The sequence below is a fragment of the Ostrinia nubilalis genome, chromosome 4 (assembly GCF_963855985.1).
Source record: "Ostrinia nubilalis chromosome 4, ilOstNubi1.1, whole genome shotgun sequence".
Lineage (NCBI taxonomy): Eukaryota > Metazoa > Arthropoda > Insecta > Lepidoptera > Crambidae > Ostrinia > Ostrinia nubilalis.
Window position 1 is genome coordinate 3415117 of NC_087091.1, and position 242983 is coordinate 3658099.

At 38.5% G+C, this 242983-nt stretch overlaps 15 protein-coding genes and 1 long non-coding RNA gene across 19 annotated transcripts; 8 read left to right on the forward strand and 8 right to left on the reverse strand.

Moving 5' to 3' along the window:
- Nucleotides 1-2934: 2934 nt before the first annotated feature.
- LOC135088496 (proton-coupled folate transporter-like) lies at nucleotides 2935-19034 on the forward strand. The gene is made up of 7 exons (XM_063983322.1): nucleotides 2935-4041; nucleotides 5410-5569; nucleotides 7999-8100; nucleotides 12341-12478; nucleotides 12837-12920; nucleotides 13266-13422; nucleotides 18847-19034. Exons 1-7 carry the CDS (start codon nucleotides 3247-3249, stop codon nucleotides 18917-18919), a joined length of 1509 nt encoding a protein of 502 aa, XP_063839392.1. The 5' UTR covers nucleotides 2935-3246; the 3' UTR covers nucleotides 18920-19034.
- Nucleotides 19035-19132: 98 nt separating this feature from the next.
- Nucleotides 19133-31731, forward strand: LOC135088485 (proton-coupled folate transporter-like). Its single transcript, XM_063983310.1, has 7 exons — nucleotides 19133-20246; nucleotides 20324-20483; nucleotides 27617-27718; nucleotides 28522-28659; nucleotides 29059-29142; nucleotides 31051-31207; nucleotides 31601-31731. Exons 1-7 carry the CDS (start codon nucleotides 19440-19442, stop codon nucleotides 31698-31700), a joined length of 1548 nt encoding a protein of 515 aa, XP_063839380.1. The 5' UTR covers nucleotides 19133-19439; the 3' UTR covers nucleotides 31701-31731.
- Nucleotides 31732-42824: 11093 nt separating this feature from the next.
- LOC135071427 (proton-coupled folate transporter-like) lies at nucleotides 42825-52201 on the reverse strand. The gene is made up of 7 exons (XM_063965215.1): nucleotides 51180-52201; nucleotides 50657-50813; nucleotides 46932-47033; nucleotides 46401-46538; nucleotides 45869-45952; nucleotides 43974-44130; nucleotides 42825-43027 (listed from the first exon to the last, which is right to left on the reverse strand). Exons 1-7 carry the CDS (start codon nucleotides 52041-52043, stop codon nucleotides 42952-42954), a joined length of 1578 nt encoding a protein of 525 aa, XP_063821285.1. The 5' UTR covers nucleotides 52044-52201; the 3' UTR covers nucleotides 42825-42951.
- A 6936-nt stretch (nucleotides 52202-59137) lies between these two features.
- LOC135071325 (leucine-rich repeat-containing protein 74B-like) lies at nucleotides 59138-69623 on the reverse strand. The gene is made up of 10 exons (XM_063965118.1): nucleotides 69326-69623; nucleotides 68845-68966; nucleotides 67670-67845; nucleotides 67069-67212; nucleotides 66602-66723; nucleotides 62336-62480; nucleotides 60696-60888; nucleotides 60147-60310; nucleotides 59643-59812; nucleotides 59138-59265 (listed from the first exon to the last, which is right to left on the reverse strand). The coding sequence occupies exons 1-10, from the start codon at nucleotides 69621-69623 to the stop codon at nucleotides 59153-59155; spliced, it is 1647 nt and encodes a 548-aa protein (XP_063821188.1). The 3' UTR covers nucleotides 59138-59152.
- A 9071-nt stretch (nucleotides 69624-78694) lies between these two features.
- On the forward strand, nucleotides 78695-91719 carry LOC135088495 (uncharacterized). The gene is made up of 5 exons (XM_063983321.1): nucleotides 78695-78865; nucleotides 82434-82529; nucleotides 83781-84140; nucleotides 84414-84535; nucleotides 89655-91719. The coding sequence occupies exons 2-5, from the start codon at nucleotides 82458-82460 to the stop codon at nucleotides 89878-89880; spliced, it is 780 nt and encodes a 259-aa protein (XP_063839391.1). The 5' UTR covers nucleotides 78695-78865; nucleotides 82434-82457; the 3' UTR covers nucleotides 89881-91719.
- Nucleotides 78863-81199, forward strand: LOC135088490 (tRNA (guanine(37)-N1)-methyltransferase). The gene has a single exon (XM_063983314.1). The coding sequence runs from the start codon at nucleotides 78920-78922 to the stop codon at nucleotides 80276-80278; it is 1359 nt and encodes a 452-aa protein (XP_063839384.1). The 5' UTR covers nucleotides 78863-78919; the 3' UTR covers nucleotides 80279-81199.
- A 27-nt stretch (nucleotides 91720-91746) lies between the features above and the next one.
- LOC135088498 (GPN-loop GTPase 1) lies at nucleotides 91747-98174 on the reverse strand. The gene is made up of 8 exons (XM_063983323.1): nucleotides 97970-98174; nucleotides 97540-97665; nucleotides 97119-97286; nucleotides 96794-96990; nucleotides 96293-96487; nucleotides 95567-95619; nucleotides 95391-95479; nucleotides 91747-91860 (listed from the first exon to the last, which is right to left on the reverse strand). Exons 1-8 carry the CDS (start codon nucleotides 98040-98042, stop codon nucleotides 91775-91777), a joined length of 987 nt encoding a protein of 328 aa, XP_063839393.1. The 5' UTR covers nucleotides 98043-98174; the 3' UTR covers nucleotides 91747-91774.
- Nucleotides 98175-98672: 498 nt separating this feature from the next.
- Nucleotides 98673-129728, reverse strand: LOC135071326 (uncharacterized). The gene is made up of 15 exons (XM_063965119.1): nucleotides 129674-129728; nucleotides 129249-129561; nucleotides 128716-128893; nucleotides 128278-128392; nucleotides 127765-127988; nucleotides 116030-116185; nucleotides 102274-102390; nucleotides 101710-101972; nucleotides 101428-101625; nucleotides 101146-101343; nucleotides 100958-101061; nucleotides 100582-100764; nucleotides 99715-99854; nucleotides 99195-99279; nucleotides 98673-98888 (listed from the first exon to the last, which is right to left on the reverse strand). Exons 1-15 carry the CDS (start codon nucleotides 129726-129728, stop codon nucleotides 98746-98748), a joined length of 2472 nt encoding a protein of 823 aa, XP_063821189.1. The 3' UTR covers nucleotides 98673-98745.
- Nucleotides 129729-130551: 823 nt separating this feature from the next.
- LOC135071327 (integrator complex subunit 5-like) lies at nucleotides 130552-135907 on the reverse strand. The gene is made up of 8 exons (XM_063965120.1): nucleotides 135606-135907; nucleotides 135191-135338; nucleotides 134957-135067; nucleotides 133187-133359; nucleotides 132409-132529; nucleotides 131943-132119; nucleotides 131341-131499; nucleotides 130552-130817 (listed from the first exon to the last, which is right to left on the reverse strand). The coding sequence occupies exons 1-8, from the start codon at nucleotides 135819-135821 to the stop codon at nucleotides 130552-130554; spliced, it is 1371 nt and encodes a 456-aa protein (XP_063821190.1). The 5' UTR covers nucleotides 135822-135907.
- Nucleotides 135908-139442: 3535 nt separating this feature from the next.
- Nucleotides 139443-149484, forward strand: LOC135071429 (ras-responsive element-binding protein 1-like). 3 transcript variants are annotated; one of them, XM_063965217.1, is made up of 9 exons: nucleotides 139443-139605; nucleotides 139960-140281; nucleotides 140584-140869; nucleotides 144775-145130; nucleotides 145675-145850; nucleotides 146268-146396; nucleotides 147332-147443; nucleotides 148389-148529; nucleotides 149308-149484. In XM_063965217.1, exons 2-9 carry the CDS (start codon nucleotides 139990-139992, stop codon nucleotides 149445-149447), a joined length of 1632 nt encoding a protein of 543 aa, XP_063821287.1. In that variant the 5' UTR covers nucleotides 139443-139605; nucleotides 139960-139989; the 3' UTR covers nucleotides 149448-149484. The 3 variants fall into 3 exon arrangements, with proteins under 3 accessions (XP_063821287.1, XP_063821286.1, XP_063821288.1); XM_063965216.1 differs by lacking the exon at nucleotides 139443-139605 and having other exon boundaries at nucleotides 139784-140281; nucleotides 149308-149483; XM_063965218.1 differs by lacking the exon at nucleotides 139443-139605 and having other exon boundaries at nucleotides 139786-140281; nucleotides 148443-148529; nucleotides 149308-149483.
- A 3807-nt stretch (nucleotides 149485-153291) lies between these two features.
- LOC135088493 (proliferating cell nuclear antigen) lies at nucleotides 153292-155584 on the reverse strand. 2 transcript variants are annotated; one of them, XM_063983318.1, is made up of 7 exons: nucleotides 155489-155584; nucleotides 155108-155224; nucleotides 154906-155012; nucleotides 154659-154816; nucleotides 154439-154555; nucleotides 154020-154195; nucleotides 153292-153576 (listed from the first exon to the last, which is right to left on the reverse strand). In XM_063983318.1, the coding sequence occupies exons 2-7, from the start codon at nucleotides 155219-155221 to the stop codon at nucleotides 153466-153468; spliced, it is 783 nt and encodes a 260-aa protein (XP_063839388.1). In that variant the 5' UTR covers nucleotides 155222-155224; nucleotides 155489-155584; the 3' UTR covers nucleotides 153292-153465. The 2 variants fall into 2 exon arrangements, with proteins under 2 accessions (XP_063839388.1, XP_063839389.1); XM_063983319.1 differs by having other exon boundaries at nucleotides 155462-155577.
- Nucleotides 155585-155885: 301 nt separating this feature from the next.
- On the reverse strand, nucleotides 155886-157333 carry LOC135088494 (NAD(P)H-hydrate epimerase). Its single transcript, XM_063983320.1, has 4 exons — nucleotides 157193-157333; nucleotides 156876-157084; nucleotides 156464-156787; nucleotides 155886-156332 (listed from the first exon to the last, which is right to left on the reverse strand). The coding sequence occupies exons 1-4, from the start codon at nucleotides 157226-157228 to the stop codon at nucleotides 156098-156100; spliced, it is 804 nt and encodes a 267-aa protein (XP_063839390.1). The 5' UTR covers nucleotides 157229-157333; the 3' UTR covers nucleotides 155886-156097.
- Nucleotides 157334-157436: 103 nt separating this feature from the next.
- LOC135088491 (transmembrane protein 115) lies at nucleotides 157437-161149 on the forward strand. Its single transcript, XM_063983316.1, has 4 exons — nucleotides 157437-157980; nucleotides 158086-158281; nucleotides 159053-159229; nucleotides 159543-161149. The coding sequence occupies exons 1-4, from the start codon at nucleotides 157470-157472 to the stop codon at nucleotides 159769-159771; spliced, it is 1113 nt and encodes a 370-aa protein (XP_063839386.1). The 5' UTR covers nucleotides 157437-157469; the 3' UTR covers nucleotides 159772-161149.
- A 95-nt stretch (nucleotides 161150-161244) lies between these two features.
- On the reverse strand, nucleotides 161245-173059 carry LOC135088492 (E3 ubiquitin-protein ligase Hakai). Its single transcript, XM_063983317.1, has 9 exons — nucleotides 172640-173059; nucleotides 172175-172362; nucleotides 171993-172067; nucleotides 171803-171904; nucleotides 171475-171585; nucleotides 168932-169063; nucleotides 168047-168194; nucleotides 165757-165890; nucleotides 161245-162967 (listed from the first exon to the last, which is right to left on the reverse strand). The coding sequence occupies exons 1-8, from the start codon at nucleotides 172848-172850 to the stop codon at nucleotides 165757-165759; spliced, it is 1101 nt and encodes a 366-aa protein (XP_063839387.1). The 5' UTR covers nucleotides 172851-173059; the 3' UTR covers nucleotides 161245-162967.
- An 847-nt stretch (nucleotides 173060-173906) lies between these two features.
- LOC135088499 (uncharacterized) lies at nucleotides 173907-213020 on the forward strand. Its single transcript, XR_010261048.1, has 3 exons — nucleotides 173907-174016; nucleotides 188197-188357; nucleotides 212956-213020. It is a non-coding gene; the product is annotated as an uncharacterized LOC135088499 (long non-coding RNA).
- Nucleotides 213021-214880: 1860 nt separating this feature from the next.
- On the forward strand, nucleotides 214881-241901 carry LOC135071329 (MAP kinase-interacting serine/threonine-protein kinase 1). The gene is made up of 9 exons (XM_063965121.1): nucleotides 214881-215242; nucleotides 223252-223549; nucleotides 223624-223907; nucleotides 224042-224215; nucleotides 226914-227155; nucleotides 230781-231050; nucleotides 234483-234704; nucleotides 235835-236028; nucleotides 238615-241901. The coding sequence occupies exons 1-9, from the start codon at nucleotides 215206-215208 to the stop codon at nucleotides 238916-238918; spliced, it is 2025 nt and encodes a 674-aa protein (XP_063821191.1). The 5' UTR covers nucleotides 214881-215205; the 3' UTR covers nucleotides 238919-241901.
- Nucleotides 241902-242983: the final 1082 nt, after the last annotated feature.

A 242983-nucleotide genomic window follows, 5' to 3' on the forward strand; every position in this document is an offset into this window, starting at 1 on the left:
AATGTTGAAAAGATCGTGAATACTCGCATGCAATAAAACCGACATGGTTGATTATAATAACATTATTATTCTATCTAAACTAATATATGAGGATGGATATTTTGTTTGTATCTAGATCATTTGTTAATCCTTCGCGCTAAGACTACAGGACGGATTCAAATTAATTTTACAATTTAATTTTTCTTTTATAAGAGGTATAAATCTTATATGATAATGTGCCTAGTTGTTTACTTCTGGCAAAACAAAACTAGCAGCAATCGCCATTGCAAAGTGACGTTTATTGATCTTAACAAACTCTATAGACAACTATTAGTTGTTGGTGAGCATTGTATTGCTGACAAAAGAAAAAAATCCGCTATAAATAGCATTGCTTTTGGGAAAAGTTTTCCACTGAGGTAGGTACTTTATGAAAACTTTTGTAGCCCATTTGTGTCAATGCTTTTTGTAAATCAGACTTTTCACTTTACATTTTATCCATCGTATATTGTCGTATAGCAATCATCACAAAACGCTCTACAGTAGCGCAGCAGGATAGTAATTGTATGATTGCCTTTAAATCTGAGTTTAAATCATCGTTGAACGTACTCCGTTCATTTGTTAGCCGGCCAGTAGTCCAGTCAATGAATGCTTTAACGACGGTGTAGAGAGAAATCCGTGGAACATAATTTCTGACCTCGGGACTTTATTTAGACTAGTTAGGAGGTGAACATAGCAAAAGTCCCCGCCCTTAGCCCTTGAGCCGCCGGGGAGAGGGGGGTTTAAAGGTACTACTTTTCGGTTTTTCTCTTAATCCTCGGAAACTATGCGTCCTAGTGACATGACTACTATGAACCAAAAAAAGCTTATTCAATTTGCTACAGGTGAGACAGTCAAGTTTTTCTATATCTTTTATAGTTTTCACGGCATCTGCTCTAGAAGGTCTGTAATTTTGGAAATTTTATTTTTGTCTTACATGTTCCCATCAATAGAAAATCGACTAAATCAACATTAAGCAAATATTTTAGACATGCGGGAGCACGTTAAGCCTAGTTCCAGGGAGGGGACTGCACCGTGCGTATATTTAGACGACCCAATTGGAGCCACTTTTGACTCCTCATCACTGAAAAACTACTGTGCATTAACACTTCAAATTTGGCTCATGTGTTGAGACTTGCAAGATAAACATCAGCTTCAAATTTCATAAATATACCTCAAACGGTTATTTAGGTATTGACGTTCAAAAATCGATATTTAGAACACTAAAATCTATCTAAAAATGTAAAATGTTAAAATTTACTGGTTTTTTATTTGTTCCTTTGTATTTACACATCTACCTATCTGTATGCCAAATTTGAACCTTCAAGGTCATCTGGAAGTTGTTAGAATTTGGTCTATAGGTCAGATATGTAGATTTTTGGGCGTCAATACCTAAAGAACCGTTTGAGGTATATTTATGAAATTTGAAGCTGATGTTTATCTTGCAAGTCTCAACACATGAGCCAAATTTGAAGTGTTAATGCACAGTAGTTTTTGAGTGATGTGGAGTCAAAAGTGGCTCCAATTGATTCGTCTAAATATACGCACAGTGCAGTCCTCTCCCTGGAACTAGGCTTAACATGCTTCCGCATGTCTAAAATATTTGCTCAATGTTGATTTAGTCGATTTTCTCCTGATGGGAACATGTAAGACAAAAATAAAATTTCCAATATTACAGACCTTCTAGAACAGATGCCGCAAAAACTATACAAGATATAGAAAAACTTGACTATCTCACCTGTAGCAAATTGAATAAGCTTTTTTTGGTTCATAGTAGTCATGTCACTAGGACGCATAGTTTCCGAGGATTAAGCGAAAAATCGAAAAGTGGTACCTTTAAACCCCCCTCACCCCGCCGGCTCAAGGGCTAAGGGCGGGGACTTTTGCTATGTTCACCTCCTAACTAGTCTAAATAAAGTCCCGAAGTCAAAAATTGTGTTCCACGGATTTCCATCTATAATGCTTTATTGACTGGACTACAGATAAAGTTGATAAATGCGAATATGAATGTGCAATTTAATGCAAAAAATACTGCAACTGCGAATGTTGAAAATGTATCAATTTGTTTACAGAGATATTTTGACTATAGGTATTAATATTAAAATTATTAAGAATTATGTAGGGACTCAGTATCGAACGTCAAAAGTTCCTTCCCGTACTTGTTATACAAGTAAAGATGCTTCTTAAACTATATAGAGTTATTATTATGTTTAAATAATATGTAGGCAAACGTCCTAGCCGTCAGCCAATCACTATGTTCAATAAACTAAAGGCAATTCATGTTTCAAGTGACACATTTCTATAGCACTCATTCTAGACCCAAGCTACTAGCTTTCGCCTTAATTTGCGTCATCCCAAACGCTTAATTCTATGTCAAGCATTCGACAGGAGCAGTTAAGCAATAGTTTTGGAGCTCCCGGAGGAAACCATTCATATTGACAAATGTTTCCTCCCACCCCGCGTCACCTACCTTCGCACAATCGCCCGCCTCTCCAACAAGGCACCTCTCTTTCACCCCACACAACAATGAGCCAGACAGAATACATCTCAAACTTATGTCGGCGGAAAGTTGTCGAATTTGGGACCTAAATATCCTTGGTTACGCGCCGACAATAGCAATTACCGGTGAATTATTTTTTCCTGCCGTTACGGATGTTCACAAAGCTGTATTTTATATACATATATCCTCACAACACAATCCTATTTTTTCAGGAAATTCCACGAGCAAATTCATCCTATTCTGCAAAGTAAAAAATCACCGACCCACGCTATAGCGTACCTTGACCGTGTGCTAATAACGTCTGACTTCGTACCCACTGTTTCATGTAATGACAGACATTGGTCTAATGGGATAAACGGCTACTTATCGCAAGGTTGTGACGCTGCGCGCGACCCGCCCGGATCCACTCCGAGCACGGCACCGCGCGAGCACACACTACGCCCGCCCAATTGCCTATAATGATACCACTCGACCGTATATCCGTCCGATCCACTCCTAAGACAATAGAACCCAGTCAGCCCCCGACTTGCGACATCGCAGGACTGCCCAGCCGCATCGTGGGAACCGCGAAGTGATCCCGAGTGCTGTGATGAAGTGCCCGCGACGAGCCTCAATAACGAAACTATTATGACGGTTAAAGAGGCCTCAATGGACCTTTTGAGAACGTCTCCCACAGACTCAAACTTAAACAACGATGATTGATTGACATCGGTGCTCACAATTCGGACATAATGAACGGAATCAGCGCGGCCACGGATAAACCGGCGACGGCGGTGGAAGCCCCCGTAAAAAATGAACCGAAAGACAAGAAATCCGGCGTCCGGGAGAAGCTTATGCAGATCAAGTCAAACATTACGGTGGAGCCGATCATCGCGTGTTACATCATGTCGAATGTGTTCTCGGGACTTGCTGTGCAAAATTTGAATTTGGAGAAAGCGTGTCGGGTCAATTTAGGGTACAGTGATGAGGTTTGCTCGGCTTTGAACAAGCGGCAGACCGAAAACTATACGTTGGAGGAGGCGGAAGTGCAGAAGTTGACGGCATCAGTACAAGCGTGGAAAAACATTGTTCAGACTGCGTTCCCGTGTATACTGGTTCTATTTGTGGGCTCGTGGAGTGACAAAACCGGAAAAAGGAAAGCGTGCATACTCCTACCTATAGTCGGGGAAGTGTTGTGCTGCACTAGCTTCATCTTAAACACATATTTCTTCTACGAATTGCCTCTGGAGGTCACGGCCCTTTCAGACTTGTTTCCGTCATTAACTGGAGGATGGATAACTGTGTGCGTTGGTGTATTCAGCTACATAGGTGACGTAACGACGAAAGAAATGAGGACATTCAGAGTAGGAGTTGCCAACTTGTGCATGTCCCTGGGCATCCCGATTGGGATGTCTCTGAGCGGGATACTTCTGCAGCAGATCGGATATTATGGGATATTTTTAATATCGAACTGCCTGTACGTCGCCAGTCTGATTTATGGGTACATACGTCTGAAAGATCCAGTGATATCGGAAGAGCGGCAAAGAGTAAGTTGTTAATTCTTTGTGATTGCTTTAGATAGCCCTATCAGTGCCCAAACTTTGTGTGTAAGGTTGCCGTTGCGTGTAATAGAGATTAAGCGGTTTGCCCGCGAAAGGTCGCGAAGTTTGCGTGTAGCAATTTGCGATCAAAGTCTAGGGTTAATAGAGTATTGGTAGGTGTTGAGATAAGGCTCGTGGTGCCATGCATCATCCGCTGCGTACTCTCGACAGCCGGTTAGTCCTATATCTAAGTGATAAATTGCTCAGGCCCACAACGCAAATTCGAACGGAGGGGGACATCGTAACGCAATCAACGATTTTACGCGAGGCTCCGATAGGTGTCACCTCGGATTTATATGCGCCCGATTTACCCGGATATCCTGATATCCCCTGTCGCTGTCGCTATTCTTTATTTAAGCAAATTATTCCAGATTTTACTCTTGACGTTTCGGATTTTGTTGGTGAAACTCACACGTACGAATGACTGTAATAAAATGCCAAATGAGTGTTGCTTTTCTGTACGTGGAAATCCCGAGTAAAATAACTATTTTACCGTTTTAGGATTATTTTTGCGGAGCTTGCCATAAATGTTTATGTAGTAGGAAGTCGTAAATTATTACGAACGCCGCTTTATTCATGTGTTTTATGAACTCTATTAATCTAATTGTACTTGATATTTTTTGTATTTAATTCGTTGGTTCTTGATTACTTTCACCCGAATGGTGCAGATTTGATCTATGATAGAGTGAAGATAATTATTTACCTACTCGTGGCACAGATTAATTTATAGCTACAACAGATATATTTATAATTTGTAGATTTGCTCTGAAAAATGGAGGTGTAAATAACACGTAAATAAATAACGGGACAGACAGTTTTCTTAGAAACTTCTATTGTACCAGATACTAGGTCAGATAAAATCCTTATAAGAGTGGAATTAAACTTATTCTGATCACTTCGCTATTTATATTGGCATTGGCAATAATTTTATAGTCACATTAGTGAAAAACAATTGAGAAACTAGTGAACTTTTGTTTTTAATTGCGTTAATTTCCAGTTCATAGGTTAACTTTTGGTGTGCGCAAAGTTGATCGGTATTTATTAAATACTACGTCAAGGTATTAAAAAAACATAGTCTTTTAGGAAAAGTAGATAAAGTATCAGGAATTTTAATACTGTTTGTGGTTTATCAGCATGCCTTTTATTCCTTGCCCTCTTTTCGAAATGCTGTGAGATCCTGTCATGCTTTTTGCCAGAAGGAGAGTTATGTTTTTTCTATGACTGTAGCTAAATAACTCAATCGCTATTACTAGTAACTTACTCTACTTGCATCAGCTACCTGTCAATTTTATTAAACTTCAAACATACTTTCAGGACCAGCCGGTCGGCTGCCGAGGGTGGGTGTGTTCGTTCTTCGACGCGCGACACGTGCGTGAGACCCTCACAGTGGCCTTCAGGAGTGGTCCACGACGACGACGGCTCCGAGTGTCACTGCTCATCGTCGTGGTCTGTGTTATATTCGGGCCTTTACATGGTAAGTCTAACTGTTGTCCTGCTACAACCTTTATAAGTGCCCACATAAACTCTGACGGTAGGCTTCAGGAGTAGACCGAGGCGGCGCCAGCTCCGAGTGTCATTGCTCATCGTCGTGGTCTGTGTTATATTTGGGTCTTTACACGGTAAGTATTGTTCAGTATAAGCAAAGCTACAAGCTTTATAAGTGGCCACATAAACACTGAAGGTGGCCTTCAGGAGTGGGCCACGACGACGACGGCTCCGAGTGTCACTGCTCATCGTCGTGGTCTGTGTTATATTCGGGCCTTTACATGGTAAGTAAAGTCCTAACACGATAAAATTTGCATCTTTAGCTACAAGCTTCATAGGCAGCCACATAAGCTCTGACGGTGAGCTGACATAAGCAAAGATAGAACTATAGCTACAAGCTTTATAAGTGGCCACATAAACTCTGGCGGTGGACTTCAGGATTGGCTCAAGACGACATTGACTCCGAGTGTTCATCGTTGTGGTCTGTGTTATTTACATGGTAAGTATTGTCGTAAGTCGTAACACAAGCAAATCTGCTGCTCGAGCTATAGGAGCTTTAAAAGAGACCACATAAACTCTGATAGTGGCCTTCAGAAGTGGCCCAATACGGCGTCGTCTCCGAGTATCTCTGCTCATCGTCGTGACCTGTGTTATACACTCAACATCAAATAAATCGCACCTTCCGCGACGCATAATTTAATTATTTTCTTCTGACACAATCATTGTACCCCAACAATATTGGTGTTATTTGAAAGCCCATTAAATAAACTTAAAGAAAAACACATTAAATTTTTTTATAAACAATTAACAGGTACCATAAATGTGACTTGAAAATAGGCCTCACTTGGAACTCACCTCTGGGACCAAGTAGACCATTTTTTGTGGTTATAAAACCAAATAATGATCTTACGTGTCCTTTTTAACAGATTCATAGCAATTAATCCCAATTTAACAGTTTTATAGCCATAAAAGTTGTCTCAAGCGTAACTACCTCTTTTTGAAGAAGTGACTCTGGATCCTTCTAAAGACACATTTTTGGTGTAAAAACCTATCCTTTAATTAAATGAAGTTTAGAACTAGGCATTGAAATGGTACCATGGTTGGTGGGAAGTGGGGATGCATACGTTGGATGGAGGTGCGATTTATTTGATGCCGAGTGTATTTGGGTCTTTACATGGTAAGTCATTTCCTAACACCAGCAAGTGCAGCTCGAGCTGTATGAGATTTATAAGAGACCACATAAACTCTGACGGTAGCTTTCATGAGAGATGAGCTTTTATAAAAGCTACAGTATTTATTACAGTATTTACTACAGTATTTATATTTACCTACCACAGGGGACCCTTATGTTAGCCTTTAGGAATGGGCCGAGCTGGCTAATAAACTTGACATGGTACGAACAGCGATGTGCTACACTTTAAGCTTTAAAGATTAGTCTTAATTTTAGGATATTTTATCTGTCTGTATTAAATATTGGTAGATAAGTAATTTTTACTAGTACTTTTCCAGGAAGATGATTTTAACACCCTGTTATTGCTGACCAGTTTGAATATTTTCAAACAACAACACAGTCAGTCCACGTCACGACAATACGTACGTCCTCTTTGAACCAGCTCAGTTCCGTTGCAGTCGCGGGGTCATTCGACACGTGACGTCTGCTGCTATTGTGATTGTGTACCACTTCATTGCGTGTAGTGATGGATGGATCAAATGTGCACGCACTGACCATTTGCGCGCACGTTGCATCGCTATTTGCCAATCTTCCACGCCTAACACAAAGTTATGACTTGAAGTCTATCTCGCTAAAGATTCCCATAACTCTTTTATGGCAAACTGTAATGATGAATATCTATTTTTGGCTTATTCCACTATTTCCCATTGACAATCCCCGTCAACGGGGATCAGTTAACTTTTTGTTCACTATTCCCCGTTAACGCCAATTGGAGCTTATAATGTTAAAAATAAAATCCTAATATAACGGGGAATAGTGGAATAAGCCCTATTTTTATCGCTAAAAGAAGACCATTGGAAAAATTTAAATGCGATTTATAATTGAATGACCCAAAAGATGTCCTTCCAAAAGGTGGTAAAAACTCGAGAACAGTGACGTTGACAACGAATTTAACTCTTTGGTTGTTGATCTCCCGCTTTGTTCTTTTGGTTCGTAGATGGAACGACGGAGTTCCATCTTTTATCTTTGCCAACACATATCTGTAGGCTAGAACTAATTTACTAAGGCCCGATTCGACCAAACTTTTTCCGAGAATAACTCCTGGTATAACTGGCACATTGACAGTTTCAATATGGGAAATATTTCAAAATGTCGAATAACTGACGATTTATTCTGAGATTAATATTTACTCTTGTTTGGTCGAATCGACTCTAATTCTATTTATTTATCCCGTTGTTAATTTGCAGGTGAAATGAACGTGCTATACCTGTTCATGAGATACAGGTTCAACTGGGATGAAGTTCAATTCAGCATGTTTTGCACTTACAGTATCATCACTAATTTAGTTGGTAAGTTTATCTACACTAATATTATAAAGAGGAAAACTTTGTTTGTTTGTTTGTTTGTTTGTTTAGTTGTAATGGATAGGCTCAAAAACTACTGGACCGATTTTAAAAATTCTTTCACCATTCGAAAGCTACATTACTCACGAGTAACATAGGCTAAATTTTATTTTGGAAAAAAATAGGGTCCTGTAAAATATTTGGGATTTTCATAAGACGTTGAAAAGCGCCATCTATCGTCATTGCTTAAAATTTTCTTGCGCCTGACAAAAATTTTTGAGGTTCGTAAATATTCATGAAGGCAAAGCTGTTAAACGCCATCTATCGACATCATTAGTAAATTAGTAACTAAATATTACATGTACTATGAATAGCGCTGTTCGTAAATAATATTGAAAGGACATCATCCACGTTTCATATACAGTGTGAGTCACGTTAAAGTGTACATATGAAAATAGATGAAACTAGACCTATTTTTATCGACAAAAAAGAGGTCAAATTTTTTTTGAGATTTTTTTTAAATTTTTTATATCATTTTTTTTCTTCCAATTACTTATTGTAAAGAAAACAAAATAACTTTTAAACTAAGCGGTATATCCTGATAAAATAAAAACAGTAATAATGCTAAATAACAGGCAATACTAAAAAAATACATAAAATACACAAAAAAGGCCAACTAATAATAAAAAATGATAATTTTTGAAAAAAATCTGCTTTTAAATTTGTGTTTTTTTGGTTATTTGATAAATTTCTCCAAAAAATGCCCCTATAACCGGCGATTTTTATTACTTTGTATTATTCTCTATCGTATTACCTTCGTAAAACCAAAAATCGCATGTCTCTATCCCTATCACAACATTTGCAATGATCGTTTGAACTAAGCCTCTCCGGGCGCGCCATTCAAAGCTTCGTTAACAACGAAACTGAAAATGGCTCTAGATTTGTAATTTTGATAAATACAAGTTAGATTTCAAATAAAAACAAAAGATTTTGAAGTAAAATAAGGATTTTAGTTAAAATTAAAATTGTCCCTACCTGTAGCGGAGAATAATGTTGTGGCAGGCCTTTGTTCAAACGATCATTGCAAACGTTGTGATAGGGATAGAGACATGCGATTTTTGGTTTTACGAAGGTAATACGATAGAGAATAATACAAAGTAATAAAAACCGCCGGTTATAGGGGCATTTTTTGGAGAAATTTATCAAATAACCAAAAAAACACGAATTTAAAAGCAGATTTTTTTCAAAAATTATAATTTTTTATTAATTGTTGGCCTTTTTTGTGCATTTTATGTATTTTTTTAGTATTGCCTGTTATTTAGCATTATTACTGTTTTTATTTTATCAGGATATACTGTTTAGTTTAAAAGTTATTACGTTTTCTTTACAATAAGTAATTGGAAGAAAAAAAATTCTATAAAAAATTTTAAAAAAATCTCAAAAACTTTTTGACCACTTTTTTGTCGATAAAAATAGGTCTAGTTTCATCTATTTTCATATGTACACTTTAACGTGACTCACACTGTATTTTTAGTCCAAAATCAAAAGTGCCGGCCAACAAAAAAAAGTGCTGTATTCTGACAGAATACGGCTGCCTTAGCATTTGTTACTATGGCACCAAAGCCGTAGCTCCACTGTGCGTCGAGTATTTGAGATCTAAAAGTCATCGACTATTCATACATTTTTTGTTCAAAATCAAAAGTGTCGGCCAATAAAAAAAAAAGTACTGTATTCTGACAGAATACGTCCGCCTTAGCATTTGTTACTATGGCACCAAAGCTGTAGCACCACTGTGCGTCGAGTATTTGAGATCTAAAATTCATCGACGATTCATACATTTTTTGTTCAAAATCAAAAATGTCGGCCAATAAAATAAAAAGTGCTGTATTCTGACAGAATACGTCCGCCTTAGCATTTGTTACTATGACACCAAAGCTGTAGCACCACTATGCGTCGTAGTATTTGAGATCAAAGTCAGTCGTTTCATATATTTTTAGAACTCAAATACCACGATGCACAGTGGTGCTACAGCTTTGGTGCCGTAGTAATAAATGCTAAGGCGGACGTATTCTATCAGAATACAGCACTTTTATTTTTTGGCCGGCACTTTTGATTTTGGACCAAAATGGATGATGTCCTTTAATAAATAAAGGTATTTTATGTAATTGAACCATTCACTGTATGTCCCTATTTGAATCATTCACTGTGTTTAAACGAGCAAGTCAAAGTGTTAATTAGTGACTTTTTACAAACTTCCTTGCAAATTCTTACTATGTGCCGCCATCTACCGAGATGAATATTAGGGTACGGTTCAGCGGCGGACAAATGGGATGGGCGCGTGGGCGATTGTAGTTAAATAGGATAAGAATTATTCGTTTTTATTTTCTGTATGTAATTTGTTAGTTTTTTGGTAGGGTCTTTATTTTAATTACTTAGGTTGGTAGGTACTTACTTATTTGATTTTAATGATAATTACTATAGGTACGTATAATTTTAGTAGAAAGAAAGGTAATTGAATGACTAAGTGACTCACTCACTCATCACGAAGTCTCAGAAACTACAAGTATCACTGGCTGATCAAAGCCAGGTGATCAAAGTGGAATACACCTCCTTTTAGAACGTAGGTAGTCACTAAGACGAAATTTTGCAAAATTCAACCCTTATGGGAGTTAAAAAGGGGGTTGAATACAGACTGTATTGCAGTCCTCGGTTTTTAAAGTAAGAGACTTGAAAGTTAAAATGTACGGTCATGATCTCTAGATATTGTGGAGGTGTACATAATATACTGTTCGGTACACTGTAGTACTGTGTACACATCGGTTTGCTGACGATATTGTGGTCATGGCAGAATCGTTGGAAGATCTTGGAACAATGCTCGAAGACCTTAATCGATTTTCCCAACAGGTAGGCCTGAGGGCGAACATGGACAAAACGAAGCTTATGTCGAATGTCCATGTTGCGCCCTACCCAGTTTCAGTTGGGAGCTCAATTCTCGAGATTGTCGACAAGTAGGTATGTTTACCTCGGACAAACGATCCAGCTATGTAGGTCCAATTTCGAGAAGGAGGTCAATCGTCGAATCCAACTCGGCTGGGCAGCGTTCGGGAAACTACGCAACATCTTTTCGTCTAAAATACCTCAATGCCTGAAGACTAGAGTGTATAACCAATGTGTGTTACCAGTAAAAACTTATGGCTCGGAAACGTGGCCTCTCACTATAGGCCGTATACAGAAGCTCAGTTGCACAGCGTGCTATGGAGAGGGCTATACTTGGTGTTTCTTTGAAGATCGAATCAGAAATGAGGAGATCCGTAAACGAACCAAAGTCGCTGACATAGCCCAACGGATTAGCAAGCTGAAGTGCAATGGGCAGGGCACATAGTACGCAGAACTGATGGCCGATGGGACAGAATGGTTCTGGAATGGAGGCCGCGTACCGGAAAACGTAGCGTGGGACTTCCACCTACAAGGTGGACCGACGACATCGTAAAGGTAGCAGGGAAGCGCTGGACGCAGGCCGCTTCCAATCGATCAACATGGAAAGCATTGGGGGAGGCCTATGTTCAGCAGTGTACGTCCTATGGCTGAAATGGTGGTGGTGGTGGTGGTACATATACTGAAAATGTATCATTAGAAATCAACCACGGGGGCTAAGGAGATAAAAGGAGGGTTGGAAGTTTATATTATGAAAGTCCTATGTGTTTAAAGTAAGAGATTTGAAATTTAAAATGTATGCGCTATAGATGCTAAGAGCGGATTTTACGAAACTCCACCCCTAATGGAGTAAAACGAGGTCCACGCGTACGAAGTCGCGGGCGGCCGCTAGTACACAAATACAGGTGAATTTTTACTCGTAGATTTATCTCTATGAAGGATTTCATTTTGTTTGCATTATTAAATTGTGTCATCATAATTGTTTTATAATTTAGCCCTACGTTAATAAAACTGTGTAAATATACAAGTCTTAGCGGGTGTTATTTCTAAGACAAGTTTTAGCTTCAATAATGGAATAGTAGTCTGTATTTTACCAATGCTAATGTCAGATCTCAAAGTTCAAAGGTCAACTTACAAGGTGGACCTACGACCTTGTAAAGGTAGTAGGAAGGCGCTGGATGCAGGGCCGCTACCAACCGGTCAATCTGAAAATCATCGGGGGAGGGCTAAATGTTCAGCAGTGTGACGTCCATTATATTGATGATGATTTTGATTATTTAAAAATGTACGTTTTGTATTTATTTCTGCCCAGGTACATTGTTCTCAATAAGCATATTCAGCGACTTCATGAAGCTGGACGACACGGTGGTGGGCATCATCTCGTGTACCAGCAAGATCCTGGCGTCTTTCATATTCGCCTTCGCCACCACCACTTTAGAAATTTATATCGGTAAGAGTAGAAGAAGTATAATAAATCAGTAAAAATTTTAAACAAACAGATTAGGTACACTAAAGTGTAGATGAAACACACTTACTTATCAACCCGGAAACGGATCGTAACCGTATCAACTCGAAGCGGTCAATATGCTTTGTATGAAACTCCGTACTGAATCGTAAACGCTTCGCCTCGCGGTTGACAGCTCGCGAAAGGCGATGACAGCGCGCGAAGGCAATACGGTGTTGACCCTCTCCGGGTTGATAAGTCTGCTATGACCTTAAATTGTGATATTAATTACAAAAGTGTTTAAAAAAGTTAGGTAAGTACTTTCTGATTGTTGGTATTGAAATAATATTTGTTCGTTCAACAGCCCCATTGGTGGAGATTTTCAATGGAACGTCTTTCATTGCAATGCGCTCCATTGCCTCGAAATTGGTCACTAGTGAAGAGTTGGGTTAGTTTATTTTAAATATTACATAACATAATAATATACATAACACATCAAATTCAGAGAGAGTGAAGCTTAGAAGTTGAATAACAGCTGTTAGAGAATACTTAAAATCTTTTTTCCTTCTTCTTGTCGTGTCGACAACAAACCAACACAGCGTCGGCCCAAAAGTCCGCCACAAGAATGGCGTTGTCAGTAGCCTTCATTAAATCTTCCTGCGTGCAGTTGTTTGGGCACGCAGGGCACGACATCATGTGCTTTATCTTTTTTTAAACAAAAATATCTTAAATCCTCTACTTTCTTCCTCCAAACACACACAAAGACCCAGGAGTAACCAACCTTGTTTTTCAGGTAAAGTGAACTCCTTATTCGGTCTGGCCGAAGCCATGATGCCCCTGGTCTACGGGCCCCTATACTCCAGGGTCTACATGGCCACCCTGAGCGTCCTGCCTGGCGCGGTGTTCTTGTTAGGAGCCGCCATGACTGTCCCTGCCGTGGCCATATTTGGGTAAGTTTCGTTTATTTATTTAAATAAAACTAAATCATATTATGAAGAAATATAAAATAAATAAATAAATAATAAATCACAAAACTGTTTCTTAATTCTCTTAGAAAAGATGAAAAAACTTACATTTAAAGGACATCATTTAAACTCAATCAAATATAATCATTCAACTAATCTCGAAGCAGTTCATCGACCCAACAATAGATGGCAATGTCTCTACATTGCATCGCGGTGTCAAAATATGAAAAATAAATTAAAATAGTTTTGACAATTAGGTAAATACGAGTAACCTATACAATACATGTATTTCGTTTAACAATGAGACACTTGTTTTGCTGGTCGATTTAGGCACAAACGAACAACAGTATAATCTGCCTCAAAATGATGTTTTCGCAAACGGACGGAAAGACTGCAGACTATTTTAACCTGGTTACGCGACCACGGCATAAACGCCTAACTCAATTTGAGGAACATTGCAAGACGGAAAGTGGTCATTAACTTTTTTACAGTTAACACAATAATGGCCGCCCGTGGACTTAAGAAAACATTCCTGGAACTCGCGCAGAGGCATAAATATGCAGTTTAAAAGTATTCTCCTACCTTGGTTAATTATGCAACGTTTAATTGAAGTACTAAAAGTTGAATAAGTTTATTCGGAATCACGAATAACTACAATCAATGCACTTTTCGAAATCAGTAGTTTTGTTTACGTTGTAGTTTCGTAATCCGTTGTAGTTTCAATATTAAATTAGCATTACCTAGACTTCTTTGCTTTTCTTGTAAAAGAGTTTAAAGACATTAATTATTAACTTTATTTCATCGCTGGACTTTTTTGCAACAAAAGACAGCTTGTTTTTTTTCGTTCTTATTCTATGAGAAAATTGATCAAAACTTATTTTAAAAACCTCATCCGTGAAAACGAGATAAGCAGACAGACAAAGTTACTTTCGGCTTCACAGTATAGGTATTGCTTTTTGTATGGAGTTTGACAGATTTTTGACGTTTCTTAAAGTAAGATGGTGCGACCAACTAAGGCCTTCGTAACCCCAACGAATAGTAATGTCCCATTTAACAATAAAAATAAGCTCCTATAGTAAAATATTAGATATCGGGCTGGAAGACGTAGCGTGGGCAGGCCTCCTACTAGGTGGACCGACGATCTGGTAAAGGTCGCGGGAAGAGCCTGGATGCGGGCAGCGCAGGACCGTTCATTGTGGAAAACCTTGGGGGAGGCCTTTGTCCAGCAGTGGACGTCATTTGGCTGAAAAGAAGAAGAAGAAGAAGTAAAATATTATCCATAATAAATACACATTTAAACCAAACACCCTGTGGCAGACATATCACTACCGCAGTAATTACTATTTAATTATCTCACGTATATTATATTTGTCTTTAACTTACTTATGTTATGAGAGCAACCGCGTACAATATCAGTAACAATATCCCATGTCAATACAATTTTATTATATCAGCTAACGTTCTTCATAATATTTACAGAGGTTAAGACAAAACACCGCTGGTAAATAATGATACTATGTACTTATTACTAGTAATTGTTTATTTAAAATCAGCGTTAATTGGAAGCAGTTAAAAGTTTAATAAGCCCGGTATTTACTTATTACTATTGCACTAAAAAAAGTGGACCGTCGACCTCATAAAGGTAGCAGGAAGGCGCTGGATGCAGGTCGCTACCAATCGGTCATTATGGAAACCATTGGGGGAGGCCAATGTTCGGCAATGGACGTCCTATGGCTGAAATGTTGATGATTATGATGATGATTGTACTCTCTCTACCTTTATTGTACTCTGTCCAATACAAATACAAACCCCTGGGATATAAACCCTTAGAAAACCATTCACAACTAAATCATAGCACTTCAAGAAACGATTTTTTTTTTTGGTTAGCAATCTACGTAAGGTACAGTAAGTGAGACTTGAAGCTAAACATTGAAACCTTATTGGAGTTATAACTGTTTTGCAACTAAGTATAATGGATAGCCTGATGATTATAAATTGATATCAATCAAGCAAACACGTGGATCACTATCTAGACTACAATCTAGTTCTATAGGTAAATCATCTACTTATCTATATTGATATTATTAATGCGAAACTATATTTCCATTTTGATGAATTTCCACAAGTCATGAAGGGTCATATCATTAAAAAGCATATTGTTTTAAACTTTCATGGTCACTATCATAATTATTATTACTGAACGTTACTTGCTGTTACTGAGTTACTCCGTGACCATGGCGCTTGCAACAGTGCCCAAATATCGGAAACTCAAAATTAAGGTACATGGTAGCAATCCCGTCAGTAATAATAATTATTAAAAAGCACATTTCAATATTAAACATCATATCTAGGCATAAAATTACGCCTTATTATATATTTGCATAAGTAAATTAAATTTGATTTTATTTAAAGTCTATTGTAGTATTGCGTAGTCTTGACTGTACAATAGGTACAGTCGCGGAATGAAAAGGTTCGTCACCTTAGTGTCGGTTTTCGCTTGCACTAATAGGTACTGTGAGAGTCAAACCTGCCAACATAACAGTGCAAGAAACAGTGCTGCTAACATTTAAATAAATATGACGTTTGTTAACGAATAAGGTTTTGCTTGTTTATTTTTCTATCCCATCAGTGCAATGCAATGATGACATTGACCAATTGACAATAGTTTTTTTTATTTAAAAGAAATAATAATGGCAGTTTGAACCAACAAGAAGGTTTTAGTTTATCAATCATAATAATCTTCTTGACAAGAATCGTCAAACAACTTTGATCTGAATAATTTTGAACTTTACTGACGAACAGTTAAAGATTATTTTCTCTAACTCGAGATTATTCTGTAACATAGTTTCAAAAGGTAATATGTGCTCGCGATTCGTTGAAGGAATCAATTTGAAAACTGACGAACCTTTTCATTCCGTGACTGTACATTCCTTTCGAATAACTGTAAAAGCTTACTCACTTTTATGATAGTGTAAATGAACAACACCCGTATTCACAAACGCAACGCAACGCTATGCGAAGTCGAAAGCACAGCGTTGAATAGAGCTCTATTGATTGGTTCGTGTGTGTCCACGCGTACTGTTAAACCTCATAGTAATGTTTGTGAATACGGATGTAAGTGTCATCGTACTTACCTAAGTGCTTAATATACCATCGACATTCCTAATGTTACTCATGACAATGTTATCAAAATTTTACCCAATGACTAGTTAATAAAACGTTATAGTGCGTAGTTATTTTTGGATTAAAAGGATAGTCATGAACATACCTAGACAAAACCACAATTTCTCAAATTCTTAAACATATGTTTAAATCTAATTATGTACTTATGACTAGGTCTTAGGTAAAACAAAGTCACGTTTGTCTGTTCGCGTTCAGCTCAAAAACTACTGAACGAATTTTCATGATTTTCACCAAAAAATAGAGCAATTCGTGAGGAAGCTTTAGGTAGTAACAAGTAACAAAATTCAGGATAGTTTATATCCCGGTTATAAAAGGAGGGACGCACGCGAATAGTATATGACAGACCAGTGTTGAATCACGTGGTTCAAGCCGCAGGATAAAGCTAGTATCATTATATGTGGAGTTTCAAGTTTTTTATTCTTCTATTGTTTTAGGATTTTTCGTTTTAAGTACAGTCGCCAATAGATAAACCTTAAAAATGACCAATTGCTTTTTTTGCGTTATTTTGTTAGCATAAAGTTCGAATTCAATTGAGCATATTATGTGAGCAGTTGACTACAGCGAACTGAATTATTTTAATTTAAAGTTGACGTAACATGTTTTTGTAGGACTACCAAAATATCAATTCAATTTTCAATATTATTATGATTGAATGGGCATGTTTTTAAAACACACAAGTAAAAACTAACATTGGTGCTCGCATAATTTTGATTCTTTGAAATGTCAAAATATTTATAGCTAGCTGATGAACGTGACTTTCGCCCTTATTCACAAACGATGATTGCTTAAGAAGCGGCAAATCGAACGCAAAGCGTTGAATAGGGCTCTGTGATTGGTTCGTGTGTCACCCTGTGCGTCCACCCGCAATGTGAGACCTGATAGTTAATATTAGTGAATACGGGCGTTTGTCTGTTAAAAAAAATATTTTTGCCGCTGATTTTTACGGTCGTGGGTTCAATTCTCACCTGAAGCAATTATAGATTCTTAGATGTGAAAAAAAATGTTGTCTCTAAAAATTAATACTTTCAATTCTTTAATCTATATAATAAAAACAAAACAAGCTCAAAATAGAACATTCAATAATTCATATTACGATTCAAAGAGTACCTATTGTTACAGAAATTGTCATTGCTTTGTTTGAAGTCAAGTAAGTAGTTATCTCTTTCTACACACAGATTACAAGAGCCCTATATGCTCAATGATTAGGAGAGGCTAAGCTATCTCCATTAGTAAAAACTGTTTTATTAGTATACTTAATAATATAATAGGTATTCCTAGTATTTATTTATTTATTTGTCTGTTTAAATAGTCATACACATCCCATGTTAATGTTACATTTACTTATATCCCTGTAAGTGTAATTTATGTTGTTGTTCCTGAAATAAAAGGAAAATGCTTTCGTATTTAAATCTCAGTATTTTATAATAAAACACTCGTTACCAATTCTCCTGCTTCTTTAATATTCTCGTAGGTACATCAATAACATTTTAATTAATAAAACAAAGCTTCCCAATAGACCTTCTTAAAAGAAAAACGTTGATTAAGATTTAATTTAACTACAAAACAAACCCCTCGAGAGGAAAATCTGGCAATAATTAAACAACAATAGATGAAAGTACATCAAATGCTTAAATAAAATACGAAAATTTCACGGATTTTTACTGCAAGAAAGAACCTAAGCTACTTCGATTAATAAATTTATAAGGAATCAGATGTATCACCGACGATTTTATTGTTTCCTGCTTCTATTTTCTTTTGGATCTACAGAATCCGCCATTACAATACAACTAAGAATACACCATAGTAATTAGTTTACTCTATGTATATATCAAGTATCAACTCAAGATTAGTGTACCACGAGATACATCTTGTTACAAACAAAGTAATTAGCAAATAGGACCCATTTACAATGTATATAGATCCGCCAGCTTAGAAGAAGTGTCTCGTAAATCGCAAATAATTATCGACACTGTAATATGACCTAACAAATAATTGAAATAAGGTGCACATTAGGTCGAATATGTACATAATAGTCGCAGTATGATCTGTAAATGATGTCCTTTATTATGTAACCGGCAGTGGACCGTGTCGTACGCACGCCAACTCGCGTTATTACTGCTCTCGCATTAGTGGATCCTTAACGGGGCCGTCCGGTCGCATCTCTGTGGCGGCCGATCCACCCACAATTCCTTTTCCCAGATCATTTGTGTTTATTCAACATTCCAGATGGATGTACTTCGAACAAAGAGAGGACAACAAGCAAGTGGAAGAAATGGAAAACGTGAATAAAGAAGTCTAAATCGCTACCAATTGACTGTTGTACGAGCATTTATTTATCAGTGAATGTGTCAGTGAACAATGCATAATAAGTGTTTTTGGGCATGTGTGGAAATTGTAATAAAAGTTATTGAGTAGTCGTTTGTTTTTATACTTAAGATTATAGCCATAATATTGTGACATCAGATATGATCGGATATCGGTAGAGTTGTTTGAATTGTGCGGTGAGTTTATTTTCGATTTCTGCAAGTGTTTGTGGACGCATTAAAGACTGATATGGCAACACGAGAGTGTTTGCTTACATAAAGCCACAATAGCGCGCTAGCTGCGGCCCGTCGGTGCAGCACTCATTCAATATCAGATCGTCTATTTATCTTGCTGTGTGGATGTGCTAGAGCTATATCAACAATGTGACGGTATATTTACAAGGAATTTACTCGGACTGCTAATAGAATAAGGCGTAATTCTCCATCTAATATTTTTCCACGTTGAACAAACAAAATTAGTTGCTATCCGCTTCAGCAAACACGAGACAGTCCGCCATGGATAAGTCAGGAAAATCGGAAACAGTCGTGTCTCAAGACACGACTGAGGAACTCCCTTTGAAGTCGGAAGCCAAAGAAGTTAAGAACATGTCATTTATGGAGAAGCTGAGGTTTGTGAAATCGAACGTGACGGTGGAGCCGGTGCTGGCATTGTTCGTGATGCCAAGCGTGCTGGCGATGCTGGCGACGCAAAACTTGAACTTGGACAAAGCGTGTCGTGTCAATCTAGGTTTCGGGGATGCAGTTTGCAACGACTTGCGGCTCCGAAAACGAGCGAACCATACTTTTGAGGAGGACGAAGTGCAAAAACTGATTGCGTCCGTCCAAGCTTGGAAAAGCGTCGTTCACACTGCCGTACCTACATTGCTGATGTTCTTCATTGGAGCATGGAGCGACAAAACTGGCCGGCGGAAGATTTGTATGCTAATGCCTATCTTCGGGGAGTTCATGACGTGCATGCTCAACATGCTAAACACGTACTTCTTCTATGAAGTCCCGGTGGAGTTAACAGTCTTTATGGAGGTGATATTCCCTTCTCTCACGGGCGGCTGGTACACTATGTTCCTGGGTACTTTCAGCTACCTAGGGGATATAACGTCAAAAGAAACTAGAACATTCCGAATGGGTATCTTGAATTTGTGCATGACAGTTGGATTCCCTATTGGGATGGGTCTGAGTGGGGTGTTGCTCAAAGTATTGGGTTACTACGGAGTGTTTTCTATATCTGCATTCTTCCAATTTTTGAACTTCTGCTATGTGTTTTTCATGATTGAGGATCACACTTGGCTCGAGAATAAAGAAAAGGTGCGTAGCATTAACTCTTACGATATTATGTGAATATGTGAAAATATTATTGTTGTGCTAACTGTATCTATTTTTAGGTGAAGCGGACGGGTTTTACCGGTTTCTTTATTGAGTTCTTCGACTTCCAAAGTCTAAAGCAAACTTTCGAGATCGCGTTTAAGAGAGGCCCAAACAACAGGCGGCTGCGGATATGCCTCATACTGACTGTCGTGTGCCTCACTTTTGGACCCATGTGGGGTATGTATTATTTGATGATTATCTATCTATATCTATAAAAGTGAAAGGTCACTGACTGACTCACTCATCACGAAATCTCAGAAACTAGAACAGCTACAAACTTGAAATTTGGCAGGATTTTTATAGGGTTTAGACATCCGCTAAGAACAGATTTTACCAAACTCCATCTCTACCAAACTCCATCTCTAATGGTGTAAAACGGGGTCCACGTGTACAAAGTCGCGGGCGGCCGCTAGTTTTATATTATTATTTATTTATTTATTTATTTATTTGGGAAATCAACGGCGATACATTATGGTAATATTATACATTAGTATTGAATAAAACTTACAGCTAATTACAGATTTCCACAGAATATCATTTTGAGTTGGAAATGTCGAATCGTTTAGATAACCACATAACCACATAACTATAAATTAAAAATAATAAAATAAATTATGCTGACACTAAAACATTAAATGAAACACAAAACATATACACATTATGCTCCTTGTGTGTTCGTGTGTGTGTGTGTGTGTGTGTGTGTGTGTGTGTGTGTGTGTGTGTTTGGCCCACCCACTGATCAGGCATCTTTTAGCACTTTAATGGCTTGTAACCTAAATTTTACCTTGCTATATGTAAATAGGTCAATCTCGCTGAAGTACTGGTTATACACTCGCGGCAAACGTGATAGCGGTGCATTGCTCGCGTATCTCGTCTTGCAGTGCGGTACATTGAAAAGAGGACGTGGTTGGCGGCGCGATCGGGGGGCCGGAACGCAGTACGATACTCCTTCCACAAGCTCAGGGCAGTCCACCCCACCGCGTACTATGTCGTACAACAGGCAAGCATCAGTCAATTTGCGTCTATCCTCAAGGGTCAGTAAACCATACTGTTTACAGTTGTCACTATTATATAATAATAACTGTTAATAGGGTAATACAACATGCGTTATCGGTTGTGAAAGCAAATAGAAGACACTTGAAATGTATTTAAACAGTTAAATGTAGAGAAGAAGTTCAGCAACAATTATGATACCAAAAGGTAATAGGCCCATTACCAATACGAATTCCATATTATCTCTCATGCAGCTGTCACTTGTTGACATCGTTTACAAAGATAGATAAATATTTTCTTGAGTCAATAATTATTCCCAAATTACAAACGCTATCATCAACGCTCTAGCATATGACGTATTCCACTAGTAATTAAATAAAGTCACGAACCTCTGGACACACATCAACAGTTTGCGTTTAATATTCAAGATTCGATCTTTGATCAAGGTACAGTCGCCCGCAAATTAAACAGAACAAAATCGCACCTGTGAGAACTACACAAGGTGCTTGGATTAGTGTGCGGTTGTCCGTACCATAAAAGAGTCGTCTAAAAATATGCAAACTCATGATTTTTATCACATAATACCTGCTGCTAATATTATTAGATTCTGTGACGTCAATAGGACATTTGTAATGCACATTGTTATTGTGACATTAGGATTGTTAATTGATAGTTAGTACATCTCTGTATGTGCATGTCAGATTATAATTATAGTTAATCAGTATTTTTATTAAGAGGTTTACACACCACATTAATTGTGTTGAATTCATAATGGCACCTATCGCATCTAAGGCGTCAGTATACCCTGTGCTGTTGTCTGTACACGGGCGTTTTCAACTCACATCTTTCAAAACTCACTCTTGACACGAAAAATACCTACAGTTAATTGACGAAATTGTATAGCACGGTCAGCGTCAAATAGTTCGTGACACCCAAAGTTGCCTTTGCAACGTCTTTGCTACAATTGGAATAAGGTTGTATTGTCAAAATTGGTCACTTTGGGTGTCACGAAATACTTGACGCTGTCTGTACTAAATAAGAGCGCTTTCACATTTAGGCGACTTTAGCAGCGTGACAAACGCGCGACTGACACGCTACCGATAATTTCATCATACTACATACTCGTATATGACAGCGGTTGCCTGCCTTCACATTATAAAAAAATGCCGCTGTCGCGCTGCTGTCGCGCTTCTGTCGCCCTAATGTGAAAACGGTCTAACTTTTTGCTTTCCATTGTCCAGTGTTTGTGGCGCACTTATGACATAATATCACCATCGGGTATTTCTACAAGTGGAATAATATTGACTGGCATCGAAGTGTCAATAAATTGTGCAAACAAGAGAACAGTTGATAAATACTATGTCTGCTGGTCCAATTATTAGGTTTTGAATCGAATTGACCAAGCAAATACGCGATTTTTTCAAATTTCCAGAACTAAAAACCAAGTCATTTTTAGTCTCCACTAAAGGAGGTCCATAAATATATAAATACCATGTAAAAGGGAGGATTTCTCTAAGATTGAAATGTCCACGTCATAGCTTATAGCTACACTCAGATATTCCACTAGGTATTTGTAAACACTGCTCACCTATAAATAAAACTGAAAGATGCTAATACAACTCACATTTTAAAACTTTTTATTATAACATTAGCTTTAGCTACGTCGGTAAAACCCACTTTAAAACAATACTAGGAATTGCCGTTTCTAAAATGTTAAACAAACATTAAAAATAACCAAAAAAAGTTAAAGAAAAACAAGCTGCTTTTTGTTAATGCGGTCGCGGTTGTGAATCTTAAAAAACTTTCTACAAAAACGAATAGAAGGTTAAAGTTCCTATAAGCTCAAATGTCATTAATTTAATGACTACTAATGTAAACTTTTGCCCGTGAAATAATACTTATTGTTATAACTTATAGCTCATTTTTTATTCTGATGTATAAACAATATTACTGCAAAGTTTCATCAAAATTCGTTCAGTACTTTTTACGAGAAAGGGTAACAAACATTCATCAATCCGCACAAACTTTCTTATTCAAGATAATAGTAGGAAGGATAAATAAACAACCTCAGTCATTGATAACAAACAATCAAATAAACACCGTTTGTACTATCTTTTGTCATTTGTTTTGTTTAATTCATAGATAATTTAAGGATAATGATTAACAATATTGTATCAAGACCGTTCTAGTCCTATATTACCTGTAGATATGGCGATAAACATTAAACTCATAAAGTCTAACGCCACTTAATTCAAGTACAAAATAATTAAACGATATATTGACAAAGATTTCAATATATTTTTTCTTAAACCACAACAACAAACTACTCGTACGTAATGACCATATTGGCCTACATACATTAGTTGTATAATACAACTATGTATTTAGGCCATCTTGGGCACATAAGCAAGTCCCTGATAAAGCTTATAAAAAACGACGACTATGTAACTAAACAATGTTGCGTATTTGTTAGTTATATCACAGAATAATAATAAGTACTGGTATATTCGATTTTTATTTGACTTTTAATTAATAACTATTCGGTGTGTGTACTTTGAAACATGACGTCGAAAGTGGGTATTTCCATACAGTATTAGAGAAACAGCGTTTTAAGAAGTTAACAGAATGTCAATAATTTAAAATAGTCAATATCACATCTACGAGTACATCAACATTCGATTAAATAGCTTCACGTAATATAAGTTAAGTAGATATGTTACAAGCAAACGAGACGTGAAAAATGCAGTTTTCACATAAGCAAAACATTGTTTTCAAGGCCGGCAATAATATTTTCACATGCCAGACACGATGTTTATAAATTAAGACCGGAATGCAGCGTGCATAGTGATTACAATCTCACACGTGGGAACCAATTAGGGTTTCTGATTTCTCGACCTATTTTTTTTTCTCGAGTTTCGAGAATTCTCGAGGCCAAAGTCTCGAGTTTTCTCGGGTCTCGAGTCTTTTAATGAAAACTGCTGAAATCGGTTGAAATTTTATAAAAACACAGGTTTTTTTAATCTCATATACCTACTTTTATGCACAAAATAAAATCTTCTTTCATAATTAATATTTACCAATAATCATAACAAAAGTCATAAAGTCGCCTGTACTTTAAGGATAAATAACAATAAAAATCTGGAGCTACAATTGAATCACTTGTTTTTTAAAGAACACAAGTCCAAGTAGCAAAATTACGATAAATAGTTTTTTTTATGAACAAAAAAAAACTTTTTAATATTTTTTTAAATTTCTTACATATAACGAATTGAATAAACTTTACGAGGAGGCACGAGTACCTAACCTAACGTCTGTTAGGTAAGGTAACTGTCTAATTAACAATTGTTTCAGTCTTTAAATCAGTCACATTAAACATACATGTAATAAATATAGCATACTCGTTAGTGAACATTATTACTTAGTTTCAATTAAGATCATTACTTGCTCAATCAAATCAGTTAAAAAAAGAAAGAATAGGGCAGTCTAAAAGCAACGTTGACCTATTAAATAATTAAAAACTTACTTTTGTCTAAGAAAATAGGCTTTCAAGAATATTAAAGCTTCAAAATTGAAACTCGAGAATTCTCGAGCTCCGGTAATTTTTTTCTCGTCTCGAATGAAGCCAAATTTCTCAAGTTTTCTCGAGTTCGAGAAAGCTCGAGCAGAAACCCTAGAACCAATACAAACGAAATGACGTCGGTTACTAGTTACTGAATAAAGACCTCCAAGGATTTCCACACTATGACCGATTCTGCTCAGTCCGCATCCAGGTTTTTCCCGCGATCTTCAGTTCACTAGATCTTTGGTCCACCAAGTGGGAGGCCTGTCTGTCTAAGTACACTACCCTACGTTTTTCGGTCCGTGGTCGCCACTCGAGAAGTTTTCTGCTCTAACGGTTATCAGCTCTACGAGCTCTGTAATAAATAGGTATCGTGTCACATAGTAAAGTTTTTTCTTACTTATGTGGCTGTGCATAGCACTAAAGTTTTATACCACACAATAATAATAACGTTTTACTTTACAAAATGAATTAATCCTGCTAGGTTCTAGATAAGGATGCCGAGGTAAAGGACTAAAACCCAAAATCCAGATTGTTAATGAAACTTTTGTCAGAGCAAATACCACGTAGGCGAAGCCGTGGGCAGAAGGTAGTAAGTCAAGTTTTCACAAATCTCTACATCAGGCATCGATATCCCATCCACACTTTACAAAATGGCCGACCCCCGACTGGGACAGAGGGTGACACTATAGACACTATATCAAAATTGCGTCACGAACAATGAATTAACACATTGTCTTTTCTTAAAAGATTTATTTGGGTGCTGCGTCGTAATAATGACAAACTGCAGCGATGTTAGACAATAACCGAAGGGGAACTGGAATCGATGTGACTAAATAATGACAAATGTTGTGTTTTAAACCTTTACTTATTAGTTGTAACACATAGCTATTTTAGTGTGGCGTGTCGAAAAAATAACACAAATTCTAAAAGGAGTATACTGCGAATGTCTTATGTGTATTACTGTTGGTGTCCCTTTATCAATAATTAAATAAAGGAGTCACAGTAACAAAATAGTTTAAAACTTTGGTAGGCTTGGCTAGTGTTAATTGTTTACTAGCTTTGGTCAATTGATTCCGTATAAAATAGCCTAACTTATTAGAAATGCATAGCTTATGTGCCATTCTTCTGCTCTGTGTAAGCTATCCAGTACTTAGTGTAACTTTTTCATGAAGATCTAACAGACACCCAAAGTCAGAGACACTTCCGTTTATAATATTCATTTATTCGTAAGTCTAAGTGAATCCACTCAATCCCCCACCTAATTTGTATTGGCTAAATTGGCTTTTTGAATATCAATGAATGAAAATGGACACCTCAACGTTTTGCATATAGTCCAATGAAGAACAGGAATACGATGTCATTGCGATTTATTGGTTCGTTTGCATCAAATTGCTAGCACAAGGATATGTCTGAGGCTGAAGGATTGGACACAACGAAAGGCCCAAGAAAACTCTAGTAAGTGTGATTTGAGGCTAGTAGAAGAAAGAAGAAAAATGTTAAGTGGCATCAAAAATATTGTGATTTTCGTCCGTGTTTAAGTTTCTCGTAGACCAGAAAACTGCTGAGCGTATTTTCATTTTCCAACATTGTTCTATAGAACATCTTGATCTGACTCTACTGAATGAATTCCACTATAAACAAGAGCTCTTTTAAAAGCCTATTTGTAAAAAAAAATTAATTCAATGAGTTTAACTGAAAAAGTATTTTTACGGGTACGATATTTCCGACACATTAAAAAACATACTTATCCTTTTGTTGACGTCGATTAAAAACAAACACTACAAATTATTAGACGTATGTATCGATTAAAATGAATAAAAAATCATCTTTGTATACCAACATGAAGCAATAAAGAATTTGTATTTGACTTTACAAAATGGTTATTGCAAATCCGTATATCGATCAACGACCTGTAAACCAGGCAAACTTTTACGTTTTGTTGATTCATCCTAATATTTGTTCGAACTGTTACAACAGAAATGGTTGGCAGTTGTAACTTTTCAGCTATTGCTCGTCCATTCATACATTGGTTTTGATATTCGTCGAATCTGCAAATAAACTCTAGGCTTCGTTTGAGCTTTTTATAAAAGCTATTTGGTGAATTCTCTATTTCAAATAGCAAGCAAAATGGCAGATAAAAGACGTTTTGTAGCGATCTGCATAGGTAGAAAAGCACAATAATTATAAAGCAATATATTTTCAGTCAAAACTTGTTTTATTTCAGTGAAGCAACAATTATTTATATTGTACTATATTTCGATTTAATAAACTTGCAACATTTTCGAACTACGAATTTGATTTGAAATTAACAGGTAGCTAAAACATTCGGATAGTTAACTTTGCACCTAGAGCCTTGGAACCTACTACTAGTGCAAGTGAGGTGAACGCCATATCGTTCCGGAGTCAGCGATTTGACACCTCTTAAAATGGCGGCTGTCGACCGTTTGGTGTAGTGGTTCGAAACGGACTACTATTCCGGAGGTAGCGGGTTCGATTCTCGCACAGTACAAACATTTGTGTGCATGAACATATTTGTTTGTATTTGGGTGTTTTCTATGTATAATAAGTATGTATTTACAAAAAAAAAGTATTTAAGTATGTTTATATCCGTTTTCTAGTACCCATAGTACAAGCTTTGCTTAGTTTGGGACTAGAAGCGTAGTGTAAATGTCCAAGGATATTTATTATTATTAAAATCGATTTCAATTGCCTGGTGGTATCTGATCTGATAAACTATAATGATGCTTTTTTTCAGGTGAGCTAAGTGTAATGTACCTGTTTGCTCGGTATCAATTCAACTGGGATGAAGTCAAGTACAGCATTTACTCCACGTTCAGTCTTATAACACATTCCGTAGGTATGATAAAGTTATGACAACTTTTTTAAATAAATGTTTTTTAAAAGGCTTGGCCTGGCTAAAAGAATTAGAGTTTACCTAAAGATCTGTATTCCTCCAAATAATGAAACGTACGGTATGAAATTCTATTCGCCTACCTGTACCTCTAGCATGAACAACTTTCGTCTTCGAATCGTTTGCGTACTCGATAAAATTCGATACTTAATCTTCGAATTAAATGATAACGGGACAATTTTGATACTCAAAATAAGTTTCGTGCAACCACATCTCATACTAAGTTCACTTTACGACACGTTCACAAGGGCGCTGTTGTAGTTTTCTTACTAAATCTTTTGATGGCGATTCGAGTACGCAAACGATTTGAACTCGAAAGTTTTTCGTGCTAGCCGTACTGTACTGATTGGTACGTATTTGCAAAATCGAATTTCAGGCTTTCTACAAGATCTGAAATAGTCCTTCAGAAGGGACTCCATTAACTCCATTGACTTACCTTAGAACAAGAAATATGAGTGTGGAGTGGAAACCTAGAAAAAAATGTTACTTATGTTTAAACATAGCATATATTTTGAAAGAAAGAAAGAAAACATGTTTATTAGTTTTCCTGAAAAAATAGAATTAAATGTACATACAGAAGATACTTAAAAGGTGGACCACTCAGCATGTGTCGTAACATCTTAGGAACGCCATTACGCTGGTCTTTTAAGTTAATTTTAACCATTAAATACCTTTCAGAATTAAATCTGCACACAATTTATTACCTGACCAGCTTACCTTCTCTTCAAAATGTATTTTCATATTTTCAGGTACACTGTTCTCAATAAGTGTGTTCAGCAGAAAACTGAAAGCAGACGACGCGGTTTTGGGCATGATATCGACGACCAGCAAAATCTTTGGAGCTATAGTACTAGCTTTCGCCAGAAATGACTACGAAGTTTATATGTGTAAGTATTATATTTCTCTAATAAAAACAGTATATTTTTCTAGTTCAGATATCAAAGGTCTGTGTTCTGAAGTGACACTTAATAATCAAGAAGATCTCTAGGATTCAATAAGGTCAGGAATTTCAATCTCTAGGATTCAGAAGTCAAGGGTCCAAAAGTAATTAAATTATGAATTCGCAATTAATTAAAACCTACTCTCAATTATTAGTTTTGATTTTTCGTGACTAGAAATAAAGTATATATTTATTATCATTGAGTGTCATTTCAGAATGTGGACATGAGACGAGATGAAAAATTAATCTCTGAAATCTAGACATACTCGTACTATAATTATGTACAATTTGTTTTATTTTTTCTTTTTATATTTTTCCTATCTATTTATTTTATTTCTATTTTCAGCTCCCCTAGTAGAAATACTCAACGGGACGACAGCCATAGCCCTGAGGTCGATCGCTTCCAAACTGGTGTCTTACCAAGAACTAGGTAAGTCCTAAGGCCCCTCGCCGATTTTTGTAGCGATGCAGTAGCGTTTCTGTCGCGCATTCGCATCTATACAGTCGCAATGCGGTCGCTAGATGTGTGCCCTCGCCCATATAAACGCGCTTCCGTCGCGATGCAAACGCAATACTTTCGCGACGCAATGCGATTCAGTAACCCTCCCTCCGTTCTCTCCCCGATGTCATCCGATACGGTCGCGCGTTTGCATCGATACAGTCGCGCTGCTGTAGCGCGTTAGTAGCGCGTTGGCATCGCTTCTGTAGTGCGTTGCAAACGCGACTAACGCGCGTTAGTAGCGAAGCTGTCGCTCGTTTATGAAACGCGCGACAGCGTCACTACAAAAAGTCACCGTGGGTGATGACCCTAAGTGCGCTCACAACAATAGTTCACTAACTAATAAATAGCTCTCTAACTATCGCGATATTAGATTCGATAGGACCGATAGCTTTAAATTGAACAGCAATGTCACCTTGTCTGAGCTGAAGTACCTACTGTCTGGCTCCGGTAAAGTCGACTACAATAGAACCTTGCAAAGCAAATTAAATTGACACCGGAATTCTCGGAATATAATTAGGTTTCCAATAGGTCTATCAATTGATTTATAGTACACAGATATATTAAAGTGAAATGCCTACTAATCGTGTTACTTCAAATAAGGTTTATGACTACGTTAAGTAATCAATTTAAGTAAAATTTTAATTCTTTGCAATGAGTTTTGTAATAAACTCCTAGCCACAAAATTAGATTTACCACGACGGACGACCGACACGACGATCTTTAGAATTCTATGATGTTTTTTTTCTTTCAACCTTATTTTTATCAATTTAATATAATGATAGTGCCTAGACTAGAAAGATATTTATTTTAGTATAATTATGTAAAGTTTATAACACAAGGCATGTAACAGGACCGCATTCTACCTACCGCTTGAGGCCTAAAGTCACTTAATTAGTGACATAATATGGTTGGCAAGCAAACTTTGAAGTCCTCGTTACTACGGATTCTTAGATAGTTAAGTTCCCCGGGTCTACCTAACCTTTACAGGTCAAGTTTAATAAGCGGTCAACTTGTGGAATTTGGGCACAGGATTTTTGGGACTAACGTCTGAAAGTTTCTAGGTAGGCTAGTAAACAGGCTGTCTCATTTCTCATCTCTCTAAACCCTGTTTTACAAGTAACAGTTAACCGTTCATAAAAGTTAGTCTATGATTTAGATTTTTGTGTACGTTAGTGTGGCCTTTGTCCAGAAGTGGACTTCGTTAGGCTGAAACGAACGTACGAACAAAATTATCTAGACATCCGGTTTGTCTATTGTTACTACTCGTACATCTAACAATTTAGTAATAACATGTTTTCAATGATTTCATAACACTAATTTCATTGGGTATCAATGACAACGTCTCTCATTTGTATGCTGATCGGTAGACCGTGAAAAAAGCGTATGCTTTGCGTTATGTCTATCGTAAAATGGCCAGCTGAAAAAAGTGGGAGGACGTACTTTGTGGTGTTCCTTGAGACATATTTACGTCCAGACCCTTTAGACAAGTGGCAAAACGTGACAGTTGTAATATCGAAAGGTTTTAGCTCAGCGTTTTTTGTATGGAGTTACATCGCTCCGTGAACGAATTCGATTTTCGATTCGATCCAAAAATGCCACTTATCTAGACCTACAGCAGTGAACTGCCATGGGCTTCATCATTCTTCTTCTTATTTGTTACGCTCTTGGCAGAGCGGTCGTGGTCACGGTGAGGCGTTAATCACATCGGTTGTAGAGGCGGATACTGACAGCTCTCCGCACGATCTCCCGCCATCTCTCTCTATTGGCAGACTGTCTGGTGCAGTCACATACGCCGTCTCCCACTGCTGATTTAACTTCATCAATATTATGTTGCAGGGAAGGTGTTTTCACTGTTTGGGGTGGCAGAGACCACGATGCCTCTGATATTCGCCCCGCTGTACTCGAAGGTGTACCTAGTGACACTTCAGGTGATGCCTGGAGCTGTATTCCTGATGAGCGTACTAGCAACGATACCTGCTCTTGGGATATTTGGGTAAGACAACACTTGTTTCACTTACGAGTAGTTACATAAAATATGTACGTGACTATTCCCACCTCTTGTTCCCACCGCTGCAACACCTGGGTAGCCAGGGTCTACAGCTTGACCGCCATAAAAACCGAACCAACAAAGGTCATAGGTACACGAATAATGACAGAACATGTGAGTCAAAGAAATGTCTGATACAAATAAGTATTTATTATTAATACTACAACCACGAGCAGTTTAACCGATCGATTTTGAGTATTCTGTTGAATTTTATAGAGTTCAAATTTTAATTCAACGTGTTTCTCGAAAGTACATTTGCCTGGAAATTTCTCCTAATACTGTAAACTAGGTATGCCGCAGTATTTAACTAATATCCTTCTTATTGCCTCTTTGTTCTAGATGGTTCTACCACGAGCACAAAAAGGACAGGAAAGAGAAGAGACTGGACATACCCACCACCCCGCCCGTGCCTGCCGATCCACCCATAGTAGCTGCCTAAACATAATAAAAATTAAAACTAATAAGTTTTAGGCGACAAACGCGCGACAAACGCGCGACAGACGCGCTGCGGATAATTTCATTCTAAAAACCTGCCTGCCTGCCTTCACATTATAAAAACGCCGCTGCCGCGCTGCTGTCGCGCTTCTCACGCCCTAGTGTGATACCAGCCTTACAGTTCTGTGGTCTATAAAATGTGATATGAAGGGGGTTGTATTGGAAAAAATGAATGAAATGTAAATGTTACAAATATTTGTTAGTTAATAACCAGCCACTTGCAGAAAATTTAAGTAAGCTTAAACCAGTTGAAGTATGTGTTGATCAAAAGGTTAAGTTTAACTTTTTTTAAAACATTCCTGCAAGCCGTACCTAATCGTCAACTGTGGTCGAAAAATACGAAACGAAGAACAATCATTCAAGAAAAGAAAAGCTCAATTAGGTTTTAAAAAAAACTCTATTATGTTTAAAATAAATGCATCGTATTATCAGACACAAAATAAATGTAAATGTATGTATAAAGTATAAGAATGTAAAGTATTAGATTTAGTAATAAGTAATAGATTTTTATGTATCTCAAGTTTTTTATATGAAGATTTTTTATGAATTACCTAAAACAGTCTAAAGGGTTTTTTATTAATTCCTACACACATTATTACATTACTCTATTTTATTCTTTCTAGCCAGTTTTCGTTTAGGCTTCGCCAGTCAGCCTACCTATCACAAAAAGTATCACAAAAATTCAACTCTTCGATGTAACCTATGCTTTTCCTTAGATACATTATACTAGCAGCCCCTAATTTTCACTTATTTGTCCCTAAGCCGCCATATTCTTCTGAAAATGACGTCTATTGCTGGACAAAGGCCTCCCCCAAGGATAAAGGATCATAATTCACACTAACGCAACTCTTCAATAGCTGTGTAGCCGGCCTCACCGTAGCGACATTATACAAGCAAGCTGGCCTGCGTTGTCACAGCGGTACAAAGGCTCATAACTGCATTACTCGCAGAAAGCGGCTTACTGCGACACAACTGATGGAAGCCGTAATTTGACGCTTGTGAGTAGGGATGTTATGGATCTGTAGTTTCGGTTATGGATACGGTTATGGATATAGGAATATTATTATACCGGTTTCGGTTACGGTTACGGATATTTTTTTATTTCGGATATCCGAAAGTTTCGGATACGGTTACGGATATCTGTGCTTTAGAATGCAATTTGCAATTGCTGTCCAACACGGTTCATTCATGGCCGCACACTTTACATCGAATAAAAAGTAATAAAAAAAATAATAAAGGGTCTTGACAGACGGACGGACAGACGGACAACAAAGTGATCCTAGAAGGGTTCCGTTTTTTCCTTTTGAGGTACGGAACCCTAAAAAATTGATACTAGATGGCATTATAAAGGTAAATCAGGCTGTTATGCCTTTACATTATAATGCTATACAAAAAAACTATTTTTAAACTGCCTACATGCGACTATCCGAAACTTTTGAATCGGTTACGGTTTCGGATATTTTTTTATATCGGATATCCGGAAGTTTCGGTTACGGTTATGGATATCCATAACATCCCTGCTTGTGAGCATAAATGCAGACCTTAGCAAAACTTACTCGTCTGAATGAATCTTTAATCAACCATGAGTAGATTGTTTGTGCAACATCGTAAGTGATAAATAAGGAAAAAGATAATAATTATTATGTGGAGTTTTAATTGAAAAACAAACAAATAAGGTGATGCTCATTTGTTAATGCTGATATGCTCTATTGTTTTGCAAAAAATATGCCAGTCATTTTTATTATTTGTTGTACGGTTGTGCTTTCAATAGCACCCATTTAACTATTGGGTAAATAAATTATACATTAGGCTGAGTTGCACCGTCTTACTTTGACTGTAACAAACGTCAAGAATCTGTCAAACTCCATATCACCGGTTATGGTTATAGTTACGATCAAAGTTTGGTGCAAATCAGCCTTAGCCTAAATAATTTAATTGGTTAAAATTTTTAAAAATTAAATTAAACCAATCGATTCTTACGTTTATGAACAACTCAATGTAGAATTTGAATGCATGTTATATAAGATTTTAAACTTTCGCGTTCCATTTCAATATCTAAATATATATATCTCAAAGGTGACTGACTGACTGACTGACGGATTGACTGACAGATTGACTGACTGACATAGTGATCTATCAACGCACAGCCCAAACCACTGGACGGATCGTATCCTTTCTTAGCGGATGACGTAGGCATCCGCTAAGAAAGGATTTTACGAAGCTCCACTCCTAAGGGGGTAAAACGTGATCCACGCGTACGAAGTCACGGGCGCCCGCTAGTTAATACATGTAATTACTATTTTAGTTGAATGCATGTTAGTTTTTGCACTAAGTATGCAGCCTAACTATCCACCTAAAGTGCGTACAAACGAGATATTTTTAACACCATGAAAAGCTCCAATGAAAATGTGAGACACGACAGCCAGGTTTGTCGGCTAAATTAATAACAGTGCCTGCTATTGTTGCGTCGCTGCAAGCTCGTGACTTCGTGAGGCGTGCATAGGGTTGCCAGGTCCAAAATCACAAAAGCCGGACTTTGTGCTTCATTTGGCCGGACATTTTACCCTAAAAGCCGGACATGGGGGGGGGTGCAATTATTGTCAGCTCATGAGTGATTACTATCATCATCGGTTGCTAACCATGTTCTGTGACTCGACTTTCGCCTGGCGCGGCAACCAAATAAAAAGCCTAACAAAAGCCGGACAGGCCGGACAAGGCAATTTTTGGCCAGACAAGTCCCTAAAAAGCCAAACGATAATTGAGCACACAAGCCTAAATAATAATATTTGACACATCATTTACGCGCGCGGCGCGAGCCCTTAGTTAGTTCTATGACCTGTAAGCAAGTAGACGTCTATTGCGTTGGCGTACCGTCGATGAATTGCGTAAGAGTATAATTACCATATCTTTGGTTTTCAATTTTTCTATTTACCATGTCCTTATTTTTAAACTAGATTTTTGAAGGTAGATCCACGTTGTTGATTCAAATAGAATCAGTACTTTGGCCTCCATACGTTATAGTAAGACAGTATTTGCATACCCTGCAGATTTTGGAAATTTTGAAGAAAAACTATCGTTTTCTAATTTCCATGTACTAATTACCATATATTTATAATCACCGTTGTATGAAGTTATTACCTACAAATTGCACTCACGATTGAATAAGTATTATTATAAAATACCTAGACTTTCGCATAACAACTTTACGGACTTTTGTTCCAATCTGACATTAAAATTTTGAAAAGCTTTCGTTAGAGTTACCTCGAAATAGATTCGATTTCATGACGAATGTTCAGCTTCAGTTGCTGCATGGTTGTTGGATTTTAGAGTATATTTTAACCTCTAAGGTAACCCCACAAAAAGAAGTTAGCTGGAGTGAAATCGGGGCTTCCTGATAGCCAGGAGATGTCACCCCTGCGTGAAACATGTCTCGTACCAGATATTTATTTTTTACTATTAATATCATTCATATTAACATGTTAAATCATTAATTAATTCTAATATAATACCATTAAAATCTATCCTTGCCCTGAGAAGATGAGATTGTCCAACAGTAACACTTACCTGGCGTGATCATATTAAGAACAAAAGGGAACAAATTAACAGACAATGGGCCTTTTCAAGACGAGAGTGTATAGGCACTTTGTACCATCCTAGACTGCATCCTACCTGCTTTGTTATGCATGCATAGAAAAAAAACTTGGTGATATGCAATGGACACTGGGCAGAAGAAGCTTGGAGAACAAACTAAATACAAATGCATCCTAAGACCCATGTAGACATATGGCATCGACCGGTTTACAAAGTCCACTGAAGTGATACCAAACGTCAAAGAGGATGTAGAAAATTCCTGTAAAGCTTGCAAACAAAGACTAGACCGTCATGAAATCTATATTTGCTGCATCCCTTCTAAATTCTGAGAATTCTGCATTCAGGCTCAGGAGAAAGCGAATAGCATCAATCTGAAAACTTATTGTAAAAGAATCGAGGTGACAAATCATGAGATATGCAGAGCTGGAACTGTCATTACATATTACAAATTCAATATAATCTGATAATGGGTGATGGCTGATCACGATAGATTAAAAAGAGGAAAGAACACTAATATCATTAATAAATTTTTCGATATATGCATATCCGAAAAGTCAAATTTGTGAAACCTCCTGATCCATTATCTGTATCCATCGTTTGTATCACATTTAAAGCAAATAAATGATGATTCAGATTCTAATTCAGCTAAATACTCTCATTTTAAATGTGACACATAGCCCCTTATTGCTAAAACTAAGTGTTATAGCCTCGATTCTTGCAGTATACTAAAAAAATAAAAATAATAGAAATAAAATAATAGAAATCAGTGTTTTTCTTTTTACAAAGGGTTATTAAGAGTACCTACAGCCTTTTATATGACGCTATATATTTGTGTACTAATTTATCAATGCAAGATGTTGTTTTTTTGCCATTTTACATAATCTTTTCTAATTACCGTTAGATTAAGTATTAGCCTTATCTAATTACCGTGACCATAAAATTTTTGGGTCTCATTTACGCAAAAACCGCTTTGAATAATTTGACGCCTTTACGATTGTTAAATTCGTACTTTTCATGTGTTTTATATTTAAATGCGTTTTAGTCAATTAAGCCAAATTTCAAAAATAATATGGTAATTAGGCTGAGAACACCTAATCGTGAGAATGACCGTAAAGATAAAATCTCGTCCAACTTTTGTCCTAACTCATGTGCAGGCCCTCTAAGGCCTGTGCAGCATGAAGGCTCTAATTCAATGTAGGACGCACACTCCTGCGTCGCCGTAAATCTCGCTTGCTGCGAGCGCGTGAAGCGTACCTGCGATATTCCGCCGCAGTTCAGCTAACTTGTTCACTTGTGTACACAACAGACGTACAGAGGTATTAATTAAGGTTTTAAACAGCCTAAAGATGTTTTACTAACAATTTGCTATACCTACTAATAGATATGTATGTGTTCTAAACAAATAAATCATCATCATTTCAGCCATAGGACGTCCACTGCTGAACATAGTCCTCCCCCAATGATTTCCACAATGGCCGGCTATGGCGACCTGCGCGCCTTCCTGCTACCTTTATGAGGTCGTCAGTCTACATTGTGAGTGGACGTCCTACGCTGAACTTTCCGGTACGTGGCCTCCACTCCAGAACCTTGCTGCCCCATCGGCCGTCAGTTCTGCGTACTATTAGCATTTTTTTGTGGTGCGGTCTCTATGCCTGCAGATAAACTATGCTTGTGCTAAGAATGGATTAACCACAACATAATAGTCAAAGGGTCAACAAGCATAGATCGAATATGTAGCGTCATCTTGAAGGCTCGAATTGGCTGTCCAATCCCTCGCCCTTCAAGCCTTACATGATGGCGGTTTAAATTTTATTCAATAAATTATTCATTTTTAGATATACTTAATACTTATCCAAATCCACATAACTCTGGCCACGATAATACTCGAATACCAGATTCATACGGCATCGCAATACAAGAGATTATATAGAATTTAATACAATGCAAAATGGGCAGTGGAATCAGAGCATAAATCAGTTTTAAGTGGCGAGTGTCGCCGAGCGCGCTACAATACCTACGATGTTACATGCATTCCCAAATGGGGACCAGGAGATGTGCTAGTATTTCCCACGAAGCATTTAAGCTCTAAATCGTGTACCTGCGTATCCAATCCGGATTCCAAAACACATTTATTTTAATTAATTCTGTAAAGTCATCAACGAACAGCTTTATAAGCCGAAATCACTCGTATTTCTAATTCTACAGGAATCATACACGAATTACATTTTTGTCTTATATTTTATAGTAAAACGCGCTTTAAAACTTACTTATTTTACACTAGGGACCCGCCCCGGCTGTGCACGGGTGCTAAGTATACATATAAACCATCTTCTTGAATCACTCTGTCTATTTAAAAAAACAGTATCAAAATCCGTTGCGGAGTTTTAAAGATCGAAGCATACATAAGGACAGACAGTGGAAAGCGACTTTGTTTTATAATAGATAAGTATGTAGTGATACATAAAGCATCATTAGGTATTAATGAAATGTATGAACACGAACTATGCTCTAAAATAAACAAAGTTGTTGATGGAATGTCAGTAAAATTCTTATGCTCATACGAGCTTTAGAATTCACTTACTCTAATGGAATGCCTAAGTGTTGTTTATAATTAAGCCTATATACCTACTATTACGTGATGTGAAAACTAAAAGCATAAGATAGTTTCGTGAATTGATTAAAATTCCAATAGTTTTATGAATTACGACGTTCTCTAAAATACGAAACTATTTATTACAAGTTCCAACGAAGAATTTCATTAGATTTATCACAGACTTTTGAAGTGAATTGCGAATGTTTTAGTACAGTGGACAGCAAAATTTTATACATTTTATTGCAAAATATCGTTTATTTTAACTACTTAACATGCTACTTCAAAGAGAATTTGAATAATAAATAATACTTTTTTGAGAATTTTCAAAATAACTTCTGCCCGTAACTACGCGTGAATATCGCTCTATTTTGTGGAGTTAAGTAGGTAATTCGTTTATAAACAACCAACACCTATGTCAAGTAGCATTAAAAAGCTCTACAAAAAGTACTCAACACACTCGAAAAATGAAAGGTCGGTATATCTAAAGATTGCTGATTTTAGTGCATTTTGGCCGTGAAAATATTATGATGATTTTTTATTTAAGGATAGTACCGAGCACAATATCAGTTTAGGTTAAAAGATTTTGTACCTATATGATGATGAGAGATGACGAAAAGCTTAATAATTTATTCAGGCTTAAAGTCAAATAAACTTTTCACAATGTGACCTCAGCAAATGAGCGTAAACTCGATGAGTACTCGTATTTCGTAGATCTCGCCCAAAGACACCAAAAACTCCAGAGACAAACGACTCACGAGTGTAAGTGAAAAGCGATGTTTTGCCGGGGCCGATTTGCTTAAATCTAAATAATGGGTGGCGTAACGTACAATTATAAATTCGGTCGGTTGTTTTGCTCGGCACGAATTATACCGACAACTTTGGGTTTCGAACTCTCGCTCTGCATACGAGCGGTTATAGCGAGGAACGATATTGAAGCGATAATTCAACGGTAATTGAGATTTTATGCACAGTATTCAGAATTTCATACTGTTCATTTAATTGCCAAATAACAACTTAACCAGATTACAACTGTTAAGCCTTTATATACTTCACAGTCGTGTATCTCGGTAAGTGAGAGCATCAACCAACTAGTATAATAAAAAGATATTTTATTCACAATCGTCGTGATGTATTCAAACTAGAAAAAATCTTTGCCAAGTCGTCTGGCTAGCGCGGGGAGTGTTATGTAGGTAAATCTTACTCTCCATTTGCCTCTCGTAAACTAGAGGGTCATGCTCTTGCAAAGGATACTATTTTTTTTACTTTGCAACAGAGGGAAGTCGATCGAACCCGCAACGAAATTAATCAGAAGAACATAGAAAGTCTTAACTTTGAACTCCTCCTATGTTCTTCTGATTAATTTCGTTGCGGGTCCAATGACAGTTTAACTTTCCCCGGGACAAACTTGACCTTTACTGGTTGGGGTTTTATTAGCGGTCAAGCTGTAGATCAGCGGTTCCCGAATGGTGGTCCGCAGAACCCTGGGGTTCCGTGGAAAGGCCGCAAGGGTTCCGTAAAAAATATTATCCCACGTTTCGTGACCGAAGTTGTTGTTCGCTCGCACCGACTTGTTTACGCACAAGGGAGGGCGTGCGGGCGGAGTAGTACGGGGGTTCCGCTAGGAAAAGTATAATCAATTAGGGTTCCTTGGCAAAAAAAATTGGGAAACCCTGCTGTAGATCATGGCTACACAGGAGTTCCAGCGGTGGGAAGGAGAGGTGGGAATAGTCCCGTTACTGTCCTAAAAAAGCTTTAAAATACCAACTCTTTTACATACATCTTTCACACGGCACTTATGTATTTTAGTCGCCTTAAACAAAACTAAGTAATTCCTAATATCGTCACTCAAAATAATTCCAAAGCCGTTCCAAATTAGTACCAGCACGCATTATAACGCGGCGAAGTCTCTCGATCTGAGTAACTGCCTTCAGCCATCTCACCAAACTCCGAAGTGAGGGTTTAAGCGGATCCGCCAGAACTGCTGCTGGTTTTTGCATGAAAACTCATATATTAAAGTTGCATTTTACTTTCAGCTTTACGCCTTTGCTTGTAGAATTTTGTGGATATGTACAGTTTTATTGTAAGTAGGACTATTAATATAATATACATATGTATGTTATAAGTAATTACAAAAGGACGTCAATTTCAGTCGCAGATTCTGTCCTATGATTGGTCTAAATATTGAAATTCCACCAACCGAAAGCTTCAATCTCTATGCTTGAAATTGAATAGATGTGGTATAGTTAACTTTTTTTTTCACTCATAGATAATTCTACTGTGATTTCCGCTGATTACTCATCATTTTGGTTCATTTTTTTCTTTTTCTTTCTATCTTTATGTACCTATTTCGTACCAGGCAGATCAATCTTAAACACAGAACAAGAACGTTCAACTAAAATATTTTACAAATTAAACTGTCTTAACTATACCTACGTTAAACACAATAAAACCCATGGCGCGAGAGACAATAAAGCATGTGTTAACCGCGTCACTGTTACCGCGTTTCTTTACTCACTATAAATTCTTGTTTTAATTTTCTAGTCCGAGGCTTTTATGGGCCTTCGAAGATAAATATAAACGTGTGGCTTTCAGTCTGTTAAACGGGACTAAAACTTTCCTAGTCCGATCCGCATTCCACTTTTTATACTAAAAACATCTCTCTGGGTAGTCTGGAAGAGATGGCTTATTGGCAATAAGTTCTCCAAAATTGTGCCTTTCCAACTTTTGCATTTCTGTAAATGACAGTTTTGAGCAGAGTGCAATAAAAGTTCATCTGCGAGTACCTATCTCTTTAATTTTCCCGTTACCGGCTGTAAACAGTAATTGACACTGTAATTCAAAATTATTCCATGCTAGCTTTTACCCGCGGCTTCACCAGCGTGAAATTCAGTTTGTCACAGATCGTCATAAATTATAGCCTTTATGTTATTCTGGGTTATAAAAAATAATACTGTAAAGTTTCATCAAATCCGTTCAGTAGTTTTTGCGAAGGACAAACATCCATACAGACAACCAAACTTTCGCATTTATAATATTAGTAGGATTAGTAGGACAAATATCTTTTAACACGTGACGTGTCACAACCCTATCTGCTTCAAACTAGGTCTAACCAGTTATCACCAAATGTCACCAGTTACACAAAAGGAAGGTCTCGGTAATAGTTATTAATAAACTGCATTATTTAAGTGACGTTACATAAACTCAGCGTCTGTATTTGAACTGAGATTAAAGCTGATTCCATACAATAAAATAATAACTTACTTGAAGAGCAAAGTCAATAACGTGGCATATTCTATTTGCCCAGTACTAAACGATGAAGATAAACACAACTGTACAAGGTCAAAAATTTCCCTTTACTATTATTAGGCAGAGAAAACAATTTCAAAGGGCATGGCTTTATGAAATATTTTATATTGAAGACTGTATCAATACAATACTGTATCAATCAAGACTGTATCAATAATGTCAATATATTACAAATTATTCATAAAACTACGTCCACACCCTCGCCCGTATTCACAAACTATGCTTGCTTAAGTGAAGCAGCAAATCGAACGCACAGCCTTGAATAGAGCTCTGTGATTGGTTCGTCACCCTGTGCGTCCACACACACTGTGAGACCTCATAGTAATGTTTGTGAATACGGGCGTAAGCCTTGTGATCCGCAAGGCTACTAATACATTACAATGATGTCTGTATTTTCAGATCTCTACATCCCTTCTTATGTAGCGAGTTTCTACTGTGTAGATAGAGACAAATAGACTCGAAAATATAGAGAATCCTTGTCTCTGTGAGTCTACCGTCAGTCGTGAAACGTAATAATAGGTTGAAATTTTTAGACAGTCAAAGGCAGCTAAAATGTTCCCCAAATGTGTATTTTTATTGGGACTTTTGTTTAAATTTTTGAATTTCAAAGTATCTTAGTCAAAATTGAATAAAAGATATTTCATTCGCTTCAATAGATATAAAATGACATATTTTTCAATCTTATATGATGGGTACGGGGACATGGAAACGTCCCTTTGTGAGTCAACTCCCACTTGACCGATTTTTCCATATCGAGATCCGTAATCATTCGGTCGTTCCGCCTGTCCGTCACAAACGCCCTGCAATATCGGTGACAGCTTGCACACAGAATGGTTTTATAACAAAAAATATAAATGTACTAGCTTTCAGCCCGCGGCTTCGCCCGCGTGAAATTTTGTCTGTCACAGAAAAACTTTATCGCGCGCGTTCCTGTCTCAAAAACCGGGATAAAAACTATCCTATGTCCTTTCCCGGGACTCAAACTATCTCTGTGCCAAATCTCATCAAAATCGGTTCGGTGGTTAGGCGTGAAAGAGAGACAGACAGACAGAGTTACGCATTTATAATATTAGTATAGATACTAGACTATAGACTCTATACCTCATACTATACAGTGTACTTTAACTTCTACCCATGTCGTTCTAAGAACACACATGTGAACAGATTGCTTTTGATAATAATATGCTTTGAAAAAATAGCGATGTGTCAAAACCACATTGATATCTAATTAGGAACAAAATTGAATTTTAACTAGAATAAACAGAATTTAAAATCCTATGTTCCTATGTTCAGCACAAAAGCTGAAGCAAAATACAAAACAAAGGACAGGTAGCAAAAACTTAAACATTGCGCTCAGACCATGCTTGTGGCATGAAAACCGGTGAATTTTTCAGGAAAATTCATTGTATTTCCACATACAAATTTCGTATTCTGCTAGGCATTTATCATTTAATTCAGATACGTTTAATAACCTGGCTGCCGTACGTTATATTACCAGTTAAACAAAGTTTATACATACAAAACACTAGACCCACTTATAATTTTTGGAAAACTGTTTGTGAAAATTAAAAGCAAACACATTTTGCCAATTTTTATTTGAGTGCAAAATAGTACTTTTAGTAAATAAAAAAATATCAACTTGTAATACAAACCACCGCTTACAGGTACAAAAAACAAGTCTTAACATAATAATCTCTTTGAAATCTCACTCTTTCACAATATCTGTAGGCTTCTCAGACTCGTTTCGCCTGATATCCTTTTTGTTTTCGAAGTACATCCATCTGAAATAATAAAATAAAACTTTAGTAATCCTATTCCATTTAGTATAAAAATGTCTGCGCCATTCTGATATGGACTACAGTCAGCCCAATGGTAAGGTGTATAACTTTACGGATTACGAAAATATTGCGACTTACTCCTATGTTTTGAGACAAAATCTTTAGTCAGACGACGATTTTACATAACAGATGTTTTTCATCATCATTTCAGAACGTGCACTGCTGAAGGCCTCCCCCAATGATTCCCACATCGCCCGGTTTGTAGCAGCCTGCATCCAACGCCTTCGCTACCTTTATGAGGTCCTAGGTCCGGTGTTTATTTTAGAAATGATAATGTTTTAACAGTTATTTGATTTGTTCAAGATACCCAGTAAATCAGATTGAACAAAATAATTGAGTTAACCTGGAAAAAGCAGATGTCTAATAATAGTTTTATTGGACAGTGCTCAAGAGTCTGGACTTTTCCAGTAAAAGTTCCACCGTCCATCGAGAGAGGTTTAAGGGCGCTTCAGTTATTTCTTTCGAGGCGGCACTTTGTTTTGGAGAATGTGTTTGTTTTCAAAACGGGACTTGTGAACTTTTATCGCAGTTAGATAACAATTACTTTATTGTTTGTCACCAGCTTTAGGACTACTTTTGAAAACATTTTTTTTGTTGATTTTGAGTGCAGCTTTTTTGGAATAACAGTTCAAGAGTAGGTCCTTACCACCACATTGGTACGATAAGCAAGAAAATTTGATCGTTTAACTGGCATTAAAGACACTTTCTGGAAAATTTTAAGACTGACAATTTTCTTGTGAGTTGAACATTTCATTTAAAGTCTAAGATAAATAAATCCGCTGTAAAATATTTCCATAAGTTCTGCGTTATTTCTATAGCTCAACTTTTGTGCCTACGATTAAAATTCGGTGGCCAAGAAGCCTCACTTAAAAGATTTTTTTTAACTCACCCAAAAATCATAATAGCTGGCAATGTCAGGAGAGCTCCAAGCAAGAAGACAGCTCCAGGCAGGATGTCCAGGGTACACCTGTACACCTTGGAGTATAGAGGCCCGTAAACCAGCGGCATCATCGCTTCAGCCAGCCCGAACAGAGAGTTTACCTTGCCTGACAGAAATATCTAAATTTATTGAAGTAATAAAAGTTAGATGCAAGTTGAACAATAGTTTAAAGATAAAAAAAAGTGTACAAGCGTGTAGTAAGGGGATAAGAAAAAAGTATCTGGTACTAACGAGAGCACTTAAAACAAAACACTGTGGAATCTTAAAGGGTCTATAGACTAGAGCAGTTCTATGTAATGTAACGTTCCCACGAATAGTATAATACAGGTAAAATGAACGACGATTGGTTCGTGAGAGGATGATACTGACACTAGAACATTTCATAGAGCGGCTCATTGTTCTGTAACAAGTAAATGCTTGTCTATACTCACCTTCAGATAGAGGCGGCACTTTACAACAAAAATGTATATTATGCTAATGTGCTTATCGACTATACTAAACTGAAGCTCAGGCAATCAAGCAGTCTCTGACAATCAAGTGTTAAAAGAAGATGATGTAATATTTCGTTTCGTTTTATAAGTTTCATAAATCGCTTTATTGAAAATACTGCAATTGACTCTCTTGTGCAACAAATACTTGAGTCATGTAAGAATGTACTTAAAAGTAGAGATGAAACGGATAGTTGTTTGGCCGGATACCGGATACCGGATATCCGGCTAGCTGCTAGGCCGGATAGCCGGATATCCGGCGGCCGGATAGTTGGCCCATTGTCTCGTTGCATGTCGTGACGAGTTTAGCGCCGCACAAGTGCTTCGAAGGCGATCAGTGGGTATTAGTAGACTAGACTAGTCACACTTTTCGAAAATCGAATCCGTCCGAATAGAATGTCAGATTTTGCCACTTGTCTAGGGGGCAGATCAACGGGCGATTTCGGTTGCTATCGTGCGAGATTGAATAGCGAAAATTAAATTAGTTTACTTGTTGCGTAATCTGACTGAACTGCATGCATCATGTCATCAAACCATCAGTGAAAAAAAGATCGCCTTTTTTATTTGGCAATATTTCGACACTAACAGATATTTACTATTTATGTATTCGTCATTAGAGTGAATAGCCCAGAAAGAGAAATTAGTTTTTTGAAAGACCTTAATATGGCTTTTGTAACTTTTTGGACTTTAAACAAAAACCGTCATTATTATAAGCCATTTTATTGATATTTACCTCAAAGATTAATGTATTTCATTTTATTAATAGAAAATTGTCGTAGTTTTTTAATATCCGGTATCCGGCCGGATAGTGAGTTACTATCCGGTATCCGGCCGGATAGTAAATTTAGGCCGGATATCCGGCCTACCGGATAGTTACCGGATATCCGTTTCATCTCTACTTAAAAGGACTCCACAACTCTTCAAAATCTGACATGCAAAATAAATATTTGTGGATGTGAGAATGTGCTCGCAAAATTTTACGATTCAACGGACACGCATGTATCAATTAATAATGAATTTGCTTCGTGTACAATTACTGTTATATTATTTTACATCCAATTCTGATTTGTTCAGGTAATAATCTAGATAGATAGTTATTGAATCGTCTAATATTGGGATTGAAGGTCGTTGAACTGACAGTGTTCTTAACCTAAGCAAATGTACTATCTATCGCAATCACGAGGAACGTTAATTTTATGTAGCTACCACTCCTGGAGACCTAGGCAAAGTCACAAACGTGACAGTTATAAATCCGATTTTTCGTTGAATTGTAATTTCTTCGCTTCGTAAAGTGATTTCGAAATTAAAACTGTCAATTTGTCATTTTGTCTAGGCCACTTAACTTCATTCACTCACCGAATTCTTCGCCGCTCACCAGTTTGGTCGCAATCGAGCGCATTGCGATAAACGACGTCCCGTTCAGGATCTCAAGTAGCGGAGCTAAAAGGGTAATTAATACATTATAACTTTGGCAAAAATATTAGCTTTTATTTTAAACTTCAAAGTACGAGTGAATTCTAGACAAGATGGCATAAATTATTGTGTTTCGGCAGAGAGGTAAGTTAGCTAGCTCTATGGTTGACGATTCCGCGTGTAGCTAGCTCACTAGCTCAATCTAATCATCAATTTTTAAAGTTATCTGTGTACTTTACTAGTAAATTGTGTTCGTACATAACGCAAGGTGGATTTAAATATGTAATTCTTCGTTACGATGTCATATATTACGGACTCTATACACAATCCCGCTGATAGCCTAGCAGCTTGGTGTCGGTTGCTTTATCAACATACAACAAAATAATCATGTTGACGGCTTGTATTTTCTTTAACTTTTGACAACTTGTCAAAAGTCGAAGACTCATATCGGCGGGCGTATATTAAACTGACTTACCCAAGTAAATCTCGAGGTCGTTCCTCGCAAAAGCATATGCGAAGGCTGCGACCACTTTGCTGGTGCACGATATGATGCCCAGCAACGTGTCATCCAGCTTCATGTACTTGCTGAATAAGCTCATCGAAAATGCAGTACCTGAACAATAAGAAAGTATAAATAGGCACGTCAGCGTCAAATATTTCTGACACCCAAAGTTGCCGAAAAGTTGACAACACACCTTATTTCAATTGTAACAAAGACGTGTTGCGAAATTATTGGTTATTTTGGACCAAACTATTTGACACTGACTGCAGGTACCACTGCTGGACTATGTAGTCACTCTCTCCTAACACAAGCGTATGTTTACCTTACTTGGAGAGAATAAGAATTTCATCATCATCATCATTTCAGCCACAGGACGGCCATTTCTGGACATAAACCTCCTCTAATGACTTCCAGATTAGCCGGTCAGAAGTGGTAAGCATCCAGCTTGACGGCCAATAAGACCCACCAAATTGGTGTGCCAGTGAAAAAATTCTACAAACTCACCTACTAAGTTGGTGACGATGCTGTACGTAGACCACATGCTGTACTGCACTTCGTCCCAGTTGAAGCGCATTCTTGTGAACAGGTACATTATCATGAACTCCCCTGCAAGTGATGGTACAATTAATACGATAGTACGAGTATATGGATTCTTGTAAAGACATGACGAAGACGACTTGTACAGACGACGGCACGTCAAAATGAACTCTGTGTATAGTCTGGTCTGTGAGCACCAGCTAGAGGTCATTGAACAAAATTCTACGTGCTCACAAACCGGGCTTTAGTTAGTGTTAATATGAGATTTTCAACAAAAATAGGCAGTCTGTCTGATATCGACAGCATCATAAAAATCTACTACTAGTTACATCGTAAATTATAAAAAAATCTATGAAGTATTATTGAATAGGTATAACTAGTTAAAACAAATAGGAGTGGAAAATGTTTGAGTCTAATTTATGATCAAAATTTTAAATTCGCCCACCTATACAGGTTTTTAGGTAAATGGGTATATGAGCCGACACTAGCCCATGTTAACATATGCATATAGTAAATGGTATGGTGAAGTCAGAAATTTGATATCATCATTTTAATTTTAAAATTTAAAATCAAATACGAATTAGTAATAAGCTTAACCTAATACGCAGTGATTTGACAAAAAAATAAACAAATATTTTTGATCTCTACGAGTAGAAAGTGTTAAAAATAAAAGTAATACTATTTCAACAAGATAAGATAATTATAAAGCTATGTACACAGATGGTTTAGCTTCCTACTTCCCAGAATTATTTATAAGACGTGTTATAAATAAGTTATTTTTACTTTATCTTAGTAGGTAAATTATATGACGTAGTGTTTTGTTGATCAGTTAAGAGTTATGACTATTTGTTATTGCTGAAACATAATCCTGAGTTTTAAAACTGTGTATTGTTCCACGATTTAGTCAATAGTTTTAACTAAAATGTTCATCATCTAGTTTCCATAAAATTAATGAATTTCAAGCAATAGACATTTTGATTATGCCAGCTAAGCATAGAATTTAATAAACACACTGTTGGATAACTAAGGGGTAGACTAAGCTTAATGTTTCCAACGTTTATCCCTCCAAAGAAATGTAAGTTAAAATAAAAACCGGCCAAGTGCGAGTCGGACTCGCGCACCGAGGGTTCCGTACAAACCTGCAAGGTTTACAAAAATCAAAATCAAAAAAAAATCAAAAATGTTTTATTCGTTAACAAACCAACTTTTACAAAAATTGTGGTGACATACCTAGTAAGTAAAAGTATACCTGTATCAGGTAGTTCCTTCATTACGACAATCGAGTCATAACTATGTTTTTTTTTTTCACGGGTTCAAGGCAATTAGATCTAAGTATTTGATATGAATTTCAACTTGATAGCTCTACGCGTTCATGAGGAAAAAAGTAATAAGTTTATATTTATTAAAAAAATATATATTTTGTAATGTAACTAAAAATTTAAGGTTTTCGGAATTTTTCCTTTATGTGTGCTATAAAACGTTGCTTCATGCCAAATTTCAAGATTCTAGGTCGACTGGAAGTACCCTTTAGGATTTGATTCCCTTGCGAGTACTTGCGAGTTTCAAAATATGCAGCTTAAATTGCTGTTTCTTTTGATTGCGTTGACATAGAAGTTTGATTTTGTTACAGCTTAAAGGTATTATAGACCTGAGTATTTGGTATGAATTTCAATTTAATACCTCTACGCGTTTATGAGGAAATGGGTAGTAAGTTTAAAATTATTAAAAAAATATATATTATGTGATGTAACTAAAAATTTATGGTTTTCGTAATTTTTCCTTTATCTATGCTATAAGAAGTTGCTTCGTACCAAATTTCAAGATTCTGAGTTCACGGGAAGCACCCTGTAGGTTTTGATTCCCTTGCAAGTGTCGAAAATTTGCGGCATAAACGGCTGTATCTTTTGATTGCGTTGGCTTAGAAGTTTGATTTTTTCACAGCTTCAAGGGACAGTAGACCTGAGTAATTGATATAAATTTCAGCTTCATACCTCCACGCGTTCCTGAGAAAAAGGGTCTTGACAGACGGACGGACAGACGGACAACAAAGTGATCCTATAAGGGTTCCGTTTTTTCCTTTTGAGGTACGGAACCCTAAAAACAACTTTTCATCCTAATTAATACTCAAGCTCAACTTAAATTAACGTTCGTTTTAAATTTTTATGAAAAACGTCGTTCGTTTGTTACCCTCCATTCTTTTAGTATCAATTCGTAAAACATACATCTTATCTCTATGTCCCAGAATAAGAAAGAATAGCTTTATTTTTTCTTGGAAAAATTCCATTTATTATTGTCCCAACCTTATCCAGGCGTACAGTCAGCTCCGAAAATGGCTGCTCAACTCCGAAACTTTTTTCGCCGAGATAAACGCGAAAATGTAAATATATTTTTAAGGCTAAGTGTACCTACTCGGGATATTCTCAAAGGCACTCGGGGACTTAACGAAATTTCTTTTCATAATAGAAAATTATTAATTATTTAAATTGGGCTCGGGAACATTTTGTCAATGCCACTCTTTATAAGTCAAGATATTTCGGGCAATTGTGTTTGTTTTGTACACTGAAGAAATAGAGCACCTGTTTTTCAGGCACTTAATGATATCATTTGAGCGAGCTCTGGAAAATAAAACGGGAAAGTAATAATGAAGGCATTTTTTGTGTAGATTATGGCCTCGTGGAGATCGCTTTTGATGACAAAAAATAACTTACGCGTGGGTCTAATCATCCACAGTCCACTAGTTAATAAGATATTGTGTGACGTGAGTACAGTCAGCACATCACACTATACAATGCTATTGCAAAATAGCACTTATTACAAATAAATACCTACCTATATATAATAGTCATAATAGGTATTCATTTGTCATAGTCATAGTAATAAGCCTCCTAGGTGGACCAACGATCTGGTAAAGGTCGCGGGAAGAGCCTGGATGCGGGCAGCGCAGGACCGTGCATTGTGGAAAACCTTGGAGGAGGCCTTTGTCCAGCAGTGGACGTCATTTGGCTGAAATGAACAAACGAACGAACAAATAAATAACACTAGTATTTAGTTTGATGTCACACATTTTACAGGTACTTGTTGTTATCAAAAAGTATACTTCACAGGCATTTCATTGTTTAGTTCAGGTTTATATGAACCTTCATTCCCGTTCATATAAACCCTTAGGTCATTGACAAAGAACTGGTCTGATTGCGTCGCATACACATGAATGTCCACTTGCATGAAAACATCACGATTCACGCTGTGCTCACGTGCGTATCACGTATTTATTTACTTATTGTGCACATTAGAACAGTACAAAAGGCGAACTTAATACTATATGGTATTTTCTTTCAGTCAACATTTTGAGCTGAGCAGAAATTAGAGTAGACGGTGCAATAGTGCAGAATAAACATGATCTAAACCGTGTAAAAAGATCTCTTACACACTAACAAATGCAATTTGTGATTCAGTATGGAATATAAACAAAAGTACAGTCAGCGTTAAATAAGTAGTTCGTGACACTCAAAGTAGCCAATAAGTTAGCAACACGTCTTTGTTACAATTGGAATAAGGCTGCGTTTTCACTTTTTGGCCACTTTGGGAGTCACGAACTATTTGACGCTGACTGTACAAAACATTTATATATAATAAAAATGACGTAAAATGCAAAAAATATAAATATTTATATCTTAAATTATGGTTTTACTAACCGTGCATAGGTCCAAAGACCACACAGACCACGATGAGAAGCAGCGACACCCTGAGCCGTCGGTTGCCGGCGCCTTTCTTGAAAGCCACCTTGAAGGTGTCCAGCACCAGGCCCACGTCAAAGAACTCTCGGAAAAAGTTCACGAATCCGTTGCCTTTCTGGAATAATGATAAAGTCTTCTAGACATTCGGATGTAACGGAATCGAAAGGTTCAAAGTTAAGATGATTTCACGCATGGTTTGGGGTTTTTAACAACTCTTAACGAAAACTAACATTAATCAAATTAATCATCATCACCAAAACAGCTGAATTTTTTTCTCAGAAATATGTCAAGTTGGTACAAAAGCACTCACAAATTTATAAATATTTCTATATTATTAGTAATTATTTTACCTCAAATAAAATACACTTGGAATTTTCTGGTTTCTAAGAAAATAGACGACGTTCATCATTCCTTTAAGATATTATTTTACGACACATTTCCTTGAAGAAGACTCAAAGAATAACTCACTAAAAACACTTACACTTTTCTCCCTTAGTTTCCGCTTCGGATCCTCCAAGTAAATGTATCCATACCACAAGCTACCAATGTACATGACGCTTGACATAGTGAATACTCCATAGTATCCAATCCACCTCAACAAGACCCCACTCAAGGCACTCCCGATTGGATATCCCAAGGACATCCACAAATTCACCATCCCCACCCTGTATGTTCGCTCCTCGACAGTCGTTATATCACCAATATAACTGAATACACCGATAAAATTCGTAAACCATCCCCCTGTGATCGCCGGAAAAATGGACTCCGTTAGAGCAGCAAACTCCGCGGGCAGTTCACGGAAGAAATAGGTGTTGATCATGAGACCTATGCATGACAATAGCTCCCCGACTATCGGTATTAAAATACAAGCTTTCCGGCAACCAGTCCTATCACTCCACGCACCAACGAACAGTATCAGAAGAACAGGAACAGCAGTCTGCACCACATTCTTCCACGCTTGAATAGTAGCAGTGAGTGTCTGAACTTCTTTCTCGTAATAGGTATAGTTCTCCGTCTCTCTTTGTTTTAATGCTTCGCATATTTCTGCACTAAAATTAAGGTTCACCAAACAAGCTTTTTCTAGATTCAAATTTTGCACAGCTAGTGACGCTAGAACACTAGGCATTACATAGCACGCCATTATTGGCTCCACTGTGGTATTCTTTTTTATGATTTTTAACCGTTCGATCCATGATATTTTCTTTTCAGTTTCATCTTTTGGTTTATCTTTTGTTGTGTCACTGGGTTTTAAAGGAGAATGTTCGTCGGCTTCATCTTTGTGACCATTTTCAGCATCTTTTTCTTCTTGCACAGACTGAAGCTTATTTTCCTTTGTAGAACCCATTGTTGTAATTTACTAAACCGCCTTCATGCCGCGGATTGTCACGTTTGCTGTTTTAGAAATAATTGAGCATCAAGAAACTGATTTATCTTAATTACATTTATTTGTTTTTCGATTGTCTGATAAATATTATGTGGTAGGAGTGGGGGCTCAATCTGTTTCAATATTTGGAGAGATATGTGGTGCTCCTGATAACTGGAAAGTACGTTCATGTAACAAGCGGAGATGAAAGCAGAGCGAGAAGTTTAATGAATCGCATTTGTGTTCATGAATGCGCTGTGATTATGATAAATTAAAGATGGTAAGAATCTACTTATTTTGTTTATAAATCTATAAAATGTAAATTAAGAACAATTTATCACGCGCTGTCGTACATTCAGATGGTTCTATTCTATGATGTAGATTTCTGTCTACTAAAGGTTCGCCTATGTAAAAACTATAACTAAACTTAAATGCTTTTAAACCTCATTGTTCCTACCATGTAATCCGCCTCGCTGTAAGTTCCTTCCATGCACGCGCTCTGTGTCGTCAGCAAACGTAAATGCATGATTGCTGCAATCTAAATATGACTATATGAATCTAAATACTCAAAGATGACTGACTGACTGACATAGTGATCTATCAACGCACAGCCCAAAACCACGGGACGGATCGGGCTGAAATTTGGCATGCAGGTAGATGTTATGACGTAGGCATCCGCTAAACAAGGATTTTACAAAACTCCACCCCTAAGGGGGTAAAACGGGATCCACGCGTACGAAGTCGCGGGCGGCCGCTAGTCTAGTATTACTATATGTTTTTTCTTAGATCATTTTTTTTTTTTTTCAATAAAATAACAAGCAGAGGCATATGCCTCCGCTTGCGTACTTATATTTTATTTTAACGCAAAATCACTTAAGTTAACTGTGTTTAAGTAATGGCTTCTATTCACTAAGATTGCGCAATTCTCGGAAATAATTAATCGTCAAAGATGTCTATTTATTATGCTAAATATAAAACACGTGCAAGTTTATCAAAGGCTTCATCAAGCTCAAAACAAATATTATTAATATTACAATACCTACTGGAGAAAAATCTGGAAATACCTTTATTAAATTCCATAGTTAAATTCAGAACATAATTTCAGAGAAAAAAGTTCTGCTTGTCTTATTCGCCGCTCGATATTGGAAACTGTTAATTAAAATATTTTTCCCCAAAATAATTAGGTTTAAATTTTTTTGGTTTTTGAATCAAAGAGGCTTTTCATGAGCCTGTAGAGAAGTGAATGTAGTTTTTCTAATTACAAATATAAGGGGGGCACCCAGCGCTGCGCATAGAGCTTCCCTAATGAGCTAAGTGTTGCCGCTAGCTCTCGAGACGCTAGCTCAGGGCAGTTACATGAGATACACATATTTATAGCTATTCGTTTTCGGCTGACGCTAACGGCAATACGTAACTATTTTTATCGAGGTATTTGGTGTATTATCTGGGTTTACCTTCTTCTACGTGCTACTTTTGCTACATGATAAATATAGCCTTTGTCCCTTTAATCCGTCTCCTTCCTTACCTGAATAAATTAAAATTATCGAAACCAATTTGAGTTTAGGGGTCCAAAACTCCAAATATAACAAACAAATAAGAAAACAGACACAGAAAAAATACTACTCGTATTTCACTTTCACGCATAATTACCACGCATAATTGTATTTTCAGTACCATCATGACCCACAGAACCATTTTAACGTTTCTATTCTACAATCCTTAGAGAAAACCGAAAGTTCCTTAGAATAAGTCGCTGTACACTCGAGGGCTGTCTCGGCTCGTGAATACCTCATTACGGGCCCAAGGTTGTAATGATTTTCTGTTTTACAGGCATATGTAGTTAATTTGACCTTTCCGGAGATCAAAGCAGGATACACCGGCTCGCTACAAAGCGGAGCCAATTAATGTGTCAAAGCTAGGCGAAGGCCCCCATCATTGACGTTTGAAATCAAGTCAACAGCGTGTAGGTTGTTTGCCCAGGCAATACACTCGCTATAGCTTTTAGGCAGCACTATTGTTTGGACGATACGAATTGTACAACTAATTTCAAAGTGAGTATCATTGAAAGAGATATCGTAATTTGGGTAACTATGAAATGATTAGGTATTTTCGGAGCAGTTTTGTAGTAATTTATAAAGTATTTTTAATATTTTATGCTGATTCTTCAATCTTTAAACTTTTTGTGATGCTACTAAGTATTTTTTCCTACGTGATTAATGTGATTTACTTAACACTTACAAACTACGACTTGAATCTTTTCAAGTTTATATCTTTACTAGCTTTCCGCCCGCGGCTTCGCGCGCGTGGACTACATTATTTACATATTTTACGGAACCCTATTTTTTTACAAAATTAAATTTAGCCTATGTTACTCGTGGATAGTGTAGCTTTCGAATGGTGCAAGAATTTTTAAAAACGGTCCAGTAGTTTTTGAGCCTATTCATTACAACCAATGAAACAAACAAACAAAGTAATTAGGAGATACATACTTTATGACTTGATCGTCTTACAGTGAGCTGGGAAGACACATAATATTATGTAGTGCCTCCGCAACCCGATTGGCCAGCGCGGAGAGTGTAGTAGCAGCCCAAATCCTCCATTTGCGTCAGGTAAATTGGAGAGGGCCGTGTTCCTGCTGTGGAGACTAAATGACCTGATGATGATGATAGTGTTGTATTCCATAATATGAATAAATAATAGATTCCGTCTTTGACAGCAGCTACAGATAGTACAGACAAAGACCACGCAATGAGGTCGACTATGAAAATGCAAAAAGCTACTCCTTTCACGTTCTAAATGCTTAGTTTCCAGCTCCATCACTGTCGTTTAATATCGTTTAATGAATGGCGAACATTACCTTTTGTGTCGTTCGGCTTTGTGTGGCCTAATGAGGTCTTGAGTTTAAAAGCGGTTTGATAATAATTAACGCGTTGTCGCCTAGGATCTTTGGGCGGGAGCGGGCGCGGACCTCGCGGTGTTAATTAATGTGTAAAAAAATTAAAAACATTTATGAGAGAAAGAAATATTTTTTTTATTTACTGCCTTTTTCCTGTGATACGGATCTGCGGGGCTACTCCGAATAACGTTATCCGATGTTTCGAATGTTGCCATTCTTCTCACACTAACGAGATGCCAGCATGAGCGATGGTGACAGCAGACCTGAAACTACGTAAACAGCGTCTCGGAGTAGCCGCCCTGGTCCGCGTGAGTGTAAAATCACGCTGCTGGTTGCACGCAGGACAAAGATTTCGTACCTATTGTGTGCCCGCAGCCAAACCGCGTTCCGCATGCGTGTAGCCCACCTAATAGGAAAAACATGCATGAAATAATGAAATCCGCAAACAGGAAAAAGGCACTAAGTATTTTTTTATACACAACGAGGTAGCTCTGGGCTTCTCACCTGATGGAAAGTGATGATCAGACCGAAGATGGAAGGGAGCTTCACCCAGAATCCTCAACCACAGAGGAACTGACTATCTGATTATATGATGACTATCTATTACCTCCAACTGCCGGAACACAACACTTTATGGCAACTGTCAGGCTGCTAGAATTAGGGAAGATAGTGGTAGCTAGCCAGGCAAACTTAAAACAAGCCCTACCACCAACCAAACCCAGCATATATTTTTTCAATATTTTACGAGAAAAGAGAATGTAAGATTCTAAATCGCCATCGCGTTTCCCTTAAACGACTTTAACTTCAAAATACCCAACCTTGCGCTTTATCCTAAATTAATTTTATTTCGCGTAGTATCATTATAGTATTCAATCAATGATGGGTTCAAGTCCCATCGGGGTCAGTTTAGATTAAAAAAAAAATAGGAATACATTTCTTAATACTTCAAACCTATGTTTCGAACTCATATACATTTTTTTTTGTATTGCCTAAATTCATTAGGATGGTTCATCTTAATATTTGGCATAGCATTTACGTTAAAATTAATTTCCATTAATTAAAGTTACAATTTCTTTATTTTTATTTGGTTTCTATTTTATTGTTTATTGAAAATATTAGCGCCTAAGAATAAGCAAAAAATAATAGTATTTAGTGTACTATCCTTGTTACAATGATCGTGCTATTTGTTTGTAGTTTACTGTTCACAAATAAAAGTTATAAGCCCGTAAGTAAAACAGCACATCAAACTAAATATTTTGTTGCAAAATCGATCTTATTACAATTACTTAAGAAGCCAGAATTGCACAATATAAACATCTTATCAAGATTTTTATTTAGAACACAATTATGATCCATTATATCAAAGTAATAAATTATTTGGGTATGAGCGCGCTGATGTCGTGCCGCCGCCGCGCCGACAAGTCAGAAAACGGCCTGTTTCTTCTTCTTCTAAAAAATATTTCAATTAAAAATAGGATTCAATTGATGAAATAATGAATGTTAATGATAGATGAGATGATATAAAACCCTACCCCTTGAGTTTCAGCATTTCAGTTACATCCTAAGACCTGACATTTTAGAAACACCACTAGTCATTGAGACCAAATGTTCCAAGAACAAATAAATTAACACCTTGAGTCCTAAAACTTCATGTCCTTGTGATTAGATTCATGATGATTTTGGTATATTTTTGCTCTAAGAAAGTTCTTTTGGGACTTCGGAATACATAGAGTGGGACAATGAAAGATAATATTGTGTTCCATTTTACACAGAAAGTGAATGGATTATAGTCTTTTTCACGTAAGATGATCCGTATGACACTTCAAGGTTATCCATATTACGCATACTACATATGCAGAATATTTTTGAAAAAATATTTGTATTTTATTAGCAATATAATAAAAATAAATTAACTACTTGTCTTGAAATATATAGTAAAATCTGAGTCTATTGATTATATTTTAGTTAAATACGATGTAAATATATTTTTTATTTAATGTACGCAATGTGTGAAACGGAATAGATTTAGTGCTGGGGTATTTCTTGTATGATAAAATCGATTATTTCCGCGGTTCATTAATCGATTACAGTTAATACTTAGTTATTAAAAACATCACAAAAATCAACTATATTTTTCGATTATTGACTTTAATAAACGCATTGAAAATAAATTAATAGTTTTTAATTTAAAGAAACAGAACCAGTACTTTTTTTTTAGGTATCGTTTTTTTGAACACGAACCATGAAATTTGAATATTATCAATAAAAAATTGTTACAATAATATTTGTAATTAAAAAAACATGTTTTTTGTTAAATAACACCTGTTCAAAATATTTCTCTAAAAGTAGGTTTTACTAACTCTTCGAAAAAAATCGATTGATAAATCGCTATGGTTTAGTTATGTGACATCTCTAAATCTTTCAAACTCGAAACGTCATACGGATCATCTTAGGTGAAAAAGACTATAGATTAAATAATTTAAAATTACAGGTGAAAAAAACATTTTGTTCCATTTCTGGAACATTCGGTCATAATCAAAAAAGGTCGTGTTTCAAAAATGTCAGGACGCAGTAACATTGTTGCAATTTGTTCCAAAAAAAGAACGCCAGGTCTCACGAGGGTAAAAATGTACGATGTGCACTTTACTGAAACCAGACGCGGACTTCTTGAGGGAACTTGAAAACTGATGTTGCACTGTTTCGTTACATTTGCCTACACTCACGCACGTTCACGAACACTTAATGGTTAATAATCCACCATTATTACACATTAATACTCGGCCAAACACGAATTTTAGAAGATAAAACAAAACTGCTAACACGACGCTTCACTTCCCCGCCAAGAAGTCCCTGTAATATTTTTATGGCGCAATAATAATGTATTTGATGCAGTATTATTGGATACACAATAAAAATATTAACTTTGTTAATTGAAATAAAATCAGAAGCCTTAAGAATAGTGTGTGCTATCTTCTAAATTAACACCTAGGCATTGCGATATGCGGGGTTATTCCACAACGAAATTGCTTGTGTAGAGTCCGCCATTACGAGACTGGTGAAATGTCCCCATTCGGCCGTACTATTCTAGTTTAAACTCTACTATTATATCCGTATATTATACGTTTTTGAGACATGCTTATTGAAGCGAAAAATATTCACCTTATTATAAAATTAATTCAGCAATCGCACAATCGAGATTAAAAAGTTGAATGCATACTACTACTACCACTACTCAAAACTAGAGTTAATCTGATTATGATTAGCCAATATTATGGTGCATCAGAGCATACGATAACCCCTGTATAGATAAACCACATCATTTCAATTCATTCCAATTTCCCACGTGCTTCCCGAGACGTTACGACGAGTTTTTATACTGAGTTTGTTGCGGCGCTTCTTCTCAGCACTTGCCAAATGTTGGTCTCGAAGTGCTGGTAGGGTAAAAAGATTATGAGACATGTAGAGGCTCTTTAAGAGCAAAATATTTGACGATTTGTAAGTATGTACTATTATTAGCCTATACAAATAAAGAAATTTTACTTTGAATTTGACTTTATAAAAGTTTGGGTGCCTCTGCTCTAGTCTACCCAGTTTGGGCCGTCTCTTCCGCCATTTTCTTTTTCTAAAATTCCGCAATTCTCGAGTCTGGCGGATTGTCCCCAGCGCTCGCGCCGGGGACACTCCGTCGCGGGGCAGCTCTAAGTTATTTACTGCTGTTTAATCCCCAGCTCCTCTGCCGGGAAAATATTTGCCGAGAGCGTCTAAATTACTTATTTTTCCACCTTTTAAAATCTTTTTCTCGCCTGTTTTATTACATTGTAAGGGTTTTATTACGCGATAAACTCATTGAATCGCGCGGGACTTTCGTAAAGGGTTTCCAATGTTTCGTGAAGAGACGCAAATGAAAATATTATTAAACCAATGACTAGACCAGACTTTACAATATTCTAGAATGTAATGTCATTCATTTATGAAGATATTCAACATAATTACTATTCTATTAGATTTTTTTATAGGAGTATTGGCAGTTTTGTTACCTGCTGTAATTAGATGTTTATTGAAAAGCCTTAAATTAAGATCACCATAAACAAACAGAAGTAACTACATTGAAAACCAGTTCGTGTTTAAATTAAATTTATTTACATCTACTCTAACGAATCCTTATATTTACATGTCATAAGCTTATTTATCACACCTACTTCTTCTTCTTCCCTTTTCCCTTCTTCTTCTTCTCAGGCTCCGGCGGTGGCGGCGGCGTGGGCGGCAACTGCTTCTCAGGCCACAGCCTTCGGACGAACTCTACCACCTCTGGAAAATATTGCAAGAATGGTAATTAGTCCACATTCAACAAAGGTGTAGTTCTTAAATGCTGGTTTCAGTTTAATAATTATCATTACTCTTAAGTCTTTGACTGCCGATTTGACAATAGAAATTTGTTCAAGAGTCCACTGTTGGACAAAGACTTCCCCCAATTAGCTCAATCGTTGATCAGCTAGGTATTCGATAACCGATACGAAACTCCTTGGTCTGTTATCATCGCTCATCTTGTTATTGGACTTCTCACTATTTGTTTTATTTCAGGTAAAATAGTACTCGGCAAGTCAAGATTTTTTTTACGTAAGATCAGTAGTTCAATGAAACCAGTCTTTTGTTTATTTGAAATGGTCATATTGACATTTCCTTACTGCTTAGCGTGACAGTCTTCCCTCCCTTCTCAAGCTTGGGTCCCGGGAAGGCGTTCGAGAACTCCTCAATCAGTCCCTCGTCCAGCGGAGCCCCCGATACCTTCAGGGCCTTCATCAGCTCACGAGGCTGCAGTAGTTCCTTTTCTTTGTACATTTTCAGGAAATATAATCTGGTTAAAAGATAAAATACCTAAAAGCTAATCATAACAACAAGCTATAGAAATGGGGTAACATACAAACAAATAATTTGAATTTGAATATTAATTGGTGCTTGGTACCTAATCCAATTAATATTTGAAAGATAAGTATGACGCTCTGAAAGCCAAATAAACTGCGCTCAAAGTCAGTATCTGAAAACCTGTATCAAAATCCATTACGCCAGAAGAAATTGTCAGATATTCATTCATTCAATTTTTCAAGCTCCTTCTGGTCCAGTATTTGCCCACTTTTTTAAACGATGATGCATGCAATAAGCAAATACATTAATAAGCAATATACACTAACGCTATATCCAAATCACACTTCTCGGTGGCGTCAGTCAAGTAGAACAGCCTCCTCATCACGATCTCCCTCATATCCGGGATCATCAGCGCGTAGTCCCGGATCACCTTACCATGGGTGATCTTCGTCTTCGATCGGTATTTGAGGGATAGAACTTCTCTTAGCAGCTGAAAAGTTATCATGATTTAAAGCCTCTTTCAAACAGGAGTTATTTAGGATCACATTTTATACGAAAATAGGGTACATGAAAACTAAAGTCCAATGATCACAGACACAATAAATTAAAAGAACACTTCTTCAAGTATGTGTATCTCTCAATTGTTTTTAAATTCAAGGCAATGACGTCACAGTGACAATCTGAAAATTTCTTCTTCTTCTTTTTTGATGATGTTGGCAATAATCCACCATTATTACACATTAATAGTCACCCAAACACGAATTTGAGGAAATAAAACAAAACCGCTAACATGACGCTTCAGATTCCCGCCAAGAAGTCCATCTGAAAATTTATTACGTCACAAAAGAATGACAAGAAACTACATTCATTCTTACAGCTGCAAACTCCTTATTAACGACAATATCGTCCATGAGCAAGTTCTGCAATTTGACAGCTCTCTCTGTCATCTTCTGAAGAATGAGCAGCGCGTCCGCTGGGTTGATGGGGTTATGTGACAGGTCCAAGGTGTGCAGTTTCTCTGCCATGTGGAGTCTGGCACAGATTGCTTTTGCTGCTGCTGTTGATAACCTGCAATAAAAACATGCATTAGATAAATCAATCCCATCAGATCCGGTGATAAGATTTTGTATCTAACTGACAGAGTGTCAAGTTTTTTAGAATTTGCTTGTTCTTTGAGCTGGTGATTACCAGCCGAACAAGGTATACATCTACATGAAGTGTGAAAAAAACGTATTGCATTTGCCATGAGTTCATCTTCTTTCTAGTTGGTATATGTGTTAGGTAGGTACTTATACATTAATGAATGTATTTTACATATTTTGGTACAAAATTCCGTTCGGGTATTCGTACATACAAAACTTTATATCTTTAAACTACTGTTACAAAGATCCTCAAACTTATAAAAATCGATGTTAAAAGAATAGAGCGCTTTCAATCACTTTCGTCTAAAACTCTTAAAATGATTGAAACCTAATAGCTGAGGATTAACTAGGTTACGTTCGTGGTCTGAGTACATCAACTTTACTACCCAGCATTAAGTGAGCAAATGGAATTTGATCAAACTTATCATAGTATCAAAATTCAGAGCGCTACGTGAAGGATTTACTACCACATTGCTGAGTCGAGAAGCCATTTGCGTGTTTTAGTTGAGGGATGAGCAAATAAATATGCATCAGGCTACTCTCCAATTGATATATCTTTTATACATAAAAGGAATTCAGCCTTTTGATACAAGGTCGGATGTTTTTGTTAGCGCGTATCTACCCAAGAGCCTCTTTTTTATTATTTGTTAAATGGTCAGCCAATTTTATTTCTAGAGAATCAAAATTCATATAACTTTGCCAATTTAATCTGTGATCGCTTGTCACGAAGATGGCTGTATGTATAGTATACTCGCACCTTGACAATACTGTTGTGCATCAATAAAGAAACAACAAGGGGTAATTTTAGTTTCAATTGAATGACACATTGTAAACGAAGGAAGTCGGCGCCGGTGGAATCGTTATACTGGTTTCCGAAACTTAAACTAATTTCAGGCAATTTCAACTATGGAAATAAGGGTAATTTGAAAATATCACATGACGTCGCCTACTGCGTGTGTTAATGTATCAAGTTCCTGCATTAAATGAGGTGGAGGATGACTTCATTGGTGATTAAACTACTTTATAAACTCAAACAAAGAAGCTATTCTCGTAGAAGCACGAATGTACAGTTGACAACACGTCACAGATCACATGGTTGAAAAATCGCACTTATTACAACAAAATTAGATGCATGGTTAGATGTCACCCCAACGCGTGTCCAGGGTGGAGAGTGTAGGCCAAATCCTCCATTTGCCTATATTAGAGGGTCATCTTCCTTCAGTGGAGACTAAAATGGCCTATTAATGATGAATATGTCATAGTAACTTGACGTCTGTACTTGAAGATTGAGCATAAGCAGTACCAATCACCATCCATGTTGGGTGAAAAGTCGCACTTATTACAAAACTACATAAGTTACAGTGTAACTGTACCTGTTATTGCTAAGGTCGAGGAGTCGTAGAGTGGGTATCATGAGCACCTTCCTCAAGGGCATGCCCACCGTGAGGCCGTTCCAGGACAAATACAGCTCCGTCAGGACCCTACTGTCTCCCAGCTGCCGGAGAAGGTCACTGGCACCTGCGGGAATACTGATTTGTATTCTGGAACTGGATATACTCTGCTTATCTTAGCTTAAGTTCTAACATTACCCAAGCAGGTTTTAAAATATCGACAATACATCCTTCCGACGACCCTGATAAAGGTAGCAGGAAGGCGATGGACGCAGGCCGCTACCAACCGTGCGATGTGGAAGTCATTGGGGGAGGCCTATGTTCAGCAGTGGACGTCCTGTGACTGAAATGATGATGATGATGATGATCCTTCTAGAGGAAATCAAGAGAAGAAGAATCAAACGAAACAAGAATCAGGATAGCATCGATAGCTCCAAAGATTACAAACATTTTCAAAAACCTGTCCAAATAATCGTCACTTCATAGCAGACAGCTAACCTCAACGCTGAAATTTCTTTAGGCATAAATAAAACGACATAAAACTGGCTTTATAGTCCAGTCAATGAATGCCTTAACGACGGTGTAGAGAGAAATCCGTGGAACACAATTTCTGACCTCGGGACTTTATTTAGCCTAGTTAGGTGGTGAACATAGCAAAAGTCCCCGCCCTTAGCCCTTGAGCCGGCAGGGAGAGGGGGGTTTAAAGGTACCACTTTTCGGTTTTTCGCTTAATCCTTGGAGACTATGCGTCCTAGTGACATGACTACTATGAACCAAAAAAAGTTTATTCAATTTGCTACAGGCGAGACCGTCAAATTTTTCTATATCTTGTATAGTTTTTGCGGCATCTGGTCTAGAAGGTCTGTAAAATTGGAAATTAAATTTTTGTCTTACATGTTCCTATCAGGAGAAAATCGACTAAATCAACATTGAGCAAACACTATAGACATGCGGGAGCATGTTAAGCCTAGTTCCAGGGAGGGGTCTGCACCGTGCGTATATTTATACGAACCAATTGGAGCCACTTTTGACTCCTCATCATTCAAAAACTACTGTGCATTAACTCTTCAAATTTGGCTCATGTATTGAGACTTGCAAGATATACATCAGCTTTAAATTTCATAAATATACCTCAAACGGTTATTTAGGTATTGACGTTCAAAAATCGACATTTAGAACACTAAAATCTATCTATCACCTGTGAAATGTTAAAATTTACTGGTTTTTTATTTGTTCCTTTGTATTTACATAACTACCTTTCTGGATGCCAAATTTGAACCTTCGAGGTCATGTGGAAGTGGTTAGAATTTGGTATATAGGTCAGACATGTAGATTTTTGGACGTCAATACCTAAAGAACCGTTTGAGGCATATTTATGAAATTTGAAGCTGATGTATATCTTGCAAGTCTCAACACATGAGCCAAATTTGAAGTGTTAATGCATAGTAGTTTTTGAGTGATGAGGAGTCAATAGTGGCTCAAAGTGGTTCGTCTAAATATACGCACAGTGCAGTCCCCTCCCTGTAACTAGGCTTAACATGCTCCCGCATGTCTAGAATGATTGCTCAATGTTGATTTAGTCGATTTTCTCCTGATGGGAACATGTAAGACAAAAATAAAATTTCTAATATTACAGACCTTCTAGAGCAGATGCCGCGAAAACTATACAATTTATCAAAAAAGTTGACTATCTCACCTGTAGCAAATTGAATATGCTTTTTTGGTTCATAGTAGTCATGTCACTAGGACGCATAGTTTCCGAGGATTAAGCGAAAAACCGAAAAGTGGCACCTTTAAACCCCCCTCTCCCCGCCGGCTCAAGGGCTAAGGGCGGGGACTTTTGCTATGTTCACCTCCTAACTAGTCTAAATAAAGTCCTGAAGTCAGAAATTGTGTTCTACAGTTTTCCATCTATAATGCTTTATTGACTGGACTATTAGTCTTAAACTAACGTGCGAAGGTAATTCCAACCGGCATTCAAATGCGAAAGTTCGTCACACACGTCGCAAATAAAACGGGCCAAGTCGAACTCGTGTCCTGTTTAATATTTATGAGTTCAAATAGCCGCTGAAAAGTTTTCAGCTAGACGGTCCACGGACAATTTTATTATTTCATTTCGCCATTCGAAACTGGATTCGGCCAGAGACGCGGAGTGCATCTAGAAATGTTATTACGTTTTTAAATGCACTCGGAAATTTGGCAGTGAAGAGAGCACGAAAGCAGCCAGTATCAGGTGAGTCGAGAATTTTCAACTTTACGATGTCTCATAAACAAGTCTTACATGAGTTTTGAATGTTGGAAATCGTTTGACCGGTTGTTTTATGTTTGCAATATTTTGTCCGGTGCTACAGCGGGGAAACCATGTGGTTTTGATATTGATAGAGCAACCAATGTTCTTGTAGTACAACTTTATGATTGAATCATAAAAAGAAAAGTTTGGAAATCGCTAGATAGGCAAGAACAGGTGGAGCTAGCATGAGATTGATAATGTGAACCTATTTACTGCTGTTATAAGAAGAAGAAGATTTATGAAGAGCTAAGTATGTGATTCAGCAGCTATGGCATTCAGCTGCTGTCACTCTGTCACATACTTAGCTCTTCATAAAACTCATAACAACTCAAAGAAACCTAATCAATAAAGTTTTAAATGACCCTTTCACAGTTTCAATATTTCGTTTTCCCTAATCTGATTGGGATTTATACGTGAAACGCCGCTCCTGCGCATAAAACATGCAGCGGCCATCGCGAAAACCTTTTGCCGTAGACCGGGGTACACACGGGTGGACTCATTAAAAATATGCAACAAAACTGCGAGTGAGCACTGTCTGGTGCTACAAATTTTGTACCTTGTGTGCACTGGGATTTATCTTGTTTGACTAAGAGAAGAGTTGGTTTTTGTGCGGCTTTCCTTTTTTTATTTGCGTATGTATAAAATGAATGAAGTTTCTCATTGTCTGATTTTAAAAATATGACTATAATTATGAGCTAAGTCAGTCATCTATCGGGCCAAATTGTACCTAACGAAAGCTGAGTGAGTTTTAAGGGTAAAGTTAAACTGAAAGCGAAATTAGTCTGATGAAAAACGGGAAAAGTTCAAAAGATCGGCTTCCCTTCAGTGCAAATAAAGACTTAGGTACTAAAAAGAACCTTAAAAAATATGTAAGTAACTAGGATGTTTCTGTATAACACAGCTAGACAACGAAACCTTAATTTATTTTAATGAATAACCATATAAAATTACATCTTTCCTACCTAATAATAAATAACACAAAAACTTTGCTTATTACCGCAAATTACTTTAAAGCTAGCATTTATCAAAATTAAGATAATTTCTTGTTACATTACGCCACTAATTAAAATCCATAATAGCCATGCGAAGCCGGGTCGAGTATATCTTACATTTTTCACATTAATTTCCCGGCAGGCATAAAACTTTATCTCTGTCGGCCGAACGTCCTGGCTATTCATAAAAAAGTGGTCAAGACCGAGACTGAGGTAGAAAAAAATACAGATTAATAAACCTAGTTTCTCTACAAGCAACAGATTTTACGAACAAAATCGAAACCGCGGTATCAAACAATGTCGCTTAAGTTGAAACACCACGTAAGTAAAAATTATCAATTTTACAGAAGAGCAAATATGAGTTTCATTTCAACGTCTCTGTTTCTTAATAGCAACCTTACATTTATAGCTAATACCGCATTTAATAAAGTACAAAAACCTTGAAAAGAAAATAAACGGAAGAACAAAAAGCTAGATTAATGAAATATAGAGGCAAACTATAGAAAAAATACATTACATAAAAATACTGAAATTTACGCGATGAATATTAAAGGGATAAAAAAGGTTCTTGCCAAACGCCTGTTGGACCCTAAAAACTACTAAGCTATGCTGCACTAATTAGCCTTCAGCTATTACAACTCTAAGCCGGTAATTATAACCGGGACCTGCGACATCAAACCAGGGCCGCCATTTAATTCTTTGTTTAATTTTCCCAACTTCCCCGTGGAGTTTGTTTTTATTTCAATTACGATGAAGCAGTTTCGACGTTTTTTGTTTAAGTCCACAGAGTATTGCCATGCACTGGAAAACAACGCGCGTATTTTTTTCCGTTTAGGTTCCAACCACAAACGTAAAAAGAAAACTTTATGGTAAGGATCTCATGCTACGAATCCATTTTTTTACTCCTAAAACAGAAAAATTAGAAATGAACAGAACTAATGGATGGAAATGTATAAAATATTTTACCTTTAACCGGGTAGAATTTATTCCAAGACAGGTCCAGGTGTGTGGTGCTCTTGTTCCCTTCGATGGCCGCTGCAAACGCCACAGCCGTGTCCACCCCCAAGTGGTTGTAGCTTAGACTCAACCTTTAATACATCAGTTAAAAAATATCGTAAAAATGTAAAACAGAGAACTTATTTATATTACGAGGCAACAGATGTCTTACTACATTACTAGCTTAGAATACTTTCTAGCCATTTCGGAGGTTAACCAGTCCAAACAGACTCAGAAACTTGACTTTGAAAAGAATAGAGGGAAATATGCGAACATATGCCTCCGAACCCGACTGGTACAGTATAGGGAATATGGTCAATCCTCCTTTTTGTCTCTCATTAATTCCTTCTCCTGCAGTTGATGGGGACTAAATTACCTAATGATGATGATGATGATGTGTCCTATTACAATACAAAATGTAATCTTTTAAAAGTTACCTTTTGATAACGGCGCCTCTGGTGATTTGTGCAGCAAGGTACTCAAATCCCTGATCTCCAAAATCATTCCTGGACAAATCCAGTAGATCCATACTGCGATAGGCAAGTCGTACCACTATTCTTCTCAGGCCTTCTGGTTTTAATCTATAAAATCACCATCAATTTTAGCTTATGGCTGTCCATGACGTAAAATAGCTAGACGTAAGCCTCCCCCTATAGAGCGACACAAAAAGCACAATCTTCAGCTTTTTCCTCCGCCCTATGGCTGGTTATTTTTCTACAGGTGAGTCCACGCCGGGCATGGACTCAAGAGCAGGGTGAGCAGGATATCGGGCGTAACTCGCGAACCTGTAGTCATAGGTCATTTGACACCTGTCCTACTCTAACAAATAGCAAGAATACTTAATACGGCAGTACACTTTCGTCCGAGAGCTCTCGCCCAGACTCGCCCGAATAGCGAGACACCCCGAGAGATAGCGAGAGCTACCTATACACTCTCGTACTCGGCCTGACTCGTGGTATCTCGGCGACAGTGTACTGCCGGCATAAAAGTCACAAACAATAACTGACGAGAACGTGTTAATATCAATCAGCAACGAACTTGCAACCAGACAGTATCAGCTCCTGAAGCGTCGCGTTTTCTCCGAGCAGCACACCGAGGTGGTAACACGCGTCATTGTCCAAGAAGTTGGAAGTGAGGTCCAGCCTCCTCACGTGATTGTTGTAGGAGAGGGACAGGCACATCGCTCTGATCCCCACTGGATTCACGCCATAGTACTGGGAGCATACCAAATATATTAACTCTAACAGGTATGGTAGCATATTTCTTCTATGGTGGACCTTTTGACCAGTTGACTGCTACGTGGGGCTCAGGCCTACTAAAACCTAGGGTATTCCCCCTTTCACTTAGAAAACTGCGGTTTGGGTACTAGACTACTAGGTAGTACTGCTGACCAAGACGCTTGATGTTGGACCTAAGACAGTATAAATAAAGAAAACAACTTTTAATAATTTCGCAGTGCCTGTTAAAAAGAAAATAGCTAACACAATTAAGGAGGTAAGTTTCGGCTTTCTAGTGTTTTTTAGTTATCTAAAAAGTCCAATAATAAACCAATCTCTAAGTTTAAACAGAGTTTTGAACAGCGTTAAGAATATTAGTGACGATCTAGTCTATTTTGAGAGGCTTTCACTGGCGGTACAATACCTATCTTTTGTAACACAACTTGTACTGTGTAACTTTGTTCCTCATTATGTCCGTTCCTATTCACGGGCACATAATTAAGGTACGGGGTAACAACAACAATACAGCGAATATTGGGAAATTCAAACATCACGCACGTAACAATGGTGTAGTGCTGATGCGGATCTAAAATACACGGACATGTGAAAACTATGTCCAGACATAATTAAATTGCAGAGTGATCTGCTAACAGTTATGCAGAGATGGAAAATCGTAACTGGAATGTTTGATTTTGAATATTTGACATTGATCAGCCTACTTTTTCTGAACCGCTGGATGCGAGGTGCGATTGCGATAAATCAAATCAAATACCTGCCTTGTCATGCATAAAAAAACTATCAGTTACAAAGAGAGCTAAAGATTCCGGAGAAGACTGATCAGGTACAAGTGAAATTTTTCTAGTAACTGAAAGGTCGAAGTGGTATGCAGCTTTACCACTAAGAGCTGTCTTGTAAAACATAGAATTGGTTCTAATCTAATAAACTCCATTCCAAGTTAAACACGGATAGATGTTCCCTTAAAAACTGAAGACTTACCCTTAGATTTATAGCGTCTTCCAGTAACCCTCGATGGAACCCTCTGATGGGAATAATGTGCATCTCCTCACACAAATCTAGGTATAACTCTTGCCCGTTGGTGTTGTACACTTTCTTTTTCTCTGAAATCAATTTGTCTTATTTATACTTACCTACCTACCATCATAACTACTGTCGTCCACAAGCCAATTAGTTATGTAGGTGCTGGAAGATTAAAGTCTCGAATTTACATTTTTATTTCCATAAAATAAGACTAGGGTCCAGGATTCCAGAGTACCTACAGTCAGCCAGCGTCAAATAACTCGTGGCACTCAAAGTGACCATAAAAGTTGATAACACAACCTTATTCCAATTTGTAACAAAGCCGTGTTGCGAACTCTTTGGCAACTTTAGGTATCATTAACTATATGACGCTGACTGTACATAGAATCTCACCCTTACAAGAAAACCATTACATTCATCAATAATAAAACATGCAAACCTGATCCAAATAGAGCCTCCTCAATCCCTGGGTCTTTGATCCCCGGGTACGCATAGTACGGATGCCTCAGCACATCGCTGTCAGACAACGGTATATACTTCGCGCAGACCTCCCCACTGCCAGGGTCAAACAGACCCTGCTTAAATAGCACCATCTTCGGGGAGTCTGGAGGGACGATATCGAAGAGGGAAGACCATTCCTCCATTGGTGGGTCGGAAGATGATGAAGAGATCACTGCTTGGTAGATCCGCTCCACCATAACTGGACCTTGAGTCACTTCTGAACCGCTTGAAGACATTTTAGGGATCAGCAGGCAACACTTGAATAAGATAGATTGTGATTTTCACATAACAACAAAATAATATTGACCGAATCCGTTGATTTGACGAATGTCAATGAGAAATTTAAATTAAACGTCAATCATAGTTTTTTTTAAACTTAAGCCTGCAATAACTAATTTGAAAAGAGGGCTATAACCATAGAAGCACTACTTAACACAAAATAAACTTTATCATTCCCTACCGTGTATGTTAAACAGAAGATTACAGGCTTATTACCCCCTACAATTTTCGTAGTTGTTGTGTAGTTCTTCATCCTGTCTTATGGAATATCCCAAAGGTTTTCTACATTTGTGTTTCCTTAGCAGTCAGGCACATCGATCGAGAATGTTCTGTATTTAATGAGAGCCCAGGACCGCGGGCCAACACTCGCTAATGTAACCAATCTGCCACCCGGGAGTTATCTCTGAACACATACAGCGGCTGACCACACGATCGCAACTATCGGGACATTTTCCCAAAACATACGATCTTATCAACTTCAAAAGCTAAAGGTCGTCTACTGTCGGACAGAGGTGAAAGCGACCATAGCTGATCAGTGAAGGTATCGGACTGAAAGACTCATGATCCGAGTAACGCAGGTTCGAACCTTGCCACCGCTAGCCTATTGTGGTAAACCCACTCATAACACAAACATATTTATTTAGCCTAGAACTAAAATCTCAGAGTTATTCACTTCATCACCAAGCTTTTGCAAGTAATTTTCCCAAACGCCGTAGGAAAACATTTCATTTGAAGATCAGCTACAATGACGTAATAATTATGTTGATCGAAGACTATGACCAGTAGTAGACTGGGGTACGCTGACGATATGATGAAACTAATTCCTGTTTTGTCCCACAAATTCACCAGCATGGTGTCTCCATCCGCACGGGACAAGCCCACAGCCGGCAGCGCAAAAAGCGTCATGTGGCGCGCAATATCGCGCCGCGCAAACATTTGCGGACGCCTGTACAAACGGCGCGCCTTTATAGCTATTGAAACTGACGGAGATGCCGTGTTCAATCAGCAACATTTGACAATTCAGATTTGTTGTGTTTTTTTATGAGATGCCCTATTTATAAAGTCGAAGTGGCTAAAGCGTTCGGAAGACAGTTGCTGAAGATCGGCTTCACCAGCGCGTGCAGATCGCCATCGCCAGCGCGATCATAGGCCAATGACAGGTCGCGCGGACTGTCATGGGTCGCGCGACAGGGCCTAGCAGTGGACTGGGGCTGACGATGATTAGGTCGCAAAGGTCTCCTTATAGGTCCCTTGACCACTTGGTTTATAACGATCACCACGCAAATAAAAACCAGAGTACCAATCGTGAGTATAATTTCACTGTCTTGGTAGGAATTTCCTACAATCATATTTCATAGGCTCTCCCTTGTGTATCGGATATGTGTAAGCGTTTCTCCCGGTGAGACAATACTGGCTCTATGATACAATATTATGGGACAATACTCGCTCTATGATACAATATGGCGCAGCTTGAGAGCATTGCGACAATCGCAAGATCGATTACTAAGCACAAATACAACAACTCTAATTACAGATAGTCAGATAAGCATATCTATATGCTAAATCACTATATCTGCAGTCGATAATACTTCACAAAATACCTACTAACTTAAGAAATACGATCCTAGACTGCATCTCACATAACACCAGGTGCGATTGCGGTCAAATGCCTGCCTTGTCTTGCATTAAAAAAATAGTCAATTTAGATAATGTACAATATGTTATTTATATTAGAATGATCTTAAATGTGGAAATGTGTGTGGAAATTCTTGGGGAAGGCCTTTGTCCAGCAGTGGACGTCTTTCGGCTGAAACGAACGAACGAACGATCTTATAAATGTGCCTTAGTTACGCCAGTGTACCTGTGGTATAGCTGTTCTATACAGTATCTTTTAATTGAGTGTCACGGTGCAATGACTGAACACGCGGGGACTCGCTAATTGACACAGGCTGAATAGTGGCTGTAATAGCGGCCGTAATAGCGAGCAATATCGCAGCTCGCAAACATTTGCTAGCTCTAGAATAGGGGGAGGTGAGAGACGATGTTTGTTTTCATTCAACAAAACTGAGTCTATGAAATCAAAACCTTTATTAAATTGAGGTTGCTAACACTTGAACTTTGAATTGATGAGGCTTTCAATCCAAGTGAATTAAACTTATTACTCTCGTACTTGTAAGTAAAAGATAAGCTAGGCTTTTTACTTATAATGTTAAGTAGGTATCTATTGGGTCAGGGTTTCTCAAACTATGGGTCGCAACCCAGTGGTGAGTTGAGAGCGAACATTGAGTGGGCTCTGCCTGTAGAACGACACACCACCCTACAGATCCGAGTCCTTTATTTAGGCATATTGGTAACGGTTAAATTTCCTATAGGTGGGTCCCGAGTTTGGAAACTTGTATTAGATGAGTCGTAGCCCAGACAACTTTGGGAACCACTGTATTAGGTAATAGGTGTGACCTGGAAAAATACTTACCTAAAACAGACGCAGGTAAGTAGATACTTAACAATACTTTGTACTTTCCGTCGACCCTTCGTAGACTCGTCGCCCAACAAGAGAAATAATAAATAAATTGTATCGTAGTAATTTTGTTTAGTATTACGGAGATTTATAAACTTTTTATGTTCAGTGCCGGCTGTTTTTATGCCGTTTTATTAAGAGTTCCCGGGCATGCGAGTAATAAAGTTTTTACAAGGACATCACGAGAGCTCCGATCGTATATCATTTGAGTATTGGCTACATGTTGCGTATAAAAAGTATAATCTAGGGAATACAACCACTTTGTAGTGATAAGCTTACATATTTATTTGCTACAGTGGGGATATAACAGATAATATTATTATTACCCACTTTTTGTGATCGTTCCCCCTTCGCAAAAATATGTAGGTGTACTTATAAGAATAACTATTTTCAGGAAAATAATTCCTATCCACGTGGATTTTATTATTATTACCCCGTATAAAGGTACTTACTAACAAGATGTTTATAAAGATAGAGAGATTAAATGTACCTAAGTACTACCTAAATCAGAATTTTGTCCGTACCTACCTATTCTCAAAATAATAACTATGCATCAATCACAGATACCTACTCGTATTTTATTATACTTTTCGAATTGGATTTAAAAATCTTTCCTCATCGCAAACTAGGTCATCACTAGGACATCTATCACAAAATTCACGAACAAACATTTGATTCCCCAACCCAAAACACGTTAACCACTAGCAAAGCTCGGAGAAAAGAAAAAACAAACCGTTTAACCCACATGCATCTTTATTACCACAACACGCCTCCAACCTCAAGAAAACCGTATTATTGCGCCATAAAAAGCGGGACCCTTCGGTAAACACCTGAAACTCGGCTCCTAAACACCTGAAACTCGGCTCCTAAACACCTAATACATCTTCAGAGAGAGAATAAATCACTAGCGAGAAACAATAGGCAGCGTGCTGATGGCGAATCATAAAAACACCATTATGGAGCCGTTAACGCATTCAAAGGTTCTACTCGTGGGAGACGTTCCGATGACGGCTTACTAACGGGCACAGGTTAAAGGGAGCAGACAGGCCACTCTCCGCACCACAGCACAGGTTACTAACTCTATGTCCTTCCTATCTGTCTGATAATGTAGAGCCGCACTTGACTACAGATTACTTAACGCCATGTCATGGATATTACAGTCGCAACAAAGATTATTTAACTCTATGTAATTGTATGAAAGAACCTTCCATTTGCATCTGGTAAGTTAGAGGGATCATTCTCCCGCAGATACTTTATGGTTATGATGATGTCGTAGGTTTTCAATCCTTCTTAACGCGAAAATAATGTAAGCTTACCTATGCCTATGATGAATGATAAACATTATGAAGATTGTTCAAGAAAGTATTTTTGTCGCCTCGCTCTTCAACCTGAAAAAGTTACAGCTACTTGACAACCTACAGCTTAACATGGAAAATCTGAAGTATGAAACTATGTTTTAACTACCTAAGTTTTAGTTAGGTAACTACAATGTAGGGGCTGTTCTCGTTTACCACGCTAACAGTAGACGGAATAACGCTCCTTTTTACGTATTTTAATATCGATACTGAGCCCGAGATTGCCTTATGAAGATATTAGACGGAGCCAGAAGGGAAATCTGGGCTTACTGACGTTTAGCAGCTCATTTTGAGCCGAGTTAGGAGATAATGCTTAGCATGTTTTCGCAGTAAATTCATTTTGTTGTTATCTTTATAGAGGTCTGACGGTTTTTTGTATTAATATTAAGGTGGAAAGTATCTTTAGTGAAACTGTAAGGGTAATTTCGTCGAGAATGAAAATTAAAATGTAGGTAGACAGTTGAAGCACTCCTTGGTTTTTTTACTGTGCAATGAAATATATTTTCTTACAAAAAAGACAATAGCATGATCTTACAGACACCGGGACGAAAAAAGTAAGTAGTAACAAAAATATCCAGCATGATGCGAAGTAATATTTTTTCCCTACGTGTGTCATCAATATTAAACGTAATAGTATATCGATCAATAAAACTAACTAAAAACATAACTACTCGTAGGAGGTCCTATTCTGAACCTCTAGAGTGTTAAGACACCCAACTCAACCACAAATCCTGTCTACCAAGCACCAAATTGAGCTGAATTACTCTATTAACCCTGCGATATCCTACATTATGCAAATAGAGGCCGTTAAGACATCGTAAAGCAGTTATCAGAATATTACCGCGGCCAGTAGTTTAAATCACTTAGGTACACTCGCCCGTAAGTGGTAGGTGCGCCATGAAAGTCAATGATCTATCGAACAAGACTTTTGCACTGCACGGAAAATTGTTTCACAACTGCGTTGTAATAAAAGTTGCAAACCAATTTAGTGTTTTGGTTAGGTTAAAGTTTATGTAGTCAGTTTAGATATAGAAGTTTTTATGTATGTCAGATGCCTAATGGTTTATTAAATCTTTCACCATACTCGTAGTTGCTTGATGGAGTGCGTACCCGTACGTCCCGCCAATACCTTTCTGAGGAAATATGCGGAGGTTTTTAGTGGGTAAGGAATTTTCTTCCGCGAAATACATGTCCACGTTATTCGGTAACAGGCGTGATACGTAACGACACATAATTTTTGTCAAGTAAACGAACGTTTGTCACTCAATATGAGCTTGTATGCCATCTTTCTTTATTAACTTTCCGATGGAAATTGCCGATGGAAATTGCCGCATCCTACAAACAAAAGGTGCCAGATTATACCCAAACACGTCTTAATTTGCAAAGGTTGTCCACTTTAAACCTTACCGAATTTATTCGCGATTAAAATCCGTAACTTATTTATTCCTTTTGCGCAAATTCAATCGTCAATTTGTTGGATTGATGTAATTTATTTCTGTTCGCTCCGAACGTTTGTTTCCGTTCGCCCAATATTTATTTTTGAAATTTTCATTTACCGTAACGCTCGCTGAATTGGTAGAGTCAACGTGTAAATTATAAAATTATTCGCTTTTTTATTATCTTTGCGGTTTGTCGAACAAATTAACATATGAATGTTTGTGGTTGAAACAAACGTGTATTTATTACGGGACATTTTGAACGGCGGTTAACAATGTTTTAATAAATTCACACAATAGATGCGGAAAAACACGACGCGAAATTTCATAGTTTTGATTAGTAGAATAATATTTTTGTAACATTTATACGTGCACGACTCCACGTGCATTAATATTAGCTAATGTTAAAAACCTTTTGTTATAGGTACATGTAAATAACTCTATATGGTGTAACGATGATGTTATGACAAATGAAAACCTGGAAGAACATGACAAGTCTAAAAAAATAGAAATTTTAAAGTAACTAAATTAAAAAAGTTATTGCCTTTACTTTACGTGGGAACAAATGTCGATATAAACCCACGGCAGAGTCTGAATGTAAATCAAAGCTCGATCCTACATTCCGACAGTCGAAGCGTCAATCTACATCGAATCGCTATTTCAGCAGCGCTGATAGCCCGATAGGTCCTTACCTCACTTGGCTACCGTCAGAGTAAATACAAATGAGTAGGTCATCTTCATAGAAACGCACCGAGCGCGGTTTGTATGTGCACCTCACCGCTAATCCACGCTAAATTTTGTCAGTGTGTGCGTGCGCGCCGCATACGTATTGGCGCGCTCACATACAAACCGCGCTCGGGCGTTTCTATGAAAATGACCTACTCGTTTGTATTTACTCTGCTACCGTGCCTGAATGACTATCTGAACACCACAAAATAAAAACAGACTGGGGATAGATAGTATTGCAATAGTAGCTTACGGTAGTTTCTCGTGGCTCTCTTGATTGATTTTTCTCGATTGTTCTCGATCGATTTACATAACGAAGGAATAATATTTGAAGTTCTCTGCAGTAATAAAGTGAAAGTGTTGCCAAAGTTTTAGGAATTTTGCCATCCATGCAGTTAAGGGTTAAAACCAAGGTATGGTTAGCCATCCATTACCATTTTTTGGTCTCTTCTTACGACTCTAAGTCCAACAAGCTGTACTTTTGGCCAGGATCTGCAGTTGGAAAAATCGTGAACAAATATTTTTCTAAAGCATCCTTTTTTCCGTCGATGGGGACGGCCAGTGGATATTGTGGGACTCTTACTAAAATCCGAAAGCCGCCGCAAGTTATTATCCTAACCTGGACATTCGTCCGCGGCTCTTTTTAAAGTATCCCAGTGCAACTGGGCCTCACGAGGCCGCCGGCAAAGGCAATGCAAAACACTTAGCGGTCAGACCATATTTGTCGCCGCTCAGCGGATATAGGCGTCATTTCCCAGAGCTGATGCCAGTTGCCTCTGTCACGTAACACACACGGTTTATTTGATGCTGTGTATCGACAGTTTTATTTTATTTAACAGTTTAAATACAGTACCTAGTACCTTGTTAGTTCACACCCGTTTTATTGTTCTACTGTGTTTGCTAGCTTTTGGTAGCTAAGTTGTAGTAAGGTGTGATTTTCCAATAAAATGTAGAGCTTAACCATCTCACGCACGTCCATAAACGCCTTTGTAAATAATTCCTAAAAACACTTTCATTTACCGCTAAGTTTTTAAAAATCAGTATGCCTCTACCGTGCCACCTTACCTCTACCCGCCTCAACCACAGCTTATCTCGTTGTATTAATTAAATAAAATAGTTTCGTTTACCTTCAGCCGTACGCCTTCCAACCTTTATTGTGCTATAAACCTCTGTACAAGTGCATAAAACTAAATTGAGTGAGCGCACCCCATCGCTTTTTAAACGGGTTGTATGGTTCCCAAGGCAGCCACAAGCCATCGGTGGGTTTCCGGAATATCTGCAAATGGCTGGTTTTATTTCCAGCCAGTATCGATAATGGGCGGTCGCTATTCGCTCCCAGAACACCGCTTCCGTAGCCCGTGAATGCTGGAATTCCTGTTTTACACGGTACACCTTCAGAGAAATTGAGTCACCAAAATGAATAAATTTCAAGTTTATATTCAGCAAATGTATTTTCTTATCCTCTCACGACGAAAATCATTATCATCACAGTTACATAAGATAATACAGTATTTAGCTTGACGTGCCGGTCGTCTCTACATACTACATAAGAATTTACAACTTTCCTAATCTGAAATATTCCCTGAAGAGTGTTTCAAGTGTGTAGGTACCCAAGCTAACGCGTCTGTATGAGAACAATACTCGCACAAACTTAAGAAAATATGCAGTATACGTGAGCAATTCTCACAACGGCACGCGGCTCATCACCGTTACGCGGGTAGTAAAACCATTATTACGTGCATTCGATCTTATACTACCGCGCACTCCGCCGAGAGAAATACAAACACAGTCAACGGTTTTTACGTTTTATTTTTAAAACGTGAGGTTTTCAACGAATCCTTCGTTTTATTCAGGATTACTGAAGTGTAAGGTCAACAGCACGGGCGGTTTTATGGCCCTCAATAGCCTGTATCTCTTAATTAATCTTTTGTAAGGGGAACTCAATCACAGTTTCGGAGCATTTTCGTTTCAAAGGAGATTGGCATAGCCCGATGGTGTAGTGGCGTAGGGAATCGACTCACACAATAGTCAAACAATGGGTGTTTAATCGTAAGTTACAACATAGAGCACTAGTAATTATTTATATTTGCTTTTCATCCTTAAACAATTATGAATTATTGACATACACATCTAGCCCAGAGTGCTTTGTTTCCGAATATTTACGAAAATTTCTAATCGTTTTAGTAACAATGATCCAACAGAATCTTAAGTTCATCAAAACAGTGATTCACTCGTACGAATTCCATGTAGACTCCCAACTTCAATTGAATCCGAAGTCTATTTAACAAATGATTAATTGATGGAGCTAGAGACCCCGCTCGCTCGTATTCACTTACTGAATTACTTAGATATCGAACGTTTCTCAATGAGAATGCACCACGCATTTATCGTAGAGGAATTAATTAAACCGTCCTGTTACAATAGACTATTAATGAGGATCTCCACGTCATCTAGTTATTAATGTTAATAACACTAATTAGATACAAAATATTATACTGTTTGGTAAACCTTTAGATCTAGGTATTTAATAAGTTATTTTAGGAATACTCGTATAATAATATATAGGATCTAGTTTTGTATAAAATCGTGTGGTAAAAACCTGCCTATGTTTGTATGATCTATTTATTTTAAAATGTTAAGTAAATTTTTGGAAATGCCTTGGAAGGCTTGGAATTCAGAGCCAAAAAAGGCATTCGGGACTACTTATCCCGGAACCGGAAGCCCCGGAAGGCCCGGTTCTAAGTAAAGCTTTTCGCAGATGGCGCTAACGGCGGCAGTTTTGTGTTAGGTAGTTTAGTTTGGTTTTATAGGGAGTCGAGTGGGCTGGAACGGACGTTAAAGTAGTATAGTAATATTTTCTCAACAAACTTCTTCGTCATCATCAACCACTTTTATTGGCATTGGAATATCAAGGCTTAACTAACTCAGAGCCGTAAAACATCAAAATTAAAAAAAAAACTTTTTGACATTGACGTTTCAATGACAGCAAAACTCAATGAAATTGACAAGTTCGATCTGTAATTTTCTTCCAATATTTCGTCGTTCAAAATGAAAATCATGTGATAAATGTTGAATATTCATGCTTTAACTGATTGTGAAGAAGATAATAAAGAAGGACGCAAACAAACAACTAGAAGAACTGCAACCTTTTGACCTGTAAATAGGTTAGTATCTGTTGCACTAATATACACGTTACATGCGTCATAATTTTGTGAAAAATGTCTATTTTCCGCGAGTTTTTTCGTAAAATGAGTTCCTCGAGTCAACCTTCGTTGGCGCCAGTCGGTGTGCGCGGGATGAAAGTGCTGGACCGTGAGAAATTCTTGCGTAATATTCAAGTGCCCGTCCTCTACTTGAAGGAGGAGAATCTTTCAAAAATATTTAAACAGTGCAGACCGTATATCTTGAAAATAGAAAACTTCAAGCCGATAATGGACTTACAAGCAAATTCGTCATTCAACAAATGCATATACTTGCATCCTGAAAAGGTTACTCAATGGAAGGACATAGATGAAGAATCTCGAAACGTTCTGCAACAGTTTGGCGTAACTGAAAAGAATCTTACTTCGAAGGAAGTGCAATTGGGTTATGAAAATTGGAGCTATGACACCATATTTAAGGCTGTCCTGCCAGAAGATGAAGAGGTCATCAGTGGCTACTCCCAAATTGGCCACATTATACATCTCAATCTCCGAGAACATCTGCTGGAGTACCGGCAAGTAATAGGTCAAGTGCTGCTGGACAAGATAAAGACATGCCGCACCGTTGTGAACAAGAGCAACATTATTGACAATACATACCGTAACTTCAGTATGGAAGTGATAGCAGGAAAAGAAGACTATTTGGTGGCCGTCAAAGAAAATCGGTGCAAATTCGAGTTTGACTTTTCAAAAGTGTACTGGAATCCACGCCTCGGTAAAGAACACGAAAGAATCTTGGGCTTCTTGAAACCTGGTGATGTGCTGTTCGATGTGTTTTGTGGGGTGGGGCCGTTTTCAATACCTGCTGCTAAACGTAAGTGTACAGTGTATGCTAACGACCTAAACCCTGATTCGTTCAAGTGGTTGAAACACAATGCTGAAATTAATAAAGTAGATAAGAGATTATTCCAACCTTACAACTTGGATGGAAAAGACTTTATTTGTTATGTATTCAAAGATCACTTAACAAAACTTTGCAAGCGTAATACTCAATTCAGTGGAAAGATCCATGTCACAATGAACTTGCCGGCTATGGCTGTTAAATTTCTAAAGAATTTCAAAGGCCTCCTCAAAGATGAGGAACTAACGGATAAGTTTAATTATGATATAGTTGTGTATGTTTACTGTTTTGCTATCGGTGATGATTCTGTAGCTGAAGCAAGACAAATGGTGAATGAGAATATGAAGTTTGATCTCTCTAGTTTCATAACTGACATATTTGATGTGAGGAATGTCTCCCCTAAAAAAGAGATGATGCGTGTGACGTTCAATCTTACAAAAGAGATCCTTTTTGATGGCCATAAGTCCTGTGCTCCAGTCGAGCCTCCTGCTAAAAAGACGCGCACCACCCCCCAAACTACTATGACAGCCCTCTGACATAACATTATGCATTTTCTTTTCTTCATTATGTGTAACATTTTCTTTTACTTTCTGTTTGCATTGCTGTATCCGAGCAAAGATGTTTATGATTATTCTAAAAATTTTAAAAAGCAACTTGAAACTTTTTAAGTGTAATTCACTGTTATGGCCACGTTTTATTTCATCAATCTGAATTCATCAATTCTTGTGAATGAATCGATCAATTCTAAATGATGAATATTAAGATTAGAGATCACAGATCTGCTGAGTTCCAGGGTTACGTAGTATTTCAGTCTATTGTAAAAATCTATTTTTTATTGCTCTATGAAAACTTATTTATAAGATATCAAAATTATGTTTAATAATTAGTAAATAGTGTCTATCTATGTAGTAAATGGAATAAAATACTTTGTTTTATTATTAATAATGCATTTATTGATGTATTTTAGTAATGACACAACTTAATAGAGTAAGAGAAAGAATACTAGAAGGCAATGTTAAGTTATACAGTTTATGTATGTATGTTCATATCCATAAAAATACATGTAAAATAGTTAGTGTCACAGCTGGCTATTCTAATAATCAAAATTACTTGCAGATCTTAAACTTATCTATTTCTGCTGATTTAATAATTACATTGTAAGTAGTGTAAATTACATAACATCAATGTTTATTGTTAACAAAGTTATAGATATTGCATTGACCTCAGATGTTTATCAATATTACATAAAATACATTACATTTGGTGTTAATGATTACAAATTTTACTTGGAATCTTGTACATAAAATACTATGGAAACGAAAGTTTATTCTTCTATGTAAACAAGATATATTCTTCTACATGTTGTAATAAGTTTTAAGTATATAATTTAAGTGATGTATAAATGTATGTATATTTTTGTGAATGTTCAAAATAAATTGAATGTGGAAAATAAATAATTTCCTTGTTTAATTTTATTTTCGTTAGTACTTATTATTTCCTAGATAATTAAAAAAAAGAATATACATTTTTTCCATTTCAGTATACTTATTATTATGTTGTTCCCATATTTAAAGACATGAAAATGTACGCAAATTCAATATTTCCGTTAAACTTCTGTGAGGTATTTGTATATTATCACACTTGATTACTAACAAACCATTTAAAATTCGTTTAACTTAATCATCTGTGAACAAGTTTGAAATGGCAAGAACGGAAATAATTTGAATATAATTAAGTTTCCCTCCAAAACTAATAATAGCACTCGGCTTTTCCCCGAAAAACGTCGCTCATAGGGTTGCCAGGCGTCGGCCAAATATTACCTTGTCCGGCCTGTCCGGCTTTTGTTAGGCTTTTTATTTGGTTGCCGCGCCAGGCGAAAGTCGAGCCACAGAATCATTTCAAGCGCACTGCAGGATGCTGGATAGTAACCGATGATGATAGTACTCACTCATGAACTGACACTAATTGCACCCCCCCCCCCCCCCCCCGTCACATGTCCGGCTTTTAGGGTAAAATGTCCGGCCAAATGAAACACAAAGTCCGGCTTTTGTGATTTTGGACCTGGCAACCCTAGTCGCTCATCTACTATGAAATATTTTTGGGAAAATAACAACTTGCAGTCCTAGACCTAACTTGCAGACCAATGTCACAGAATAAGTAATAGTACCCCAATGTGGAGGAATGTGGCCACACAAAAGTTACTTCGAAGGCACGGCTATAGGGGTAAACTGGGCGCCAATTGGAAAGAAGGGGGTAGTTTGTGAAAAAAATATATTTTTCACTTCACGAAGCGCAAGAATTCTATTTTTATTTTGCATCTCAATCGCTAGTAGGGGCGCCACAATAAAATTTGGCCCCAGTTAAAAAATCGTAGATCTGTGGCTGATTAACTTTAGTATACCTTCATACTGTAGCTACTGTTCATTAAGAAGTACACAGTATAATTATAATCAAATGTTTTATTGGTGAAACCTGCACGTTTGTAGTTCAAGGTCCCTCTACAATACCACTCTATGTGGACGATGTAATGATAGTAGGTACAGCCAATACGCAGGCTCATAGCAAAACTTAGTTTACCGAAGCGTTTCGTGCGTGACGAACCAACAAACAAGCGACAGCCGTGTAGCGTTTATAATGCAAATTTCGTTATACACACCTGATTAATTAATTACGTGTATGTTTGGTACAGAGTATACCTACACAACAGTAGTAAAGATGCCGCGGAAGAGAGAGAACGTCTGCGCCGAGCTGCCTGCCATAGATGACGTGTTAGAAGAATCGGAACAGGTAAAGTACTATCCGTTCGCGATAAGTTTGCCGCTGGCGATGTGACGTCACTCGAAGGGAAGCGTCTATAACTATTAACAAACTATACCTAGAATATTTTTTATTTATTATTATTTGATAAAAATTGTGTATTTGCGTAAAATAAGACACATTAATAATTGCGTTTAATCACTAACTAATTGCGTTTAATCGCGGTTGGGGGAGGGGACGCGCATTCCACGGACCTGCAAACTTAGCGCGAACGGGTAGTATATGTAGTTTTTACATTACTACTGGCTATAGGTACTTCTGTAGCCTTTACTAGTTCGGTGTTTGGGTGGTAAAGCTGTTGGTCTTAGCTACACAGTATTTACAGTGGTGGTTCTAATCCGCTTAGATTTTTTTTCTGTACATTTTAGCAGTCATTGACCTGCGTGGATGGCCGTCACAGATGCGCGTGAATCCTATGAACTACTAACTTTTATTAATTACAAAAAGTATATAAAAATAGTATTCATGCTTCTTAATGATGATTGCATGAAGAAAACCCAATTGAAAAATGCATCATGGGAAGGACCAGCAACATTAAAATTGACTCTTAAATAGATGTAAAAACTTTAAAATATTAAGTATGATTATGTACCACACATAATTTGAAATAAAGCAAATTAAATACTTGCATACATCGGCATTGAAATAAGGCAAATTAAATACTTGCATATCTTTTAATCTTATAAACGTGACATAGTTTGTTTTGGCTTCAACGCTCCGAAATGAATTTTATTGGATCAAAAGTTCAAAGTCGTGACTGCGAAGTACTGAAGATATCTATAGATACGTACTTACTTACCTTATACAGTTAGAACGAGACATGGGAAGAAAAACTTAATAACATAATTATGGCTCAAGAATCGCAAATTACAGCCTATAATATAAAAAACTAATTACAATTATTGATATAACTAGCTTTTGCCCGCGGCTTTACCCGCGTGAAATTTAATATGTCACAGATAGTCATAATTTATAGCTATTATATGTCATTCTGGGTTATAAACAATAATACTGTAAAGTTTCATCAAAATCCGTTCAGTAGTTTTTGCGTGAAAGAGTAACAAACATCCAGACATTCACACAAAGTTTCGCATTTATAATATTAGTAGGATAGTGGGATGCGTCATCGTGGGTCTTTTTAATGAAGCTCATTAATTTATCATTCTCTTTTGTAACCGATTAACTGTCGCTTTATTAATCTTGTAAAACCTCTATTTCCAGATACTCAGGCAATGCTTCCAAGAGTACCAACCTGAAGAGGTGTTTCTCTCGTTCAACGGCGGCAAAGACTGCACAGTTCTCCTAGACTTAACAATAAACATTCTACGTGAAATACATAAGACAGAAAACATAGAGAAACGACTAAAAGTAGTGTACTTCCGAACGAAAGATCCGTTTGTTGAAATAGAAGAGTTTGTGAATGAGATGCAACGACGGTATGGTGTGACGCTAATGGTGACAGAGGTGGGGGAAATGAAGGCTACACTTCAGAGGATATTAGACAGAGATGGACAATTGAAAGCCTGTCTTATGGGAACGAGACGGACAGATCCGTATAGCCAAGACTTACGTTTTATGCAGGTAAATATTTAGTTGATTGATAGTACACAGATGACACCTGCAGCCTACGAGTTATGTATCGCGAGTTAGATTGTAATCTAACGGTTTTTACAATCTCACGGTGACATAAACATACACACCGGATCTTAATTTGAACCGAATGGAAACATTACGCCTCACAGGTTGTATACCAGCCAGAGACTTAAAAACACATGAAAAAATAGATTTCATGTGATGCAGGCATAAAACCATTGAGGTAGAAAAAAATAAAATAAAAATGTAAACTTTTTTCAGAAAACCGATTCAAACTGGCCACAAGTGATGCGGGTGTCGCCACTGCTCAACTGGTCCTACCACCAAATCTGGAGCTACATCATTATACGGAACGTGCCTTACTGCAGCCTCTATGACAGAGGGTAAGTTAATTAATCCTTTATAGGGCAGTGGAATGTCCACCAAGGTGGACCGACGACATCATAAAGGTAGCAGGAAGGCGCTGGACCCAGGCCTCTTCCAAATACTGCCCATAGATCAACATACACTGGTCATTACAAAAAGGCATGTATTTAAATGATCTTTTTAAATTAGCAAAAACGGCAAATAAAAAAATCTAAATGGTCATCTATTTTAATGATTGATCCTCTTTCTTTGAGACATAAAATAAATGAAATCGATCGATATTTTAACCTCTTTTGAACTACGCAAAAAAATTTTGAGATGTAAAAATTATATCTGATCGTTACTTGCTGGTCCTCAAAAATAAAAGAAATGAGCGCCAAATATTCAATATTGTGATACTTTTTTAAATAATTCGATTTGTATAAATTATTTTTTGTCTATATCAAATAATCTTCAAAATAATTATGTTATGGTACTTATTTTTATTAAGTTGTAGTCAAAGGATGGAAACTATTTAAAGGCACTTGATGTTCATAGATTTTTTTTTATTAAAAAAGCATACTTAACACATTCACACTGCGTTATTGGGTCGAATTGACCTTAGGGGGCGTCCATAAATTACGTGAGGCTTTTAGGGGGGGGGAGGGGGTCAACAAAAACCTCACCAAATCTCACGTGGGGGAGAGGGGGGGTCTCGGGAAATATCACGTATTTTTTTCCATAAGAAATAGAGAAATAGTGTTTGCCAGAAAACTGGGTTAAATCTTAAGTAAAAAAATTGGCCAAGTGCGTGTCGTGCCACGCGCAGTGTAGGTTTCCGTAGTTGTCCGTCGTTATCACAATATATTTCAGAAGTAAGCAATTACTTCATCTAAAGTCACTTTTAATATTTTCTTCTAAGGAATTTTTATTAGGTATGAAATTTTATAATACATGAGTAAAACGACTATTAGTCTTGAACTAATTGATCTATCTTAACCGCTATAGTTTTCCTTGAAAGTTCATAAAAAGCACTATAATCTTGAATTTTTCCAGATTTATCAAGCCAACAGTTTAGTTTTTAGCGGGGGGGACGCCCTACTCGGACAAAAATTTGCACTTTAAACTTTAATATTTTGCAAACGGATCCCTAAATCGAAAAATGGTCTTAGAAAACCCTAAGCCATTTTAAAAGACCTATCCAACGATACCCCACACGATGGGGTAGAAGACGAAAAAAAAATCATCCCCACTTTACATCTAGGGGAGCTAGCTATCCTAAAAAAAATTTTTTTTTTCAAAATTTTATTCTACCGTTTTGTCGGCGTGATTAATATACATACCTCTACAAAATTACAGCTCCCTAGTGCCAATAGTTTCCAAGCAAAAACTCGGACAGACAGACAGCCAGACATATCGAAACTATATTAAGGGTTCCTTGTCAGGAGTAAAAAATGATATCTGTATGATGATAATGTCATTTTATTCTATACAGTCTAAACAAATAAAACTAAAAATGCTTCCGTCTGCATGTGTGAATACTAAAATGCAGAATAAATGACGAAATTAAGAAAATTATAAAACAAGTTCTTTTTTATCAAAATCTATTTTGCTACATTATTAGTGATTTTGTAGAAAGGAACAATTAGACTAGGTACTTCTGTAAAAAAACAATGTGACCCTAGTACTAACACTACACGTGTTTTTCTGGATCTATTCGTAATCAGTGGGCTTAGTGCGACTTTACACAATCGTCATCCGCTAGCGACTGCGTAAAAAATTACATACATTAAATGTATGATGATTACAGCGTCCCTAGCAAATACTTTCAAGAACTAAAATCTTTAACTTTATAGATCTTTTTGATGCACTCGTTAGCGACAACGTTAAAGCACACAAAAAAAATTTTTCTCAGTTATATTACTCCAAAATTATTAAATTTCGGATTTTTTTTAATATCACGTGAGATTTGGGGGTGGGGGAGGGGGTCAGGCAAAATCTCACCAAATCTCACCAAGGGGGGCGGGGGGGTTGAAAAATAGCCAAAATTGTCTCACGTAATTTATGGACGCCCCCTTAGGTGCTGGATGCGTTGGTGCGGGATGGATATATTCGGTCTTTTCAGTAGTACGAAAGATAAATATTGTTTTGCAATTGTTTCGTCAAACACAGTAAATATTTGGAAAAAAAACTTATCAGGTCCTTATAGGGTTTGCTCCCGGGAAATCCCGGTACTCATTTTTCCCGGGAATTCCCGATAATCTAATCCTTTATCTAGTTCCGGTACTGACGATGCAATTCCCGGGACTTTCGGTACTTTCGGGACTTCAATAATTTATTTTTAATAACAATTTTTTGACTAGATGCAATCACCTTTTTACGTACACACTATCAACAAATGAAAAAATATTAATAATGTTCCTAATTCATTACTATCCTTTTAAGACTGATTGTTTTATCTGATTGTACTTAGATACTACTTATTATTTCTTTCAACAGCGTGTTTTTTTATAAACCTAATTTAGTTAATTTATGTTTTGTCCCTAAGAGTAGGCGCACACCGTTGATTTTTCGTCGGCCGATAGTTTAGTCGGGCAGTTGATCAGTATGGGCAATGCCCATTGGGCATGTATGGGAGTGCGCACACTACGCCGATTCGATTTGGCCGATTAAAATCGGGCACAACTATCGGCCAACTAAAAATCAACGGTGTGCGCCTACTCTAACTCTTGTCGCTGCCTGTATTTGACATTGATAGAAAGTGAGAAAACATATTTTAACTAAAATAGGTTGATTAAACGATTGTTGCTTTTTATGAATATGGCGGTTATGATTTTTAATAGGCATTTATAACTAGTTTTGTCGTGTTGTGTAACTGTTTGGACTGATTTATTATTAAGGTAACAAACCAATTGAACTGAACAGAAAAAGTTTAATATTTTTGTTAACCTATTTACATTTTTATTAAAATTACGTACAAATTAGGTAATTTGTTTTAATAAATAATAACCATTCACGTGGGTACCGAAATTCCCGAATTTCCCGGTTTTCCCGGTACTGGCTTAGACCTGGTACCGGGAATTCAGTAACACTCCTTAGTACCGGGACTTGCAACCCCTAGGTCCTTACGACCCGATGTCGCACTAAAAGTAAACAAATATCGTTTAGTGCTTTTATAGTGTCTAATCGACCCGTTGAAAGATGACTTTATGGTCACTGATTACGGTCGAGATCGGTATACTAAGAGAAAATCAACCTTGCGATTTGAAAAAAATAAAGAGGTAAAAATTATGATGTCGGGTTCAGGGATGTCAGAAGTAAGAAATTATTTTACATAGCGCCTCTAGTCCCAAACTAAGCAAAGCTTGTAATTTAAACAAACATGGCAATGTACCATTCTGCTTGCTTATTGGCCGCTAAGCCCTTGGCCAACTCAGTAACCAATGACGGACGATTGTCACTCAACCACAAAGTACCGCGTAAATTAAAAGATATTTTTTAATTAAAAATATTAACCAATAATATTTTTTGTTAGATCAAATATATTTTAAAGTTAAGTTATACATAGATCGAAATGTATTTATTAGGTGATCAATATTAAAAGGCAAACTTGATATAAAAATCATCAAATTAACAAAATTAAAGATCAATAACTAAAAAAGAGGATCAAATATTATTTTTGTTTACCAAATATTAAAAGAGTATGTTAAACATAAATATTATGTTACCTTTAATGAAGATCATTTAAGATTTATCCGTAGATCAACTAATATAGACCCAATAATTAATATAAAGATAAAATATAATAAAAAACATCATTTATTTTTAAAAGTGCACATACAAAAAAGATCAATTAGTTTTTAGAGGATCAAATAATATTGTCCCTTACAAAAATCGACCCTCCCGTGATAAGCACTTTCAAACGTATGCATCCCCACTTCCCACCAATATTGGCACCATTTAAAAGCCTAGTTCTAAACTTCATTTCATTAAAGGAAAGGTTTTTACCCCAAAAATGTGTCTGTAGAAGAATCCAGAGTCACTTCTTCAAAAAATAGGTAGTTACGCTTGAGCCAACTTTTATGGCTATAAAAGTGTTAAGTTAGGATTAGTCGCTATCCATCTGTTAAAGAGGGCACGTGAGATCGTTGTTTGGTTTTATAACCATAAAAATTGGTCTAATTAATTGATCCCAGAGGTGAGCCCAAAATGAGGTCTTTTTTCAAGTCACATTTATTGTATATTATTATGTTAATCGTTTATTAAGAAATTAAATGTGTTTTTCTTTAAGGATATTTATTGGGCTTTCAAACAACACCAATATTATTGGGGCACCATGATTGTGTCAGTAGAAACGAGTTTTCCTGTAAAACGTAGGTGGGCCGATTTTTGTGATGACCAGTATAGTAATAATTGGGGGAGGCCTATATTCAGCAGTGGACGTCCTATGGCTGAAATGATGATGATGATGTTAAAGGCAGTGGGAATATAGTTCCCACCATATTTTGAACCTTATTCGCTTGTCTTAACGTCCAAAAACAATGACAAATTTGATTATGGTATGGCTGTTAAAGCGTTTAAGTGGAAAAACCAATGATTATTAAGAAGATTAAAACAACTTGTGCGAAACGAACGTTTGATTTTGTACTAAATATGTACATTACTCATGCTACTTCAGTTCAAATTACTCAATATTGTTACATCACAATATTGTTCATTATCATGATTTAGCTCAATATCAGCATTACACAGCACTACGTGTGTGATTCGATGATGATAGTTTTGTAGATAACGAAGATTTACGTACATAATAAGATCAGCATTGCTACTTGTAGGTACTCAAAGCATAATAATGGATGGCAAATTGAAAATCATGAGCTCACAATAAAATACAGCATGTATAAAAACATGTTAGCATTATGACGACGCAAAAATGTGACGTCATAACTCATCTACCATACAAAATCTATAGGAGACTCGCATCATGACATTCTCATTGAAATTTACTAGTGTTGTCCACTATGTATGGACCGACAAGGTCCATCCTGTCCTATATTATTCTGAAGATCGTATTTAACGTGAAATAGCAATAAAGAAATTGAATTTGAACCTTATAGACTCCTAAAAGTTTATATTAACAAACCTTTATATCCTCAGATACACCTCAATAGGCAGCACCCGTAACACCTGGCCGAACCCAGCCCTAGCTATCAAGGACGGTAATGGCTACCTTTCCTACCTCCCAGCATGGCGGCTGTCAGACGCGTCCCTCGAACGAGCCGGGAGGACCCCTCCCGTGGTCAATGGACACGGACACGCCAGCAATGGACACGTGGACAATGCACACGGATTAGAATCCAATGGTGATACACTTGTGGCGTGATAGAAAATTCTAAGTTTAAGTTCGGTTGGGTAAATACTAAATACTGATGCAGAGATAGGTGTCATCTATAGGTAATTGAAAGGTACAGCCCGGACAAGTTAACGCACCTGTAGTACTTTGTGTATTCACGTGTTGTTTTTAATTCAATTTTGTTTCGATTTCGTTTTTATGCGTATTCAATCGTTGCCTCCGTGGTATTCACCTATTACCTATTTTGAAGTTTGGTTCAAGTGATTGAACGTCAAGTGACAAATCGCTGAGTTATAGATGACCCACGCTGAACTGTCCCACCAAACTCAATGACAGGGGGGCGCTACCATCGTTCAACTATATGGATTCCAACATGGCAAAAATCGAAACCAGCGATCCGGTATTGACGGTGGCGCCCCACTGTCAATGTCATGGATAGGACAGTTCAGTATTTTGGAACTATACGATCCTATCGAGTAATCGTTCTATCGAAATGACATGTGAATAGGGATTTAGGACTGTTTTTCAATAGGACGACTTCTAAACGTCAACGAGATTTTGAATGTGTCAAAATACGTGAATTAGGCCCCTGACTGGAATGCAACTCACCCGCGCACCTTCCCGCGTTCACACTGTTCGTACCAGAGCATCGATGTGACGTCACGGCTGCCAGGTGCGCAGTTAACTCGACCGGGCTGTATACTGTAGCATAACTACTTAATATACAAAAGGTAAGGCAAATTCAGGATTTGCCTCAATAATTTTATTTGTCTCTCTAAACTTCAATGTGCTTACAGTAATTTTTATAATTGGTAAATTAAAATATTGGTGAGAAATATAATATAGAAGAAATGTAATGTAATTGTACTTCAGTGTGATGGTGCTACCGTTTTTAAATAATATCTGCCTATCATGAAAATTGGTATGAAAATTGAAGGTTGCTAATAAACTCGGTCGCTGCTATTCAGTTAAAATCAATATCTTAGATAGTCAATTTAAAGATCAAAATAATCATATTTTAATTAAATAATAAAATTCAACCCAACAATATTTTTGAAACTAATATTACTGAAATTTTATAACTGAAATAAGTTATCATTCTTTGGCCAATAAATAGGTGAATTTACATGATAGATGTTCAAATACTAGTACTTATTACTATTAATTTGTGGTGTTTACTGCCTAAATGTGATAAAAATTCCGCAATTTTTAATTTCGCTTGTTTTTTATAGCAGTGTGTTCAATTAATTTTAAGTTCATGCCGAAATACTGATTATGATGTATGTTAATTGTTATTCACTTTGTCATTATCACGCGTCATGCGTTAATACCGTACAATACAAAGGAAAACGTAACCTTTAAACATATCTAGAAAGTATCCGTCTTTTTAACTGTTTGCTTTAAATAATAATTTTACAAGATATTACTTAGGGAATATTTACTTACGTTTATTTAGCATAATTTACACGTTTTATTTACAAGCACCAGTGTTAGTTTAAAGGATCAAAATACGAATTGATATATTGAGCAATACAAACTTAGTAATCTCAGTTTATTTATTATTCCAGTAAGATTGTTTTATTCATATTTATTTTGTAGCTAAATAACGTAACATTATCACAAATACTTTACAAATTAAACGTATTTTGTTATGTCCAATTAAAATTGTTTTGTTTTACAAACATATTATTGTTCACGTTTATTTTAAATCGAATATTCCACTGTGATTAGTCTTTACGAAACATTGACTACTTAATAAATATGTACTTAATAAAAAAACACAATAAAAATGTAATACTACCTATGTAAAAAAAATGTATACCGATAATAATGTACTTTACCTTGTTGAAATAAAAAACTTGTCTTTTAGATTGTCTTTTATTAGAAACTTAACTATATTTACAGATGGAAGAGATTAGTTTCATCACGTCTTGTTTCCCGAATCGTTTGGTTTCACGTGCTTTCTGATAAACTCTTGGAACGCAGCGACATCCTCTGGTTTGTCGTCATCTAGGACAAAATATTTTATTTATATTGTTTGTAATTTATCGGAACTACTTATTGAGTTGCATCGAATATAAATAAATGATTCCGGAAAAAAGGCCGATTCTAATGTTTTTGAAATACCGATTTTGTAAATGGCCGATTCTATCGAGTAATGACCGGCTGGTTTTTTTTCTTTCGTCTAGGGTCTAAAATCTATTGAGAAGTTAGTGCACAACAGCTGAAATAAGTTTCTGGACCCGTTTGTTTACATTTTCAAGGCAGACTGGGATCAGGAGGATTTTTAAGTCTGACTGCCGAGACACTACGTCTGGTCTGTGAGCACGTAGAATTTTGTCCAATGACCCCAAGCTACCCATTCTTATCGCTCGCGCGTAAATTATATTGCTGTCGCGACTGTGCGACGGGTGCCCGCAGTGAGTGTGCGAGCGCGACAGCAAAATAATTACGCGCGAGCGATAAGGATGGGTAGCTTGGGGTCATTGGACAAAATTCTACGTGCTCACAGACCGGGCTTTAGACACAACAGTATATTGTTCGATCGAGCACAAAATAATAATAAGTACTACGTACAGAAGTTTTACTTCGCGAAGGTATTTAAAAAAATGTATGCTCAATGTCATTAACAATATGGTGTAATTTAGCTTGTCTCAAGAGTCAAGCAAGTTTGTCAGAAGTTTTGTTGACAAACGTCAGTGATCGGTACTGCGCCGAAGCTATAGGGCTGACTTCGGTAAAATGATGTGACGTGAGGTGCCAATCTGCAGAAAATGGCGGAGGAAATACATGATTTAGCATGAATTATCATGAATAATATTAACTACTTATTTACCTCTCAGTGTCTTGAGGCAACTTAAAAAAGTACATTCTGTGTTTTTATTATTATTTAGGCAGTTAAATACTGCACAGTATTTAGTACACCATTTTCTTTATTTTTTTCCATCATACACACTCAGAATACGGAACAAACCAGAAACCGTCAACGGGCGTAAATGTGTATTCATATAAATTACTCCAAATCGCACTAATTTGACTTTAGAGCAATTAGTCTTCTTCTTCTTCTTTTATTAATGGCGATGAACTTGTGTATTTTCGCCACAAGGCACACTGTTCCGCCAATATCACGTGCGCAGCTTTTACACAATGTTTTTTGAGAAATTTAAATTCAAAGGTATGCTAAGCAAAATACCTAAAACAAAGAGACATCACAAATAAGACAAACACAATACATAAAAATAACACATACGAGTGAATACAAATGGGGAGGTTTAGTTTGGAAAAAGTTTTACTGCCAACTCTTGCTTGTTACAAAAGGTTACAAATTAATTTTATTAATGTTAATGAATTTAACTAGAGATTTCAAAGTATGGGGATTAGTAAAGTTAAGGACACATTTAAGGTTAGTTGGAAAAGGGAATTTTTTGGGAAGGAAGTCATACAACGAATGGTCAATTTTGGGGCAGTTGAAAAAGATGTGATTAGCTGTTCCTTCATCCAAGCCGCATTCGCATATGGAGCTATCCTTGATCCGCATTTTTGCGAGGTGTACAGGGGTACACGCGTGACCTATACGCAGGCGACAGATAATGGACACTGTTCTTTTTGGTAAGTGGCGGTGCTTGAAAAACCAGGGTCTTGAGTTAGTCAATGGCCGGCGCGCGCATTGTTTACATATCCGTCAGATTGACACTTTATAATTAAATTATGCCGTCTTGTGCCGTTCCAACATGTAAGAATGCTACTGGAATTACGAAGAAAGTGCATGGGATCATGTTTTATCCGTAAGTAGCACATTTCCAATTCATTTTAATTAAATAATAATTTTCAAAAAAAATCACGGTTGTATTTTGTAAGTGTTGCCACAGGTCAACGGAATATTTTACCCTACTTTTTTATATTGAATTACATTTGTCTATAAAAAATTCACGCGTTAATTTTGTTAGCGTTACCACAGAATAATGGAATATTTTCCCCATCCTTTTTGTTTTAATTAGTTTTTAGTGTAATTTCATCCATGACATGACAACCTGATTAATTAAATTATAAGTGCCACTTGTGGTCTAAACTGAATAAATATTTTTGATTTTGATTTGATTTTAATATATTGAATTAATTTATAATATTACTCCCTAATAATGAGGAGATAATAAATTACTATCGTGAATTTCATACTTTCCCATTTATTCAAAAGTAAGGCATTGGTATCAACAGATCAGCAGCAGCAATATTTGTATATTTAATAATAATTTTAAGTAATTAATTATTGCTTACATACCTACTTACTCTGATTTTCTTTCAGGATACACAGCCAGAGTTGCCTCGCAATTAAATTCAAGTATTGGTGATGTTTTTGATTTGGATTCTGTTTTTGACTCCAAGAAAAGTTAAACTAAAAGCACTACTGCGCCGTAAACAAATGTTTTGTTGTCGATATGTTTACATAATAAAGAACCTTAAGTTTCTTTTTTGTTTTACTTGGCATTCTAAAATTTATATTCGACTTTTGTAATTGACTTTTAAATAACATATTATACCTACATATAGTATATTACACTATTTAATAGAAATAAATAATCATCTACACTTAGTTACTTCGGAGTAAAAATTAAATTCATAGGTAGGTAGGTACTATCTATGCCTATGGCCAGTCATGTCGTCTCGTTCTATCGCAAAGAATCACCATTTGATAAGAGCGAGAGCAAAAACGGAAATGGATAGTTAACACTGTGGCCGTGTGTACTTATTTCACTTACTTATTTTTTACTTGTTTAACATCTCTTTAAAAAATTACATAATTTTACCCCAAAAATGGGGGTGTCACACGGCGCTAGTAACACTAAAGGGGGTAGAGGGGCGCGGGAGGGGAAGTATTTTGGACACAAGTTGCCGCGTAGAAATGTCATCGAACACTCCTTCTGCCCCCCTAGACAAAACGCACTTTTTGATCGAATCGAAAATCGAATCCGTCAAAACTCCATACAAAAAACGGGCTTTTCGACCACTTTTCGACTGGTTTGCGATTATAAATTGCACTTTGTCTAGACCCCCTGGTTTGTTCTGTATTCTGAGCATACACAAGAATACGCGTGCGTGAGTCAATGTTCGCTCGTATGTGAGGCCTTGTCGAATAGTACTCTTGTAGGGGGCAATCGTGCGTGTTTTGTTTTCGATGTAAACTCGCGGAGATGAACAGGCCTGGATCGAGGCTCACCGGTGAGCCGCGAGGCGTCCACTGTGTTAAAAATTAATAGACAACAAACTTCACGTACCAATTTCGTGGGCGGGCGCCTCGCTGCCTTCGTCGTCGCTGGAACTATCGTTGCCGGGATGTTTCAGGTACATGTCGCTAATCTCACGGCCCACCGGCACCGCGTCTATGAGACTCTTCTTGCCGATCACTGTGTCGGACTCCTCTGGAAATTGGAGTGGAAGTTGTCAATAAGAATGTGGTTAATGCAAAATATCCCGGGTACTCTTGTCTAAAAAAATTCATTTGCATAATGCATGAACTCAAAAAAACAACAAATTATACATACCCATTTTGCCTGCTTTCAACTCCTCTTCTGCTTTCTTCTGTTGTTCCAATTTTTCAGCGCGCATTTTTAACCAGTCTGCTTTATACTCCCTATGACCAAAAAATTCAATGTTAACAATTAATATCAAAAATAACCTTCCTAAAAATATTAATATTATTTATAACTTTGCAACTTACTTTTCATACTCTTCAGCGGCTTCATCAACTAATTTGAAGAATTCAGTTATACCCTGAAAAACACATAAATGCACTAATTAGCATAGGTATTTATTGATATTATAATTTATTCTGGTTTGATTTGTTTGGTTTTATTATGTATTTTAGCGATTCCATTGAATCTGCATTACTTTTGGAAAGTCAAAATGTTTATTTGCTGCTAACTTTGCCAAAAAAAGCTTCTGGCAAGTTCTCTGGCGACCATGCACCGAAAGACTGAGGCAGGCCTCTGTCTGTTATGGGAGGTAGTCGTGGTATCCTCGGGACACTTATCTTCAGTACACTTACACTTCCAGTATGGGCGCTGACTCCGCAACACTTCAAATCTGTGTAAAGCCCTATCCGTGAGCACGTAGAATTTTGTCCAATGACCCCTAGCTACCCATCCTTATCGCTCGCGCGTAATTATATTGCTATCGCGACTGTGCGACTGGCACCCGCAGTGAGTGTGCGAGCGCGATAGCAACATAATTACGCGCGAGCGATAAGGATGGGTAGCTAGGGGTCATTGGACAAAATTCTACGTGCTCACGGACCAGACTATAGAATGTGTCGAGCGCCAGCGCCATAGAACGTGTTAAGTTGCCGATGTAGGTGGCGCCGCACTCGCCGTCGCCCTCTGCGTCCAACGCCTCTAGGGGAGATTCTTGTGAAATCCTTGGGGACACCTATCTTCAGGATACTCACGTTGCCAGTATGAGCGCTGACTCCGCAACACTTCAAATCTGTGTAGAAGGTGTCGAGCGCCAGCGCCATAGAGCGGGTAAGATTGCCGATGTATGTTGCGCCGCCCTCGCCGTCTCCCTCTGCGTCTAGTGCCTCCTGGAATGCTTCGAAGTCGCGCATCCATTCTACCGCGTATGCGTTGTCCACTACGTCTGTCTGCAAATAGCGAATTAACAGTTTAACAAACCATGTATACCATTTTTTAATTTACTGCCAAACGATTTTTTCTATTTAGCCCTTTGGGATAACTAACTGGAACAGAATGCCCAAAATGACAATAAGTTAGCATTATGTACCAACTTTGTCAGTGTTGGTAGGTAACGGTGAATGGGTAAGATGAAAATATTTGTCCTACAAACTCAATTCCACAAGAAAATGGTTTGGATCTCGGAAAAATCAACCTTTAATGGTGTAGTCGTCTACAAATTCATGTCCTTTTATTATAGTGCAGTAATAACATACCTTATTCATAACAATGATGAAAGGCAGCCTAGTCTTGTACAGTATTGAGCATGCATACAGCATATTAGACATGAAGGTGCTCGGAGCTACGCTGCGTACGGTGTCCATTACATACACCACCACTGTAGGACATGTAGATGCCAGAGCTTCAGTCACTATGGTACCCGACGCTGACCATGTGAATACCTCTATCTGGCCTACAAATTATTAAGAGTTTAATAGATTAAGATCCCTGTACACAGAAAAAAATTAATACAAATGACGGACGTTCATAGTCCTAGACGTCCCAGTACAATAAATACTTATGGAATGAATGTAAGTTTACCTGGTGTATCAATAATACAGTATTTGTGCTTCTTTCCAGCCTTCTCAATCAAATCCACCACCTGGCCAAACTTTGTAGAGAACAAGTTCAGAGCTGTGACGATACCTCCATTTGGCCCCAGGCCGTATTGCTTCATTACTTGTTTGTAGTCTACAGTATCTCTTATATCTGAAATAACCAAGCAATATCTTTCAATTAGGAGCTACAATTGTTGCCAAATACTTATGCAAAATGTACTTGTTGGATTCAATAACTGTATTTTATAAAAGCTATTTTTATGACAATATTATAACTGCTACGTATCAAGGATTATTTTTTACACAAGTCATAATGCTCACTGAAAATAGTAAATAGGTAAGTTGTGTTGCACAAATCAGCTATTGCAATAGCATAAAATGCTAGTGTTTAGTTTGATACATACCAATATTCGCTGGATATGGCACCTCTCTGCAGGCTGGATCCAAATTAATCAAATATGGTCGCGAGCTTTCAACGACCTGGCTCGCTAGACGTCTGGTGAAGGAGGTCTTGCCTGCACCAGCCATACCTTTACAATACATAGGTAAATAAAACAAAGTAAGTACAGTGTTCAATTCTTAATTTATTTAATACACCTGCATAGTTGTAAGATGAACAATAATGTTTAATAAAATGATATACGATAAAACCCCTTCCTTCCTTGTAGTCAAAAAGTAGTAAATTCTTCAGACACCCTGTGAAACAGTATGGAAATCTTTGTTTCATTTGGCAATTTTAAGTGGTAAAAGGTGTCGTTCTGCCACTCAAACGGAAGATGAAGATACTAGTTATGTATGTAGTTACGTTTCCATTGAAATCAACTTAATTCTAACCTAAAATGATCAAGCACACGGGTTTCCTTGCGTCCTCTTCCATCGGTTCTGGTTTTGCTGCAGCCGTTGCCATTTCAAGTTTTAGCACTCTAACTAGCAAATTAAATGTTATTTACTTAGTTACACTTGAAACACGTTAGTTAATTTAATAAATTCCCCAACCTTCACAAATCACAACAAATGAAATAATGAAAACAAACGAACTGTCAATCAATGTCAACAGACTAAACTGTCAACTGTCATGTTGTAATGGCGGAAGTACACTATGCGGGAAATTGGCCAAGTCGATATAGTGTGAACACCATCTCGATAATTTCCTCGTTCCCCCATTCTGCATCCGTTCGCGTTCGTCTCCCATACTTCGGTGAGCGGGCTTGCGCTTCGACTTGAACAATTTTCCGTATAGTGTACTTGCGCCATAACTTTTTTTTTAAATTCGTTTCGTTCGTCTTGCACTTAAAAAGCTGGCAGGTAGCAATCAATAATTATTCCCTTTCCATGACGTATTATGGTTAATCCACGGCAGTAGGTCATTTACGCACAGTAGAAATAATTCGCCACATTGATCACCACAAGCTATATGCCATTAAACAAAAACAAAATAAATTGGTTAACTTTAACTAAATGTTGTTCACGGTGGTGGTTGAACTTGACACACATGAGTTTTATTAATAGGGTAGCCTTTAAAAAATACTCCCATAAATATGAGAAACTTGATTTATTATAAAACTATTTACATTATGTACAATTAATAATAATTAATAATTCTTATAAATCTACTGCGCGTCTTTCTCCAGATTCAAGAACATGGTAGGATAGAGATGGCCCAGGCGCCCGATCCTCTTTTGTAAGATGAGTCGCAGCGTGTCAGTGTACGTGGTTGAAGGCTTACAGCTCACTGGGTCTCGCCAGTGCAGGCCTGGGAAACAATTGATGGTTAATAAATTGGTCAGTTATAAATAATAGGCTCGTTCCTCCTCTAAAATAACACGTAAAAAAGTGGACCATTTTCTAACTAAAACACGGAGAAATAACATGTTGTAAAAGTTTATAGCAGATGGCGCTACTTTTGATTTATGTGTTCTATTTCTTAATTTACTTTTTAAATACATTATCGACCTATATTTGGAGAATCTTCACCAAATCAAAAAAACTGAGGAACAAAATCGGATAATGCTCTCATTGTCGCTGAAATCACGATAAAAGTTGGATTTGAAATTCTTACCCGTGGAATCACATGGAAACAGGGCGGGCGAGGGCACATTATCTCTGGTGTAATTCCACAGACAATCTCTGATCACTTGAACAATCTGAAACAAAAATGACAAATGCATTAACTATCTTTGTTAGACAGACTATAGAGGCGACCTTTTTAAATGTTTCTGCAATGAGGGTTTTCGCGAATTAAAGATCCGCTAGATGGCGGGACGTGGATGTGGGGTTTGACTGCTGCGTGATTGGTGGATTTTGACATATCTGTCAATGTCATGTCAAAAATAACCAATCTTGCAGCATTTGGACCTTGCGTCTACGTATTGCCATCTGGCGGATTTTTCATACGTGAAAACCCTTATTAAAAACTCTTTCTATTTTTTCTTTCCATCATCTAAGCTTAAAACCCCAACTGGCCTCTACGCTCGAGTAAATCCTCATTCACCGTCGTGGGCTCCCCTACTATAATAGCGCAGTTTTAAACATCAATTGTGGTCAAATACCTGCCTTGTCTAGCATAAAAAATAAATTACCTCGTTAGCAGTGAGCTCGGGCGCCATTTCGAGCATATGCGAGAGCGGGTGCGGCAGCAGTTGTCCCAACGTCATCGTGGTGAGCAGATCGCATAACGCCGCTCGCTCGCGGGATATCTCTGCCGCGTGGGTATGGCGATCTACAGAAGGGATTTAATATTTAGTTATTACATATTTTAAGTTGAATCAACGAATGGTTATCTTGTAAGATCATGGAAAAGAAATAAGCTGAAAATAGTGTCTGTGTTATTTGCACTACTGCTTCTTTGCTCTGGCCCAGCAGAATCAGGAATTTTAAAGCAGATGGCGTTAGTTAGGATAGCAGGTTTGTCCACTAAAGATTATATTGTTCTTCATTTTTCCAAATCCACTCATCCCGTGGATATCCTAAGAGGTGACTAAGTGAGAAATGTGGTAATGTCAAGCCTCCCTAACTCGCGTAAGGAGCATAAGGAGTGTAGGCCAATTGGTCCATTTATTCTTGCAGTGAGCCGTGTCGTGTCCGTAGCCCTTCAAGACCCGCAAATCGAGACCATGGATGATCTATTGTTACGCGGCCTTATGCGACCGTTTGGGGTTTGATTGGCTAAATTACCTGATAATGAAGACACGATAGCCAAACGGTGACGGCGTCGGACTGTCGGGGAACGCGGGTTCGGTTCCGCCGTCGTTCGACTATTTAATTGGTGGTGAGCTCACTCGTGAGACAAGCATATTTAGCTCAGTACGAGGGGCTAACGGGACTATTAGTAATTTGTGAAATAATACATTACTAATAAACTTAAAAAAAAGATGTTAAGACGCTAGTAGGGTTTTTTTTTTGGGTGGGTGGGGGTCATAAGTTCTACACCGCATGTATACACTCACCCAGCAGCGCCTTGAGGCGGTGCAGCAGCGTGGCGGCGACGGCGCGCAGCAGCGACGAGGCCAGGCACAGCGAGGGCCGCATGTACACACTCACCCAGCAGCGCCTTGAGGCGGTGCAGCAGCGTGGCGGCGACGGCGCGCAGCAGCGACGAGGCCAGGCACAGCGAGGGCCGCATGTACACACTCACCCAGCAGCGCCTTGAGGCGGTGCAGCAGCGTGGCGGCGACGGCGCGCAGCAGCGACGAGGCCAGGCACAGCGAGGGCCGCATGTACACACTCACCCAGCAGCGCCTTGAGGCGGTGCAGCAGCGTGGCGGCGACGGCGCGCAGCAGCGACGAGGCCAGGCACAGCGAGGGCCGCATGTACACACTCACCCAGCAGCGCCTTGAGGCGGTGCAGCAGCGTGGCGGCGACGGCGCGCAGCAGCGACGAGGCCAGGCACAGCGAGGGCCGCATGTACACACTCACCCAGCAGCGCCTTGAGGCGGTGCAGCAGCGTGGCGGCGACGGCGCGCAGCAGCGACGAGGCCAGGCACAGCGAGGGCCGCATGTACACACTCACCCAGCAGCGCCTTGAGGCGGTGCAGCAGCGTGGCGGCGACGGCGCGCAGCAGCGACGAGGCCAGGCACAGCGAGGGCCGCATGTACACACTCACCCAGCAGCGCCTTGAGGCGGTGCAGCAGCGTGGCGGCGACGGCGCGCAGCAGCGACGAGGCCAGGCACAGCGAGGGCCGCATGTACACACTCACCCAGCAGCGCCTTGAGGCGGTGCAGCAGCGTGGCGGCGACGGCGCGCAGCAGCGACGAGGCCAGGCACAGCGAGGGCCGCATGTACACACTCACCCAGCAGCGCCTTGAGGCGGTGCAGCAGCGTGGCGGCGACGGCGCGCAGCAGCGACGAGGCCAGGCACAGCGAGGGCCGCATGTACACACTCACCCAGCAGCGCCTTGAGGCGGTGCAGCAGCGTGGCGGCGACGGCGCGCAGCAGCGACGAGGCCAGGCACAGCGAGGGCCGCATGTACACACTCACCCAGCAGCGCCTTGAGGCGGTGCAGCAGCGTGGCGGCGACGGCGCGCAGCAGCGACGAGGCCAGGCACAGCGAGGGCCGCATGTACACACTCACCCAGCAGCGCCTTGAGGCGGTGCAGCAGCGTGGCGGCGACGGCGCGCAGCAGCGACGAGGCCAGGCACAGCGAGGGCCGCATGTACACACTCACCCAGCAGCGCCTTGAGGCGGTGCAGCAGCGTGGCGGCGACGGCGCGCAGCAGCGACGAGGCCAGGCACAGCGAGGGCCGCGCGCCCGCGCACCGTCGCAGCGCGCTGCGTGCTACCACGCACGCTTCGAGCGCGCAACGCATGTATAGCTCGCGCTCGATGCTCACTTGCTGAAGGACAACAAATGATAACTTCAATGGTTTTGTTGATTGTTGGGACCTAAGATTTCCACAACAACTGATCTTGAGCTATAGGCGTTTCACGAGACCTTCATCAGATCGTCTCTCCACAAAGTGCTACTCGGAGCTACATAAAGCTTGTACAACTGACGTTGGGACAAAAAGTCGAGCGAGAAAAATTTACCACAGACCAGAAGATATAGTGTAACTGTCAATACAGGGTGTTTTCTTTGTAGGTTCTCAAACAAAAAAGATGGATTCTACTACTCACACTGAAAATGTCAATGCTTACCTTAGTAAAGTCTTCATCAGGCCAGGGTAGGCCATTATACATGACGTCAGGAGCCACTAACTCGACCAAAAGCAGCGAAACTGACGTCATCCCTTCCACTATACCGCTATTGCCGTCCTGCGAAAAAATGTAAAAAAAAAAATAATAATCACAAATCGGAAATGTATGTTGTAGAGGTCTACCGCTTATCTAAATCTATGCCTAAGGTATGGAAGCGGCGGAGGGTGATTTTGTGATGTCAAACGTCAGCGAGACTTCAAATTTGTATCCTCTGTCACGTCATAACATGTCAATAAGCAGACAGTGGTGACTGAGTTTGTTGCGGCGCTTCTTCTCAGCACTTGCCAAATGTTGGTCTGGGTAAAAAGATTATGAGACATGTAGAGTAGGGTGTCCCGAAATATCTTTTTTTATATTTTCGCTACACAAGACCCCTCAAAAGTTGCGTAATAAGATGTAGATTAGCGTAAAAATAATTAAAAAAATATAAAATAATGTCTCAAGGGCTCTACCGGCATTTTTATGTCTGAAAAAATCACTTAATCAGCCCTTCACTGTTTGTCATCTATTATATTTTTTTCACAATTATTTCATTTTATTTTGTAAGTACAGTGGTAGTGGAACCCTAAGATATGATTTGCAGGCAATAACAGACTGTTTCCAGTGAGGAATAGGTTTGGTTCGAACTCGCAGAATTCATATTTTGACTTGTTTTTCTCAAATTTTCTACTTCTTCGGCGAGGCTGTTGGTATTATTTCTGTTGAGGTTTTATTGCTGTAAGGTATTGCACCGCACTTTTTTGTTATATTATTACATACTTTTAGCATAAATTTAACAAACATTTACCAAATATATGGTAGTAATATACTTTTCGATTTTTTTCAGGTAAAAACTACCTAGCCAAAAATCTTTAAAATGTTATATTTAAACAGAATACTAATTAACATGTTTCATAGTTTTAGCATACTATTAAATATAAATAACATTTTAGAACGTTACATATGTTATAGTCAAACCTCGAAGCTCAGGCGCTCCTAGGTTTGACTAGTCAATCCTCAGGTTTGACTTGAAGTCTTAGTCAAAGCCCAAACATTTTGGCCTTTGACTAAATAATGTTAGTCAAACCTAGGAGTAACTAATTTGGTCATTCAAACGTCGAAACTCAATTTAATTAAATCGGGGTTTGACTAGTCAAACCTCAATTAAGACATTAACTAACTATACTTCATTCTGATTTCGAAGTTATTGCATAGGCTTTACGGTCGGTTTTCTCGCGCACGCGCAGCTATATCTTTAGGTGAAGGTACCAGTAACTAAACTTATTTACTGTGATGTTTGTCAGGGTTTCTAGACCGATCTTGAAATTACTATTTTGCGGGTTCTGTCGTCGTCGTTTCAGTCGAAAGACGTCCACTGCTGCCCCAGCGGCCATCAGCTCTTCGAGCTATGTGCCCCGCCCACTGCCACTTGATTTTAGCGATTCTGCGGGCTATGTCAGTCACTCTGGTTCTCCTACGAATCTCCTCATTTCTGATTCGAACACGCAGGGAAACTCCGAGCATAGCACGCTCCATCGCTCTTTGGGTGACCTTGAGCGTGATGGTGTATGGCTCTGAGACGTGGTCGCTTACTATGGGCCTCATAAGAAGGCTCAAGGTCACCCAAAGAGCGATGGAGCGGGTTCTGTACCTTAAGGATTTAAGGGTAAAAATGGGATCCTATTACTATAACTTCGCTGTTTGTCTGTCAACACCACTCATGAACCATTCCCAAAATATTTAGTTTTATATTCACTTTAAAAATATAATATTAAATATTCACATATTTAGTGGCATATTTACTTAAAAATAAATCATGAAATTAAAATAAAATAAATATTTAGAGGGCTCCTATACAACATTAAAAGAGTCGTAAGGAACCCTTCGTGAATCCGACTCGAATTTGGTGGGTTTTCTATAATTGCTGCCGGCCTTTGTAACGCCGCGTCTACTTTTAACCGAGTCTATCAGTCGCTTCTAGGATTGACTAGGCAAAGCCCGAAACAGATTATTTACATTTCGACGTTTGACTGAACAGTTTAGGAACTCCTAGGTTTGACTTAGTCAAAGGCCGAAATTGAAATTTATTTCGGGGTTGGCCCGAAAGCCTTGGTCAAACCTAGGATAGACCAGTCATTCCGCGAAGAGACTGCATATCGACCTTTGACTATGACACATACACTTTCTAGCTGAAGTTTTTGTTCTGTACGCGGTTTTTTATCAATGGTGAACTTCAACGGAAGTAAACATATATTTTTAGTTATGAAACGCATACATGTTATATACCAAATTAAAGGCAATTTAATACACTTCTTTGGTTCGTGTAAAACTTGTAGTAGAATAAAAGACATTTTGTAAAAATTTGATTTAAAAAGTAGTATCACAAAAATGTAAAAAAAATCAATTTTCCTTCAATTACTAACTAAAGGTTGATTTTATCGATACAATTCATACCACAAAATATCAAGCGCACACGTAGAGCTTTGATTTAAATAAAAAAGTAATCAAATCGGACAAATTGTTTTCAAGTTATGGTTGATTTTCTAAAATATACTGCAATTTTTGTTAGCTTCCACTCAGAGATGCCAATCATTGTTTTATAATAGCGTGATAAAATTATTAACCTGCTGTGAGAAGGGAATTGGGTACCCCCAAATTAAATCGATATCTTGGTGGACCCATGGATTAATAAGGAACACATTAAAATCTTGCGCGTAAATGCCTAATTGTGGTCAAAAAGCCAATTCTGTTTTTAAAGCATTTATGGATTTATTGGTTTTTCAACTATTTTAAACCTTGCTGTGACTCATTGTGTACCCTCAAATTTCATAAAAATGCTATTTTTGTATTATTTATAGTTTATGTTAGGAACTCCTAAAATAGCAATTTTAAAATTGTTCAAGGACAGGTAGAGGCCTCAAGATGACATATATCTAATAAAATTTAATGTTAATCGTAATCTATATGTCAAAACGCAACTTTTGATACCTCTTGCGTAACCGTAGCTCAAAAAAATTTTTTTCCCATACAACGACGGGACACCCTAATGTAGAGGCTCCTTAAGAGCAAAATGACGATTTGTAAGAACTATTTATTAGTCTAAACAAATAAATAAATTTTGACTTTGACTTTGACAATGTCACCCCTTGAATAAAGTCCAACAATGTATTTGATGATAAAATATCCTTTATTTTGATTTAGTTTCACAAAAAACAATTCTCCCGTGACACTGTTGATGACATGACAAATTTCTTCTTTTTTATTTCTTTATGGTATTAAACATTCCGCCCACCATGACCGGAATGGTCATAATTCCGCCCACCATGATTAACCACCAACGAAAGAGTGGACTGTATAGTTAGGTAAAAACAAAACATTATAAGAAATTTAAATTGGTTAAGAGCCATTTTACATTTTCTTGCGAATTTCTAAGATTTTGGAAGCATGAATTACTATCTTAAGCAACACCCAGAGATTATTTAATAACTGCGAAAGATAGGTCAATCCTTGGTGTTGACCATTAATGAAACGGATTTACTAAAACTCTTTTGCTTAATTCACAGTGACCCATCTCCCACAACCATTTTACGGAAAAATTGCCGCAGACTCATTTTCAAAGTCCTGTATCTATTATTTATGCTCATATAATAAGCTTAAAAATATATAGTAATCATCGGACATATATTCTTGTAGTCCATTAATGAAATAGATTTTTGAATTTCATTACCATTATTGAGTAAAATCTAAAAATAATTTGCCAAATTTGAAGATTAACGTCACATTTTGATCGTGGTTTTTGGTTTAAAAACACAGCAATAACTGCAACAAAAGTATCCCAAAATAAAGAATATTCATTGTAGAATTGATTTCTACAGTTATTGTTTAAATATTAGTAACCACTTTGTCAAAATATTGATGTGAATATCAGTATAAATTACAATGCGCAAGCCGACATTGACTAGTATGGCGCGAGCGCCCGTCAAGGCAGGACCTGTGTCATTTTTCCCGCCGTGACGTTTACGTGCGTTCGTGTCGTAAAGCGGTGATTTGTACGGCGACCAAATACATTTGATACTATGCCGAGAGGCTGTTTCGAGTCGGCCGGCCGAGCAGAAATTGAAATGATGAATTTTAATTTCTTTGACGGATCTGGGTGTAACTATGTATAATGTAGGTACCATGTATTTAATTTAATAAATAAATTATAAAAAAAAGTATATCCATTATGCTAGCACCCTTAACACAAGTATATTGGTTGCCTACTTTTGGACTAGATTTTTTTTTTTGTGATAATGATTTCTGCAATCAGTCGCCAGACTATAATCAGATATTATGTTGAGTGTCATTTTATTGTTAAAGAGCAGCTGGCCTATGCCTAACCTGTCTTCTTAAATTACGTGGTTTTGGACTAGATGGCGCTGTGAAATTGTTCAAAGATTTGTTTATTTATTTATCCGCTTTGAGTTTTGTTTCGTGAAGAAGAAAAAGAAGCGTTTTGTTTCGAGAGGGAAGCTTTGTTGTTAAATCTATACTAATAAAAGAGGAAAGATTTAATTGTTTGTTTGTTTGTTTGGAGGCAATAGGCTCCGAAAAATAATTCTTTCACGATTTAGAATCCTAATTTTTTTCTATGTAGGCTATAAAATATTTTCAAAAACTTTAGTACAAAATCTTTGATAACTTCTAAAATATACATATATCCTATTGATAGAAGATGACGTGCTTCGTATTTTATTAAAATTATTACCTGACTATGTTAAAAAGGTGTGGAATGTTATTTTGGAGATAACTTGGTTCCATAGAAACATAGAAAGATGCTAAGTAATGCGCTGAGTTCGAAACTCAGTGTCGTATTAGAAATTCACACACACAAAGAAATCAAATTATGTGCTCATTATCCACTGCGGTATCAGTATTCAACGTTCAAATAATCTTTAGTACTATGCAAGCAATATAAACTGTTTACATAATGACGTCGCTACTGTCATCATTGCTTTCACAAGCAATATGTTCCAATTTGTCCCTTGTCACATTTCCCTTTAGTTTCTGTGATCTGTGCTTGTTTCTAAGTTGATATCAATGAAATATTCCTTAGTACTTTTGATTTAATTTTTTTTTATTTTGTCACGTGTTTGAAAAATCAAGGTCAGATTACAATAAAATAACAAGTGAAAACGTAACATTGCATTGCAACTCGCAATTTCGCAATATTGATAAGGAGATTCCATTGGAAAGTCTGTATTTATTCCTAGGATTCCCCCAACACCATCAAATTCAAGAGAATTCAAGAGAGTGCAGTTTCCCATCTCATGCTTAGGGACCACGGTTTAAAATAGTGTGGTTGCATAGAGCCTGCAACGGGCAACCTCGTGCGCAGCTGCTCATACTAATTTTCGATAAAAAGCAAGTGTTGGCGCCCTCACGAGTTTTAGCGGAGTTCCATATGGTAAAGGGGATCTAAGCCAGTGTAGCAATTGGAGAGGTATCACTTTGCTCTCGATACCGTCAAAGGTTTTCTGCAAGATTATCTTGGATAGGTTATCGGGGGCCGTTGAACCTCTTTTGCGGAGGGAACAGGCTGGCTTCCGCCCGAACCGCTCGTGCACCGACCAGATCAATACTTTGCGTATCATTTTGGAGCAGGCATCAGAATGGCAAAGGGAAGTCTACCTAACCTTTGTAGACTTTGAAAAAGCCTTTGATACGCTGAAGTGGGCAAGTATATGGTCGCGACTCGCTGACATTGGTGTCCCGCCGAAAATCATCGACCTACTGAAGGCCATCTACAGGAAATATTCTTGTACGGTGACTCACGACTGCCTCATCTCCGAAGACATCGAGGTGCATACGGGCGTCCGGCAAGGCTGCCTGCTTTCGCCCCTTCTCTTTCTGGTTGTCTTGGATGGAGTCATGAATCGCGCATATCAAGACCAACGGCGTGGAATAGAGTGGGGTATAATCGGAGTCTTAGAAGACTTAGATTATGCCGATGACCTCTGTTTGCTGAGCCACACGCATCACGATATGCAGTCCAAACTTGATGACCTACATCGAGAAGCGGGTATCACAGGGCTCAAAATTAACTGCCGGAAGACCCAAGAGATGCGATCTGGTGTGAGAAATTGCACGCCATTACGGATTGGTGCAGAGGATGTGGCACGAGTCCACAATTTCACCTACCTCGGGAGCGTCGTGTCAGAAACTGGAGGTACCGAAGAGGACATCACTTCGCGCATTGCCAAGGCCAGAGCTACCTTCGCACAACTTCGCCCCATATGGCAGTCACGGAAATTGACCCGAAGGGTCAAGATCAAAATATTCGGGTCCAACGTTAAATCCGTTCTGCTCTATGGGTGTGAAACGTGGAAGGTCACCAAGGTTATCTCGCACCAGCTGCAGGTCTTCATCAACCGCTGCCTTCGCCGAATTCTCGGCATATACTGGCCCGAGAAAATCTCCAACGTCGAGCTATTGGAACGCTGCCACGAAATTCCGATCGACCAGCAGATCAAGCGCCGCAAGTGGAACTGGATTGGCCACACTCTCCGAAGGGACCCCGATTACATCCCTAAGCAGGCTCTGGATTGGAATCCCCAAGGAAAACGCAAACGTGGTCGACCCAGGCAAACTTGGCGGCGCACTGTAGCGGACGAGGCGAAGAAGATCGGCAAAACCTGGAGCGAGATCAAGCGAGAAGCTCAAGACCGAACGAGATGGAGGACTGTTGTGGACGCCCTCTGCCCCATCTAGGGGACATAGGACCATAAGTCAAGTCAAGTCATATGGTAGCGGGAGTAGACTTAATGGAAATCTATGCTTCTCCGACGACCAGTTAGTATGTGGAATACTCCAGAGTATGCGCACACAATAGCCTGGTGATTTTAGCACCTGAAGGAAAAACAAAAAAACATTGTTTACAAAGAAATCTGCGGCAGGTGTAGCGTTTTAATTTTGTTTTAGAAAGATATCATAATTTTGTAAGTATTCAAATATTTAAACGTAATAATTTGTAGATTTTATATAAAAAAACATAATCATTTATTTTAGCAAAATTAATTTTCTTAGAATATTTTAATTCTATTAGAACCATTTTCCACTTCATCGCAGAAGAAGCGGGCAAAAAGCTAGTATGAAATATGTAGTATTGCCCGCGGCTTCACCCGCTTGAAATTTAGTTTGTCACAGATCGTCATAAATTATAGCCTATACATTGTTGTTCTGGTCGATGCCAGGGATGGATGAGCGTCGCTGTCGCTGGCGACAGGGTCTTCTGGTTCAGGGTTCATGGCGTAGGTCTCAGGCAAAATGAAATCCACTCGTAGAAATTAATAAACTCAGTGTACCTATTCACGAAAATAATTACACACAGCACTAGAGTCTTATCGGAACTGAGTGAACCAAAGGTCCTGCGATAGGAACTTCCGACCCGAGTGATAGTTGAACACAGACTGCCTAGTACTGCTGTACTGTACTGTAAAGTTTCATCAAAATCTGTTCAGTAGTTTTTGCGTGAAAGTGTTACAAACATCCAGACATCCACACAAACTTTCGTATTTATAATATTAGTAAGACTAGTAAGAAGTAAGATAGGAAGATGAATTATTTTAGTTATTTGTTTACTTATAATAATATTTATTTATTTATTTCTTAGCTCTGTCTGATAATGGATCTGGAGGAGATGCAATGGCCACCTCCGTAACAAAACAATAGAACCCTATTGAGTTTGGGCTTGTGTGATTCGCCTTGACGAATATTTCGTATCCAGGGCCCGATGATGGAGCTGTAAGGGGGCAGATTTTTTTTTTCACTATGTGACTGTCTTTATTTTGTACTTAATATATATTTTACATATTATACCTATTCGTGTTTCATTATGAATCGAAATATAAAAGACTTATTAAACTCTACTAAAAATTTAAATTAATTTATCAAGTTTGAATACCTCATTCTACCTTAAAATTAATAACTTAAATCAAGTCTTAATACGGTCACGGCTCAAGATTTTTTTGTCCATTTCAGCGTTCTTTTTATTTTTTTGACGTTGCGTTGACAGCTTTTACCTAAATTCGCGCGGAATATTTTTGTGAAATGGCTCTTAAATCATGGTGACTAGATAACAAAACAATAGTTAGAGTTTAACCTTATAAATGGATAGGTATACAAAAATATTGTTCTAAGATAACTTAACAACTTAACTTACTTGTTCACAAAAGTGGTTAAACAAAACGAAAACCACAAAACTCATCACTTAAACATGATATAAAAAATAAATAGCTCTATTCAGCCACTGGCAAAACACACAATTTTACAACAGGCCTTTTAATAATGGTATCTCTACATTTTATACTAACAACTCTCGTAAGGTTGTCCAAACCTTTGTGCTTTTCGGTAATTATGCCCATTAACCACTTCGCAGGAGGAAGATCGTCTTCTTTAACTAAAACTACATCCCCGATTCTAGGCTCTGGTGTTGTATTTGCCCATTTGTACCGCTGCAAAAACTGAGTTAAATATTCGTTTGACCACCTACGCCAAAAGACCTGGAGCATTTGTTGGGTTAGCTGCCAGCGTTTCAAAGATGATATTGTTGACGTTTCATAATTGTTATCGGGCACAAGTACTAAAGGTTCACCGATGATAAAATGACCTGGTGTGAGAGGTGTTGGATCTTGTGAATTGGTACTGATCTGTGATAACGGCCTTGAGTTAAGACACGCTTCAATTTGGTATAACAACGTAGATATTTCTTCATAGGTAAGGGTTGCTGTGCCGATCACTCGCTTCAGATGATGTTTTGTAGATTTTATCCCACTCTCCCATATTCCACCGAAATGAGGAGCTCTTGGTGGGATAAAATGCCACGTGGTTCCAGCTGTGGCCAAACTCTCTGCGATTTCTCTAGCCATGGTTGAGTGCTCTTGGGCCACCAAGGTCTTCAACTCTCGAGCGGCGCCCACAAAGTTCGTTCCATTATCGCTGTAGAGATCGGCGCAATGTCCACGTCTAGAAACAAATCGTTTAAAAGCTGCTAGAAATCCCTGTGAAGTGAGATCGGTTACAGCCTCTAGATGCACAGCCCTTGTGGCCATGCATACAAATAGGCAAATGTAGCCTTTGTATGCTCGGTAACCTCTACCTTTAGAAGCTCTGATCTGGATGGGTCCAGCATAATCAACTCCACTCTGATAAAATGGGCGTATCGGCGTGATGCGTGCTGGAGGTAGCTGTCCCATGAGTTGATGTCTAAATTGTGCTGCATGTCGTACACATGTGACACATTTGCGCACAAACAATTTTGTGCGGTTTTTTACATCAAGAATCCAATATTTCGATCGTAGATAATTTACCATCAATTGAGGTCCTCCGTGAAGGGTTCGTTGGTGAGCATCGGCAATGACAAGATCTGTGAAGTGAGATTTTGATGGTAAAACAATCGGGTGTTTTTTGTTATCACTGATGTTAGCTCTCTCAAGACGACCACCAACTCTCAAAATGCCTTCACGATCCAGAAAAGGAGTCAAAATGGTAAGTTTGCTCTTCTTACTAACGGTACCTGCAGTCTCGATATCTTTGATTTCTTGTGCAAAATGAGCAGCTTGACACGCTTTTATGCTAATTAGAATTGCTTCTGATAGTTCTTTGCTAGTTAACCATATCGGAAAAGTCGTTGCTTCAATAGATTTCTTTGCCTTTGATGCAAATCTCCTACAATAAGCTATAACTCTTATTAGTTTTTGTAAAGACGAATATTTGGTCCACAATTCAAATTCATCTTCTTTGGTTACATGGTAAGCTTTCTTTTCTTTCTCTTCTAGGTTCGTGTCCTTTATGTCCGTTCTGTCGTGTTCTATGGTTATGTTTTTTAACCATGCAGGTCCACTTTTCCAGAGAGGAAGTGTATCATATTCAGATGGGTTGACTCCACGGGAAGCGCAATCTGCAGGGTTATCAGAGGATACCACATGTGACCACTGTTCTCGGTCTAAAATAGCTAAAATCTCTGACACTCTATTTGCTATGAACGTCTTCCAGCGACTTGGATGACTGCTCAGCCAAGCTAAAACGATCGTTGAGTCCGTCCATGCATGTAAGTTTGACTTTGGTACCTTCAAAATTTCTGAGACTTCCTTTAACAACTTCGCTAGTAGAACAGCGCCGCACAACTCAAGCTTCGGGATGGAAATTTGCTTAATTGGAGCTACTTTGGTTTTGCAGGTGATAAGAGTGACCATAACATTTCCAGCTTCATCTACCACGCGCGCATAGACTACAGCAGCGTATGCATCAGACGAAGCGTCGCTGAAGCCGTGTAACTCAACTGTGATACACTTTGAATTCGTTCCAATCCAGCGCGGCAGGCGAAATTGAGTAAGTGCAGTAAGTTCACCTCGGTAAGTACTCCAATCTTTAAAAAGCTTTGCTGGTAACTCCTCATCCCAACCGATTCCTGCTAACCATAGCTTTTGTATGAACATTTTTGCTTTTACGATGACTGGAGCAAGCCATCCCAAAGGGTCATACAACTTTGAAATATCTGAAATAACTTTTCTCTTTGTTACAGGTTCACTGATAGGTGGTAGCTGCACGGAGTATTCGAAGACGTCAGTTCGTCGGTTCCAGGTAAGTCCAAGAATTTTGATAATTTCATCTACTTTGAGTTCCAAATTGCTTGTTGTTGTTTCTGAATCCTTGCTTATTTCGTTCAACAGTGTTTCATTGTTGCTTGACCATTTTTGAAGTTCAAATCCCCCTTTGTTTAGTAACTCATTCATTTGTTGAAATATTTGTTTACCTTCCTGAACTGTGTCACATCCAGTAAGTAGATCATCCACATAAAAATCATTTAGGACTCTTTCAGCTGCCAATGGAAACTCTTCACCTTCATCATACGCGACTTGATGCAGTGCTCTGACTGCAAGATATGGGGCTGAGGCAGTGCCAAAGGTGACTCGCAACAATCGCAGATGTTCGATATCTTCTTGCGGCTTGGATCGCCAGACTAATCGTTGATAATCTACATCTTCGTTAGCTACTTTTATTTGGCGATACATTTTGACTATATCAGCCACCAAGCAAATAGGATGCAGTCTCCACCTCATCGCCAAATGACGAAGATCCGATTGAAGCCTTGGGCCTACCAACAATTCGCTGTTGAGCGATACACCATTCTTGTCTCGACATGAAGCGTCAAAAACCACTCTCAGTTTGGTTGTTGTTCTGTTGAGCTTCACTACTGCGTGATGAGGTAAGTACACACTTTCTGATTTGTCGATCTCGTCGTTTGGTACCTTTTCCATGTGACCCAGCTCCAGATACTCTGCAATAACATCGGAATAGAGATCCTTGAGATTTGGTGATTTTGATAGGCGTCTTTCTTGCATTAAAAATCTGCTTACAGCTATTTCTCGCGAGTTGCCTGATTTACAGTTCGGGTTTTCTTCTTTAAATGGCAGTTTCACAATATAACGTCCAGAAGGGTCTCTTGTGGTTGTTTGTTTGAAAAATTCTTCGCATTTTTGTTCTTCAGGTGTGTGGTGACGTTTATCGAGAAGACACTGATCAGATTCTATTTCCCAAAAGCGTTTAAGTTCGAACTCTTCGTCAACAACTTGAGTGTGTAATGTTGTTATGATGTTTCTACAGCTTGGTTCAGTTTTCCTGTCTTCAGATACTTGACCAGATAATATCCAGCCGAGTTTGGTGTTTTGAGCTATAGGACACCCTATTGGACCCTTAACTAGTCCCTCAGATAATATCTGACAATACACCTCTGCACCTAACAGCAAGTCTATTTTGTTTGGAACATTAAACTTTGGATCAGCCAACTTCATTTCAGGCATGTGTGACCAAGTTTCAAATCAACCTGTCGTTCAGGAAGAAATGTGGTAAGTTTGGTAAGAACGTGAGCTTTCACCCTAATTGTGAAGTTCGGATCGTAGATAGATTGCAGTTTGATGTTAACCACATGTTTAGAGTTGACTGATGAGTTACAATCACTCCCTACCCCAGTTATAACACTTTTGTTTGCTACTTTCTTCAGCCCAAGTAATTGGACTGCAGACTCCGTCACGAACGAGGCCTGTGATCCCTGGTCCAATAAAGACCTAAGTGTTACGAACGATCCATTGTTTGTTTCAGCTTTTACCAACGCGGTTGCTAAAAGAACTTGACTCTTGTTGTTAGAGAAACAAGTGGTAATGTTGGTTTGCTGGTCAATGTCATCAGATGTTGTTGCTGTTGTCGCAACGACATGATTGGTTCTTGATGGGTTAATTGATTGTGTTGTTTGAACATTGTTGGATGGTACGTTGTTATTGGTTGAATGCAATAAAGAGTGATGCTTCTTATTGCAGATTCTACATCTAGTAGGCAAACGACAAGTCATAACCGAATGATTCGCGCCTAAGCAGTTAAAACAAAAATTGTTGGTTTGGACAAAGTTGCGGCGAGCTGATAGTGTTTCATTTGCGAATTTCTTACAATTGCCAAGTTTATGATTGTTGTCAGAACAATATGAACAAGAAACCGATATTTTGCTAGGGCTGTTCTCTACTACATGATGAGACTGGGTACTTTTCACAACTTTGGGATCCAAAAATTCGAGAGACCTAAAGCGATGTTCTATGAAATCTAAAAATTGCTTTAATGTTGGCAAATCATTAGTAAGGTCACAAATTTTTGCTTCCCACAGTTTGCGAGATTCATTATCTAATTTTGAAGACAAAATATAAATAAGAATGATGTCCCAATTTTCAGTTTTTACACCTGTGTTAGCTAATGCATTTAGACATTCATTTGTAGTATCAAACAACTCTTTAAGCGCTGTTGAATTTTCTTGAGCAATGTTCTATTGACTGAAAAACCTTTTTAAAATACAATTAGTTACATACTTCTTATTGTTAAATCTACTTTCCAAAAGGCTCCAACACACAGAATAATTGTCACTTGTAATTGGTAGATGACGCACCAACTGTTCCGCTTCACCAGTTAGGTAGCTTTTCAGGTAATGAAGTTTCTGTACCTTTTGTAAGGAGCTGTTGTTGTGGACAAGTGACAAGAAAAGATCTCGAAATGTAATCCATTCGGCATATTTCCCAGAAAAGCAGGGTATGGAGATTTTGGGCAGCTGCACTCTGACTTGCTCCCCCTCACTTTGTGATGTTTCCTGATGTCTGACTTCTACCTGAATGCACCTTTTCAATTTTTCTTTTAGTTCGGTCTTATATTCGGTGTATAATTCCTCGGTCTTGCTGAAAAAATCCTCAGTGAAATATTCCGATTCTTGGTACTCTGCATCGCTTACTTCGCAAATAATTGTATCGTGAGTTTTGTTGAAATTTTGCCACAATTCCGATAAATTTTCTAATTTTGTTTCGATGTAACTAGTTGTTATTCTGACACTTGGAGACTTGGCAAAATTTATTCTGGATTTGATAATTCGGTTGAGAATTTCGTTTTGACTTCTTACTAGTTTCTTCATCATTATCGGCTCGAATGACCATGAATAAAGTCCAACAATGTATTTGATGATAAAATATCCTTTATTTTGATTTAGTTTCACAAAAAACAATTCTCCCGTGACACTGTTGATGACATGACAAATTTCTTCTTTTTTATTTCTTTATGGTATTAAACACCCCTCCCATGCCGCTCCTATACCTCTGGCACTCAGTTATTCGCTAGATCTATAGCACAGTCCATAGCGTATTATACTCACCATGCAAGACATAAGGGCGCCCATCAACAACTCGTTATTAGCGGTGAGCACGGGCGGCAAATAGTCTTCGATCTCGTCGAGTTTGCGCACGCCTTTACCGATGATTCCGGCATGGAATACCGACGTGTGGCTCTGAGTCAGCTGAGTTATCGGACCCTGCAAGGAAAATGTATTTGAAGCACGGAAGATACACATGAGGTTATTTAGTGTCCACTGCAGGAACACCAGATATACATACATCATCATCAGGAAATTCAATCTCCTTTGCAGGACGACACGACTCTCCAAATTACCCGGGGCAAATGGACGATATGATGGCCTATACTTCCCAAGATGGATAGGCATGTTGGGGCGTTTATATGATCGCATATTTTGTCCCTTATTATTATTATTGGTTTTTGGGCCTTTATTTGCGCCAACTCGACCAGGTTTGATCTATTGTGGCAGCCCTTGTCTTTAAAGTTCACTGCTTAGTCCCGTTGAGTCTATAAAGGACAATGTTCGTTCTCCATACATTGTTCGCCTAAGAACCAACAATTTTGACATATTACAACCCGAAAGCGAAATAATACGATTCTGTGTGTAAGAACAATGATTCCTGATGGACACTTGCCATAAAATTAATGATTAAGAATATTAAATCACAGCGATTTTATAATATGTCGTTTATGACAACATGGCGTCTAATGTATTGTGTGAATCATGGACCTATAAAAAAAGTCGGACGGATTCTCATCAACAAAATACTGTGACATTAGGATACACCAGCTTGCCTGTACGTACAGGCCGGCACGCACACATTCACACCCTGATACACCACTTCGAGTGCAAACTTCACACAGTTGACACATTTAAGCAGCGAAAAAACAACACGAATACGACATGTCTTGTGTGATGAAATTGTGTAAAAACCGTTCTGTTCGAATAAACAAAAATTAAGGAATCACATTTCACAGGCAAAATAATAATCCAATCACTTATTTCCCGACATTAAAATATTGAAATTAATTGAAATCAAACGTCATTCACTCGAAAAAATAATACGTCAAAGACCAGTATTCTCAGTTATTTACGTGGGAAAATTACCCGAAATATGGGAAATTAAAAATAATTTTAGGCCTTTTTAGTTATTTATTACGCATACTATGGAAATAAAATAATTTGTCATAATAATTGTGTTTTAATGGGATATATTTTCATAGGCAAATTTGATCCTTCCCAAAAATGTGGAACTGCAAAATTCAAATTTTCTTACATTGATTGCAAGTCAGTGTCAGGTTGTATGTTAAAAAAAATCTATCAGAGATAATAATAATTATATTGATGATGCATAAGATTATGATTATAATGTACACAAGATTCGTAATTTGTAAATGCGTGAATCATTTTTGATCAACATTATTACATACCCTGACACACTGACTTGCAAACAATGTAAGAAAATTTGAACATTGAAAATTTCGCGCCTACCTCAACGCATTCACCTTTCATCCTTTTAAAATGGCACGGAATAATTCTGTCTACATTTCCAAGTAACATCTGCCGATCTATGTTTTTCTTAAAATAAATGGGTAAAATGTTTTGGCTAACATGGCATCCCTAAATTCACTCACACAATAGACAAACGCCAAAATTTTGCGTCACAGTTTTGTTGTAGCGCGAGTTCCGTCCGCCTTTTTTTATAGGTCCATGGTGTGAATGTATGAACACCGATTCGCGAAAAATGTTTTGTATTGTCGTCACGCCGAGTTGCAGCCAAATAGTATAAAATAATAGAACAAGTTTTAGAAATACAACTCGGCATTCCACTTTTATAATATGCACGTATATTATATCACGCATATTGCACGTAAATAAACAACATGAATCGTAGGTTGTTTCCACCCTTGTCATCTGACACATGAAATAAACTCCTATTGTATTATAGATATCGAAGCCGAATCGTATATAATAATAGAATGGGTTTTGGAGATCACTCGGGGTTCCACTTTTATAAAATACCTACATATTGCATAAAAATAACACGAATCATGAGTTTTCTTTTCACCATTTACATCTGACACGAGATAACAAACTCCTATCTCCATGACTACCGTCGTAGTCTATGCCAAAGACTACAATATTTTAAGCAAGAAGTTTCAAACCTTAGCGGCTACGGTAACCCCTGGGCCACATACATCATGATAACATTCGGTCGACACTGGAACGAAGTCTTGCGATTATGCAAAAAAGCATCGTATTCTAGTGCGGCTATATCACGTTCAACCGGGGTTTTAATTCGACTAAAGTCCTGACTAAAGACTAGAAGAAAATACGCCGCATTGTATGAGCACTTCGTGTTCGTTAAAGCGGCTTCAGATCTAGAGCCCACATAGTTTTCTTTCCAATAATATCCGCAAGTAGCGCTGCATGATCTTTACAACAAAAACGGCAATAGTTATTAAGGTGCCAAAATTATATGATTACTTTGGCACGGTATTATACACGTTCGAAGATTTGTCATTTTCATTCATTTCATCATCATCATCATCATTTCAGCCACAGGACGTCCACTACTGAACATAGGCCTCCCCCAATGACTTAGACATCGCACGGTTGGTAGCGGCCTGCATCCAGCGCCTTCCCGCTACCTTTATCAGGTCGTCGGTCCACCTTGTGGTGGGTTGACATTGCAGAATATGACTTTTGATAGGTTCATCATAGAATTCGGCGGGGATATCCTCACGGAGGAAGTTCGTAAAAGGGCGGAACAAGATCTTATAATAATGCAAGGCCGAAGCTGTAACGCGCGTGCTCCTACGTGTAATCCTGCGAGTATGCAATAAATAGTAATGTCTGGTAAATAGTGGTAATACGTATCGTTCGTTCGTTCGTTTCAGCCGAAAAGACGTCCACTGCTGGACAAAGGCCTCCCCCAAGGATTTCCACGAAGACCGATCCTGCACCGCTCGCATACAGGCACCTCCCGCGACCTTCACCAGATCGTCGGTCCACCTAGTGGGAGGCCTGCCCACGCTACGTCTTTCGGCTCGTGGTCGCCACTCAAGAACTTTCCTGCCTCAGCGGCCATCAGCTCTACGAGCTATGTGCCCCGCCCCGTCTATGTCTATATGCGCTACGATTACAGGGTATCATTTTGCATAGTCGCAAGACTTCACTCCGCTGCTGTCAAATCAATGTCGCATAATGTTATCGCAATGTGTGTGGCCCTTGGCCAAATCACAGAAGCCTATGCGAAGAAAGAGCACTTGAATGACAATGAAAATCAGGGTTACCATTTTATAAGATCTCCTCACTATTGAGGGTAACAAAGTAACATTAATAATCTAGCCATTAATTACATTTATTACCTATACGAGAAAGTAAAGCAACATGCGGTTTTATTTTAATTTGTAAAATATTTGTAACAGTTTGTTCCAAGTTTAGTTTTACAACAGTATTGCTGTTTCAGCTGTCACTGTGAAGCTTTGGGAAAATAAATAAATACAAAAAATATTAACATAAATATTTATTTAAGTTTTTATGTTCATTATCATAATATGCCAATTTAAGTTACACTGTGTGACAGTCTTTGACACTAAACAAACTCTTCAGCTTGATAATACCTACCTACAGGGCGTTTTTATAGTTACTCTTGCTGATGAAACAAGAAGGGTTGATTCTACTACTGAAATACAACTACTTTTCTTACAGGACCAATATCAAATTCTCAAAAAAATTCACATCCTCGTGATGGTGATAATTTCTATGGAGAGGTTTTTTTTTATATTCGGTCTCTTGGGATAAGTTATTCCATTTGAGCAGTAGAATTAATCCTTTTTATTTGATCACATATAAAAATAACACAAGTGTGTGTGTTTAGGAAAACTTCTTCTTTGGTATGGTATCACTACGGAGTTATAATGTCGGCAACTCTGTATCACTGACTTGTAACTTTCAAACATTATGAATAATAAGGGCACCACATTGGTTTACTTTCTGAAAAAAGGCTTTCACTTTTAGTACTAACCCTTTAGCACTATTTCATTGAAATAAAAATACAATAAACGCACAGAAGACTGAAATTGAGTCAACTGACGTGACATTTATAATTTGTTGACATTATGACAGTTTGACAAGACTAGGGATTGAAAAAGTTTTAATTGAAAAAGTAAAATGACAATTTATTAAAACGATTCACAAGGATATAATCGATTAAAAATATTTATAAAATGTTCTGATACTTGCCTGTAGCGATTATCCAATCCTGGTTTCTACTGAAAAACTACTTCGTGGCAAGATTTTAATAAAATAATAAAATCTTTATCTTCTCTTTCACAATGTATAAAAGTTCATTTGGTCTATTATTAATGTGCTATGAATGAGGGTTTTCGCGATTGAAAAATCCGCGAGATGGCAATACGTAGACGCGAGGTCCAAATGCTGCATGATTGGTGGATATCTGTCAATGTCATGTCAAAAATAACCAATCATGCAGCATTTGGACCTCACGTCTACGTATTGCCATCTGGCGGATTTTTCAATCGCGAAAACCCTCATTGGCATAGATCATGAGAGACTGGCAACTATACTAGGTTGATATATGTTTCTCACACTTCAACTGGCATTGGATTCAACATCGGATTCTGACACTTTTACAGTTATGATACCATGAATATCAGTTTATGGTCCTAATTATTTTTATTTTATTTACGACCTCGACCAGTTGGACACTTTAGATAGCTTCTTGTAATAGTGTCAATATCTTTTTAGTTTTTAACGCAAATCTAGTCTTCAAAGCAGTTTAATCGATTTATTTTATTTTCAAAATCGATATTTTATTGTCTATGATGGCCGCAGGAACATCACTATACATGGACTCCCAGCAATAAAGTACGGTAATGCCTCGTACAGATTTTATCGGCAAAAATTATGGAACTTGATAGGTTTTAGACCATGCCACGCACCAAAACGTCCGGAAGTTGTAATAGTATTATAGAATAAACGTTAAAAGACTTATTTATTTAATTTTTCAATGCTTAAGTGTCCATTAGAACGAAAGGGTGCTTAAGAGCCATTTCACAAAAATATTCCGCGCGAATTTAGGTAAAAGCTGTCAACGCAACGTCAAAAGAGTAAAAAGAACGCTGAAAAGGACAAAAAAATCTTGAGCCGTGCGTGACCGTATTAAGACTTGATTTAAGTTATTAATTTTAAGGTAGAATGAGGTATTCAAACTTGATTAATTAATTTAAATTTTTAATAGAGTTTATATTATGGGTATAATATGTAAAATATAATATATTAAGTACAAAATAAAGACAGTCACATAGTGAAAAATAAATCTGCCCCCTTACAGCTCCATCATCGGACCCTGGATACGAATAATGAAACACGAATAGGTATAATATGTAAAATATATTAAGTACAAAATAAAGACAGTCACATAGTGAAAAAAAAATCTGCCCCCTTACAGCTCCATCATCGGACCCTGGATACGAAATATTCGTCAAGGCGAATCACACAAGCCCAAACTCCATATGGTTCTATTGTTTTGTTACGGAGGTGGCCATTGCATCTCCTCCAGATCCATTATCAGACAGAGCTAAGAAATAAATAAATAAATATTATTATAAGTAAACAAATAACTAAAATAATTCATCTTACTATCTTACTTTTTACTAGTCTTACTAATATTATAAATACGAAAGTTTGTGTGGATGTCTGGATATTTGTTACACTTTCACGCAAAAACTACTGAACAGATTTTGATGAAACTTTACAGTACAGTACAGCAGTACTAGGCAGCCTGTGTTCAACTATCACTCGGGTCGGACGTTCCTATCGCAAGACCTTTGGTTCACTCAGTTCCGATACGACTCTAGTGCTGTGTGTAATTATTTTCGTTAATACACTGAGTTTATTAATTTCTACGAGTGGATTTCATTTTTCCTGAGACCTACGCTATGAACCCTGAACCAGAAGACCCTGTCGCCAGCGACAGCGACGCTCATCCATCCCTGGCGTCGACCAGAATAACAATGTATAGGCTATAATTTATGACGATCTGTGACAAACTAAATTTCAAGCGGGTGAAGCCGCGGGCAATACTACAAATTTCATACTAGCTTTTTGCCCGCGACTTCTTCTGCGATGAAGTGGAAAATGGTTCTAATAGAATTAAAATATTCTAAGAAAATTAATTTTGTTAAATGATTATATTTTTTGATATAAAATCTACACATCATTATGTTTAAATATTTGAATACTTACAAAATTATGAGATCTTTCTAAAACAAAATTAAAACACTACACCTGCCGCAGATTTCTTTGTAAACAATGTTTTTTTTTGTTTTTCCTTCAGGTGCTAAAATCACCAGGCTATTGTGTGCGTATACTCTGGAGTATTCCACATACAACTGGTCATCGGAGAAGCATAGATTTCCATTAAGTCTACTCCCGCTACCATATGGAACTCCGCTAAAACTCGTGAGGGCGCCAACACTTGCTTTTTATCGAAAATTAGTATGAGCAGCTGCGCACGCGGTTGCCCGTTGCAGGCTCTATGCAACCACACTATTTTAAACCGTGGTCCCTAAGCATGAGATGGGAAACTGCACTCTCTTGAATTCTCTTGAATTTGATGGTGTTAGGGGAATCCTAGGAATGAATACAGACTTTCCAATGGAATCTCCTCATCAATATTGCGAAATTGCGAGTTGCAATGCAATGTTACGTTTTCACTTGTTATTTTATTGTAATCTGACCTTGATTTTTCAAACACGTGTCAAAATAAAAAAAAAATTAAATCAAAAGTACTAAGGAATATTTCATTGATATCAACTTAGAAACAAGCACAGATCACAGAAACTAAAGGGAAATGTGACAAGGGACAAATTGGAACATATTGCTTGTGAAAGCAATGATGACAGTAGCGACGTCATTATGTAAACAGTTTATATTGCTTGCATAGTACTAAAGATTATTCGAACGTTGAATACTGATACCGCAATGGATAATGAGCACATAATTTGATTTCTTTGTGTGTGTGAATTTCTAATACGACACTGAGTTTCGAACTCAGCGCATTACTTAGCATCTCTCTATATTTCTATGGAACCAAGTTATCTCCAAAATAACATCCCACACCTTTTTAACCTAGTCAGGTAATAATTTTAATAAAATACGAAGCACGTCATCTATCAATAGGATATATGTATATTTTAGAAGTTAATAAATTATGCATAAAATATAAACACTTTAGAAGTTTAGTTAAATCGTAGAATTTCTGAAAAACAAGTACTAAAATCGTACTGAAAAAAAAAGTATTAACATGTTATCTAATTTATTTATTAAACGTCGAATTTTATCAAAGATTTTGGACTAAAGTTTTTGAAAATATTTTATAGCCTACATAGAAAAAAAATAGGATTCTAAATCGTGAAAGAAATTTTTTTAGGAGCCTATTGCCTCCAAACAAACAAACAAACAATTAAATCTTTCCTCTTTTATTATTATAGATTTAACAACAAAACAAAACGCTTCTTTTTCTTCTTCACGAAACAAAACTCAAAGCGGATAAATAAATAAACAAATCTTTGGACAATTTCACAGCGCCATCTAGTCCAAAAGTAGGCAACCAATATGCTTGTGTTAAGGGTGCTAGCATAATGGATATACTTTTTTATAATTTATTAAATTAAATACATGGTACCTACATATTATACATAGTTACACCCAGATCCGTCAAAGAAATTAAAATTCATCATTTCAATTTCTGCTCGGCCGGCCGACTCGAAACAGCCTCTCGGCATAGTATCAAATGTATTTGGTCGCCGTACAAATCACCGCTTTACGACACGAACGCACGTAAACGTCACGGCGGGAAAAATGACACAGGTCCTGCCTTGACGGGCGCTCGCGCCATACTAATCGATGTCGGCTTGCGCATTGTAATTTATACTGATATTCACATCAATATTTTGACAAAGTGGTTACTAATATTTAAACAATAACTGTAGAAATCAATTCTACAATGAATATTCTTTATTTGGGGATACTTTTATTGCAGTTATTGCTGTGTTTTTAAACCAAAAACCACGATCAAAATGTGACGTTAATCTTCAAATTTGCCAAATTATTTTTAGATTTTACTCAATAATGGTAATGAAATTCAAGAATCTATTTCATTAATGGACTACAAGAATATATGTCCGATGATTACTATATATTTTTAAGCTTATTATATGAGCATAAATAATAGATACAGGACTTTGAAAATGAGTCTGCGGCAATTTTTTCGTAAAATGGTTGTGGGAGATGGGGCACTGTGAATTAAGCAAAAGAGTTTTAGTAAATCCGTTTCATTAATGGTCAACAACAAGGATTGACCTATCTTTCGCAGTTATTAAATAATCTCTGGGTGTTGCTTAAGATAGTAATTCATGCTTCCAAAATCTTAGAAATTCGCACGAAAATGTAAAATGGCTCTTAATGTATTAAAAAAAATAGAAAATAATTATGATGGGTTAATGTTTTTGGGCGGTTTTTTAGGCGGCTTCTGACAATGTCCTTTCCAGATTCTTTGGAGCGTGATATCTGCTATCTCATCCGGGTGCATAATGTGTCGCCCGAGATGGATACTTCTTTTGCTCATAAGCGGGAAGCATGAGCAAAGAACATGCATGGCCGTTTCTTCTTCTGTATGGCAGAATCTGCACAGAGTTTCCTCGGTCATGTTCATGTTCGATTTATGTTTGTTTAGTTTGCAGTGGCCGGTCAGTATTCTAGTCACTGCACAGGCTTTGTATCTTTTGAACTTTAGCAGTTCCTTAGTTACTTTATTGCTATATCCCTGAATGAGTGCTTTTGAGTGTTTTTGTCCCGATGTAGACTTCCACCACTCAATAGCCTCTTGTTTGCAGAGGGCGGTTAGTAGCGTGGTGGCTCGTTGTTTGGTAATGCCACAGAACGGTTCTACGCCGATTTGAGGGTTATCGGCTCCATCTCTGGCGAGTTCATCTGCAACTTCGTTTCCTTCTATATTCGAATGTCCTGGTACCCATGTAAGCGTTACTTTGTTGGTATTTCCCAGTGCATTCAGTGTCTCGGTGCATGTTTGCACCAATTTTGACGTGTATTCGAAGGATGTTAAGGCCAGCAGTGCTGCTTGGCTGTCTGAGTTGATGTAGATGTGTTGATCCTGGAGCTTCCTTTCCAAGTTTATCTCTGCACATTTGTTTATGGCAAAGACCTCGGCTTGGAAGATTGAGGCTTCAGTCCCCATGTTTAGGCTAACTTTGAGCTTAGGCCTCTCTCCGTAGATCCCGCAACCTACATTATTTTCTTTTTTGGATCCGTCCGTGTACCAGACGTGACTACCTTCCTTAAATGACATTTGGCCTTCTAGCCATTTGTCTCTAGGAGGTATGTTTACGGAATATAGTTTGGTGAAGTTACATTCCGTATGCATGTCGTCACTGGGCATGCACAGAAGTTTGTTTTCAAGTACTGATTCCTTGAGTCTTATCAGATTTTGAGAAGCCCATCTGACTTTCGTGCGGGTGCAGATTCTATATGTGCTCTGCTTGGCTTCTTTTTGCACATGCATATGCAGTGGTATAAGATCAAGCAGAGCATTTAATGCAGCCCCTGGTGTCGTTGATAGTGCTCCGGTTGCTGTGATGCAGGCTAGCCGTTGTAGGCTGCTCAATTTCTGTATTGTTGTCATTTGGTTGACCTTGCCGCACCAGACGGCAGAGGCATAGGTTATTATCGGTCTCACGACCGCTGTGTACAGCCATAGGGCGATTGCGGGTTTTAGTCCCCATCTTGACCCTGCCATTCGACAACAACTCCACAGAGCCATTTTGGCTTTTTGAATGATGTTGTTTAGGTGCGAATTCCAAGTAAGCTTTTGGTCAAAAGTTACCCCTAGATACTTGGTTTCGCTTGAGAAAGGAAGAGTTTTTCCGTTTAATTTCAGATTTACCAGTTTTTCCAGTTTTCTCTTCCTCGTGAATGGTATTATCACTGTTTTATCCGCATTAATAGATAATTCGTTTTCTCTACACCACCTACTTATGGTGTTGAGAGCGCCTTGCATTAGACTTGAAATTGTGCTCAGGCAGGGACCTCTGATGATAACCACTAGGTCATCAGCATAGCCTTGAGTATCATAGTCTTTTTCTGCCATCTTAGCAAGAAGTTGATCTACTGCTAGTGTCCATAAAAGTGGGGATAGTACGCCTCCTTGTGGACATCCTCTTGTGGCAAGAAATTCAAGCTTTGCAGCATTGAGGGTTATGTTTACTACTCGGTTGGAGAGCATGTTTTTTACCCATCTGATGGTGCTTATATCAATCCCTTTTGCCTCCATTCCTTTTAGAATGGTTTCTATAGGGGTGTTGTCAAATGCACCTTCAACATCGAGAAAAGCACATAGGGCCGTTTGCTTATCCTCTAGGGATTTTTGCACCTTATCGACCAGATCGAGCAGGGCTGTTTCAGTAGATTTTCCCTTTTGGTATGCATGTTGGTTGATGCTTAGTGGTCTTTTCACTAAGTATTTGGCTCTAATGTGCTGGTCTATTATCCTTTCCATGGCCTTCATCAGGAAGGATGTTAGACTTATGGGCGAAGACTCGATACCCAATCTAAGGTGTTATCCGTACCGTGCCGAGAGATGCGTGACTGAGGGGGAGCTCAGTCGCTAACGGTGGGCCCTCGATACCAGGCGACCTCGAGGTGTATATAGCCTTACTCCGGCATGCGGGGCTCTGCTGGAGTGGACCTACTTTCCCTAGCTACTCGTGGGACCAACATGAATTTTGTCCCTTAGTCGCTCCTTAGTAATCCAAGGAAAAAGTGGAGATGGTCCTGATCTACTATTTGAACTACTACCCTAATAGTATGTTAAAACTTTCATTTTGCTCGATGTTTACTATAAATACCACTCTAATAAACACGTAAGGAACGTGGTTTAGGAAATTACATTATTGCTTTTCCGCTTGATGTTTCATACTGTGTTTCGCCGTTGGCACTGTAAAAGATTGTTAGCTGTCCTAGATATTTATTTCTGCTCTACTTACACGTTTCCGGTTCAAGTGTATCAGCAGGTCTGGAGCCGCCCAGTCCTTGGAGGCGGCACAGAGAACATAGCACTAATACAGACGCGTCAACACATATAAAAAACGTGAGCATCCTAAGCTGGGTTCATCAGGTAAGCAACTTTTTTTACCCAAAAGCGCTAGGTTAAGCTATTTACCGAAACTCTAGTAGTTCGGGCATTTATTTAAGTTTATTTATTGTACATAGATGGCGCTATAGTCAATATGTGATTAATGAATGGTTTAGGGTAGTGGAGTGGATATTTGCTCAAGCTGGAAAAAATAAATGAGTAGATAAAAAGAAGCGCAAGCTATTGTGTGTGTACTCTAATAATAATTATGTGAAATAGCTCTGTTTTTCAATGGCTAGTCATTATAATTATAGTGACTCTACGTTTTACTAAGAACACTCCGTCAGTTACTCGTTTGTTAGTCCGTTCGATCCAACCAAGACATCCACTGCTGGACAAAGACCTCCCCAATGATTTCCGCAACAACCGGTCGTGTGCTGTCAACGCCAAGCTGTTACGCAACTTGATTGTTCATTGTATTATTTTATTAAGCCAACCTATTTGTAGCTAAGCTAAGTTCTATTGAGAAATAAATGTGTAGCTTTTAATTAATATCTTGTTTACAGCATAAACTTACATGTTTCTGGTTCAAATTAATCAGCAAGTCATCTTGCGGCCAGTCCTTGCTAGCAGCAACCGTATTGGCCACGACTGGTCGGCTGCCGAATGCCTTCTCTTCTCTAAACATGGCGGTTTCTAACAAGTCTCGTAACGCGACGGAGCGCGCCATCTTGCTGTGGATGCAAAGTTTGCGCAGGAGTCGACACGCGGTTTGCACGCCGCGGAGCTTGTCCATTATATCTGCCGATACAATTCAATCTCATTTTTACCCTATTGCGCAAGGAAAGGGGTTATAATTTTCCGAGTGCATGTATGTTTCTTTGATGGCACACTCTGTAGCATAAAATCTAGGTGAGAGGTGTTTTTGATTCGTCACAATTGAGACACAACAATTTACTTAAAATATTGCTACATAAATTACTGCTTAACATAGACTTTCAGATTTTCAAAGAAGGCGCTGGATGCAGGTCGACTGCCACCTCGTAAAAAAACTTGTTTGATAAGCTTGAAAAATAAAATATTATCTTACCTTTCTCGTGAAGGCATCTAAAGAAATATTTGACGGTGGACTGGACCACTTTTATTAGCACCTCCACACTGGGTGGCGGGGATTTGGTGCCTGACATGTCCACTCGGTCAAGTACCTGAAATAAAGAATCTAGTATGTAATTTATGTGGCATACATTTAAGTAGAACAAAACTCAAATCTCAAAAATTAAGCTAAACATTGCATGAGCAATATTATGATAATATGAATTAAGAGGGGGCTTTTAAAACTACCCACTAAAAGCCCCCGTCTTTAGTGGGCAGACGGGGAGAGTCTCACATAACCCACGCAATACGCAAAACATTTTCCGTCGTTAAAAAAAGGAGTGGCCCATAACTTGTCCAGAGTTCGGCGTAGTTCGATATGCCGTTAGAATGCCGATACTGTCCGTCATTAAACTAATTTTTCCATTTCACATACCTCAGCCAAAGCATGACACGTGGGCATTTCATCCAGCGACGCCATAGTGCAAGGGGGGCGTGGCCTCAGCAAAGAGGTGTACTCTTTCAAAGCCCCGCCTATGCCGTAAAGGTTGGCCTCCACTGCTCGACCGATCGGCCGCGTTCGTAAGTGAGACACTTGGTTGGAGTTCTCCCATCTATTAAAAAGGTAAATGGAATTAGTAAGAGGTGTATAAAGTCCGTAGTTACAAAGAGTTACAAGATAAGTTTTTATTTTTTTATTTAATTTCGAATATAAACACTGGAAACAAAAGCGACAAACATTAATTGCTCGGAGTCACATACAAAATTTTATTTAAAAAGGATTCAAGAAACATATTATAAAAATAGTTGAGATAGAAATGAAAACATTGAAAAGTTTATTGTATTATCACGTGATGTTCAAGGGGTGAACCCCGACACAAAACTTTATTTTCTTCTATTCATGAAATACTTTTTTTTTTTAGTAAATAAAAACCATAAAAATACAATAGAGAATAATCACCAACTCACCTCAACAGCTTAATAATGTTCAAACAGTAATAATGCACATAAGTCTTCTGGTCTTTAGGCACATTGTCCTCTATAAAACACCTTTTAATCTCCGTGTCTGCCAAGACAGCGTCTCTCAATGCATGCTCAACGGCCGTCTTTATGAAGCCCTGGTATCTGTCCGAATCCATGATGACGTCAGGGCCGTCGTTAGGCACGTGCATAGTGATGGTGCCAGATATGATACGCACGAGTAGAGCAAGGGTTGAATCGTCGCGGGCGTATTGGAGGAGATAGCTGACGGTGCTGATGAATTCTGACGGTTGGTTGTAGCCTGGGGAGTTTTTGTTTGTTAAAAAAGTAGTATTACAGGTATATCAACTGTGTAAGTTGCAATTTCGGTGGGTAAGTATAATATTTTAAACTATTATATTGCTTATTTTTACTATAAATCGCGCCAGAGCAGACGACGCCGCATCTCTTCAGTCTGCCGGCGACCATGACTCGTACAACCGAGTTGAAACGTCGGGAGGGTAAATATCTTATTTACCGTTATAAAAGTTTCGGTGGGTAAGGATTTGTGCCATCGACTGTACTAAAGAAGCTGGCCAGTGCCAAGCCGCAATGACCTTAAGGTCAAGTTTCCACCAAGGCGGAGCGTGCGGAAACGAGAGAAGATGTATGGCGAAGCTGGCAGACTATTTCCATCAAAGCGGAGCGGAGAAGAGCGGAGCGATGGGGAGACGAGAAATGTGTGTAGCTGTCAGTCTATTGCTATCTATGAAACACCGCACATCTCCGCACCAGTACATGATGACGTCAGGCCCGTCGTTAGGCACGTGCATAGTGATGGTGCCTGATATGATTCGCACGAGTAGTGCTAAGGTCGAATCGTCGCGGGCGTATTGGAGGAGATAGCTGACGGTACTGATGAATTCTGAGGGTTGGTTGTAGCCTGGGGAGTTTTTGTTTGTTAAAAAGGTAGTATTACAGGTATATCAACTGTGTAAGTTGCAACTTCGGTGGGTAAGTATAATATTTTAAACTATTATATTGCTTTTTTTTACTATAAATCGCGCCAGAGCAGACGACGCCGCATCTCTTCAGTCTGCCGGCGACCATGACTCGTACAACCGAGTTGAAACGTCGGGAGGGTAAATATCTTATTTACCGTTATAAAAGTTTCGGTGGGTAAGGATTTGTGCCATCGACTGTACTAAAGAAGCTGGCCAGTCCAGTGCCAAGCCTCAATGACCTTAAGGTCCAGTTTCCACCAAGGCGGAACGCGCGGAGACGAGAGGAGAAGTATAGCAAAGCTGGCAGACTATTTCCACCAAAGCGGAGCGGAGAAGAGCGGAGGGGTGCGGAGACGAGAGATGTGTGAGCTGTGCGTAGCTGTCAGTCTATTGCTATCTATGAAACACCGCAACGCTCCGCACCAGTCCATGATGACGTCAGGCCCGTCGTTAGGCACGTGCATAGTGATGGTGCCTGATATGATGCGCACGAGTAGCGCGAGAGTTGAGTCGTCGCGGGCGTATTGGAGGAGGTAGCTGACGGTGCTGATGAATTCTGAAGGTTGGTTGTAGTCTGCAGAGTTTTAGTTTGTTAAAAAGGTAGTAATAACTGAGTAACTTGCAACCTTGGTGGGGAATGGTGGGTGTTTTTGTTACGTCAAAAGTCAGCGAGACCATAGTCTTCTTAATATTCAGTCATTTATGTATACCTATCGGCAAAGCTCTGCTGCGTCACTTACGTCACATTATGTCAGCCCTCCCACACAACTGTACTAAAGCAGGACAAGAATCTAGTCACTCAGTGAAGCACTATGCCTTTAGAAATGTGTTGTATTTTTTAAATTATTTAAGTCTGTATGTTAGCTTGCTTCATTATGTTTGGTCTGGTTTTAACCAAGGCAGAGCGGAGAAGTGTCGGGCTTGACAGCGCGACGCCGGCTCGTAGCGGAGCTGTTCGGAGCGGAGAAGAGAAGTGGAAATAATGAAATGATTGGTTATTCAAAACACTTTTCCACTCCGCTCTGATCTGCTCCGTCTTGGTGGAAAAAGGGCCTTACTGCAAGTCTCCAAATTTTCTACAAAGTATATTTACTTACTGACTAAAATCAGTATCCTAGCCAGGGAATACTGCTCCAACTTGTTGCCGATCAGCAACTTCTCCCTGACGATGTTGATTTCTTCCGCGGCGCTCGTCAGCAGATGTATGGGCTTGTCCGGGAACAAGCTCTCGAATTCTAGCTTTTGGAGCAAATATTCTGCAATTGAAAAATAATAAACAAAAAATATTGAGATTCTAAAAAGATTAGTGTCTAGATTCAATACCTCAGACCATAGCAGGAGCAGGTCAGGTTGTGTTAAGCATAGGGTTGTCATCTCTAAAATTTGGCAACAAGGACGAGACGCGTAAAAACCCCGGATTTTGGATTTGGAGCCTAGAATCCAGACATCAGGTTTTTTTATAACTTAGTCGCGTCGCCCGGCATCGACCTGAGAATTAAAATTTTAAACCCGGACTAAAAATGACGCGCACCGGACTCTCTAAACTAGGACAAATCGGGGGAAACGCGGACGGATGGGAACCCAGGGTCCGGGTTGAGCATAACATAGAGGCAATCTCTTACTTCGATCTCTTTTACCTCTGGAGAATGTACTGCCATGAGCATTATGAAACAAAAGACTACCAATTTACAAGTCTCACCTAGAAGTTGCCTGCAGAACAGATTCTTCTGTGCATATTTCAACAGCAGCAACAGACATCTGACGTCACAGCGCATCAGTAAGGCGACGAGCGAAGCTGGTCCCACGCCTTCCCAAGCTGGCGTATGGCGCTGCGTCGAACAAATCACGCAGAGGCGGTCCATCACCTCGTCGGTTACTAGGAAACAATATACCAATGGTATTATTATGAAGAAACTAGCTTTTGCCCGCGGCTTCACCCGCGTGAAATTTAGTTTGTCACAGATCGTCATAAATTATAGTCTATATGTTATTCTGGGCTAGTATTATAAGTTTCATCAAAATCCCTTCAGTAGTTTTTGCGTGAAAGAGTAACAAACATCCAGACATCCACACAAACTTTCGCATTTATAATATTAGTAGGATAAATGAAGAAATAAATAGAGCAACGGATAGAAATAGAGGAATGGATAGAGGTAGATACATACGTGTTAACGCGATGTCTTGTGTGAGAGCTTTCAGAACTATGTCCGATTTGGACGCCAGGTTCAGTAGGTAGGGTATCACATCGCGTTTTTTATCTATTTTACTGTCCTCTTTGATGGCCTCCTGTAACAAAATTAGTTATTATTCGAGTTCTACACTTCTAATATAGGTGCAACATATAATTTATTCATTAGATTGTAGATGAGGAGATCCATAAAGGAACTAAAGTTGCTGACATAACATAACGCAACGGATTAGCAAGCTAAAGTGGCAATGGGCAGGGCATATAGTACGCAGAACTGACGGATAAGGCAGCAAGGTTCTGGAGTGGAGGCCACGTACCGGAAAGCGCACAAGGTGAACCGACGACCTCATAAAGGTAGCGGGCCGCCACCAACCGGCCATTGTGGAAATCATTGAGGGAGGCCTATGATGTATGTTCAGCAGTGGATGTCCTATGGCTGAAATGATGATGATGATAATGATTAGATTGACTGGAATGGACTGATCAAGATACACCACTTGTTCTTCGACGATCTCGTCACGTCTCAAATAGGCATGGCATGGCTCCACGCATGGAGGCCATATCAATGCAGCACTTCTGCTGTAGCGAGAGCCAGGCGTAGTGGCAGGCGAGGAGCTAGACGAGCGGTCAGCCAGTATGGCTGCAGTTAGAGCAAAGCAAAAAGCAACGGCCAGGCGAGGGACCAGGCGGTACTGCTGCAACGAGCCAGATGGGGGGGACAGGCAAGTCTGCTGTAACCAGTACTCAGTACTCACGTGGAACAGGTCAGCCAATGCCGCGCGTACGTGCAACAGCGCTGGCGGGTGCTGCGCCAGGTGCGCCAGGACCGCGCGCGCCGCGTCCACGCCGAGAGCCAGCGCCCGCGGCGCCACCAGCGCCGGCTCCGCGCGACCCACCCAGCCTACCGCCCAGGAGCACGCCCAGGAACCTATGATGTACGATTGGGAAGCTTAACCCTTTACCTAACCCTTGGAAACCCAAAGTCGCCTCTCAATACGGGGTATTTTAACCTATAAAATTGTTTGCTCCACTTTACATCAAGATATTTTAAAAAGTATGAGACTTACGGTATTGAAATTTGGAATATTATATTCTGCAACTAATGTAGTTTCATAATTACAAGCGCATTTTACACTTGATTTGCAATTTTATTGTTTTTTTTTTGTCGTATACCGTGATTTTGTATTGGCTTTGCCAAAATAACAATAGATGCCACCCGTATTGAGAAGTGACTTTTGACTTGGCAACTATAGGTGGTAGGTAAGAGGTTAAATAAAACACCTTTCAACCTCATGGGATGGGAAATTAACCCGTAACCTCCTAGCAACCTGTTTCAGTCACTTAACCACCTGTCTGGGGTGTCTCTCAGACTCCTCTCTTATCAGAACTCTATACTAAAAAACTAAGTTTTCAAAAGGTAAAATAAGTAAGTAAAAGAATGTATTTTTTAGTGTTTTTAGGCGTAAACAACATTTGTCAAGAAAAGCCTAAATCTCTCACAGCGCATGCGACTAGTTACGACAGTAAATAATTTTCACCGGAGTCTGAGAGCCACTGGTAGGTGGTTAAGGGTTAAAACTGCGCGGACGTTAGACGCGAGCGCACGCGGCGGGTGCCCATAAATGCACACTAGCGGTGTACGCCCGACCCCCGCCGCGCGTTTGGAAACACGTTTGAAGCGTCCGGCGCCACTACACTGCTAATCGTGAAGGATGCTTTGCAGTACCGGTCCCAGGACAGCCCAGGAAGGAGAGGGAAGGGCATAGCATACTGTGTCGCCACTACAATGGCCTAACTAATGAGTTATTTTCTTAACATACTATCATATTATGTCACTCAAGGAGTACACCATTCATACACATCTTTGAATAGACATTGCTAGGCTAGACCAAACTCATACTCTGCATACAAAACTCATACTCAAAGAGAAACTAAGATGAAGATGACATCAAGCAATAAGTGATCTTAAAAATCTTCTATTGCATCATAGATCATAAAGAAAATAAAAAATAATAATCATATCGCAAGTTTACAATAAATAAGCAATGAATGTTTTCAATAAATTATTAGTACAGTAGAATCCCGATTATCTGGATCAATTAAAACCAGGGGTGGTCCGGATAATCGAAAATCCGGATAATCGATTTCAAAGTCAAATCAAACAATAATTAACTTTTTACAATAGAAAGGGTTTTCAATACATCATTTTAGAGTCTAAAAATCTAAATTTTAGACCATCATCATCCATTTCTTTTAACAATGAACCAAAAAGACGTCCGTACCATGTTATGGTGGCGGGGCCTTCGGTTTTTATGGGTCCAGATCCTGAATCGGTAATTAGAAACCATGAAGAATGAGTCCGGATAATCGGATATCCGGATAATCGAGGTCCGGATAATCGAGATTCTACTGTACATTTTGAAAATTATAAATAACTTGAAAAAATCGAACTGCCTAAGGCGGGAATTGAACCCACGAATGAATTTCTTAACGCTAAAAATTTAATAACTATATTAGTACATTACCCAACATCATGTCGATGCATTTGGCCCTCTCCTCAGAGTTGAGTAGTGTCAAGTTCTGTGTTGTCATATCTAGTAAAGTCCGGACTGTCTCAAGGCTCTGTAATGTTGCATCTGAAACAAATTTGAAGATAAAGAAATATCTAAATGAGAATTAAAAGTATTTTTTAGTCCTTTGACTAATTCTTGTAAAGATTATGTATGTCCTGAGCTTTTAAGACACCCTGCATAACTTACTTGGCACATTTGATTTCTTCGTAGCAATGTCCATGATCAAGTTGATGCACCAGGGGGTAATAAACGGAGCCCATGAGGGGCCCAAGCTGCACAGCTCGGGCCCAATCATGCTCACACTTTCCAGAGATCCGTTAGTGCTCAAATCAGGCTGAAAAGAAGACCCAAGAGATTATCACACCACATTTTCAGCATAGTAGTATTAACAACCATCCTACTCATATAACAATGTTTTGTTTGTTACCCTTTCAAAGCCAAATCTAAAGAACCTATATGAATTAAACTTAAGAGCAATGAAGCTTAAACATCAAAATAATATATAGGCTTTTTAATATAATGTAAAACAAGAGTTTTGATAAAATTAAGATGTTTTGAATTTAGGTTATAATTTAAGTTCTCCAAAAACTAAAATATTTACCTCATAATCAGACTGGTTGAGAGAAACATTAACCGCATCGTGGAACACCATCGCAAAAAATTCCAACACAGCATCCCTAGCAGCTGGGAAGTTCTTCAGAAGGGAAATGCCGATCTTTGTGAGCTCTGGTGCATTCTGAGAGTTTCTACGTGATACGCCATAAATAAAACTGTTCAGGTCGGCAGATAAGGCCGTTGAATTAGTTTGAGGGTTCATGATGAAACTGCAGTGTAATGAAATTAATTAAAATCGCAGAAAAACATTCACACCAAAATACGGCATCATCAAAAAGTAACGTCAAGTTTGACAGCTGGAACTGGAACAACTGACATTAATATTTTTAATTCAACTTGGACGATAGAATCTATGCTTATGCTTATACCTCGTAATTTATTTTTATTATCGATATTATTGTAGATATTTGAATTGTGGTTAATCTTGGACTCGTATTTATTTAATTAATAAACTGTTTAATCCATAAACCTTGATTTTTTTTATTCATCTTCATCATTACGCACCACCTACACTACAAGAACAAGTGCCTACAACTTGTACAAGCAGCATTTTTGTTAATCATATTCTAGTTTCGTCCCAGAAATTAACCAACCAGTTGTTTAAAATAAAAGGTTTATTTTAACCATAGTTTATAAGATGGTAAAGATAGATATAACAGCCTGTATCAAAAAGCGCAATCCGCAAACATATTGGCGCAAAACTTGGACCTCTATCACGGACATAAGTAGGTGCATTTAGAATTTTCGAATCGACTTCTTCTTACTGGCATAGAAATCTTCAAAGAAGAACCTCTACAGAAAACGAAGCGAAATAAAAAACGGAGCTCACCCATGGCAGTTTTCAGTAGTAATCGAACTGGTACTAAAGTTGCTATGCTAAAATTTTACTTAGCCTAGTCTCTATGTATAAATGAACTGCCCAATTAGTTAAGTAAATACTCTTCAACGTCTTCATCAACGTGATTCCCATTTTAAGGCTTCCACCTCGCAGTGAGTTTTTAGTAAAAACAAGGCTGATTAAAATACGTCATAATGTTAACAATTAATAGACATCCGATCCTCTCTTTACTTACCTATATGCATCAAATCTATTCGCTGGGTGCGAAGTACTAGGTGGGGGGGACATAATCTATCGCAGCGCTCATGGTGGTCAAAAGTAGAAATAATGTAAGCTCTGTCATCAGATGTATCTGTCAATGGCAAAGCGATTCTACTTAATACATTTTAATATCATTAATTAATCGCATGAAAAGGGTCCTACTGGGAACTTAAATAAAAGAGTGGACTGTATTTCGATAGGGCTGTTTTAATAGCCGTTTACAATTTGGAAATAACTAAACTATACAACGTGGTAGTACAAAAATGAGTCACAGTAGTTGTTGTGCACAGATGTTTGCCTTATGATGAGAGCGTGAATTATTGAACTCTGCCCTTGTTTTGTTCTTAATTCTTCTACATCTCGGACTTGTCCAGCCAATACCAACAACTTTCCTTTAAATACGGTTTGTGGTTGGAATTTGATATTGTAACTCTCACAAACCCGGTCTTCAAAACGATACTCATTTCGATCTGAAAACGATATTTAATTTATTACTAGCGATACAGAAACATTTAAATATATTTACTGTTATATAATGAAACCGTTAAAGTAGCTTTTTCTTTTTGTTTTACTGTAAAACTACAACTATAAATGAAGTAAACAAACCCTGACACAATCAAAATTAAACACACTTTTTGGACTTACCTCATTTGATTTGAATGACCAAAATGATTTCAAAACCATTTTTCCACCCAAATCGTGGTATCACAACAATTTATTAGTTGAAAATATTTGTTATTTTTTCATTTCGATATTTTTTCACAAATATACGACCTAAATGTCAATGTGACAGAACCCACAAAGTTGTGGACGCTAGTTGGCGCTGTAATCGTGCACGGAGCCAATACTCGTCTGTACGATCGATGAAGCTATTAACTTATGTACTAGCATTTACTTTTACTTACATAGCAAGCACATAGACAGAGGGATGAAATGCGTAGCGGGGTGCGCTAAAAATCAATAACAAGTGAACTGCGCACGCGATGCGCAGCACCGCAGTCCGCGACGAAGCCGACGAGCGTAACCGAGGGGAGTGGGTCTATGAACTATGTATAAATACGTATTCACTGGCCCAAGTCCGGTGTTTTATAAGCTTTGTACTTTATGAACCGATTATATCATACCATCTATGCGAAACAAACTGATAGTTAACGTAAAATGATGATTACTTTAAAGACATCATTTGGTCGTCGTTGTCTTTCATTGATAGTAACTTTATTGATTACTGCCCGCAGGCAGTCCATTACCACTGAGCAAGTAATTAACAAGAAAATAGTTATAACTTCCTACATTTATCTCTAGCATACTCATTAAGAAAATAAGTAAACGTTTGCGCGCGGAATACACGTTTACTTACTTAAGTACTTACCTATCTCTAAGTGCTAAAATGGTTTATCTGACCTTTCGCTAAATTGAAAATGTCGGATGAATTTATTGAATCTAAATAACTACATTAAATATTTATTATATACGTAATGTATATAGAGGAAGGAAGTCAAAAGTTTTCTGCACCGAAATGCGGTCGTAACCGGGTGATGGTTGTAATCGGTGTGAAAGCTCTTACGTGATTTGTAATCACCATGTTAGATGATGGGATGCTAATTTGAACTTGACTACATTAAATCCAAGGTGCAGGCTGGTTAACAAATCAATTAAATACACCTTAAGAAACCCATTGCAAGGTTGCAAATCGATACCGCGACACAACTCTAGGTAGGTATAGCCGCCCACGCACTTTGATTACGCCTCCCTCGTATAAAAAGGGATGTTATGATGAGGTACAGTTACTCTAATCAAAATCTGTAGTTTCAATTAAGTAATGCGAAGTTTTTATCATATAAATAACGTAAATAGTTTAACAAGGGTAGGGTCAAGTCATGGTAGAGTAGGTATGCGAAAAGGAAAACCCAGAAAATTTATTTTAAACATTCTGTATAAATTAGTCTGTTTTTAACTGTTTGTAATTATGAAACTTCGGTTTGTCATCGTTTGGGCTGACACTGTGTAGGTTTGTTGTCGACACGAAAAGAAGAAGATTATGAAACTGAAATTATTATGAAACATGTATGTTTCAAGTCATTAACAAACCATCATTTCATTATTTCCTGAATCGTAGGTACTTACGTAAAACAACTTTAATTAACAAAATAACACACTCAGTCCTTAGGTGCAGTGCGTATTTGGTTCCTTGCGGAGAGTTCGGGGTTCAATTCCGTTGCAAGTCATGAATTAATTAATTACAAAGTAGCAGATGTTGTCGATGATGAATATTACCTATGATGATTGAAATCACAGAATTGGATTGTAATAATTATTACCTAATTAACTACTTAGGGTTACAAAATTAGCCCGACTAGGTAATCTAGGTAAAATAGGTATTTTAAATTATTTATACAAAAATGAGGCTACAAAGCTGCGTAGGCGTGGTTTTAAAAGCTAATAAAACTACTTATTTATTGTGTCATTGAAATGCTGCCTGCTGCTGCCTACGCTCGTCATGTACCTAGCCTACGAAGTAGGTATGTATAGAGCTAGCTTTGTGAGACGGGCTCTCGGTATTTGCGCGTGAACAGGGTGGCGTTTGGTGCAGGGCGGGCGCCGCCGGGCCGAGCGCCCCTCGACGCACGCGCGCCGCGAGCCGACGCTCTCCGGCGTGGATCGATCTGATAAACGCGCAACCCCGCTTTTCGAGTTAAATCAATACGAATTCCATCGATTTTCGCAGCCGCAGCCGCCGCACACCCGGCTGGAGGGTCGCACGCGGTGGTTGCGCGTATTACTTCTATAGTTTATTTGCTTAGTAATTTGATAAATAATGACCATTTGAAAGTATGGGAAGATCACGGAAAACATTTTTATCGCATTTTATAAGTCGCGCTTTTTCAAGGTAATGTTTTTTTATTATTTAATTCATTTTTCAACTTAAAAGTATTTCAATCGTTAATTTCCTGTTGCATTGTGCATTTATTGTACCAATTTCAATACTATTTCCGTTTCCTTTATTCCGAAATAATTTTCTATTTCCGTATTTTTTTTTCATTCATACCATTTGTTCTCACTCGTATGTCGCGGACATTTTGTGAGTATGCGGACTCGCTCTAACTTTAGAAATTTTAACCAATTAGAAAGAGATAGAGCATTAGTGATTTCGTGAAGTGAGAAAGTGGTGAATCAGTGACGCTTCTTTTGTAAACATGTCGGTGTTTGAAGATGGAGGTTATAAAGTTTGTTTTTGATTTAGAAATGAGTGGTGAACGATGATGCGGGAAGAATGACGTCGACGGACACGTACCAGTTGAAATGGCACTCGCACAGCTCGCACCTGAACGGCTCCGTGGCGTCTTTGCTGCGCTCGGAGCGGTTTACGGATGTGGTGCTGTGCACCATGGATGGGTCTCAAATCCCGGCGCACAAGTTCATCCTGAGCTCGTGCAGTGTGTATTTGAGCTCGCTGTTCGAGGGCCAGCGCGCCGTGACCCGGATGGGCGGCATGCTGTACGTGGTGCTCCCTTCAGAGATATCCACGAAGGCGCTGAAGATTCTCGTGGAATACATGTATAAAGGTCAGTGTTTTAAGATTTCTAATTAGAAACTAATGTGTTACAATTGCCATTATTGCGTTACTTACTGTCTTTTAAAATTGTTTGTTTAAACTTGAAAAACTAACAAAACATCTCATCTTTATGAATGAACAGACAATTCCAAATTGCTGATACAGTTTTAGGTCAAGTAGGTACTTTATTCTTATTCTTCCTCAGTCCCTCATTAATGAGGATCACGCCCACTTTATGGTACTTTATAGTCATTAAAAATAATAGATTTGCCTAAATAATTAATTAAATCATGTATTTCTTTGTTATTCCAGGTGAAACAACCGTGTCAAATGAAGTCTTAGACACTGTACTTAAAGCAGGCGAGGTACTAAAGATCCGAGGCCTATGGAGGCAGACGGACGAGGCAGGCGGGGACTCCACCCCTGCGGAGAGGACCACAGCCCCCGCTGAGAGGACGGCCACTCCGACCAGCACGGCCTCTGCGAATAAACCAGCAGTCGCTAAGAAAGCAGACGAGTTGCAGCCGAAGATTACGGTGAAGAGGGATGACAAGCTGCTCAAGACCTTCACTCCTCTACAGAATCAGGGTGGTACTAGGTAAGTTTAATGACTATTCAATTATTATAAATTCAGTTTCCAGTTGTTTATTGTTAGGTTGTTTAATGTTGGTCCACACAGCATTTACAGGAACTTCATTGAACCATTAAAAATTTTTTTTTTTTTTTTTTTTTTTTGATGATTCTGCTTCATGGCAATCTGTTTTTTCAACAATAAGCCACTTCTTTGGTTGATTCCTCAGATTATGTTTTCCTCGAGAGCCATACTTGTATGAAAATTCATTTCACACGACTCTCTTGATGTCAGGTGGTAAATCTTTTATGTAGGCTCGGTATGTCATTTCTCTTTAGCCGGGTGTGTTGAAGAGCGCCTTCCCCACTCAGAGCGTGCGCTAATTTGTTAACATGGGCGGTCAGCTTCTCCTGGTATTTCAGGCTGTTTTGGGCTATTTCCTGCCGAACTGTTTTTAGGCCGAGGTCGAGGTATATGTATCTATTACTTATACAATGTGGAATGCCAAACATTATTCGCAGAGCTTTGGTCTGGAATCTCTCCAGGATATCTATATTACTGTTGCTGGCCGTTCCCCACAGTTGTATACCGTAAGTCCAGATCGGTTTTATGGTAGTTTTGTACACTAGCATCTTGCTGCTAGGACTTAATTGTGATTGGCGTCCCATTAACCAGTTCAGTGACCGCAGCCTTCCATCCAGTTGTTTGCGCTTCGTCCAAATATGTTTCTGCCACGTAAGTTTCCTGTCTAGGTGCATGCCCAAGTATTTTGCGTTATTGTCTTGAGGGATAACTTTGCAGTTTAGCGTTACTGGTGGACATGTTTCTTTCCTGAGTGTGAATGTTACATGTACCGATTTGCTCTCATTGGCTCTTATTCTCCAACGCTGCAGCCACTTCTCAACCTCTGTCAAGTGTCTCTGCAACTGTGATGATGCTGTTTCTGGGTTGCTATGAGCTGACAGTAGCGCCGTATCATCAGCATATGTCGCAGTCGTGGTGTAATCAGTTGTTGGGATATCTGCTGTGAAGATGAGGTACAGTACAGGGCCCAAGATACTGCCCTGAGGGACACCTGATTTTATTTCGTGTGCTTCTGAGAGATCATCGCTGTACTTCACTTGGAAGCATCTTTTATCTAAGTAGGATTTAAGTATCCGGAACAAGCAATGCGGGAGATGCTTCTTTAGCTTGAACAGGAGGCCGTCATGCCACACCTTATCAAACGCTTGGCTGATATCTAAGAAGACTGCAGAGCAATATAATTTGTTTTCTAGGCATCTGCTAATGGTGTCAACTATACGGTGTACCTGTTCGATCGTCCCGTGTTTTTCTCGGAATCCAAGTTGGTGGTTTGGTAATACTGTACTTAGGTGTTCTTTCATCCTGTTAAGCAATATTCTCTCAAACAGTTTGCCGATAACCGGTAGCAGGCTGATGGGTCTGTATGAGGCAGCTTCGTGTGGGGCTTTACCGGGTTTCGGTACCATGACTACATGTGCAATTTTCCATTGCCCAGGGAAATGTTCAAGTCTTAAGCTGGCATTAAAGATGTTAACCAATTTCATTACACCTTTATGAGGCAGGTTTTTAAGTAATGTGGCATCAATAAGGTCATAGCCGGGTGCTTTGCCTTCCTTGAGGTTCCTTATTTCTTTTACAATTTCTTTTGGGCTGGTACTTTTTAATGGAAGACACATTTGATTCGCTGATTCGAGGTATTCCTTGATTTCCCTATTATGTTCGGGATTGCTTTCAGGGAGTGGTTGGAAAACTGCTTTCAGATGTTCCGCAAAGATTGTTGCCTTTTCTTTATCAGATCTAGCCCATCGTCCTTTTCCATCATTGATAGGTGATTTATGGATTTTCGGGCGCTTTAGATTCTTAGTAGCCTTCCACAGCGAGTAGTTTGTGTCTCTCGTTGGAGTTAGATTTGAGAGGTAGCGCTGAATATTATCATTTTCTAGGGTGCTGATAAGGGCCTTGAGTTCATTTGAGAAACGATTGAATGCAGCTTTATCACTTGGATATCCTGTAGTATGCCAGACTTTTCTCAAACGACGACGTTCTTGTATTTTCTCTTTAATATCCTTTGGATACGAGTTATGTTTTAGAGGTTGTCCTTTACCTGTCCCTTTTGGAGTTGCAGAATTGGCAGCATTGTGGACAGTTATATTAAATTGCTCCAGCTGTCTTTCTAGTTCTTCTATTGTGTTAATTTTGGTCTTTAGTTCTGTCTCTGTCGTGATTATATTTCTGTAGCTTGTCCAGTCTGTAGTGTTCAAGTTGTATATTCTTAGGGGCGGAGCCACCAGGTTAACTGTTGTAGCAACATTCAGTATGACGGGTGTGTGGTCAGATGTGAGATCCATTCTTGGTTCTATGTTTAAGTAGTTACTATCTATGTTTTTAACTATAAAAAAGTCCAATAGGTCTGGGATTCTTTGTCTGTCGGTAGGCCAATAGGTAGGTTCACCGCCAGAAAAACATTCCAACTTCATCTCTTCTGTGGCTTTACAAAGTTGTCTTCCTCTAGTATTGGTCAGCCTAGATCCCCAATTCAAATGTTTAGAGTTCCAGTCGCCAGCACATATGAATCTGTTACCAAGTGTAGAAAAGTATTCCTTAAAGTCGTTGGCAGATATTGTATGTTTTGGAGGACAATACACAGCGGAGAATACCGTTTCTAGTTTGTTGTCTGCAAGTTTAATAGATGTTGCTTGTATTTTTTCCGTTCGGTATTCCTCTATAGGGAAGTGTTTAATGTTGCTTTTAACAATTACGGCTGTTCCTCCATGGCTGTTCCCAGTTGGGTGATTGGTTGTGTACACTGTATAATTATTAAAGTCTATGTGTGTCTTCGGTGTGAATCTTGTTTCAGAGATTAGTGCTATATCAATCATCTCTGTTCTGAGAAACGTTTCTAATTCTTGACGTCGTTCCGTCAAGCCGTTGGCGTTCCAAGTTACTACTTGGAGGTTTCGGGTCATTTTTTAACTAGGCTGCTGAATAGCTGGACCATGCGGTCCATCATTTTGTCCATGATTTTTTCCATCATTGTCATCATTGAATGTTGAAGTTTTTCAAACATTATGTCCATTAAGTCAGTAGGGTCTCCCAAATCATTCTGTTTATCTTGTTGAGTGTGTTGTTTTTTGGTTTTCGTTGCTTCTGAATAAGTCTTAATTAAGTTTCGATTACTTGTACGGTTAGGATTAGAAACCGGGTGGGGATCCGGGTTTTTGATCTCTATGTTTTTGGGCATTGGTTTTTCTTTTGACTTAGAGTCTAATTTAAGTATTCTCTCTCTATACTGTTTGTACACTTTGCATCCTTTGTAACTAGCGGGGTGTTTTTCGTCACAGTTCGCGCAAGTAGCCTCCGTGTCTGGTTTTTTAGTACATGTTGTTGTGGGATGAGCACTGCCGCATTTGACACAGCGATAGGGCCTAAAACATTGGTTCTTGGAGTGCCCATATCTCTGACATCTCTTGCATTGAATAATTTCCTTTTTCTTATATGGGGCTTCAAAGGTAATCTTCATGTTATTCAAGTATTTTACATCAAAAATGGCTTTATTGTTTGTGGTACCATTCTTCGTGGTCTGAGGTTATGTTGTCGCTGGCAAGTTGGATCTCAATTAAAAATAATAACATTAAATATAACAGTCAAGAAATTAATATTTTTGATTCCTGTTTGATTTACTTAAGAGCAAAATGACGATTTGTAAGCTATTTATTGGTCTAAACAAATAAAGTAATTTTGACTTTGACTTACCATTTAATATTTATTTGAGGAAGTTGGGGAAGAGATTTTAGTAATCTATCTGATGTTAAAATTTTTTTTTTGTTCATGTGTTTTTGCTCATTCAGTCATTCACTCGAATTCGTATTGATTTAAATTTGCTCATTCAGAAAAAAAATTTCACACAGGCCCATGTTCATCGGCCCGCCTAAGCTGGTGTTTATCAAAACAACCGAAGGCGGCACCCAAGCGACGTTACGTCCCGGCGGACCCAAAGGCCAGACCATACTCGTGGCCCCGGCGCCTACGTCATCGTCTGACGTGTCCACACTGACCACTGTCACTGCTACCACCACACCAGCTACTATGACTGTAGCGACCACAACTATAGCCGATGACTCCCCCGATGAAGCGCCTCCGCCGAGGATATTGAGAAGGCATGTAGCGGAACGGAAATATGGGAAGAAACAAAAGACTGCAAGCAATACGGACAACGAGGAAGCCAAGGAGGAGGACGCTCAGGACAATGTTTCGGTATCGTCAAGTGAGTATACAGAGTGTTAGGTAAATGGGTATATGAGCCGACACTAGCCCATGTTAACATGGTTATATAAATGGTATGGTGAAGTCAGAAAATTGATATCTTCATTTTAATTATTTTATTTTTCATTAAAATCGGATTTTATAAAATTTATTTTGTATGAATATTTAAAAAAATAAAATGATGATATCAAATTTCTGACTTCACCATACCATTTATATGCCCATGTTAACATGGGCTAGTGTCGGCTCATATACCCCATTTACCTAACACCTTGTAGAATATCATTTAGTTTTTGAAAGTTTTTAAGTAATTATTGTTATTTGTGTGTCTGTACTTATTTGAAGCTTTAATGCACACAATATCATAGTAGAAAAAGCGAACCTAATGCCATATTATGGCATTCTCTTCCATTCAAACTTTGAGCCAAGTAGCTAAAAAATATTATATATTCACAGAAAAACCTTTGTTTCGGTCCTGAACTTTAAATCTTTAGTTTTATCAGCATATAAATGTAGATTACATGCAAAAATATTATTTTCTGCAGAAAAATCATCTCAAAGCACCATAGAAACAACAACCGAAGTGCAAATCAAAGACGAGCCAGACTGGGACGCCAGCAGCATAGAGGAGGAAGAGCGCTCCATCGCCGAGATGTTCCAGGCCGAGATGAGCGTCAAGACTGAACCCGTTGAGGAAATGGACATTGAGGAAGAGAGCTTGGTAAGTTCAAATTCAAATAGTACATAGGCCCTTTCCAGGGTTCTTATTAAGGTGGTAGATGGATTTATTACTTGCTCTTGACTGCAATTTGTGTCTTGAAAACCGTAATGTTTTAGGAATACTGACAGGCATCTGCCTACATTCCTTACAATGGTAGGTATTTTTGCAAAGTTCAGCAGAGTCGAAATTGACCACCTTTTCCAAAGGATGTCGTAAGAGGCGACTAAGGAAAAAAATACGCGAACATCAGGCCAAACCAAGCCCATTCAACCAGCATGGGCAGTGTAGGCCAAGTCATCTATTTGCTTCTAATAGAGACTAAATTACCCGATGATAATGAGTGTTCCCAAAACGAAGTAATTTTTATTTCGACCTAAGTGAGCGTTATACGAGTGCGTTAAAACAATGTGCTTGCAGATCTACAGCCCGCTGGCGTGCGAGCTGTGTGCGGAGGTGTTCACGGTGCCGGCCGCGTGGGTGCGCCACGTGCAGGCGCACGCGCGCTCCAGCGAGCCGCACTCGCGCAAGCGCAAGCACCGCTCGCCGGTCAGTATGCTATATTATTTAATGAGGGCTATCGTTTTTATACTTAACAGTTGGCACCCCTGGCGATTGACAGGACCTTACTCTACAGTGGCGCCATCTTGATGAGTGCAAATGCGATAGTCCTCCTACCACTTTAGCGCTCACAAGTTGGCGCCACAAGCAAGTGACAGGACCTTACTCTACAGTGGCGCCAACTGGTGAGCGCTAAAACGATAGCCCTCATTAGAAGAAAATTTAGGCTGAGTTGCACCACCTAACTTTGACCGTAACTATAACGATAACCGGTGCTTGTTGTATGGAGTTAGACAGATTTTTGTAGTTTGTCAAAGTTAAAGTAAGATGGTGCAACCCAGCCTTAATAAAGGCTACTGACAACGCCACACTTGTAGCGGAGTTTTGGGCTGACACTGTATAGGTTTGTAGTCGACGCGACAAGAAGAAGTATGCAACAACTCTTCGATCCCATAGCTCTCTGTCTTACTCTACACCTCATAAACAGCTCCTGCAGGATTGAAAAAAACTCCTGTCTTAATATTGTGCACCTTCTGTCAAGTTGAACAGCGCCTTTCTGGCAGCTCTCAGCAACAGCTACAGGATTGAACAGCTAGTCTCTGAGAGCTCCTATCCAGTTAACAGCTCCTGCTCAATTAAACAGTTGCTGTCTATTGAACAGTAATGAACAGTCCTAATTGATAGCTTTTCTCCAAGTAGACAATTCTTCTCCGACAGTTCTTTTTCGGTTGAGCAGCTCTTCCCAGATCAAGAAGACAAAGCCGTTCATTCGTCGTTACGCTTATTGCGAAAATCAGCATTTTTGTTTCATAGTTTCTACTAAGTCCCAAAAATTACAATACATTTGTAACCAAGTCTAACCTACTAATGTTTCCAAAACACAAACACTCAAGACTAGTAGCTTACTTCTTCTAATCTTCCAGAGCGACGACACCGAAGAGACAATGGCATTACTTCGCTGTGACCTCTGCCAGAAGCACTTCCCCAACCCCGGCGAGTGGGTGCGACATATCCAGAGCACGCACACTGAATCAGGTTAGTACATACTGCAGTTTTACTTCTGATTGTACTTTAATAGGTTACGGTCTCTTATTAAACGCTATACGCGTCGTACGACGGTCAGCGTCAAACGTTCTTATTGGTCCATACACCGACAACGTCTGAAACAGACCACAGCAGTACATGTCTACCACAAAACGTACGTCAGAAGGTTGGAACAGTAAAACATGTGATTTCTTTAAAGGTGTAATTGCGACTTAACTTATAAAGTGGACATTACTTATAAGTGGACAACAACAATAATATACCTGAATATAACGTATATTGATATAATTACGTACATCGGGTATAAATTAACGTACATTGGTGTATAGTAAAGGATTGTTGTGACGCGGCCTACGGCGTTTATTGGAGACCATACCCTTAGTAATTACATGTATTAATAGAGCAAGCGAAAGTTCGTGGGTTCAAGTCCCACCTGTCTTAATGGGAGATGAGAACTGTTGGTTGAAATGACAAAATTGTATTGAAATTTTACATCTTTACCTATTTTCTAATTTAATATTAGTACTTAACCTCCTTTTCTATAATCTGCCTTCTTAGATAGAATAACCTTAACTAATTATAATTAACTGCTAATTTCTTACCTAACTTTCCTAACTAAGTCCTAATGTTTACTAACATAGCTGAAACCTGATTGTTATGTATGTGGCTAATTCTAGACAGACGAACATCAAGTCACAAACTTACCGCATTCCGATGTATATTTTATTTTAAGCTTGCGTGTCACCTTTTATTTATTACACCCGCTACACTCATGATAATCACTTCAGTTATGTTGAAAAAATTCTAGAATGCTTTGTTATTTCGAAATTTGCACAAAATTGTTATTGGTTATCTAAAACAAAGCATTCTTACCTTGTGATTGTCTTTATAAATTATGATTCTGTTCTAAAGTGATTTGATGTCGGTCTTGTCTAGAATTGGCCCTTTCAAACAACAGTGCCCCACCAAAACGTCACAATCGTTTCACAGACGGCGCGCAAAACAAGACTTGCTCGCACTGCAAGAAGACCTTTCCCTCCAACGCCTCCATGCTCATTCATATGCGCACGCACACAGGTTAGTACCGTCGTGACTGAAAACACAAAAACAGATTCGTGATCATGAATAGTTCAAAAACTTAGGTTGGGTTGCACCATCTTACTTTAACTTTAAAAAACGTCAAAAATCTGTCAATTTTAAGCACCGGTTATCGTAATAGAAAGAAAGAAAGAAAAATCTTTATTTGACAACAACAATAGTAGAAAATAGTAATAATAATAGTTACCATTAAAGTTAGTTGCAACTCAGCCTTAGTTAAAAATCCGCAACACTTGTGGAAATCGCATCTTCACCTCAACCAGAAAAGAGTTGAAAAGTTAACTTTAACAAAAATCATCATAAACTGAAACAAAACACGGGCTATTCAGGCTATGCCACATGTTATAGACATGTCAAACTTTTAACACCCCTCTTTTTGCATCAGGGACATGGCCCTTGAAACTACAATCAGGCAAACCTGTTATTGGGCGAGTCAAGTTTCAATATGAGAGCCATTTTGAAGTAAGGCCCAGAACACACGGTGAAACGCAATTGCAACGAAACTGCAACTTCTAGTTACTTTTGACGCGACCGGTTTGAAATGGTCGCGTCATGTGTGGTCTTTCAACGGAATCTATGGCAGAAACTTAGATGCAACTCAAAAGTAACTAGCAGTTGCAGTTTCGTTGCAGTTGCGTTTCACCGTGTTTTCTGGGCCTTAATCCACTCTTCTAATAATACATCGAAAACTCAACAAAACTTACACTACAGCATTTTTATGCCCAACATCAATCACCAACCTCCAAAACTATTCCAGGCGAGCGGCCCTTCGTGTGCGGGCTGTGCAACAAAGGCTTCAACGTGAAGTCGAACCTGCTTCGGCACCTGCGCACGCTGCACGACCAGCTCGTCAGCGCCGACGAGCCCGGGCCCTCCGACGTCAAGCGCGAGTCCTGAGCCAGGGGAGGGGGGGCAGGTGAGCGCTACTTTATACAGGGTGTTTGGTAAATGGGTATATGAGCCGACACTAGCCCATGTACCCATTTACCTAACACCCTGTATATGCCCATGTTAACATGGGCTAGTGTCGGCTCATATACCCATTTACCAAACACCCTGTATAAGCAATGATGCCCGTTTTCACCATCAATCCCTAATTTTTAAGTGACCCTTATGGTAATACATAACAGGAATTTTGTCTTAAAAATTAGGTATTGATGATGAAAACGGCCATAAGACAGAGGTTCTCAAAATTGAATACGTGAACCACGTTGGAGAGCCCAAGAGAAGCACGGGGGTACACAGCTTCTGGCCCAAGAGAAGCATGGGGTACCCAGCTTCTGGCCCAAGGGAAGCATGGACCCAGCTGCTTGCCCAAGAGAAGCACGGGGGTACCCAGCTTCTGGCCCAAGAGAAGCATGGGGTATCCAGCTTCTGGCCCAAGAGAATCTCGAGGGTATGTACCCAGCTTCTGGCCCAAGAGAAGCACGGGGGTACCCAGCTTCTGGCCCAAGAGAAGCATGGGGTATCCAGCTTCTGGCCCAAGAGAAGCATAGGGGTACCCAGCTTCTGGCCCAAGAGAAGCATAGGGGTACCCAGCTTCTGGCCCAAGAGAAGCATAGGGGAACCTGCTTCGGCACCTGCGCACGCTGCACGACCAGCTCGTCAGCGCCGACGAGCCCGGGCCCTCCGACGTCAAGCGCGAGTCCTGAGCCAGGGGAGGGGGGGCAGGTGAGCGCTACTTTCTATAGGAAAGAAAGAAAAACATTTATTTGGTTCCAACTTAAAATATAACACAACAGATAACAAAAAGCAAGTACAAGTTAGAACCAAAATTGGCCACCACTCAGCATGGGTCATGCTCTGGAGTAGTAAATAAAACCCAGAACATGACGCTGTTATTCTGCGGTGACCATCTTTGGAGAGAGCTGGAATACTCGCCTATAATTAATTATTAACAAACATGAGACAATACACAAAAAAACAAACAAAAGAGAATAACAAAATAAAAAATACAACATTCAAAGAAAAAAAGTACATAGATGATGCCCAACATTATCCTACTATAAAGTCACTGATGCCCGTTTTCACCATCAATCCCTAATGTTTAAATGACCCTTATGGTAACGCATAATAGGAATTTTGTTTAATAGGGGTCACTTAAAAATTAGGGATTGATGGTGAAAACGGGCCTAAGACAGGGGTTCTCAAAATTGCATACGTGAACCACGTTGGTTAGCCAGTAAGAGCGTATCAAAAACATTATCTAAGCCAGGGTTTCAAACTACAAGGGCTCGCCATTGATCGTTACGTCACGAGACTATAAAAACTTTGCATACAAATCGAAAAAATAAAAGCTAGCGGCACGGGAGGGTGTGCACTCAGCTTTTGGCCCTAGGGAAGCATGGGGTACCCAGCTTCTGACCCAAGGGAAGCATGGGGTACCCAGCTTCTGGCCCAAGGGAAACATGGGGTACCCAGCTTTTGGCCCAAGAGAAGCGTGGGGGTACCCAGCTTCTGGCCCAAGGGAAGCGTGGAGGTACCCAGCTTCTGGCCCAAGGGAAGCGTGGGGGTACCCAGCTTCTGGCCCAAGGGAAGCGTGGGGGTACCCAGCTTCTGGCCCAAGGGAAGCGTGGGGGTACCCAGCTTCTGGCCCAAGGGAAGCGTGGGGGTACCCAGCTTCTGGCCCAAGGGAAGCGTGGGGGTACCCAGCTTCTGGCCCAAGGGAAGCGTGGGGGTACCCAGCTTCTGGCCCAAGGGAAGCACGGGGGTACCCAGCTTCTGGCCCAAGAGAAGCATGGGGTAGCCAGCTTCTGGCCCAAGGGAAGCGTGGGGTACCCAGCTTCTGGCCCAAGGGAAGCGTGAGGTACCCAGCTTCTGGCCCAAGGGAAGCGTGGGGTACCCAGCTTCTGGCCCAAGTGAAGCGTCGGGTACCCAGATTCTGGCCCAAGGGAAGCGTCGGGTACCCAGCTTCTGGCCCAAGGGGAGCGTGGGGTACCCAGCTTCTGGCCCAAGGGAAGCAATGGGGTCCCAGCTTCTGGCCCAAGGGAAGCATGGGAGTACCCAGCTTCTGGCCCAAGGGAAGCATGGAGGTATCCAGGTTCTGGCCCAAGGGAAGCATGGGGGTACCACGGTGGCCAATAACTTAGAGCTTGCCTTTACTTGTTGTTTCGACAACCAAGGACAGACTATCCTGACGCCGCAGAACTAGGAAAGCCGACCCCAAACATTGTGAAATGGCTAGAACAAATAAGAAGATGAAAGAAACAAACTTGTTCAAAATATTAGGCTTGGTTTAGTATCGCGCTGAAGAACGCTGACCGTTGGCGCTGACAGCCGAAATGTATGAAGCGTCGGCGCCGAGCGATCAGCGTCACTCAGGAACGTTTCCTTCAATTACATACATTTGATTTGTCAGCGCCGACGATCAGCGAGTGGTCAGCGCGATTCAAAAACCCGCTTTATTGTTGCAGGAAGAGGACGCGTCCGTAGAGGCGCGTACGCACCGGCGATGACGGCGGCGAGCCGGCGCGCGGCCGAGCGCAAGGCGGCGCCCGCCGACCCCGCCGCGCCGCGCCGGCAAAGCTACTCGCTGTTCCTCAAACAGCGCGCGGTGCTCTTCTCTGCCAAGAAGTGGAAACAGTGAACGTGACACCCGGCACGCTGCGGTTAAGTTCGGTTCGGTTTTGTTTGTATCGTAGGTGGGTAATGCTGGACGGGATAGCTTTCACTTGTGTATCAAACACGAAGACTACAGTAATACAGTGTCGAGCGTTTTTCAGTAAAATTGCGACGGATGGCGATTACATTTTCATGCATTTTGATGCCATTGAGTATTTTAACGTGGACGTCCTATGGCTGAAATGATGATGAGTATTTTAAAGCGCGTACACTTCTCTGATTACATTTTGCATGCGCGATTAATTCGGAGATACTCCTTCTACAAGGAGATATTTTTGCTCGGTACCCAAGTGGCCGCAATCTGTAGTCATCCGTTTCGCCTTATAATCTCATTCAATAAAAACATATCTTCAGTCTAGTTACAAGTAAATATTTTGGTATGCTTCAAAGCCGTCCAGCGAGGCTCACTTGCGTTTTATTGTCAATTGGTTTGACGTCAAAATGTAGCGATGTCGGGTAAACAATGTTCGTTCTGTCACTTCGTATCCTGCTCCACCCTCCTTTAGTATTTTTATTCACTTATTCCTTTAGTACTTATTTAGAATTATATTTTTTATAATCCCCCTAGTTATACTTTTAAGGTATTTGACTTGAAGACTAGTCAATATAATAATAATAGAGTATGTTTACAATATAGTCATGTGATTTTATTCAATGATGAAAATGATTGATTTAATAGACTTGACATATAGTTTTGTGGCTCGAGTTCAAATACTCAGCATTTGCACTTTTTCTTACAAATAATTAATATTACACATTGTATGAATGACTGCTCCTAGTCATGTATTTATTGATAATGCAGCTTCAAGAGTTGCTAATACATTCCCTTTAAGTGTTTATTCTGTGCATGGAGTTGTAATAATATTTATTTATGAGTATGTATGTACCTATATCTAAATAAGATTTTACTTAAGAATTTGACTCTATGTTTACATTCCATTTGGTTTAGAAGAATGTTTATTTTATGGCAAAGTGAATTATAGTAATTTGGTTTGATTCTTAATTTATTATACTCATGTATAACATGGAAAATATAATTTGTACTATTTTGTAATGATAAGTATGTCTGTGGAAATAAATGATTCGGAACTGAAACTGGGTTTCATTGATAAGTCAATAGTTAGTTATTAAAAATAGGTTTATTTCCTTCTGCTTTCATTGTTATCACAATTTTTATGTAGCAATACACACATTGTACAGAATAGAAAGGATAGCATAACGAAAACGAAACATAATTATTACGAATGGCCTTAATATTATGACATGATAGTACAAAAAGATAAAAATTATGTATTCAACTGTCTTCTTCTTCGATTTTCGGTGCTAGGTAGTAACGAATGTGCCCAATATCCTGGATGCGGTATTCTACCACTAGTGGTACATCAGCTGACATAGATAACTGAACCTGTAAGAAAGAGAATGATAAGAATTTGAAAAAATACTGCCAAAAACACGAGTTAAGCTCCAGGGCACCTTGTACAACATTGTAGTCAACCACTTATTCACCTCTGATGTTATGGTAATGAAATGGTTGACTGGGGATAGCAATGGCATTACTAAATACTGCCAAAAATAAAAGAAAAGCTGTAGAGAACCCTGATTAAGAGAGGCCAGTCTACCATTTGTTCAACATAGACATTATGGTAAAGAAATGGTTGTTTGGAGACAGTCTTCTGAAAATTTTAATGATTAAAAAGTTTCTTCAACATTATTATTTATTTTCTTTATTTGGAAAACATACAGCTTATATTATGATACAGGTAGAATAAAAATAATAAGTCTTACACAAGCCTATGAGTTTTCACTGATAATTTAAAATTGAAAATTAATTATAATGGTAATAATTACCTGTGGACTTAACGATGTGGCTTTCGTGAAGTAGTTGAGATACTGGCATGAGAAGGTGAGGGTGACTGGCTCGTCCATCTCAATAACCACAGCCTCCTCCTCCTTGTCAATGGAAGCAGTCTGGGCCAACTTGATGTTTGCTGACCCGATGTCTCCTGATGCTGAGAATTTTACCCCTAAAAACAAGAATTGGCTGTTAGATAGGTCTTTAACTACTTTAAAGTTTAGTCTTCCATAAAATTGGTAATTTATCAATACACATAGTGTCAAGAATATCGAAGTCTGTAAAAGATAAGATATGAATGGCAAAATAAGACATCATCAATAAGCTAGATAAAATAATATGCATTGATATGCAAAAATTGCAAGATACAGTAAAGTAAACTCAAACAAGAGCAAGTTATGGTGTTCCAACTGACCTTCTTTTGTGCAAGATATGACCATGGACTCTCCAAACTGGGACAGATCACGACAGATTCTGGCAAATTCAGCACTTGGCAGACGAATTGTACAGCTGTACTCTGTCTCAGGAATGCCTACAAAAAAATTTATTACCATTAGTCATTACAGAACAGACAAGGAGCAAAAACTAAGTACATTCTCAATTTCATATTGAAGTCTTTATTTAAAAATGTTTACCTAAGTGCTCAAGATCCAAATTCATGAGTTTCATTTCATAATCTGACACTTTTTCTTGGTTGGGGCTCTCAAATACAAATGTGACAGTGTCTGCATTGTCCTGTGCCTTCATTGTGACTGTGTCTTTGTCTCCAGCGCACTTGAGAATCTTGGACATGCTGAAATATACATAGAAGGTAGTTATTATAGTTATAACTTTAGATCTAAGGAAGAAGTTTGCGGTCAAGACTGCACTATGAAAACTCACCTTCCCAAATTCATGCCCATGGAAATGTTTCTATCACATCTGTATTTATCAAAACCATCTGCTCGTAGCGAGAGTGACACAAGAGACACGTGAGAGTTGTCCATAGCCTGCAAACATTTAATTTAGCCGTAAATAAATACCATTATCAACAATGAGGTTATGTTATAAAATATGATCAACAGGTAATGGGCTATTATCTTACCTGTAATTGTATTCCATTGTCGTCACAATCAAATGTGGCTTGAGTGAGGAGATCTTTTATAGCTTCCAAGACCTTCTTGAGGATGGAGCTACGCAGAAGTCTGGCTTCGAACATTGTCTGAAGAATAACAATTCTACTGTTAGAAATCCGTGAATAATACAATAAATGCTTAGATTATGTACATTAGATAACAATAAAACGAAACTAATAGTAAAATAGGCGGTAATATCAGGAATATCAACGCCCAAACGAGTAACGGAAAGTGATCAGTCGACCTCTAAAATCCAGTCAGAACATGGAGGTGTTTAATTAAATAGTATCTGGAAATAGCAATATGGAAGTAAAAACACTTACGATTGATTAAATTAGGAGAAAACTCACAAAAAGCACAGTAAATAACCGAGAGAAACAAGACAAGACGCGTTCCAGTCGCTGACCTCCACAATTTGACAACTGGCAGCGGGAAATATTTGGCGCGAAATCCATTGCTGTCAGGCTTCTGTCAATATGATTTTTTAATAGGCAAAGGCAATTAGTTTTATAAAACAAACAGGAAAACTTTTTTTGCCTCTGTGCAGCAGTGGACATCATTTGACTGAAGCGAAAATACTTTTTTTATCCTCTCTTGGGAGTTGGACAACATTTTATGCCATTGGATAATATTTTTAAAGTCTGAGGTGTTGTAGTGGGTATTTCAGGTAGGTACTGAGCCATAAGGAACCTGAAGTTAGGAACATGGACTACCTAGTTAACACTACAAACTTAATAAAAACCAGGATTTATCAAAAACTTATTTATTTAATCTTATGACTAATCCCCAACTTGAAACAAAATGCAGAAAACTAATGCACATTTCCAGATTTTTTTTTATTTCCCTATGTCTGGCAATGCCTGATGCCTAAATAGTACAAGCTTTGCTTGCTTAGTTTCAGACTACATGATAATAGGACTATGTCCAAGAATATCTATAAATTATGGTTCCAAACCATTTTAGCATGAAAGTTGCACTACTTGGTCCTGATCAGGGTAAGATGGCAGGGTCAAATTATACTTAGAAACTATGCCTGGTGGCAGAAATCTGCCCCCAAGAAAATGTTTAGCATTATCTAATATCTCTGGTTTTGCACAAAGCTTTGGAGCTGAGAGGGATATGAGCATTGCAGGTTTCAGGGCACGGTCTGATCCTGGTCCTCTTTCAACATCCCATCCACTAGGTATGTCCACACTGAAAAAATATATTTTTTTATAATTTTCATAGAGGTAGGAAATTCCTGACAAAATGCACAGTTACAAAAAGATTGAAGGAAGGAAAGGAAGTGTGTTCTTGTCCCATCTGGAAAGTTATGGGATACTTACCTGCAAACAGGTAAAGCACCATCTATCAAGGCATCCAAAGCTGGTCTCAATTCTTCTCTAACTGGTGGTTTAAAGCTAAAACCAAATAATGCATCTACCAGCAGTTTATATTCGTTCTTCAAATCATTCGGGTGTGGTAGATCATCCACAATTTTAACACCAAACCTTTTACATTGTTCTAGCAAGTTTTCATAAAGTGGTTTAGGTGTACGTTTCGGGTAATATACTGCCACGGAATACCCAAAGAGAACCATGTGTCTAGCAGCCACTAAGCCATCCCCTCCATTATTGCCTGGTCCACATACAATAAGGGCTGAGCCATATCTGTAAATAAAACAAATGCGCATCAGAGAATGCCTGATAAAATAGTTTAAAATAATTACATTCAAACAAAAAATATTTAAAAACTAACGAGGAAGGAGGATAGGCCCTCGCTACAGCTGTAGCAACGCTCAAACCAGCCAGTTCCATCAACTGATCAACGCTGAACTTGTATTCATTGAACAACTCTTGATCCAGCGCTGCCGCCTCCGATTGCGATAAGTACTTCATCCTTGCACTGCTGCAGAGTTTCCCGCTGCTTGCCATGACGCCACCAGTCCAGATATTGGCTGCACGCAACTACAAACAAAATGTAAGGATTGGATTTCGACCAAATCATGTTTTAGAATCCCGGCTACTTGGAAATTCAATAACCATAATACAATGAATATTTTTCAAATAACTTACCAGAAGAGCACCGCTAATAAGTCTCAGGAATAACATTTATTTAAATAAACACGAAAATAGGTAAAAACCTGAAAAAACTGGAAAGTTTTTCAATGTTTTTCTTTGGAAAAAAGGTCAAGTAATTTGACAGAGGTACCACGTTATTTTACCGTTTCAATCGGAAATGTCACTTATCAGTCTACCTAATCACTAAATGCGTAAAACGAAACGAACTTTTGACAAGTTTATCATTTTTGACAGTTTAGTAAACGTCAAATATTGCTCATCCATCACAAAAATGGCTGCTCTCAGAGTGTTCAGCCGTAATTTACCGTATTTACGACAACAATTTTCCGCATTATTGGGAAACACGTCACCGTCAGTGAAATTCATATGTGTAGTTGTGATAATAGGGTACATTTTGTCATTTTCTGACGATGTAATAGACGTTCTCAGTGTAACTCCAGGGTATTTGTTGCCACCTTCTTTTCAACTGTGGTCCACTTTCACGTTCTGGTTTCTTGAAATACATTTGTGGGAGGTGGTCATCGATATCGTGACAGTAGGTCTGTGTGGGAAATTGATCGAGCCACTATGGGGTCAAAAAGAGATGATGAAGTTTTTCTTGTTGACGAACGTAGGTGTTGCGTTTCTGACTACGTTCTATTACTTGGTGATTTTCGCTTGCACTGGCCAGGCGTCGTACCTGTTCGACATTCACGTGCACGGGCTGGCCGGGTACTTGGCCGCGGTCAGCGTCGCTGTGAAGCAGATTATGCCAGATCACTTGTTGATAAAAACACCTTTAGGTGAGTGTGTTGGCAACCAACTGAGATAAATCTTGATAACTAATGTTTCTATAATCTATCAGTACCTGGCTATTGTTATTATATTGGTGTTGTGCGACTTTTTAGGTAAACTCACAAACAGATCACTGCCTTTGCTGCTCCTAATCGTTGCAATAATCCTGTGGGCGGTGGGGGCCTTGGAAGGCACCTACCCGTGCATGTGGGGCAGCGGAACCATCCTGTCCTGGATGTACCTCAGGTTCTGGCAGAAGCACAGTAGTGGCACCAGGGGAGATATGGCAGAAAACTTTAGTTTTGACAAGTAAGAAACTTTTAAAGTATTACTGTGTCCTCTCATCATGATTACTGTTGTCTATAAAGTGTTATGATTACTGTATAGTGGAACCAATTTACTTGTGAGTTGGCAAATAGAATTAAAGTATGTAATGTGTAAAATGTTATTCTAAAAAATAGAAAAATTATTATCTATCAGAATTTTATAATGAGTGCGATTTGTAAACAACACTATTTCAATATCTGGTTTTGACTCATAGATATATTGATTATACTCCAGTACACTTAAATCATATGAATCCATAAGTGAAGATTAAGAAGTAAAATGATGTCATAAAGTGGTAAATGTTAAAATATATTTCAATTAAAAATTGTGTACGTAAACATGTTGTCCAGTTTGTTATTCATTAAGATCTTCATGCATACTATGAGTAGAACACACACATAATTGGTCTATAAAATTATGAGGAAATGGCTGTTAATGACACATTTAATTAATAGCAGTGATAACAAAATACTTTAAAACTTACAACACCACTCTTGTAGCAGAGTTTTGAGCTGACACTGTATAGGTTGGCTGTCAACATCTTTTTTTTCTTTCTCTTATCTATGATCGTCGTTCTGGGAGCGGATTATTTGACTGGTATTCCATTGAAAAGCAAAGTCCATTACTGGTAGAAGCTCTACTTTCTTTCTACGAGCTCGAGAATGTGCCATCTCTTGAGGCGTTTTGTATCTCTGTTGTTGACATGACAAGAACACTCAAAAAAAGTCCACAAACAAACATTTACAATTCCAGTTTCTTCCCAACGGTGCTACAACCGGTCGTGCGGGGCATCCTGGGCCCGCCGCACCGCTGCCTCGTGCGGATGGGGCTGTGCACGCAGACGCCGCGGCGAGTGCACCTCGCGCTGAGCCCTCGGGGAGTTAGTATTACTATGCCGGGGGTGGAGCCGCAAGATATGGAGAGGAGAAGGTAATTTTGGAGGTTTAGTGACAGTAAAGTAGGTTGTAAAACCTGTTAAAGTGAAGTGAAGGGAAATAAAGGATTGATTAAAATGATAAATCAAGAAAAGTGAACCCACAGTTCGATTTCTGACTATGGTAGCTAGTAACTTAGGACAATCCCACCTAAGGCAATCGATTTTTTCAAGTTGAAGAAGTTTGAAGGTTAAAAAAGCGGTAAATGGATTCAAGGATACCAAATATCAACATTAACCTATCTTTGATTTACCTTCTTAACAACAACTATGATTTAATTCTAACGATTCTGTTTACTTACTTTTCAGACAAATTGCACTCAAAGCATTGAGCGAGAGATTGTCGAAGACGTCCGAGCAGACGAGACAAAAGAACTTGTCAACAAAAGTGAATATGGAGACTGTGCGTAAAATGCAGCAGTCGCACGTGATTCCTCAGTTCTCGTCTGAAGCGGCCGCGCAAACGCCGCCCGCGCCCGCGGAAGCGACCCTCGTTGACCTCAGTACTGACCCCGCGGTGCCGGCCAAACAGTCATGATCCACGCAGATACTAACCTAGGATAAGACTATTCACTGAACTAACGATTGTTCGCGCTCTCGTCAGATTACCGCTGTCACATTAGGATGCAGGTGCGTTCAGAATCCTTTTACTACGCTGGTTAGTAGCGTGACTAGGGTTTCCAGTTGTCCGGCTTTTTATGGTCTTGTCCGGCCTGTCCGGCTTTTGTTAGGCTTTTTTATAATATGAAGCGCACGCATCAGGACGTTGTTGGGCAACCGATGATGATAGTACTCACTCTGAGCTATGACACTTATTGTGTTTTTGGACCTGGCAACCATAAGCGTGACACACCAATAAGTTTCAAGCAGTCTTCGTCAGACTGTCATGTCATGAATATCATCTTATTTGTTTGCAGTATAGCTTGTCTATTGGCGCGTAATAAAGTTATTCGCGACATTGTTTTCCCGCGCCGCTACACCGTGAAAGCTGTTTTAATATGCAATCCAATATGTAATGCGAATAAGTGCGAGTGCCGCGCTTAAAGTCGCGCGCCTGCACCTAATGTGAAAGCGCTAAAGATAACTGACAATTCCTAAAGTTGAGATTTTGTCACAGTGGTTTTACTTGAAATGCCACAAAAACCACTGTTACAAAACATTTGCAGAAGCCACTGCGATTCATCCGAATTCCAAACGAATACAGATAATGATGCTGCCCGAACTGCTAGCTAAGGCTGTGTTTAGTAGTATTTGAAGGTCCAAGTCGAACCACAGTCGATCTTTTTGTGTTGATTATGGTATACTCGATGGGACATCAGACGTAACAGTTGAACAGCAAAAATAATTCTTATTGAGCAAGGAATAAGTCCAATGCCAAGGTCAATATGTTACTAATGATTGCCGTTGAGTTTACCTTTTATGCTCAGTAAAATGATTTGATGTGTACTTTTTGTCATTGCCACACATACCAACTTCTGTGGATGTGATGGCAGAAATGGATAAAGCTCATTTACTGTATTACATCATAATATTAAGTGGAGCCTGAGTGTCGGGCTTCGTCGTTAAAATTTGAAATGTCCAATTGGTTAAGTTATAAATATCCCCAAAGAAACTGTTTGTCCAAATAATTTGTAGTATTTTTTCTTTCTCTTCGTATTTTTTTGTAATATTATTTATGTTCACACTGTACAGCAGCATTTCTTCAGACACTGAATTTATACGACTAGTATTTTGTTTTATATTGTAATGTTATGTAAGTATGGTTAATGTTTGTGTGGTGTCAAAAAGCGAAATATTTTTTGCAGATTTTAATGCATTTGTTAATGGTGTCAAGATGGGAGAATGGATGGAGTGAGACATTGTAAATATTATTGATATTGATTAGTGATAATAAAAATACCCAATTACTTATTACAGATTATCTTCTTATTTTTTATAAAATGGAACCTTCAGTTTCGTTGCTTTTATTATATTCTTTCCTAAACATGGTTTTATGAACAAAGGGCACAAGTTTATTGTAAATAAAATGCTAAATATTTACATTTATAATTTTTATTGCACAACTATGAAAAAGTGTACAAAATGAGGATTCGGATGTCTAAAATGACATTACCAACATTTTATCATAAGACAATAAAATTAACTAGTTTGTATTAACTAGGATGTTCATTATGACAATATTCAATTAATAGTATTATTTATATATTTCGAGAAGTAAATAATGTTATATACAAGGAAGATATAGTGGAAGTTCAACCGGGAAATTATATTTCAAGAGGTAGGTATAAAAAGATTATCTCAGGGCTAAGTAAATAGAGATATCATATAACACAAGATTAAAAATAATTATATGAATAGCTTAGCCAAGTTCACATGACAATAGCAGATATATAAAGACAAATTGCCATAGGGCAACATTTGTTAAGGAAGTAGAAACTTAATAATAATTCCAGACAATATCACTTTCATATTGATAGTTATTATGCAGATCCTTTGAGCCATTATTGAAATGCCAATGAGTTGACGGTGTCAAATCTAGCAACTAAAAACATTACTTGTTGGCTATATCATCACAAGCCTTTATTCTATGGATAGATTGAAAAACAATTCCTTTCTGCAATTAATTGAACATATTCAATCAGGATACATTATTCTATTTACTTAGTAATATAATTTAATAGTGACATTAACAACATACTATTTACAAGTTCGAATCATTTTCTCACCAAACATTTCTAGTCTTGCTTTATTAAGTTGACTCAGTAAAGTCACACAGCACAACACAGAATACACTCAACCATTCACTTTACGTAAGTAACTTAACTTTGTAATACCAGCCAGTACGGTACATTTTCTAATATTTTGAGTCCACTGCTGCATACATTGTCTAAGGATACTGTTAACACGTTTCCGACGTGTATTGCTAGCCTTTAGATGCCTTTAGTAAGAGTTCAGCACATGCAACACTTCAGTTTTGTACAACTCTTGCGTAAACACTGTTACATTGTTCACAAAGTTAATTCATTTGTCAATTTTCCATTGCTAAGCACTGTTCATCTTCTTGCCTAATATTTTTTAGATTGGAAGTAAGGAAATAAATTCGCTTGCATGACTAAGTGGAAGAAGTCAAATGGAAGGGAGAGGGCCTTGTTTAGATTGTAGTCGCGGCACTATTTTGCACTTTGATTCATCAAGCAGTCTTTGTAGTTGCAGTCACGTGTCCATTCACATCCTGAGAAGATATCTGGCCTAAAATGGAAAGGAGACAGACGGTCTTCTGGCTAGATTGTAGTCGCACTATCTTGCACTTTGATTCATCAAGCAGTCTTTGTAGTTGCAGTCACGTGTCCATTCACATCCAGAGAAGATATCTGGGCTAAAATGGAAGGGAGACAGACGGGCTTCTGGTTAGATTGTCGCACTATTTTGCACTTTGATTCATCAAGCAGTCTTTGTAGTTGCAATCACGTGTCCATTCACATCCTGAGAAGATATCTGGGCTAAAATGGAAGGGAGACAGACGGGCTTCTGGTTAGATTGTCGCACTATTTTGCACTTTGATTCATCAAGCAGTCTTCGTAGTTGCAATCACGTGTCCATTCACATCCTGAGAAGATATCTGGGCCCACCCTTTTCCCTCACTCAACTGAGAAGAGGGAACTAAGCTGAGTGTCGCGTCACAAGCGCGGGCGCGGCGCGTACGCATCGTACCGCGGAGCGCGGGGCGGGCGCCGCTACCTGCAAGCAAGAAACAAGCTATAATCTGGTCTGCGAGCACGTAGAATTTTGTCCAATGACCCCAAGCTACCCATCCTTATCGCTCGCGCGTAATTATGTTGCTGTCGCGCTCGCACACTCACTGCGGGCGCGCGTCGCGACATCAATATAATTACGCGCGAGCGTATAATATAATAAGGATGGGTAGCTTGGGGTCATTGGACAAAATTCTACGTGCTCACAGACCGGGCTTTAGAAACAAACGATGAAAATTGGCGTGGATTGTGTCATAAAAATGTATAATGTAAAGCCCAGTTTCCACCAAGGCGGAGCGGTGCGGAGACGAGGAGGTCGCAAGCAATACTGGGCTGTTAGTTTTTGATTTTTGTCAGTCGACGTTTCAAAATCGTTTGACTATACAACGTTGTAAGTATAGCAGTTTTCCAGCTACATACTTGCTTAGTGTAGGCACACACTGGGCGACACGCTACAGCGAATGCTCGGCTTGTCGCCCAGTGTGCGCCTACACTTAATTAAGCTGAGTTGCACCACCTTCGTTCGTTCGTTGGTTTCAGCCGAATGACGTCCAATGTAGGACAAAGGCCTCCTCTAAGGTTTTCTGCGCACCTGCGCTACCTTGACCGTAACTATAACGATAACCAGCGTTTTTTGTGTGGAGTTTGACAGATTTGTGACGTTTGTCAAAGTCAAAGTAAGATGGTGCAACCCAGCCTTAGTGCAGGACAGTTGCGACTGCCAGTTAAGCGGCTTACCTACAGTAGATTCTCTATGTTGCTAGTCAAAAAGGAGCTCTAACCTACCTGTAATAATGGTGTGGGTTTTTGTGACGTTTGTCAAAGTTAAAGTAAGATGGTGCAACCCAGCCTTAGTGCAGGACAGTTGCGACTGCCAGTTAAGCGGCTTACCTACAGTAGTGATGCTCTGTTGCTAGTTAAAAAGGAGCTCTAACCTACCTGTAATAATGGTGTGGGTTTTTGTGACGTTTGTCAAAGTTAAAGTAAAATAGTGCAACCCAGCCTTAGTGCAGGACAGTTGCGACTGCCAGTTAAGCGGCTTACCTACAGTAGTGATGCTCTATGTTGCTAGTCAAAAAGGAGCTCTAACCTACCTGTAATAATGGTGTGGGTTTTTGTGACGTTTGTCAAAGTTAAAGTAAAATAGTGCAACCCAGCCTTAGTGCAGGACAGTTGCGACTGCCAGTTCATGAAGCAGCTTACCTACAGTAGTGATGCTCTATGTTGCTAGTCAAAAAGGAGCTCTAACCTACCTGCAATAATGGTGTGGGTTTTTGTGACGTTTGTCAAAGTTAAAGTAAAATAGTGCAACCCAGCCTTAGTGCAGGACAGTTGCGACTGCCAGTTAAGCGGCTTACCTACAGTAGTGGTGCTCTATTGCTAGTCAAAAAGGAGCTCTAACCTACCTGTAATAATGGTGTGGGTTTTTGTGACGTTTGTCAAAGTTAAAGTAAAATAGTGCAACCCAGCCTTAGTGCAGGACAGTTGCGACTGCCAGTCATCAAGCGGCTTACCTACAGTAGTGATGCTCTATGTCAGGGTTTCCCAATTTTTTTTTGCCAAGGAACCCTAATTAATTATACTTTTCCTAGCGGAACCCTACTTTGATATGGAAATTTAAATGAAAAACAATAAAGTTTTTATGCAATTATTTGTAAACAAGTCGGTGCGCGCGAACAACGTCGGTCACGAAACGTGGGTTAATATTTTTTACGGAACCCTTGCGGCCTTTCCACGGAACCCCAGGGTTCCGCGGACCACCTTTCGGGAAACACTGCTCTATGTTGCTAGTTAATAATAATTAACTTTTAAAAAAAATAAAACCGACTTCAAATGCGTGAACACAAAAAAAAAAACTAAGAATTAAAAATATTGCGTATAAAAAAGTTCATCCCCAATTTTCCACCCTTGGGGGTGAAATATTTTCTTCAAATTCGCATGAAACCACCATTTTGATAATACCTATTCAACAAAAAAATAATCGTTCAAATTGGTTTATAATCGGCGGAGATATTGCGTATAAAAAAGTTCATCCCCAATTTTCCACCCTTGGGGGTTGTTTTTTTATTATTAAATTTAAATGGGACCACCCTTGAGGTATTACCTATACGCCGAAAAAAGATTTGTTCAAATCGGTTCATAATTGGCGGAGTTATCGCGTAACAAACATGGAAAAAAAACATACGGGTCGAATTGAGAACCTCCTCCTTTTTTTGAAGTCGGTTGAAAAGGAGCTCTAACCTACCTGTAATAATGGTGTGGGTTTTTGTGACGTTTGTCAAAGTCAAAGTAAAATAGTGCAACCCAGCCTTAGTGCAGGACAGTTGCGACTGCCAGTTCATGAAGCAGCTTACCTACAGTAGTGATGCTCTATTGCTAGTCAAAAAGGAGCTCTAACCTACCTGTAATAATGGTGTGGGTTTTTGTGACGTTTGTCAAAGTTAAAGGAAAATAGTGCAACCCAGCCTTAGTGCAGGACAATTGCGACTGCCAGTCATCAAGCGGCTTACCTACAGTAGTGATGCTCTATGTCAGGGTTTCCCAATTTTTTTTTGCCAAGGAACCCTAATTAATTATACTTTTCCTAGCGGAACCCTACTTTGATATGGAAATTTAAATTAAAAACAATAAAGTTTTTATGCAATTATTTGTAAACAAGTCGGTGCGCGCGAACAACGTCGGTCACGAAACGTGGGATAATATTTTTACGTTCCGCGGACCACCTTTCGGGAAACACTGCTCTATGTTGCTAGTCAAAAAGGAGTTCTAACCTACCTGTAATAATGGTGTGGGTTGTGTGGCCACTGCTGCGGGTAGGAGTCCGGCCAGCGCGGCGAGCTCAGCGCCGGGTTCGCGACGCCCGCCGACATTGGTGGGGCTGATACGTTTGTTGCTATACTACTACCTGGAATTTTAAAGTTTTGAAGATTAGTAAGAGGAGTGTGAAAAGATACTCATTGGGGGACAGTATAATTTCCTTGTAGGATCATCATAATAATTTTCAGTTATAGGAAATAGAAATATTTATTTGTCTTTGAATAGGGTGTACAGAAGGTCGATAATAACAAAATATGATCATCCAGCCATCAACAATAGCATGCAAATATATCGTAGAAATATTAATGTTACTTATATGGATTATGGACGTCCACTGCTGAACATAGGCCTCCCATCCTTGTAGGATGCACGATTTGAATTTTACTAATTTTGAAATATTATTACGTTATTTTTTCTGTTCAGTCCAATCAAAAAGTTTAAGCTAAAAAAAATGCCCACACTCCATGTTGAGTCAATGAGGGCTATCGTTTTTATACTTAACAGTTGGCACCCCTGGCGATTGACAGGACCTTACTCTACAGTGGCGCCATCTTGATGAGTGTAAATGCGATAGTCCTCCTACCACTTTATCGCTCACAAGTTGGTGCCACTGTCTTCGTGACTAGCAAGTGACAGGACCTTACTCTACAGTGGCGCTAACTGGTGAGCGCTAAAACGATAGCCGTCATTGATATTTATTGTTATTTGTAAAGAACTGATGACTGAAAGCCAAGATATGCTGACTCAGTAAAAAAATCTACTCAGTTGTGACTACACATGTGTTAGAGGAGTTCAGGAAGATATTTTTTCCGTAGCATTGTAACTACATACAATAAACTAACGCTGAAATATGAATCGCTGCTTTTATTGCGCGATCACATGAATCACATTAATAATCACCATTCAAATTCTTTTTATTTCTTCGCTACGTCTCGTCTATGCAAATTATTAAATTAAATATTAACATCCTGTCTCGGCACTTGTAGTTAAGATAGTCAAATTCTCAGAGATTGAATTCTGAGGGCCTAGTGTGAGTTTATAGTTCCAAAATACTGAACTGTTCTATCCATGACATTAACAGCGTGGCGCCACCGTCAACACCGGATCGCTGGTTCCGATTTTTGCCATGTTGGAAACCATATAGTTGAACGATGGTAGCGCCCTCCTGTCAGTTCAGTGTGGGTCATCTATATGTCAACGTGAAATTGTGAACTCTGTCAGTTTATAATATAACGCGTTAGATTGTAAACTAACAGTGGGTTAGGTTAGGTTAGATTGTAATTTAACTACGTCAGATTATAATCTGACGGAATTCACAATTTTACGGTGACATATACATCAAACGCGCTTAGTGAGCGCGTCAAAAAATGACATTAAATGTATGACAGATTGTACAGCGCCCCTAGCGGGAAACGTTAAAAAACTAAAATTTTCATACATTTTTTAAACGCGGTCACTAGTGAGCGCGTTTGATGCAAACAAACTCACTCCACAGGTGAGATTTCGGTTATATTGAGATTCTGCTATTTTGATAATCTAATATTTTAAGAATCTGATATTTTGAGAATTTGATATTATGCGAATAAAGGATGCAGACCAACCCCCTTACTAATAAAAAGTTACACAGTTGTTGAACACTGTTTTAAAGTGACATTTCCATACTAAACGTCACTTTAAAACACTGTTCAACGAGCGTGTAAGTTTTATTAGTAAGGGCACAGAATAATAATAAGTACTACGTACAGAAGTTTTACTTCGCGTAGGTATTTAAAAAAATGTATACTCAATGTCATTAACAATATGGTGTAATTTAGCCTGTCTCAAGAGTCAAGCACCATTTTGTTGACAAACGTCAGTGATCGGCACTGCGCCGAAGCTATAGGGCTGACTTCGGTAAATGGCGGAGGAAATACATGATTTAGCATGAATTATCATGAATAATATTAACTACTTATTTACCTCTCAGTGTCTTGAGGCAACTTAAAATAGTACATTCTGTGTTTTTATTATTATTTAGGCAGTTAAATACTGCACAGTATTTAATACACCATTTTCTTTATTTTCTTCCATCATACACAAGAATACGCGTGCGTGAGTCAATGTTCGCTCGTATGTGAGGCCTTGTCGAATAGTATCCTGTAGATGGGCCATCGTGCGTGTTTTGTTTTCGATGTAAACTCGCGGAGATGAACAGGCCTGGTAAGAGGGCAAGAGTTTCCCTATCTGAAAAGGAAGCATAGTTACCCGGCGGCGGCTGGTAGGGCGCGGGCGGCTGGTAGGGCGGCGCGTAGTAGGGCGGCGGCACCGACACGTTGTGCACCACGCCCGCCGTCAGCACGCCGCCCACGCCTGAGACGCCAGAAACACCCGCCACCGACCCCACCGGCTGCTGCTGTGGAATAGAATAAAAGTAGTTTTTATTGATACACACAAGAATATTGATCTAACTCAAGTGCAATGAATATAAAACATAAAAAAAATCGACTGCTATTTTTAACCGACTTCAACAAAATGTAGTTCTCAATTCGATTGGTATGTTTTTTTAGTTACTTTTAGTGTATTTAATTAAAAAAACAAGAATTTAGTGGCAGGCTTAGCCCTTCTTACAGAAGGCCCCACGATAATCCGCGAGCTGCCGCAAATAATTTTATTAACCACTAGCTTTTTCTCGCGGTTTTACCCGCGTAAATTTCCCACTAGCGTCTTCCGAACGACAATGCTGCATGACTGCTAGCAGAACGATGACGTTCGAAAAACGCTAGAAAAGGCCTTACAGAAAAACTTTATCAAGCGCTTATTCCACCCTACAAAAACCGGGATAAAAACTATCCTTATTATCTTTGAGTCTCCTTGTCTCTGTGCCAATAATTTTATTGAATCAGTGGTTTAAAGGTGAAATGCAACAGGCAATGTCTACGCATCTTTCTCGACTCGCCTTCCTTCTGCTCACATCACTAAGCGCGCCGGAAGCCAGCCACAACACTACAGCGGTCTGTGCAAGCAGCGACCACTTGGACTTCGAGAACACGCACCTCTGTATGTCTTCTTTACGAGCGACCAGTAAACATTATACAGTCCACTATATTTTATTTGAAGACCCTACTCAACAGGCAGTTTATGTAAACTTACCGGATAGTAGTTATAGTAGTTATGCTGCTCGGGCTGGTCGTGTATGGGCACGGTGATGAGGTTGGTGCGGCGGGTGCGGTCACCGCCCGCGCCCGTACCCGGCCCGCGCGGGTCGTTCGACGTCGGCGCCATCTGGGGAATTAAAGGACTCTACATTAGATCAGAATGGTCAGAATTTGTCGGCCGTTTGGTGTAGTGGTTCTAAACGGACTACTATTCCGGAGGTAGCGGGTTCGATTCCCGCACAGTACAAACATTTGTGTTCATGAACATATTTGTTTGTATTGGACTGGGTGTTTTCTATGTATAATAAGTATGTATTTACAAAAAAAAAAAGTATTTAAGTATGTTTATATCCGTTGTCTAGTACCCATAGTACAAGCTTTGCTTAGTTTGGGACTAGAACCGCAGTGTTAAATGTCCAAGGATATTTATATTTATATACAGGGTGACTTTTGTATCAGTATCCAAATTTTTTCCTGACATTATGTATCGTTTATAGATGACATTTTTAATAAAAAATAGGTAGGTCAAATTTTAACATCAACTATTTTTTTCCTAACCAATTAATCACGTAGTGTGGTTACCGCGCTTAGCGCGTAAACATTTTGCGGGAGAGCTGGTCGAGCGGAGAGCTGGCAACGTGTGGCAACGCTCGACCGGCCGGCCTGGCCGCGCAGGCGCGCGGCGCTTCAATCAGTCGCCCGCGCAACCCATTACGAGACGCGCGTATCGATGCGCGCGCCGATCGTTCCGTCGTGCGGTCAACGTAACGATGTATTCGCAGCGCGAGTGTTATGAAATGATTCGGTGCTACATTTTAAGTGGAGAGAGTTTGAACCGGGCCCAGAGGAATACCTCGACTTCGTAACCAAGGACTAAACCCAACAGTGCCAAACCGGTGAACGATTTTAGCGGCAAACTGAAGCGAGATCCGCGAGCAAGTAGGTAAGTACCTACACGAGACGCGAAGTGCGAAATGACACTGTAGTTTTAAATAAACTCAAAGACAATGTACAAAAGCGTGCAAGTCTGTCTGGAGAAAAATGGTATGCACTTTGGGCAATTATTAAAATAACTACTCATAATTTGTTAGTTTGTTGTTAGGTTAGGTAGGTTTAGTAAGCAATCTCAATTATTGCACATGAAAATAACGATAAATACCCCCGAATAGGTACACAAGAAAACTAGTGTTACCGCTCTCGGTGATTTTATTTTCTTTTTGATAGCGTAGTAATTATTGTCGTAGGTATTTAATTTTTCTACCATAAATTAGTAAGTCTGTTTAATTAAAACTAATTACCACTTTGAAATCTTTTGCATTTTGACGGTCCTAAGCCCGTGAAAGTATGAAGGGAAAATCGACAACTTATAAATCGTATCGCAATGAATGAAATGCGGCGCGGGCAGGCGCGTACGTGTGTGCGTGCGTAAGCGAGTGAGCCGTGACCACGGTGTAAGTGTTTTTTTAGACTGTTTCTGGGTGCTTTATTTTGACATTTTTGTACTGGACGATACAAAAATAAAAAATACGTGTTTTGTCTTTCGCTTCATAGATTATTATATTAAAATTTGGATACTGATACAAAAGTCACCCTGTATATTTATATTAGAAGTGAGGAGATCTGTAGGAGAACCAGAGTGACTGACATAGCCCGCAGAATTGCTAAAATCAAGTGGCAGTGGGCGGGGCACATAGCTCGTAGAGCTGATGGCCGCTGGGGCAGGAAAGTTCTTGAGTGGCGACGAGCCGAAAGACGTAGCGTGGGCAGGCCTCCCACTTGGTGGACCGACGATCTGGTGAGGGTCGCGGGAGGTTCCTGGATGCGAGCAGCGCAGGACCGGTCTTTGTGGAAATCTTTGGGGGAGGCCTTTGTCCAGCAGTGGACGTCTTTCGGCTGAAACGAACGAACGAACATTAGTTAGCAGTGGATTATAATGCCGGCTGTACATTACGAGAGCCCACGAGACAGGCCGAGTGCGAGAGAGTACTCGGGAGCTCTCGCGGTGTCTCGCTGTCGCTCGCTCACTCTCGCGGTGTCTCGCTGTCGCTCGTTCACTCTCGCTCCCGTGTTCGCATATAAGATTGTCTCGAGACATTCGGGACAATCTGGGATTTCTCGGACGAGTGTACAGCCGGCATAAACAGAATGTGGACAATTCCATGTCTTTGATTATATCAAAATATTGTAATAAACTGATATCTGCACAGGTTATAATACAGTTTATCAGTAACACATTAGTAAATAAAAATCTTGCTTAAACACATGAAAGTACGACACTATATCGTAGATAGGGTTTTAGATTCTATGAATATTTAAATGAAAACTATTTTTTTTTGTACTATAGGCAGGAGTTCCAGCTACCCATTTCCGATGTCATCTCGTTCTTTTGCAAAGAATCATCATTTGATGAGAGTGAGAAAAAATACAGAAATGGGTACCTGGAACTGTGGCCAATGCCCAATAAACACGTCCAGTCGTCCACTATCAACAATCTAAGGTAATTTAAAAAATCCAGTTAAATAAATATAAATAACTTACAGATAAAGGTTTCACAATGGCCACAGAACTGGTTGAAGGTGGTTCAGGATCAGGCTTGACGTCACCAGCTGCCGAAACGTGTCTGTGGTTGATGTGGGCTTGCAGGTCTCTCTGTACATGAAAATGAACACATTTTTTTACAGTAATTCACACAGAGAAGTCCTGGATGGATGGACGCAGGCCGCTACTAGTCGATCAACATGGAAATCATTGGGGGAAGCCTATGTTCAGCAGTGGATGTCCTATGGCTGAAATGATAATGATGATGACAGAAAAGAGAATTTATTAATATTAAATGTAAAAATCATTTTACTAATAATTAACTTGCCTGTGAAAGATATGTTCTCCTGCATCCTGTGTTCCCATATCGAGTCCCAGAATGAGTGCACATGTAAACTGTGCCGAGACCAGTCTGTTCAACTCGCAATACCTGCAACAAACATGAAAGATTTATAATATAAGGCCCGTGTTAATAGTTTTTTAGTTTAACTCTGGTTATTGACTGAAAAAAGAAGTACCTTTTCTCTACATCTCGGACAGTGAGTGTGCTCAGATCTTGCACATGATAAGCAAAACACATGTTTGCACGGTATCTGTAAAATAATAGTTATCATTTTAAAAAAGATAATGTTTCCGAGATCATTTATGCATAATAATATAACTTTCATTGTAAAATAAAATAATACCACACAAAACTCACCATACGTCCATAAATAAGAATAGGTTTTGAGCATATATCACAGCAATAGATCATGGGGTTCAGAACTTTCTCCCCGATTAGGTTTGCACGGTGGCTCCAATCGAGACGCAACATTGGCTCTGGGGGGCCTCGTTGTAGAGTTGTGAACACTGGGGCTTCCAGCTGAGATATGTCCGACGGTACTTCCACTGTGGACATAATTATTCACATGTGCAATATTCAACGAGTAATGAGACTCAATATTAGTATCTGATAACATTGGGCTGATCAAAGGATTATCAAATAATTACGCAGATAAAACGAAGATAACGCTAACTGGAAATGTTTGTATTCACTAATTGACTCATTTTGTATACAAACACAAAAACAACACAAATGGTATTAAATTTTGCCTTGAAATAAAATTGTTGTAGATGATTACCATATAATTCATGACATAGCTTGTAAACTACTAGTATTACTTACATTTTGGCGGCTCGGCCTGCTCAATTTCTTCTTTAGGTTCTTCAGTGACCACTTCTTCTTGATCTTGCGAAGTTTCTTCTACAGAGCATTCCTCTTCGTCACTAGACATCACTTTGGGCACTTTCTTGCCCCTGCCTCGGCCTCGGCCTCTGCCCCTACCACGGCCACGGCCTCGGCCTCGACCACGAGCATTTCTTTTCTCGTTGTTCATTTCAAGATGATAAAAAAGATGTAAAATGTAGTGTTGGCTTCCTAACCTCTTACGAAATAGATTTTACAAGAACTCTTGATTACTTTATAACGTACACAGAAAGGAATATTTTATTAATTAATAACGGTCTATGCCATACTTTATTCGTATTTATCACAAATAATCACAAAATTACAAAAAAATCTCTGCCCAAAAGAATCTAATCTACCTTAGGGATGAGCAATATGTATTTTCATTCAATTACTTGTTCAATTGTATTTAATCGATATAGTGAATCGATTATCTGCAAGTAATGAGTTGAATCAAAATATTTTGTATTTCATTTAGACCAACATTAGGCTCTTACTTAACATAAAATATATGATATGCTTGTAGTCCAGATTTTTTTAAAACATTTCTTTAACTTATTGGAAAAAATTGTCTGCAATTCAAAATTTAGTACAATTTTTGTAATTAGCTGTTGAAGAGCTAGACTGTGTCTTACTTAACGATTTTATGTCATATGCTCATGCACGCACACAGCGATCTATGTAGTGAACGAGCCGGGTGAGCACACAGCCTACCCCAGAATGGTCCAGTGCCCACCCCATAAAATCTTAGAAATAGTAAATCTACATACTTTATGTCCTTGAGCTTGAGACTAAAACCCTGCCCCCCCCTGCTTCAGGGCTTTTCACGTTTTTTTTTCCGTAGCTGGCCTGTTGGTAAAACGAATGAAAATAACGAGATGCATATTTATGTTAATTCGATAACACCGGCTTGAATAGTTCAATTAATTTTTAAATAAAAAATAAGTAGGGCATCACTAAAAGTGGTTTTGAGTTCGGCGTTTCATTTAAAGCAGAAATTACTTTTATGAAAATATAAAAATATACAATCTTATCTATCTTCACATTTATAATTATGAGTTAAGATTAAGCAAATAATTTATTATTAGTTTTCATTGTAAAATATTCTTTTTTTATTAAAACAGCGTAAATAATCTACTTTTATGTATATTAATTCAGTAGAACGGAATGGGTAAAGTTGTTGATGACATTGTTGACATAAAAACAGTTGACATCAACAAAAAAATCCGGATTTGCCGGTCATGGAATTTTAAAAACGCCCTAAATAATTTAAAATAATGACTGACGATGGCTAAATCTACGTTACAGGTTCCTTCTGTGAGTAGAAAGATTTGTATTTCTTATAGTTTAAATTTATTAGAATCGCTAATGAATATTTTCGAATGGTTCGTTTTTAAAGGCACCACCTATCTTATAGTTTCAATTTTGATGATAAATACTCAATTAATTAAAGACGAATCGCTTTTTTAAGATGGAACTACCACAATAGTTAATTCTCCATAAATTCTTTTAACGCTACACTAACATCATTCATTTCTAGGGGTAGGTAACCTAAACGTATCGTTTCTCAAAAGTTACAGCACAGGTAATTTCTGAAACTATGTTTTAAAATTACCTACTGTAATATTATATCCAATATACAGTACCTACCTACCTCCTTTCACGTTCTCTCTGTTCACGGTTTATTTCTCAGTTAGGTATTATCAAATCATCAAATACCTACCTAGGACCTAGGTAGGGTGATTGCTATAGTAATTAGCCTGTACATAGCAGGCCGCTACCAATCGATCAATGTGGAAAGCATTAGGGGAGGCCTATGTTCAGCAGTGGACGTCCTATGGCTGACATGATGATGATGATGATGATGACATAGTTATTGGCATATTGGATTGTTAATACGTAAGAGACAAAAATATTTACTACATTGGACTGCGTATCGCTCAGAAAAAATATTTGTCTCTTACTCTCAATAACTTCCATTAGGCTTGTTTCTTTTCATTTTAGGCATGTTGGCCAATAACTATGTATTGGCTAATTACTATAGCGATCACCCTATCAATCAAATTTAAACTTCTCTATTAAATAATTTTATAATATATTTACATAAACTTAAAATTACTAAAAAACTAAAATTTAAAAATTACTATAATTAAAACTATTTACAAAATAAATAACGAATTAAATAAATTTTCTTATCAACATAATCTAAGTATACTAAAAATGACTATGGTTACCTAATGAAAAAATAATCAATGGGTCAAGAGATGATTTTTTCTTCCAAAGTATTCCTACAGAACCCTACTACAACTCCTTACTTTAGTCTTCTGTTTTTAAAGACTAGAGTTAAATATTAAAATAGTGTTAATAATATACTTGTCTGTTGTATTATATTATGATTAGGTGTTTATCCAAAGTGATGTTCCAAAATTCATAAGGTCAATGTCATTGACCTTTTTTCAATGTATGAATGATGTAAAATTCTGATGATTGTTTTTAAAAAAGCTCATTTACATAACTTCTTTCATATTATTTTTGCCACTGTTAGGGAAGGAATTTAATCTGAACCCAGTGCTGAGAAGCTATCCAGTAATTTAGTCAGTTTCATACTCAAATAGTTAATAAGTAGCACATTTATATTTTTAATTCTAAATACACATAGTTTACTTTGGTAAACTGAAATAAAAATAAATCCATGTAATAAATGCTTTACCAATACATAAAAAAAACAATTAAAATTATTTATAATAAATAATAATAAATAAATATTTAATTTATTGATTATTTCAACTATATTATTATCCATCAATAAAGTATTCAATTCCATCAAAATGAATTTCCTTTTGAGTAATGGAAAACTATATGTACCTATAATGATATCAGCATGGTTTTATGCTTAAAATATTCTTTTAAACTGACAAAACCAAAGTCACCTTTGCTCAGTATGTGTAAGGTTTATTGGCATCACTTGAATGAGCTAATAATTGCTTAAAACTGAAGTAAACTTTTGACAAAAAAAGATTACTCATTTAAAGACAAAATTAAAAACATGGAATCATTAATCTTTATCTTCATACACATGTTCTTACAGACTGTTAATATATCTTACTGTTGTCATAGCTTTAAAGTATTTATAAGAGTGATTTATTTGTAATGTTGCCAATTCAGTTTACCAAACCAACAAAGAAAGAGCAAATCTCTCCATGACATCAACTCTCTAATGAGCTGTGGGCGTAAGTAACGCAAGTTCAACGATACAGCGCGAATCACCAAGAATCTTATTTAATTCCACATAAGGTTCAAATTTGAAATGTTTTTAAGCTAGTCTAATGTGTCTAAATTCAGTTAAATTGCCCGTGTTAGTACAGTGAACCGCAATATAAATTAGCAAGTCACACTATCATATTTCTATGACGATAAGGAATGTTATGTCTTCCAGGCCACTTATGCTCCTCTAGAATGTCCCGGTTTCCGAAATGGATATGACTCTGAATATTGAATAAGGAAATCTATTATTGTCGCGGTTTTCGTTGTTTTCGCGGTGGCTTCGTTATCTGAAATTCTGATAATGCTCGATATCAAAACGGCAATCATGTCTAATTCGATACTTAGCATAAAGGCGAGATACTTAGGTAGGTACTTTCTAGATATCTGATACATATTTTGCTTATCAGGTTCTTATTAAATTCTGGATTTGTCAATAGATATGCAGCTCAACCGATAAGGACGTATAGGTACGTACGAGTGTAGTGCAGTGACTTGTGAAATGTCCGTAAATAGCCAGGATATCGGCGGTCGTCGTGTTACGCAAGTTGCGTATTAACTCTTCGCTGACTGAGTAATGAATGTTAGGGCTGGGAAATGAGCTACGAAAATTATCCAAATGTCTATTAAGTAAAACCATGTTGGGTAGAATCATAGAAGATCCTCGCTATGTGCTATCTGTTCCTGATTTTAAGGGTTGAGACTTTAAGCGCGTTTTTCATCGTCATAGCTAAGGTTTTCCTTCATCATCATCATCATTTCAGCCATAGGACGTGCACTGCTGAACATAGGCCTCCTCCAATGATTTCCAGATTGTCCGGTTGGTAGGGAAATGCATCCAGCGCCTTCCTGTCTACCTCGTGGGTGTGAGTTTTGTTTATTCTAAAATCATTCTGGTCTTATTTTGCTATTTCCAATGCCTTTTAATGCGTCTCCAAAGTGTAAAATATTACATGGGACAAGTCAAAGACTATCTCCAGTAATCCATCATTTCCAAACATTATCAGTTCGCTTCAAATAAAATAATCCATCACCGTGACGGACGGTATTCTTTAACGAAATGGCTGTCAAGCTTTGTTCGCCTCTTCGAATAACGTACACCTTGCAAATAAAGTATCGCCTCAGAAACGTTAGACGCAGCTCTATTGCTGCTGGCAAGCAACGCGGTCATGGCCGGTTGTCGCACCGCCTGCTGTGACGTTCCTCGGTGGACCTGTGTAAGGGCTAGCGACACTGGGATGAGAAGACGCGTTCAGATTTCACAACGCGGTTTACCGACACAGATGCTGTTTATTTAAGAATATTAGTTATTTGAATTGCACAAATTACTAATAGTCCCGTTAGCCCATCGTACTAAGCTTGTGTTACGAGTGGGCTCACAACAAAAGTCAAGCGGGCGGGATACGAACCCGCGTTCCTCGGATTTCGAGTCGGCTAGTCTGACCCCTTTACCATTCGCCTATCGTGTCTTTATGGTTTACGAAAATCAGTATCAAATTCTGCCCATTAATGATGAGCCTTATGCAATGCTTAGCGTGTCTGCTATAAAATGCAACAATAGTTTTTTTGACAGCCCTAAACGCAAAAAAAGTTTAAGCCGCTGCCAAAATGCGTCCTTTGAATTGGTGTTATTTCGGGTAACCATTGCTCCCGCAGCTACACGACAATCTCCATGTTACCTGTTTGGCATTGGCTGGTGCTGTTTTAGAAACGCGCACGTTACGAGAATATGAGCCGGGAAAATTGTAGTCGACGACGGTAGTGTTTAATAAACATCTCGGTTGTTTTAAGGGGTAATTATACTCCCACGTAGGCTTACGTAACGTTTCGGATTAGCTTGTTGATGGGAAGAATCGCGGTCAGGGCCGGTTGTCGCACTTCTATGATATTTTGTGTTTGGGAAAATAAGATAAGCCATTTGAAGATAAAGAATACTGAACATCTGAAAATTATTTGAAGCCGAATTCTTCTCTACTTCATTATTTTGTTACTGCAAAAAGAAACGGGCAGTTTTACGGTTTACTCCACGTCGCCCTTTACTACATTAATATCTAAGTCTAGCCTTACATCTACATCTAATATGGAAAGAAATCTGCTTCACAGATAACGTTTTATGCAAAATTCATAAGGATTTATATTCATGGCGGAATAATCATGCCATTTTATTGTTTACTAGCTGTGCCTGCTACTTTGTTCGTGTGGATTAAAAAAAACCAGTTAGCCAAGATGTCGATTCAAGCCACGATAGCCCAACGGTGAAGGTGTCGGACTGGCCGACTCGAGATCTGAGGAACGCTGGTTCGATTCTGCCGCCGCTGGACTATTGTGGGGAACCCACTCGTAAAACACGGATATATTTAGATTACCACAGTGTGAGTGGAAACTATTAGTAATTTGTGCAAAACATTATTAAAAAAAAACTTTTTACTTAATATAACTTTAGTAAAGACTAAAGTTAAAGATAGATGCATTTATGTACAGCATGGACGCTGTATGGGTATGGTCCGAATGCCTTCGTGGATTTATCTAATGTCGTGACCGTCTAATCAAGTGAGGTTGCGGGACCTATGACTTTATCTACAGTTTGCATACTGTTGTTAACTCTTATTCTTATCTTTCTTTCCTTTTCAGAGTTCCGTACAAGTTTTCCAAAAGACTCGTAACCTGGACAGGTCACGTGTGAGAAACACGTGTCTCATTTGCTCAGAAATTCATTGGATGAACTTGATTTTTGGTAGAATGATGTTTAGTGATCCAATGAAGAACGATCAATAGGACACTTTCTATTAAAGATACATTTTAGGCCTATCGGCATCATTCCTATATTACGATGGCTTAAATAGTTAATTAGTCATACATGGTGTATGACTCGCAACCTTAAGTTTGCCGTTTTTTTGAGCCAAGTGGCAGTCTGTCAGAAGAGTGACTCTGTTCTGACTGACAATCACAAAAAACCTCTATCCTCTATCACCACTTGGAACAGAATATTCTGAAAATATCTTGTGGAAAAAATATGTAAAATTTTCTTTTTCTAAGAATTCCCATCATTCAATCACCCCGTTTAGTGCGATAACCTTCGGTGCTAAGCGGGAAAATCGCTAATGGTTAGTAAAGTAAAAATAATTTTGGCAAACATATCCCACTTCCTTGAACTAGTCGAATACCCGTGTTATTCTACATTTTCTTGAAATAAACCAGGAATAACAGCTAACACGCGATTTTTATTTTTGAAAATGTTGTTAATTTAGTTTTTGCGCATTTACACATATTATTCTTCTGTTACTTACTTGTTTGTTCGTGATTAATGATTACTTCGATTAGGCCAACGTTGACACCGGTATGTAAAAAAATACCAGAAGGAGAGTAAATCGCAGGTAAATAATTACGAAACGTGATTCTTGTGTCGCCAGCATGTATCTTTTTTCATCTTGACGGCTGTTTGATTCAGATCTAGCCATCGAATCCTTTCGTAAATTCTTAAAAATATAGTTTTTAGTGGGTTGCTCTTTACCAGTCATGCACGAACATAATTAGAGACGTTAACACTGATGATAGGACTCTTAAACAAACTGGTAGTAGCACAGTGAAACATGGAGAGCTTAAAATGCTCAGGAGTACACTAACGGATGTTGTTAGAGATTGGTTAGAAAGAAGTTCTCTACAGAAGTACTTAAAGCTAAAAAGATAAACGGAGGCAGTGAGCTTCAAATGTAACATTTGTTGCAAAATAAATTACCGGTAGTATTTAGCATTAACAATGCTCATGTTATTAATAGATTATACCTTCATTAGAACTATACATAGCTTAGTTGTGAAACCATTGTTTACTACGTTTCAAATGTCACAAGATACCAAAGTCATAGATACGACGCTTGTTGCATTTAGCCGTGCATTAAATCTGGTTCTAACTGGATATCGCAGTGAATAGTTCTAAGGTGAGGTAAGGTGCAGTGCCCTCCTTTTACCTTCAGTAGGTGGCCGAGAGCCTGTGGAACCCTGAACGCGTTCACGAACCCGCTGTTTGTTTGTATCTATCACTTTATTTTGTTTAGGTGTGCACATTTTGTAACCGACTAAACCAGTTTCAAATGAGTAGGCTGACAAACATTCTACCATAAGGTTGCAATCTACATTTAAATAGATTACTTCTTGTCTCAGTATTCTTCATTTGTATCTTTTCGTAGTTTCCAAACCCTCAACCAATCCCAATTTTATTTCCCCAACTTGAATATCACAGATTAGCATTGATAATTTGATATTTTCAGTTTTGAAGGTTGTTTTAGCAAAAACGTTGGACCATTTGTTGGAGATACATACGCGCTATTTTGTTCAACATGTGGAATATCGGTCGCAAATTCATTCAGAAAAATGGAGTAAAGTATGCATTGACACAATTGCGCAGTGCGACACCTGTGTTACTATGCTTTCATGAATATAACTATGGGTGGAAGGAGGAGGGAGGGACAAACAATAATTGTAACCGGTTTTAGCCGCTTTTTTTCTGTTTTCGTAAAGACAGCTGCTTGTATAAGCGCTTACTCACAACAATCATTCATAGATTGTTCAAAAATTGCGTCGGGGTTTTTCACGAAATGGGATTTCAGGTGCGGCACAAGTGGAACATGTATACTTACATAAGTGAAATTTTGTATCTCATTATGTGTTATGTAGAAAATATTTTTCGCAGTAATTAATAAGCTCCAAGTATTGATTGCGAATACCAATATTTGCGAAGGTGGCAAAGGCACGCCATTGTCATGTTCGGCTGAATCTCGATTATCGTGTTATTTACAAACAAACAAATGTAGAATTGCCTTCGTGTAGTAGAACAATACGCGGCCTTTGGAAACTAGGGCAGTAACCTATTCCCTTAATTTAAAATTCAAACAGCTCCGACTTGCAAAGATTGCTCTGTGCACTCAACGGATCTTTGCCGGTGTCTTTTGAATCCGAGAGTAATTGAAACAGAACTTTTCCAATGTTTACTTGTGGAATGTTTACTAAGCTTACTTTGGAAAGTTGAAGCAGTCGAACAATTAAATGACCAATTCAACAAAACATCTTATTCGGCTACTTATTGTGATTCTATGAAATCTGCTGTAGTGGTGAGTAGCAGCAAGTATGTAATTTGTGGCAACTGTCAGAACAAGAAATGAATTCACGTTATTTTACAAATTCGTAGTTTTAATATTCTTTAAGATACGTAGTTTAAGATAGTTGACAAAATACTAGACACGACATTTTGATAATAAAGCAGTCAGACGGTGCTTAAAGTGCATTATGACCTGTTCTGGCTCTGGATTGTGCAATTTCTGATGCAATAACAAGTAAAATTGCTTTGCCAAAGATAATTTCTCATTAACGTCTGTTATTTCATTGAACGTGATCATTTAATCTGGAAATTGCAACGCTTAACTCATAATCTTAAAATGAGGGAAAACTTTTGGAAAAGTTACTACAAAACAAATGCCATCTGTTTTCGTTTTATGTGAGCCTGAACTCTACAAAAAGGTGACAAAACTGGAGTAGGTATGAAATTCATAATTCTGTTATCAGGGGCACATAAGTAGTTCAAGTAGATTCAGTGTTTATGATTCGCATACGCGATCGATACCATATGACATTGACCTACTGTTTTATTTAATTATTTTATCGCTTTTATTAGCTTTCCATTTTTTTCGTCCTCTTTTGGGGCTCAATAATATTGTAGCATTGTTTCAGTAAAGTCCATGTCATCTAAAATAATTTATTGTAGCTCATGTGTTACTATTTATTCCAGAATGTATTTTATTTTCCTTGTTGTGGGTTGATTGTCCTCTAAAGATTTCATGATTCTTGAATTTTGATCCTTTGCTCTCATACATTTTTATTAGATTCTTGGGGTGCATTTAATCGGAGGTGATTTTATTACAAAATGAGATCCCCGTCAATCATTTGGACCTTTGACTTTTTGACCGGTCGTTCTTGGGCCAATAAACCTAGGATATTTCTAGAAGATTCTTTATTTTGTGTCCTTCTGATTGTTATTATCACATATTAGTCCGTCGTTGCTGAATGGCTGTGCATTATTTGTTACAAATTCAATTCCTTTTTTACGTCAGTGTTTGGGGCTTTGTATAGGAACTACTTGATTTTTTATCACGGTAGTGTAGATAGTTGAGCGATTAAGGTCGATAGTTTTAAATTCACCATAATCCTTGACCCATAAAGCGTCAGTGGTGCGCGACAGTCTGTTTAGCTTCAGTAAATATTGGCATGCTCGTGGAACACCCATCAACTATCTATAGTCTCCTGTGAATTCATCTGGTATAGTGAGCTTGGGTATAAAAGAGAATCAGAAATTGACGGAGTTATTGAATTTGATTCAGTAAGGTTTGAACGTATATTGCTTTCTTTTGGAATTGAGAATTAACGTGAATTGACAGCAAAATCGTAACTTGTCACCTTTTCTGTACAAAGTAATTATCGTAACTATGTGGTTGAGTAGAAGTAGTTGTAGAACAATGTTCTATGAATCTTGTTTCCTCATGATGCAAATTCTTTATAAATAGGCTCCTCTATATACAATTTTCGTGATAAACCGGAGCGTTCATTTACATAACAAGAGGTATTAATGTCTTCCTACGACCCATTTAAAAGTTTGCATGCACGTGTAAAGAGTTCTAGATTTTTCTAATGAGATTTATGTTGAGAGTAGGGATGATGCAATCTATTCAATGTGTTTTTCAAGTATTTTTGGTTCAATTGTTGATGCTAAAACAGCGAATGAGCTATTTTAACACAGACGATTTGCATAATATCGTGAGTTTTTAGTTTACCTATGTTCTTGAACTTTATCTATGCTATTTCAAAGACAGAGTGCGTTTTGGATTTTTGTAAATGTCTGGATGTTTGTAGGTGCTGATGTGAAATTGATACATCTACAAAATTCACTAACACATTTCATACTAACTAATTCTAGACTAGACCAACAACTGTATTAGCTTTTACCAAAACAATCCCTTGAATAAAAAGATAACTTATTTAAATAAAACTTCACGCATTTTGGCTAGAAAAACCACGTTGAATATTTATCATAGACTCGGAGTCCAACAGTTAACTGCGCAATAATATCTCGCGATTTGCGAAAACAAGTTTTGCACCAGTCCGATATCATGTTTAAAATGAACAAATTAGCATGGCGAATATAAAGAATATTAATCCAGTGGCGAATGAAATCCATGAACAATTTCCGGCCCGCCTCTAGTTATTTATAACGTTGAATTTTAATATGATAGCAGCTTTGCAAGAACAGACGCATGTGCTAACTGATTTCAGACTACATTCATGTCTTAATGGAACCAGGACGCTACATGACGCCGACGCTACTGGTAGCTGTCTTCCAAAAATGTTTGACTCAATATTCTTAATATGCTGTGAGTAATCTAATTGACTCAATTTTACTCGGTCAGCTCTGTTGAGTAACTAAGAGTAATATGTAGGAAGAGAGGTATACTTACACTAATGGATTTTATAGTTTTCATCTTGCTGACAACGCGGAACGATTCTATTCGTAGTTTTATATATTTACGCAATGGGGTACCTACGTAGTTAAGAAATATATTTTTGGTGCCCACGAGACTCGCGAACTAGCGATGTTCAAGGCCAAATCAATAGTAGGTACGATCCGCGAAATAGCCTCTCGAGCGCTGTAGTCGTAATAATACTGTATCTACGAATGAGCTAAAACTAATCTACGTACATTATTTTATGTCATGTTATCACGATATTCTGTTATGTTATTTTATACATCAGTCAGACCTGTTTAAAAGTTTAGACATTTTGTTTAGTTTTCAAAACAACACGTCCCATCACATCTCATCATCATTTTAATGCGGAGGTCTGGCAGTTGCTGTCACTCATTGAATATTAAATATTACAATTGCTAATGTATGGTTCAACGAAACCGCGGAGGTCTGGGCTGTCACTGAACAATGACGTTGACATTGAAGCTGCGTTGACGCCAGCCTTCCGGTGCGTAGGTCACACTGGAGCAGCCCAATGAATATACGAGAGAGCCACTTTAAAAACTATATTCGCGACTCGGCTCATAGAGCACATCCTTTTTAAACTTTCGTGTCCATGATGTCGTCATAAATTTAGAACATGCAGCCAAGATCTACCATTGAGCTTGTTTTTTTAAACGTGGGGTCACATGAAAGATTTCGGCAACTCTGCCAATTTCCGATGTGTGAATGTGTCTAAATGTCTATTACCTTTGTCCGCTGAAAGAAAAACGATCGTACTTTCTCGTAGACATGCGGAAATGAGGAGTCAGTCGAGGTCGCTTTAAAGTTCCTGTAAATACAGACACGGAAAGAGAATTGAATAATGTAATCGCGTTAAAATGTAAGAGTTAATTATTATGATGACTGTTTTTCAGGATTCTGCGCCACAATAGGAAAAACGTTGGACGTGATTCTCGAACGGTTGCTCTGTTGTTGACGTAACAAACTGTAGCCACAGAAAAAGTACTAGTACGGAACTGTACTGTACTGTATAACGGAAACTTAACAGAAACTGTTAAGATGTCAAAATCATCATGTCCTGCTGAGATGTCTTTTCCATTAAAATCTAATGATACGACTAAGACTACGAGATGCAAAAAGTTCTTAACTGCTCTCCAAATATTATTCTGTGTATGTTGGAGGACTTTGTCTTAGTGAATATCATTTGGATGAAACGAACGAACAAGTTGATGTATTGGGATCGGAAAACTTGTACAGGACCCGTTGCTGAAATCCGATTCAAGTTGATTGTTGCAAATTAAAAAATACTGCGCAAATGGGTATCGCCACGTGGCCGATTCAGTGGTGATAATACGAGTACGCTTACGTGGGGGCGGGTCTGAACAGATAGTTCGCATTTTTGACACAGTAAACAGATTGTCGACCTAGTTTCCAGCATTGTTCAGCGGACTTCAGCGCACGGCGTGCGCGGCGCATAGCCAAATCTATTTCGGATTTTTATCTGCGTGGTAGCGCTCGCGCAGTCTGCCCCGTCTCAATTTTTGCAATGTTTACAATTACCACGCGGCTTTCGGCCTGCTTCTGTGGGCCAATGAGTTTAATGATTTCAGTAAAAATAATTATTTCCTCATTCTTGTAAATTAGAGATGGCTATGTTACCGCAGTGGAGACTAAAAGACTTGCATCATCTACTTACCTACACTTACTTTAGTTAGTTGCTTTACCAATAAATTACTCATTTACCTTTTTCGAAATATAAGATTCTGCTAAATCATGAATATCATACCATCATCGTAAATCGTTTTACGATGATTAGGGGAACCTGTTGTACTTCGGCCAGTTTTTCGAATTTTGATTTTTTGAAAAATAATGGTGATAGTTAAACTTGTCTAGTGCAGTTATATTTAAAGATCATTTAATTAGCTACATAATTCATTCATAAAATTGTGTATAATTTTAAAAATTTGGGCATACTAGTTGCTAGAAAAAAAAAGGGAAAACTGTCCTAGGTACAACAAACCAGATGTACCTTGGACCGTGTACGTTGTACCTATTTAAATTTAAATAAATGCTTATATTCGCTTCAATTTGTTAATTTTCTGTTAAATTATTATTTGAAATACCAATTATTACAGTTATTAGCAACAATATCTAGGTAAAAGTATTTTTTAAAAAAGATCCTCATCCATATTTTTTGTACTAATTATTTTTCACAATTTTTTGGCAACAAATCACTTAAGTTTAAGCCGGCTCTCCAGTCCATGTTTAGCCTTACACAATCAACAAAAATATGACAATATTCAACATTTTTTCTAGAAAATTTTGGTGAATGTTGATATGTTATGTCGTGTAGGACAAAAACGCGCTGGAGTGGCTTTAACTTGCAATCTAGTTTTTTTTATTTCTTATCATTTAACATAAATTCTAGCAAAATATCCATTAAAACCGCTTTATCAACAAAAATAATGTTAAAAAAGTCATATGAAGATACATTAAACGTAAATTTAAAAAACATTAGAAATTAAAAATATATATATCAAAAACAGACTTTAAATTGCTATTTTGAGGTCTTCGGGGCATTGTTTCTATAACAGTATAATATGTTTTTTTTATTACAATAAAATTCTCATTAAAACATAATGAAAATCAGTGACCAAGGTACATCGCTAGTTGGGTGGTCAAGGTACAACATTACGACTACTTCACTTAATAAGCATAATAAACCCACTTCCATTTGAGCTTAGGATCTGAAACTCATATCGTCTAGTAGCTAGATATATAAAGATTATGTTCTAACTATAACCGTTTTGTCAAACATGCAACATTTTTCATAAATTGACATTAAGTAAAGCTCCAAAATCTCACTGCGTCAGTGTAAAATATTAAATTACCATTTTTTCTTGTACTTGCACGGCGTCGGCGAATCTTAGCTAACTTCACGTTAACGTTGACAAATGACGTATGTAATACCCTAGACAACTTTTCATAAAACCGCAAAATTTAAAAAATATATACAATTGTTTTAGGTACAACTCTGTCCAAGGTTCAACAGGTTCCCCTACAATTTACGGCACATTCTTGCAAATAACTTGAAAGTAAGTTGCATAAATTGTTATTTATTGAAAGGAAATGCCTGATATAAAATTATTGTAACAACAAATAAAGAAATTAATTAATTTATACATAACATCATTAACATTAATTTGAAATGGACCTGAGTCGCAATCAGGTAAGATACGGACTAATCACGCTTCCAATTTACCAATCCGCGTGATGTATTTTGAAGATTATTGTATAGAAATGATGTTTTGGAGCATATCCGCATCACATCCCAACTAATATTATAAATGCGAAAGTAACTCTGTCTGTCTGTCTGTCTGTCTGTCTGTCTGTCTGTCTGTCTGTCTGTTACGCTTTCCCGCTTAAACCTCGCAACCGATTTTGATGAAATTTGGCATAGAGATAGTTTGAGTCCCGGGAAAGAACATAGGATAGTTTTTATCCCGGTTTTTGAAACAGGGACGCGCGCGATAAAGTTTTTCTGTGACAGACAAAATTCCACGCGGGCGAAGCCGCGGGCGGAAAGCTAGTTTAGTCATAAAGAGCTACAAAAGATTCTGTACACAACAGTATAATTTAATTTTGCGATACCATTATAGTAATACTATTTAAAAGCACACTTATAATATAGTGTACTCTTTCGAATTGCTCGGCGCCTGTGCCTTGGAATCTTGTCAGGTTGTCTGGGGTTTGATCACTGCTAGAACACGTGGCATTACTGAGAACAGCAGCGCGTGATAGCACATTTTTTCTCAATTTTATTATACTCCCAGACTGACGCAATCACAGCAAGTTTTACAACACAATTGTTTACATTGTTATCTTTAAAAAATATATTTTCATTCTATTAATAAGGGCCTATCTGAATATCTATTGCTAGTTCGCAGTAAAGTTTTATCAAGCATAATATAACATATTTTCATGATAACGTCGGTTTCGGTGGTTTCCGCCTGGTTGGACGGCTGCCCAATTCATTTTAAATTTGCGTCAAATCCATTTGCGCGCGCTCCTGCTAAGTCGTAAAAATAAATTCTCTATAAAGCAACAAACGGTCAGCAGAACGTTCTATGAAGTATGAACGTTTCTGAAGGTGATAGGGAAACACATAATGCTTCGGGTTATAATCAGCAGGCGGCGTGGCAGGAGAATAAGAAGTCCACATAAATAAAATAATAGATTTTTCAGTCTTTAAAAACAGATCAAGCGATTATTAGGTGCGTGTTTGAATCAAAGTTATTCTGATGTGCTGACTATACTATCGTAGTAAAACCACACCGGGTGGTCCGAGTAAATGAATGATCACTAAATTATAAACTATCTAGCTGACTCTTCCCATTAACCCAGATAGTGCCTATCTGCATTCCTGTTGATTGTCAGTACAGTTCGACTGGATATTTCAGGCAGCTTATTTTCAGAATCTTTATAACTCGATAGAGCTTCTGAAAAATAGTTCCATTTTACTGCGCTGGCCTCAAGACTTCGGCCATCGTCATCATCATTTCACCCATAGGACGTCACTGCTCAACATAGGTCTTCCCCAACGATTTTCCATATTGACCGGTTGGTAGAGGCCTGATTCCAGGGTCTTTCTGCTACCTTTATGAGGCAGACTCCGATCGGGCTCAAAAACTTTAAATCCCATATCAAATCTACACTCCTTGGTTTCAGGTACTCAACCCTGCCTTGACTGTTGCGTGTGTGCCGTCCGATGTTAATTTGCTACGCCCGTAATTACTCAGTGGAAGACTGCGTGCGTTTTCTATCGGTGCCCCGCAAATTCCAAGTTCACCGGCCGATCCGATTTATGGAAAGGCCTATATCGCTCCAAGGTAAGAATTAACATTTGAAATGGTTAATTTTTGAAATTATTGATGATCTAACAATCCCCAAGGAACAGGAAATGTGCAGTTCCTCATTTTGGGTTCTTGCGTGACCGATTAGTTTTTTGTTTTTAAGTGTTACTTAACGAACCCTGTGTCCAAATCCCATGTCATTAAGAGGACGGGATGCGAATAATTCCAGGAATCCAATGCACCTTTCGGTCTCTTATGATACTCAACAGAAACTAATAGCAAAATACTATAATGCACGTAATGAAAATATTATAGGCGGCTATAATAAACAATATTAATACTTGTAGATATCGTGTAGTAGAGTCATGCCCAAAAGGATAACATTTAATACTTTTAATATCTTTTTGTTTATTTACACGATAATTATCACTGATAATATAATTATAGACTTCATAAATTGTCATTGTCATCATGAAAATAAATTGAACCTTGATTCGATCGAGTAAATAAGAAGCTCAAACCGGAGTCTGATTCATAATACCTGGATTAAGTGATAAGTGCAATGACATTGTAGTTGGAGGATCAAAGACCACAAGTGTTTTATTTATTTCCACGTTCAATGTCTCAATTACTCGTTCATTCGTCACTCATTGAAGTGTACGAACATTAAAAATATTTTTTACAAGACTATTGCCAAGCCGACATTAATATCTACACTTAATAAAAACAGCTGAATAAAACGAAATTGTGTTCAATCAATTTTATAACATCTAAGCAAAAATCGATTTCTAGATACGAGTTCATGACAGCACACACGATTTATATTGCGACATTGTGCTGTAGAACCGATCATCAGAAACGATCGTGGTGCTGCGATTGCAGTCGCAAATCTTAAAGTCCCGTTGGTTTGATTGGACTCATCACTCAATTCGAATAAATCGATTCTGGACTGAGGTTATACTAGATTCTCACCCAGATACGAGTACAATGAGTTTCGGATTTAGGAGTGGGTCTCCTGCAGCGGTGCGCGATGCCAAAGTTTCATAGATCTGAAATGCTATTTCCGTGCAAAGTAAAAAGCGCTGACGCACGCGACCGGTCAAAGCTCCGGGGGCTAACGTTCGTCACTCGAGTGCCTAATAGTTCTTTATTTCTAGAACTATTATTTCCGCTATTAGAGTTTAACGGTTTGCCCCCAATACCTTTTATATTTTGATGACGTTCATACATAAATGTCTTCAGATCTGAATTATGAAATCACAAATCTCCCGGGATCCTACGCTTATTTCGAATATACTATTCGTCGGATACTCGGAAGTATTAAACGGTTGACGATTCGGTGTTTGAGGCGAAGTGGCGCGTGGGCTCAATTGGTTCGAGACCAAGATAGTGTGTCGATGATCCAAACCAGAAATCATTCCTCCATAGATTTTATTAGGCAAAGGTAACGAAGGTTGCAGTGGAAAGAATAGCCATATCACTGGCAATCTCGAATTTATTTCGAGAAATAAAAAAGCATGCAACATAGTAACGAAAGACCGAGAACCATAAACCTACTTTGTTGATTGAAAGGCGTTGGTCTACTTGTTTCCCTTGCCAGTTGAACGTTAACGGTGCGCGTGCCCTTTTCACTATGTACCCTAGAAATTGCACAGTCGTCTGCTAACCGATGCATTGGCTCCGCACTGTTGCCTTGCGACTTAGCATGTCACAAAAACTGGGCCACCAGTCAACAGGTCCTCATGCATATTCAAATTGCCATAGAAAGATGCAATCCTAGTGCATAGCTATGTTTATTAACCACTCATTAGTAACGCTGCCACTTACGTTTATCGCTTGAATAACACTTACTTTTCAACGATTGCACGCAGTCACTTCTCTGGTTACACCATCGGCAGTTATGAATTTTCTACTGGAGCATGCAAAGGAGACTCTAGGTATATTGAATTACTCCAGTCAATTAATTGACAGTCGTAAATAAAAGTTAAAACCCAATAAACTTTACTGACGGAACGATTGAAATAATTGTGTAATATCGAAGTGCAGTAGTAATATAAAATTGATGTAATTAGCATTTGTATAATAAATAAATCTACTGAGAGCTTGTATCGAATTAGCATACTTATGATCACTATCTACAATCTACAACACATAATCGCATTATGATTATTTTGTGTAGGTATTATTGTTTGCAAAAACTCTAAAGCATTATCCCAGTAGGCCTTTGCTATTATTGTACAGAAAATAAGTCCAGATAATGAATGTTTATTTATGTATACTTGATAGAAATCTAGATTCAGTTTGGCATGACCGCCATGCGAAACCAGTTAGAGCAGGTGCACCAGTCACCACCCACCCGCCCTTTGTTGGCTGCCCCCTGCCGTAACGGAAGGCGCGGGCCACTGTTGAAAATCGCACGCATAACCAATTATAAAACATTGTTGCTGCCTTTCCCGCTACGACAGAGGATGTTTGTTCGAATTACTCATCGCTGCGACAGCCGCGTTACAGTTCACGTACGACCCATCAATCATTCTATTTTGCTAGTTCTTGTAATCAACTGCGTTACACTTACGGGTACTAGCTAGCGTAAATACTGCAAAATATCTTGTGCTACTCTAGATAGCATAAAGGAAAAAAAACGACTAAAAATACACTGAAAAATAGAAAAACTAAATTAAATTGATATATGGGACCAAATGGCAAGTACCTATCTCTTATCGAACAAAAAAGAATCACTCGAATAGGACTAGAAATCTTGTAAGTAATTGGTAAACATCTATTACTTAAAGATACCTAGACGACGTTATTGTCACGAACAAAGTGTTCAGATAAACATGCCAAAAACTAAAAATGCTCATAAAATAAAAACTACTTAACGAAATTAAATGAAATATTTATGGGACCAAATGACAACTATTCCGCATCGATCAAAAAAAATATCACGTAAACCAACCGAATTGAGAACCTCCTATTGTTGAAGTCGGTTAAAAATTGGAGAACGACAATATTAGTGTCATAATAACCCCGTTAAATGATTTTTTTTTATGCATAACAAGGCAGGTATTTGACCACAATCGCACCTGTTGGAGTGATCTTGTATTTTGATACTGTGTATATTCGAATATCAATCGTAGTGTATTGAAAAACCAAAATGTGTTTCTAGTTCAAATGTCTTCCTGAAAAGCAAGCAATTTGGAACGTTTTCCTCGGAACGTGTCCTAGTTTCTGTAAAGACCTATTTGCAAACCACTAAAACCATCAAGGTTAAGATTTAGACGAGGTTAAAGCAAACAGAAAATATTTTGAGAATGTAAACGTTCTAATTGAACGCGTGCCTAAAGCTACATACAATAGTTACTGCCGTTTTACAACTATGGACAAGACACTCCCATAATATTAGCATAAGGCAAGCGCTTAGATAGCAGATCGATTACAGTATCTTGTTTGACCATACCTCTACGATTACTTGAAGTCATTTGTTGCTTAGATGTTGGAACATTAGCTGTATTTTAGGTTCATTCCTTCGAGCTTTTCTGGAGAGACGTGCCTTACTTCATTCTGTGCTGCCATAAGAGGATCATTACACGCATTTTTGTGGAGGTTCTTGCGAAAGGGAGCATTCTTCAGCGGGATTTTTCTTCTAAAATTGACACATGATGCCATTAATGTAATTGCGTCATTAGCTGCCGTTTAGTATTCTGCGGCAATGCCGGCAATTCACATTGTCCAAGCGTTACTTTGAATAATGAACGGAAGTTAATACAAGTTCGCAACTATATTTCATTGATTGTTTTGAATTTCACCGATGAGATGGCGTCATACGAGTATATTTTGTAGCTATAGTCACGTCTCACGTCTGGTTTATAAAGTAACATAGTCGTGCGACTAGTCCTGAGCCCGCCCAAGGTTGAGGCGGCTATGCAAATGCGATCGCTAATACAAAGTTACGGCTATCCCTATCTGTTAAATTATAGGCGTGATCCAGTTGAATCTTGAATAGCTGGCGGGGTAGGTTCCACCGACAGGAAGATGCCGATTGAAGCAGATAACTAATTCAAAGGCAACGAGCATAGGTTGTAATTTTATGAGTCTATTTGTGGTGTAAATGCCTACGTAATACGATGTAATTGATGGAGACGACTATTTCGCCAAGTGATAGTGGGAGCATATGTTTATGTAAATGTTACTATAGTGTTCTGTAATATCTCTGCATTTATAGTTACTTCATTAATTTTCTAACTAGACATCGCATTGAAATGAACCCTAAAGACGTGAAAGTTTACACATAACAAACATACCAAAGCGCCAGTATAAATACAGCTTGTTTGGAAAAGTTGTGTTAAGTGTTGCGTGTTAATTCAACTCAATTAGCACCGACATAAAAATTAACTACTGTAAATTACCTAACGGCAAACGAACCCTCTGGCTTATGGCCAGCGGTCGTTTGCTAACACCCACGTGTGAATACGGCTTCGACTGCTGATCGTGGTTTAATGGACTTCATTTCCCTTTTCTGCTTGTCACTTCAGTATCGCAATTGACGCAACAATGGTAATAAGATTTGTGACTAATCCATTTGCTTTACGCGCAGTCACGAAAGTCGTGTCAAATAGCCGACCTGCGCATAATATAGTAGTTTATATACTAGTTGTGCGTGAAAAACACGCAACGTTAATAGTAAAACAACCGACACTCATAAATAATATCTATCACAAACGTGCGACTGTAATACTCTTTATGGGGATAACGCAAAGGTTGTTCTTGTTGTTAGTTGCTAGGCTGTTAAATTAGCTGGCATTCAAAGCGCTGTGTCTTCTAACCTAATATGTGCTTTTGAAAGTACCGATTATTAGTTGGTAATCGGTAACATTAAGCCAACAATTAAAGGCCGCGTCAGCTTTAGTCACGCACGCTCGATTACGCTTTAGCGATGCCTACTTAGTTGTTGGGGAGGGTTGCTAACCGCTGACTCATTCAATTAGGGGCTTTTGATTATTTTATAGTTGTTTACATTGGAGACGATTCGATTTGAACGTAATTGACGTCAAATGTTCAAGGTCTGGACACCACGGCTAGTAAAATATTTACAATATAAAATGTAATACATAAAACTTTAAGAGACGAAAAAACTATCATTCCAGCCATGTGGTGTGTGAACTGTGTTGCCATGTGTCAGCTGTTTTCCCTACCAAAATAACGAACTGCGCAGCGGATGGATTGAAACGGCACCGTCTAAATATACGCCTTATACACAACAGCGAATGTGAATGCGAGGAGAGCTTACGAGTAAATAGAGAAAATTTCACTAGCTTTAGAAGTTGGCGGTTTGATAGTTTAAATAGGGCTAATTTATTTAAAAAAAATTAAGATCCTTCGATTTGGGATGTTAGAAGTCTCTCACAACGGATACTAGCTTTACATATTCAATGAAGTCATTAAAGTCAATAAAGTCCATTCTATTTCTGCTCCTTAACTCTATAGCAAAAAAGTCAATTGACCCTCGTTTATCTCTCATGATTGCAAGCAACATACGTCTTATCATATTTTACTCACGTAAAATTTTCACGCCACAATTTTTCTTTACCTTAAGCACAGTTAACATAAAGGGATCTTCTGATTGGCTATCTCAAGCTTTTCCCAATTGACCTCCTCTCAGGATGCATCTAAGAAACATGGCCGGATGATGATGATAAATCAATATCATCGATATAGGAAAACATGTTACAATAGGTCCTTTGAATAAATCTGACATGGAAAATCAATTAGATGCAGAGTATGGCTGCATGGATCGTTGCACCACAGTTACTAGAGGTGATCGAGGTCATCCAACCTCGCATTTTGCGTGTTCCACTAAAGGGCTTAACCTGTTGACTAATGCTGGTAAATAATATGATATTAATGATAGCATTTTCGATATAATTTATGTCTTTGAAATTCTGGTCGATTAAAATACTGGACGGGATCAAGAATTTACCTAATTGGATTAATTTCTAACAAGGACAGATTTGATACCAAAACTTCAAAAGTCACCATGTGACCATGCGTAATATAAGGCGATGTGTCGTAGTGGCATTTAAAAAAACTCAAGTAATTCTTTAATTATTCTCATTTTAATCACATTATAAATGTTAATGAGATGAGGAGATATGAACTAGTTCGTATTGTTTTCGTTTCGGATGTGAGTTTATGGAATTGTTATTTTAAAAGTGCCTTATTAACTTGAACACTTTGTGATGGTCCGATAAATATGAAGACTCTACCACAACTCTACATAGATTACGCGTTTGGTTACTCATTCATTGTTCCTACGAATATAGCAAAAGAAAATTGAATAATGTACCTAATAAGTTTTATAATCGTCCTTATTAACAACGATTGTTTTCCTTTCCCTGTACTAATTACAATAGCTTACTGCGTAGTAAGTGGACATTGTGATCGGTCGAAGCCCGTATCTATAAGTAATTACCATATTTTACGATTATAAATAATCCACTCACTTGCCAGACTGGTTTATTAACGTTTATCAAACAGTAATTTTTCATTCTTATTAGCATTCTTACGCTGTATAGCTGTATTAAGCTTTACGAGTATATTGTACACGTTGACACAAACAATATTGAGTGTAAAATCAATTAGTACCATCAATGATAACATCTGGGGGCACGGCAGTGCCCCCACCAAGTCGAGCAAAAAAGCGGCACGGCCGTACCATCCTTTTCTCGAAGCAATTCAGGCCATTTTCGACCGCCTGTAACTTCGTTGTGGATAAAACTAGAAGGCTGAATTTTCATTAGCTATGCAGGCATTGTAAAGACACGGTATATTTAAAATTTCATTCAATTTGAACCAGTAGTTTAAGAATTATAACGGGTCAAAGTTACTTAATTTTGTCACTCACTGACTGACTCACTGACTGACTCACTGACTCACCGATCATCAAAACTCTAAGGCACTTCTAGCAGACCTAGAAGCTTCAAATTTGGAATATAAGTAGTGTTTGGTGTATGAATCAAGGAAAAACTAAAATATTTGGGGGCACGGTAGTGCAACCGCCAAGTCGAGTAAAATTTTTCAATTTCGGTCCAGTTTTCTAGATACATAACTGCTATCTACAAAATACAAAAAGAAATGATATTTGGGGGCACGGTAGTGCAACCGCCAAGTCGAGTAAAATTTTTCAATTTCGGTCCAGTTTTCTGGATACATAACTGCTGTCTACAAAATACAAAAAGAAATGAGATCCCATCAAAAACAATACTTGTCAAACAACAACAATACTCGCATGAAAACACGTGTAAATTAAATTATTTAGTGCGATGGCCAAGTCAATAATTTATGTAAAACGTTAAAGATTTCCTGGCCTGGACTTGGTATTACATGGATCTCACAACTTTTTACCGTAGAACAACTGAGTTGCGAGACTTGTTTTTTTTGACAAGTATTGTTTTTGATGGGATATTTATTTAGCCCCTATAAATCAGTTGATGACACCTTCAGATTAATTTTGGTAGATAGCAACCGAGTTACTTTAGCATTCTCATTAATATCAAATATGCCTGATAAGCCTTAAATACAGCAGGTCCTATCGTAAAACCTTCTCGGAGTATGCGATGTAAACAAACCCAGACTTGACACAAAATCTCGCCTCGTGGATACTAATATTTGATCCTGTACCGATACCCGGAAAGCCGTGCACACCAAATAATGATGGTGTGGTGTCCATAGCAAACAATGGGGTACTTGCAATGGTGTGAAGAAATGAAGCTCGTGACATTATCATTATTGGAAAACGATAGAATGTATTAAAGTGATAGAATGCAACATAAACAAAATGGTAGTTTGATAAAAGAGATTGTTATGTAGAACAACATTTGGAAGCATTTGTTTTTCAGTGATAAGGGGTACTTAATACTTGAAATTGATATTTGTAGATAGTTTGAATTAATCTAGAATATGATTAAGTCCTGCTCCTTGATAAAGTTTGTCTCGTTTGAGGGTTTGTCAACCATTATGGGTATGATTTTTGAAGAAATTCTAAACAAGCATGAAGTTTTTGCAAAGTTTTCAAGCCCAATATATTTTCGCTAGTGTTCCATAAGCTAGACAAATGGCATGGGATTTTTTAAATATGAGTATGCTTACAATTTACTTTTGACTAACCGTTACCCTGAACTGAATTACTACTCAAGCTTCAGGAATAGCTTGTGCCTCACTGTCTTCACAATCATTGGCTGTTATCTGTAAGTGATGATTCACTTGCAGCTGACGAAGTTATCAGCTTTGTTCATAGATATTTTCATTCTCTCATCACTTGGCATCAGCGTCAAAGCTAAAGAGTTCTTAGTATGAGCCGTGCGGTTTTTGATTACATACACTAGACAAGTTTCGTCAGTTATTCCAGGCAGCTTTCTTGAGAGAATGACCTGGCGAAAGGTGCTGGCTTGTTGCCAACTACGTCTACAGTGCACTGGTATAAACTAGTCTCTTTTATCACTTTTACTGCAACTTTGTACTTGTCTAACTTGCACCGGGTGCACTCTAATCTTTACATCAGCAAATGGCAGGTTATCATTAATTGTAGCACTTTCATGATTTGTTATGTATTCAATGTTGCGGTACAAGTCTTTGGCACAATTCCGCGTTGTCGCGTGTGTCCACATGTTTTTGGAATGGAAACGATTGCCGACGTCAAATATGCGTAATGATTTGCATCGGCTTCCTGATCGCTTCCCACTTGAATAGGATTCGTCGTCTGAGATTGCGCGTCATATGATCGTTCAACGTGAATGGATCCATTTTCGTTCTACGAAACAAAGGGACAACGATGTCTCCAATTTTATTAAGCTTAGACTGGAAAAGCTTATAGGCAAGCATAGAAACAACTTATTTAATGTCTTTAAGACGGCAATTATGTTACATTATTACCCGACTACGGCAAAGCAAAAGGAGGGTTATGATTTTGACAGGCTATGTATGTATTTTTATTATTATTATTTTCAAACGGATAAGTTATCGTGATATCAAATTCTGAACAAGTATCTTAATGATCTTTTGTTATTTTATTATCAGACATAAACTGATATAAATAATTTATTTATTAAGACCTCGCCACGGCCTAAGGTGCTATTAGATATTCTGTGCTTAAAGGTTGATTTATGTAGGCTTATATTAAGGTATTAATGTCGACATTAGCCATAAACATTAATCGACTACATTAAACGTGTCCACACTTTGAAAGTTCCTCCTTTTTAACCATCTGTCTTCTAAATGGGGGCCTCGCTCCACTTTTTGGTTTAGTTTGTAATCAAGGGCAGGCCTATTTATAATTCATTATGAAAAACTTCAATGGAAAATTTCACGTACCTAACTGTAAGTTGAATTTCGTTTATAACAATATCAGCCTGCTTGTTGCATAGATCGCTAAGTTCACTTAAATGCCACGATGAGTCACGTTTCACGTTCATACAACATCGTGCATGTACCTGTCTATGCAAATTTGTTCTAGATGACTTCATAATAACGTTCTTAATCGACTCAGGTACTTCATTATGGATATTCTACATACGTGACTGTTGGTTTTTGTTATCCTAAAATCTTGAGTAAACGAATACGGGTATGCATACATGAACGAACAATTTAAACCGCGGGTTTTTAGTTCAAACACCATGTACCTAACCTAGGTAAAGAACAAAAATGTAAGGTGATAAAACGTGCTCCTTTAAATCTTTGCTATTAGGACTTCTGATTAATTTCGTTGCGGGTCCAATGGCAGTTTAACTTTTCCCCGGGACAAACTTGACCTTCATTGGTTGGGTTTTTGTGGCGGTCAAGCTGTAGGTCCTGACTACACAGGAGTTGCAGTGGTGGGAACGAGAGGTGGGAATAGTCCCGTTGTTAGGACTTCCTTAAGTTATGAAATAGCATTTCGCGCGTATTCCTTCGCGTCTTGTTCGCTTGAAAGGAAAACCTTGAAAAAACTCATGAAACGAAAACCGGGGAAGCACGTCTTAGTGTGTCCTATTGATCCATCAGAATTAACCCGATAGCAATTATGTACGCTTTCGTATTTTCTTTTTACTTATAAACGATCTTGTATACACAACTGTTGCGTATTAATTATGCCAATTAATTAAGTTATTAAGTGTTGTACTCCACATTGACCGGAGTGCAGCGACAAGTGACTCAAAGCGGTTTCAATTAGCGGTCGCAGATAGCATTGTTTTGTCTGTGCTAGCTCTCACGTCAGACACGATTATACTTTTATAGGGATCCGCAATGGAGCGTTGGTAACTGGACCGATATGAGTGCAATTTTTCTTTAAAGAGTTGATTGTTATTTAAAATTTTCCGTTTGAGTTTGATTTCTGGTGGGGTTACCAAAAGTTCTCCTGTTTATTGTTCACCATCAGGAATGATGTCCTGCTAGCCGAGGGTGCGCGTCACATCTCATCGATTTTAGATGACACAAGTTTATCGTCCAAAATGGACAAAACGATATAATGGCGGGCAACCTAGGACAGCTGAAATGATATTATGGATCTTAGGGGTCACTGGTATGCTTAGCTAATATACGTCGAGTATTGCAACACACAACAAGGTTGATATTGGGAATAATGGAACATGACCTGAGATAAATTTGACAGTGATGCAGGTATTTTCACCTCTTTCATCAGCGAGACTGTTATTGAAGGTAGCTTTTTAATAACATACAAGCTTTTAAATAATATAATAATAACTTGTTTATTAAGTAAAGAATGTTGCGAATCTTATCGTGAATATGGATGACATTTAGGACAAACTGTATTTAAAGATAATTTAAGTTATCACTGGAAATAAATATAAAGTTTCGATATGGAGATTATAAACCTTGAATTCAAAAAAATAAAGTTACTGAAATACATGAAGAATCTGTAAAATAATGAAACTGATTTCAGAGGTTTTAGGCATGTGTTGAGGCATGTTCGTGGTTGATGTGCAAATTGTTCGTAGTAACGGGACGGCACCATCAGTTACTAAGCACAACTCTCACTTGGCATGTTTTTCCAATTCAGAAAGTACTGCTGCCAAGACAATGGGAGTGTTGAAGATAATTTAAATTCAATTTCTAGATCTGTTAAATGTCTATTATACAGCCTATGAGGTCATTCGCTCGAAAGCGTTGATATTATTTTAGATAGCGTGTAATATTGTGCGAGTATTTAAATTGAAATGTTATTATGAGCTGCGCTTGCGCTTCGATACTGTTTGCGATGAATTAATACAGTTATTAAACCGGAATTACACGTTTATTTAAATAGTGTTACAACAGTACAGCATAAGATTATAACTCGATTCTGCCCTTTACTGCGTTACAATTATTTAAGCTGTTATTCTTTTATTTATAGAAAAAAGAATGTTTTTCAACAACGACAGCTTTTAAGGCTACTTTGTATGTAAATTTAATTAATTGTTTATTTGATAAAGGAGTTTTTATAAAATATTTTTACAAACAAGGTCCACATCACAGTTATACAAGAGTTAAAACAACAGTAACCTTAATTGATACCCTTTGACTTCACCAATTTAGTAGTCGGTTCAAAACAAGTTCTTTAGTTTGTAATCAGACTCGAAATAAGTCTCTTAACCTCATGATCATGACGTGTTTTGTGTCAGTACACAAATAAATTAATGTTATTTTTTGGTAATTACTATATTTTTCTTTTTCGACGATATTATACACATATTGATATCGTCCAGTCAGGGGAGCGGTGACGTATCTATTTATTATACCTACATCCCAACTATATAATATTATAAATGCGAAAGTAACTCTGTCTGTCTGTCTGTCTGTCTGTCTGTTACGCTTTCCCGCTTAAACCTCGCAACCGATTTTGATGAAATTTGGCATAGAGATAGTTTGAGTCCCGGGAAAGAACATAGGATAGTTTTTATCCCGGTTTTTGAAACAGGGACGCGCGCGATAAAGTTTTTCTGTGACAGACAAAATTCCACGCGGGCGAAGCCGCGGGCGGAAAGCTAGTTATTATTATTTCTGTAATATCGTACGCAATATATGACCTCTTATCAGGTTTACTCGACCAACAAATGTATATTGCCTACTAGCTTTCCGCCCGCGGCTTCGCCCGCGTGGAATTTTGTCTGTCACAGAAAAACTTTATCGCGCGCGTCCCTGTTTCAAAAACCGGGATAAAAACTATCCTATGTTCTTTCCCGGGACTCAAACTATCTCTATGCCAAATTTCATCAAAATCGGTTGCGAGGTTTAAGCGGGAAAGCGTAACAGACAGACAGACAGACAGAGTTACTTTCGCATTTATAATATTAGTTGGGATAAAGCCAACGTAATGAAAGATTTTGTATAAACATGATACTTGCGTACATACTCAATTCCGAATAGTTTTCCAGTCATAAAAATTGGTATTAAATAAAAGTAATGGGTAATTAGTACGATTTTAATTTATATTATTGGCCAATCGGGTTTTATAGGTTTCATTCAGTTTCATTGAAGTGTTCAATAACACTTCTTGAAGTGTTCAACATCTTTAACGGGTGTTGAACACTTCAATGAAACTGAATGAATCCTGCTATTATTTTTGCAAGTGTGTTAATATTTGTCTAAAAGGTTTTTTTACTATAACCACATTACCACACTATAACTCAGTTGTTAAGCAAATGAAGAGAACTTAACTGTAGTTGGTTAAATAGTTGTGAACCTTTTATCAGGCAAAACAACAAGATTCTTCGAACATCCAGACATTTTATTTTGTATTTTTAATCCCGAACTTTTTTGTCATTTCGGGATTAGCCGCGGCCAAAAATACTGAAGAGTCGAATGCGAAATATTTTAAACATTTCATTGAATTGCCTTTTATTCTTTTTGGCAAAAGGTACGAAAAACCTGTCTGGCAAACCTTGAATCCATTTTCGGTTTACCAAAAATACTTTAATATTCTTATTTACAATATATGTAATACCTATTCAAGTCAAACATTGCATTCGATTACACATGATGTTTTCGGTCCTCCGTGCCAAATCTGAGAAAGTATTGCCTAAATTTAGAGACGTTGTTTATCGTCTACAAAGGAAGCATGGGCAGTATATCAAGAAAGGAAATGCCCAGTAAAAAGCGAAAGTTGGAAAACAGAACAATTGTGTCACACTTATTCAGAACAATAATTTTTAAAGGCATTAATTAGTGATATTTGTGACTTATTAAAACGTACCTTTTGTGTTAAAGGGGCACAGTTGTAACAGGTGCATTCTAGTTCGAGAAGATAAATTGGTTTTGCGTTATTATTGAGAGAACAATTGTAATATAATTTTGTATGAACTGTATTGGGGGCATGTGCAAATTGAGTCCGAAGGTCGCTTAGTTGTCGGTGTCTGTTCATACGGCGGAAGGCTGGTCAAGTATTGGATTACGAGCATCAGGTGATATGGGAATATTCCCTCCGAAGTATTACAGAGTACTTCTGTGACTCGTGTGTCTAGTCCAGGATCCCAACCAGTAAAGGCCAAGTTTGTCCTGGGGGAAAGTAAAACTGTCATTGGATCCGAAAAGTAATTAATCAGAAGAACATAGGAGTTTGAAGTTAAGGATCGACTTCGTTGTCATGACCAGTCAGAGAGATCCTCTCTGACTGGTCATGACTACCACCTACTTGTGCTACCAGCGTACCTATTTACAATGACACGCGACTCGCTAACGCACGCCCATTTCTATTTGCGATACCACTTAGATACAATCTTTGCAGCTCTTAAAGTGTGTTCTGATATCTAATGAAAATATAGCCATGAGCGTCAGAAGTTGCCAAAACAATTGAGATAACGTTGCTGACGTGATAGAATATTTCTTTGTTTGGAATACTGTTTTTATAATTTATCACCCGTCAGTGACTGATGCTTAAAGACTACAGATTATGCCAAATCATTTGCATACAAAGATATTATTTTTGAATTATTTTGTACAGTTTGCGCTCATTTGCATAACTCTAAACTTGAACCCTCTTGTTGGAGCTTACAAATAGAGGCGTCACAGTAACCCCTCGATTTGACTAAAATCGATACTGCCCTCCTAACTCAACGGGTGTTTATTTTTCACAAGTGTCCGTCCTTAGAGACATGTTGTTATTGCTATCAGTTCACAGTTTGCTTGTCATATTTACACTAGAGCAAAAAATATCGCTTGCCTACTTACCGGAGGTTCTAAGTTGATGGTAGAATGTAAATATTCGTTTTATCAACCGAAACAACACTTTGTTTAACACGTTACTAAAAGGACTTTACTTTTTTGTTATAAAGCAAATGCTGTAGTAGGAGAAACTGTTCTAATAAGATAATATTATAGAATCTAAGGATTAAACATCGATCCAATATTGAAAAGTGAAAGTATCAGTGCAGCAATAAATAAATCTTAAAGAACAATTAATTACAGCACGTGATGATGAAATTATTCTCGTTATAACAGTGCACTGATATAAGTGCAGTTCAGTTCCGATCATCAACAAGAATATTTCATGTAGTGCGTTAATTATTACATAGTTTGGTAACGTTAATTAATTAAAAAAAAATATGATAATAACTTTCACCAAAACTCCATAATAAAAACCCCTTTGATGCATTAATTCTGTTCAGCTTGAAACGGTTTTGATGAAACGCGATAACTTTTTCCAAAATTCCATAATAAATAATGCATTAATTCTGTTATGGCCCTTTCAAAAGAGGGTTGACGTAGACAAAGAATTAACTGACTGCGATCGTCAGCTTTATAATCACTAACAGGTCACTTGATTGAGTGATTTGACAACAATCAGTTACGACAGCACCAATTTTCATATCGCTTAAAGGTGGTTGACTACTCAATGCCGTGAGCCCGTGACAAACAAACAAACACCAACAAGGCCGGGCCCAATGCGTTGGCGCATAGTGCGCATACGCTGCGTACGTGCGTGCCGTAACGCACGCTTGTTTACCATTAGCCCATCACATCACACCACAGAACGTTTCGATTTCGGACGTCCTAATCACTTCAGTAATTAACTTGGCGACTGTTAAAATTTTCCACGAACTTATTTGGACGGTGTATCGTTTAATTTTATACTAACGAAACTGCAGATTACTTATTATCAATGCGTGACCTAATTTACATTTTGCTAGATTGCATTTTTGACCGCCATAGATAATTAACAAACAAGACGATAGTGTAATCACATCTTTTGGCACCTAATTTTTCATTATTAATAATTATACGATTCTGATCCCAGGAGATTCAGGACACCTATTATTATAACACAAAGACATCGAGTATGTAGTTAAATAGATCTAATATTACTTAAAAACATATCTTTTTAATTATATTTATAAGGCTGGTTTTACCACAGGTATTAAACCTATAGATTTTTTTGTAAAGCTTTGTGTATAGTTCTCAACACTATAGATTTACATTAAATTGAAATTCTTATTATTGTTCAAATATTTTATCAAAGCATCCCCAGATCCATTCACCTGCGATGTAGGGTGCACTGTGAGGGTCGTCGGCCCCGATGCTGAAAGGGCAATGACCGCAGCCGTCAGCTGGTGCACACAGTCACACATAGTATATCTCGCGTTTGACCCAGTTTGCACACATCTACACCGTTGTCAATGGCAACACAACAAACCGAATTGCATTCAAACGGTTAACACGTGACAATTTTTAATGTATGTTAATGTAAGTGCATTGACCAGTGTTTCAAAATTTACGAAAAACATCTTTCCTATAAGAATAGTTTGTGAGTTAGAACTTTAATAAAAGGAAAGTTAGAACTAAACAAAGAACCAAGTGCCTAAACTAGGTTAAAAAACAATAATATTATTATGCGATGTAAAAATAGCACTCCGCAAATACTTATAGGCGGAAAGCTATTACCCTTTTATTATTATAAGAAAGATGTGACCTGAAATAATAATTTCAAAGGCATGGTCAACAATAACATGCTTAAACTTTTTATTTCAGATAATAAAACACGGTTTAGCTTTGTGGCCAATATATCCTATTTAATTTTGTAGTCAATTGTGGCACAATATCCGAGTCGCATTCAAATTACGAGTAGTACAATTTTTTTAAACGTATTAAATGTCTTCAGACTACGCTACGTACGACTACCTGCTACGACTACGATATTTTTCTGGCCAGTGTACAATATCCAAGTTGCATTCATATTTTTTTTTAAATTTAATTTTTGCAAATGACTAACTTATTGACTACGGACTACGCTACGAACGACTACGACTGCGCGTTACGACGACTACGTGTTGCGACTACGACTGCGTGTTACGACAACTACGACTATGTGTTACGACTACGAATTTTTTCGTAGTCGTAGTTAGATCAAATCAAATCAAAATCAAATCAAATCAAATTTCTTTATTTGCGTAATTCCAGGTACATAAGTGGTCTTACATAGATTTGGTAGGTTTCACTGAAATTTGCTCAAACTAGGAAGCGTGCAAATATTAAAAAGAGTAGTAGACTTTATATCGAAAATAATACTAACATGTCATATTACATTAATTGATTAATAACAGAAAACTAATAAATTATCATTAATTAAATTATAAACTAATACAGAATGTCATATTGAATAATTATTGTCATATCATATTGAAAATGTCACCTCAGGATAATAATGTACTTATTGTAGGTATGTCACTTAACATTACAATTAAAATATTCATTTAATGAGTAGAACGACCTCTCCACAAGAATCACTAGAATTTTAGCTTCATATTATTTTAAAGGGATAATTAGGTAGTTACAGAAAATAATAAATACTACGTTTACTACATTTTACCTACTTGTGCAGATTTCCTTGGCAGGAAATTTTTCACATCGGCCGTCTCTTACAATTATTTACGAAATATTCAGTTCTCGTTGCTTTAAATAGATTTATTTATCCGTATTGTCACACTGTTTACATTGTGTCAGATTACGAACTTTGGTAACTGCGAAATACATTTTATCATATCTTATCGCGTAAATATTGTTGTGTATTTTGCTATCGTGTTACTAATGTTTTTCGTCTACACTGTTATGTAAGAATTACCTATAAGTAGACTAAAATTATCACGTTTGCAAATCGCATTATTTCAAGGTTCCTGTTGAACACATTAGAATCCGCAATGTGTTTGTAATATCTGTAATTAAGGTGATCCCATTAAACTGTCATGTAATATGTTGGTTCCACACACGGTTACATACATATTCACCAATACATATTAGGCTCTTATGGAACCAAATTCAAAACTAGGCACATACTCATTTCAAAATTTGGGTCAGTCACATCATAATCGGACTATAGTCAAGAGTCTAGTCAGTCAAATCACCTATAGTCATGAATCGGTCTTGGGTGGACATAAATGTGATCCCCGCGCAATGTTTTTGTGGCACGATCAAAGGTAAATGGGATGTAGAAGAACTAAGGTATTAGAGCCAATCTGTGGGGAACACGTACACAATAATTGGCTATTTGGAGCCAAACTTGGACCTGATAACCCAATGTTTGGCACGATGTTATGTCTCGAGCCGTTGTAAAGTAAAATTCAAAGCACATATTAAAAGTACCTTAATGAAAAAGGGCTACTATAAAGTCGATGATTATTTAAAAGATAAAAATGTTTGGGATACGTTACTGCCTAGCTCGCATAAATATTTATAACTTTGTACATTTTAAAGCATGTAAACCTTTGAAAAAGAGGCTGACAATAGTGACTGAGTTTCTTGCGCTGCTTCTTCTCAGCACTGGCCCATTTATTGTCCTGAAGCAGTGGTAGGGTTAATACTGGGACGTGTAAAAGTGCTTTTTTTAAGCCTATTTACAGAAATAAATGAGTTTTAATGAGTTTTTTTAATGAGTTTTTAATGTAGTCTAGTTTCTGATGTAATAATTCGTGAATGTTACTATACACAAATCGACTCATACTTATTCATATATTAATAAGTATTGGGCTACCTTTTACTAAAATTGCATGTTCTACGTGACTCACATTCGGTGGCTCTACGTGGCTATGAGTTGGCTAGGCGTGGTAATTCTTTAACAACATGCAATGTGATTTACGATAATACTTCGATCCATTTAGATTACTCACTCAAAATGTAATCCTTAAAATTTCTTCGATAGTAAAAGGAAACAATTTTTTTTTTTTTTGCAATTAAATAAATATGTAAACAAGTATGAGTTTATTGAATGCCTTTCTTTGTCCTGCACTTATGTAAATTGACTCAAGGATTTGCTTTTAAGAGATTGAGCAATAATGACATTATTGAAGTATTCGTTGTATATCAGAAAAATACTTTTTTACACATATTTCACGCTCAATTCATCAAGTTATTGGCATTCATTATGATGATGGCTGTCTCATTAAAAGAGACATGTTTTTGCTCACGATGTCTTTAGTTTTATTTAATGACAACGACCACGAAAATGTCATTGCCAGTAAAAGTAGCTTATGATATTCGAGAACTCTACCGATGTAGTTAGAAATCGATGAAATCATCGTCTGAATCAGATTATCAGGAACTTTCATTTACCTTAATTAATTACCATAGGATAAGTAATTTTTCTACTCTTTTATTTTAATTGACATTAAATTAGGAGAAACACCATTGAAATGTTTTGAGCTAATGGACAAACATACTGAACAATAATTATGCAGTAACCTATATTGCCGAAAGGGTGACATAACAACGACGATGAAAATTACCTTGGCTTCTGTCATAGCCGGTTAATGAGTTTAAAAGCACACGTAACACGATTTAGTCGTTACAATTAGCTGTAATAGATACTTTAGCTACCTTTGACGAATGCTTATGGCTTGGTAGTTTGATAACGCCCATCTGTGGTTGTGATTCAAAACCCGTAGAGAGCAATTTTCATCAGGTTAGGATGTAATTAAATAAAAAAAATGTATTTAACTTTTTAGATATTCCTGCGTATCTATTGTATCTATTTTTATCCATTACGTAGTAAAAAATAAACATTATTTTTACAAAGATTTCCATATAACAATAGAGCAAGACGTACCTAAGGCATTTTTATATTACGTGTGATACAAAGTTCAGAAACACGGTGCGAATAATAGCTATTTGTATTCATAAACCATTTCAAGCATTATTTCCCACAGTATAGGTACTTCTTCAAGATGGAGACAACAAACATCCATTACATTTACGAAAAGCTACAATATTGGATAATAAAGTTATAGATATTATTCTTACAATATTAGGAAGAAGGTTTTTGATACGTACCAACATTTTTTTACTTGTCTCTTTAGTGTTTGTTTCGAATAAAATTGGCAACTTATTCCTATGTTTTGTAAATATTTCACTGAAAATCGGAAATTCACGTGAAAAAAAGTAGCCTAAGTTATTTGCTTTGCGATATTTTCAGTCTGCAAAAAATAAATTGTTTACCAAACGATTGCGTAAAATTGGTAACAAGAAATATTAGCAAGAAAAAGGAAAATGTAAAGAACAAAAAGTGCTTGGTGCCGTAATAATAAAGCGGTCGACTTTGACTTTGAACAAATAGGGAAAATCACAAATCATGTGAAGAGAAGCAACTATAGTCGGATAAGCAGGTCATGGATGGTAAACTGTATAGTTGCGTACGCGCACTACTAAGTTGCAAACGATAAAGAGTTGCATTCGTCGTACGCTATTTAGTATTTACGAGGTCTAGAACTGGAAGGAAGTTGTTATACATGTAGTTCTAGATAGTACGCTATGTCTTCCTAGTCTTCGCGCGATAAACAGTGACTGTTTTCAAACGGTTCTTTATTACTCGTACTCGTAAAACTATAAACGTAAGATGCTATTATTCTTAGAAAAAACGTAATCAATACCTAATAAAGATAATGAGTCACATAATGAGAAATACCGGCAAAATCTCGACATTACGGTATCGAAATATAAAAAATACAGATCTAATCAATACCCCGTACGTTACTTTTGTTTGTTTAGAAGCTATACAAGTATTTTTTCTATAATTATAGCGGCTAGACACAGCAACGCCGATAAGGCGAACTAATTGGATTAGGTTTTCTATTTCAATAGATATGCTCTGTTAACACTTCAGTTTTTTTTTTAGAAACGAAGGCAAAAAGGCATTTGATTTAATATTTTCCTACGCGATTGACACCCATGGAAATCGACAAAAAAATGAAAAAACGTGATGTCTAATTAGAAAAATCGTAAGCTTCTTCTTAGCGATCACAATGTTTGTGGAATACTGGCACCTGACAGGTTTTTCAGAACCGATTTCTGATAAGTATATTCAGGTGTATTCGTGTTATAAGATTTTTCGCAGAATTAGGCACGAAAAATATTTTTCTTCCAACAAAATGTTTCCTAAATTTCCATTTTCTTGTCTTGCTGATTTGTCGTTTAGTTGTGTTCATTGTTTTTCAAGCGGTATTTACATCTGTGCGGTTGTATAATCAATCACAATCACAAATTGTTTTGACTTAAGATATTTTCATCTGCTATCAATAGTGCTTAGTAAAACGTGCGTAAGATTCAGGTTATCGGTTGAGCAAAGATAGGATGAGATACGTGAAAACTACTGCGCACATTGTTTTGTTTATTAATTCCAAATCCAGTGTCTTTACTTTTTTTAACAGTTATGTAATCGGGTGCTTTGTCACGTACACAACTCGTGCCGTTTTGATAATTTGTTTAATGTTGATATCATTATTTATTACCTGTCTTGATGGAGTGGAGTCATTAAGCGATGAAAGTGATAAAGATGTTTCAGTTTTAGCGTATCTCTTCATACTCTTAATCCCTTAATAAAATGTTTGGTACTGTAAAATGCAGATTGGACTACCGATATAAGTTTGCAAAGACTAGAATGATTTATTTTGCAAATGTAGAGTCTTCGTTACTATAACTTTCCCTGAATCTTTCACGGATTATACGGAAAGGGCTATTACAGTTGATTTTTTTTTTAGACACTGCTATTAACCGAGTAATTCGCTTAGTTTGTCTTCATTTAAATGACCGCTCATCCTTGACCGAGATCGAAACGTGATCGATCGGCGAGATAGACAGACCTACCTATCTCAGTTTTTATAAACAAACCGCCATTCTTATAAAAACTTGTTTACGACAAAAAGTATTATGTTTCCTGCGTATAACTGGATTTTTGCTCGGTGCGATTCATTTCCTTTTATAATAAGCGATTCTATTCAGCAATCAATATGAGATGCTAAAGCGACGATCGATTTGAAATTTAAAAATATTTCCATAACACCCGTCATGGAACTTTCCACTCGCCAAAGTATTAATTTGCGTACTTATACATATACAAGAACAGTGGAAGACATTGGTAGTGGGTTTAAGCACATGTACAGACAACAGCACGTCAGACTACACATTTTTATCGCAAAATCATACCTTTTACAACCGCATAAGGTGCTACAGTGTTTACATTCATGTGCCGGTGTCTGTACTTGCGAAGAGGATGACATCACCCGAGCAAGATTTGTATAATAGCACTAAACATGTCGGAGTAGATACCATTTTGGAGTCCTCAGCAACAAACGAACCATATCTAAGATGGTTCCTGTGCAATATTTCAATCCCACTCGAGAGTGCTCAATGGCTACATTCATGAACCACTTATTGGTTACGAAACATTTGGAATTAGCTCAATGTTAAAGATGATTGCGGAACTCCATAAAATTGATTGTTAATAGCCAACTATTCATCCTGATATAAATGTGGGGCCATTTGTATCAAAAAAGAAACGGGACGCTGACCTCGAAGATCGATTTGCGAATACCAATGAAGTAGGAGGCTTTTGGGAATCTGAATTTCTAATGGGAATCTGTCCTTGACCATAAGCCTCGTGTCGCGAACGATGTTTGTCGCTATTGTACAGGTGGATATTGTTTTTCAACTTTCGTTCTTATTTCGAACTATTATTGTGAACTAGCTACAGTAATTAATTTATTTACGGTCTGTCAGTAAAGTTATAATGACCAGCTTCCTTCCACTACCGTAGTAACGTTATGATCATGTTTAATTACTACAATTTTTATTACACTACATAGGTACATAGTCGCTTGCGGCTACGCAGTTTTTTGCGTAGATTTAGTTTTTTTGACATAATATGTAATACAAATCCCTTAGGATGTTTTGTAGAGTAATACCTACCCCTCTTTTAATTCATAATAAAAATTCTCATACTTAGGAATTTTTAGAATCGATACATTGTGATATCACAGCAGGAAAAAATTTCTAGGATTATTTTTCCTTAGCGTTTATATTCTAACACTGCCTGCTTTTCTATTTTCAACCGACTTCAAAAAAGGAGGAGGTTCTCAATTCGACCCGTATGTTTTTTTTTTTTCTATGTTTGTTACGCGATAACTCCGCCAATTATGAACCGATTTGAACAAATCTTTTTTCGGCGTATAGGTAATACCTCAAGGGTGGTCCCATTTAAATTTAATAATAGAAAAAACAACCCCCAAGGGTGGAAAATTGGGGATGAACTTTTTTATACGCAATATCTCCGCCGATTATAAATCAATTTGAACGATTATTTTTTTGCTGAATAGGTATTATCAAAAGGGTGGTTTCATGCGAATTTGAAGAAAATATTTCACCCCCAAGGGTGGAAAATTGGGGATGAACTTTTTTATACGCAATATTTTTAATTTTTAGTTTTTTTTTGTGTTCACGCATTTGATGTCGGTTTTATTTTTTTTAAAAGTTATCAAGCGAATCAATTATAATATTTGAACAAATTCGAACATTGAAATCCTTTATGTTTGATGTATAGTTTGTAAGGTTGTCGACACTGGTCGCGCTCCGAGCCCCACATGTTTAAAACATCACTACAAAGAACAACGCAAAAAGTCCACATCACCAATGCAAATACATTTTCCGTAACCTTGGTTTGGGTGACCGTAAAGTCTTTACACTTCTAGCCAGAAAAATCGGCTCACCTCTACATAGCAGTGCCCTAATTTTAGTACAGAATCCGCCCAATTGGTTTTAGTATGTGGATCGATAACAGCTCAGATCATTCTATGATCTGAGGATAACAGCTACTTGATCTGCAAAGGTTGAAAGATATTTTTCACTGTTTTTAAGAGAATCTTAAGATAAAATACTATCATTATGTTGATCTTCCAAGAACTTAACTAACCGTAACAATGTATGTATGTAATTAATTTCTACAGATCATAATCTCAATTGTTCTATTATGTTGGGCTGACTCGCATAAAAAATTTTTTGATTACTCATGGTCCCTAGAAAAAAAATTGTCTACAATCCGATCTATCACCCATCTGCTTATCGTATGAAGAGCGTTTTAAGTCATAAGTCATCAGTTTATTCCATTTAAAAACAATATACATTGTGTTGGAAATAGGTACAATAATAATATAATTAATAATTAATTAATTTAAACTTGTTTGCCAAAAAATCCAAAAATATCAAAATAGGAAAGGCACAAAAATGTGAAAACTATAGAATAAGAATGAAAAGAACGCCGCTGAAATACCCTAAATACCTGATACAAGATAAAAAAATCATAACTCGAAAACTATCAAAAGTCACGGTGATTTGGTGATGCTCTACCTCTGGGCTTCGGTTTGACACTACTTTTTGGGACACCCTGTCTGAAGAGGTATAGTAGGTATTTCAGATTCTCTATTATGATTATGATTTTCTCTAGCCTGGCCCCCATCTATGGCATTGTTATTCTCTGCTCAGTAATAATTAGATATTTTGGATGAAATCTGCTTCAAGAGCGTCATAATTAGTTAGTGCCTGGCAGTCTGACTACACAGCAAACATTAGCTATCATCCGACATTGTGTTTGTGCAAGGTTTTTAGTGTTCATTCGCTAAACGTTGACAAATTGTGAATTACGTAAACGGTTTGTTGACTTCTCGCTGCTTCAGAATATGTACTTACTCAAATATATTCAGCCAATCCACATAATTTGTTTAAAATATTCTTCATAGGTAGTGGTACTAAGCTCGTTTTGTATGCGTCTCTACATAATAAACGGGACCCGCATACGCTTACTTATTATTTGGATTTACAATGGACAACTTGTCAGGACTTGATCCCTAATTTCTTACAGGTAAGGAATAGAGATTAACAAAAACGAACGTAAATCCACTTGTCAGGTGCAGCAGCTGCATGAGCATCATAGATGACGTGTTTGAATCTAATTCGTCAACGGGGCTTTCACTCTTTTTGAAAATTTAACACAAAGACCCTACAAAAAATGTGCTCTTCGGGAATACCCCGGTGCAACCCCACTTCTCTATAAGTATGTATACGTGTGTAACAACTGTGTACGTGACCCTCTACGAGTTTCGGGAATCGTGCCTAAATGCAGTCGGTAGTAGACCTTGTCCTGAAGTCACTCGTTTCATAATCCTTTAAACAGTTTCAAAGCCTCCATGTAATAAATTTTAAACGTATAACTTTATAGCTGGCTATAAAAGCTCCCCAGGGAAGGTGGGAAGAGTCGGTTATGTAATTGCTTTGTTAAGTCAAACGTGTAACGTTGAGCTTGAACATAATTTGCATAGCCAGAAACAAACTGAACTCTTTCTCTTTGTTCCAGTTTCTCATCATGCACGGAGATGATTTCAACATCGATTCCATAGTTCGAAGCGTCTTGAAGAAAGGTTTGTAGAAGTTTGTACCTACATTGGATACTAAAATTACTTGGTTAAAATGTGGTAAGTTTATAGCAGCTGCCTATTTAAATAATACAGTACTTCGTATATTGCAAACTAAGAATAAGAATGTAACAACAACTGCGGTAAAACAGAAGCACAAAGTAAGGAGTGCCTTTGTGCCGGCACTTACACTGGAAGCGAACAAAGGAACGGTCTCGGTGCTTACCGCGCAGGGAGTGTAATACAAATAGCCCTAAATCACAATCAAAGTCCAGCACTAAAGCAAAAAAGCGACGAAAGAAAGGGTATTCACGCAACTTGTAATTTGTAAATACTATTCATTAGCAAATACTACTGGAGTAACCCCGACACGCAGTTGTAGTAGCCGTTCCAGGAAATCAATAGGGGGTAACTCGAATCGTTTTTGCAGTTCCCCGAAAAATGAGAGTGATCCAACGAAACCTCTAATGTGCGGTAGTTAATAACAAATTGCAAATTACACAACCTTTGGCCTCAGTAATGACTTATGTTAATTTGCTTGAAGTGTAGTTTTGACAAAATAATGATCTCATGGATAACTTACAAATAAAATTTTCGAGTCATTTGCAATATTCTTAATTTATTGAATAATTTTTCATCGTTGGTTGTAATCATCCATAGATAGCATTTAGCTCACACGATGTTATAAATATGTATATCACGTGATATGTTATTGTTATGTTTATCTACTCTTTATCCAAAGGATATTATAGTAAATAATCCTACGTGGCCGAACCACCCGAACATTCCAATACATTTAAGGAGGAATGAAATGTAGTGGAACCAGATTATAATGGCAACAATCTCGGAGGGTTATCCAACATACGCATTTACTATCTGCAGTCGTGTTTTTCGTTTAGGAAGGGTTATGTTTTTGTTATTGTCAGTCACGTAGGCACGCGAGCGAGAAGCATGATGTGTGGGAGTGAGACGGATTGATGGCGTGACAACAAACATGGCCGCGCCGGCTGCCGGTTGGACCGGTTGGCCCGTACCACGTGCGTTTTGCGTCGTGCAGTCGCTCCTGTATTTTGTTTGTCAACAAACGCCCTGTGAAGGTCATTCATGGGAGGGTTACCAAGACAAAGGACTCCCTATTGCATAACGCGTTTGAAAAAAATCAAAGAATCTCTTAAACCGAATATTCGAACACACCTTGTAGTAATTATTCTGCGGCAGTTTTTATTTTGTTATGGGCGGATGACGCAATACCTACTTCCATTAATACCTAGTGTCCTTACATAATCCTGTTTGATCTTTATAATTAGCCTTCTTTGGAGTAGTGTATATCAAATGTGGATTGCTTCCATGTATTTTTTCTTCTTAAAATGTATCGTCAGCTATTCAAAATCTAGCTAACAATTTTGTTTTTGGATGAATGAATGAATGGTTCGTTCTAATTTTAAACATATTGGACTGAAAGTAGATTTCCACCTAAGAATCCAATCAGGAATTCAGGACTTGGAGTGGATTTCTTATTGATTTCCTGGATTATTCTACTTTTCCCATTCAGATTTCCCAGAAGTTTGCTATTTTTTCATGAATTACTTATCTACTACGCGCATTTTTTGTTCTTCATTGTTATGCGTAACGTAAAACAGGAAGAAAACCAAGTACCAGCCTGACTGAGAGTCCGAGACCAATGGATTACACCAGATGATGAGTAAAAAAATAAGCGACAAAAAATATAAACACGTCAGCAGATTGAGAGTGAGGGAGTACGCATGCGCTGGTGTGAGAGGGCAAAACGACGCAGATATCGCGACCGGCGGGGGCTGCGCGGGGCGCGGGCGCGGGTGTATACGTGCGCCGGGTCGAGCCGGCTTAGCGGCCCCAACTTCGTCAGTTGGATTTCAGAACATCAGACGGGCGGGCGTGTGTAGGATGGATCGTTAGCAATAACAGCAGTTTTTTTTCATTCCGCCTTCTAGCAGTGTTTGTTTATTACCTTCCGGCACACTTTCCGTAAATCCTTCTCGACAGTGGTGCTTTTAATTTTTATTTGGACGTTTATTTTCTATCTACTGTAAACGTCGTTCCGATTTCACGTCGAGAAGGCGGCCGCACAAGTTTGAAAGCGGCTTTTCAAAAGTAGTACCACCTACTCGCAATATTTCAATATCGCTGTATCAACGCATCAAGCAATTATCAAGATGGTGAAGAAGGTTTCAGAAGAGAGTGTAGATAGCGGTGAGTTGAATTTTATTTACTTTGTATTTTATGTTTCTCGTCTAATTTGGGTTTTCGCCGCCGTTCAATATTTTGTTATTGTATCACCTGATTCGTCCGACCGGCTTTTTTGTAGTTGACACAGGCGCAGTAAACCTATTCAATATTTTTTAAATATCTGTAGATTATATTTTATTTACTGCTTATTAGAAACCATAATTGCTATCAGTATCTTAGTCTAGACGTAGATGTAGACAATGCAATTTTTCTGAATAAATTCAATGAAATTCAAATCATTGATATATTCAAACGACCTTAATCAATCAAAATCATCTCCAAAAGCAAATTTTCCTTGTGTATGTTTACTTAGCAACTGTTCTGTTTTGACAAGGACATTGGAATTATCATTTCTTTGCTGAACATCATTCACACCAATAAGAATAACCTTGTTTGCATTGATAACACTTGCTTCAATCTGTAAAATGTGTCTTTTAATGCAGATTGCATGGTTTGTATTACTTTTTAATATTATATTGATGTTATTAATCAAATTAACGTTGTAATAAATAAAAACGTGACTCCCAGTTTTGTTTTTGAATATTTCGTTTTTGTGAATGAACTACATCTTTTATTGTCGGTGCACGTTTATTTATATCTAATGCACGTATCACTGACCGACCTCAACTTGCAAGTCTGCAACTCATACTTTGTGAGTTTACGATTTATGACGTGGTTATCGTTATTGTTTGGTTGCCTACCCACTGTAGTTGGTTTTATGGTCTTTACTCGGAATTGCCTGTCAAGATCATTTAAATAAACGTGTACGTGCAAAGTAATCGTCAAGTTGTCGAAGTAAACACGTAATTTTGAGTCAAGCGTGTTGAAAATTGCAAATGATGAATCCGATATAGTTTCAAATGTCAGGGTTCAAGTTGCTCCGAGAATCGTACGTTGACCGGCACTTCACCTTTTTCATGAGACAGATATTTCGCAATGAGAAAGGAAATTGAATTTCTAGTGCTTTTTCCACTTAGCTACGCTTGGAGTGTTATGTTTCAGTATCGATGCTATTTGTTAAAAGTAAAACGTCTTAACCCATTATAGACTGAGTTTTCTTAAAGTGTCAGATTTTTGTTTTTTTGAAATATGTTCATAATTATGGTCTACATAATGCTATACAAGCATTAAAAAAATGATCCGACCTGTAATCTAGAAAAAAAATGCTGGTACCATATGGTACCGCTAGCCTCTTACCGTGTCAGTCGATTAAAACATAACTTTATCATCGACTTTATAAAAATAGGGTAAATTATGTATTTTATTATTATTATTATATGTATTAATAAACAAGCAAATAACAGAAGTGATATTAAATGTAAAAAAAAACTGTATATTGGGTAAGGAATATTTATTTTTATCTTTGAATATTCAAAAATTTGGAATGGAGCTTGGCATTGCACGCTGCCCTTAGCCCCACGTAACATTTCCTATACTCTAATATTGTTCGAGAGTTGCAATTATCTCGAGTACGTTCTATAAATATCTGCTTCGTCTTGGGACCTTCATCGTCCTCCAAAACTGCCAATGTTTCGTGTAAGTTACATCTAAAATAAATAAAAACCCATGGTTTTGTAAAGTATAGGAAACTATTTTACTTTATCTTCCTGTATACCTTATATACCATTGAATATATCGCATACTTCCCAATAAATACTGTAAAAACTAAAAATCATAAAATAATTAAAAAGACACGGTAAGCGGCTAGCGGTACCGTACGGTACCAGTAATTTTGACATACAGTATTTCCCATTATTATTACCTATCGACTTAATTTTAAATCATTTCACAATAAGAGCACTTATGGAGAATACAAGATTGTAACAAAATCAGTATTTCACTATCACACAAAAAAAATATGATCACTTACTTGAATGGCGCGTCAATTTTTAAGAGAAAATTTTGATGCGCTCACTTCAATCATTAATTACACACAACTGAAAAGAATAACTGTCAATTTTTTATTCCTAGAAGCATAGACCATATCTATTGGCTACGATTTGCATCAATCAGAGCACTGCATCTTTTCACGTGTTAATGTATAGAGCCAAATTAAAACACACAAAAAAGTGGTACCATATGGGACCGCTAGTCTATAATGGGTTAATCATTATTGGATTAGAATTGAGTAATGCTTACGACACTTTTACTCTGTAAAATTTTGTATTGTCAGAATGATGCGGCGGTTTAACTCGCTCTGTTCCCATTTTCGTATTCGCTAGGTTTTGTTGTTAGAATATTTAGCAAACTGCTAATTTTGGTTTCCTTTCTTGATACGACCGTAAAATTAATGAGACTATATTTTTTCATTCCTACATTATAAGTACCTAACTTTAACAAGCGAAACGTTGATTACGATGTTTCCATTCATAATATCCTCATTCGAAATTGTAACATCTTCGTTGCGTGAAGTTATTTCGCGTATGTTGGATTTTGTAACACTTATTTAAATTATTCTAGAAAATTATGTTATTGACTCCACTATTAACCGCCGTTCAATATCGCATCGTAATTAACCTTGCGATTCTAGAAGTAATTGATTAAAATTCTTAGCCGTTAATTACCTGTACATACGGTTACTAACAGCGTGAAAGAAAAAATTAAACACACAAAGAATGCGTTGATAATGAATGCAATTTCATACTCTCCTCGGTTTTATTATTTCAACATGGCCGCTGAAGCGCGACGCCCCAGCGTTCATTGTCAAGGTCACCCACTAAAAACTAAACTGCGCACTGGAGTTACCGCATTTATATAATACGATTTGGAAGTTGTATCATTGTTACGCACTTCCACTTTTATCCTTGAAATGAAAAGCTCCACTTACTCCTTTTGTACTGTGATGATATCGTTCCCTCGCGCCTATGACGCAAGCTCGGGAACGAGCTAGGGAAAAACTAGGTCGCGTAATTTTGTCAACATAGAATAGAAAGATGAAGGTAGGTATGCTCTTGCCACGCGAACAAGGAATGCATCTTACATAACGTAATTCATATTACCAGTATCGGTTTCGTGGTTGCCGTCTCGCAAATTCAATCAATGTTGATTAAGAGTCAGTCATTCGTATCTATCGACTTTGTAAACGGAGTAACCTTGACCGTGACGGTCTTATGCTCGTTCCGCTAGTAGGTTGTATGTAGAGCTATACAGCAGCTAACATTCCCCGCGCCCCTTGGTGTTCCTACTGCGCGTTACTTTTGCCGATCGATTTGGACGCGTTCTGTGGAACCCCTTTGAACCTTTGTTCATGACCGAAATCTAGACCCAAAATTGTTGGCTCGGAACTTGAGTATTCACCGCTTAATACGCCAGTGAATATTGCGACCTCTAAGCGGTTTTTGAACAAACAATATCACGCTGTGGCTCTATAATTTCATTGGGTCAACTAACACAAACAAAAGGGCTGAAAGGCCATAGGAATGAAGAACATTCGATTCGAAGCGTAAATACTGAGCCCGCTTATGAATCACGCAGAAGCCATAAGCATCTCCGTGTATGGTTCTCGAATAGTTTTATTTAGCCGTGCCCATAATTTATGTTCATTAGGCGGGAGGGATAGATCGGTGATCAGTGAAAGTGGTTGCGTATGCACAGGAGGTATAGTTAAAACGCCCTAGTTGAAGTTTCACCGAGATGCTATCTGGTTTAGTTCGGTGGCTGTGCCAGGCCGAGTTGGCAATTTATATTACCAGCCGGCTACTTCTAGCCCAGTCGACTTTGCTCTTTGAAGATAGCAATTAACTGTGACGATTTACGGGACTGAATTAGAAATGACTGCAGTAACTTTTTACTGGACTCAATACCTGCAATCGCATGTAGTTGAATACCACTTTTTAACACGGTTGATAATAACTGTATTGAAGAATAGGCTTTTTTATTAGCTCAAGACAGCTATGCATATTTTCGCGATTATTAAAATCACGATAATGTAGAGGTACCTGTGAGTGACAGCATAATGCACGCGATTGAAACACGAACAAATGAGAGTGAATGATTAAGGGCATTTGCATGCAATTAGAAAGTGAATTGTTTCGTAGTTTGTACCCGCTCAGGGGTATATACTCGTAAAACAAAAGTATAATAGGTTTAGATCATCGTGGTAGAGAGCGCATTCGTGGACAAGCGCTAATGCCACCGACCAGATTAGAAAGTTGAAACCCCAGACCTAGGGCACGAATGTTACGACTACGATTTTACTTGGAACGAAACTTTGAAAACTACTAAAATCAAAATTCGACATGGAACCCGTTTTACTAAGAATTAAATAAATAAAGGAAGTAGGTACGAGCTGACGCAAGAGGCTGTAAGCGCGATGAGGTGTTGATTGGAGTATCTACTAAAGTTTACTTAACTGTTTCTGAATAAAATTAATTCTTGCATCACGTTTACTACACGTTTTTGAAAATGTTCGCGATTTTCTAAATCTGCTATTGTACTCGTAGTTTCTATTGACTGTTTATCTATCATTAAAATTTTATTCTCTAATTACTTCATTGTTTGCCTCAAATTATTTCATGATAAAACTACAATTTGGTTTTGGTTGGTTTAACATTTGGACTATGTCGATGATGTCATTATTCTAACAACTTCTACTAAGCGGTATGATCAATCTTTTTGATTATCTTATTATTCGGTCAATGAGACAGTCACGGCACGATTCTTGTTCACACCCACATTTTGTTTTGGCCATAGTTGGACACTAAGAAGTTTTCGTGAGTTCTTACATTCTTGTTTTTCCACTGATACGACTTCGTTTTTCGGCACCAAAACATAAATTCTGTAATTGCCTTTTGGTCTGAGCTACATAAATTCGAGTACAACTTTATTCGGGTCGTCCATTGTTTTAACAAGGTCGTCGCGCAAACGAGTAGCAAAGTTTGCGTTTCTAAGTTGTTTTGGGCAGATTGTAGGCATGATTTGTGCTCAGAAGTTTTACATAACCGACCACGTTGGCTGGCGAGCGGTCTGCCACGTGGAGCCCAGCTTGTGTCGTGTCACGCGAGCGCGACCGCGACGCACTAGTCCGCACAACCTGCCAGCCAAGTGTTCGGTTACTTCGCTAAGATTGAAAACAACTTGCCTGTATCAATATTACACACACAACCCCAAATCCAAATTAGCATTTGAATCCGCTGATCTCCATTTCGATACACCGAGGAAGTGTTGTAATTTCCGTCTTAAAAACGATTTCATGCATGCGAGTCGTAACGGTTACAATGATGAGTACGAATTTTCATTAATTTATTAGTGCGTGATTTAAGTTGTCTATTTTATTGAGTAAACGGTTCTTTGTTGCAGAAATTCCTCAGACTCGTTGACTTGATTATTACGTTTAGCAAGGTTGAACGTGGGTGACACTTTTTGTAAGACACCGAATTTAGGTTTCAGTATCAGGCGATCGATGACTCACAGCGTTTACTGTTTCGATATGAGCTTTTCCTTTGTTTGTTATGTTCTGTAATGAGTAAGCAATGTTTACAAATATTGTGAGCATTAATAATAAATAGGGTATTAATTTCAGCTAGAGTTTAGAACAATTCAGTGGGTAAACAGGAAGCGTAGTGTTGAAACGGGCGATTGTATGGGTGGGCGTGACTCGGGCGCGATTGTTCGCGTTTGCTTATTGCGCCGCATTTGCGTTGCTATACGTCCCACGCTGAGGTCATCGCGTGGTTATAATTGTTAAGTTTCGCTTATCACCAATAGTTGAACGCATAAATACACGTAAATTGCACGCACCATTTATTGTACTTATATGCAAAAAGGAATTTTAATGCACGTGCATGTAACATTTATTTTATGATAATTGAAACAAAGAGAGAAGAATATCAACAAACAAATGGTACATTTGGGATTTTGAAAATTTTTTGTAAAGTATTTCATGGTATTCCTGATAGTTTTGACTGACTGACTTTTAGCAATTCATTCAACCCAAAATCCCAAAAAAGGGGCAAATGCCGGTTTCTGATTCAAGCCTCAAGCGCGATATCTATCTGCTGTGGTAACGAGACCATCTCCAGGTCGCAACATCGATAGCTTTGGTAGCAACAAGCAGGGTTGGCAACTTGAAGTTTTTATCTTCTGGATTTCTGAAATTTAGAGGTGGTCTAGACATTTCTGATCAAACGTTTAGACCAGTTTTGCACAAACAATAGGTTAGCAAGATTACACAATGGGTTACTCTATCAAGGTATCAGTCTCAAATGTCATGTAAAGTTGCCGATATTAAATTCAACCATGAAAAAGCGTGTTGAGGTTAGGCCCGTTGGTTAAAGGCTTGTTCTACAAGGTGCAGTGGTGTGGGAGTCGGTAACCCTGCAACTAAGTCTAATGTTTTTACGACGAGAAGTCGAACGATCGCGTAACGTGGGCGCGTACTGCGTGCGCGCAGCTCTGGGTGCGGCCATGTAGGTCGTTGAACCGGCTTTGTTTGCCAACTCAGCTTGCACTCGACTCTCAGCTGTATACTATTATCACTGACGTGTTACCCTTTTTTCATGGGGACTTTTGTTCGGGACTCCATTATGCAAAATGATAATTTCTTTTTGTTCGCATATTCTGATATCTGCAAACCAAAATTTCGACTGGTTTTTCAGGTTTCAGGACCTTATTTGTACAATACCAGCAAATATTTTACCATACAATTGTTGCTCTCGCGATAATTTGAAATCCAAACATGGTGAAAACTTTTTACAATTCGCTGGCACCAAAACTGAAGTGAGAGCTGTCGACATGGGCTCGCCTCTGCCTGTTATTGTGCTGTGTGCAACGTTGCATACGTAATGTTTCGCGTTATTCATGCGCCGACAAAAACCGGGGATGTCGTTATTTGCACGAATATTTTTTGTATGCGCATGTTTTCCTATCTACCAACTGCTGTTCAACATTGGTAGGTAGTTAACCGATGTTCTAGAATGTACAACGCTCTTTTCAACGTGGCTGTTGTCATTTTCTAAACAAGTTTCACTGCCATAATGGTTGGATATTTACATAATGTGTAGGCTTTCATAAGTGTCCTTTTATTCATTTGTCATATCAACTGTTTCCGTTCGCATAATGTCTAGACTGTTTCTAGAATGACTCATTTTGTTTTTCATTGCCCTACAGCGACATAATCATGAAATATGTGCAAATACTTCAGTGGAATGTTTGTTTCTTATGAATTAATGTAATAAAAATAGATTAATATCATATTTTTGGAGGCACTTAAGTGACTAGTTATTTTACATAAGTGGCTATTTGTTTCTGAAATATCTGTTGATCTGAAATATTTATTGAATAGGTATTTGGTTTACTTAAGTTGTGTATTTTAAATTAAATTACCAATTTACTATCGTGCATAAACGAGGTTTATCGTACGACGTACACTTAGCAACTCGGCGCCAGATAGGCAGCGCCTCGCCTCTCTCTTCCTTGCTTAGGCTTCTCTCACGGCTTCCGGCGTTTGCGTCTAGATGTGTGCGTGTGATTCGCCGGCGCCATTAATTTAAAATATTTACTAATAAATAAATTAATTTGACGTCGCTCTTAGGTTTCTGAATGTCTACATTTACTTCTACATAGAATAAGGTTTCGCGAGGCCCGCAATCCTTCCACCATGTGGATATTTGAAATTGCCTATTTAGATTATTATTATCACTGACTTTTGACTTTCCCTGTTCCTTAATAATAAATAATAATAATAATAATAATAAATAAATAATACTAAGCTCACGCTTGTATCGCAGCTGCTACATAACACAACTCTTAAAGGAAATTACAGTACTTAACTAATTTTAAAACTTCTAAGAGTCTAGTACCTGGTGTGTAAATTTGCTGGACTTACTCATTCTCTCCGTAGCTCATCAGTCCGAGCATTCGCAACCTGTAAGGGAAAGGTTGTGGATACAATTCTTCCTGAGGCAGTAGTTTATAATAAGTTTACCTATCTTAAACACAAACATCCTGATAACAATTCGTCTCATCTTCCACAGGCGTCGGCCGCTGCAGCAGCCAGTCAGGCAGCGAGCGCGAGTCGGACGAGAGCCCGCGGACCGCCGAGCCATCCGCGCCGGTACCCATCCCTGACTCCGATGACCTGGCACGCCGCAAGGAGGAGGCGCGCAGGAAGCGCCGCAGGAAGAAGCGCTCGGGCAGCTCGGTCGTCACATCGTGTTTCCAAGGTAATAGTCCACCCCACCTTACATCCCCGCTGCAACTCCTGCTCAGACAGGAGCGACCGCACCGGGCCCATCCCCGACTCTGCGCAGGAAGAAGCGCTCAGGCAGCTCGGTCGTCACATCGTGTTTCCAAGGTAATAGTCCACCCACCCCTTACATCCCCTGCTCCAACTCCTGCTCAGCCAGGAGCGACCGCACCGGGCCCATCCCCGACCTTGATGACCTGGCGCGCCGCAAGGAGGAGGCGCGCAGGAAGCGCCGCAGGAAGAAGCGCTCGGGCAGCTCGGTCGTCACATCGTGTTTCCAAGGTAATAGTCCACCCACCCCTCACATCCCCCGCTGCAACTCCTGCTCAGACAAGAGCGACCGCACCGGGCACATCCCTGACTCCGATGACCTGGCGCGCCGCAAGGAGGAGGCGCGCAGGAAGAAGCGCTCGGGCAGCTCGGTCGTCACATCGTGTTTCCAAGGTACTAGTCTACCCCGCTCTTCACATCCCCTGCGCCAACTCCTGCTCAGACAGGAGCGACCGCACCGGGCCCATCCCCGACTCTGCGCAGGAAGAAGCGCTCAGGCAGCTCGGTCGTCACATCGTGTTTCCAAGGTAATAGTCCACCCACCCCTTACATCCCCTGCTCCAACTCCTGCTCAGCCAGGAGCGGCCGCACCGGGCCCATCCCTGACTCTGCAGACTTGGCGCGCCGCAAGGAGGAGGCGCGCAGGAAGCGCCGCAGGAAGAAGCGCTCGGGCAGCTCGGTCGTCACATCGTGTTTCCAAGGTAATAGTCCACCCCACCTTACATCCCTGCTGCAACTCCTGCTCAGCCAGGAGCGACCGCGCCGGTACCCATCCCCGACTCTGATGACCTGGCGCGCGCCGCTCGGGCAGCTCGGTCGTCACATCTTGTTTCCAAGGTACGGACTGTTTGCTCTCACTGCTGAAACTCCTACGTAGCTAGGGCGCTCCAAGTTACGTGGCTTTTCAGTGATCGTACTTTCGCGCCGGTGGCCAAACCCCGAACCCCGACTCCGAAGATATGTAGCGCCGCAAAGTATTGTTACATCGTGTTTCCATGGTACCCACTGCGGAAACTCCTGCAGCAGCCAGGATATTACAAGTTAAGGGACTGTTCCCACCTCGCTTTCCTTCTGCGGTACCTCTTTCACAGCCAGGATTTTCTAAGACGGGACTATTTCCATCTCTTGTTGCCGCTGCTGAATATCCTGCGCAACCAGGACAGTTACGGGAGTTTAGTGTTCACGCTGAAGTTGTGTTGATTTTTCACACTTCACCTTCCCTATGCTGTAACTTCTGCGCAACGAAGATTTACAGCTTGATCGCCAATAAAAACCCAACAGGTTATTGACGATTTACCACGGAGTCGAAACGTCTCGTCACCGAGAAAAGCATGTATTGTGTAAATTCGTCACACTTCGTATATTTCTTGTGACACATTAATCGTTCTTGTTTACTTTTACGACGAATTTACTTTCAATTTAGGAAACTTACAAAAGTGTTACTAATCGACCAACCATTGAAGGCCAATTTTTCCCCAGTTGTTGTGTTGGGTTACCAAGTTATGTAAAAATAGCGTATAATTGAGCGGAAACAATTATATCGGGCCCTAAATCCAGACCGTGTATAAATGTTATCTGCTATAGTTCAAAGACATTGCCAAAAATATATGATTCACGCATGCTACGTCGGAGTTATCAACATGCACACCCGAATGACATAACAGTTATGTAACCAAATAAATAACTACGTGCGTTGATGTCTATTGTATGCTGGCAATAATTAGGCCACTCATTCTGAACTAGACGCCTAAAGAATCCCTAATGTAAATAAACAAACAGTAATGTAATACGGCTCGGTGCATTGTGTTACGCCTTCAGATTCTTTACACCTAATGGACGTGTTTATCTCGTTCTAGCGTCTCTTATGTCATAACTTTCTTACTGTGGTTCGAGTTTTTTGAGCTGTCTTTTATAGACTTATATGAATAAATAAATATAAAGCGAATTTGGTATAGGCATTAGGCAAGCCTCACTCGATGGACCGACGATCTAGGGAAGATCGCGGGCAGCGCAGGTCCGGTCGTTGAGGATTTTTTCGGAGGACGCTTCAGTTCCGTAATGGCCGTCTTTTGCCTAAAACGACAATCAAGCAAATTACCATGTTAGGTTAGCAGGGCTACTCCGAAACGCTGTTTACGTAGTTTCGTCACCATCAGTCATGCTGGCATCTCGCTTTGTGTGAGAGGGATGACAACATTCGAAACTTCGGATCCCTGTTTATCAGAATAGAGTTGTTAAATCTTTGTTTGACAACCTGTCATCCGCTTTGCAATGGAGGGAAGTCGAACCCTAATTTCGAACTTCTTTCGAATTCGAATTTCTTCTGATTAATTTCGTTGCGGGTCCAATGACAGTTTAACTTTCCCCTGGGACAAACTTGACCTTCATTAGTTGGGTTTTTATGGCGGTCAAGCTGTAGATCCTGGCTACACAGGAGTTGCAGTGGTGGGAACGAGAGGTGGGAATAGTCCCGTTTATCAGAATAGAGTCCGCAATCTAGTCCACAGTGAAATAATAATATAGTGTCATGCCTTGAGTGCCTGAGGAACTGCACGCAGGAGGATTTAAATAAATAAATAAATAAATAAATCTTTGGACAATTTCACACAGCGCCAGCTAGCCCCAAAGTAAGCAACTTAATGCTTGTGTTATGGGTGCTAGCTTAACGGATATACTACTTATATACTTTTTTTTTTAAATACATAAATATTATACATAGTCACACCCAGACCCGTCATAGAAATTAAAATTCATCATTTCAATTTCTGCCCGGCCGGGAATCGAACCCGGGACCTCTCGGCATAGTAGTCCGTTCTGAACCACTACACCAAACGGCCGACAATTTAATGAATGCTGCTGACAACGCCCACTCTTGTAGCGGAGTTTTGGGCTGACATTGTGTAGGATTGTTGTCGACACGATAAGAAGAAGAAGTGTCTTCTTCTTCTTCACAGTCGGTACACTCTTGTCTGTCAGAGTGGTCGTGGTCATCATTTTGAATCACGATTCAGAGTGATGTTCCTCGTAATACGGCGGCATTCCTCGCGGACTGCAGCTTTCCGGGTACTTTCGCTAACCGAGCACTTAGTTGCGGCCTTGATCTAGTCCGTACATCTCATTGTTGATCTACCACGAGCAGAAGTGTAATCATCATCATCATCATCATCATTTCAGCCACAGGACGTCCACTGCTGAACATAGGCCTCCCCCAATGACTTCCACATCGCACGGTTGGTAGCGGCCTGCATCCAGCGCCTTCCTGCTACCTTTATCGAAAGGTTTTATGGACAGTTATATACCTCGGTCACCAAACCTGTTGAGAGCTCAGCCACAGATCCAAGAGCTAAGCTAACCCGACACTATACCGAAGTGTATTAATGTTTAAATTGTTGTCCGCAGACCTGTACAAACTAACAGGCGAGGTGCTGGGCGAGGGCGCGTACGCCTCGGTTCAGACGTGCGTCAACATCTACACGGAGCAGGAGTTCGCCGTCAAGATCATCGACAAAGTGCCGGGGCACGCCCGCGCCAGGGTGTTCCGCGAGGTGGAGACCTTCCACTACTGCCAGGGACACCCGAACATAATCCAGCTCATTGAATTCTTTGAGGACACCGACAAGTTCTATCTTGTCTTCGAAAAGGTGAGCGGCTGTTCTTTTTTTAATCACCGTCTTTTGTTATTGCTGTAATCTGTATGATGCTATGGAGGGTGTTCTTAGACTTATCAACTCGGAAAAGGTGAGCGGCTGTTCTTTTTTTTAATCATCGTCTTTTGTTATTGCTGTAATCTGTATGATGCTAAGGAGGGTGTTCTTAGACTTATCAACTCGGAAAAGGTGAGCGGCTGTTCTTTTTTTTTATCACCGTCTTTTGTTTTGTTATTGCTGTATGATGCTATGGAGGGTGTTCTTAGACTTATCAACTCAGAAAAGGTGAGCGGCTGTTCTTTTTTTATTACCGTCTTTTGTTTTGTTATTGCCATATGATGCTAGGGGAGAGAGACTTATCAACTCGGAAAGGGATCAACACAGTATCGCCTTTCGCGAGCTGTCATCGCCTTACACGCGCTGTCAACCGCGAGGCGAGGCGTTTACGTTACGGTGCGGGTAAGTGTGTTGCAGTATGGAGTTTCTGACGAAGAATACTGACCGCCTCGAGTTGATACGGTTCATACCTTTCCGGGTTGTAGTATGCTACGTCTTTTAGTTGTATTATTCAAGGATACTGAATCACTGTCATTGTATGACTCTTAGCGGTTTTCGCCCACTAAGTCTGTTGCTAACGTTTCCATAAAAAGACTTACGTCTAATTTTATTTGGGTTTGACATTTTACATAGTCTCGGTCATTCTACTAGAATAGGCACCCAGGTCTAAACTGGGGTCTATCTAGAATAAAAATAAACCGCTATTTTTATCAAAATTTCGAACTCGTTGAGTAGGAAAATCAAAGCATTTCTCCAGATATACTTTGTTATTGTCACCTTTGCCACGTTACATTGTAGTCTGTATATTATTCGTTATCTCCGTTCAAATGTGATTCAAGATAATGTATATCCTGATGTAATACATTGATAAAATGTGAATAAGTCACGTTGTTCGGCATTATCTTTTTGTAGAATTTAGATCGTTCCGCTAATATTACAGACCTTTCCCGGTAAGATTCCGCGTGCGACAATATTATCGTGTTTCGTGCCATTGAGAGAATATTGAGGAATTTTACCGATCATGGGGATTTTTCCCAGAGATGGCCTTTGTCAAATATTGAAAATGCTTTTAGAATAGAATAGAATATATTTAGCACACGACACATACAAGATCATCACATAAATAAACAAAAAAAAAAAAAAGGAAACCATAGAACACAGTTAAAATATAAATAAAAAAGAAAATGGTTTCGAGTGTCCCTTTTCATAAAATGTTAACAAAATGCAAATAGGTTGTTGCAAAAAAAAAATTGAATACATTAGAAAATGCGAATTATAATCCGAGCGATGTTGCAATGATACCGTAATATAAATTGCTAGATTCGATACTACATTCATGAATTCACGAAACAATTGTGTTCGCCACGGCGCGTTTGCCACGCTTATGTGGACGCTTTATTTCATGCCTGACGCATGGCGATGGTATTTTTCTTTTTCCAAACAAACCATTACTCATAATTATTCTCACTTAATTAAACTGTTGTTAGGTCTTACATTTGTACAATATGGCTGCATAAATATCGGAATATTTACGTGGAATTTTCTAGATTTTTTTAATACCAATAATTCAAGAATTTTCAGTATTTATTATGCGCAATGCTCATGAGTCATGAAAGTATAAGTCGAAACACATGACCGTGTTATTTCAACAATTCCTAAATTGTAGGTATATTTAATAATTCGACATTTGTTTTGTTTCATTATGTACGTACTTAGGCATAATTTTCCTTATTGTATAGTATTTATAAATTCAATTTCTTATTGCGTGTCTTTTTATCATAACTAATTAGGTCAATACTCGTATTTAATAATAATTGAAATAATATTGTTACAAAACAATATTTATTGTATATTCGTAATTGCAACATGTATTTAAATGTGACACATTTCATGTTGATTTAATATTAATATTAATTGTAATTGTCCAGCATTGCATTAAAAATATGAAATATTTTTATAGACTTTAAAATATCCACGTGGAGTTTTCTTTAGTTTGCTCGAATTCAACCAATAATCGCAACGCTAGTTGTAAGCGTGGAACTCCATGTTTTTATACAAGTAACTGCGTATAATTTTATTACACTCTTATTTTCTTTACCAATGACGTTGAACCGAACAAAAGTAAACATAGATTAAATGCTATAAGTTTTTATTAATATGTTAGTTCGTTAATCCGTGACGGCGTGGATAGTCTGGAACAGAGTAGATTACGATGTTCTTATAATTAAAGCAAAATTGGAACACATTTATAAAAACAATGAGTCAAATGTGTGCGCTATGTCTGGTCGCGAACAACGCATATAATCTACGCCACGGCCGCGACATAAACTGGGGGGCATTGTCCAGCTTTTGTTATATAAAATACCTACGGCTCTATGTAGGTCATCAGCTGCATGAGCCAACGACGATGGAATTATTATTGCAGCGAGAACAGGTGTTATGAGGTTTCTTGTATTTTTATACCCAGCCTCTGAATTCTTGAAATGAAAGACCTATTTATTTCTCTGTTTCAGTTGTGGGTTTCAAGTAAAGTTTGTAGCTAGTATATTTAATTACTAGTTAGTTTCTGGTTTAATAATTAATTCTGTTTACGAGTGTTAAAGTGGTAGTCTATTCCTACCGGAAAATTTTATATATCCTCTCTATTGTGTTTTATGCAGTCAAAGTCAAGTTCTATTAATATTATTTACCACTAATTAATAAATGATTAATTCGATTTCGATGAGTTATGAGTGTTGAAGCGGTAGATTTTTCCTACTAGAAAATTTAATATATCCTTCTTCCATATCTCTTGGTTGCATTATCTATTTTTTATTCATCTTTTTCATCCACGAAGACGCGTCCCAGCAATTTTTGGTTGAGGGAAGCCCGGTGCGGGGAGTTTGATCCGAGCAATCCGAGCGTCATTATTGTAGTGTGCGTGTGCAGTGTGCACTCATGGATAATTTAGCGTGTACCGATAACACTCAAACATTATCGGGAGAATGGTGGAGCGCGTCTTCGTGGATGAAACGATCTATACTAATTATTGTATTGTCCCTGTCCAGTGGCGGGGCAAGACCTAAATTTGATGTGGGCAAGACAGATTTCGCGAGGCCTTGTTCTGTGGGTCGACCTGAAGACGGATTTTATAAAAAAAAAAAAAACGGGTCAACGGTCTATTCATTGACAGTTTCTGATTTCTTGATTCAGTGATTATTTTTAAAGGAATATTGCGCCAAAGAATAATGTTCGTCACTTAAAACCGTGTTGTTGCTTAATTTTGTGTCTGATTATGGCTGAATTTGTTTGGAAAAAAATATTTTTTTTAACTAGGTACATTGTTTAGCTATCAAGAATTTATATTTAATAGTCAATGTTTGCATTTATTGTCGTATTGTGATATTGTCATCTCCACCTTGTATACATTTTTTCAAAATTTTTGATGCGCGAGGCCCCTTGTTCCGCGAGGCCGTAGGCGGTGGCCCACGTCGCCTACGCCTTGCGCCGCCACTGTCCCTGTCTTTCTATTTATAATGGACTTTGAACAGCCAAACTCAAGTGTCACTCTCGCTTGTTCCAGATCAACGGCGGGCAGCTGCTGTCCCGCATACAGGAGCACCACTACTTCTCAGAGCCGCAGGCGGCGGAGATAGTACGGGAGCTTGCCAATGCACTGCACTTCCTTCACGGGAAGGGCGTCGCGCACCGGGATTTAAAGCCCGAGAACATTCTGTGCGTGCACACTGATAGACTGTGCCCGGTCAAGATCTGCGACTTTGATCTGGGCAGCGGGATCAGCTTCACCTCCAGTCTTGCCAGCCCACTGGCCACTCCGCAGCTTATGACACCGGTGAGTTATAAGTACCCACTTGCTAAGGCGTGTATCGATATTGCAAGACTGCTTGGGTTAGGTCTGGCCCATCGGAAATGTGGTCCGCGGGGCAATTAATAACTTTTTGAAACACTGGTCCGAAGGTATATTAAGCACGGACCAGATAATAACTATCATAAACACTAGGGTATAACTGGCCCAATCAATAGTGAGTTAGGATTCTCTGCTTGCGAGTTTGGTGCACCACAAGTAGTATGTATCCTCGCGAGCCGCCTTGCAATGTCGATATATCGTCGATGCCTTTAGTTTTTATTTGTACTGTGTGTAAGGTTTACGTACAGGGTTTCTGGATTCTGGATAGGTCACTGTTGTGAAAATTTTGAAAGACCGGGAAGTTTTATTACTTAAGAAAGGTGACGTTGGCAAATACGTTTATTTGAGACAATATTGTCATTTGTTAGTACATAGTTTTTAACTTGAAACTAAGTGTTAGTAAACAGTTTTATTTGCTAAGTTACCACACGCGTCGCAGCTCGTTTTACTGGGTGGCGCAAAAGTACTGGCACTAAAGAAAATACTTTTTTTTTTTTATATGACATTTTCTGTCATTTTTTTGTTGAAAATTGTGTAGTGAACAAATGTAAAATACACTGAAAATAAACATGGACCGTTTTACTCCCCAAGAACGTGGAATAATTGTGTCAATGTTCTTACGCACGCTTTTCCAGGCCGAGTTATCTCTCGTTTTGGCGATTTGCCTTGGCCTGCAAGATCACCCGATCTGACCAGTCCAGACTTCTTTCTTTGGGTTTTTTTGAAATCTCGGGTGTATGTGAACAAGCCACAGACTCTCGCAGCTCTAAAAGAAAACATTCGTCAAGAAATAACGAACATATCGCAGGAAGTGTTACGGCAAGTTATGCAAAATGTCATAAATAGGGCTCAAATGTGTATCAACTCTGGAGGTCACCATTTAAAAGACATCATCTTTAAATCCTAATGGTACGAAATTTAATGGCACAAATATACATTTAAAAAAACCTAAATCTAGTTTTCTAATTTAGAAAAAATGTTATAGCTGAACCAAATAGGGTCTTTACTTTTGCGCCACCCAGTACAAGAATTTTCCATCGAAGAAGCAGAACTTTAAACTTGTGGATGCATTATGATGCAGACGCCATACATAATGTTTTTTTTGTAGCTGCAGTAACATGTGAGTCTGAGTTAGGTTCTTTAAAACCTGTTGTTAGGTATTACTGATTTTACCTAGTTTGTTTGCATACAATAAACAGAAGCACGTGAACACCCACGTGATACTTTAGCAATGATAAGAATATTTTGTCTCGCTTTCGACTGTCTTTCACGTCATAGTTTTGCCACTATGAACTTTTAAGTCGATAACGTTTTGTTTTAAAATATCCATCCCACGCAATAATTATTGAAATATGATTCATTTAAATATGTCAAGACCTTAATTTCTCCTCTATTTTTATGATAAAGATGATAAATAATACAGACTTATTTCAATAAGTAGCTCGTAAATGAATTTGATCGATTTAATTATCAGGTGTCCAATAAATTGTGAGTCAAAGTGCTATAGAAAGTTATCAAACCTAACCTTGCATAGACTGTAATGAATTTCCTATCTAAATTGGAATAAAACAATGTATTTAAGTGCCTACATAGTTAATTTTACATGATAACTATGTGTGTTTAATATATTTTGTAGGTACATAAACTAGATAGAGTTATCATCTCGTTATCACATTAAAATAGTTATCTTTTTAATTACAATTATAATATTTCAGATAGTTTAAGTACATCAGTAAATGTTTTCGTTTGCATGATGATAAATTTGGCATACATTTTGCATATGAGTACTTAGTGATGATTATAAATACTTAATTTATTTACGTCAAGATGAGTATGTACAATTTATTTATATCTGTCTTACCGTGCCATAAAAGACAGTTTAAATAGATAATTTGCTCTCTACGGAAATGCTACATGTTTTGCCCGGAAGATACTGAAAATATTTAAGTAAACGATGGCATAAATATAACCTCATCAACAAATCATATAAGCTAATAATACATTAGCAAGCTATTACATAGACTGAATATTTCCTTATTTTCCTTACACAAGATTTACGTTTCAATAAAATGTATATCTTTATCGATTCAAGTGGATGAATCGTTAATCCTTGCTAATGCGTAGACCAATATAGGTTAGTGTTGTTTATCAGAGTAGCCTTGGGATATATGCGATGTATATTTACGAATATCTTAGACTGATAACGGATTGTGACCTTTATCGCCGGTGCCTTTTAATATAATAGGTACCTATATCGGGTACTTACATAATTTGTATGCTTCCGAGTGACTGTCTTAACGGGATTAACCTGAAGGTGAAGATAAATCGCTCTTAGCCATGGATAATCCCCTATAATCTCTAACATAACGCTCACATTGCTGTGTGCAATATTTAACCCGCTTAGGTTACGTTTAAAGTTGTAGTCGAACAAATACTTACTTGCCAATTTAGGAGGTGATATCACCACTTGTTTAAAGTAGCAAGTCGGTAGGTAACTTCATTTTAAAATAAGCTGAATAATGGCAGAATAGTCCTGTGTCACCTTGAAGTAAATTTGAATGCACCGTCTTTATCTTATTGCTTGGAATTTGGAAAACATATTGGCATTTCACTTGCATTTAAAACAATGGTGATCACGAACTGGTAAACTGTAAAGTTTACATTATTATTTCAGAACAACAAGGTCTAAATTTAGACTACAATTAAACTGTCTCGACATTTTTTTCTGTCCCCTTATCATACACTAATAACACTCGTTTCAATAATCTGCTATTTTAAACTAAAACGTACCTTATTTTTGCATTTTACACCTACTTATCTAGCTAATTGCCTATTTTCCTATTTTGGGAGATAGGAGTGATGCCCATTTTCACCATAAATCCCTAATTTTTATGTGATGAAAACAAAATTCCTGTTATGTGTTACCATACATAGGGGTCACTTAAAAATTAGGGATTGATGGTGAAAACGGGCATGAATCTCCTATCTTCAAAAATAGGAAAATAAAAGCACTTATTGTTAGTTCTGGAATCTCAACTACGTTAACTCACGAGAGAAACACGGGTTTCAACGCGTCATTTTTATAGATCGCGAGGTGCGGGGAGTTTGATCCGAACAATCCGAGCGTCATTATTGTAGTGTGTGGGTGCACTCATGGATAATTTAGCGTGTACCGATAGCAGTCACTCAAACATCAGCGGAAGAATGGTGGGGCGCGTCTTCGTGGATGAAACGATCTATAAATGAGTTACTTATTGTATATAAGTTGGCTGTGTTTCTACAGCCGTGGTCCGCTTGTGGAAATGGAACGCGAAAGTTTAAAATCTTATAACTCATCAACGTTTCTATTGTCCCTAGGTTGGTAGCGCGGAGTTCATGGCGCCCGAAGTGGTTTCCCTATTCGCGGGCTCGGCAGCAGCGCACTACGACAAGCGCTGCGACCTGTGGTCGCTGGGGGTCATCGCTTACATCTTGCTGTGCGGCTACCCGCCGTTCAGGGCTGACTGTGGCGCTGACTGTGGTTGGGAGCGCGGCGAGAACTGTCGCGCTTGTCAGGACCTGCTGTTCACCTCGATACAGGTGTGTGTTATACAGAGTGACTTTGTTTGAGCAAAGGACGTCCACTGCTAGACAAAGGTTGTGGATTTCCATAACAACTGTAGTTTGGTCTGTGAGCACGTAGAATTTTGTCTAATGACCCCAAGCTACCCATCCTTATCGCTCGTGCGTAATTATGTAGCTGTCGCGCTCGCATACTCACTGCGGGCGCCCGTTGCACAGTCGCGACAGCAATATAATTACGCGCGAGCGATAAGGATGGGTAGCTTGGGGTCATTGGACAAAATTCTACGTGCTCACAGACCGGGCTTTAGAAAACAGTGACTTTGTTAGTTTCGACCAAAGGACGTCCACTTCTATTTAAAGATCGTGGAGGATTTCCACAACGATCGGTCATGTTCTGCATTCAGGCGTTTTCCGCGACCTTCACTAGGGCGAATACAGTCACATATAAATACATCACACATGACACATGCTCATGTGGTTATAGTGGATGCTCTTTTGCAGCCAAAAGGGCTTTATGCGCTGGCGCGCTGTAAATGTGAATGCCCCCATTGTAAGAACCGAAATCACATTTTTGAATTTCAAAATAGGGGATCCTTAGGCCCAGAACAGACGGTGAAACGCAACTGCAACGAAACTGCAACTGCTAGTTATTTTTGAGTTGCATCTAAGTTTCTGCCATAGCGTCCGTTGAGAGACCACACAATGACGCGACCAGCTTGAAACTTTCAGTTTCAGTTTCATTCATCAGAATCATCAGAAAGTTGCAGTTTCGTTGCAGTTGCGTTTCACCGTCTGTTCTGGGCCTTAGACTTAAATAATCTGATAGAAAGACAGAAGAAGTCTCTTAAAACTGGTTTTCCAAAATATGTTCATGTTCCGACCTTGCACTGTTCAGGGCTGTGAAACAGTTTACTCGAAGCTCAATACTGATCGTTCGTCGTTTCAGCCGAAAGACGTTCACTGCTGGACAAAGGCCTCCCCCAAGGATTTCCACAAAGACCGGTCCTGCGCCGCTTGCATCCAGGTACCTCCCGCGACCTTCACCAGATCGTCGGTCCACCTAGTGGGAGGCCTGCCCACGCTACGTCTTCCGGCTCGTGACCTCCGGACTCCGGACAGAATACTGACCTCGGATTTGTCTCCAGGAGGGTCGCTACTCGTTCCCGTCGGAGGAGTGGTCGCACATCTCGCCCGAGGCGAAGGACCTGATCCGGCAGCTGCTGGTGCGCGAGGCGGCGCAGCGGCTCAGCGCCGAGCGCGTGCTGCAGCACCCCTGGCTGCGCCGCGCCGACCCGCGCGCCGCCAGGCCCGCGCTGCACACCGCGCTCAACATCAAGCGGTGAGTGTGCCAACCCTAGAAGATTAGCAGATTCCTAACAGAATGGGATCTCCCGCCTCTCGTTCCTTTAACTACAACTCTTGTATAGCGACGCGCCACACGCTGCACACCGCGCTCAACATCAAGCGGTGAGTGTGATAACCCTATAGTCTGGTCTGTGAGCACGTAGATTCCCGTCCAATGACCCCAAGCTACCCATCCTTATCGCTCGCGTGTAATTATATTGCTGTCGCGACTGTGCGACGCGCGCCCGCAGTGAGTGTGCGAGCGCGACAGCAACATAATTACGTGCGAGTGACAAGGATGGGCAGCTTGGGGTCATTGGACGGGATTCTACATGCTCACGGACCAGGCTTCAGTTACTTTATCCCAGCAGGTTAACATTGTCTCCCTAGGAGGCTACCACTGTCTCCCATCAGTTCGATACTCCCAGCAGGTTAGAACTGCCTCTCAGGAGGTTGCCACTACCAGCAGGTTGCTACTGATTCCCAGCAGGTCGTTGTTGCCTTCCAGAAATTCGCTGTTATCTACAGACATCTATAAGAAATAGTACGCAATCTAATAAGGAATAAATTTTGAGGTATGGGCCTTGCCACACTGGCGGATTAAAAGCATTTTCAAAGCGGAATTGCGACGCCACATATACGTCGAGGCGAAGGACCTGATCCGGCAGCTGCTGGTGCGCGAGGCGGCGCAGCGGCTCAGCGCCGAGCGCGTGCTGCAGCACCCCTGGCTGCGCCGCGCCGACCCGCGCGCCACCAGGCCCGCGCTGCACACCGCGCTCAACATCAAGCGGTGAGTGTGGCAACCCTAGAAGATTCCTAACACTCCGCTGCACACCGCGCTCAACATCAAGCGGTGAGTGTGACAACCCTAGAAGATTCCTAACAGATCCGCCGCACACCGCGCTCAACATCAAGCGGTGAGTGTGACAACCCTAGAAGATTCCTAACAGATCCGCTGCACACCGCGCTCAACATCAAGCGGTGAGTGTGGCAACCCTAGAAGATTCCTAACACTTCGCTGCACACCGCGCTCAACATCAAGCGGTGAGTGTGCCAACCCTAGAAGATTAGAAGATTCCTAACAGAATGGGACTCGCCTATCGTTCCTACAACTCCGCTGTACACTGCGCTCAACATCAAGCGGTGAGTGTGATAACCCTAGAAGATTCCTACCAGAATGGGATCTCCCGCCTCTCGTTCCTACTCCAACTCTTGTATACGGGGCTGCACACCGCGCTCAACATCAAGCGGTGAGTGTGATAACAATAGAAGAGTAGCTCGCTACTGATTCCCATTAGGTCACTATTGTCTACCAGCGCCACGCGCCCGCGCTCAATATCAAGCGGTGAGTGTGACAACCCTAGAAGATTCCTAACAGATCCGCTGCACACCGCGCTCAATATCAAGCGGTGAGTGTGGCAACCCTAGAAGAGTAGCTCGCTACTGATTCCCAATAGGTCACTATTGTCTACCAGCGCCACGCGCCCGCGCTCACCATCAAGCGGTGAGTGTGGCAACCCTAGAAGATTCCTAACAGAATGCGTTCCTACAACTCCGCTGCACACCGCGCTTAACATCAAGCGGTGAGTGTGATAACCCTAGATTCTAGGGCCTAGAAGATTCCTAACAAAATGTGACCTCCCGCCTCTCGTTCCTACTCCAACTCTTGTATAGCGACGCGCCACACTACTGCACACCGCGCTCAACATCAAGCGGTGAGTGTGACAACCCTAGAAGAGTAGAAGATTCCTAACAGAATGGGTCTTGCCACCTCTCGTTCCTACTCCAACTCTTGTATAGGGGGCTGCACACCGTGCCCAACATCAAGCGGTGAGTGTGGCAACCCTAGAAGATTCCTAACAGATCCGCCGCACACCGCGCTCAACATCAAGCGGTGAGTGTGCCAACCCTAGAAGATTCCTAACTGATCCGCCGCACACCGCGCTCAACATCAAGCGGTGAGTGTGGCAACCCTAGAAGAGTAGCTCGCTACTGATTCCCAATAGGTCACTATTTGTCTACCAGCGCCACGCGCCCGCGCTCAATATCAAGCGGTGAGTGTGATAACCCTAGAAGATTAGAAGATTCCTAACAGAATGGGGCCTCCCGCCTCTCGTTCCTACTTCAACTCTTGTATAGGGGGCTGCATGCCGCGCTCAACATCAAGCGGTGAGTAGTGGAATGCTAGTGATTCCCAGCAGGTCCCTACTGATTCCCAGTAGGTCAATACTGTCTATCAGCGCTATTGTCTGCCAGTAGTTCTCTACTCACTCCCAGCAGGTGTTTCCCGGCTGGTATCACTTTCTTCCAGGAGGTTGCTATTGTCTGGAGACAAGATTATGTACTTTTTTTAACCTTCTTCAAAATTCTGCCCAATTCTTCCACATTATCAAGGAATGAAAAATAATGATAAAAGATTTCCAAATAAGAAATAGATTCTCAGATTTGGGAGGAGGATAATATGTACCACCGTACCTTATTGCCACTTTATTACAGTTCCATAACCATTCTTGTTCCAATAGTGTACCAATAATGAAATCCAAGTGACTATGTACTTATTTGTATCTTTCCTTGTCAACAGCAACATGTCAGCGCGCAACCTGTCGAACTTCGCGGAGTCAGCGATGGCTGTCAACCGCGTGATCCAACAGCATTTCTCCATGAACTACTCGTACATGGAGCGTCCGCCCGCCGTCCGGAACACAAAGTCCTGCTACCCGACCCCGGACGCGGCCATAGCGGAGCTGGACGAAGCGGAGAAGGCAGTCCGCAAGATCAACATTCGGTGCGGAGAGGAATACAACCAGCCGCTCGGGCTGTCTCCGCCTACTGAGTCGGAGCTCATGCGTCGGCGCATGCAGGCCAAGCCGCTGCCCGTGCACTAGCCCCGCCCACCCGCCCCTCCCCCTCCCCGTCTGCTACCAGAGTAAATACAAATGAGTAGGTCATCTTCATAGAAACGCACCGAGCGCGGTTTGTATGTGAGCGCGCCAATATACGTATGCGACAACCACGACTGGCTCCCCGCTAATCGCCGCTAAATAAAGTCAGTGTGTGCGCGCGCGCCGCATACGTGTTGGCGCGCTCACATACAAACCGCGCCCGTGCGTTTCTATGAAGATGACCTACTCATTTGAATTTACTCTGCTGCTACTGTCGTGCGCAGCCCCGACCTCTAGACTGTACAGTAACTTCAAACCCACCACGATTTTATGCCTCACGGATGACGCGACCGAAGACCGATGCGAGTCAACGATTTCAATTCCGCTGGACGTAAGATCGAAGTAGCAATAAGATCAGGGTGTAACTCGACATACGGCTATATCAATCGACTAATTTTATTTTACCCGTACATTGATGTTTACCGCCTTTGCATCACGTGACCTATGAGGTTTCAATACGGGGGTTCCGTAAGTCGATTGCACTCAACAAGTTATCCAACTTTCTTCTTCACCATGGAATATTGGCAAAAGTGAGAGAGATGGATAAAGTCGATATATCGAAATTTACGAAGTAGATATCTAGAGCTAAGAAACTTCCACGAGTAGATCTGTGGACTTATTTAAGTAAGGAAGGTGTTTTGAAATGTCATGTCTTACTTAATAGGCGTTACTTCAGTTCCTAATACGCAGACGAAACCTCAGATGCACAGTCGACTTAGTGATTACGAGGCAGTCTGAATCCGGTCGTTTGAAGTGTCAATAATCCGTCCGTTCTAGAATCGGTTATGAATACAGGGTGGAATCAAAAATGAGCCAGCTTAGTGAACATTCATTATTATAAATGAGTTATCTCTTCGTGACTTACTATATTTATAATAATGAACTCTTGTTTCTTAAAGATTTGCGGCCGTGTTTGATTTCACCCTGTATGAGGGTAGTCGTCAAATCGTCAAAAATATGCGTCAAATCGACGGTTTTTGCATTTTTAGCCCAACGTTTCCCATACTAGAATTTACGGGACTTGACACTACAAATGGTCGGATTTGGTCTAAACTTTGACACGATATCTCGGTTTTTCTTTCACATACTCAATAGCTGTGTTTAGCTATAAAGTTTTTGAAAGAAACATCGAGAATCTCTTAGTGCGATGGAAATATCTAGCGTGCATACACTGTGACGACGCGAATGGCAAAAAATCGATTTAATATTAAACCAGTGCCGGTCAATGATGAAATCATAATCGCCGATTTCCCATCGTTGAATTATATCCAATCATTGAATGCAACAATTACATTCTTCTGGATAAGTTATTGTATCGTACAATGATTAGATGTTGATTTATGGATGATGAGAAACCTGTGGAGTCATTTGACGCAATCTGAGACCACTTATTCTAAAATATTGTAGGGATGCCGTATGTTTATTGATCCGCCGCCAAATCGCCGCTTTTGATCCTAAGCATGTTTATCGTTCCGGCCTCGTATCGTATCTTTTTCTTACTCGTAAAGCGTTGTCAATCGCGTGATGTTAGCGCAGTATAGCTCAATACGAGTAAGGGAGAGACGGTGATTTGTAAAATACGTGACGATGCCGGATTGATCCTGCGTACTCTCCGCGCCGGTTGCGGGTTGATTCCCTTACATTGACGTCACGCGGGAGAATAGTGATTAGAGAGCGGCGGTCTGGTGGCGCGTTGATGAGCATTCGGCTGTAGGGACACTCAAGTCAGACAGCCCGAGATAGATCTACGCACAATGAATCCAAGGTCTAATTTTGCGTGAACGATTACAGGCGGGCGCGTGGTAATCCTGCTTGAAAAGTTCGCAATGACGTACCTTTATACATTGTGGGTAGATGTACCGCGCTGCGACTTGCTTGCCGGTCGCGCAGTGTGTGCGAGGGGAGGGGCCCCGTAGACTGTGCCAATGGAAATATTCCACCAGTGATAGATCACTCGTAGAGCTGTAACGGTTTCATTTGAGCCTTTTAAAGATATATTTTTATGAATAAATAAAAACGACTGAATAGTTTTTATCGAGTAGTAGAGTATTTGTGAGTTATGTTGAGACCGACGACGGTCGATAAAAATCGTATTATATTGAGATAGTTGTGCCGATCTACATACTTTATTATCTTTATAGAGATGAAATGAAATTTACTATTATTTTTGGATTTCAGAAATCCGTAAGCAAATAAATTCGAGAGCTTGTAATGTGTGAATCGCCTTTGGTTCGTCGTGGCCTATCCTTTGCAATAAATAGAAATTATGTAATTTTTGATGGAGTTTTCGGATACTAGTCTGTTTATGTGATTGTTTTTTTTTTTGCATTTTACCAACAAAATCCACATCTCATTAATTAAGATTGAATCGACAGTGTTTTATATAAGAAAGTTAAGGGTAATATGTGACATTTTTACTAAGAGGTGCAAGTGTAACTGTAGTTTCGCGTAATTACTTTGATCGGTTTACATGTAATAAGAATAAATTGCTTCGTGTTGTGCTGTACGGAGGGGCACTTGAGCTGATGTTTGAATGTCATATATATCTGACTCGAGCTGTGTTGGTAAGTTAAGTGTTGCATGGGGTTCCATGGAACTGCCATAACATTGTGATCAGTTTGAATACTTTTATATTGCTAAAAGAAGTGTTGAAATAATGTTAAGTGTAGACCTGCTAGACTGTACCCTGCGTAGATCGTTGATTGGAGAAAGGTTAATAGTGCATCACTTTTGGCTATTTTATTATTGTTTAAATTTCACAAATTTTATGAATGTCATTGTGATTGAGAATGTTAATTATATTTTTATTGGGTGGCTTTATCCAATCAATTCTAAACTTACTTACGCAGTACTTTGTTAAAATTTTGTTTTCGACTAAATCTTTGATTTGAACTGTCATTGAATTACAATGTTTGAATTTTTATAAGTGGTCTTTTTTATTTAATCTTCATGCCCTACACACATCTATAGTTTACCTACCTACACTCTACACTTATTAAAATTTAAAATATTTAATAAATTGAGGAGCCCATAAATATATGGTGACATCCTATAATATACTTTCCATAAAAATTAAAATCAAATATCTCATAAATGGTTGACTTTCGTCTAGGCATTTACATAACTGTAACTTGAAAATTGGCTTCAAATAACCCTATACAAGGATGTTCACTCGTTTCAAGTCACCCTGTATAAGTACTAAAGTTTAAGCCTAGGCGCAGACAATTACCTTTTTGTCGGCCGATAGTTTAGTGGGGCAGTTAATCAGTATGGGCAATTGGGCATGTATGGAAGTGCGCACATTACACCGATTTGATTTTCATACAAATTAAAATCGGACCCAACTATCTGCCGACTAAAAGTCGGTGGTCTGCGCCTAGACTAACAGACGACATCACTACATTTTTGTTGCAAACTCGCCTGTATTACATAGTTATATGTATAATATATACCATGCAATCAGCTCATGACTGAGTACTATCATCATCAGTTGCTAACCTGCTAACCAACATCCTGATGCGTGCGCTTCATATGATTCTGTGGCTCGACTTTCGCCTGGCGCGGCAACCGAATAAAAAGCCTAACAAAAGCCGGACAGGCCGGACAAGTCCCTAAAAAGCCAAACATGTCCGGCTAAAGCCGGACGCCTGGCAACCCTACATGGGTATGTCAAAATAAATAAATAAGTACGCAATGCATCCCAATCCATGGAATATTATGGGTTCGAAGTATCAGAGTCGGAACCTACTTATTTGAATAAGCGATCCGTGTCCTATGTGAATGGATAGTCTTACAAACAGGTCCAAAAATTGATAAATACATCCCCGAACTTCAAAATCTGTCGAAGAAACTTGTGGTGGCAAGTTTTGTTCCAAACCGAAACGTTCCTGTAGTGTAGGGTTTAGGGTTCCGTAGTCCTCTCTGTCTGTCTGTCCGTCCTAGGTTTTGCTTGGAAACTATTAGCACTAGAGAGCAGTAATTTTTTGGAGGTATGTATATTAGTCACGC

Bases quoted from the DNA above. Each gene is read 5' to 3' on its own strand.
- LOC135088496 (XM_063983322.1), top strand. From the start codon at position 3,247: ATGAACGGAATCAGCGCGGCCACGGATAAACCGGCGACGGCGGTGGAA. The intron at 8,101-12,340 runs GTAAGTTTATCT...ATTTCTGCCCAG, and splicing joins TATCATCACTAATTTAGTTG to GTACATTGTTCTCAATAAGC. The intron at 12,921-13,265 runs GTTAGTTTATTT...CTTGTTTTTCAG, and splicing joins GGTCACTAGTGAAGAGTTGG to GTAAAGTGAACTCCTTATTC.
- LOC135088485 (XM_063983310.1), top strand. From the start codon at position 19,440: ATGGATAAGTCAGGAAAATCGGAAACAGTCGTGTCTCAAGACACGACT. The intron at 20,247-20,323 runs GTGCGTAGCATT...ATCTATTTTTAG, and splicing joins GGCTCGAGAATAAAGAAAAG to GTGAAGCGGACGGGTTTTAC. The intron at 29,143-31,050 runs GTAAGTCCTAAG...ATTATGTTGCAG, and splicing joins GGTGTCTTACCAAGAACTAG to GGAAGGTGTTTTCACTGTTT.
- LOC135071427 (XM_063965215.1), bottom strand. From the start codon at position 52,043: ATGGGTTCTACAAAGGAAAATAAGCTTCAGTCTGTGCAAGAAGAAAAA. The intron at 47,034-50,656 runs GTTAGTAAAACC...CATCACTTGCAG, and splicing joins GGTCTTTGGACCTATGCACG to GGGAGTTCATGATAATGTAC. The intron at 43,028-43,973 runs GTGAGTTAAAAA...TTATTATTTCAG, and splicing joins CCAGCTATTATGATTTTTGG to ATGGATGTACTTCGAAAACA.
- LOC135071325 (XM_063965118.1), bottom strand. From the start codon at position 69,623: ATGTCTTCAAGCGGTTCAGAAGTGACTCAAGGTCCAGTTATGGTGGAG. The intron at 66,724-67,068 runs GTAACTTTTAAA...GATGTATTAAAG, and splicing joins AGAGGCGCCGTTATCAAAAG to GTTGAGTCTAAGCTACAACC. The intron at 60,311-60,695 runs GTAAGAATGAAT...ATAACTTTTCAG, and splicing joins TTAATAAGGAGTTTGCAGCT to CTGCTAAGAGAAGTTCTATC.
- LOC135088490 (XM_063983314.1), top strand. From the start codon at position 78,920: ATGTCTATTTTCCGCGAGTTTTTTCGTAAAATGAGTTCCTCGAGTCAA.
- LOC135088495 (XM_063983321.1), top strand. From the start codon at position 82,458: ATGCCGCGGAAGAGAGAGAACGTCTGCGCCGAGCTGCCTGCCATAGAT. The intron at 82,530-83,780 runs GTAAAGTACTAT...CTCTATTTCCAG, and splicing joins TGTTAGAAGAATCGGAACAG to ATACTCAGGCAATGCTTCCA. The intron at 84,536-89,654 runs GTAAGTTAATTA...TTATATCCTCAG, and splicing joins TGCAGCCTCTATGACAGAGG to ATACACCTCAATAGGCAGCA.
- LOC135088498 (XM_063983323.1), bottom strand. From the start codon at position 98,042: ATGGCAACGGCTGCAGCAAAACCAGAACCGATGGAAGAGGACGCAAGG. The intron at 97,287-97,539 runs GTATGTATCAAA...TGGTTATTTCAG, and splicing joins GCCATATCCAGCGAATATTG to ATATAAGAGATACTGTAGAC. The intron at 95,480-95,566 runs GTAAGTTGCAAA...TTTTGGTCATAG, and splicing joins GCCGCTGAAGAGTATGAAAA to GGAGTATAAAGCAGACTGGT.
- LOC135071326 (XM_063965119.1), bottom strand. From the start codon at position 129,728: ATGGTCGCCGGCAGACTGAAGAGATGCGGCGTCGTCTGCTCTGGCGCG. The intron at 129,562-129,673 runs GTAAAAATAAGC...AAAACTCCCCAG, and splicing joins CTGCTCTGGCGCGATTTATA to GCTACAACCAACCGTCAGAA. The intron at 101,626-101,709 runs GTGAGTGTGTAC...CACCGCCTCAAG, and splicing joins CCGCCTCAAGGCGCTGCTGG to GCGCTGCTGGGTGAGTGTGT.
- LOC135071327 (XM_063965120.1), bottom strand. From the start codon at position 135,821: ATGAACCCTCAAACTAATTCAACGGCCTTATCTGCCGACCTGAACAGT. The intron at 135,339-135,605 runs GTAAATATTTTA...TCTTCTTTTCAG, and splicing joins TCAACCAGTCTGATTATGAG to CCTGATTTGAGCACTAACGG. The intron at 130,818-131,340 runs GTAAGTAAATAT...AAAACTCTGCAG, and splicing joins TAGGATACTGATTTTAGTCA to ACTACAACCAACCTTCAGAA.
- LOC135071429 (XM_063965217.1), top strand. From the start codon at position 139,990: ATGACGTCGACGGACACGTACCAGTTGAAATGGCACTCGCACAGCTCG. The intron at 145,851-146,267 runs GTAAGTTCAAAT...ATGTGCTTGCAG, and splicing joins ACATTGAGGAAGAGAGCTTG to ATCTACAGCCCGCTGGCGTG. The intron at 146,397-147,331 runs GTCAGTATGCTA...CTAATCTTCCAG, and splicing joins AGCGCAAGCACCGCTCGCCG to AGCGACGACACCGAAGAGAC.
- LOC135088493 (XM_063983318.1), bottom strand. From the start codon at position 155,221: ATGTTCGAAGCCAGACTTCTGCGTAGCTCCATCCTCAAGAAGGTCTTG. The intron at 155,013-155,107 runs GTAAGATAATAG...AAATGTTTGCAG, and splicing joins ACAATGGAATACAATTACAG to GCTATGGACAACTCTCACGT. The intron at 153,577-154,019 runs GTAATTATTACC...TCTTTCTTACAG, and splicing joins CCACATCGTTAAGTCCACAG to GTTCAGTTATCTATGTCAGC.
- LOC135088494 (XM_063983320.1), bottom strand. From the start codon at position 157,228: ATGTTATTCCTGAGACTTATTAGCGGTGCTCTTCTG. The intron at 157,085-157,192 runs GTAAGTTATTTG...TTTTGTTTGTAG, and splicing joins TTATTAGCGGTGCTCTTCTG to TTGCGTGCAGCCAATATCTG. The intron at 156,788-156,875 runs GTTAGTTTTTAA...TTTTATTTACAG, and splicing joins AGGGCCTATCCTCCTTCCTC to ATATGGCTCAGCCCTTATTG.
- LOC135088491 (XM_063983316.1), top strand. From the start codon at position 157,470: ATGGCTGCTCTCAGAGTGTTCAGCCGTAATTTACCGTATTTACGACAA. The intron at 157,981-158,085 runs GTGAGTGTGTTG...GCGACTTTTTAG, and splicing joins GTTGATAAAAACACCTTTAG to GTAAACTCACAAACAGATCA. The intron at 158,282-159,052 runs GTAAGAAACTTT...TTACAATTCCAG, and splicing joins GAAAACTTTAGTTTTGACAA to TTTCTTCCCAACGGTGCTAC.
- LOC135088492 (XM_063983317.1), bottom strand. From the start codon at position 172,850: ATGAACAACGAGAAAAGAAATGCTCGTGGTCGAGGCCGAGGCCGTGGC. The intron at 172,068-172,174 runs GTGAGTTTTGTG...ATTATTTTACAG, and splicing joins TTCTTATTTATGGACGTATG to ATACCGTGCAAACATGTGTT. The intron at 171,586-171,802 runs GCAAGTTAATTA...TTTCATGTACAG, and splicing joins GGAGAACATATCTTTCACAG to AGAGACCTGCAAGCCCACAT.
- LOC135071329 (XM_063965121.1), top strand. From the start codon at position 215,206: ATGGTGAAGAAGGTTTCAGAAGAGAGTGTAGATAGCG. The intron at 215,243-223,251 runs GTGAGTTGAATT...CATCTTCCACAG, and splicing joins AGAAGAGAGTGTAGATAGCG to GCGTCGGCCGCTGCAGCAGC. The intron at 223,908-224,041 runs GTACTAGTCTAC...CGTGTTTCCAAG, and splicing joins CGTCACATCGTGTTTCCAAG to GTAATAGTCCACCCACCCCT.